Here is a 288358-nt window from a genome sequence, read left to right as displayed (position 1 = left end):
TGGCACGGCGGATTGTGTTTACCGACAGTGGTTTCTGAAAGTATTCCTGGGCCCATTTAGTAATGTCATTGACACAATCATGCCGATGAGTGATGCAGTGTCGTCTGAGAGCCCGAAGACCACGGGCATCCAATAAAGGTCTCCGGCCTTGTCCCTTACGCACAGAGATTTCTCCAGTTTCTCTGAACCTTTTGATGATGTTATGCACTGTAGATGATGAGATTTCCAAAGCCTTTGCAATTTGACGTTGAGGAACATTGTTTTTAAAGTTTTCCACAATTTTTTTACGCAGTCTTTCACAGATTGGAGAGCCTCTGCCCATCTTTACTTCTGAGAGACTCTGCTTATCTAAGACAAAGCTTTTATAGCTAATCATGTTACAGACCTGATATCAATTAACTTAATTAATCACTAGATGTTCTCCCAGCTGAATCTTTTCAAAACTGCTTGCTTTTTTAGCCATTTGTTGCCCCCGTGCCAACTTTTTTGAGACCTGTAGCAGGCATTAAATTTTAAATGAGCTAATTAAGTGGATAAAAGTGTAAGATTTCTCAGTTTAAACATTTGCTACGTTATCTATGTTCTATTGTGAATAAAATATTGGCTCATGTGATTTGAAATTCCTTTAGTTTTCATTTTATTAAAATTTAAAAAACGTCCCAACTTTTCCGGAATTCGGGTTGTATATATATATATATATATATATATATATATATATATATATATATATATATATATAAGCACTTTGTAGCCAAATTGCATAGACATTGATCTATGAGCCCAAGTAGGCACTGTGACAAAATAAGATAAAGAAGCATTACCTCCTTAGGAGCAATGGGCCACTTGGGCTCATACTTGTCTTGGCTGTGGAGCTCCATATTGGTCCCAGAAGAACATTTTTCAGTGTTGAGGGGGTGAGTGGTTTTACCCACCAGGTTCTGCACTGACTTCACCATATTCTTTAGGTCTTCTGGGTAAGGGGTGGGATAGCGCTTCAGATTAATCTCAACCTGCAGATGGAGGGAAGAGGATTTAGCCCATATGGCAAAGATATGACCTTTTCTAATGCTTAAAGGTTTTCTTTTTTTTTTTTTCATAAATCCCAGCTAACCAGATACAGCAGTGGCCCTGGTTAAATCTGATATTAACATCTGTGATCAGATCACCAGAGATGGATGTTAATACCAGGTAAATACAGGGCAAAAATGGTTCACATTTTCAATTCTTAAAGGGACCTTCACTTTTCCTGAGTTGTCCTCTTCTTCTTTCTTGTCCTCAAACTCAAATGCCACCGTCATCCTCTGCTGTCTCTGTTCCTCCCAAAGAGTGGGATTAAAGCTGTCACTGTCAGACTGGTAATCTGCAGCAGGGAAACACACATCCATCCAGAAGTTTAAATCCAGTTAAATGTAAAATCAAAGGAAAGAGAAACGGTTGATTATTCTTACCCTCATCGTGCCGTGGCTGCTGAGGAAACATGTAGTTGGTAAGAACTCTCTGTTTGGTCTCAGGGTGAGCCTCTGTTTGAAGGGGGATAAGGGCCTTGGACTGAATAACAAAAAGAATTGTTGTAAATACATGTAGCAAATCAAATGTATTAAATTGCACTATGTATTTTGACCACTTTTAACCACATTTCACACATAATATGTACAGTGGGTCCCTTAAAGTATTTGAATACATAAAAAAAAAAAACATTACAAATGTGTGAACGTGACAGAATTGCATCATAAAAATAACTCCAAGTGACATTTGGTTACAGTAATTGTAAAGAAATAGTTCAATCTAGATTTAAAATTACATTAAGTACTTTATTTGTCCAAACCCTAACTGCTGCAACTTTACATTGTAGAAACTATAGTAATTTTAATGGTAAAACTGCTATGTAATAAATGGTTAACTGGTTAATGTTAAATTACCTTACTATTTACAATGAAAACTATAATAAATCTAACAGGACATTTAATGTACTATAATTTTACAGTTAAATACTTCTATGAATACAAAATTATGTTTTTTGGAAGTTAAACAGTGGAAAAAGTCATCCCATTATCATACATATATATATATATATATATATATATATATATATATATATATATATATTAGTGCTGGGCGTTTTTTTAATAATCATGATTAATTGCAGTATTGTCTGTGATTAATCTCAGTTAATCGCATTGTTATGCACAAAACTAATAATGCATTCAGAAGTAGTGTATTGTGCTTTTTTTCATTTAAAAGTAGGCCTACTGCTATATGAACAAAAGTTTAATAGCATTTGGTTTGCAAACACTTTAAACAAATAAGGTGCTTTTAACAGCAGTGTTAAACATACATAGTAGCAGTTAAAATATTTATTTTAGCCTAAATATCCATGTAATTAAATAAAATATAAAACAAGCTATTTGTTGCGCGTTTGACCCCCAAAGCCTGGTTCATTTGACTACTGTGATCATTCCATTTAGCAGTCCCTAGCTCAGTTGGAAGAGGTGGACAAGAGCGTGGTTCATATATATATATATATATATATATATATATATATATATATATATATATATATATATATATATGTATATAGATAAGGGCTACTACTAACGATTATTTTGATAATAGATTAGTTAGCCGATTTTGTTCTTTTTTTTTTATTAATCGGATTAAAACTCCTATTTTCTTTATTTTCTTTTTACTGACAAAAACATACTATTCCATATTCTGCCCAATTTTCTTCAAGCAAATGTGCCAACTGAATGCTATGAAAACATACAGTGCTTAACAATTTATTAGACCAAAGACAAATATTTTAGGAATCTGTCAAAAAAAATTATTGTAATATTTGGACAAATAGCAAACTGAAACAACTAAATAGTATTTATTCACATAATAACAAAAATGGCCTCCTTTGCCTTTGATGACAGCTTGCATGCTTGCTGGCATTGTTGCTGATTGGCAACAAATGGAAAATGGGGAAGACTGCTGATCTGACAGTTGTCCAGAAGACAATCATTGACACCCTTCACAAGGAGGGTAAGCAACAAACATTCATTGGCAAATAAGCTGGCTGTTCACAGAGTGCTGTATCCAAGCATGTTAACAGAAAGTTGAGTGAAAGGAAAAAGTGTGGAAGAAAAAGATGCAAAACCAACCGAGAAAACCGAAGCTTTATGAGGATTGTCAAGCAAAATCAATTCAAGAATTTGAGTGAACTTCACAAGGAATGGACTGAGACTGGGGTCAAGGCATACAGACGTGTCAAGAAATTTGGCTACAGTTGTCGTATTCCTCTTGTTAAGCCACTCCTGAACCACAGACAACGTCATAGGTGTCTTTCCTGGGCTAAGAAGAAGAAGAACTGGGCTGTTTCCCAGTGGTCCAAAGTCCTCTTTTCAGATGATAATAACAAGTTTTGTATTTCATTCGGAAACCAAGGTCCTAGAGTCTGGAGGAAAGGTGAAGAAGCTCATAGCCCAAATTGCTTGAAGTCCAGTGTTAAGTTTCCACAGTCTGTGATGATTTGGGGTGCAATGTTATCTGCTGGTGTTGGTCCATTGTGTTTTTTGAAAACCAAAGTCACTGCACACATTTACCAATACATTTTGGAGTACTTCATGCTAGAGGTCGACCGATATATCGGTCGGCCGATATATCGGGCCGATTTTTGTCATTTTTTAATAGCACACATTTACCAATACATTTTGGAGTACTTCATGCTAGAGGTCGACCGATATATCGGTCGGCCGATATATCGGGCCGATTTTTGTCATTTTTTAATATATCGGCATCGGCCGATATCCGTGTTTAATAGCGCCGATTTAAAGTCAGGCACGTCGGCGGGCAGCCCTGTGTTATTGTTGCAGTGGAAAGTGCTGCTGCGCATGTGAAGGACACCAAGCCAAAACTTTTGGAAGATTCAACAACAGTCCTGGGAGATAAAGGTAGTCAGAGAATCTCACTCTGTAAATGGGGTGGAGAAGTTGACAGCTCTTACAAACACTGCAGCGTGATTGAGTGCTCCGTTACTCCGCCGCTCACATACAGCAGCGTGCTCGGAGAGACAGCTGTCCTGGAGCTGCCCAGAACGGTGAATGACATTTGTTCGGAAGCATGGTTTGATGCAGACAATAACCAGTTTTCCATCCAACTCATTTGTATTTAGGGATGTCAATATTCGATAATTTCCATGATCGATCGTCGTTTAAATTAACGATCAATAATAACCTTAATGCTGCAAAATGCGTCTGCAGCGGCATTATTATTATGTGCAAAAGCCACTTGGAAAAAAAACTTTCTCACCCGAATTAAAGGGGTTTTAGTATGAATAAAATGCTAGTAGCAGGACTGTAAAATGAATAGATGTGATTATGATCATTTGATAAAATAAAGAGAGAGCGCGCCATACGTTTTAGATCATGTTACTTTGTTGACTGTTTCCCGTCAAGGAGACCGCTGAATGCGCCTCTTTAAATGGTTTCGTGGTGCTCGTTGTATTTTAAAACGCAACTGCAATGTTTTCAAATGACACTATAGTAGTGGTGCAATGGATCACCATTGATCCTTGATCCGTTCAGATCAATATCTTTGGTTCTGCACACACGTGACCCGCGGATTGATTTATGAAAAAAAAAAAAAAAAGTTGCACCTGTTCAGTCCACACTCAGTGGTCGTGCGAGCGGAGGAACGGAGGAGCTTGAACGCCCCGCGCATTTTGGCTTCCCTGTCAGATATAATGATGAAGGAAAGTGGTTAGAGTCTAAAACCGTGACGGTGCGTAGAACCACGTAATGACATCCCGTCACGCACCCACTTCAGCGAAAAGATTGTGCCAGATCTTTATGAAAAGGAGAAGAAAAAAGTTGTGGATGAACTATCCCGAGCATCCTCTGTTGCACTCACGACAGACGGGTAGACGTCCAGGGGGACGGAGAGCTCTGTGACGATAACTGCTCACCATCACAGCAGACTGGGAGATGAGAAGTCCGGCTATTATGTTAAAAAGAAGATATTATGCCATGTGCACTTTAAGTTGATTTCATATATTTTAATTAAATAATTTAATGTTAATAAAAAAAGTCAAAACTTATGTTTATTTGTCTTGTCCTTTTTTTTTTTTTTTTTTTGCTGATCCGAAAAGGACAAGGACGAGCGAGCGCGGGTTTGACTAGATGTATTTGGAGGTTAATACTACGGTCTGTTTAAACTGACCAGTGTAACCTTTTAAATGTTTGGTTGACTGTACTTTATTTTAATAATGAACAGACTGCGATGTAAGTTTGTAATTAGAATGCACTTTAGATGTTCTGTTTCATTTATACCAAACACAAATGTTGCTGGTTGCTAGTGTGTTTGCAGCACTACTGTTATTTATTTTTTATATATAATTTTTTTTATATTTTTCAGTTTAATTTATTTCTATTTCTAAAATTGTATTTATTTAAATGTATATTTAAGTTTACATTTATGCTCCAAAAACTTGATAAATGCTCTAAAACTTTTATGTAAATGATTGACATATATATTACCTGTTTTATATATTTAATACTTGGTCAGTTTATTGATTTGTTTGGTTAACTTTGGATACTTTTTTATTTTAATATAATTTTATTTTATTTTAATTCAAGATATCGGCCCTAAAAATCGGCAGCACATATCGGCCATCGGCTGACCCTGACCTTTAAACATCGGCATCGGCATCAGCTATAGAAAAACCCATATCGGTCGATCTCTACTTCATGCTTCGTTCTGCTGATCAGCTTTTTGAAGATGCTGATTTCATTTTCCAGCAGGATCTGGCACCTGCCCAGACTGCCAAAAGCACCAAAAGTTGGTTAAATTACCATGGTGTTGGTGTGCTTGACTGGCCAGCAAACTCACCAGACCTGAACCCCACAGAGAATCTTTGGGGTATTGTCAAGAGTAAAATGAGAAAAAAGGGACTAAAAAAATGGAGATGAGCTGAAGGCCACTGTCAAAGAAACCTGGGCTTCCATACCACCTCAGCAGTGCCACAAACTGATCACCTCCATGCCACACCGAATTGAGGAAGTTTTTAAAGCAAAAGGAGCCCCTACCAAGTATTGAGTACATGTTCAGTAAATTAACATACTTTCCAGAAGGCCAACAATTCACTAAAAATGTTTTTTTATTGGTCTCATGAAGTATTCTAATTTGTTAGTGAATAGATAGTGAATTGGTGGGTTTTTGTTAAATGTGAGCCAAAATCATCACAATTAAAAGAACCAAAGAATTTATTTAATACACAAGTTTCACAATTACTGAAATAAATAAACTTTTCCATGACATTCTACTTTATTGAGATGCACCTGTATAGTTTAAATCTCTAGATAAAAAAATTAAAACACTAAAAATAATAAAGATGAATAAAATCACAATAATGTTCTGGAGGAACATGTGTCACATGCACTTTGATCACAGTCTGTCTCCTCTTACTGTCAATTCTTTATTCTGCAAAAGCGTCTGATATTTATATTCAGACAATTACACGCTGCTGTCCCTTCACAGTTCCTACTCTCATAAATTACTCACACTGCATGTTGACTTTTAAATCTAAATCTAAATCTAAATGTTTAACAACAGATATTTCAGCACAATTAATGTCTCTGAGCCGAATATTGTCTCCCTCACCACTTCGTGTTCCATCTGTTTAACACGCACGCCCGCCGCTCTTTCAGTAAAAATTTAACACTTAATGAAGACTGTCAGGGCAGACCTTTATGCCGAGGACGCACACACATATCTGTAAAAGCACCTAACAGGGCAAGCCATTACACTAATTAATCAGCTTGAAACTTAAAATAAAGATTTATCATGTTTTGGATCACATACATATTTGTAGATTCATTTTGTCCATCGAAATGCGGTATTCAGTGATGTAATTTGATGCGACCTGCTGCAGTTGTACGTGCACTGTGGGCATACCCGACTAATCGATAATGAGAATTGTTGCCGATGATTTTCATTATCGATAATAATCAATTTTATGGATTAGTTGTTGTAGCCCTAATACTGATCAGTGAGTGTGAGTGCTAACTGCGCCGGAGTGGTGATCTTCTGATACGTGCTGCATGATTGCGTGAATATTTCTGAGCGGCAAAAGCAATAGATCTGTAAAGCAATATATTGTGAATAATAATATAATAAACTACAAAGTTAACAAAACTTTAATTTGCGATAAAATAATTGTCACGTTAATCAATTAATGCGATAACGCGTTAACTTGCCCAGCCCTAATATACATATATATATATATATATATATATATATATAGCCTACACACACACACACACACACAGACGCATATACATATAAAATATATATTTTCTTCTGTTATTTTAAGTTAAATATTTAAGACTTTAAGTGATGCTATATATTTTTTACAGTAAATTTATGGCAACTACAGGTGGCAATTTTATTTTGTATTCATTTATTTTCACAGATTTTTTTTATACTCTGTATTAACTTTTCATGGAATGTGGTTAAAAACGTGCTCCAAATACTATAAGGTAATATACTTTGTACACAATTTGAAAAGGAGGTCCAAATAACAACCTGATTGTCAGATAACCAGAGTGCAGCAAGATCCTTCAATTTAGTGAAAGTGAAGGGAAGATTCTTTAACCTAAAACAGAACATAAAGAATTAGTTCATGAGAATTCAAAAAAGGCAAAACATAGATAAGGAGACTGTTGGCGAGAGTTACTGTGTGAAGTTCAAATGTTATGAAGACCTGTGGTGATTCTGTTCACTTTAGAAACCCCATTAACTCAGGTACTCTAATGGCTATGCCACGTTTAGTCTTAGTTAAGTTTAATTACTCTACTTCCAGATAATCACAGTCAGAGCATCAAAACTGTCCGCACAGCTCATAAAGAGCTTTCTTAATTACCCTGTTGGAAGGTCAGGCACTTTTCTGATCTTATGCCCCATTACTGTGCCATTATGGAAAATAATCAACACCATCCTCACTGCTTTACATGAACCAATCAAGACTGTTCATCAAATCTATAAGAGATTTGAAGAGGCATTTTCTTTAAGCAAATAATGTCTTTTATTCATTAAAAATGTTTTATCATGTGTTGGTGTGAAAGTTGACAAATGCGTGCACAGTTTGTAAAATGAAAAAAGGAACATCAGGTGTTACCTATTGTCACTTAGATTGAGAACACGTAGCTTTGTCATCTGTCCAATTTCATCAGGCAGAAACTCTATTTTATTGGAGCGCAAGGACATGACCGTAACATTCCTGCAGTTTCCAATCTGCAACATAGAACAGGATATGATAGCTCTGGTGAAGTGCAATTCTGTCAGCTTTTTTTGTTAAATATCAGCATCTTTCTCTCAGGTAAAATGACTCTTGTATTCTGTCAATACAGCGAGTGGCGAGTGAAGGTCAACAGGACATTACCATGCATGGTTTAACATTTTGGTTTTAACATGATTTAAGCTGTCCTGATTTTAGCCACATTAGTGGATCTCAAAATGTAGTAGTCAAAAATGTATAGACTGTATTATATTTAATTTAAGATTTATCTGCAAGTTTAATATAGCTTTGAATGTTGCACAGCAAACACTATTATTACACTGTACTTTGTTTCCCAGCATTGATCAAAAGTGAGTAAAAACATTTATGTTAGAAAATATATTTTTTATTTAAAATAAATGCAGTTTTTCTGTCACGGAATCCTGAAAAAAAAGATGCATCATGGTTTCCACACTAAGCAATTAAATAGCACACATTTTTTGTCAACACTGAAAACTATAAGAAATGTTTCTTGAAATGAGTATATTAGAATGATTTTTGAGGAATCATGTGACACTAAAGACAGGAGTAATGGCTGCTGAAAATTCAGCTTTTATTTAAAAAAAATTATATTTCACAAAATTACTGTATTTTTATTTAAATAAATGCATCAAGTAAACATTTTTTATGAATATAACAGCTATTAAGATGTCAGGAAGGTATTAATTATCAATGTAAAATTTATCAGACCCCAGATTTATCTAAGTTCTGAAGGTGAGCTAAAAAAAAAAGTGGTTTTGCCGGCAAGTAATTTCTAAGCCTTGTTGAAATAAACTAATCAAAAATTCCAAAATGGACTTAGTTAACTCATTTAAGTTGCGCTGTTTACTGGTTTTACTTAACTTTCAGAAGTGTTGGTTTATGCTGGCAAAGTTATTGCTGAACGTATAAATGTTCTTTTTTAATGGTTTTGAGCTGCCAACCATCTAAACTGATGTCGCTGGTGTAGGTTGTAGTTTCAGCACAAAGAGAGGTAAAATATATAGAGAATGTGCCTTTGATTTCCCTCATTATTAGGACTGTAGAAAGTGCATAACACTAATACTCACCTCCCTGGGCAGCTCAGTCAGGAAGTTCTCATCGGCCGCAAATGTCCGAAGACTGTGCAGGTAGCCAATGGTGGGAGGCAGGCATTCCAGTTCATTACAGCTACAGTCAAACTCCTCTAAAAGTGATAAACTGGCAGATGTGAGAGAAAGCAGGTGAGGAGTGTGCAGTTATGCAGGGTCGCTAAATCCCTATTGAAAGCCTATTGAAAACACTTCATGAGATGATAAGATAAATGCATACACGTCTCTTTAAAGGCCAGCAGATAAAGAAATAATTGCCTCTACTGTAGTGAACAATTCTTCAGAAAAGTTTAGATTTAAGGTTAAATAGCAGGTTTAACCACAGTCTTAAAGGAATAGTTATCTTATTTTGTACTCACCCTTATGTCGCTCCAAACACATATGATCTTCTTTTTTATATAATGAAAGTGAATGAGGATACAGGCTGTCAAGCTCCAAAAAAAGCATCATAAATGTAGTTCATAAAAACCTGTGCACTATTTTTCAAGTCTTCTAAAGCCATGCAAAATCCTTGTTTGAGTAACAGACCTAAACTGATTATTTACAGAAAATCTTGCTGTAGTGCATTCAGACGTAATGATAATTCCAGGGGAATTTCACATGTTTTCATAGGTTTTCACATGGAACCATACATTATGAGGAAAAGAAACAGAAATCTGTAGAAACAGAAAAAATAGTTGGTCATTTTCTGCTAGGACATTACCTAAAACACTACACAATTCAATGCATAATTTAAAGTATAGGTAAAACAACCATTATAAATCAATACAGAAAATCTCTTCATAATAACACAGTACATTGTACCCTATTTTTACAGCCTTTTCTTAAATTGTATGTCTTCAGGAGACTTGTACTATGCAATACAGACACCAGTTAATGATGCTTATTCCGCTATTTTGTTATTTTGGAGCTTGTCAGGCCCAGTTCCTGTTCATTTTCATTGGAAAAGAGCAACCAGTACATTCATCAACATTTATCCTTTTGTGTTCCACGGAAGAATATAAAGTCATAAGGGTTGTAAAGGTGAGTAAATAATGAAAAGTAAACTATTCCTTTAAAATGCAATTTACATTCTAACATCCCATTCAAATGTTTACAATGTGTCAACAAACTATCAAAGCTTAAGTACATTTAATTGAAGTAGTATCAGTGTCTATTGCTCATATTATTGTAAGACAGGGAATAAATGAGTTTTGTTAATGGAAATGAGAATTATGAGTTATGTGGAACTATTGTCTCCATGTAAAAAAGGTATGAAGACATGTTAAAGGGACTGATGATGAATTTACTAAATATACTACACTGCAAGACAATTCTAGTGATTGTAAAAAGCACTAATCATATGAAATACTGGGTTCTTAAAACAAACCTTATGTTAGTTTATAACATTTACAATGATCTGGTATATGCCACAGTGTTTATTGAGTCAAATGAGTTTCAGTACTTTTAGTTACAGACCTCACATTAGTCATTTAAAACCCTTTTTTCCCCCTTGCAACCCTTCTGTATTTTGTTCCTTAGTTTCCCCCCCTTTTTCGAATTTGAAAGAGGTCAATGTATATTTGTCAAGCCAAGTAAGGTCATTAGTCCAACATTTGTTTTAGCTGCCTGGTCCAGCTGGCCTTCCATATGCAGGGCTTTCATTTTGTCTCTTTAAGCAAGATATGGATGCAAAGGTATGCCCTTGCCTAAATAAACATGCTGTGGCAGACGTGTGGGGAATACAAACACTCGCTGGTCTACTTACCCGGTTTTGCCACGTGCACTGAGGTGCCCATTTAAGATGCATGTTTGATTAACACAACACACAGAACCGAGCAATGACAAACCAAGAAGAGAGATGCATGGAGTATAGTATCACAGGAATGAGGTAGTGGTGACAGCTATGACAAATGAAAAAGGCAGTCTGCAGAAAATATGACATCTTAATTAACAGATGCTAAGAAATGTGGCATATGCACTTCGTCCCTGAATTTCCCATTCAATTCTGAATTAAAAATCTAAAGTCACACTGATTAGCCAGTTTGATTTGCAATTTGTAAAATTAATTTGTGGAAGATTTTATCAGAACAATATAAGGTAATATTTTCAGTGTTAATTAATTACACTGTTTATCTCAAACTAATTTAACTCATTTGCATATATGCTGCAATATTATTATGCCATCAGAAAGGTTACAGGGTTGACAGTTTTTTTTAGTTTAATTTGATTTTAACTTTATTTAATTTAATGCCTCCTTGCTGAATAATAGTACTATTTCCTTAAAACACACACACACACACACACACACACACACACACACACACACACACACACACACTGACCCCAAACTTTTGACTAGTAGTTTATGAGAGACACAAATGGCACTGATTTAGGTATAGTATAAAGGTAACAGTATTTTAGGATTTTTATATTGCATACATTGTTTCCCTCAAATACAGTTAATAAAGATGTAAAAAAAAACATGGCTAACATTGCTGAGAGTCACATTGACGTTGATAGTCGGGTGAGAAAAACTGCAAGAATGACAGCATATTGTTATATCGTGCCCCAGATGGCAATGCACTGAAAAATCCAATACTAAGAGTACAAGCTACAGTACAATGTCATCAAGTAACATCATAAAAAACGATATAATTTCAAAGGTTCAAGTCATTAAAGACTATACTGACCACCCTGAGCATAACGTTTATTATATGGCTATGAAACCACAACATAATTCCATAAACTTTGGGGGGGAAAACCTGTGCATAGAGCAATGTTCAGGGATTATGACCTAAGACATCTTAAAGTTATTTTCTGCCTTTGTCATTTTTCCTTTACACAGCTGGATGAGTCGTAAGTGAGTTACTAACCTTCCAATGGTGTTAGGCAGGGAGGTGAGCTGGTTGTCATCAACTTTTAATGTTGTCAGCTTTTTCAACTTTCCTGTGAAAGATGTTTTGGTATTGTAAAGACAAACCAAGAATACAAAACCCAAATATTTCAAAAGAGTAAGAAGTGGAACTTCACCTATTGTATCAGGTAACTGTTGCAGCATGTTGGAAGAGAGGAGTAGATCCTCTAAGGACTCGCAGCCGGAGATATCTGCATCTAGACTCTCAATCCTGTTCTTAGCCAAGTCTAGATATCGCAGCTGCCTCAGTTTCCCAATAGACTTCAGCAGATGACAAGAGAGATAAATGAAAGAAATCATATATTATGCTTTATACATATATTATAGTCTAGTACTAGCATACTAAAATGGCTTGTTGTCAAATTATCTAATTTACTTGCACTCAAGTATTTCTAACACCATATTATATGGCAGAATGACTTGAGAGTGATTTAATAACAAAATCTTTCATACTTTAAAGCCTTACTGGTATTCTTTATGAATGAAATCTATAACAGGGCTGACAAAGTATGCTCATATTTAGTACATGCAATAGATGCTAACGCTGGAATTATTTTTTACTTTTTAAATTGCTTACCCCTGGTATGGTTTGTAATGAATTGTTGTCTAACCACAGCTCCTTTAAACTATGGATCTGCTCCAGCACTTCTGGCTGTAACATTAAAGAGGGTCATAACCAACAAAAGAACAATATAAACAGTTTTGCATCCCAAATGAGTAGCAATTTATGAATGTTAATTGAATCATAATGATAGTTCTTCTCAAAGTGCATTATACAATTATACTTCCCTTGGCAAAAAATAAAATAAAATAAAATAAAATAAAATACATACATACAGTATATTGTAAAATTTTTAATGCATTCTTCTTATTTTAAATAAAGGCCTCAAACTGTAAGCTCAGATTTTCATGGTTCTGGGTCTTTAAAAAACTACTAAACAGAGACTGTGTGTGGTAATAAATGTATTGTAAATTGTCTGTTAAAGCTTGATTTGATTTTCTACATTATCTAAGATAAAACATAACAGTAAAAAGGATATTTTGGAGCCTATTTTAATTTTGGAAAAACACCTTAAAGTGGGTATCGAATATTAAATCAAACCACTTTAATGCACATCCTTTGAATCATTTAAAGTCAGCACAAACGTTACAGCGTGATGAAACCAATAACCAATTCTTATATAATAAAAGCATGCTCTTGACAACATTCCAGAGACTTCAAAAACAAATTATTGTTTTAAATTGAGTTTCAACAGACCCAAATCCCCTATGCGATGCAGACTCAGTCAGTTCTTAATGACTGCTCTCATGCTTTTCTCTCCCTTTGAGCACCAGCATCTGTCCCTTCATGATCCCCTCAGCAAGGCCTTCTATTAAGAAACTATCTGCGTTCATGGCACCACACCAGCCAACATCTGCCAACATCACAGCAAGAGTCAGATATCCTGACAAATGCCTCCTGCCATCAATGTTCCATTCTCAAGACTCATTGTTTGGGGAATGTGTTCTTTTACAGAGAAATATCTGCCTAAAAGAACATGACACCAACAGAGCAATGATCAATTAAACTAATGATTGTTTTTAGGCTGTGCAACTGCTATGCCATGATTTTCCTGACATGATGCAATGCATCCAAAAATGCTTGAGGAAACTGCTCAGTTACATTTCAGTTGTGGATTATTGCTTGATAATGTCCTGTTGTTTTCCTCATTAAAGAGATGTTTAACCTCCAGATAATGTTGATCATCAACCAGAGAAGGTTAAACTATATATTATATGAGCAGTTTTTATTTTATTATTTTTTATACATTTAGAACATGGAATGAAACATTTAATACCAATTTCACAGATTACATAGAATATATAAAGTTTATAATGTCTAGATTCGCTAGACGCAGTACAGAAAGTCAACAATTCTCATGTAAGACAGGCCAAAAATCACCATTATCAGAGATATTTAAGATGACTGATAAGGAGCTGAGTTCAAATTAAAAGAGCACTGATAGGGCTGCCAACAGGGAAGGTCAAAAGTTATTTGAAAAGTCATCCTGAAGTGGGACACTGAGATTGAAAGTCCAGACAGCAGAACCAGAAAGTGTTGATGGGAATTCTCTTATTACTTGGGGGCTTTGAGCAGTAAAGTACGTTTATTGCAATGCCAAACCATCTGTTCCCTTTGGAAGCATTAGTGCGCGCATGCCTTTTTTCATCACCCAAGGACAAAGTGCCATGGATAGTTCAAACGTGTGTATGACACTGATGCAAATTTTAAAAGTAATTCCACAACTCTACAAGCTCCACCTTGGTAACTGGAAGCTTAAAATAGTGCTGGGTGACATGGACAAAAAATATTAAAATTCCAAATAATATAATATTAATTTACCATGATATTCCATGAAATTCATTTCACATGTTCAATAGTACTCAATGAAGTTAATAAAACTACAGAGTGCACTATCCTTTAATTTAAACTTTTAATTTTATGATTCATGACAAATTAATCATCAAAAATGGTTGGTCAACTTAAGAAATTAACAAATAAATAACTTTTTTTTTTTGCTGCACAACCACATCTTATAGTATATGTTATGAATTAAAATGAGTGAAAAATATCTTTGCATGATAATCCTTGCAAAAAATAAAAAAAATAAATATATATATATATATATATATATATATATATATATATATATATATATATATTGTCATAAATTCCTTTTTAAATTTTATTTAGCCAATTTAAGACATTTGATATTCAGTGTGTATTTGACAATAGCTTTTATCAAATTAAATTTTGAAATTGCTTTTATTATTAATATTGTGGATTAATTTTTTATCACCCAGCCCTAACTTAAATGTTTTCCCAGCCATTCTTTCAACATGTTTCATGGTCATTAGAATTGACCAGCTTTAAAAACAACCAACAGCTCCTAGTTAAGCTATCACAGAGCAAAGTCAATTACTTAAAAAAAAATTGCTATTAATAGCTACTTTTGTGTTCAACTTCCACAGTTCCTCTAGACACAGTAACTTGTCTGCTCATGGACCTGTTCATTGATTTATACTCAAATAAATAAATGCAACAACGCCAACATTAAGCACTGCAGGAAACAGCTATAGGAATGCTGTGAGTGGGGCTATATGGGACACATATGATAAATTCCTTGCCATTGTTTACTCCAGCTTGGGTGAGCCAATTAAATGCAGCTCAGTGGTGAACGTTCTGTCATGGCAAGCACTGCATGTTTGAATCAACTCATGAATAATGGATCAGCGTATGATGCAACCAAAATGCAGTGCAGCACTAGAGATCTGAAAAGAGGCAACAGCTTCCCGTACCCCCCTCCTCTATCCCCCCTAAGCCAAAATCCATGCTGGATAAAGACTGAGTGAGGTAACAGCTGTCCCATTGATAAAAGTGTTTAAAAAGAGAACATCTTTCTTACCAGTTCAGAGAATTCATTGCTTCCCAAGTCTAACCGCTCCAGTTGTGACAGCCTATGAATTGACCTGCATCATGAAAAGAAAAGAAATCCAAACTCATTTAAAATATATGTCGACAATAGGGATTGCTAAATGCACTCTCTAGAGGGGTCCAGAGGTCTTCCCCACTGTGACAAATCACACTGTAGACTCTGCTACTCTGAGTTTGTGATAAACGTGTGTCTAAATCACATTATTGAGGAATGAATAAAAAACTAAATTAAACTTCTCTTAAAAGAAGAGAAGATTTTTAAACATTAATGCAATTATTTAAAGTGGTGTAAGATTAAAATACCAAGATTGGCTATTTTGCTCAACTGCTATAAGTGTACAAAACAAAAGATACATCTCTTTACATTTTAAAAATTAAAAAGGAACTTAATCAAAATGTCTTTTTGTGAAGACAAGACTAAATATAAAGCAAGAGGACAACCATAAAACAAACAAACTCAATTCTTGAATGTAACATTCAATGTTTGTCCTACACCATTTGTTATTTTCATGGCATGTATTTATTTAATTTAACCCCATGTTGGCAGTATTGAAATAATTATTCATAAGAAATTAAGTAACTTACTTTGGCATAGTTTTCAGATGATTCTCACGAAGCTCCAGGATTCGTAATTTAGATAATCTAAAAAAATAGGTTGCAAATCATTTTTGGAAAAAATTCTAAATCTCAAACAATTTTTTTTTAAACAAAAACATTGAATTCAATAGACAGTTCTGCCATTTTTGCATGTGGTATTTGAGCTCAAGATATTACCAATCCTTCACAATGCAGTGTAACCAGACACTATTTGTGCCAAAATAGCGCTGCACCATGAGTATTCAAATTAATGTCAATCATTTCAGCATGAATGTGCCCTTCTTGCTATAAATGTCCAGACTTCGGGCTATTTGTCTGGAGATTGTGCAATTTATATTGTGTCATTACCACCTTCAAAAAGAGCTTGAAGTGAATGAAACAAGCTCTAAAACAACACGGACAGCATACACAGTGTTACATGATAATTAATTTTTAGTGAATTCCCCAGATTCTTTTATCAAATCTAAATGCAACAGCCCTTGACCAATGTCAGCTGCCATAATAAATCCCCTTTCTCCAATGCAAATGAAATACCTATTCATCATCAAACCTAATATGAGCTGCAAGAACCCATTTATTCATGAAAGCTTTAGGCAAATCACTTCCAGAATCAGCACCATGCTGCTCCTCGGATACAAAATAACATCTAAAAATAAAAACGATACGATGACAACTACAAGACTGAGACAAACTCAGACGGGTGTGCTAAAGAGTTGTTTCACAATCCCCAGTAGAGCAGGAACAGAGACGCCCAAGATGAAGCTCTTACCTCCCAAAATTGGCAGGTAGGTATTCAAGGAAGGCGTCATTTAAGAAGAGCTGTGTCAAGTTGAGGAGCTGGGTGAAGCCGTCTGGGAGCCTGCAGAAACAGAGTGGTGATCAGACCCTCTCAAAGGCCAGTGCCCTTAAGATTTGATAAGCATTAAGTACTTCAGGAGCGGTGAGAGCCATCTGTAATCCCTCTACGCTTCCCCTTCTACTGGCTCTGTTAGCATCCCAGTGAATGGAGTCACTTGAGGATTGATTTAATTATAATATGAAGAAAAGGGTTCTCTACAGAGACCATGTACTGCATCCTGGATGTTTGGTCCTCTGTCATAAACCTCTGAATCAAAGATTTGAAACTCAGCTTAAGACTGAAGGCCAAACGAATACACTGATAAAAAAAGAAATGCATGTCTTATCTCTCCTTGAGCTGAGTTTGGTTCAGTTTTTAAGGCATGATGTCTACTTACTTTATGAATTATTAATGTACAAATGTGCTTTAGAATTCAAAACTATGTTTAATTGTGAATTTAAAAAAAGAGAGAGAGAAAAAACGTTATATGAAATATGAAAACATCTAGCTTTTGCTTTTATGTTCACTTTATATTTTTTATGAAGGCAAATAATTGCCTTCATTTGAGAGTGAAAAGAATAAATACAACAAATGCATGTATGATATAATACACTATTTCATATTTTGTTACTTTAGATAAGAAATCCCCTTTAGGAAATAGAAGAGAACAGATTTACATATTAAAGCAATTATTTGAAGTGGTGTTTGATTGAAATCAGTTTTGGTTTATTTCCTTAGCTGATATAGTAGGTGTATGAAACAAATCCTTCATCGTTTTACATTTTAAGGCAGTGTAAATTCAAATTCAAAACAAAGAATGGCAAAATTAGTAAAAAAAAAAAAAAAAAATGCTTTTTTATTCTTTTTGTTTTATTCTTTTTATGATTATTTTACATGCAGCTTTTATTATATCACATTTAAGGGGTATTAAGTACTCATGTTTTTAAAAATCCACAACACCATTTAAATAAACGAAATGAGATTAAAGTGATATAAAAAAATTGCCAGTTGCCATAAAATTTTAACTAAAGTCTGTTGACATAAAATATATACAGATTCATCAACTACCTATGTACATAATACAACAATTATCAAACATTATGGTTCTCAGTCTTTCTGAATTAAGAAATGTGAGCAGCTCTACTTACTTGGCTATAGGATTTACACTGGCCTCCACAACTGATAGACATTTACAGCATTTGATGTTGTCTGGAAACTCTTGAATACCTGAGATAAAGCCAGTTTTACCATGTTGATACAGGGCAGATGTGTACTGTATTAAAGTACAATCATATACAATCATACCAATATGCTCAGCACAAAAGAATTGCTTGGAAAAATAGATTTAAAAAAGCAAATACAGAATAAATGAAGTTAAGGATGTACCATTTTTACTAATATCTAACTCCTTTAGATTCACAAGGCTGGCGATGGTGGTTGGCAGGCTGGAGAGGTCATTGTCAGGCATGCTCAGCTTCTTGAGTGCTTGACAGTTGAAGAGTTGCTAAGAAAGACAGAAAAATAAAGAGATTTATGGAAATTCTTTTTTGGTGAACTTCCCAGGCTCCAAGAATCAAAGTGATGAACCCGATCACACGTTCTGGTTTTATCCTGTCTTGAAAAAAAAAAAACAATACATATACAATATCTAATTCTAGGTGAAACCACATTTTACACTTGTAATTTTGAAAGTCACTTAGCTCTTCTTTTATTTCTGTGTTACCCTGCATTTTTATAGGCAACTTAGGACAACCAGAGTGACAACATTCCCACAGATGGACAAGCAGTTATTTAAAGTGTCTTGTGCCATGATATATTCGTACAATCAATGTTTACAATCGATCTCATGAACTTATAAACTTATGTTAAAATTCTTAAAATATTTACAAATTAGAAAAGGAAATTTCCCACAACCTCACATTACTTCTCACTTCCATTTCATTTGATATTATTTTCTTTAATAAATACACAAAACTCAAACATCTCAACTCCATCACACAATCTGTTTAATATTTTTGAGCTGACAATCAGTTTGAAACCATCCTGTAGTCTCAATTAATTCATTCACTGAAGAGAATAGATGCGTAACTATGTTTAAAAGATTAATCCAAAATAATTCATTGATAAATAAATTATTTCAGTTCTATAGCCTCTTTTGTCCCAGGTACTCAGGAACTAGACCATTGGCTTGTTATATATATAAATTAATGTTGAAGTTATATTAGATATATTTTCTTTTTTTAAGAAATTAATACTTTATTCAGCAGGGATGCATTAAATCATTCAAAATTGACAGTAAAGATGTGTATAATGTTGCAAATGTTTTCTATTTTAAATAAATTCTACTCTATCTAACATTTATCAAAAAATCCTAAAACATGTATTATGTTTTCTACAAAAATATTACGCAGCAAAACCATTGCAACATTGATAATAATATCACATATTTCCGAGCATATTAGAATGATTTCTGAAGGATGACTAGAGTAATGGCTGCTGAAAATCTGACTTCCTAAGATAAATTACTAGCCCAAGGCAAGTACTGTATGAACAGTGTTAAACATGAAACAAGAATGGCACCTCAAGAGTTAAAGCTAGCAAATACTTATGACATATGCACTTATCTAAGGAGTATATCAGAAGAACAAATGCTATAGACCAAATTCAGATACAGCTTTGTACATTATATGGGAGCTGTCCATGGTCCTGTTATATTCTGACTACTAGATACATTCGACAAAGCCTGATTTACCTTAACCAATGTGAAATACCAAATGGAAATAATGATAATATTAATAAACTTCAATTACGGGACACTTTTAGTGCTTTATAAGGTCATATTTAGTGCACTATTTGTCTGTACTGTTGCACTTCTGTATAAGATGATGTTCAGGAGTTGACGTATCCTATGTTAGGCAGGTATTGTGCATGGTTAAGCTGACACTTGACAACTTACCTTAGGCAGCTCCTCAATCTGGTTGGCATCAAGGTAGAGCTCTTCTAGCGTGCGCTCGAAGCTGAAGATCTCCTTAGGGACCTGCTGCAGGCTACAGTGGGAATAATCCAGCACTGAGATGACCTCCTCCTCCCCCCGGAAGCATCGACAGGGCACCAGGCGGCCGATGAACTTCCTCTTAGTAGTCATCTCCAGACACTGCACTGTGGGAAGAGAAAAGAAAAGAATATTCTCGTTTATGACAGAAAGCCACATTCTCATAAGCATATAGCTGATTCATTAAATCACACACATATTCCTGCAAATAACTTTCTACATAATTGAAGCTGGTATTGTTACAATGCTAAGCATTGTACAACAAATTGCTGCATACCACTGTGTCTCTATAATTGGTATCAAAAGGAAATTGTCTGGAGCTTTGTGTTTTATTCGCGCTGAGGTTGAGCTTTTTATTATCCATGAACCTTACAATAGGCTATGATTATCTTCACTTATTACATGGCTCTCTGGAATACTTGCGTCTCATTGGTCAATCGTGGCATTGAACAGTCAAATATTTGTTTTTATTGACTGCTAAATTCTATATTTGACAAGTGGTCATATAAACAGACCAGTTTTGCTTTCATGTCAAGTCAAGTCATCTTTATTTATAAACTGTAGCGCTTAATACAATACAGATTGTGTCAAAGCAGCTTTACAGTGTTAAACTTGAAAACAGTGTGTCAATAATGCAAGAGGACAATAGTAAACCGTACATTTTTCAGTTAAAGTCAATTCATCATTAATTCAGTGACGTTATCCTCCAGCTCAGTTCAGTTCTCTTCAAATTGTTTGTTTTATCAATTCGACAGTATTGGCAAAAATGAAGTTCCCCAACTAGAAAAGCCAAAGGCGACAGTGCCGAGGAACCAAAACTCAATCGGAGACAGAAAGGAGAAAAAGAAAAAAGAAAAATAACTTTAAGGCCAGTTATTCTCTGGCTAGATCAAACCAGAATTGTGTGATTTAATTCCAGGCTGCAACACAAGTCAGATTGAGCAGAGGACTCGTCTGGTTCTCATAGTCAGAGGATCTGACTCTTTTCATGACTCTTTTATCACACCCTTTCTTTTCATATCAACATAAATGTATATAGATAATTGGTGCTATTTTTCATCTAAAGTTGTAAAAGTTGCCACTGAAATAATAGTTTTTCATTTTAAAGTGATTATAAACCTTTTAGTTAAATATGTTAGATAACTAATTCATTGAAAAGTCATTTGAAATAGCAGATATAAATTAGTGCTGTCAAACAATTAAGCGTGAATAATCGCATCCAAAATAAAACGTTTTGTTTACATAATATGTGTATTGTGTATAATTATGTATTAATAAAGACACACACATACAGCATATATTTTAAAAATGTTTACATGTATTTACATGTATATATTTATATTCATATAATTTATATCATACATAAATATATTTAATATTATAAATGTCACATATTTTTCTTTAATATATATATATATATATATATGCATGTGTGTATTTATATATACATAATAAATATACTACACACTACACACACACATATATGTGTCATGATATACTTTTACAGGCTTTTTTCATTTAATTTAGAGCAGAAAAGAAAAAAGGCCAGACTCAAACCTGTACTCCTATCTATGAGCACAAACAGCTCCTACTATGCAATACACATCTACAACGTCTAAGACAGAATCTTGTGACTACAGTCACAGATTTATGAATCACCAATTTATCACAAAAAAATAAAAGTCTCATCCTGCTGGAAAGGGTGTAATTAAATAAGAGCCAGAGATGGTAACACAAACCAGATGCCTCATAAAATGAACCACATCCCCTTAATTTGAACCATGAGCTGAGCATCATAAGGTGACTGATAACATAACATCTGCCCTATAAGACAAGGACAATATGACATAAAGGCTCAATGCTGTACTTCAGAGGTGTTAGTGCGCAGTAACCTGTGTCATAAATCAAAGCAGTTTATCTGATTTAGTTTATCATGAAAGCTCATTTAACGCCCATGAGAGAAACCCGTCGAGGAGCCAATCGCAAATATCAGTCAGCAAAAAAGGAAGCAGTATAACAAAAAATTACTTATATCAATCAACTGTGACGAGATATGTCTCTGCTGCCTTTTTCCTGACAAGAAGCCAAAGAGAGAGAGAAGAGACACGACAGGCATCGTAATGTTCTTCAGGGATGGAAACGTGCTGCTAAAACAATGTCTGAGAGTGCATTAGGGAATAATGTCTGAAATGAAAGACAAGCTGTGCTAATGCAGAGTGCTTTTGTTTCTTACACATGCAAATGTTCCACTGATAATTAAAACATCCTCCACTCAACAAAGAAAAGCAGCAGCTCTGGATAAACGACTACACAGAGGATTCTGGAGATTAAAATTAGTGTAAGAGAGTGAAATTTTAGGCTGCTATTGCTTGAACACTGCAATCAAATATTATCATGTAAACGGTTTACAAGATAACAAGAACAGGTTAGATTTATGTAATAGTACTAATAAACTGTATGTGTTTTAATCCTCAATAATCTGCTTTATGTATTTATCATCTATAAATATAGCTTGTTTCAGTTTTGTTTCATATTTTAATTAAATTAATAATGCTTGTTCCACAGCTAGCCATATTTAACCATGTTCATACTTTTTAACTCGATTCAGTTGTTTCAGAATAAACCGATTAATTTATCTAATTCTTAGCACTTTGAATAAATGCCTTTTGAAAATATGATTTTATGATTGAAATGAAATCAAATAGATGCAAAATGCAAATAGTTAATATGCCATGATTTCTGAGTACAGAAATCTTACCTGTTTCAAATATGCATCACATTACGTTTATTAGCTTTCTAAAATTATAATCCAAACAGATGGAATTGTTATATGCAATTCAAATACATAAATCTTAAATTTAGGCCTTAATTTTTTTTGGAGGAGGGGGGGGGGGGGTAAAACTTTAAAAAGAGATGAATGAATTGAATGAATTGGATGAAAATAGACTAAATGTCTGGAGGGGGCATTATTATTTCATGAGACCACTCCAAAAACTTGCAATATCACTTTAGACCACTTGTATCCGCTTTATCTGGCCTCCTTACAGGCTTAAGATCTAACGTCCTTCCATCTGAATGACCGCCTCATGCCGAGAGCTGTCAGCCACCATCTGACAGGAAAACAATGTTTCCGAAGGGATCGTGAGATAGCTAAACAATGGCTTCGAGATAACAGGTTTTCTTTTAGGAGATGATCAGTACTGATAAGATAAAGTCATGTTCACCCACAAGAAAATAAAAATGTCTCAGATAAGACAGTAGCTTTGTACGGCTCCTATGGGTCCTTTTTCTGTGTCCTCATTTTGGATCCTGAAAACAGATAAGGCCAAGGTGCTATTACAGCCTTGCTGCAACTGAATAAAAATTAGTTTACATAACAAATGCCTGAACTGAATTGGAAACAAAATTTCTTATTATATAATACACTCAAAACATGCATATGAAATGCTCTATGCAGGAAACTTTGTGACAAGGGCAAAGTAATCATGACGTAATAAAGAACTAATGAATAGAGACCTGAGAACCAATGAATCTCACGAAATAATACAGGATCGTTCAAAAGGGTTCAGTTAGATTTTTAAAATAAAATAATACTTTTATTCAGCAAGGATGGATCTGATAAAATGTTATAGTAAAGATAATATTATATCAGAGTTCTATTTCAAATAAATGCTGCTATTCTGAACTGTCTATTCAAAAAATCCCATTTCCACAAAAATATTAAGCAGCACAACTGGTTTTAACATTGATAATAATAAGAAATGTTATATTAGAATTATTTCTAAAGGATCATGTGACACTGAAGTCTGGATTAATGATCCTGAAAATGTAGCTTTCATGTCACAGGAATAAATTTCATTTTAAAGTAAATTAAAATAGGAAACAGTTATTTTGAATGGTAGTTTACAGTATATACCTGAATTAAAAGCAAAGATATTTGTTCTTCCTGCTTATGTTTTACCAGAAAAATTTATAATTTGCTAATTTGAATAACTTTCTGGTCAAAGTAAACCCCTTCATTATAAATGGACTTCCAGAATGTAAAACACTAATGCACATGTTTTCAGCAACATGATAAATTATTCATTCCATTTATATTCATTATTCAAGTAAACAAAAAGTACAACTCACTGTTAACCAAACCAAATTCTTTGTGTACTGATTGTGTAAAGTTTGGGGAATATTGTACTTTACCAGACCACTACATAATATCGATAATACCACCATATTTTAGGATTTATTTAATTTATTTATTTTTATTTTTAAATGTAATGTCTTTAAAGGACAAAACCTGAAAATTTATATCATCTGTTTATTTGAATGTCTACAGTTGGTTTAGATTTTTACATTAAGTGCATCTGAAGCACCTTCCTCTCATTATTGGGATTATTATTCCTCAGGAGGAAATGTTTGGTTGATTGCTACATTAGACAAATTAATGACTGTAATCATCCACTGTTTCATGAGTTTGCCAGTTTGCTGTGGGTACACACATGCCACAACTCGGTAATGAGGGCAACCTAGACTCTGGTTCATGGGAGACAGGATCTGTTATTTGAGACTATCATTCTAGTCTTTTATTGACCATACAGTACGTCCCCTTTTTCCCAGAAATGTGCAGGCAGGGATTTCTTAAACTGCCCAAAATGCCCGAGTTTTGACTTTGTTGACAGGAAATGCCAACTTTCCAAAATAATTTAATGTCACCTATCCATTACTCAACAACATAAGCTCATAAATAAATATGCAAAACCTCTACATACTCAAATAATAAATTACTTAATATACACATAAAATTAACATTATGGCAATAAGCTATAAAGAGGCCGAGCTATATTGCATTTATGTTCAAAATACAGCACTGTCTCAAGGGCCTCCTTGCTACAGTTGCCAGTTGATAACAATATCAAGGATACAAACTTTCATTCAAATATTATAATACAAACTGCTATTGTTACACAAGAAACAGTCTCTGACATACAGTAACAGCACATTACTATGCAAGACAAAATAACGATCCACCATGGGAACTGCGCAGTGATCTAGTAAACAGGCCAAAGCTGTTGAATTGTGAAATACAATACAGCTGGATCACTGTACTGACCAATCAGAATTCAGAAGCCATTTAATGACTTTAAATCCAAAACAGAGCAACATTTGTATCCAATAGGAAAGCCAGCAGCAGAGTGCATACACAAGCAAAGTCTTACGAGCAAAGAGCGATTACACGGAGTAGCCAGATCTGCCCAGGGTGCTATGGAAACTGCATGACGCAAGAGCTGCTTCTGCAAAGGCGAGAAGACACATTTACAAGTTCCCAGCTCCGCTCCAGCAAAACGGCTTAATTTCTGTCTTTCAGTCACCTCCCATAAAGACATCTCCGACAATTCACTGCCATTCCCGTAGAGGATAGCTCTAATGACTTTGGTGAAGCCAGGCTGCATTATACGAGATCTACAGAGAGCGGAGGTGCCACAAGATGAAATGCTATCAGTGGAGCTCCTCAGCCGGTGAATGAGGTTACATTTATCCTGCCAATCAGACTTTAAAATCTCTGCTGTTTAATAAGGGTTATTCATGTGACTGAAACAAGGAGTAAAGGCACTCTTAAAGGGAATAACAGCAGAACATTTTATATGGCCATTAAAAATGCATGTATATCTAACAACTGCATTCTCAGGGCCACATGCGGCCAGCCTTACACATAATGATCATAATAGCTGAAAACTGTTTCCAAGGAAACCATCTCTAGATGCTAAAATGTATTTTTTGCAATAATTTCACCCATGTTCTCACAGTCAGTGATATAGTATAAACCACACATAAAGGCCAAAGTTATCACTTTCAATATATAAAATATGAGGGTTGATATATAGAAATATATATATATAAACACACATAGACTGAATTAAATTTAAACGCAACTCTTTTGAAATTGCAGTCAGGTCGAGACCCCGATGAGGATGATGAGCATGCATATGAGCTTCCCTGAGACAGTTTCTGACAGTTTGTGCAGAAATTCTTTGGTTAGGCCAACTGATTGTTGCAGCAGCGGTCCAGGTGGCTGGTCTCAGACGATCTTGGAGGTGTAGATGCTAGATGTGGAGGTCCTGGGCTGGTGTGGTTACATGTGGTCTGCGGTTGTGAGGCCGGTTAGATGTACTGCCAAAATCTCTGAAACACCTTTGGAGACGGCTTATGGTAGAGAAATTAACATTCAGTTCACAGGCAACAGCTCTGGTGGAAATTCCTGCAGTCAGCATGCCAAGTGCATGCTCCCTCAAAGCTTGTGACATCTGTTGCATTGTGCTGTATGATAAAACTGCACATTTTAGAGTGGCCTTTTATTGTGGCCAGCCTCAGGCACATCTGTGCAATAATCATGCTGTCTAATCAGCATCTTGATATGCCACACCTGTGAGGTGGATGGATTATCTCGACAAAGGAGAAGTGCTCACTAACACAGATTTAGACAGATTTGTGAACAATATTTGACAGAAACAGGCCTTTTGTGTACATAGAAAAAGTCTTAGATCTTTGAAAAATAAGGGCTAAAACAAAAGTGTTGTGTTTATAATTTTGTTCAGTGTATGTAGAGAGAGAGAGAGAGAGAGAGAGCAAAAGACAGACAGACAGAGAGAGTGAGAGAGAGAGAGAGAGAGAGAGAGAGAGAGCGATGGGGGTAAAACAACCAAGAGTTGTTGTTATTGTCTCTAAATATAAGTCTATATTTATTACTTTATTATTAAGTCTATATTTTATTAAGACAGGCATTTTTACTTGAGCTTCAGCTTTGCATATTTGCTGTGTTTTACATTTGTGTTGACCAATGTTTATAAGTGAATAAAATCCAAATTTAAACCAGTTCTAAATTTAAAGCGACTATTAATTATTATTAATTATTGATAATTATAAAGCAAATATTGTGCATGACCATATTCTACATCCCTAATCCCATATCCAATACCTAAACTTAACAACTACCTTACTATCTATTAATAAGCAACAAATTAAGAGTTAATTGCGGCAAAAGTCATTATTAATGATTTGTTAATAGTGACAATTGGATCTTAAAATAAATTGTGACACTATTTACACTTTTTGTACAATGTTGTTTTGAAAGTAATTTTTTTAATCAAACTATTTATTCAAACTATTTAATGCACTGATTTCACAGTCTGAATATCTAAAAATGTGTGTATTTTATTGCAAGAACGAATTGCTATTTAAAGAAAGTACAATACTGGATTTATTTTTACAGTGTGTATTTCTTAAAGCAATCATTATTTCCAATTAAAATTGGAAGCTCTCTTCCAGTGCTGCGTGTTCTGGTATTGTGTGCGAGTCTGACATTGATCTCCTGGGAGTCCTGCCTCAGGTCAGTTAAGCTCAAGGGGGAAACAGAGGATTTTATGAACACATCTGCACATCAGGACAGATAACTACTCCCCAAGATGTCTGCACTAATGTAGATCTTCAATATGTCAGGGTATTTATTAGCGACAGAATAAGGTTTTATTGTTTTAATAAAATCATGACAACAATGTTATATTCCAAAGCCAATCTTGCCAATATTGCTGCAATTTCATCTGCACATTATCACAGCATACTTCTATTTTCACTGATCTTCATACCATTGTGATGAAATTACAGAGCAATACCATGTGTGAAATGTTTGGCATAGATGTGTTACAAAACACAAGCACAAAAAGGAATATTTTTACTGACAGATTATGCATCCACAAAGGTAATATTCAACAAAAAATGAATAGTTAAAGAATTCCATTCAGATCTGATTCACAAATTAACATTTTTAAATAAAACCTGAGAGGTTTCTGTCCTTTCATTGAAAGTCTGTGTAGCCAAAACTTAGATGTTATAGGAATTATATTAACAGAATTAATTTAGCCTTTTATTCAATCACAATCGAGCAATCTGAGGACACGTCAGGCTGCGACTGAAAAGGCTGAAAAATATAATGTAGGTACACATATTTTAATTCATTACACATGATGATAACGAATGCAAAATGGCAGAAAGAAAGACTGGGCACAGAATGTTAACATTGGCATTATCATTTGCCAGCAATGCTCACAAAGTGTCATTCTCTCATGACATGGACCAAAATGATGAGATAAAGGCTCAGTTTTCAATGGAACAGCAGGTAACAGAACCGGATTTGGAGAATTTTCTAAAAGCGTATTTGTCCTAGAGAGACTTGCTGGGAAAACAGTGCAGTTTTTGAACAGCTGAAGGTCAATCAAAGGCTTTAACAAAGTACAGCAAAGAAAGTCATGGAAAACGGATTGATTTTAAAAACAGTATCCTGTAGAGACACCTGTCACAAGCGTTCACGGCTGAATCGGCTGATGAAACGTGAATCTTTTGTGTCTGATGGAAGGCATTATTAGTCAAGCAAACGAATGCCACAAATGCTTTTAACCTCTCCATGCGCTGTCAGAGACATTCTTTTGGGTTCACTGAACAATTGTTGAACCGCTCCAAAAAGGGAGACGACTGTTTGGACATAACTGCTGTGATGACCAGGCAACCTGCTTTCTGTCCATTTGGTTCTGCCCCATTTCTCCTTCTCAATGACCATGACTGCTCAAGAGCAGCCTCACTGCTGCCTCAGCATGAGACTCGGTTATTTGGCAGACACTGCAGCTTTCTCCAATAATCAGAGGCAGAAGACATGCAGGAAAACAAATATGCCCCTGGGATTTTTAAAGCTATCCTTCCCGAATAGAGCAAATAGAGAGCCACGGCTTTAAATTCAGGATCAATTAATGATCCGCTGGCAAGGCATCATTTCCTTTTTTCACTACCAACATAATCAATAATGGTAAAGCAAACTCTTTTTAATTAAATGTGCTTTTACAGGGCTACATTTTAAACAGTGTAAATGTATGCACATACTGTATCTCTGGGGGGTTTACCGTGAATGATTTGGTTAACAGCACTCTTGTATTTACCAGTACTGTTTGTGCATGCTCTTTTTGAGATCTCTGGATGTTCACTTTTTGAAACCTCAGTCAATGATCCGTGGCACAGTTCCCATTTCAGAGCAATTTATACTGTCATTATTTACTCAACCTCATGCGGTCGCAAAACACATATGACTTTTGTGGAACACAAAAAGAGAAATTCTGCACTTTTTCCATACACATGAGGGGGTGGGGGTATTATGTTTTTTTAAAGAAATCTCTTGTGCTCACCAAGGCTATATTTGTTTAATCAAAATATAGTTAAAAACAGTAATATTATTCAATTTAAAATGAACAGTGTCTATTTTAATGCATTTTTACATTGAGAAATGTAAAAAACTAAAATAATAATAAATACAAATAATGTATGTAATTATTAAAATGAAACATTTATTATTAGTATACATGTTGAAAACAGTTGTGCTACTTAATATTTTTGTGGAAACTGTGATGCATCAGGATTTTTCTTTTTTCAGAATACATGAATTTCACGAGATTTTCAACAGAACAGCATTTATTTAAAATATATATATTTTGTAACAATAATTATTTATTATTTAAATAATGATATTGATATTTATTATTTATTATTATTATTTATCATCAATAAATAATAGTAATAATTTTTTTAATACTAAAAAAAAAAGTATACTACATTTTATAATAATTTGAACTATTTGTATTATTTTACTAATATTAATACTAAATAATTATAAATAGAAACATAAATATCACTGATTAAAAGAAAATAATAATAATCTGAGCCCATACTTTTGAATGGTAGTGTACTGTATATAATAAAAGAAAATGGGGCTCAGGGTTGTCAAGCTCCAAAACTGAGAAAAAAATGTCCATTAAAGTTAAAAAAAAAAGTAGTCCGTACAATTAACACATTCTAAGTTTTCCGAAGCTACTCATTAGCTTTGTAATGAACGGATCAAAAATTACATTTTCATTCACATTTTCTTCACTTCCAGTGCAGATCTCATATCTTATTCCCACTTTCTCATTCTAAATTGCTGCACTGTGATTGGTCAACAGACAACCAATGATTACATTGCATTCATGTCATAATGCCAAACCTGACATGCAGACAGTAGAAGGCATTTTTGGGGGACGAAAAATTACAGTGATTTCATTTTCGGGTTGAACTAGCACTTTAAATGTCTGAGCATGTCGGGAGGAAACAGAAACAACATAACAAGATAGTGAATTGATACAAGAATATAGCTACTTAAATAATTAAAAATGAAATTCGTTTTGGACCCAAAATAGCATGGCTTTGTCTCATAAAGTTAAAACACTCTTGCGTAACTATCCTAAAGATGTATTAGACTCAATGACAGTGACAGAAGAGCCAATCTTGCTGCCAAACACCAAGAGAATATGCACAAAACTCAAAGTTTAGGCTATGCAATGTAGATATGGGTATTTTAGGTCACCTTGATGAAAGGGAGTCCTAGCTGCCTATGTGGATCTCGGGGCCCTAAAAAAGTTGCACAAATGGAGACAGATCCAGGACACAAGGCAGAAGAGAAGGAGCTTTTTATAGACAAGACAGAAAGGAAATAGTACAGGTAGCTCACCCTTGGAATCCTGCAACTTTTCACTTTTCCTCAAGAGTCTGAGAATGGCATCTTTTGTGCTTCATAGAAAAACAATAAGTTTGGGATGGCATGAGGGCCATGAGAGTAAATAATGCCAGGTTTTTCTATATAGGAATAGGAAACTATTCCTTTAAAACAAAGTTGTTTTTATAAAAACTGCTGCCTTTAATACAAAGAGAGGGAAATGTAGTGTGACGTGCCATTGTGAGGATGCAAAAACAGAAGCAGAAATAGCATAATCTCTTTCAGGCAGCAGCATCCATGTTAAACTACAATGGCCTTGATATGGGAAAGAATCAGAGTGCCACAGGCTCAGGCCTGATAAGCAAACAAATCCACGCTGGTGGCTTATAAGCCATCAACCCAGTACTGTAAGTCTGTTTACAAGTACAGTAATCTCACTAGCATTATAAAACACTGTGACTGGGCCTACCAGTGATATTGGAAGTCGTTCCCAAGCTGATAGAGGGTGACAACTAATAATTTCCCACTTTGTGCAGTATTCATGAAATTCAAAAGAAAAACAAGTTCCTAAACACCCCAGTAAAAACTAATTAAATGGTAAGCTGATTGCAATGACTTTCTTGTGCCGAGTTAATGGACCATGTGTACTGGGAGTAAATTGAGAGATTCCATGAGCCCTCTGTGCAAGCACAGGCTGGAGATAATGGAAAGCAGTAAAGTTTTAAAATGCTTCAGCTGGAAAACATCCAACAGGCAGCACCTCCCACCATTTGTAAAATTACAATCTGAAAAATAGCATAGAGATAACCTCTAATATGCTCCATGGTATTTTTAAGATTAATTTGTGGTAGAAATTGCATCTTAAGGTCAACATGAAATCAAAATTGACCCCATTTACTTTCTTAAAATAAAATAAAATAATAAATTAATAAATAAAAAGTTCTAGTTGCTACATTAGATTGAATAAGAACTGTCAGCAAAGATATCTTGCATTTGGAGCTAGAAATTTGTTCCTCACAATTCATTAATTTCTCTCTAGCTGCCAATATTATGTCACTGATCTTAAATCACTCTCATTTATTATTAAACTTGAGCCTGTGCAAGGTAATCTGTTACTTCATAAGATAAAGCAATCAAGCGTTTGCCATTTCAGCTTGTTATGATGTTAATGTTATGTAACATTACGTGTTCACGTGTTCACGACCAAAAAAAAGTGTTATTTTTAGCTTTCTTTTTTTTTAACAGTTGAACCGCTGATGTCACATGGACTATTTTAACACTATCATACAATGTTTCTGGGCCTCTGGTAGTTGTGTTGCTGTTTATGGAGGGTCAGAAAGCTCTCAGATTTCATCAAAAATATCTTAATTTGTGTTCTGAGGATGAACAAAGGTCTTACATGTTTGGAACAACATGAGGGGTGAGTAATTAATGACAGGATATAAATTGTTGGATGAACTATCCCTTTAAAGTCATCTCTGCAGTTCTGCATTTTTCTGCATTCTTTTTATGCTTGTCACAGAAAACTATGGATTGTACTTATATAGTCATGTGACCAAGACTCTAAAATGAATCTAGAATATAAAATGTATGCCATACTGTTGTTCATCATACTTCTGAAATACTTTCTCCATAACACAAAAAATGTACACCAATTACAAATGAACATCAAACATTATTGTAAGCGAAGTACTGGCCAGCAATCAAAGACAGTCTAATTAGGATCCCACGTGTGACACAGTGAGCCATAGGACTACGACCCAAGTAACGGATTAAAGAACGATGCACTGCATGTGAAATCTCCATTTTGTAGGGTCTTATACAAGAAAGAGTAATCCCTTCTGACTCTCCGCATTAAACTGACTTAGACAGTACAGACTCGAGCCTACACAAGGGAAAATGGAAATGTCTTGTTTTTTATTGTGCTGAGGCTGATACAAGAGGGCAATGTCAAAGGAGAACCTCTCATTTTAAGAAAGCAGAAAAGGAAATGTAAGCTTCCATGTAAAATACAGCCGAATATTCTATACAAAGCCAGAAACACCTTGATATAGTTTTATATGTGCGTAATTTAATATATGAGATAATATAATAAGACATTTTGCACTAATCCCTTTTCAACAATTGGGCAGTGAAAGGTTCTTAACCTTTAGAGAATGCTGAATAACATTTTTCAGGAGGTCAAAGTAAATATTATACTCTATTAGCTTTATCAAAATTTATCAAACAATTTAAATAATATAAAATAAACTGTAACAGGGTTGCATGTGGCTCAGTTTTAGGCCACTGCTGGAGTAAATGGCTGGTTTGTAAACATAAAATATTTCTAATAATTTAAAGAAAAATATTTAATTAATTAAATAATTAAATAAAATTTTAACGGATTATTTCAGCATGGTTGTATGAGTACTGTACGTACATATGTGCACAGACTGAGAAGCATAACCACATCCTGCCACACGAAGACTGCATGGGTATTTCATCTGGAAAGTTTAAATTGTTGAATTAAAAGGTGTTTAATTTAAATGCTTTATATCATTAAAGTCCACAGGCGGCAGCAGCCCATGCATGGATTCATCACATCATATATTATTTCTTAGGCACATTTAACACTGACCTATTTATTTCTGATTGCTTCAGTATTAGAGAAGACAAAAATGTACAAGGCTACTTCAAGTGGAGCTACATTTAACAAGCTACAGTCATGGCCAAAGGTTTTGAGAATTACATAAATATTGGAAATTGGAAAAGTTGCTGCTTAAGTTTTTATAATAGCAATTTGCATATACTCCAGAATGTTATGAAGAGTGATCAGATGAATTGCATGGTCCTTCTTTGCCATGAAAATTAACTTAATCCCAAAAAAACCTTTCCACTGCATTTCATTGCTGTCATTAAAGGACCTGCTGAGATCATTTCAGTAATCCTCTTGTTAACTCAGGTGAGAATGTTGACGAGCACAAGGCTGGAGATCATTATGTCAGGCTGATTGGGTTAGAATGGCAGACTTGACATGTTAAAAGGAGGGTGATGCTTGAAATCATTGTTCTTCCATTGTTAACCATGGTGACCTGCAAAGAAACGCGTGCAGCCATCATTGCGTTGCATAAAAATGGCTTCACAGGCAAGGATATTGTGGCTACTAAGATTGCACCTAAATCAACAATTTATAGGATCATCAAGAACTTCAAGGAAAGAGGTTCAATTCTTGTAAAGAAGGCTTCAGGGCGTCCAAGAAAGTCCAGCAAGCGCCAGGATCGTCTCCTAAAGAGGATTCAGCTGCGGGATCGGAGTGCCACCAGTGCAGAGCTTGCTCAGGAATGGCAGCAGGCAGGTGTGAGCGCATCTGCACGCACAGTGAGGCCAAGACTTTTGGAAGATGGCCTGGTGTCAAGAAGGGCAGCAAAGAAGCCACTTCTCTCCAAAAAAACATCAGGGACAGATTGATCTTCTGCAGAAAGTATAGTGAATGGACTGCTGAGGACTGGGGCAAAGTCATATTCTCCAATGAAGCCCCTTTCCGATTGTTTGGGACATCTGGAAAAAGGCTTGTCCGGAGAAGAAAAGGTGAGCACTGCCATCAGTCCTGTGTCATGCCAACAGTAAAGCATCCTGACACCATTTATGTGTGGGGTTGCTTCTCATCCAAGGGAGTGGGCTCACTCACAATTCTGCCCAAAAACACAGCCATTAATAAAGAATGGTACCAAAACACCCTCCAACAGCAACTTCCAACAATCCAACAACAGTTTGGTGAAGAACAATGCATTATCCAGCACGATGGAGCACCGTGCTGAAGGAGTGGATGCCGAGTTGCCATATCCTTCATACTGATATTAATTATATTATTACATGATTTCTTGTTTAACTATTAATCAAGTTATGGCAAGAGTGAAATGTGTAACCTTATGTGCGCTTATGAGATATTAAAGAATCGTGTTCTACCCTGTATTTCTTTTCCTCAAAATGAATGTCCACATATTATGTGTGTATCCAACCGTAATGATAAGACACTCGCCAGTGCTAGAAAGCCTTGAATTTTAGATAAGTTCTCTGTGTATGTGTGTTAGTATCTGTCTGTACAGGGAGAAGCTCAGACAGTCCCAGGACAAACGATCAACTGCCAGTGTCCAGCGTATCAGATATACATCTTTGGAGAGTTTATCTAGGTTTTGGAACCAATCAGAATTTTGTTGACTTATGTATTGACGCAATTAGTATCCTCTGTCAGGGTATAACTGTGGTTGATTTTGAGTTGTACGGGGGAGGCCTACGAACTCCGTCGAGAGTATTGAAGCTGACTTCTGCTGATGAAATTGCAAACTATTTTCTTCAAGTAAAATTATTATTATTAATTGAACTCATCTCTGACTCTTGGTCTTCATTGCGACATATCTGGTCCTTGGGTTTTAACTGTAAATTCCCCTACAGCGCCATAAGGCAAAAGTAATAACTAAGTGGCTCGGGGACCAGAATGTTGAAATTTTGAGTCCATGGTCTGGAAACTCCCCAGATCTTAATCACATTGAGAACTTGTGGTCAATCCTCAAGAGGCGGGTGGACAAACAAAAACCCACTAATTCTGACAAACTCCAAGAAGTGATTATGAAAGAATGGGTTGCTATCAGTCAGGATTTGGCCCAGAAGTTGATTGAGAGCATGCCCAGTCGAATTGCAGAGGTCCTGAAAAAGAAGGGCCAACACTGCAAATACTGACTCTTGTAATTATATTTCAGTACATCACAGAAACAACTGAAACAAAGATCTAAAAGCAGTTTAGCAGCAAACCTTTTGAAAACTAATATTTATGTAATTCTCAAAACTTTTGGCCACGACTGTACACACTCACCTACACAAAAAAAAAAATTGAATGTTTTGCGATGCTACTGAAGTAAAGGCTCACTTCAGTCAAGCAGAGCATTAAAGAATGATATAACTTTAATGCTTGCGGTAAAAATGAAGATGAAAATACTAAGCGGGAATGACCATTTTCACAGCAAGCTTATTAAAAAGGAGTTATGAGCAGAACAGCATGCATAAAAATGTGTATGAAATCTGTTCACAAAGTTTTTCAGTACAACGGCAAACTTCAAACAGAAGGCAAGCATGCAATATGTATCTGAAATAATGACATTCTCACATCAAGATGCTCTCCAAGTGACACACCACACATTCTTTTAGAGAAACGTGACATGGAGGCAATGCAAGTGTATTTGAGAGCAACATAGTTTGCGATTATTAGTAAAAAAGAACTTATTTTATTTAAAGCTGATCTTCAGGAATCATAATGGAATGAACAAAAATGAATAAAAAGAGTATGCTCACAGCTAAATCCACATCTCCTAACAGAAATTGAATAAAAGCCCTCAGGTGCAGCCCAAATTCAGCACCATCCATTCATACTTAAAAACTACATCTTTGAATGCTTCTTTTATAAAATCTCAATTGTATAGTGCTCTGTCAAGTCGCCAATAGATTATGCACTTATCAAAGCAGAGGGAATCAATCATCTTTATAAGTCAAATTTGATTATTACAATAGAGTGGCAACATCCTGCCAGTCGAAAGAGGTTTTTAGGCTAAAGTAATAAATTCACATATCTTTATGTGCTTAAATAATGCTTTTGTGTGTCTATCAGCAGACTGTTTACTCTGTACCTACCATGACATTATATTTCTGATGAGGCCCTATGGGCTTTCTTTTCTGCATGAGAGAGTGCTGGGTTTCTTTAATCTCAGAGAATGTTATGCTGTAAGAATGTTAAATATGTTTGTTTTTTTTTTCAAGTAGAACAGCAAAATCAGCACATGCTGCATGGCAAAGACCAGCCTAAAGTGCACATACAGTAACTAAACTGCTTTATTATATTGTGTATATACTGTATATATCATTAACACTGGCGATATACAGTGTTCTTTCAAATATTTGTTAAATTTACCTGATTTCACCTTACTGCTGCTAATGGAAACAGCTAATGTGTGTCAAAATGTAAAGGATTATTTACACCTATATGCTCTGCAATACAATACAGCTTGAACAGGTATCTGATGGTTTTACATAAACTGTTTTTAAACGCACAACTATACTAATCAGTTTGCAGCAGAGTGCAGGGGTGAAACATTATCTCTGTTTGTACTGTTTGCACCTGTGCTCTTCTAATGCAAATGCTCTTCAATTCCTCTTTATCACATCTGGTTGGTCCCAATGTGACAAATATGAACTCTAAAAATGTTTTGTCTGGTAACGGAAATAGAAACAATTGTAAATTAACTATTTATGGTAAATGTGCACTATACATTTTAACCTCTCTTCATCAATTTGAGGAATATAATAAAAGGACATTTCAATTTGAGTTTTCTAAGGACATCTAGCTCCTGAGTACATGGAAACTACATTTAAAAAATAGACCTGCATGGACTGAACTTATCTTATAAAGCCCCTTCTATGCTTGATGTAATGGTAGCCTGAGGCTGTGAAAATAGTCTTCATTGTAAGAAACCTTCAGAAAACCGAACAGGACACAACTGCTTACAGACCAATGTACTGTAATGTGCCTTAACAGCAAATGGAAGCAGTGGGCTGCGGACCACTGGGCAAAACTCTGGGCAACATAAAGGAAAGCATTAGTCTTACTTGTGTTGCACTAGCATGCAAAGAGAAAAACTTCTAAGGCTAGCAACATTACATAACATTTTGAGTCTTGAGTCCAAATCAGACATCACACATCAGTATCATGACATATTCCAGAAATACAGAGAGAATCATGCAGCTTGAGACAAGCTACCCCACACATAAACAGAAGAAAACTGTTTAAAAAATAATAATAATCAGCCAGGTTATACACTCACTGCAAACCATGGTTATCATATTTTACCTAAAACTATTAGTATTATTAATAATAATAAGAAGAAGAATAAATGTGTACTTTAAATCAAATTAAATGTTAACTGAAATCATTCAAAAAAAAAAATACTTTCAGCTAATAATTCTACAAATAATTTTAACTAGTTCCCAAGGCAACATTTCTCATTCTCTTCTAGTTTAGCTTGATGTACACTTAAATTAATTAAAGCTATAAAGACTTATTTAACAACAAATTAATCAATAAATAAAAAACATAACATAAAAAGTGTCTTAAAGATACTTAAATAACACTGACGCAAACTCTTAATGAGGTTAATATACTCAAAACATTTGAAGAAATTCATATTTGTTTAGTTTATAATTTCATTAAAAAATAATAATAAAAAAAGAAAATTTTGGCTGAACATTGGGTCAGGCAACCAACACACTTGATTGTCCCCAAATAAATTTAAAGGCACATAAAACTGCACCTTTACAAAATATTTGCATTAGAGAAATGGACTGAATTTAACATGGCCCAAGTGAACCACCAACAATACTCAAAAGAGCTAAAACCTATTTTAATTATTAATAATACCTTCTGCATGTGCCCATAAGCTCCCATGCTTTGATCAAGCATACATAATTAAATAATTCAAGCACATGGACTTGTGAGTATCCCCCCCCCCCCAGCCTCAATTTTGTAGGTTATTAAACACTTAAAATTCTAATTTCATGGATTCTGAATCCAAATTTGAGTTCATCCAAAATGTGACTTCGACATGTCCAAATAAAGTTACTACTTGATTGTTTTTTTAATGACAACACAGCTTGGCAGAATCTTTACAACAACGTATACAGTATGTGTGAATCATGTTCCTTTAGCAAATTCCTGTCACAGCAGCAACTGATGAGATCTATTCACAAGACAGACCATACTCAGCAGGTACAAGGCCAAATTCAGACACATAAACCCAGCTGCAGCGCAAGCTGGTCCTATTCTGCTGATTGGACTATTTGTCTTTAGAAGATAGCTGCACTGAAGGCATCTTGCCTGAAAAACCCAGAAATCATCTTTTTTATATACATATACGTGGACAGTGGTTGGCATTTGGAAGCAGGACAGTCCGTATCAGTGCCCTTGGTGACAGCCTCCGCTCCCTCTGCTCTCTCCAAGCTCCTGGAACAGATCCAGCAGGCCTTCCTAATCCTTCCCCTGCTAACGGAGGGCTATTTATCTCCTGACAGCCACAAGGCCCATCATACAAACATCTCTCCACCGGCCATGCCACTCAGCTTTTGTTCAGCCGTCACATTGGCTATAGTCCTATTTCTGTGGCAGAATGAGGCACTGTCAGCCCTAATTCACTTACACCTGTCCAGCAATTTATCTGCAGCACACACCTTCTCAGAATATGGCAGCTTAGCATGTAAGGGGTAATAGCGTTGTGTTTCTGAGCAGACTGAGAAACTAACACAGCAGCAGCTATGTTAAGAAATATCTGCTTAAATGTTCCAGGAACTGCAGGATGATGAACATACTATAACATTATTGCCAAGGTTAACTAATAAAATAACTTTTAACAATGAGTGTTTTGTAATGTACTCCGGCTAAAAAATGTCAATAAGGTGCAAATAATGCAGTGAACGATTACTTTAAAACTTCTTGGAGCTCTTGAAAATACATTTTGTTCTTTTTGACAAAACTCCCAGTATTCTCAGTAACATTAGGCCCTGCAAGGTATTCACAGTAAGTGAAGAGAGTAAATGAAGAGAGTAAATTGTGGCAATAATGGAAATTAGGTGCAAAATGGTATATGAGATATTAATGATTAGTAATGAATGGATTGGTTTTAGTCAGTTGGTTCAACTTTTAGTTCCTAACTTAACTGAGATACAGATGAACTGGGTGGTTTAATGAGGTCACATGATGATTTAACGCAGTGACTATGTGAAGAAGAATAATGCAGTTGATTGTGCAATTCTGGCATGTGGCATCACTTTTTTTTTTTTTTTTTTTTACAGTATCAGAAGGTACAATATAGAAAATGATGGCAGAATGTCATACCCACATGTTTTCACAACACTTTTCTGGAATAAAGAAAAGTAAAGGCTGAAAAATCCCTTGACTAAATATCAAGCTCTAAATCACTTGACTAGATACCAGGTTACAGTGATAAGATGCTACTAGGTATCATATGTACAAGACTTAACCTGTTCACATAAAGCTGCAGTGAATCTGTAAAACATTTTAAAGGGGTTATACTGTAAGAGTGCATTAAATTAAAAAGGCAGAGTAAGAGGCAATTTTGAATTTTTTGTCTCTCAAAATGCTAAATACCAACAGCCAACACCACAGCACTTTCTTAAACACCTGTTTGTCGCTATGCACTGCAACATTGTTCTGAAGTCTTTGCATACAATGACAAAATACTAAATTTGACAAAATCGGCAAAATAGTGTGCAAACAGATTTGTTAAAAAGGGAAATTTGTTATGCAATTTATGATCTATAACATGAACATGAAATGCTGATTTTATAACTGGTTCCTCAGAAAGGCATCTTGCTATCTTTAAAGTACAGTATTCTAGCCCCTACTGGACTAAGGAGCCTCATCACCTCTTAAATTAACTAATTAATTAATTTTATATATTTTTAATTCGACATATTTTATTAATACATTTTAAAAAGGGTATTTAGGGACATACCCCATAATAATCAGCACAGAAAAACTAATTGTGTTGCTTAATTGTGTTGCATTAATAATCAATAAAAAAGCAGCAGATTTATACGGGGGCCTTAGTGCTTGATTTCATGCATCTGAATACTACCAGATATTAGATCACCTACCGGATACACCACCATTTCAATAGTCTATTAGAATTAAAAAGACTTGGTAAGGTTACTTACACTGAAGCGTTGAGTAATTGTCCATTAGACTATTTCTATAGATTGTTTGGTAGGCTACTAATCCCAGAGACACGAGTCACATCACACGACGGTTCGGTCTGTCCTCCGCTCCAGCGTTTCCCTTACATCAATGCAGCACTGAATGGGCATAATGCGCTGTGCACTCACAAACTGCTCTACTGATGTCTTACTGAGATCGTGCAAAAAAGGAATTATGTCCCAAAGCTTTTAGGAATCTGTGTATTGAGCCATGCCCTCCTGTTAATGTGGAGGAATGGAAATTCAAGTTCATTGCCAACGATTAAAACGTAACTGCTTCTCTCGTTACGCATTTTCAAAGATGCCCATAGACGTCTGTGTCATGACAAGTGACATGTCGTGACGGGATAGAGTCTGTAACTACGGCCCACGCGGTGCTTCTTGTATTCTATCCATCTCGTCCCATATTTTTGTTTAATGGATTAAAATCCAGCGCGGTAAAATATAAAAATAAATACCGGATCCAGTTCCTCAGGCTCGCACGAGCGCAGCGCGAGACTCTGTCCCCGGTACCGGAGAGCAGGATCATCAGTGGGGGTGATGGAAGGAGAGGAGAGAGGAGGAGTGGTCTGAGAGAGAGAGAGAGAGAGAGAGAGAGAGAGAGAGAGAGAGAGAGAGAGAGGGGAAAACCGGTATGACGTGACTCCGGTACTCGCAAACGACACTATCCACCCATCTGTTCATTGTTTTTTATTTATTTATTTATGTATTTATTTAAGATGGAGGAATGTGTTTCTTACTACCATTGCAAAACTTTGTAATGATAACTAAATGAGCCAAAATATATAACAAACTGGATAAGCCATTAAAACTGTGGCAGGATTTTTTTTATTTATTATTCATTTTATATTCCCCATTCTCAGATAACAATGACCATATTCCCCATTCTCAGATAACAATGACCATGTTTACATGGTGATACAAGTGATGCTACACTCTTAAAAATAAAGGTTCCAAAAGGGGGTTTTACAGCGATGCCATAGAACAATGATCCTCAGATCTGGCTCGCGAGATCCACTTTCCTGCAGAGTTTAGATCTAACCCTAATCAAACAGTGATTTTCTATTGATCCTGAAGACACTGATTAGCAAATGCAGGTGTGTTTAGTGATAAGAGCTAAACTCTGCAGGAAAGTGGATCTCGTGAGCCAGAGGATCACTGCCAGAAGAACCAGTTGTGGTTTCCCAAAGAACATTTCAGTGAACATTTCTTAAAAGAACCATTTTTAAGATGAACATTTGAATAATCTAAAGAATCTTTTATGGAATGAAAATGTTCCATGGATATGAAAGCTTCAGTGAAGGTTCTGTCAGGAAGACTCTAATGCCATGCCATTCATTCATACTAACAGGTCTGGCCAATCACTGCTTGGCAGCTGGAGTATATAAGCACTGAATTCTGTGTTTCATTTTTCGCTATTGATGACGATGATGTTCTCCATTCTCCCCCAAAGTAGGCCCTGTTCATTGATGCCAGTGAAAAGAAACCTTTATTTTTAAGAGTATATAGTTGTTCTGGACTTTAGCAAGACTTTTGGATATACAACCTGACCACTTTGGTGATCACCATAATATTTTTTATCTTACAAGCAGAGGAAGCTTCATGTTTAAGTCACTCAGCTTCTAGCTTCTCATATATGCTATGGACTGCATGATGTGAATGTGCAAAATGAAAAAGTGCCTCGAAAGTCTTGTGTTTGGCTAAGCAAAGAATATTACCTGGCCACTCTTTGTTTTACTCAGGATTGGCGTGATATCTCATTAGTTATTTCAGAGAGAACTTTCAAAGATCATTTTCAAAAAACAAAAACAAAAAAAAACTGCTTACACGTTCTCTTAGCAATATGCAATTTCTCAATTTTGGATTGTAATTTACTCAACTTGTCAATTCTCCTTTACAGTATGTTCACAGACTGGCAAATTTCAAGATGTAGGCCATTTTAAAGCCATCCTGAAATGGAAGTTGTGATTGTCGTCCATATTGTGACATACCAAAGTGAAACGGCTTTCTGAACACGATTTTTATTTTATTTTTTCCATTGATTTGTCCGTTTAATTTTGTTGACTTTGTGAATTCGCTGGATCAGTGGATCATTGTCGTTTTTAATTGCTGTGAGGGGAGAGGTCTCAATGGAAGAATATTTTAGAAGAAAGACTGCAGTATTCCATAACAAAATAAGAATTTTCATATCATGGTGACTTTAATATTTGTGATATCACCCAGCATTAACTTTGTATGAACATGTACAGATGTGAATGAATTTGTTTATAAAGCCAATGACCTTGTATCTTAATCAGGGCCCGGTTCCCCAAAACATTCTTATCGCTAAGTAGTTCTTAACCTATTCCTTAACCTCTCTCTTAACCTTATGGCACGGTTCCCGACACGTTCGTACGCTAAGTATATCTTCTGTAAGTCACACTTTCGTAAGTTTGGTCTGGACCATTCGTAGCTCTCTCTTAGCGTTATTTGAGCTCATGACGCTACTGTACAGCAGTCTTTAGAAACCAGCGCAGCGAAGTACAAGTCAAACTATGGTATGTTTTTCAATTTTGTGGCTCAACAATGATTTTCTGTTATTTTTTAAGACTCATAATAAATTATGTTCGCAATGGATACAGGCCTATTTATGAAGTTGACTTTATGTGGTTACACAACTAATAAGGTGGTAATTAGCCTAGGCTTTTTCGTAATGTAATTAAAGCGAATTGGCAATCAATTTTTTGATAATTAAAATCTGGCAAACAATTTGGCTCTAAATGGCTAAGATCTATAAATGGGTAATCGTGGTTGTGTCCAGTAAGCGACCAACTATGGCAGCGATCCAACGTGTCCTTGTATTGAATCAAAGATGGAGCCGGACACAGAGCCGTTTAGTCCATGTCAATTTTTTTATTCGGCAAAACTTAAGCCCTTTTGACATTTTGCCTGACGGGGCTATATTAAAAAATATTCGCCTCCCAAGACAGCTCATTATGGAGCTGCTGGACCTTCTCAGACCTGAGCTTGCCAGGTAAACGCTGCGAAATCTCGCTTTAATCCCTGAAGCCCAGCGCTACGTTTTTTTTTTTTTCTTTTGTTTTTTTTTTGCTACAGAGAGCTTCATCGAGGTCGTGGGAGAGGGCTACGGCCTAATCAAGACATCGGTGTGGAGGTGCGTCCACACTGTCACCAACGCCCTTCTGCGCCATGCCGGGGATTACATCCTGGTGGATGGCACACTCATCCCTATCGCCAATTCATCAGTGATTGATCAGGCATAGGCTACTTATCGCGGAAGGGATACGCGGCCATAAACGTGCAGGTTATAGTGGACCATAGGGGTGTGATCTCTGAACTGATGGCAAGGTCCAGCAAAACTTCAAGTTCCTCTGACGAGAGGCTTGGTGCCCTTTTTTACATTCCTTCCTCAGCATATTTTGTATCTAACTCTCTCTCTCTCTCTCTGTTCATTGTAGATAGGTTGCTTTTTATTAAAAACATAAACCAATTGCAATCAATACCGCATTAAACAGAAGTAACTGCAGCTGCTTGCCAATCAATTCTGATTGTAAAGTACCTTACCATTAATATAAAAGTGTATTATATAATTTTTATAAGTCGTTAAACCCATGTCAAGAAGCGGCACAACGGGATAAGGAGTGTGGATGATTAGCGAGGGATACCCGGTTCGTCTAACCATCACAACATATCATGTGAACATATTACTGACCATTTGATAATTTAATTTATAGTCTATATTCTACTGATAACTTAAACTATGTTAAAATTAATGTTACTGTAATAATTTGAGGAATGTTTCATTTGCATAGAACGTGTTGTCTTTCTTAACGCTGTAATGCACCTTCATGTGAAGTGGAAAATCGATTCATGAGCAATCGATGCCAACTAATTCAGCACCCTGACTTTGGACAGCGCTCTTGTAACGTCGGACTTAAGAGGCAGCGTGCTAAGAAGCTTCCTAAGGGACACTTCGGGGAACACACTAAGAAACATCAACAACTTTGGTAAGATATATCTTTCGATGTCTTCTTAGCGCGCTAAGAGTGAACGTTATCAGGGAACCGGGCCCAGATTAATGTATTTACGACCATACACTCTGAATTAAAATCATTAAAAAATGCTATGATTTGTGGACCTGCTGACCCCCTTAATAAAACTGACACCCAGTCCCTAATTCAGATACCTAAATCTTTTTTAAAATCCCTTTTTTTGTTACACTGAATTCACCTTTAGGATACAAATCTGTTGATGTATTTCTAACTTGCACTGTATCTGTCCCACAGACAGTATTGTTTTTTCATCTGTACTGTATTTATTATACCTGTATTTATTCTTATGCTACTGTTCAGCTTATTGTATGTTTGACATAAAGGTCTCCTGCTATTATTTGTAGCTGAAAATGTTTATTTTTGTGTCTGTGGTACAGGGGGATCTATATTTTGCATTTGTATTTAATTAATAATTAGGCACCAATAACAGAGCACCAATAACATTAGAGCACCAACAACATCTGTTAATCCAAAAACATATTCACATTCCCAATCATTGTGATGATTAGAGTTTGATTCTAACCAACTTCAGTTATTAACTGGTAAAACCAAGAAAAAATCTAAAATCTTCTTCAGGACAATTACCTTTCCAGACCACCAAAACCACATATCTTCCAACTTGTAAAACAAAAAACCCATTGTTTTTTTATGTGATGTTTAGGGCTGTGCAAAGCTGAGATCAATGATTCGACAATACTACACTAGAGAGCAATAAAGTAGTAGAGCAGTCTAATAATGGCACAGGCACAGCACTATCTACAAACAGATGAACAGATAAAATAAGAGAAATTAGCGAAAATGTGAGAAGAGAAATTAGAAAGGAAAATGTGGGTACCTAGAGGACACCTAACTCCCAATCAGTTACAGTACAACATCAATTTCAACACTTTATTCTTCCCATTTTCATAGTTACGTTTATTTTATAGAAAATGTACTTTCAGAGGTCTGTTTTTTATTCATACTCTGCCACAATCTGGTGCCAAAATGTTGACAGGTATGGATTCACGTATTGTATGTTGAAAATGTAATGGATATCCTAATAAATGCTATGTCTGTTAGCACGGCATCATTCTGATACAATATAAATATCCAAAAGTTGCACTTTCTTTTCTAAATAAAACCAAACAACAAAGATATCTGCTCAAACTATCAATGAATACTAACTTGCCCTTATTTCTATATAAAGAAAGCACACAAAAGGTTTTGCTAACTTCTTTAAATAATTTGTTTATTTTCATAAAAGATGAAGATGACAGGGTGGGCCTTGGCATGACAGGGTGGACAAATGCATTAATGGGTGAAGAGGACATCAGATAAACAACAGGAACAACAAGAAACCCTTAAGTAAACAAAGAATGATTTCAGAAATATGTGTTACACTGCAGTTGTAAACTGTAAACTGATTTAAAAGGGCATTTTTATATTTATAAGCCTATTTTTATCACCTTATTAGATGTATGCAAGATATTTGGTCAAATTCTTACATTTAAATTAAAAAATTTTTTTTTTAAATTTAGTAGAATAGTAAGACACTATGCTGTTCCAAATAAAATGAAATCAATATATACGTGAAAAGTATAGTTCCAAAATGCAATAAAGTAATTTGAGTAAAAATTTGTTTTCTTTACCAAGAAACTGGAAAGATGAAAGTTTCAAAACTTCACATAGCATCTTTAGGTTATAATACTATTAAGAATTCAAATCAGGTTTTGGTTTTTTAGTTTCAGGTTTTGATTTTCAAAGATTTATTCTGAAATGTATTTTTTTTTCCCCCAAAATGCAATAATACCATGATAGTTTTTTTGTTTGTTTGTTTGTAATGAAATAAATCCACTGAATGAATATGAAAGTTATTTTTCACATTGAAACTGTTAAAAATACACAACATAGTAAGTTGATCCACAAATGACAGCCTCTGAACTTGGTCAATATTAATCTTATATACAGGCACTGGAGTAAAAATACATTCATCAATCACTTCCAAAATGAATTCAATGGGTCATCTTTTTAGTGCTATAAATTAATTACAGCAAAAAAAATTACATTTCATCATGAACAAGAACATGAACAACAATATCACATTAACATAAATTTCCCTTTCATTCAACTTCCAAAAGTGCATTCATCTTTGTCATGTTACATTCATTTAGTTGATTAGTGCTATGTGCTGTATTAACAAAATTATAAATGGCATTAATAAAAACACTAACACTGACAAGCTACGCAATATCGCATTCATAATCAAATGCGATTCATCTAATGAACGCAATAGAGCGTAGCTTGTCAGTGATCTACAGCTCTGTGTATTAAATGCATCTGAATAATTTCCATCTGTAAGCACGTGATGGAGATTAACCAAAACTATTAATAATAGAACCAGCTTTACTGACGAGATGCGCATGACAATCAAATGCGATTTATAATGCAGCCCTTGTTTGTTGATAACAAAGTACAAAGTAGATGAGTAAAACTAGGATGCCGGGTGTATTCAAAGTGACGTCATTACTGTGTAGAGTGCGTGGAATAGTGCATTGTGATTGGTTGAGCGGATTTAACGCATTCTGCAAAAAAGTGAGACTGGCGTTTGTTGCGGTTTGGAAAAAAAGGGAGAAAACATGACCTAATAACTCTGCAAATATCCAATTTTGTGTAAAATTAAAAAATGACTTTTCAATACCGACTAGATACAATACTGATTTGGGCAGAAACTCAATATTGCGTTTTGGAACCAAACTCTTCATATATCATTTTTATTTCCACAGACTGTATACACTGCACTTAGAATTGCATAAATAATGCTATGAGATTAATGTTTTTTTTTTTTTTTTATATTAAATTATGAAAGTATTTAAAAAATTATGCACATGATCCCCCTGTCATGGATGGCTTGGTGACAGGGTGGACATTTTTTGTTAAAGATTTGATAAACATGCTCCACCTTCAGTCAGCAAAGTGATTCATTGTTGAAGCTGAGTGTAATGCTTAAAATATATATTTTGAATTGCTGAAAAACTTTTATGTAAATTAATATTTTACTATGGCAGGGTGGATTTGTTAAGCTTGGCAACATGCAACTAGAAACACAATATGATGAAAAAAGTGTACAGTCGTGGCCAAAAGTTTTGAGAATTACATAAATATTAGTTTTCAAAAAGTTTGCTGCTAAACTGCTTTTAGATCTTTGTTTCAGTTGTTTCTGTGATGTACTGAAATATAATTCCAAGCACTTCATACGTTTCAAAGGCTTTTATCGACAATTACATGACATTTATGCAAAGAGTCAGTATTTGCAGTGTTGGCCCTTCTTTTATCAGGACCTCTGCAATTCGACTGGGCATGCTCTCAATCAACTTCTGGGCCAAATCCTGACTGATAGCAACCCATTCTTTCATAATCACTTCTTGGAGTTTGTCAGAATCAGTCGGTTTTTGTTTGTCCACCCGCCTCTTGAGGATTGACCACAAGTTCTCAATGGGATTAAGATCTGGGGAGTTTCCAGGCCATGGACCCAAAATTTCAAAATTCTGGTCCCCGGGCCACTTGGCCTCACTGTGCGTGCAGATGCGCTCACACCTGCCTGCTGCCATTCCTGAGCAAGCTCTGCACTGGTGGCACTCCGATCCCGCAGCTGAATTCTCTTTAGGAGACGATCCTGGCGCTTGCTGGACTTTCTTGGACGCACTGAAGCCTTCTTTACAAGAATTGAACCTCTTTCCTTGAAGTTCTTGATGATCCTATAAATTGTTGATTTAGGTGCAATCTTAGTAGCCACAATATCCTTGCCTGTGAAGCCATTTTTATGCAACACAATGATGGCTGCACGCGTTTCTTTGCAGGTCACCATGGTTAACAATGGAAGAACAATGATTTCAAGCATCACCCTCCTTTTAACATGTCAAGTCTGCCATTCTAACCCAATCAGCCTGACATAATGATCTCCAGCCTTGTGCTCGTCAACATTCTCACCTCAGTTAACAAGACGATTACTGAAATGATCTCAGCAGGTCCTTTAATGACAGCAATGAAATGCAGTGGAAAGGTTTTTTGGGGATTAAGTTAATTTTCATGGCAAAGAAGGACTATGCAATTCATCTGATCACTCATCATAACATTCTGGAGTATATGCAAATTGCTATTATAAAAACTTAAGCAGCAACTTTTCCAATTTCCAATATTTTCTCAAAACTTTTGGCCACGACTGTAGCTTGTTAAATGTAGCTCCACTTGAAGTAGCCTTGTACATTTTTGTCTTCTCTAATATTGAAGATACTTAGTGCACTTGCAGGAGATGTTTTAACCTCCACCGAAGAAAGGCAAAATGTGGAGGAGATTTCACTGAGTCTGAGGGTTTCTTAAAGGGGCATTTACAACATCATGACAGGATGGACAGCAATTTCAGTAACACATGCAAAATGCTTTATATTAAAACTGTATAAAGCTAGGTTCAGGGAATTGCTCAAGTATACCATGAAAATAGTTTTTCTTAGCTTACTTGAAGCATAACTTCAGCTGGGCTGTCTATTATGTTTGCAGAATCAACCTTTTGTCCTTTCAATGTATGCTACACTATAAGTACAATAAAAAGAAAAAAAAATAGAATTTCTGTCATCATTAACCCTTGTGTGGTTTCAAACCTCTATGAACTTCATTCTTCTGTTGAACATAAAATATATTTTAAAGACCTTTCCGACTACATTGGAGCATTTTGACTTCAACTGTATATGGACAAAACAATTCTCCAAATATTTTCTATTTTTCCTCAGAACACAGAACATCATACAGCCTTTAAACACTCTCTTTTTAAATACTTTTGTTTTTGGGTGAATGTCTTTGACATCTCATTACAGTAACAGAATTGAAAATATGATTTATTGTTCAAAATTGAAAATATCAAACAAAAATAAAAGAAAATGTAGCTTCTAAATAAAAAGACAATTTTAAAGTGTTCTAGCTTCTAAACTAAGCATCAACATGTAAATGAAGCCCCTAACATACGCCTTTCTAATGCTCATACGTGAATAACTTTATATGTCTGTGTAAGCCAGGCTTAAGTTGTACGATGCTGACAACCACTGCAGCAACACTGGGCTCATTATCTTTTTATTTTAATTATTTTTTTTTTTTGGTTTCATAAAAATTCCCACAAGGATACTCAAGTACTGACTACTTCATTAAAGATCTTCAAAGCCTGTCTCTATCTACTGGTGCCCTTTAGTGCTTAGATCAGGATCTTGGCATAGCACCTCAGCGAGAAGCTTTATGTGTTTAAAACATGCTGCTAGCACAGTCTTCTCAGTTTCACAAGGCTGTCAAATCAGTTAACTGAAGTGAACACTCTGAAGTGACAGTGAAATGTACCTGCTACTGAAATATATTACACACCCAGAGATTTGTCTCTTTATTCTTTCAACATACATTTCTTTGAATCCAGTAGACCAGAACATATCAATAAAATGACACCAAATATGCAAGTTTAGTCAAACACAATAAAAACCATGAAATATAAATGCATCAATTTATCCACCAGGAGTGGGGATAATTATCTTTTTATATCATTTCAAATTCATATTATTTCATTTACTGTGTTACTTTCAATTCATCAAACCAGAATCAAGGCTCCTGAAAATTTTATACAAAACCACTAACTTCCAAGGTTGAGAAATGTTATAATGGTTGTAAAATTGAACAAGAAAGTGATTTTGCCAGTATTAAACTGATCAAACCATTTAAAATAGACAAAATCACTTATATTAGGAATTCCCTACGAAACACTAAATGTAGGGCTGCAACTAACGATTATTTTGATAATCGATTAACCTGTCGATTATTTTTACGATTAATCGATTAATCGGTTTATGTACTTATATTTTAGTTTTTCCCATTTTTTCCCCAAGTAAATTATTAATAAATGGTCTTTATCATTCAGCATAGATTTAAGAGATTGTAACCATTTTGCACTGTCATATCCTCATCAAAAATATACCTGGAGTTGTTTTATTGTGTTAGTAATCCTTTGTCGAACTCTTCTGCAATCAGAACACTGACCCATACTCTAGCAAATTTCACAAGGAGATTTCAAATAATGTTTTCACCACGGCAGTCCTTAGAGCTCCTAAAGTAGTTTAACATCCTGAACAAAGCTTATTAAGGAATCTTTCAGAACATATTTTCACGAAGAATAAGGATAAAACAGAATAAAATTGCAGTGCATTGTATTTTATTATTTACTGGGAAACAGCTTTATAGCTTTTGCTGTGAAATTGTAAACAATCCTTCAAAAAAAAGTGTCAATGGCATGAAACCTGAATGGAACTCACAATTTAAAGTAAAATCCATCAGAAGGTTGTCCAGAAAAAAATAGGACACACACAAAAAACCTGCTGTGTGAAAAAGAGCAGTGAATACTTAGAAAATAAGTGCATTTCAAATATCTACATTTACCTCTCTCATTCAGTCATAATTAGGCTGCACGACTGATTTTTGAACTGGTAAACGACAAACTGATCACAGAACATGTTTGTAAAGCTTTAAATGTTAACTGTTAAAAAGCAATGTTATCAGCTTTTACGACTAAACATTTGCAAACAACATTGTACTGGAGAATCTGCACAAATGAAAGTCTTAGGGGCCGTTCACAAATCGTGCCTAAAAACGCGTGGAAAACGCTAGGCGCACCGCTTTCTCCTTCTTTCCAAAGCGCTCGCGCAGAAGCGCCCCTGAGGCGTCTGCCTTTGCTAAGCAACCATGACGTGCTCTCTCCTTGAAGACGCGGAAATTTCAGCAAAGGATAAATGGATTTGCAGCTCAAATAAATCGTTTTTATTTATTAAAATTATTTCAAAATGAAAATCCATATACAACTATGATCAGCTGTTCCTTTCATATTGACTGAGCTTTTAACGTTGTTACGGGAAAGGATGAAGCTGATTGGTTAGTTCTTGTCACATGACCCGCGGTGCGGTTGCGGCATTCTGAAAAGTTTAAATGTTTTTAACTCGATGCGGTGCGGTGTTGGAAATAACGAACTTGAGCGCGCAAAAGACGCGATATGTGAACGTCCCCTTAAACAGTGCAGTAGTGCAGAGATTACAGGTTACTCTTCTTTTTTAAAGGCTCAATGTAAAGTACTCCCACATCACGCTGAATGCTGCAGACATAGACATCATATGATGTCTATGGCTGCAGAGACGCTGCTCGGGAAGCACGTGACAAAACAAGGCCAGCTATTGGCTATTCGCTACTTCTCCTGTTGTACTGGCTGAGTAAAACCTCCGGTGGCTCATTACTGCCACACTTTGGTCACCGCAGATTTGAAATATGCACGAAATGAGCCGCTTACGGCAAATAAAAGTTATTTAGCAACGAATCGATGACTAAATTAGTTGACAACTATTTTAATAATCAATTTTAATCGATTAAATCGATTCGTTGTTTCAGCTCTTACTAAATGTATCTTTTAGTGATATTGATGATGTACAATATTTCCATGAAGACTCGTTAAAACCAGCAAAGCAGCGCTGTACACTTTTATCAAAAGTATTTGTTATCCTGCTCTGCACACATATCCAATAATTTCAAGTGATCTTCAATTATGAGCAAGCCGATTATTGTCGGCCGTGAAAAAGAAAGAGAACTTCTTTCAGGGTAGCGATTAAAAGAATTCAGACCCATGATGACATATTGATTCTGAGGGATTTGATCATAATTAATCCCAACATGGCTATTAGCACTACGCTCTTCACTTTCCATTCAAACGCTCAGCCTCCTGCTCTTCGCTTAATAAAGTATTTAGTGTTTATTAAGATGATTACCTAGTGAAATTGGGACATACAGGGAGAAGATGCACCTATTTTTGTCATTTCTGTTGAGGGAACAAATAAATAATCCACACTATACAGTACATTCAATGTACAAAAATATATATATATACTGTATATTTCTGTGTTCTCATGACAATGCTTGAGAATAATTATTGGTTGCACTTTATTTTACAGTACGTGTACTTACATGTACTTATAGTGTACTTACAGTGTATTTATCTAAGAAAGTTCTGGTAATACAAGGTAACTACATGGGGTAGAGTTCGGTTTGGGGGTAGGTTCAGGGTTAGTACCTAGTTATTACATAGTTATTGAAATTACTATAATAAGTACATTGTATGTACATGAGGAACAGGACTGTAAAATAAAGTGCTACCTTATTTATTATACTTCTGTGTTTCAGTATTGTTTCAAATGATATTGGAAAGTCTATAATAGGCTGTCCAATGGTAGATTTAGTGTGGTAAAATACCATTTTATTGGGGTTGATGTGTAAATAATAGTAAAAGTTTTTAATTCTGGATACTTTTGTGGTGCTTTTTTCCCTTTTTGGAGCTTATGACAGTGCCTTAAATAAAGCTTTGTACCTAAACCATAATAGCTTCTACTAGTCACTCTTTTTTAATTATTCAGTATTTCTCATGGATTTCCTCTCTCCCTGCACACACACACACACACACACACACACACACACAAACACACACTATATCTTTTACAGTACACAGTACAGTACACAGACCTGCAACTGTGTCTGGACACTACTTCCTTCTTCAACTCACTAAGGTGAACAAACTTTTGTTCAAAAATAAAGGCCCCACGAGGCTCTTTACTGCTACTTCATAATAGCAGTCTTCATTGTCCACCATTTCCTTCTGAAAATATCAGATAAAACATATTGCTTGTGGAGAGACATTACAGCCATAACAACTCAATTTCACCTTTCCTTGCTGTCACATGACATCATAATACAGAACAATAAATACATTAAAAAAAATAAAGGTGGGAAAAATGCACTCAGCACCAAGTGTTAAACTAAAATTATTCTTTATTTATTTTCCAAAATGTTTCAGCTCAGTCAAACACACTTTCTTCATGCTTTCTATGCTTATTCCTCAGCCTGATGACACCAAATTCCATTGGTCCTTGTGTGTCCAAAACTTTTGGCCAATTTTGGAGCTTCAGACAAGATCTCACTTTACAGAGGAGATAAAAAAAATATTGGATTACAAATTATAGGTGAAATGTTACATTTAAAATACAGAAATGTTTAAAGCAAACAGAAATCAAGGTCAATGTAGAGTTTCTTATTCACATAAAGCTTGGACACACTTTATTTTATGGTCCAATTCTCACTATTAACAAACCATTAACTATGACTTTTGCATCAATAAATTCTTAATTTTCTGCTTATTAATAGTTAATAAGGTAGTTGTTAAGTTTAGGTATTGGATATGGGATTAGGGATGTGGAATATGGTCATATAGGACAATATTTGATTTATAAATACTAATAAACAGCCAATGTGTTAAAAATAGGCATGCTAATAGCAACTAGTTAATAGGTAGAATTGCTCCCAATACTAAAGTGTTACCAAAAGCTTAAACTTTCTGCCCAAACCATGTTAACTTCTACTAGTCTTTTACGTACCTTTATTCAGGACAATAAAATACACGTGGGGCTCTTGGGTTATTAGAAATTAGTAATGAATTGTCCACTGGTAAGTACTGTATCTACACCAGACACCAGTAGAGTCCTGTATTTCTGCCCATGAGGTAATGTTGTTCTGCTCGAGATGCAATGCTTTATTTCGGCTTTAGGAAGAGAGCTGTACTTTTGCTCTTGTCATTTTGCCTAAAATGATCAGCTGCCTTTGCCAAGAGTGCATTCCTGTTTATCTGCCTTAGAAATACAACTTTATTTTTGCAAAGAAAATGTTTTTGACTGCCGTTTTTTGCTAAGGAAGAAGTGCTAGCATACTATCTAGATAGCCGGGCATTTATGCTAATAACTTCAAAAGGAAAATCTTTTTCTGATTGAAAGCAATATTTTGTATTCACAAAATCAGGACTGAATTCCACATTTGTGTGGCAGAAATGTACACATCTAATGATGAAAGGTGCGTCTACGTACCCTAAAATACAAAATTCCAAAAATTCAAATTCCAAAAAAGTTGGGACAACTGTACAAATTGTGAATAAAACAGAATGAAATAATTTGGAATTTTATTCAGAATACAACATGGATGACATATCAATTGTTTAAACTGAGAAAATGTATAATTTTAAGGGAAAAATAAGTTCAATTTCATGGCATCAACACATCTCAAAAAAGTTGGGACAAGGCCATGTTTACCACTGTGTGGCATCCCCTCTCTTTTTATAACAGTCTGCAAACGTGTGTGGACTGAGGAAACAAGTTACTCAAGTTTAGGAATAGGAATGTTGTCACATTCTTGTCTAATACAGGCTTCTAGTTGCTCAACTGTCTTAGGTCTTCTTTGTCGCATCTTCCTCTTTATGATGCACCAAATGTTTTCTATGGGTGAAAGATCTGGACTGCAGGCTGTCCATTTCAGTACCCAGATCCTTCTTCTACGCAACCATGATGTTGTAATTGAAGCAGTATGTGGTCTGGAATTGTCATGTTGGAAAATGCAAGGTCTTCCCTGAAAGAGACGACGCTTGGATGGGAGCATATGTTGTTCTAGAACTTGGATATACCTTTCAGCATTGATGGTGCCTTTCCAGATGTGTAAGCTGCCCATGCCACACGCACTCATGCGACCCCATACCATCAGAGATGCAGGCTTCTGAACTGAGCGCTGATAACAACTTGGGTTGTCCTAGTCTTCTTTAGACCAGATGACAGGGCGTCCCAGTTTTCCAAAAAGAACTTCAAATTTTGATTCGTCTGAACACAGAACAGTTTTCCACTTTGCCACAGTCAATTTTAAATGAGCTTTGGTCCAGAGAAAACGCCTGCGCTTCTGGATCATGTTTAGATATGGCTTCTTTTTGACCTATAGAGTTTTAGCCGGCAACGGCGAATGGCACGGTGGATTGTGTTCACCGACAATGTTTTCTGGAAGTATTCCTGAGCCCATTGTGTGATTTCCATTACAGTAGCTTTCCTGTATGTGATGGAGTGCCGTCTAAGGGCCCGAAGATCACGGGCATCCAGTATGGTTTTCTGGCCTTGACCCTTACGCACAAAGATTGTTCCAGATTCTCTGAATCTTTGGATGATATTATGCACTGTAGATGTTGATAACTTCACATTTTTTGCAATTTTTCTCTGAGAAACTCCTTTCTGATACTGCTCCCCATTTTTCGGCCTTGGCATTGGGGGAATTGGTGATCCTCTGCCCATCTTGACTTCTGAGAGACACTGCCACTTTAAGAGGCTCTGTTTATACCCAATCATGTTGCCAATTGACCTAATAAGTTGCAAATTGGTCCTCCAGCTGTTCCTTATATGTACATTTAACTTTTCCGGCCTCTTATTGCTACCTGTCCCAACTTTTTTAGAAATGTGTAGCTCTCATGAAATCCAAAATGAGCCAATATTTGGCATGCCATTTCAAAATGTCTCACTTTCAACTTTTTTATAAGTTATCTGTATTCTATTGTGAATGAAATATAAATGTATGAGATTTGTAAATTATTCCATTCCTTTTTTACTCACAATTTGTACAGTGTCCCAACTTTTTTGGAATCGGGTTTGTAGATCCTTTTGCCAACACCTGAGAATACATTGATGACATGCCAATTTCTCCTATATGCAGGTGTAAATGTGCAGACTCAGATTTTCTGAAATACACGTTAGGCTTGATGACAGCATGGCATCATACATCAACGGCCAAACAGGAGATGCTATATATCTTATTTAATAAAAAAAAGATTATATTTGTATTGTCTATATAAAGCTTCTGAAGCACAATTCTGCGCCTCATCTGAAGCAGGAATCTCATCCCTGCAACACTATTTGTACTGAGCTTCCCTGTGGGCTCTATGTTGCCATAGCAACCTCCTTCTCTCCATTCTTTCTGGGTGAGAGCTGAGGAGATGGATAAAGTGCCTGAAGAGGAAGTGTAGGACAACAGGATTAGGAACTAGGTCCGGATCCTTCAAAGAGAGCAAAACAATGACAAAAAGGATGGCAACTTTTGGCAGCTAAGCACATTTTCCACAAAGACAAGGCACCTACTGACCAAAAATGGGTGAATTACAGTAAACATTCAGTGTCGCATATTTGTATATGCAATTTTTTTGAGCAAAACACACAATAGTAAGATTGTAAAATATTATTGCATTTAAAAATAACTGTGATTTATTCTTGTAATGGTAACTGTGAATTTCAGCAGCCATTATTTTACATAGCTTTACATAGACTCTTTAGAAATCATTCTAATATTCTGTTTTAGTGCTCAAGAAAAGGATGCATTAAACTAAAAAATCGTGACAGATGGACAGAAATATGTGTATCATGGCTTCCGCAAAAATATGAATCAGTTTTCCACTGCTGAACTGGACGCTTCAACTGTTTTCAACACAGATAATAATGATAATAAGAAACAGTGAGCACTAAACCAGCATTTCTGAAGGATCATGTGACACTGAAGACTGGAGCTTTGGCATCACAGGAATAAATTCTATTTTAAAATACATACTTAAATGGAAAACAATGATCTTAAATTTTAATAATATTTCACAATATAATTTTTTACAGTATGTTTGACCAAATAAATGTGGCCTTGGTAAGCACAAAATTCAAAAACATAAAAAATTTAATTACATGGTGTATGTATATCAGGACAAAATAAAAATTTCTAGTTTTGTAAAAAAAAAAAAATTGTTGTGCTCCTGGATTACTTCTCTCATCAGAGAGAGCGGGTATTTGTCTCATTAACTGTAAAATGTAACTCTTTACCAGCAAAGTACCATCATCTGTCATATCGTTATCATCAATCTGGCCTATTTTCTCTTATTTATTTTCTTTTTTAATGACATCCCTATATTAAACAACACACAGATGCACTTTGAAGCTAACATTGTGATTTGTCCCTTCAGGTGGGGCTAGTTTCTAGGATAATGTTAACAAACTAGTTGAACAGATGCATATTTGTGTCAGATCAGCTTGTGTAACAGATGGCATGAATATAACATGGAATCCTGAGGCCCAAAGCAAGAGTTACACAGCGATGTAATTCACCTTTACTGAATTTAATTGGACAACTACATGGGGCAAAATGGATTTGAATGCAAACAAATGGTTTGTTCACACCACATATCTTTGCTAATCTCAGCTGTCTGAGGCAGACTGGTTAATCACTTGTCTGCCTGGAAGGGCAATTCTTTTTGGCAAATCTATGCTTAAAGTATTCCAAGAATTGTCTCTGGGGTGCTCCAAGTCACTGTCCTCCCTTCTCCTTTGTTATTGTTTAATTATTAGGCAGAATTCATTCCAGTCAGGCAACAGAATTAGCCTTTCAAACCCACTGCCTGTCAAACTAAACATCTGATCTGATTTGTTTGGATGAGAGTTAAGGATGCACCAGAAGCCTTTTGAAGGACACGGATAATGATATCAAAATGAAGGAAAATTTTACAGAATAGTCTTTTGAGTCAGGAATGGTTCAGTGTTTTATAACAAATTGTGAACAAATAAATGATTCTCACTTGTGCAGAATTGTGGCACAAAGCATCATTTAAACAGCATAAGCAGCACTTATTTTGCATGCATTAGCTTAACTTTACATAAAGACTGTATTTCTTTAAATAAATAATTCAGTATTTATAAAAATAATAAATTTTACAAAGCATATTTGCTAAAAAGATATTTTAAAGCTAAATGAAACACCCATTTTAATAGATTAAATCTATATCTATATATATATATCATATATATATCAACCAAAGTTCTACCTCTGCATTTAAGACAAACACTTCTTGTGACAAAATGGCAATTTATTAAAATTGTGTTGCATTAAAAATTAATATAGCTCAAAAATCTGTTTGCATGACATCTGCTATTAATCAGACATTTGCAACTTTTCAGAAGGCAAAAACATTACAAGCCTGGAAAAAATCAGCACTGGAAAGTTCCTGACACATTTACCAATATTCCTTTAACCCTAAAACACAATATAAAGTGTAATGGTAAACACTTGTGAAAAATCTATATGAAAAATTCCTTCATGTAAACGTAGCACATTAAGCCCTGTTTTTACAGACTTTTGTACATGTATTCATACGTCACAAGCCACGTGTTTACACATTTGGTGTCATGAAATAGTAATAAGCTTAGTGTTATGATGAGCAAACATATTTTTCTCTGCAACAGAGACCCAGAGCTTTACAAAGACCATTGCCGTGTTGCACCACGAGGCAATAAATCATTTAAGATATTTCTTTGGATCAGCTCTCAACAGAACATGGACTGTCATGAGAGCTTTATCTTTCCACTACAGAGGGATGGTCCTTTGTTGATAAAATCTTTCAAATTCATAAGTTTGAATAAGAAAAATGAACGAGCTTTGAATGTATTTATATTCAGCTGATCCTTCTTTCTTTAAAATGTAAAAACCTCCAGAGATGCCAGTTGACTTAATGAAATGCAATTATTTTTAACTATGTATTATCTCATCTAAACACAAACTGAAAGCATCACTGTTCAGGTCCTGACATCCTCAACTTGATGTTATATCTACCCAGATACTTTAAGTATCTCGTTGTGACAGACTGGATATGTGCTGCCATGCTGGTATAATGAAGGTCTGATGACAAGCGAGCCACAGGCCTCACCAGCAGACCTGAGATTGTGCCAGCCTCAGCAAGAGAGAGGGAAGTGTGAAACCTCAGCCAGGAGTGCTGCTGATGATGAGAAAACTCTCACATAATCATGCAGAAGAAGAGACAATCAAACACTGAGAAACTTTTGCTGAGACCAAAACTATGATTTTAGTGACTCTTGAACGGTGAGCACTTTTTGTATAGAAGCTTGTTGCCACCACAGGATAATCTATTTTTTTTTTTAAGAACATTTTGTAATAATTCTCACAATTTTGACTTTATATTTTAATTGGCAATTCTGATAAAAACAAATCATAGTTGTGAGATGTTCTGTGAGCTGTTAATAAAATAGCTTTTATAAAAAAAATAATAATAATAATAATTTCTTCAAGGTAAACAAAAACAGAATTGCGAGTTAGATTAGAAAAGTTCGATTTGTGAGGAGACAAGGTAATCAATTAATTTTTGATTATTAAACGCCTGGCTTTAAAAATGTTAGCATTTTGTGAAGTATTTTCATATTTTAAGAAGGAAAGTCTGGGTCTAAATGGTAAAACAATGGAATATAAATAACATAAAATATATTTAAAAGAAAAAAAAATCATGAAAGCATAAAGTTTCTAAAACAGTTTCCATCACCCTGTTTTTATGCACATTTTGAAGCATTGCATCAGAAAGAGTGATGGAAATGGCCAATTTCAAGAGAGAGAGAAAGACAGAAGAAAAAAAACTTTTTAAACGTTTTAAGTTTTAAAAACGTTTTAAGTTATTTTTATTATTATTATTTGTTAAGTAAAAAAAATGAACCCCTTGTACATTGCAGTGGTGAAGTACATTGAATGTTTTAATCTTGTGCACTTTATAATTATTTATGTATGAACTGAATCTGGTTTACATATCTGAACCTGGCAGACAGGTTTAGGTATTCATGGTACCATGGAAACATTGTGGGATGTCATGGAGACAATCCAAGTGGAATGTCATGAAACATTATGAAGGAGAACAGGACTGAACCATACAAATCTAATCTAACCGTTGATATGAAAATTATGCAATGTTGAAAACACATTTTCTTTTATCTAAGCCATTTTAAAAGCTTGAGTTGTCCAAAGAAGATTTTATTGCATGGCCCTAAGATTGTTTTTATTACCCTACTGTGATTGCATTGCATGGCCCTCCAATTTTTTTAATTACCATGATAAGAAAATACATGCTTGCAACAAATAGAGATTACACTGAGTTACAGTGCAAATGTGTTAATGAAAGCTTTACATTTCCTGACTGAATTTCCTTTATTTATGAATCTCTTTTGACCTGAATTTAAATGCAAACATCAGAATAATGTGTCATTCAACAGCAAAAGAGTGATCATGAGACCTTACTCACAAGAAGTATGGACACAGAGACTGGTCTTAAGAGTGGGTGTCTGAGAGGACGAAGGGGGGCCGACTGCAAGAACTAGTGTTCCACCACCTACCACGCTGCCTCTTCAGGGACTCCAGGCTTTCTCTCCTATCCATGCTGATGCTGAGGTGTAGCTATGCTCCATCTGCCGCTGTTGCCATGGCAACAAGTCCCACTGATCTACATAAAACCACGGAGGGAGATCTGTTCGTCTGATCTATTAGCATGACTCAACGGCATCTTCATCTTTACCAGCCCTCAATCCAGTCATTTTGGAAATATGACTGAACGTAATTAGGCTGACCTCGGAGTGAAAGCGGAACGATGTTTCCTTTCAATATACAATCAAGTTTTCACTTTCCTCGACTGAAATTTGTTGTTAGAAGTCCTCAAGCGGATATTTTAGTCAAAGTGTTCGGCAGACACGGTCAAACATCAAGTTTGTTGTAAAGCAGTTTTCAAATGAAACAACAGTTTCTAACTGCAATCACGAACTAGATAGCACACTTAAAAAATGATTGTAATTTTAACAGTAAAAAACTGTAAAATGCTGGGAAATTTGGTTCAAGTTATTATAATGGCTTTCAGTATATGTTGAAATAACAAAACATGACTGTTGGATTTACTGTTTAAAATGTTTTATTAACTTTTCTTATTGTGTTTATTGTTGTCAAAATTAAGTAAAAAACATTATTGATGATTTTATTATTTAATTTTGTTATTTTTTTTCTTATATTATTTTTGCAAATTACAGTTATGAACAGTGGAATTTACAGGTTGTTTAGTATATGTTTACCTTTGGATTGTATTTGTATTGTTGTATAGAATTATTCTGCCTTTTTTAATGCATTTTTAGAGTGTGGGGCAAACAGAAAAAGCTCATGCCAAAAAGAAAAAGAAAAAAGGAGGAAAAGGAGTATATTGAAAATATACAAAGTGTAAAATTCAACTCTACTCACCCAACTTTATTTGCTTGCTACAGGTTAGATTATTTCATGATACTGAATGATGATTTTGACTGATATATGCTATAATATTTGGCATTTACTTATGGGGAAATGTAGGCTACTTTAACTCTTCTTAAAGTTCTTCAAAATGTGAATCTGAAGACCGTTGTTGAAACATCTGTAACAAATTTCACATGAGCTGTAGTCTAAATGCTTGCAGGGTGCTGTCATTCTCATAAGTAGTGTATAAAATAAGTATATAGAATCATTATAATTGCATTATTTGATACATAGCACACTGCAATACTCCAGGCAATAGAATTAGGCCCACACATAAGGAGTCTAAAAATAAAAGCTAAAGCACATTTAGCCACAGCTCTGTCTGTGTTATTCGTGCAGAGAAACAGGTTGTGCTATTAACAATATGATTTCTGAAATATTCTTATTCTAAAACTGAGATCTTAATATATAGTCTATAGCTGTAGCAGTCTATATGTTAATTGTAACATCAGTATAAGCAGTTAGAAAAGAGCTATGGAGGATGATCCTGACCACCACAGGTGGCAGTACAAGTGTAAATTTACTGTAAAAATATAACATAAATGGGTCACACTTTAGCAAACCATTAACTATGACTTTTGTCTTAAACTCCTAATTTGTTGCTTATTCATAGTTAGTAAGGTAGTCGTTAAGTTTAAGTATTGGGTAGGATTAGGGATGTAGAATATGGTCATGCACAATATTTGCTTTATAAGCACTAATAAACTAACAATATGTCAATAATATGCATGCTAATAAGCAGCTAGTTAATAGTGAGAATTGGTCCCTATACTAAAGAGTTACCTAAAATACAACAATGACACAACGACACTCACTGATCTCCCCTACCTCAAATGATTTAACTAGACAAACAGCTGATAAAAAAATCAATATGATCCACAAGTAATCCACACGATTCCAGTTCATCAGTTAATGTCCTAAATCCACTAAGGCATTTTAACTTTAAACCATTGCTTCTGGTCAACATGCCATAACCCATAATAACACTGCCTCAAATGAAAAAGTCCATGCCTTGTTATTCTCTCAAATCTAAATCCACCAACACATTTGCATATTGGTTCAGAACTTTTTTGGACTTTGTTAGCTTATAAACTGTGCTTGCCGGAAGCACCAATTTTGAAGTTAAATATGTCTTGATGGATTAGTTTATTACAAAACAGACAATTTTTCACTTCACAAGATGCCAATTGATGCGATGAAGAAACAAACTCATCTACATCTTGGATGACCTGAGTCTGAGCACATTTTCAAAAAGTTCTCAGACTTTTTGGGTGCAACTATTCTTTTAAAGAGGCACAGCACTAGATTGAATAACATGAATTAGGCTAAATAGGGAAAGGTTTCTGAATCGCTCTTGAATATTTTATGTTTTAGTTTTTCAGCAGCCAATAGTTCGCAATATAAAACACACTGCAGTATGGGGCAAACCATTTATTTTTTACAAGGAAACCGTATGTAATGTACATTAAATAATAAATGTATGTTGGCATCTTCAGCTTAATTTGTGCCAAAATACTATGTGCACTAGGTCACATTAATTTCAGCATTACAATTAAAACAAGATTTAACAACTGTAGGCTGATTGCGCAGCCAATAGTGACACAGCTCCTAACCTTGCATTGTGAAATTCCATTGGATTATAATGAAGATTCAGCGTGGGTGGGAGTTTGACCGATAGCTTTACATTTTTCTTCAGATTTCGATCTCCAGAGAGCTGTTCCCTTTTACTCACTGCTTTCACCCAGTTACCCCAACATTAATCTACACTTTGGATCTTCTATAATGTAGTTTCCCATCAGTGCAATGGCCAACAGCACAAGAGCCAGGAAATCCCAATCTGGTAAACCTTCTACCCTTCTGTTTTTTTCCAGATAAACAGTCAACATCTGAAATAAAAATATATAAAACTTGCTCAGATGGATGATATTCTGTGTTATCCACATTAAGAATTAGAAATTAAACTAGTAGCCTTGGACAATAAGGGATCAAACAGGGTTCTGTCAGTGAATTAAAGGTTTAATAAGCACCTGTTGTTCAGCCAATAACAGCATTCTGAGAAAGAAATGGATACAATTTCACATTAGCAACATGTAACCTCAACTCCTAAAAACATAACAAACAAAAATGCAAATGTTTATAAGCAGAGAAATCAGTGAAAAAAATGCATTTTAGACTATTGTAATCTTAGGCATAATTGGTGTATGATCGTGCATGTAAATGCACTCAGTGTGAAATGAATAGTCTGTCAGAGCGTACATGACTCAACAAAACATTAAGAGTAAAGTCTCTAAAGGATTTAGAAGAATGTGTGTCAAAAAAGAATAGCAAGGTGAATTCCAACCTGACATCTCTCTTCTCTTCACCAACAGAAGAGAAGGTGCTAATGAGAACACCTGGCTGAATAGCTGAGAGCAAGAAGTGTTCCTGAAGCCATTTATTAGGCCTCTCACAGCGACACTTACTCCTGTAGATCACGGGAGACCCAATTTGGTCCATTTGAGTAGACACTCACCCACAAAAATACATCTAGGAATTCTGACCAAGCAGTCAGGGTTTGATGGATAGTTTGATGGCCCAAATAAATGGGAATGCCAAAAGATTAGGGATGCGCAAATTCATGTTACAATAATAGTGTTGTTTTAACTGACTATGGATATTTTATGGATTATTTTTGTCTATGATAATTTCCCCTATTTTTACATTTAGATGACTTTGCCAGCATTTACAGCTCACTTCAAGTTAATAATTAAGGGGTTAAAAATGAATAATTCAATAGCACTGTTAAATATAATTCATAGCTAATCTCGAATGAGTATCCATTTTTACTATACATTATAAAGTTGTGATGTCTAATCTTAACTTGCAGCATTTCAAATCGTTTATATTCATTTTCATTTCATTTTTTATTAAATAATACTAAGCCATTATTAAAGAATATTAGCCATTTGTAAGTTATTTGACAAAGTAGAATTTATTTATCAGGAATTGATTGACCTTAAAGTCAACTTTACCCCCAAAATCATCTTGATATAATGATCGCAATGATAATTTTTTATCTTAATTTTTTTTATATTATTATTATTATTAGTTGTTGCTGTTGTTGTTATTTGCTATTATTGTTTTCTACAAATAAGTTTGATTGGCAGTAATGTTCTGTGTTAAAAATTACAAATTCAGAACGACTTCTGATATTACTAAATGTTTTTAAATATATATTTGTATTATTTTATAATATTAATAAATGTTGAAACAGTTAAATGTGTGTCTAATCTCTACTACAATATCACACCGCTTGTTTTTTCAATACGGGCAGCTTTAACCAAAAAAGAAAATAATAATAAAACCCATCTGTTGTATTCAGTGATTTTCAGCTACAAAATTCAATAGTCTATAGTCCCCAAATCGAAAGTGTTGGACAATTGTGTCCAGGTGTTCCTAATCTCGATCCCAGGGCAAGGCCAGAAGTTAAATGATGGCATTATTTGTCTCCCATCCAGACTGCAATAAAGCTCAGTGAACCCATTACAAAAGTCCACTCAACCTTTCAATAGACCTCTATGACCACTGGAAATTATGGAGCCATTTGGATTGTCATGACAGAAGCCATAACTTGTACAGGAAGGGCGACAGTGACAGGCACAGAACAAAGGCCAGCTCTACCACAGCACTTTTAATGTACCATTTCCTTCAAAGCTCATTCATATTCTTCTTTAAGCATACAAGCCCAAACACTGATTTGAAACAGAACAAAGAAAATTCATTTTTGAAAGAAAAAAGCACAGACAGACAGCACCAGCGGGGTCTTTATCAATATATTGCTTTTTTATTCTGCCATTTTCCCCACTTACCGAAGTAGAAGTGGGATGACCTTTTGTAGATTTTATTGGCCACTCTCTGCAGAGACTCCCAGAGCAGGCAGGACTTGTGTAGATTATCACTGGTGGGAATAGACAGCCACCCAGTTCATTTGTGTGCAAACACTCCTCATCAAAGTTTTCCTCATCTTCAGCCTCCTGTCCAAATCCTGCCAACCACTAGACTCTGATGGCATATCCTGATATACTGCCCATGCTACACTCTCAGTGCTGATGCACTGACTGAAAGAGGCTGCCGCTTGTATTCCATATACACCTGCAAAACAGAGAAAACAAGGCATTGTTTTTCTTCTTAGCAAATCATTTCAAACTTTACATGCAGAAAGGAGTCAGGCAAGAAATAAATGCCTTTTTGTCTTCTTATACCCTTTCTGTCAAAATAAACAAAGTCATTGCAGCATATTACATTTGCGCTGCAAGTAGAAAACACTCCTAATAAACACATACTCTGTATAACTTATAATACTCTGTATAACGTACAATATTATGGCATAATACATTTTTAAAGTATCTTTTAAAGTTTAGGATTTGCATGTAAACAAGTAATCTATTTTACATTTGTAATGTAATGTTTTTCCGAGTAAAACAGTATATTAAAGGTAAGAGAGAAAAACATTTTATCCAGTAGGAACTTGGTTAACCTGAAGGTCAGGTTTAATACTTTTTATACTTTAATTTAATTGTAAAAAAAAATGTAGGATAGTTCACCCAGAAAATTACTCACCATCAAGTTGTTCCAAACCTGCATAGGTTTCTTTCTTCTGCTGAATGCAAAAGAAGATATTTTAAAGAATATTGGTAAACAAACAGCAGCAATTGAGTTCCATCTTATTTTTTTTTTCTCCATACTATGGAAGTCAATGGGATCAATTCATCAAGTCAATTCATCAGCTGTTTGGGTATTTCTTCTTTTATGCTCAGCAGAGGAGAAAAACTCATACAGGAATAACTGAGGGCAAATTAATATCACAGAATTTTAATTTTGCGGTGAACTATCCTTTTAAGATTGTAAACCAGATTCCAAGTCATACTGAGCTGAAAGGTACTGGGTGTGAAGAAAATAAGGGTCAAGATCCAAGATCTATCCCTGCCCATTTATTTTCTAAATACTTTTAGGAGATAAATCACAATATCATTTCCACATGATTTAGCGCTGCTGCAACATACTTTTGGTGGCAAACAGCACAGCCTTTAAGATCAGCATGTGAAAACAGCTCACTGTTAAAGTAAACAGATTTATGGCTGCAGGGCAAGACTGCTCTCAGAGATACAAGATGATGAGCAGTAAATCACATCTAAAGAACTGCATGAGGGAGTGCACCTAAAACATTTAATATCTGGAGCTTTTTGAAAAGATTTTTTGATTGAAGTTTAAAAGAGTTGCATTTATTTGAAATAAAAATCATTTGTAACAATATCAGTTTAATGCATCATTGCTGAATGAAAATATTAAATTTCTTTAAAAAAAAATCTTTCTGTCTAGAAACTTTTGAACAAGAGTGAATATTCTGCTATGCGTGTTTATGCAAATGTTTCAAAAACATACAGATATTTCACACATTTTTTTTTCTTTTCTTAAAAAATAAAATAAAAAAATAGATTAAACACAGTTAGTTCTTTCACAGCCCTTATATTATAACTTATCTACTCAATCAAATTAAATCATAATTTCTTACACGTTCAATAAAAAAAAGTGTTCCCAGTTCCCTGGAATTTAGGGTATGATTGCATTTAGTTTGGAATCACGAATATAACTGCATTTATGTGTGCTTGTATGAATTTTACAGTGAATATATGCCTCTTGATTTCTACTGCAGCCAATCAAAGTACTGTCCATACAATCATGAAGCAGAAATCAGAGTGGGAGTTGTCTTAAACAGATATGACTCACTTGGTGCCAGAACAAACCAATCTCAATTCTCCTCAACGCTTCTTGTTCTTTTTGAAGTGCATGTAATTGTCAACACTAGTCAAATTTCACAACTCAAGGACATCACTAAATCCCTCTTCTACTCTAGAATATCATTCCTCCAGCCATGTGCCTTGGGTCCCTGGGAGCACAGCTAAAAAAATCAACTATGGATATAACAGGAATAGAAGGCTTGAGCATTTCTCAATATAAAATAGTCAATGGAGCTAAATGTATCTTCAAAAGGAGCATGACTCATAGGCACTCGAGATGGAATTGCAGAAGATCGTTGCCAACCTCAGCACAAATATAAAGGGGATTATGTGAGTGATGCCAGCAACACCCTGCCCTCAAAAATACAAACAAAACACAAAAGCTTCTACTATTTATGTTTGTACGGGGAAAAATGAGTAGATGTTAAATTTAGAAACATGTAATACTGTCGTAAAATAATTGTGGTAAATTAACCAATAATTGGTTAACAGCTCAGTGGAGGGGAAAAACATCAGTATGTATAATGACTTAAGGCTAAAAAAGGCTTGAAATATAGTGCATGAGTCACACAGATGACTTTTATGGTTCTTTTTGTTTTCTTTTTTGTCATGTTTGCAATTTAACCATCAGTATGAACGGATATATGGAAAAGAGTGGAGTGAAGAATCTTCAAAAATTATTCTTTTGTGTTTAAAAAGAAAATAACATACAGGTAATTATTAACATGAGAGTGGGCTTTTTATTTTTATTTTTTATTCTTTTTTTAGGAGAAAAACTATACTGAGATTAAGAATCTCAGCCCAGGTATACAATTACACATATGCAACAAAACAACATATAATAAACTAACATTTCTAAAATGAGACTTTAAGCATCAACAGTCCACTTAAAAAAATAAAATAATAATAAATAAAAAAAGACTATAAAATAAGACCAAACCTACCAAAATGCCATTTTGCAACCTTGAATATTGAATTTAAATATTTGAGTGAACTATTCATTTAAGAACTCAATGGCAAAATAAATAACTAAATGACGGATGGGAATTCACTGAACGGGAAGGGCTAACACATGGTCATCATAACAGAATATCACAGTTCCAGGTGTACGCTTGTTATTGTACACCAAATGCCAACAAGCTTCCTGCACCTGAGGTCCTGTGAAGCCAATGACCTCGTGCTTACGGATTCCCACGGCACACGGAAGCATTCTGATGAAAAAGCCTTAACCAAGAGAGAGGGCGGAGTGTAATTAAATCACATCTCCTGAGGGGAGCCCACAGCCAGCGATCAATGTTGGGGAAAAGAATTGTAATTCGCACAGTATGGCAAACAGCAGCATTTAAACATGCCAAGCTCAGGTTCACTCGCTCTGTTTAATGGAAGCGAAACGTTTAAGGTCATTGTCCCAGCGAGGCAGAGGAGATGGGGCCCAGTCTTCATCTTACAAATGATGATGTATAGCATCACGGGACCATCTTACTGAGGCAGAATACCAAGTGAAATCCAACCTCTATTAAATCCCGAGGACATTCTCCATATAGAAAAGATACATGGACTGGAAACATTCAATTAATTTAGATCTATTCATTTCAGTTACTTTGTAAATAAAAAGTGATGAAAAAAGTAATGTAATGAAAGAACATGTGTCTATGACTTATACAATAAAAAATTTATATATGAAAATACCAAATATTGTAACATTTTAAAAGTATAACAATATATTAAAGGGTGAAAAACTACTTCAGCATTGTGGGAAAAATTATTTACATGCATTTACTTTGGTCAAATTATTCAAAAAGTGTGAAAGTATAAATTATGTGTATTTAGAATACATAACATGACATGACATTATCCAAAAACAATAGTCTGCCATATTCTAAAAAATGCTTAAAAATATTAGTTACACTTTATTTTAAGGTTTCCTTGTTATTAGTGCTGTCAAATGATTAATCACATCCAAAATAAACGTTTTTGTTTACATAACATATGTGTGTTACTGTGTATATTTATTATGCATATATAAATGTAACATGTAACAAGGACACCTTAAAATAAAGTGTTACCAAAAATATAATTTCTCCCACCATCTTTTCCATCACACAATGAATTTTATTTTTTAAGAATATTTTGAATCGTTTTTTTTTCTTAAATTTTACAATTTGACTTTTCATTTAGATAATTTTAAATTTTGTAGCATTTTGTGATGTTATTATTATTATTGTTAAATAAGCCTATATAGTTTTACCGTTAAACAAAATTAAAATGAGACTTCTTTCTTTGGCAACCATCTTAAATAATATAAGATTAAGTTTTTATATATAATTTATTTCAGTTACTTTTTTTTTTTTTCAAGTAACAATTTATTTTTTAAAGGTTTTAGTTCGTAGTTTTAGCAAAAACAGAGCCAAATGACATTTCTTTACAACAGTTCGTAAGAAAAAAAAAAGACAGAATTGTCCTGTAATGCACGTATGGTTGATGTTATATAGTTTACTGTTAGTAAACAAATAAAACAAAGACTTTAATGTTCAAAAGTGCCCATACTGAAGAAACACCTCCTGACATGACTTGAACAAAGTGGGAAAAGTCTGAAATCTTTCAAATGCAAATACGTCCTTCAAATGCAAAAGTTCACTAAAGCACCTTGCACTCATGGCTAAGCTGTCCTCAGGTCAGGCATGGTACAAATAAAACAGATAAATTAATAAACAGAGGGAAGGGGAAAATGGAGCAATCGTCCCCAAGGTCCTCTGTTTCTGGGACATACCATCAACATTGCTTCACATTAGCGAGGTAGTACAAATGCTAAAACACATCGTCAATGTTTATTATAAAGCACAGCAGGGCACACACAATGATTCCTGCCTCTAATGCTGACGGCCCGCAGCGGAGAGTTGAGGATAAGTAGAATTGCCACGTGAGGAGACGAGATCACTGAGTCACTTGAAGGAGAGCACCTCCAGGCACTAACACAGCCCATATGGCCTCTCGCGGAGCAAGAGTTTCATCCCCTGCACCTGCCTGTGGCATTTTTGTGTTTTAAGAAGAGGCATATTTTAAACGGAACTGATATGCTATGCGTTTTACAGTGTATAGTGCATAATATACGAATCCTCCGCAACATTCACGTTTTCTTTTTCAGGCTCTACTCATAATAGATCGACTACAGTCATTTGAGCTTTTTAAAGTTTCATTTTCACGATCTTTATTCCACATGTGCATAGACTGATAATTAATACCAACTAAACATAAAATAAACAGCCCATTAGTTCAAATAGACCAAATCAGATATTAAGCAGAGGGATTGAAGCCTGAAAGATGCTGTAAAACCCTCAATGTCACAAGACTCCATAACAGGCAGCCACGCAGAGTAATATTAGACAAAAGTCTCTTGATGGCACCCAAAGGGTGTCTAGGCATCCCAGAATGCATTGCTCTGGCCTACTTTGTTATTTCTGGTGCCCCTGCATTTTGTCAGCACATGGTAAAAATTTGTACTCTGAATTAAGGAAAGACCTGTTTAAACATTCAAGCTTTTTAGACAATAAAACTAGCAGAGAGCTGTGTTTGTGTTTGTCGTCATATCGTCGAAACGCTGTTATTTTCATCTCGGAGTCCAATCACCTTTGTTTGGGCTTCCCAGGGATGCTGTACTTGGAGATTAATGGTTACAATTTATGTTTAACTCCGTTCCCGAAAATTATAATCCACATGTAAAACTATGTGCAGCACATTTTGGTGGAGCAGTTCCCTCTTTGTCTGGAGAAGTCGTTGTTTATGGACCACAACCGGTAAGTGTATTTTATTATTTAAGTTGGTGCGTTTAACAGTTTCTGTAACTTATTACACAAAGGGCAACGCTGTTTAGCTTTGTTAACTAGATGTTAGGGCTGTGTAAAAAAATCGAATGCGATTTTCATGCGCATCTCGTCAGTAAAAGCGTTCTGTGATTATAAGCACATCTCCAGCACGTGCATTCAGATCAGCATTGCCAGGTTTTCAAAACAAATCCTACCCACTTGCTTCTCAAAACTAGCCCAATCGCGTTTCCAGGAGGGCAGCGCACACTCAGCTGCTGTCGAATCACAACACAGGAGCCGCTGGCACAATCAGAACTCGTAACGTATTTCTTAAGGAGGGGGTTCATAGAACAAGGAAGACATCAGCCCGTTTTTATGACAGTGAAAACAGCGGTATACAGATGAGTGAATTGTGTGAAAAATACTGTTTTTTTACATGCAAAACATGAACACACGTTATATTTCACACTGTAAACACAATCAAAGCTTCCAAAAAGCATGAAAAACGGGACCTTTAATAACTTTCATTGTATTTCATTGTATGGACAAAACACATTAACTGACTGGTATAGTCAGTTGTTTTCAGTGAACCTGTGGATCAGGTTCACAAATCATATATTTGTAGCAATAGCCAACAATACATTGTATGGGTCAAAATTATAAATTTTTCTTTTATGCCGAAAATCATTAGAATATTAAGTAAAGATAATGTTCCATGGATATATTTTGTAAATATACTACTGTAAATATATAAAAACTAAGTTTTTGATTAGTAATATGCTTTGCTAAGGACTTAATTTAAACAACTTTAAAGGCAATTTTCTCAATATTTTCATTATTTTTTTTCTTTTGCACCCTCAGATTCCAGATTTTCAAAAAGTTGTATCTTGGCCAAATATTGTCCTTTTAGCATAACAAACCACACATCAATGAGAAGCTTATTTATTCAGCTTTCAGATGATGTATAAATCAAAATTTCAAAAAATTGATTTATGACTGGTTTTGTGGTCCAGTGTCACATATTTAAAATATATTTTTTTCAGTTCAAATCTATTAACATATTTACTGACATATCACTCTAGACTTAACTGATTTAAAAGTTATAATTAAATTTTATTTGGCGTACTACCTGTGCACAATGCTAAGTACATACATACTAAGTACTTTACTAAGTACATAAATATGTAAATGTATTTGTAGCACGCTTAGCATGAAATAAATGTATTTTAAATACATTTTAGTATATATATATATATATATTTATTTATTTATTTTTAGAAGACTATGAATGTAGTGCAAAAGTCATATGGAACACTCTTATGGTAATTTTTTATTCATTCGTTTACTATGAATGCTCTTACATGCAAAAGACCCACATGAAGATTATTTAAAATATCTTATGTTCCACAGTTGAAGGAATTTTTAATATTCATCTCTTAAATAATAAAGTAATTCCACAATGTGTTGCCTATTTTCTGAATTTTTTTTTTATTAGCTAAGTTCTTAAAGGTCCTAATACTCTCATTCCGGTGTAATAATCAAGAAACTTGATATTACGCAGCGCCTGAAAATAGTCCCCAGCTACTTTGAGTAGTTGCAGCTGGGGACTATTTTCAGGCGCTGTGTAATATCACTGCACCTGCTGGACCCATGGTATGGCAGCAAAGTTTCTTGATTTTCACGCCGGAATGAGAGTATAGTTCCTAGCCATATTGGCCTAAAAAATCACTTCCATTTTCCGTCGGTCTTAGTACACGATGTAACTACAGAAAAGTCAAGTTTTAAGTAGGAGAAATATAGAAACTCTTAGGTCTTTTTGTGCAAGATGCTAACGGTCTAATCAGATTCAATGATCTATGCTAAGCTAAGCTAAAAGTGCTACTGCCAGACCCGGAAATCGGCTGAATTAATTCAAAAACGGTAAAACTCAACTGTTTAACTATAGGGTAGTTTGAAAATGAGCCTATTTTTCATTTATTTTTTTCTTAAATGGAGTGTTCCTTTAAATTGTACCTCAATATAAATAACTACAAACTAGCTACTAGGTGCAGAATATGCAAATACCAAAGCAACAGTCATGCAGTACAATAATCTTAAAGAGTATGATCAAACAATGGAGTGATCGTGTATTAATAACAGTGTCATTTCTGGAAAAGAGACTATGAAGTTCCTGCAAATATAAGACAGAACCTACTGACAACAGGGGAAAAAAAGATGCTTTTTATTTTCTAAAGCTTGACAGTCCCAGCTTTGTACCTCAATGCCTGATGTAAAACATTACCTTGCCAGCAACTGAAAACTTCTGTTGCTTCTGCATGTACTGTACATGTACACGTAATCTACTGTACATGAGGGGAGATTTAAGCCCTTCCAGACTTGACATGATCACAGACCGATTTGCAACTCTTCTACTGCTCCACAAAGGAGGACAAATTGAGTGGACTGGTATGATTCCTGTGTGAATTGCTAGAACTGGTATAGTCAGGAGGAAGTGTTTGGGTTTGTACTGCAGTGGGGATGGTGAGATGAACAGAGAGAATGTTTTATTTGTGACTTCACACAGCGAAGCCTGTCTGAGTGGGCTGACAAGCGCTCATGCTACACAGAGTTGCCATGGAAACTGCAGGCTACGGAGGAGAAAGTGCAAGACAGAGGATATGAATTAAGTTCTGTCATTTTATCATCTACTGCTGACTACAGCGTGTGCGTCGTGGCTATGCTAACGAGACACTAAAGCAAACACACTTAATGCTTACTAATCTTCTAGATAAGACTTGCTATTTCGGCTGTACTTCATAGCCACTGTCAGTTCTTCAATGTGGATTACTTTTGACTTCAAACCATCAAGCATTTTCTAGTTCCATGCTTAAAGATTATGGGATATGCACTACTTCTCATGTAAGCCAGAGCCTGTATCAAATGTAATATAATGAAGTATGTATAGCTCTATTATAAAAAAAAAAACAATCAAAACCCGCGATAATTCTTCAAAAAAAATTCTATTATTTTTTAATCACCTTGATGTCAGTCTAAACCTCTATGGCGTTGTTTCTTCTGAGTACCATAAAGAAGATATTTTCACGACCCTTGTCTTTATAATGCGAGGTGATAGGATGCAAAACAATATTGTTCATTGAGACATGTCATTTGAATTTCAGATTATATAAATAGCTTGCTTTGGCTTCTAAATATCATTATCACATAGCTGATTGAAATGCTGCAAAATGCAGCCATGGCTCCATCTGCTGCACAAAGACAGATTGATACACTTCACTCCAGGCCTACATTCCTACATGCCTATGTTCCTCTATCTAATTCAAAATGAATAGAAAAATAATTTCAAGAAATGCCACTGCCATGTAATGCATGACCAAACTAAAGCAAATCTGCTCAAAATAGATATTGTAGCAAGAGATCACTTAGTATATGGGTCCAGTTCTATGTTTTGCCCCAGTTTCTCATTCTCATTCGTCTGAAGTCAGCTTATTTGAACATTTTAGGTTCAGCAGTAAATCCTTATTTGTCCTGTATCAGAACAAGGACCAATCAAGAAAAGAAAAATACAAACTAATTTAGAAGATCCTAAAGATCTTAGAGCTCTTAGAACAAAGAAAAGAGAAAATATGTTTCTGTAAAAAAAAATACAGACTGTAAGAATTTTTATATGTCTTCTGTTTTTAGGGCATATTATAAAATGGAATTTAAAGGAACCTTATGATTGTAAACCAAATCCAAAAGCCTTTCCATACTACACAATTCCCCAGTTACGCATCTGTCGAACTATTGTATACTGTAAGGATTCTCTCGTTCTATCTGCATTATGAGGGACTCCTGTCAACCTTCAACTCTGACCAAACAATCAATGGGAAAAACAGCAGGAAAAAGCAAAACAACATAAGGGCACAAAGTACATGCTACATGCTTAACTAAGGGCAGGATACTGTCAAATTCAATCTCTCATTATTTAAAGTGATAGTTTGCCGAAACGTTATAAAGGGGTCATCGGATGTAAAATTCACTTTACAGGTTGTTTGTACATAACTGTGTGTACACATCCATCCTATAATGATAAAAATCCACCTAGTGTTTTTTTTTTAATCCCCATTTTAAAATCCCCTTTTTCAAATCAGGCTGTTCTGAGAATTTTGTCAAAATGACATAGTTCTGCACAGGCCCCTCCCATGATAGTAGATTAACAGGGCCGTCTTTTCCTTTGACCCGCCCTGATTGAGCTGCATAGATTGTATATTAAATCATGGATGTAGTGTCTGTGACTTCATCCATAGATTTCTGAAGAGCTCAAAATGTGCGGAGCAAGAAGTCGACGTATTGATAGTGCGCCGGCAGCCATATCACCCTGGAGCCAAAGACCGGTTGCCCATTGAAGCTGAGCAGGGCTGAGCCTGGTCAGTATCTGGATGGGAGACCTCCTGGGAAAACTAGGTTGCTGCTGGAAGAGGTGCTAGTGAGGCCAGCACGGGGTGCTCACCCTGTGGTCTGTGTGGGTCCTAGCGCCCCAGTGTAGTGATGGGGACACTATACTGTCAACAAGCACCGTCCTTCAGATGAGACGTTAAACAGAGGTCATGACTCTCTGTGGTCATTAAAAATCCCAGGATGTCCTTTGAAAAGAGTAGAGGTGTGACCTCGGCATCCTGGCTAAATTCGCCCATTGGCCTCTGACCATCATGGCCTCCTAACAATCCCCATATCTGCTGATTGGATTCATCACTCTGTCTCCTCTCCACCAGTAAGCTGGTGTGTGGTGGGCGTTCTGGCGCACTATGGCTGCCGTCACATCATCCAGGTGGATGCTAAACACTGGTGGTGGATGAGGAGATACCCCCCTGACAATGTAAACGCGCATTGAGTGTCTAGAAAAGCGATGTATAAATGTAAGGAATTATAATTATTATTATTATTACTCCCGGGTAATAAAAAATGGGGAAAGAGGCAGGAGCTGGTTGCTGAAACCACGCCCCCCTAGCTCGACGGTGGTGACAGCAGCGGCAATCCACCTGTCACTCAAGTGGCAACGGCTTTAATTATGCAGAACTCTAAGGCTTAATATAATTTAAACAGATAAGTTATATGAAAAAAATCACACAAAATTAGCTATATAGACCAAAACCATGTTTTGTACCAAGCTGTAAACATGTTTTTTTCAGCTGTAAAGTTGGGCATTTTAACATGGGGAGTCTATGGGACTGACTCCCTTTTGGAGCCAGTTGATGAATTGCAGTTTTAGTCACTTCCATGTTGGTTTTGAAGGTAATGCCCCGATCCCCAATCTGCCTAAATGCATTTAAGTTTGCACGAATCATTCATGATCCAGCTTCATCTACAGAAAAAGTGAGTATAAGGGTTTTTTAATTTCAAATCGCCTTTCCTAATATGTGCTAGTTATCAAGTTTCATGGCTGAAGTTTACAGTCTGCTCGTGGAAGAGGGGGGTGGGGTGAGCAGATTCATCAGTATTTAAAGCAACATGGACTAGAAAAGCGTGCTGAAAACAGAGCAGATTTGGACAGGGTGAGAGGGTGTTTTTTACACTACCATTGAGAAATTTTTATCAATGTATGTTATAGACTTTTCATTAAGACCCTAAATAATCATATCAACTTGATGAAAATGAGCATCCGATGATGACCCCTTTAAAATCTTCTCATCTTCTCTCCCAGTCTCATGGCCTTTCAAACCTGCATGAATTTATTTCTACACAGTAAAAAACATACTGTTATATTTACAGAATTAGCAAAATGCCAAAATTCACCATAAAAAATTTTGTGGCAATGTTTCAAGCATTACGGCACATTCTGCATATTGGTAGCAATGTAGAAAATCTTTTTTCTTGCAAAAAAAAAAAACTAAATTTAACAATATTTTACAGTAAAATTATGTAGAATATGATGTTAAACCAGAGTCTGAACTTGTGACACTGCCTGACCAGCAGGTTATGGTATCAGAGATTGTGGCCCAGTTTATTCAGCGGCTCAGAGAGTTGAACCACGTGTCTGCCTTACAGGACCATAATAGATCAACCTTATTTCTCTGTGTTCACAAAAATGTCTATTTTACCAGCTGGCTATTACAATATTCTTATATCCCGTTCACTCTGTCAGCAGTTTTATTGCTACTGTCGATTGCTTGGTGTTTCTGCTGCTGGATGCCTTAAGGTTACTGATACGCTTTACAATTGGCCACAGCTTTGAATATATGCTCACCAGTGAGACGTACTGCTGGGACCAATAAGATGTCTTTGCTGCTAAAAACGTTAGTATATACATTGCAGCAGTGCATTATCACAAATGATCGTCAGTGAATAAAATTCAACGAGAATCGCTGACATGGTTTCTAAAGGATTTAATCTGTTTTTATTATATCTCTTGCATGTGGGCAGAGCCAAATCAGAGAACAGTCAGACAAAATTCCTGTCAGTGCTTTAGTGAGTAATTATAAATTGTGTTATAAACTGTAATTATAAATTGTGATGTTGAATGTGATACTACAAAACGTTAAGGACTTTTGTCACTTTTGGTCAATTTAATGCATCTTTCCACAATTAAAATATGAATTTAAAACTAGAAAAAAGAAGGGATAAGCATAATGCAAAAAAAATTAAAATAAATTAAAATAAATAAATAACTAAAACATATACAAGTTCTACAATGCAAACTACTGCATAATAGTTTTTAAGGGACATTTTAGCAGACCTTGATCTTGAATATTTCCTGAAAATGTATGCATTTTATAAATCTCATTGCGAGGAAGTGCATGGGGAAACTTTAGTAAAGCTCATCATTTATTAACATTATTATTAGGCAACTGTGATGCCATCCTAAACGCCACACTTGATGTGGATTTACAGTCTTGACCTTCAGTTGTGTTGAAAAATCAAAGCAAAGAGCTTGTGAATTTTAAAAAGATCCATGAATATTTGAGTAATGTGATCTGTCCTGCTGATGGGTGAATCTTCACAGGTCATGTTGTGTCAGCAATTGTGTATGAGAAGATGTGCATTTCAGTCAGAATACAAATGAAGAGTGAGACAAAGCGACAAAGAAATAAAGTAGTTTTCAATGCGCTACCAGGAACACTATCATCATCAAACCTACCAAGTTCCCTGTTATTTACATCAATATGACATCATTAGCAATATTTTGCTTTGAATGGCCAATGTAACTTGCTCACTCAAGAGGGAAGCACAAACCAACACAAACACTATCTGTACAGAGGAACAGGTGTGCTTTGTCTGAGAGAGAAAGGGAGGCAATGACTCCTCAAAACAATTCTGAAAAGCAAGAAGGAATACCAAGGGCACATAGGGGGTGCTTGTGAAAACCATTCTTAACCAAAAAATGACAAATGAGACATATATATAAATGAGACTATAGATAGTTACTTATTTTTAATTCAACTGTTTGTTTGATTTTGTTCCCAATCACCTGTCATCGTTTCAGGTGTGCTGAGTTTACTTTGATAAAATATGGTATATTAAAATATAAAATGGTTAAATTATCATAATTTCACAAGATTACCATTTGTACTGTATTTTTGATCAAATAATGTCAATTTGGTGAGCATGAGAGACTTATTTCAAAAACAAACATTTGAATAGTATTGTATACTTTAAATACATTTAATTTATATTCATAAAAGTATAAATAGTACTGGTTGGTTGTCAACAATCTCAAGTGTAAGGTAAGATAAAGTTCCGCGTGAAATAGAACTGAACACAGAAGGGATTTTACCTCCTCATTTCAGAAACCTCTCACACACCATCAGTCCAATAGTATACGACCAGTGCCCTTGCTGCAGGTGGAAAGGTGAATGACTGATTGAGTGGATAAGCATGCTGAATAACTTTTACTCAGCTCTTCAGAAATCTCCCTCAGCCATCAGTCACCCTCCTCACACACAGCAGGGGCCGCTCTCAGCCTGCCATTGCAGTAGAACACAACTGGAAGCCCCCGCTCTCTGGCTCTCTCTCCACAGAGTAAGCTCTTACACTGCAGACGCCCACACAACACTGCAACGAAACCTTGTCTGTAGGCTGAAAAGCTGAAAAACTGTCTTAGCTGCCAGCGTACAGAGAATCATGACAGACAGACAGACATACAGAAAGAGCAAATATCGCTTCTTCACAATCTCAACATGATGTTCCTGTGGTAACCCTAAGTAGGATGTAAACCGCAAGTCACTGGGGAACACCGATTGCACGGCAAGCGCTGAAAATTATGCATCACACAGACATTCTTACCTACAGCGATGATTCAAAAGGTGAAAACTTGTGGGTGTTCCCATGACTGGCAAACCACAGCACAACACACAACAGATGGGAAAGTAACACTTCAACAAACACTTCAACAAAGAACCGTTATGTCCACCGAGAAGACAGCAGATCCATTGCTTTGCTCCTAGTTGTGAAGTCACATAGTGAGTAAGGGTGTTCCAGATCTGCAATAATAGGCGATAATTATAATAAAGTGCTAAACCTCCAGCATTCTGCTGTGTATGTGTATGAGAGAGAGAGTGTTTATGTGTAGGCAGGCCTTTCACACAGAGATGATGCTGCACCATGGAAACCTGTGCAGATATCTGCAGCTAATTATGCAGCGACCCGCTGACAGATATGAAGAGGAAAAAGCACCGTGGAATTAAAGTGCCAGCTCTGGCTGCCTTCATTCTCCACACCACTATTGAGAGTGAGAAAATGTGTGATTAGAGATTAGAGAGTAAAAACTTAAAAGGGCAACACATGGGATGATGTAATCCAGCAACTTGAGGAGAAATCCTAAAACTACATGTGAATCCAAATACTAAAAATGCTTGAAGAGCAGTAGCATACCGGCATGATGAAACGTAGTTTTAAAAAAAACAAAAACGCTTTAAATGTCCAGTAACAACTACATGCTATAATAATTAGATTAAAGCAACTGTGTGTAGTTTTGTGTATTTTTGTGACTTTGCAGCCCATCTACAGTTAAGTGACTGGAACTCGCTGTTGTAAAATACATCACTGTGGTAATTACAGTGGATAGCTGTACATGTGCATTCGCCTTATTAGAAGTCAGAGTACCATCAGAATGATATTGAAACCGATATTTCAAGGTAAAAAAAAACATCATGACACTAAAAATGCCATTTGTTTGTTACTTTGGCAGGTCAGCCATGTCTCAGCACTATATGTGCAAACTGTATTTAGTGATAAATATCTCTAACTAAACAAAGGCATAAGTTATTTTCCCTAAAATATTAGTTTTTCACCATACTAGTGTGGACTATATACATAGATCTGTATTGGTAATCCACACCTCGTCAATTATTTAGTATGTTGTGAATTTAATAAAAGTCTCTCCTTGCTCTATCATGACATAGGTACATTATGATTAAAAAAGCTGAGTATTTTCCATGGGACAAGCTATGTAGGTCAGGGTGACCTAGTTGACAGAAGACCTACTTTGGTCTGATTGGCTTTATCAAGTCGATCCAGTCCCTGCTCTGCTGCTTCCTTCAAACCAGGTTTGTTTATGTATCATTAATCCTGAAATCATCATAACAAACTCTGAAACATGAAGCCTCATATGGACCCGTAGGTACCTCAAAATGAATACATTTTAATTAAAGGAAGGAATTCACCCAATTTTTATTATTATTTTTATTATTTCTAAAGGTTTTCTTGATTCTGAACGGAATAGGAAGTTAATACCAATATTTAGTTTTTTTTCTTTCTGCTCTAACATGAGAGACCCAGATAATTAAGCTGACTCTTATTGGCCTGTTGCCCAGTCAAGATGGTTTAAGATGGATTTCTAGAGGAAAACATTCCAAGGATTTGGTGACCTTGTGAGGGAGTGATGAACCTCACCAAGGCAATAACTTCATATCTTTCAAACTACTTTTTCATAATTTCAAACTATGTTTTACAGACAGTAATAATGTTATTTTACCATATAGCCTAATGAATACATTTTGATAAAAAAAACAAGCCAAATGCATACTAAATGTCCACTGAACTCCATCAAGCAAAATTATTTTGTTCTGTTTAAATATTATTCTATTAATCATAATAGAATAATCTAACTCATAATGTAAATACATTCTGCATTTCAATCTAAATGCTTATTTGTCTGACATGCAAACAAAATTAGAAACAATCCTGCATGATCTGACATTTTTGCAGGTTCCTTGTTGAAGAGTAAATAATACAGGTGTCTATTATATGAAGTATAAAATTACAGTATATTGTTATGTTAATGTATTTCATTATATTAAAATATAATCATATACAGTTATTCTTGACAATGTATCTAGAGGAAATGTATTTAAAGTAAAATTTTGCACTCAAATTCAAGTCATGATTACTGTTAACTGTATATCATTCGCCCACTCTTAAGAGTTTGCCCTTTTCAAAGAACTTTGGAAACACATTTAATAACCTGCAAGCTTAAATCACTTTGCTCTTATTTATTTGGCTAACTATTATGTGGCCTAGATGTTCTCACTTCAACATTTAACAACACAAACCAATCAGGGTCACGTAGAGTTTCCAAAATTATTTCTCAATAAAATAAGGAGGCTGTTATGACATGACTAATTTTCAAACCTCTAAACCCACACAAACTGTACAGAATATCACAAAGTGTTATATACAGACTCATATTCTGTTTTAAGAATGCACTGATAATCTTTAAGGTGTCTTACACAATCAAAACTATGCAAAATACATATGCAGGCTATACTGTTCTGTTAAATGTTCAGTTAACTAGACTGAATATGCGTCTAAAAAACCCAATGAAATTAGAGCATCATAAACTAAAATGGTTTGACATTAATGTAGCCGTTTTGGTTTACTGTGTATTTTAAAAACCGGCAAATGACAAATTATCTTCAATTGTCCCACTTTAGCTGTATTCACCGTTACACATTTCTGACATGTGACTGAATGACGTTACAGTGTATTTGTTGCTGAAAAGTTGATCAACTACAAGCTCTTTTTTGGGTAATAAATCCTAAGCACACACATTTAAAGCGGTTAACCCAAGTAAACAGTATAAGCAACAGTGCCAACCTGAACTTGATCCTGATTGCGCCTGGACTGCGTTTCTGAGTAAATTCATAATGATTTGACGCTGAAATGACCGGAGAGATTGCAAACAATTATGTCAACTTGTGCTACTTAGCAAGACCCCGTTATGCACATGAACTCCTTTGGGACAGATAACTCAACACACAATCAGGGGTGTTTCTGAACATTTGAGACATGATACCCGCAACATGCGCAAAGCTCTGCTGCTGACTTTGAGTAGGCGTACTTTCATTTCAGCCAACAGCGACTCAGTGCAGCTGCATGAACATCCAAACGAGTTCTTTAGAGAGCAAAAGAAACATGTAAAACATGCACTCGATTCGTACGTACCGCATGGAGCTGTTTGCTCATTTTGGGACCGAATGAACAAGGTTAGAAAAAGACGTTTTCCAAAAAAAAAAACGGATTTCGGATCCCTCACTTTCAAAAAATCCAATGGAAATAGCAGTGGATGGCGTTTTTAATAAAAAACGACAGAATTCTCTATGCTATTAACCATCGTGCCTCCTTGTAGATCGTCTCCATCCTCTCTGCATCGTCGGTGCGGTTCAGTGCAATGGCTGCGCGCGTGCATACGGTGGTCTGCGGACGGACTCCCACGACGTCAATCAAACAAGTTCACCTACGCTTCACTCCTGAGTGCGATGATTGGTTATGAAGTTGCATTATGTCTCAAATAATAAATTATGCTCTCCGCCACATTATTCATGTCATAGCGCCTGCTCGCGCATGTGTTTACAGGCCACGTGAGTTTGCTGCTAGATCATTAGAGGGTCTCATGCACATTTTAAAACAGGTTAAAGGAGCCTATAATCTAGATTTCTTTAGACTTAGACTAATACACATATATTATGCAAATATATATATTTTTTAGTTTTTTTAAGCATTGCTAAGGCATATTCGTCCTGTCATTTGGCAGTAAAGCAAGGTGGCAGGTGATTAAGTAATATTTTAAATGAATAAAGTAGCCTTGTCATTGCTTTTAACATTTCACTAAATAAGAAAACTTCGATTCAGACAAAAATGGCAAGTTAGTTTGAGTACTTCTTGTATGAACATTTCTAAATAATATTTATTAGCACTTAGTAGAAGTAGAAGTGGAAACAAAAGCCTGTTTCAAATGTCAAAATCAAATTTAACAACATTTCAGTAACCACAAAAGGCAGATTAGATAGGCAGAGAGTGAGTTTAAACAGTAGCCTATAAAAAACAGCAATGGCAGGGTTGTGGGTTTGATATCCAGGGAATGCATGAACTGATGAAATGCATATCAAATGCTTTGGCTAATCATTTTCTAAAAGCTGTGTAAATGTGAGAGAAGCTTGCCAATCAGCTGGTGTATCCTGGTTTGAAATCCAACACTCCTCAAATTCATAAGTAGGCATTATTTGTCATTTTATCTCTTGTCCTATTTGCGTGTGAAAATAAGAAATGTTGAGTAGTGTGAACACTAGACTTTAACACGGTGATATTCATTATACTGTGCTCAGCCATCATTACCATGGCAACTATAGATCATGTACGAAATACACCAGAGAGCTAAATTCACTTTCCTTTTCAGTGAGTAACAGTAATGTGTTTCTTTTCCATCACAAATAATGCAGTGAATACAGTCTACAGTGTAGTATAGTTTAGACTGAGCTGGAAGTTGATTTGCATAACATAAGGTGACAGTGTGGATCTACAAATATCAAATTTTTTTCTAGTTCATGAAAATGATGTATAATGTTATGTGATATTATTCAGTGAGTCCTAAAAAGCCTTTTAAATTACTGTACATGTCATAAACAGCATATGTTTGATAAAAATGATGCCACAAGGTTGCATTCATTCAGATACAGCCCACTTAAATAGACAGTAAGACTTGCACACCGCAGCATAGAATGAGCACAAAGACTAAACCATAAGTGAAGCTCCCAGTTTTCTCACTACCGAATATTATATTTCAAGCCATTGTTGGATTTTATCCACAGGGCAAAAACAGTTGTCTTATATTTGATAGTTTGAATGGTGTGCATTGAATAAGTAGACTTCAGTTACATTCACTTTCTCCATATTACAGTAAGCAACAGCTGATAGAAATACACATGGAACACTGATGTGTAGAGTATGCACTGTACAGCAAATGTTAGGACGTTATCTGACTTAAGAGGATTCTGCTTTATTTTACAGTTGCTTAGCAACAGCCTGATCTCTGAGAAGTGCAGTGCAGAAGGAATGAATATAAAAACTCTTTAAAAAAATGTCATGCTCATTGTGTATTTTATCCTTGACTTTAGACCAGCTTGAATAGTACGGAATACAGTACATTGGTCTCATCACTGCAGTTTTTTTGTGAGCATGTGTGTAATAAATTAAACTGTACATTCTCTATACCCCAGTTTCCATTTCTCCTTGTTATGGATGTTAGAGATAAATATAAATAATAATAATAATCATAATTATATATATATATATATATATATATATATATATATATATATAATGCAGTAAGTAGCTTTGAGATTAATCAAAACTGAACTGCTATAAGAATCATTGAATACATTGTTTCTCTCTCTCTCTCTCTCTCTCTCTCTATATATATATATATATATATAATGTTGAAAAGTAAGTGTGGTGTTTCTATGGCAGTACAGCAAAGGACAGCATTCTCACACATCTCAGGTCTGCCTGTGGCTCAACACTTCATTTTTAGAGCTTCTATTCTAGAAATTACAGCAAATCTGTATTTGTGTTCTGTATACTGAGATTATATCAGAAGAATACCTTTATACTTTTGACTATTAAAGGAATAGTTCACCCAAAAATGAAAATTTGCACAACTTGTCAGAATGAGAGTTCAAACTGCTGAATGAGTCAGAATGAGACTTAAAGCATCACAATAATCCCCAAGTAGCTCACATGACAGTCCAATTAAAGTCTAATTAAGTGTGTTTGTAAGAAACAAATCCATCATTATAATAATAAAAATAATAATAATAATAATAATAATAATGTAAAATAAATCAATAATTGCAAAATAATTATAAAATAATTTGCAAAAATAAAAAACAATTGTAAAATTTTTAAAAGAAAATATATATTTTTTTATATTAAAATCCACCAACATATTTGTTTAGAACTGTTTTGGGTGGTTTTCACTTGTAAATGGTGCTTTATCTGTGCATATTTCTTTCCTGATTCGGATGAGATTACTTTTTCAGTGTTGAAAACAATATTATAGATGGAAGCAGTATGCCTTGATGGATTTGTTTATTACAAATATGCAGCGCTTCACAAGACTTAATTTGTTGGACACGAGTGGCGAAGATTACTTATGGATTATTCTGACGGCACCCATTAACTGCAGAGGATTCATTGCTGAGCAAATGATGTAACACTAAATTTCTTTAAATCTCTTCAGATGAAGAAACAAACTCATTAACATATTGACCTGAGGGTGAGTAAATGTTCAACACATGTTCATTTTTGGGTGAACTACTCCTTTAACGTGAAATAATTTGTGTGAACAGCATGTGACTGAGATGTTTGTTATAGTGTAAATAAAAGCTCTGCAAAACATATTTATTAGTATGGACACCATACTGTGAGCAAAATAAAAGTGTAAAAGGTCTTTAATGAAAGCATTGCATTTAAGTCTTCCACCCATCTCACTTTTGTCTAATTTATTGGTAAATATCACTAAAATCAGTACATTTTTAATACATTAAACATTTGGCAAATGCTTATCCAATACAGCTCGCATTACATTCATGATACACATTTTACCTGTTTGTGTGTTCCCTGAAAATCAAACCCACATCCAGACTTCCAGTGTGCATGTAGAACCTGATTTATTTACTTTGACGTAGATATATAAGCAGTTTATAATCTTAATGTAATAATACCTTCTTGTTCATGTGGTAATTCATGTGGCAATTTAGGTAATTTGCAGAACTATTTTTTTTATGCCAGCATGGGGAGAGCTGATGAGAAAAAGTACTGGTTTAGAGGACTCTAATGACCTGTTGCTGAGTGTGTAAATGCTCTTTTGCTTTTTGGCTGTCATTGACAATGAAACTACTGTAGATAGGCTTGCTTGTTTGCTTTTCTTACCCAGTGCTGTAAAAAACAAACTTCTAATATAGATTCCATGTGATGGACCCTCTCTTAATACTCCAGATCTTAGACCAACTGAGATTTTCTGAGAGATGACAAATAAATCTAAAACAGGTGATAGTTTCTTTGGCATTTTCCAGTAATGCATAAGTCCAATAACGCAATATTCATATTCATGTGCAATATTCATGCTAATTAACCACATATGTCTGGTTTATATTAAGCAATCATCACATTTCATGTCATATTGGTGCTGTAATAGTAATCTTCATTGCTCGCTTCATTCATGTGGCAATCCAGTATGTTTTCATAATTTTTTTGTTTATTTCATATTTAACGAACACATGCTGAGCTTTAATTGAGTTTGAAAGTATAACCTAAATAAAGGTGCTATATGAAATTAACACCCTTTTATGTTTTTATCTGACTGTGAATTCTGAATTTCTACAATAGCATCTCAGTAGACTTTAACAGGTAGATTGAGCTGTCAATAGACTGTATTAGATTTATAATGTAGGCACAACAGAAGGCCTACAGAGAGAGTGTGTGTTCCCTCTGGCAGGAACAGAGGATTGTCTTACTCTAGGATTGCTTTGCAAGCAGCACAGCTGATTATTTTTCTCTGCATTGATCCAAATTAAGTATTTGTGCCTTAGCAAGCACAAAGCTGATGTTTTTTTTTCCAAGAACGTGGGCAGCTCTGTCTGCATGCCTTTAATAATACACTTCTGAGGCATATCTTGCTTTCAGAATTAGGCTAGAGTAGGCTACTTCAGCATGACAGTAGTTGTACAAGAACCATCTGGCAAAGAAGAAAAGAAAAACAAAGTGAATCTACTGTCCTCTGGGAGCTCGTTTTCACAGAACTATGAAACGATTATGAACAGGACGGAGGAATCAATGCAAAGGTAACCATGAGTGCCCTCTCTGGGAGCAATGTCATGTTACATGTATTAATTCATGATTTTTATTATGACTTCATCACATGAGATTTGTGAGAATATATTATTCGCTATAGTTGATTTATGTTATTCAAGTGACAAATTCTCATAAAAGATTTATTTCGAAGATGGATCAAAATTATGTGATAGCACATCACAGATCAAAAAGGCAATAATATACTGCACCAAATATACATTTATAATGTAAAAATATTTAAAACAAACATTAAAGTGTCAAATCAATGATGATCGTATACAGTAAATTAACAGTGGACGCTTTTCAAAATAAATTACACATTTTACTTATTGTTTTCAAATGTGCAAAACATTCGAATCAAACCATTTATTATTATTAAATAAAATGTTAGCTTACAGAATGATGCCATTTTTATAGCATTTCCTGAATATTTATTTCGTGTCTGGCACATCAAGGGACATAATATTCGTTTACCATTTTTTGAGAAATAACCCTTTTAATTTCTTTAAGAATATAAGCCCTTTCAGAACTGTTTGTTAACTATTGCGATAGATAAATTACGTCTAAACACACGTTAAAAAAATTAGGCCTACTTTAAAGTGCTTATTAGTGCGGGCACACACAGTGTACAGTAGAGGTCGCTGCTGCTCTCTGGTCATTTTTGATGAGGCTCGCCTCGCACAAGGTAGATAGAGGTAAACGTAATCCATACAACAGATAAGCCTTCTGCCATCCAGCATTTCAGCCTTTGTATCTCCTCTTTTGTACTTTTTGTGTTATGATAAAAACCTAAAGGGAAACCTATTTGTTTCGGTTCGTACAACAGTGGGAAAACTTAAGGTGTGGCTGAGGGAAGAGATGCAAAGTGCGGTGTTTGATCCACTTGTTGATTGAGTAAGACTCGCGGTTAGCTGACTAGCTCTCACACGCACTTAACACAAGATCGGACGGATGTAACTTCAGTATGAACGCAGCGAAAGCTTTGTGACTAACGCTAATCTGTAATTCGGATTTACGACTCGAATCCGGGCAGTTGCGTTATCGACAGCCAGTCAGTGAGCGTTTGTTATAATAGGAAACACTTGAGGGATCCTGTTAATTCGGGAAACACTTGATGGCGAGTAAAACTTAAACGGAATCCTTTGGCTAATGCTAACTTGAGGAAAGGTGTTCTATAAACCATAAACAAACAAAACGACACATGTCGGTTAATCGCTGTTTGTTTCGAGAATTGAAAGAAACATGTATAACGTTACGTCTGTAAGTTTTTTTTTTAAATTTACACTCCACTTTATTATTAAACACTGGTCTTAAATGATGGACAGCGCCTTGTTCACTGGAGAAAACTAGGCATCGTGGTAACCAAGAGATGTCCATGTGGAATAACATCAACAGCTGCTTTTAATGTGGAAGACTATGTAGGATGTTATTTTTTTATTTACTCATTTTGGAATCCGTTTAAAAGGGGAAAAACCACAAAAGACTACAATTGTGTTATTTTGGGAGAGAGGTTGTGTATGAAATGGGTACGATCGACCAATACCCTATAGACTCTGTCTTTCCTGAAGGAGATCACAGGATCTTTTACAGTACGCAGAGATCTGGGAGTTTTGATGAACATCATAGTAATGGTGAGGGATGGAAAGAGGTGGATGTGACCCTTGCTGGGGGAGCACCATGGGGTTTTACCCTCCGAGGTGGACTGGAGCACAGAGAACCTCTCCTTATAACCAAGGTAAGTTGGACAGGATTGTTCACCTTACCTGGGCATTATTGTTAGAGAGAGACTTCTGTGTAACAAGCTTTGTAGTATACAAAATCATTACATTTTTGAGACTAGATGTTGTAAAGCCAGATAAAATATACTATTTATTATATATAAAGTATACACGATACTTAGTAAATTGTTTTGTGTAATGACTATTAACTAAAAGTCTATTTACCATAACAAAGCATAGTTTACTCTTAATATTTATTGTTTTTATTTATTGGGTGAAATTGTTTATACTAAAATTTAATTTACTTTACTCATATTCCTCAATTAATATTTCAAGACATTTTCCATATCATAGGATATCTTTTACCATGTCTCGCCAGTATTTCTTGCAAGATCTTGTTAAGCGTTGGTGGTATAGTGGTTAGCATAGCTGCCTTCCAAGCAGTTGACCCGGGTTCGATTCCCGGCCAACGCAAGAATGTTTTACCTTGCTGGAATCATTTGATTCTTATTGAAATAGCATGCCAATGATGTTGTTTGAGGAGAAAGTACAGATATTAAAGACGGGAAATGCAAGCGAAGCGATTTCTTTCTTGACCAGGTACTGTAATAGTGGCCGAAACAGACAGCAGGCTGTACACTTACACACTGAATGAACTCTCAGTATGAACCATCAAATATACATTACTTAGTACAGAAAAAGACCATTTTCATCTTGCACAGGGCACCAGAATATTTAGGTTATCTTAGTTTGGTCATCAGCTGTTGTTTACAGCTGACTTTTGTTTGTTGACAGCACTGTAGTTTGTCATTAGACATGCTTCACAGGCTTTAGAAAGAGCTGTTTAAAGGGAAGTAGATACATTTGTTGGTTTGAAGTTGAAATTTTTTGAGCATATTTTAAAGATAAACCAAAATTTTACACTATGGTTTAACCTATGCAAATTGAGTTACAGTGGGGAAAATATTTATTTGAACCCTCTGCTGATTTAGTTAGTTTGCCTACTTACAAAGAAATGAAGGGTCTGTAATTTATGGTAGGTTTATTTGAACGAATTGACACAGAATATGAACCCAAAAATCCTGAAAAAACACATTATATAAAGGTTAGAAAATTATTTGCATTTCAGTAAGTGGAATAAGTATTTGATCACCTACCAACCAGCTAAAAAACATTGCTCCCACAGATTGATTATATGCACATGGGAAACACAGATTAGTCCTGTCACTTTTATAAGTTACTCCTAATGTGAGATCGTTAGGTGTATAAAAGGCACACTGTCCACACAATCTGTATCTTCCATTCCAACCTCTCACACCATCATGGACAAGACTAAAGAGATGTCGAAGGATGTCAGAGACAAGACTGTAGATCTGCACCAGGATGAAATCGACTACAAGACCATCTGCACGAAGCATGGTGAGAAGGTGGCAACTCTTGGTGCGATTATTCAGAAATGGAAGAAATACAAAATAACCATCATTCGGCTTTGGTCTGGAGCTCCGTGCAAGATCTTCCCTTATGGGGTAAGGATGATCATGAGAAATGGGAGGAGCTTGCTAATGACCTAGCACCCGCAAAGTCCCCCTGCTCAAGAAGGCACATGTACAGGCCAGTTTAAAGTTTGCCAAAGAACATCTAAATGTTTCAGTGAAGGCTTGGGAGAAAGTGCTGTGGTCAGATGAGACCAAAATTGAGCTCTTTGGCATTAACCAAACTCACTGTGAGGGAGAGAAATGCTGACTACGACCCCAAGAACACCATACCTACAGGAGGTGGAAACATTATGATTTGGGGCTGTTTTTCTGCTTAGGGTACAGGACAACTTCACTGCATTGAGGAGCAAATGGACGGGGCCATGTACTGTAAAATATTTGAACTAGAACCTCCTTTCCTCAGACAGAACACTAAAGATGTGTCTTCCAGAATGACAATGACCCAAAACGTAAGGTCAAGGCAACAAAGGAGTGGCTCAAGAAGAAGCACATTAAGGTCACGGAGTGGCATAGGCAGTCTCCATACCTCAATCCTATAAAAAAAAAAAGTTGAAACTTCGAGTTGCTAAATGACTAGAAACCGTAAGGATTTAGAATGGATCTGTAAAGAGGAGTTGATCAAAATCCCTCCTGAGATGTGTGCAAACCTGGTGACCAACTACAAAAAATATCTTGCCTCTCTGCTTGCCAACAAGGGTTTCTGCACCAAGTCCTAAGTCATGTTTTGCTTGGGGATCAAATACTTATTTCTCTCACTGAAATGCAAATACATTTCTAACCTTTATATAATGTGTTTGTTTTTTTTCTCAGAATTTCTGGTTGGTATTGTCTCTATCTGTTAAAAAAACTATCATAAAAATTACAGACCTTTAATCTCTTTGTTAGTGGGCAAATTTAGAAAATCAGCAGGGGGTCAAATAAATATTTTCCCCACTGTAGACAGGTCTCATCAGATTTGCTAATATTTTTAAAACCGGTAAGTTTAACTTTTTAGACCAAATACCACAGCTGATGAAATCAGGTCATCCAGTATTGTCTTCAAAAGTCATAGTAAGTATTTGTGAGTAATATACTTTTCATATTTGAAGGGCAGAACAGGACAGAATGAGTACACTTTTCCCACCCTCTCCCACATTGTTCACTGACATAAGAATGTGAGCTATGCATCAGTCTTATGACTACATGCACAAAATTGCACATTATAAATACCAGAAATTATAAATCACTTTATTTATTTAATTTAAATTAAATATATATTTTATCACGTTTTATCACATAAATGTTTGACTTACAACATTTCATGTGTCCAAATTTAATCATTCTAAAATTACAATCTATAGTTAAAGTCTATAATTTTATAGATCGTTTACCTACTACTACAGCGGTGTATACATACAGTTCAAATGTTTAGAGTTGGTATGATTTTAATTGCCTTCTCTTATTCTTACCAAGGCAAAATTTATTTAAAAATACAGTTAAAAAAAAAAAAATATATATATATATATATATATATATATTGACATTTGACACATTTGTTTTTTTTATGTGTCATTTAACACATATTCGATGGCAAGGCTGGATTTTAGGCTGCCATTAATCCAGTCTTCAGTGTCACAGGATCCTAGAGAAATCATTCTAATATTCTGTTTGGTGCCCAAGAAACATTTGTTATTAATTTTTAAAACTTTTGCTGCTTATTATTATTATTATTTTTATTTATTTTTATGATTCACTGATGAATAGAAAGATCAAAAGAATAGTATTTATTTGACAGAGAAATATTTGTAGCAAAGTTAAATTCTTTATGTTCACTTTTGTTGTATCTAATTGCTGACATGTCTGAGATTTCTTTTAAAAATAAAAAAGTTACTGACCACAAACCTTTGAATGGTAGTCAATGTTGTGGTGTTATTATGATGCACATAAATTATCCAATATATTTATTACAGATATCAACATTGTTTGTGATTTCTTGAAATAGTGTGTATTTGTCTAACAACAGGTGGCCAATTTTAAAATGTAGCCTTATATCAACACATATTTTATATGAGGATTTTGTAGTTAAATTTTTTTATAGGCTATGGCTGTGGACTTTGGTCTCTTTTAGTGTAGTTTTTCAGCAACTCATTCTGAACAGTGACCGAAATGTTTTTGTGTGCTTTTCTGGTTACTTATCAACTTTGAAGGACCTTGTAGATAAATCTGAAAAGAATACTCATCACTCTTACTTTCAGCTTAGGATACCTAATGTTCTCCATTAAATGCATGTCTTTCTTTTTTAGCTCAAAGTTTATCTATACGAATATTAAATAAGGTGGAATGTGACCATCTCTAAAACTCTGGTGGCCACCCCCACCTTCACTGTAATTTTGAGGTGCATGTGACTTTTAGAAGTAAATTCCTGCCATTGCTGAGGTCTTTAAGGAGCTAAAATGCTAAGTTAGGTCATTTCATGGAAGCCTTTGATTTGGTACAACACGGTTCCTCAGAGGATGGTTTAAAGACTGAGTGCGGTTTTTCACATCTTTGGACGTGTATTCACCAAGAACAATTTCTGTGAGTCCTGCAGATCCCGTCACACTTCAGGAATTGGTAAGAGTGGTTAATAATGTACTGAAATTTTTTTTCGCCCCTTGTCGATGCTCTTAAAGTCACTTGTTGTTCCTACTGGATCATATGATGGCAAATCCTGCTGTAAAATAACCTTTGCACCTGTTTATATATATATATATATATATATATATATATATATATATATATATATATATATATATATATATATATATATATATATATATATATATATATTTAGGTTTAATTGTGTTTTTGTTTTCATCAAGGTTCCTTTACCTTGGTTCATGACTGACTTAAAGTGTGTTAGGCTAAATTAATGTTCCATGTTTTTTTTGGGTTTGTTCTCTTGGCTACCTTGTTTGCTGTATTTTATGAGGCTGGTTTGTCAGTGTTATCTCTCTTGATATACATTTGTCATCTCATGATACTTGAACTTGGAGTACAAAGTAGTTTGATTTATTGAATGACCATTCAGTTCTCATGGGAAAATTCAGTGTTGCACCCAACTTCACTTAAAGCTACCAAAGCTTACTGTATGTATGTATGTATGTATGTATGTGTATTCTGCTGATTAATGAGCCCTATAATGTATAAAGATGTTAAGGACTGAAACCAGGACCTTCTTGTGTGTAGTTGACTCCCCTCATATTGCAACATTAGTCGTGAATCCAGTTTGTTATTCTTGGCACATTGGTGTTTTTATCCGAACCTGCTGTTCTAGTACAAGTGCCATAGACAGAACAATTGAATGACCTTAATCAAGTATGCCCAAAAATCTGCCAATTGGGTGTGGAGCACCAAGGGCTGGGCGATATTGCCTAAAAAAAAAAAATCCCTGCATAACCTAAATTTCCTCCAGAACTTTTTTGAGACTGAAAAGGTGAATCTCCTCTTTTAGAGGTTGTGGGATATATTCTCTCCGAAGTGAAAAGTTCATAATAAAAAATCTGTTGGCTTAGTGTATTCAGTGTTAATTTCTCGCATACTGTTTAGTCATCCTAAATAGTATAAGAGAAATTAATGTTATGGGAATTGAGGTAATTTCTACGATTTTAAAAATCTGTTAAACAATTATTTCTTTTTGCACTGGTCTTTGTTAAAGTACACATTTCATTATCGTGTTCTGGATTCCATCCAAACCTTGAGGCATACATCAAGTGACAGAACATATATGATAATGAAAAAATTATTTGATGGCAAGTGTTCAGAAAGAAGTTCAAAAGGTCTGTTTTGTGAGCTGACCGTTCCCTGAGATTTACATTTAATCCACAAAACGGAAAAAGATACAAGGTTGTAAACAAGGTAGTACAATTTAGGGAAAACTTTATCCCAGCTATAAAAGTAAAAAGTTTAATTTGAGGTGCTTTGTGGATTAGCCATTTATTTATTGAATTTCTTAGCTCGTTCTGTTTTTCAGTGGATTGTTTCACTACATTTCTCGAGATTCCTGAGGCAAACTGGCAGTGCCAGGAACAGCACAGGAATGTTGAAGCTTTGCTTGATTATCCAAATGTACTGAATTATCTTCAACAGCCTGAAGCCAGTTGGACTTGCATGATACAGCATCTGGGATACATTTAGATTGGATTAAAGGAACCTGGGCTAGTTCACTTTGCCTTTGACGTCTTGTATGTTAGGGATGAAAACCTTTTGTGGTTTCTCTAAATTTTTTAAATAGCCTAATTGACACGAAGTGAGGATGTTGTAACATGTTTTGTGACAGGCTATTTGTATACTTCTGTGAATTTCAGTAACTTTTAGGAAGAGGCATTTCACTTATCGTTACCTGAGAAATGTGGTCTGTTGCTAATTTTTATTTTTTATTTTTTTTTGAAAAAAGTCTCTTCCTTATCAAGGCTGCATTTATTTAATCAGAGATACAGTATAAAAAACAGTGATATTCTGTTTACTATTTTCATGGTTATGAAGTGCAAATTGGTAATGGCAAAGCTGAAGTTTCAGCAGCTTTACTACTCTAGTCTTCAGTGTCACATGATACTTCAGAAATCATTCTAATATGCTGATTTGCTGCTCAAGAAACATTACTTATTTGTATCAATGTTCAAAACACTTGTGCTGCTTGTGCATAATATAACAATGCAACATTTGTAAAATACTTTACCTCAGCTTGTCTTTACTGTCACTTTTGATCCGTTTAATTTAATGGATCTTTCAAAGATAGATTATTTATTTTTTTGTACATCTAGATGTATTTTCTGAAGATGAATGCTAGGTTGTTGCAATGTTGAGTTTTCAGAGCCATTACTTTTTACCTTATTCTTCCATACATTAGGTTATGGCTAATTAAGGCTGCAGTAAGCAGCTTTATTTCTTCATAAAAATGGAACAAATTAAAATTCCCCTCATTCCTCAATATTTGCCAAAGGTCTTCATCGCATTTATTTTAAATCCTCTGTTTCAATAAACTAATAATCCTGTTTTACACTGCATGCATAGAGTGTAGCCTTTCACACGCTACCTGCGTTTGTTTTTCATTTTATGCATTCTTTCAACACAGAGACCCTAAAAGGGCAGCCTTTTAATGAGCTCTGGTAAACCTATTTGTCGACAACTGGATTCATCAGTTGACTGTCATGCCCCGACCCGTTCAGAGCAAATTTGCTGCGGACAACCCTTCACCCACATACTGAAAGCCATCAGAGGAAAAGTCTGTTAATGATAGTCTTTTCACATTAATAGTTTCACTTGAGGTGTGGTAAATTTAAAGCAGATTTCAGTATTTGTTTCAGAAGAGCTTGACTTTTAACTCAACAATACATGTCTGTTCATGTTCTGAGTAAGAATTATCAGGAAAGAGTATTTAACCTCACTTGCATGTTTTGAAGTATTTCAAGACCTTTGCTCTTATCTTTTCTGAGTGCTTGCTCAATGCAAAGACATATGCGCACACATCTATTGTTTAGACTGCACCAAACTCCCAAGGGCTGCTGTGAAAATGGTGTTTGTTTAAAGAAACACACCACTCTGTGTAAGCTGCCCTTAGATATGGAGACAACAATAATTTGTAGTCTGAAACGAAGATAGTACAACAGTTATGCAACATTTTATAAACCGCTTTAGATCTGGAAGTATTTTTCCCTTTTTCTATGGGCATTTAAAAATTTTGCAAGCCTTGAGCAACTTGATTCAAAATATTTAAATTTGCAATTTGGACGAATAAACTGAATAAAAAACAACAGTACAGTATAAAACTATTGACTGCAAGTTATTGATTGTAAACAAAAAAAAATGTTTAAAATACTTGTTCAAAAAAGTTTATTGCAATTTATTCAAACATATGCAGTTGTAGGAGTAGTTTAATGTTTTAGGGCGGAGACTCAGTTGCAACTTCTCTGATTGTATGATCTCTCGAAAGCAGTTATGGGTAGTGTATTTCTTTACAGAGAATTACATTTTAAAAAAATCACAGCTGATGTTAGATTATCTGTCTTGATAAGGTTATACATTATAACAGATAAATGACTCCTATCCCAATTCTGTCTTCTTGTGTCTAAATAAATTAACAAGAAATCAGTCTTTTAAAAAGCTACTAGTGAATTTAGGCATTGCAACATTATAATGTGCAGTACCAAAGATTGATATTCATTTTGAGATTTGCTTAAGATTACATTGATAATTTAGTGCTTTGAATGATTAAAGTGAGCGTTATATGATGATGGCACTAGTAGTAGTCTTGATGTAAAATTAGGCGAAATAATCATGCATATTTAAAGCTTTATATCCAATATGAGACAATAGATTCAATATAAAAAATACAAAAAATAAATGTAGTATATATAGGACTGAGATATTTTGCATCCCCAGTATGAATGAATCTCTTGATATTTTGAACATCCAGGGGTTGTCCATTTTCAAAACAAACTCAGTAATGCTCTTTAGTAGCATAGGAGGCCTCTCGATAAATTAAATGTGATTGCAGCAAACTTTTCTGGAAAATCTGTCTTCAGTCTTTATTTTGTTGCCTGGAGGGGCAAGAATTTAGATGCATTCCTGACGCTAAGCCACAAGGAGCTCATGCTCTTTTGTTTGTGTTAGGATACATTGTTCATTCAAAAAAGCTTAATCTGTACAGTTCAATACTTCTGTTGTAGCTGGAGTCCACTCAGATTCTTTAGTATACGATCAAGTTCAGCTGAAACAACAAAAAAGCCCTTAGTCATATTATTGTTCTGTGCAGGCTTAGTCCTGTTATAGCTCCCGGTGTGTATTATATGTACTCTCATTGTCAAGATTTGACAATAGCACCATTGTGAAGAGGTGATGTCTCATGGAAGAACATTTTTTTTTGAGTACTTTGTGTTTGTGTGTGTGTGTATTGAATGCAGCAGTATAGGCTGAAAAGTAGCTCTAAAGCTCAGTGCTCTGTCAGCGTAGAGCACAGGACACCAGTCAGCAGAACTCCCACATTCTTCCCTCATCTCACCCCACGCTTCAGACCCCACGCTGAGACGGCAAGGTCATGGAACTTTTTTCAAGCTTTTGAAAAATTCTTTGGAAATACCACCAGGTTGATGGAGCTGTAGGGGTGCCATTAGCACATAAAACATTGCCAATGTATTTCAATAGTACTCCAAGTCGATACTATGATTATGATACATGTTGGAAAATGCCATGATATTGCTTTGACAAATGTACTCGCATAAAATACCACAGGAAAGGGCTGGATGCTACTTTTATTTTTTTTATTTTTTTGCAGGAAAATATTTATTGGGAAAAAACTAAGCCAAGATATTGATACACTTGAGAAATTGTCTTTTACGTCGCTGTGGATGAATTTTAGGCCACTTTCTTTGCAGAATTGTTTTAATTCTGCCACATTGGAGAGTTTTCAAGCACGACAGAACTGTTTAAGGTCATGCCAAAGAATCTCAATCAGATTTTAGTCCGGACTTTGACTTGGCCACTCCAAAACCTTAATTTTGTTTTCCTTGAGCCATTCAGAGATCGAGTTCCGGATCATTGTCCTGCTGCATAACCTAAGTGCGCTTGAGCTTGAGTGCTGGCTGGACAATCTCCTTCAGGATTTACTGATGGAGTACAGAATTCATGGTTCCATCAATTATGGCAAGTCATCCAGGTCCTGAACATCACACTACCACCATCATGCTTGACTGTTGGTATGATTTTCTTATTATGAAATGCTATGTTGGTTTTATGACAGATGTAACAGGACACACACCTTCCCAAAAGTTCAACTTTTGTCTCATCAGTCCAAAGAATATTTTCCCGAAAGTCTTGGGGATAATCAAGATATTTTTTGGCAAGTGTGAGATGAGCCTTTGTGTTCTTTTTGGTTAACTGTGGCTTTTGCCTGGAAACTCTCATAGATGCCGTTTCTGCTCAGTCTCTTTCTTATTGTTGAATCATGAACACTGGCTTTAATTGACCGTGGTCTGCTGGAGTCGCAAAGCCTTAGAAATGGCTTTATAACCCTTTCCAGACTGAAACATGTTAACTATTTTATTTCTCATCTTTTCTTGAATTTCTTTAGATCGCAGCATGATGTGTTGCTCTTTAAGCATGCTTCACTTTGTCAGACAGGTTCTATTTAAGGGATTTCTTGATTCAGTAGGTCTGGCAGTAATCAAGCCGGGGTGTATCAGACTTAAAAAAATGAAATCCATTGTTTTAAAACTGCATTTTGTATTTACTTTCATTATCTTTATGTAATATTAAAATTTGTTTGTTGATCTGAATCTTTTAAGTGCGACAAATATACAAAACAAAACAAACAAAAAAAACAGGAAGGGGACAAAAACCTTTTCACGTTACTGTATAATGACAGTCTTCACAACACTCCACCAAAATAAAGGTTTGGTTTAACTTAAAGAAATTATGACAAATGTATGACTATTATTGCTATTAGTGGACTTTAAAAAAAAAAAAAAAAAAAATTTATGTCTTCTGTACGTCTGATATAGACGTTCCCAGATCCTCCTTACAAGGTTCTGTGACTTTATTTCTGTCAGGCATCTAGAGATGCTCTTATTGAGAATTGACAGAGGTTTAAATGTTGATACTTGATTCATTTGAAGTCACCATTGTGGTGGAAAGTGTTTGGTTTAGTTGGGATCTTGGTCCAGTTACTTCTTGTGTTAGCTTGTCTCTTGCTGCTGTAACAGTGTATTTTAAAATGTCTATATATAATGTATATATGTATGTCTAAGAAAGTAGTTAAGGGTCCTATAAATGTTGTACAGTTACTGAAACAGAATAAAATTATTCATAATTTGCGAAATTGGCTTTTGAATTTAATAAAAAAAAAAAAACAGTGAATTGAATAGAATTGTTAATTGAAATGTAATCCTGGACTAAGACTGGGTATCGTTTGAAATGTATTTATTCTGATACTGATTGTTTTCAATTCCCAGTTTCAATTCCAAATGTGATAAAAATAAAAGAAAAAAAATTTGTTAAATCAAAGTGTATCGTACCTCTTTTTCAATATGTTAGCTCATCACAAATATTATATTTAGCTTTTTCGGCTTCTGATTGCAAGTGTAGCTGAACCCAAACTTTGGAGCGCTTAGATTTACAAGCAAGGTCCTGGCAGATCCCTAGGTCGGGTCCTCAAAGATGTATAAAGATATCTTATATATATATATATATATATATATAAACGCTCACATGAACTGACAGGTGGAATCAAAATATACATTTTACAAGAAGTATCCGATTCTGGAATTGGATTCAATTTTTGATTCCCAACCTACCCTGGATCACACAACAACAATACATTACCAACAATTGTATGGTGCAAAATTATAGATTTTTCTTTCCATCATTATCATTAGGATATTAAGTAAAGATCATGCTCCATGAAGATATTGTGTAAATTTCCTACCGTAAATATATCAAAACATAATTTTTGATAAGTAATTTGCATGGCTAAGAACTTCATTTGGACAACTTTAAAAGAGATTTTCTCTATATTTTGATTCTTTTTGCACCCTCCGATTCTAGATTTTCAAATACTGTATCTCTGCCAAATTTATTTATTCAGCTTTCAGATGATTTATAAATCTCCTTATGTTATGACTGGTTTTGTGGTCCAGGGTCATAAATAGTTATGTATTTATTAAAATAACTTTTGAATGCACAACCATTGAATCAAATAGTTTTATACCCAATTTTTTTGGACTTTTACTATGGTAATACCATGGTATTCTATGACAAACCTTGAAGTACCAAGTAAGTGACATGTGAGTTTGTCAGTCAATGTTGTAGTACTCGAAACCATACTCCATTCCCAGTCCAAGAACTAAATTTTCATGGTCTTGGGCCTAAAAAAAAAAAGTTTGGTTCCGGTTGGTTGTCAGTTGAGGTCATGGGTCGGTAGGGATTTTTTTTTTTATTATTTATTTATTTTTTTTTCTCCAGTGGCAGTTTTACACACACACACGTGCGCTGATTTTAAATGTGTGTACCGGTACTTTTTTCTACTAAAAACCAGACATCTCAAGCAATGTTTAATCTAATATCTTTAATAGTATTAACCTAAATACAAATCTTCTCAGAAAATCTTCAAAATAAAATGTAACAATTCAAACCGTTGAACTTAAGGAAACTTATGGCAGCCATTGACTCTGCTCACTTTTGCTTCCCGTATGGTCTGGCCACAATGTGCTTCTTGCCAGCTTCAATACAAACTTGGCAGCAGGGTAAGACAGTTTTGAATTTTTCCAACAGTGATGGCAAGGTGTTGCCTTGAGGCTCACCACAGTGTGCACATAGATCTTGCCTCCCAAAAGATGCACGGTAGTAGGCCAGCTCTATGGGATCCCCACATGAGAGAGCCAGCCTGACCTGGACAGTTGATGCAAGAACATGTTTTGGCTCCAGGATGTGACTGCCACAGGTATAGTCCATGCTGTCATCGGACAGTGCCTCTGCTAGTATGGCCTGGTGGCGAGAGGAGAGGAGCCGCATTGAGTAGATAACTCGTGGTTTGGAACATTCCATGCAGTTGACTACTGCACGTGCATGTTGGCCAGTAAACAGTCCAGACTCTTTCTGCTGCTTCTCCAGTGCATCCGACATGAAAAAGTCAACACACACAGCATGCTTGTTCTTGTGGGACTGTTGGGCAGAAGGTCGATGAGTGTCAACTGTGTCTTTGCCCATAACCTCAGCCAGAGTCAAGTAATGGTCACCTATTTCAAAATAGCACAACACAAACATTCATTTAAGTAATTTGGTTTCAGCTGTGGGCGTATTGAATATGTAAACAGGTGTATATTAAGCTAAAGCATGTTAAGTGGATAATCCACAAAGTTGGCTTACTTTACAGTGCATTGAATGTTAAAGTAAAATTCTTACCAGAAGCATCAGTTATTGGATCAGGAAGCCAGATCATCCTTTCAGGCGGGAGGACTGGTACTGAACAGCATTCGGTGTCATCACATTTGCGTAGCTGAAGGAAAAAAAAAAGACTTATTCAGCTATATTGCATTTTTCATACAGGAAGTTCTTTACATCCAACATATAATAAAATAAACATTACGAGTTATATAGAAAAACACAGGGAAAATACCTGAAACAGATACTGGCGTTGCCGGCAGTGTTTCTGCATCCACTCAGTGAATGCTGGATCCTTGTCTGCTTGTTGCTTGGTCACTGTTGCAGGATCGATTGCTGGAAAGAGTGTGGGGATAACCTGCATGACAGAATCTTCCTCTGCATCTGTGACCGCATCTATGATCTGGATTGGCTCTCCCTTTAACGACAGCCGACTGTAGCGTCCTGCCACTGTGTCCAGCACTGACGCAACTGAAGTGCTCCAAGCCTCAGCAAGCTGCGGGTTTTTCTCGCCAGCTTTGCGGATCTCTGCCATAGAACCGCACCTCTTCAGCAGGTTTTCCATGTCCTCTGTTGTCTTGTCTCTCTCCAATGCACAGTTCTGCAGGCCAATGTTGAGTATAGCCATCACTCTCTCAACTGGATTCTGCCAGCTCTGGCCAGGAGTTGCTCTGCAGGCAATGAGCATGTCCAGTTTTAGCATCTTAAATATAGCGATCAGACTGAGCTGAACTTTGACCAGTAGGGTGCGATGTTCTGTTCCACCATCACTGTACTTGACATGGATTGGTTTCCACCCTGAAGGGTCTTCCTGTGCCAGCCTTACTGTTGCTGCTGCATTTCTGTATGCTGTAGACTTTTGGAAGACGGATTCCTGTACCATGATCTTTACCTTGCCACTGTACCATGAACCCTCTGGCTGAGTAGGGACATTGGGTTGCATGTATACTGTGGATGTGATGGATCCTTTGTTGGTCATGTCATGGTCCAGTGCTGCTAGTTGGCTGGTTGAAGGCGCAATTGAGTGTCGACCTCGGACACCATTGGACATAGGCTCCCCTGGTTCTCCAACCGGAATCTTGGCCTTATCGTCGATGAATAAGACAAATATGTCTGAATGCAGCTGATACATGTGTAGACGCAAGAACTTGAAGAGTGCAGCACAGAAGTGTGCATCAGGGTGAGATGCTCGGAGCTGTCTTCGCTGGATCTTGTACTTGAGTTCAAAGCGTGAAGTGAAGTTCAAGGCTCTGCGGTTGTAGGGATTCTGTGGTGCAAATTGCAATCTCACAAGGGCTTTGCTGGGCACCTTGGTTCCTTCTGGACATTTGGACTTCACCTGTTTAATGAGATCCTCTAGCGACAACCACTCTGACAGGTGAGCAGTGCCATGTCTCCGATCATCTGCTGCAGTGACTTCATTGACTGCTTCTTCCATCTTAGAGAAGAATTCCTCAAAGTTGTCACCAGGACGACCACTGTTAAGGGTGCGCAAGTCGACAATAATGCCAGGCTCTCCCAGGAGAGCCACTTGGATGCGCTGATTCATAAGAGGATTCGATGGGGCTGAAGAATCATGGGAGATTTCCTGATAGATTGCCTCTATAATACTTGGTGTCACCCTAGCCACGTTCGCTACCTTCTTCTTGAATTCCTTCTTCATGTATCTGGTGTGGTACTGTGGGAGAAATGGCTGCAGAGAACTGACAACTCGAGTGGTCTGGTTCAGTTGCTCGTCCTGTGTTCTGGTCCTTTCCACTTTCCACAGAAAAGTGATTCCAGTCTTGCTGCCCCCAGGTTGGTATTTCAGCACATCGACATGTACAGACAACTGAATTCTGTTGATGAAGTCAAATCTGTGCCATGAACTTGCAAACGGTTCCTGCAGGTGTACGGTCTCATCCAGGAGCACAGGCGTTAGAGGATCTGTTTGACACATAACATTGTCCAGCAACTGGTACCTTGCAGCCACCTCAAGGGTGTTTTTGTGGTGTGTCACGGAAATGTTTTCAGATACAACTCTGACAGGTTTACTTGAGCTATGATTTGCAGATGTAGTATCACTCTTCCTCCCCAGGTACTCCACATAGTTGCGAAGGCAGGTGGCAAGACTGAAAAGGTCCTCCTTCAGTGCTCTCCGAGCATCAGTTGAGGACATATATGGTCGTTCACACAAAGACAACAGGGCTTGGTAGTGACTCTTCAGAAATGGAGCACACATGGGTTGCTCCTTCATTTTCTTTCTCTTCACTTCATTGTAGCCTTCAAAGCTCCAGCATGATGGAACAGGAATCACATCTCTGTCATGGTGAGAAGCATCACGTATCACAGTGTGCTGGTTTGTGATGTACCAAAGGCAATTTGTTAGTGTCTGAAAATACAAAGAAACAAAATGGTGTCATGAAATTAATATTAAAGCTGTTTTTTTTTTTTATATGACTATTTTATACATTTTATACTGTAGACCTAGAAGGATCAGATTTAGATGGGGTTATCTCAGAAATTTTGTTTATATATTTCAGAATCTCAGAATCAGCTAAATGTTCCACATTGAAACTTTAGGCTTGGCTGATGTTGAACAGGTGTAGTGCATAGAGATATAACCCAGCACTTGCATATCACAGAAAAATTACAAGCAATCACATTTGTTTGAGAGTCTCTTGAGAGGTACAAGTATGACTGCATTGCTCTATATAATTTCAATACAACCAAAGTGAGTTGGTAGATTAAATACATATTTTATTTGTATTTATTTGCTGATTTATACTAGGGCTGTGCGATATTGAAGAAAAATGTGATATCTTGCTAAATAATGCGATATTCAATTTGCAATACGATAATGCTGTAAGTGTGTAATAAACAAATTATGTTTCAAATATATTTAAAATGATATAACCTACATGTGTTTTACATTCTTTTTGTGATGAGAAAACATCCCTACAACTTCTGAAAGTGAACATCAGTGTTTTAGGTTATCCTACATTTGGTTTATTAAACAACAGAAACTGAATAATCACATGTAAAAAATAAAACACTGCTAAGTTTTCACTGTATGAATTAAATACTAATTCTTATTAAAGCTACAAATGTTGTTTAGCCAGGAGCAGTGAGTGATTTTTTTTTCTTTTGTTCATGAGTCATGACTGCCAGTTATTGCAAGCTGTTGCGATATGCATATTGCACAGCCCTAATTTATACTGCTGCTGTACAAAAATTTGGGACAATTTTTTAATGTTTTAAAGATTTATTTGGTCAAAAACTGTAACAGTAAATTGCAACACAAACAGTAATATTATAATTCAAAATTACTGTTCTATAAAAAAATTAAATGCATATGATTCCTATGACAAGTCTTCAGTGTCACATAACCAAAGAAATCATTCTGCTGATTTGATGCATGTTTGAAGCCTATTCAAGTCTTCAAACATGCATAAATTGTTCTGCCACGCACTAGGACAGCTTTTATGGGGTCACGAGCTTTTGGCTATTCCTGTGGAAGTTCGCAACAGTTCTAGTCTCTCAGTTTTTAAATCTCGTCTTAAAACGTATCTGTTTAGGCAGGCTTTTATGTGATGTAATGTTTGTTGCTGTACTGGTTTGTTTTTTTCAAAAAAATATATTTTTTTTTTTAAATAAATCATGAAAGGCGCCTTTAAATAAAATATATTATTATTATTAAAATTGTGAACATGTAGCTTCTACTATTCTGCCTAACACAAAATTTTTTTTAATATTTTTTATATATGTAGCCTTTATGTGTAGGCCCTCTATGCATAGCCTACAAATTATGATATGAAAAATATCTTACGAGATCCTGTGGCTAAAGTAGAAAAGTGGAACTCTTTAACAAATGTCATAATACCATTAAAATATTATACTTCACTTACCATCAGCAAAAATGAGCCTTGGTTTGTGCTCTCTGGAAGAGAAAAGCCGACTCCCCGGGTCCGCAGGCTCCCCAGAATGGCATTGTTCAGCTCGTCTTTTCTGGTCTGTACAACTTTCGGCGGGGGCAAATGAGTATGTTGCTGCGCGCGAAACAGCATCTTGAATGCGGACGGAGTCGGGGTACTTTGAGCCGTGGAGGGCAGAGATTCTGGGTCTGAGGTGCACTTCAGTGCTAAATACCTGAATTGAAATAAGGACATCACACCACTGACAACCGAACCAAGCTGGTGAGTTGGTGTCGACACCACATCGCTTGCTAGGTCTGTCCATTTCTCAGCTCTGTCGACTTTGCCGGAAGCTGATACGAATCTACAAGAGCATTTTTTGACTTCTTGAAGCACGGTTTCAAATGTTTTTAAACCCAATTTTACAATTTTGGTTGACATGCTAGTGTTGCATGGGCAAATAATTATCACGTTACACATGTCCATCATTGCAAAAGAAAGAATAATATGTTGATATGGACTAGGCTAAAGTTACGCTACTGTATTTGATATTACTAATTTACGCGGGCGAATCAAACTTTTACGACAGTGATTCTGTATTCCCGTTTAAAGTCTGTTGTTGCCATAGACACGCAAAACGCACACACACACACAAAAAGCCTTCGCGGGAGTTTGACAGGCGATCTCCTAGTAGATTAACATGGAGGATTTGAACTTGAAAAACGAAGTGTACAGACATCTTTTTGTAGTCAAACAACATTCTTTGTTCATTTATGTGGTTTATTTGATTTTGATGCTATAAATTAACTAGAAGCAAGAGACGATCAGTTCGTTTTAACTGATGATCTAACTTACAGCGATCTGTTCGACACATTCAAGAGCCACAAAACGGTATTTATTGTTTACATTTCTTAAAAAAATGACCACATTTGAAAGGTGAAATAACCAAATGAGACTTTGTTTCATATTAAAAGTAAGCTGGTAATGTTAATGTCCTGTCTGTCAGCATGTTGTCAGTGCCCTCTCTGTTCCGCGATGTATTGTTGACCCCCCCCCCCCCCCCCCGTGTTTCTCTTAATGTTACGATTTCCAAACCTTAAGTTATAGCTCACTTTAGGAATTGAGATTTAAAGGGTTTTGATGCAATACTTAATGGTTTTTAACGGATTACTTAAGTGTAAAACAGCATTTAAAGGAAACTGTAATTTAATTAACGATGTGTGAAAGACCGTTCTTCCCCAGTCAAACCGGAACCAAACAAATTTTTTTTTTAGGCCTTGTCATGAACTCTAGAGCATTTGGACTTGATTTTGACTTAGACTGCATGGATGCGTTTTGAGGTCACGCATATACATGATAGAGAGAAGAAAATATCGGTCTTATTTCAATCTCACCTTTGCTTTTGCCTCACATTCCCATTAAATGACCCCCCCCCCCATCCCGTTGCTCCGGCGGTGTTTCTATACTTGTGTGGGTCTGATACCTCTCTAGTGAACATTTCCATTGTTTTAAGTCATTTATTCTCTCAGAATGGTGTGGAATGCCAGAGGGGGGCACCTACTGGAGTGCCTGTTTTACATTAACGTTTGAGGTTATTCTAGTGCTTCTTATTTCAGCATGCTTAAAGTTTTCCCTTGTTTTTATAAACTCTGAGGGGGGGCCCTTAAGTCCGGATGTCACAGAGTCCTGCTGCTGTTAAAATAATAAATGCATGGAAGACCACATACAACAAAGGAATAACTAAAATAGCCACATTTGGGCTTTCTTGACCATGCACATATATGCAGTAAGATGGTTTATTATAGGGTCGTCTGGTTATTGAATCTAACCACAGCTGCTGATAAAGCAAGCAAGAATAATCACTCAAGGTTTGTTGTCCATTTGAGATGACCTTCTAAAAATGTAATGTTACTATTACTAATAACACCGTATAACGATAAAAGTACATTCCTGTGTATGAATATTATCCCTCCAGAGAGGATCATGTTTAATTAGTAGACATACCTCGAAAGTAAATAATGAACAGCCATGAACAACTTTTTGGTAAAGGCTCAAATAGCAGATAACTGGCTTACTGGAAGTTAGAGCAGCATTACATATCATGTCAGGAATTTATTTTAGTTTAGACCAAACCCACAATTTGGCTACATGTTCCCTGAAATCCGTACTTTATGACAGAATATTTATGATTAACTCACTTTTAGCTTGGCTCTGGAGGTAAAGTGTTGATGTGGAAAGCTTATGACTAACCCCCCCCCCGATGCCTATTTAGAAAGGTGAACGTGCCTTTCTCATTTGGTCATTTAAGGGTAGAACACAACAAATAAGGTATTTGGTACTTGTCTATTTACAGTTGTTTAGGAAAAGCTTTAAGACTTTGTACACTCTAGTTTTTCAAATCGGATCTTTAGGACTGATTGTCCACACTGTCATTGTGCACGTTAAAATAAGATCTGTTTCTTTCATACAGTATGTGTACACTGCTTTCCATAGTTCTGTCTAGGAGAGGTGTGTGATGTTGTTTTAAAGATGTGTGAGGTGTCATTCACGTTGCAAAAAACAAACAAAACACGCCTTGAGAGTCCAAGCATTGACTGCAGAATGCAGTTAGAATGCCAGTGAAAATAGTTTCAAAGAAAATGCGGAGTAGATCGATTGCAACACAATGATGTGTTTCGTTACTGGATGAATTTGCATTTTTGAATCAGTGAATGATTCAATTACCCAATAATAAAGATGATCACATGCTTCATTTCTAAATGAATCAGATGGTTTGAACGAATTTAATTGTAAAATATAGCTTCAAGCAGCAATTACGGGGCCAAGCACTCCAGCGGACAGTTGAGGAGCTAAGCATGGCATGGAGCATCACACGAAGTGCAACAGTGAGCAATTAAACCAATTTTAGGATGATTGTAATTGAAATGGCAAAAAAACATAAATACAATCTCTAGTAGCATGATTACTTGGCTTATCAAGTTTGACCAATAGGTGGCGCTGTTATTAAATCAATTTGGTGTACTCTGTGTGAATTGTCAATGACACACACAAAGTTTGGTGTCAATATGCCAAAGCATTGCAGAGATACAGCCTCAAGTGTCATTTTGGCATTGTGCCTCAAATTCATCACTGTGGTATGCAAAAACGGTTTTGTCTATCGACACAAAATCCATAACATGTTGTCAGCACAGTCTGAAGATCATTTGATTCAAATTTGGTAAAAAATTGGACTTACAGTTGATGAGGAGTTTGAAAAAGTAGGTTTTCAACATAAATCAAAATGGCGGACCGGAAGTTCAGCTTAATATGGCATATTTGGTATCTATGTTGTCGGCATAAGCCAGGGAATATTTTGAGACCAGTTTCATTGCAATAGACTAATGCATGAAAAAGTTATTAGCATTTTTGTGAAGTGTAATTATTCATGGTTAATGAATGGTTTATAACTCTTGACCAATAGGTGGCACTGTTACCAAATTTATGTGGCATGGTCAGTGTGAGGTGGCGATGACACATACAAAGTTTGGTGCAAATATGTCAAAGTTTTGCAGAGATACAGCCTCAAATGGATTTTGGCACACTTCCAACAAATTCGTTGATGCGCTAAATGAGAACCATTTCGTATATCAACACGAAATCCATAACTTTTTGCCAGCATGGTCTGAAGATGATCCACGTCAAATTTGGTGAAAATCGGACTAACGGTCTAGGAGGAGTTCGAAAAAGTAGGTTTTCAACATTAATCAAAATGGCGGACAGGAAGTATGGGCAATTTTTGCATAATTGGTATCGTTACTCTTGGCATGACCCACAGAATATATGGAGACCATTTTCATTTCAATAGTCTAATTTATTCAAAAGTTATTAGCATTTTTGTGATATTTGATTATAACTCTTGACCACAAGGTGGCGCTGCCACCAAACTTTTTGAGTACCTTCAAGGCATGGAGCTGAATATTTTTGTAATTATTTTTAGTAATTATAATAGTAATTATTAATTATTTTAGTAATTATAATAGTACAATAATAAATGTAATTATTTTTAGTAATTATAATAGTAATTATTTTTGTAATTATTCATAAGATGCTGCGTTCAAAAAATACAGCATTTTAAAACATAATTCAAAATGGCAGACGCCTAAAATGGCTGACACGGGAAAATTGGATATCATCCGACTCAACATGACTCACTGAATCTAAAAAGACCAGTTGTGTGATTTTTGGCCAAACCGTTCAGAAGTTATAAGCCAAAATATGAATTTTTCATATCTCCTGACCACTAGGTGGCACTGCAGGTAGTCTCAGGTCATGGTTATTATAACACACACCAAGTTTGGTCTCAATTTACCAAACTGTTGCCGAGATATAGCCTCACATACATTCTGGCGTGCTTTTCCTCAAATTTGTTCACGTGTCCTTCGAGAACGGTTTTCGTGAAAATTGGACTAACCGTCTAGGACGAGTTCTAAAAAGTAGTTTTAGTTTTAGTAGAAAAAATTTTTTTGGAGTTAATTCGAATTGGCATGAGCCAAGGATTCAGAGGAAAAAATAATTTTCATTTCTGTCAACTATCAGTGACTACCTCTTGAAGCTCATCAAGAGAATGCCAAGAGTGTGCAAAGCAGTAATCAAAGCAAAAGGTGGCTACTTTGAAGAACCTAAAATATGACATATTTTCAGTTGTTTCACACATTTTTGTTATGTATATAATTCCATATATAATTCCACATGTGTTAATTCATAGTTTTGATGCCTTCAGTGTGAATCTACAATTTTCATAGTCATGAAAATAAAGAAAACTCTTTGAATGAAAAGGTGTGTCCAAACCTTTGGTCTGTACTGTATATATATATTTGTTATCTTTTATATACGTTTACGTTTTTATATACGTATATATACGTTTGTTATCTTCCCTAGAAAGAATGTGCAATATTAATATATATATATATTTATTTATTTATTTATATATTTAAATATATAAAATAATATTGCACATTCTTTCTAGGGAAGATAACAAACCAAAAATGGTATCTTTATCTATGCTAATGTCTATCGTGACATTGTGCCATGGTAATGAATAACATTAGCATTGTTGCGTTGCTGCATTTGTGTTTTGCACTAATCTTTTATATACAGTGTATTTGCATATACTATTTAAAAACAGGATGCTTCATTCATTATTAACTACACAAGGAAATATATGACAGTTTTTAGTGAAAAAAAAAATACAGCAAATATGTGACCATTCACACTAAAACCTAACCAGATTTTAAACCAAAAATCTATTTGGTTTGGACTGGGTGTGTTAAAAACCTGGGTGTGTTAAGACTTCCTCTTTTTATTTTTTGATGTTCATACTATAAACAACTTAACTGAATTTAGTTGGAAATGCCAAACCAGATTTTTGTTCCCTATCTGAACGAAGCGTAATCGCACTACATTGCCTGACAGTGGGTTGGTCTTTCACAAAAGATGAATGCTTGTCCAAATATTGTCATAGTTTGTTTAGTTTCAATCTCTCAACAAAAGGAGAGCTATTAGTATAGGTCTATTCATCTCTAGGTGATGTATGGTTGTGAAACAGAGAGATTTGATTGAGATTGAGTGTATTGTGTCTGTGTCACAGGTGGAAGAGGGCAGCAAGGCCGCAACCGCAAGACTGCAGGCTGGAGATGAACTCATCAACGTCAACAACATTCCTCTCAGCGGCTACAGACAAGAGGCCATCTGCCTAATCAAGGGCTCCTACAAGACTCTCAGCCTGGTGGTGAAAAGGTCATTTATATTAAACCTCACTATAATTTTTGGGCCCGATTTACACCTGAGATTAAGACCTGTCTATGGAATGGGATCATAAGTAGTCAAGCTACTTTCATCTAATATGCATCATATATATATATATATATATATATATATATATATATATATATATATATATATATATATATATATATAATTTTTTTTTTTTTTTTTTTTTTTAATGGAGGTTCTTTGATCATGCATCACTTCCTGCGTCAGCGTGTTATCGCACATAGATAATCAAGCACAGAAAGTTGACAGACTATTTCTTCCAGATTTTAATCTCACTGCAGATGGGACTCCGTTATTTTATTCAAGGCCCTATACTAACTGAACTTTTCAAAGCCATTTGGTTTAGAATCATTGTTTAAGCACAATGATTGATTGGCTGGTGATCAGTGTGGAGTAGCATTTACACCACAATTGTGATGTGTTTACATGCATGCTACGACTGAACGAGGTCACAAGGAAAGTAAGCGGCATTGAATGCTGCCCACTTGTGATCAGGTTGTCAGAAACAGATGTTAATGCTAGGTGTAAACAGGGTCTTTAACATTTCCTCCTCTCTGGTGTAAGATAAACGTGGTTGCTTACTGTTGTTGTTTTTGTGTCATATGTTAAAAGATGCGTTGAATATTTTGAGCAGGACTATTTGTGTTCCCATCAATATTGTATTGTTCTGTTAGGTAGAAACACCAACGAAATAAATTTACGTCACATGTGGGAAGTGAATGAGTTTAGCCTCTGGGGATTGGTGTTGTTTGCATCACTAGTTTATCTGACGCTGAGGGAGCCGTTGAATGCTTGACAGTCCAGTTCTGCCAGACTGCTGTTTTTTGAAAACTAACAAGCACACGATGTGAGATGTGAGAGGAATTGAAAACTAAAATAAAACATAATCTGTTTCAATTTTAATTTTCATTTCATCTGTATACTGAAAGTATATACTGGAGTTGTTACTACACACACACACACACAAACACACTTATATGTATATATAATTGCTAATCATTCCGTTTTTAAATACGAAGCATTGTACAGTCTTTGGAAATTAAAAGTAAAGGGATTCAGTCATGTTTGTAGTCAGTGTACATCAGACATTGTTTTAGCTCCAGTAACATTTCTAACTGAAACATTAAATAATGCATATTCTGAACTCATCCAACCTTCCAGTTTCTACTGAAGTAATCAAAAGCTAGCATTAAAGTGAACGGCCACTTTGTTTTCACTAACAACCCCACATGAAGTTTTTATCTGATGCAGTAGATTTGCATGCGGGCTGGAAGAGATGTTCTCAGGCAGTGGACACTGCGGGTACAGAGCGCGTGTCGACTCTGTCATGCAAATGAAGTGATTTGGTCCTGATTCACGTGGTCCGATTGTTATCAGCTTTTCTCACGACTTCTGCTCTTTTCCAACCCCAACCCTCAAGGTTTTCTCACCTTGAAAGCAGTGTATGCATATGTTTACAGCAACACTTACAACGTGATCTCTTGGTGAAAAATGAAATAAATGGATGATCAACAGTTTCAGGTTTTATTTGATCTTGTCTACAGTATATGGAATATTATTATTATTATGAAACGCATGTTAAACATGCATTTCATTAGCTCATTGCGGTTGAAGAGGAGCAGACTGGTCAGTCCACATCTTTGTGTGCCAAACACTGTCCTCTTTGTCTCAGCTTGGCCTATCTGGGAACACAGTGTGTTTGGTCGCATTACAGCATAACTGCTAAGCAAACGATGTCATCCAGAGAGAAAAACTGCTTGTGTTTATCTATTGGACAGAGCCATTACTGCAGGTGATAGAAGGTGATTCGAATTCTGTGTTAAGGTGACTTAAAAATCTATTGACGATTCACTGTACTTGATTTTTAATGAATGGGATTTGGCAGAGTTATGAATTTAAAGCTTGGTTTGAGTCAAACCAACCTCTTGTCAGTCATCAATGACATTTGGCTTTGGCATGTGCATTTTTTATAGGAGGAATGTTTATTGTAAATGCAAAATGAAATGGTGGATGTATAATGTTACTTTATATCAAAGGACTGAGTCACAGTTTCATATCTCCAACAGTGAAACGAATGTGCTCCGATTAGGCAATCAAGGATAAGTGGTTGACATTATTGAACAGACACGTAACTACTCTCAGCCTATTTAGCTGGATTAATGCATTCCAGTAGAGTAATAGCAGAAGAATGTTTCGCGATATGATGTTTGGATTTTTGATTCAAAAGAAACTTAAGCCTTCAAGTGGACAAAAATAGTTCATTATTTGTAACTGTGCATACATTTTCCTGCATTTTCCTGTGTCTATAGCAGATAAATTCATTGGGAAGTGAGTCAGAATTAGCACACAGATAGCAGATAACAAATCATTCTGGACCTCGGGGGAAGGTGGGGCATGCGTGGGCAGTCTGCAGACTTGTGTGTTTAACAAGAGGTGTGAATCTCATTCAGTTTGCCTTTGAATGGCTGTCTTTGTGGATAGCCTGATCTTTTAATCTCTTTTAAAGTTTTGGGATTCAAGAACCAAAGAAATATGATTTTGAATTTTTTAAATCATCAAAAAAACTGAAAAAAGCATCGTTTTCCACCAAAAATTTAAGTAGGTCAGTTTTTGGGTACTAGACAAAATGCATGAAAACACTGGTTTTTGGTACTAGATGAGGCTTGGTGTTTAACAGGTTTTGGTAAACGGACAGAACTCTTGTTGATGGACAAAATGCATATTTTCTGACAGGATCCAGTGCCTGAGTTTGGATCTAATATTCCTGATGTAGAGACTCGATCTAGGATTTTTGGCATTGTTGGCGCAATCTAGTGAACTGTATAATAAGAAATGCTTCCTAAATACCAAATCAGCATATTAAAATTATTATGGATCATGTGACATCTTTGCCATCATATGAATAAATTGCACTTTAAACTGTTATTTTAAGTTGGAGTAATATATAATATATATATATAAAATAAATATTTGAATCCCAGATTCGCAAAGTGGTCTTAGGCTTTTGAACCCCAATGTATAACATACAGTTAACAAATAATATGCGGTTACATTACTCCACCCTCATGTTGTTTTAAAAACCCGTTGAGGCATGTGTCATTGTCATAATTCTTTATAATTGCAAGACAAATTTGTCAGATATTTCGTCAGCCAGAGGAAGATCACTGGGTTGTGACCCTGAGCCCGGCATACCACGTGCCTCAATCTGTGGATTATGATAGAGCAGAGGGCAATGTATGGCTTTACAACAGTGAACTTTTTGAAAGAGATTGCATGTCTGAATAAGGCCTAAGCAAAATAAGTGTTTGACTGTGAAATGAGGAAATAGGAAGTTGTTGCTTATGTAGGCGGTACCTGTTTTGCATATTCTGACTTCATTTGAAACTATGAGGTCATGGTATGAGCCGGAGAGAGATTGTTTGGTTTGGGATGACCAAGGCACTGGACAAATAGAGAACAGCATTTATGGTGGAACAAGGCCATCTGTATGCCTAATTAGTACATCGTTCAGTGTCATAAGTTTAAAATCCATATTAAGAAATTAGTTATAATTTAAATTAAAGGTGCCCTCTGTGGTTTTTCCTTACTAAAATAATTTATACAAAGAAATGAAAACGTTTAAATGGGATCACATGAGAGTAAGACTCACACGGTGTTATTTTAGTGTAATTTATGTAGTATTATAATATTTATTAATATTTTAAATCAACTTTTATTTGTATATCTTCAGTTTTCATTTTAATTTTAGTTTGGTTTAGTATTTTTGTTATTTGATTTTGTCACTTTCACGAGTTTTTGTTTTTTAATATTAAGCTTTATTTTATTTTTGATTTAGATTTTTAGTCATTTTAGTATACTTCCACTTAAACTTATTTTATTTTAATTAGTTCCCAAGACTAAATTTCTAGTTTTTCATTTAATCTTTTATTTTCGCTTTAGCTTTATGTAAATGAACAAAAATGATTCCTGTCATCAGTTGTCATTATAGTTAACAGTGCTGTCAAATTAGTAGCCCAATAAAAGCTTTTTTCCCCCCCGAGTTCATGTGAGATCACATGACCAGCCCAGTGTTATTCACTTTTCACTGTTCCCATGTATTAATATAAACTTTTGCTTGCGTAATAAATTAATCATGGTAAACTTTGAATTTCTTCAAAGCTATTGATAACTAAAAACATTTTTTTATTGGTTTTGCATGATAGTGCTTGACATATCCAAATTACTAAATTCAACTTTATTTATTCATACTTTTGTGTTAATGTAACCACTTATTAACATAATAAAATATTGAGTATTACTGATAAACTACATGGTTTTTACACATTCCGATTGTTTATATGATGTTGTTCACTAATACAAGTGTTATATGTCACACACAGATTATTTAGATTAACTAACCTAAATAAACATGATTACTAAACTCTTAGGTGAATGAAATGCATCCTATGACACACTTAATATTGTCACAAATGCATGATGCACAGTTGAGTGTTTCTGTGAATGCCACTGTGCCCAGATGCCCCACTGAGTAGGTAATCTAACTACAGAGATATTGGGATTATGGTCAGTGTGATTAAAATGGGATTTGGAGTCTGTTGCTTGTGGATTAGATCATTCGTCCACACTTTTACAGACTGTCTTGTCTGGTGCTACATTAAGAGCAATATGACTCTGTAGTACTGTTACGTAAAAAGAGTGGAAAGTGTAATGCAAAATCGGTCTTCAGTCAATCAACACACACTTTCCAAATTATTTGGGCTTTTCAAAGTTTTATTTTGGTTTTAAAAATATTCAGTTTTCTATATAAATGCACAATCTGTTGTTCTTTCAAGAAATGGAGACTATTCTATAGCCCCTTTCACACTGCGATTCCGGCAAATATACGGGTAAAGTGTTCCGGCAATTGTTCCTGGGTTGCTAGATTTTGCACTTTCACACTGCCAGTGATTACCCGGAATATGTGTGTGCTTTCACACACAACCCGTAAAGGTCCCGTAACGACACGTGACATCAGGGCGTGACGTGTAATGTATGAGTCAAAAACGTTTATACTTTCACTGAAGCTGGTGAACGATCTCAGCGTCAGTGCGGAAAGTGAGGAACTAACTGATCTCTGCTTCATTACGGTTTACATATTTTTTTGTCGCGAACGTTGATCTTCCTTCAAAACAGCCGGTAAAAGAGTCGTGCGATAACGTGCGTCATCACTACGACACGGCATTAGATCTGGCTTTTGTTCACACAGCGCTCGTCCCGGGATTGAACCCGGCAATGTTACTAGGTCCCCGACCCGGGTTCAATGCCGGAATCAATCCCGGGACGTGTTTGCTTTCACACAGAAGGCGACCCGGCAATGTTCCGGCAATTTGCCGGGTCCGACGTGCAGTGTGAAAGGGGCTTATGAGTGTGTGTACTGATGTTTTAATCCAAAGCAGCAAACTGGATTTAACCCAGACTGAGATCGATGTGGATGGTTTAGATACACAAGAGGACAAATGCATAAGTCTCTAGTTCGAGACACCAATACCTTATAGGTTCTCAGCTGGCAGCGTCATTGAAAAGTACATGCCAAGCAGCATTTTCATCTGGGATGAAACCTTTTGTGCTGAGTTTCAAAGAAAAAGGCACATCTGGAACTGGTGAATAATAAGAAGCTATATTCAAAGGGGCAAAAGAACATTTTTAACTATAAATTATTAGAAAAGAGAGCATCAGAGATTGATAGTCTTTTGGAAGATCCCTACAAACCAATAATACAGATGTGCTACAAAAAAGCATCAGATAAACTAAAGATGAGATGATTGAATGTTTAAAATGCATGGTTTTGTTCACTGTTCACCATATTTCACAAGGTTGAAAAAAACATTGTTCTATTCAGAAATGTAAATATTGATTGTTTTGCTCAAGGAAAGAGTAAGCGATTCTTGAAAGTATTAATGAAAATAATGTTGTGAAAATGTCTGAAGTGACTTTTTGCACATGTTCCGCATGAATATTGTGGTTGTTGAATTTAGAAACAAACAGTGACATTACATACAGTCCTTGAAACAGACGAGAGGAGGCAGTGATGTGACAGAGGTGTGTCTGGAGTGGAGTTACTCAGTTGTGACTGAATCAAAGAAATCTTTTTGGTAGCTGCTATTGTTTTAGGAATGTCTGCTAACTGTCTCGTCTTGAAATGACCATGAATTCCCCTGTGAATCTATCAAAGAGGATGTGTATTGTGTCTGCGATTTAGATTCGGTCATTCTCATAAATGATCTTCTCACATGTGTATTCTGTGAAGATTTGGTGATCGTTTATTCACTATTCTCAGAAACTGTGATTGGAAAGAGACCTCAGGAGAGCAAGTTTAATTAGAGCGTTTTTTTTTTTTTTTTTGCTGTTTTCCGACTGTGACGTGTTTGAATGCCCTGTTGACATTACTGACCCAAGAGACCTCTTGTTATAAACCGATCATCCAGAGGCCAGTCCTTCTTCTGTAGCCAGCTTCTCACAAAGAATAACTTCTGCCACCTAGTGATGTAGAGCCATAACACATAACACTTCTAAGACTATTGCCATGCCAAAAATTATGGTAGCACTGTGTACCCTATGCTTTTGCCCACTAGTGTAAAATAGGTAAGTGGCTATAGTGACAAGAGCTGTGTCACTCTGAGCTTCAGAATCCAATTATAACTAGTAAATCTCTCCTATGGCATTAACTGAGAGAGGATGACTTGAACTTGATCACCGCAGCAGGGGTGAAGTCAAGTCATCTGCATATGAGTTCTAGAGGTGCTCAGTGATTCAATAAAACTACTTTCTTGTCTTCTTAATTTCACACTGTAACTTTTGAATTAGTGCTACCTAAATGCCAAAGTGTTTTTTAATTAGCAATTTCACATGGTGCTAATCCTTGATCCACCCTTTTTTTTAAGATTTGTGGAACGGTCCATTGGCAAGGTGAGTTGACACATTTCATTAGCATTAGAGGAAGAGCTGCTGTTTTCACAAGTATTTTAGGAAAAAAAAATGATCAAACATGGATAACCACATTCGCTGTAATGGGAGCTGCACATCATTTCTGAATCAAACCAGTTGCTTTAGTGGGCTCAGACTTTTTGTACAGGTGTTATTAAGATGTAAATTTTGAAATGTGAAAATGTTGGCAAACTTTTCCAGTTTTGTAGTGTCTGGATTTTATGGCTTACAATATTTTCCTACTTTATTGGATTCCAGTCAAGAGTGAAATAATTATATTTCAGAATCCTGATTGTGTTTTTTTTTCAGTGCTTTTATAAAATAAAAAAAAGAAGCCTTTTTTGGACACCACTTCTTATTCTAACAGCAGGTGGCTTGGGTTTACAGGAAGCAGCATCAAACAATCATTCTCCAACAATCAGATCCCTCTGAAGCCGTGTTCCTTTTATTTTGGTTGCTATGACACCTATTACATCAGCAGCATGTGAAAGTGAAAGGTACATGGGAAAAATGGTCCTGTGGGATTTGTCTGCCTAAAGCTGGCTCATTCAGAAGGGGAAACCAGAAATGTTTTTAACACTTAGTAGTGTTGTCAAAAGACCCGGTACTTCGGTACCAAGTCGGTACTAAAAAAATAAAAATGTGATGGTAGCAGGTTTCTTTAAGTACCGGTGGTACTGCAGATGGAATCTCAAAATCCAGTCATGATAATGAAACTTACATTTTAATATGGACAATCACGGAATTTGTCAAAGTTAGCATAAATTAATCGAATCAAATCTCCGTATGGACCATTCTTTAAATCAGTGGTTTTCAACCTGTGGGCCCTGGCCCCCTAGTGGGTCGCGATGGTATTGCAGGTGGGCCGCCAATTACTATTAAAAGAAATAATATATTTAATATATATATAATTAAATAACAAAAAATAAATATTAAACTGTAACTATGCTTCCGCTATTCGAGCTTGCTGATTGATTGGTTTAAGAATAAACCGCCAATTTATTTTAAATATTTTTGCTGCACAAATTCAAACATGCATAAATGGCTGTCAGTGTGTTCCCTCCTGGCGCTTGCTCTGCTGAGTGTCCACCCGCTGCCGAGCTCTGCCTGGATCTGGATTTCCCGTTTTGCTGAGCGGTGCCAGCCCGAGTTATTTTCTATTAATTTCCAGTTCATTCTAGGGCTGTGTGATTAATAGAAATCGTCATAAAATCACGATTTGAGCGTGCGCGATTTCTAAATAGCTTTATAGCACAATTTTCCGCGGCCCTGACCTCCTGCAGTATGCTGTCCGATCGAAACCGAATGCAACACGCCTAGCACGAGAACAGAACAGACCGGGCATATGCCTAACTCCAGGTTCATACACTGTCTGTGATGCAGCTTTTTTTCCGAGCCCATGTTAACGGATCAGTGTTCACACTGCACGCGGTAAAAGGCTAGAAATAAAACGTGCGAAAATAATTCATATCTAGCACATGAGCATAGAGAGTTGTGAGTGCACAGGACGCAGTTTAAGAGAGGAGACATGTTTTAATTGTGCACACTCTTTCCGTACGAGAGCAGCGTGTATATGAGCACGTCTGGTTTTTTGACAGAGCAAAGAAAATCTGCGTGTGAACAGAGAGATTCGCGCTCGTGCATTATTTTAATGTGCTTTTGCGTTACAATAACGCGCTCTCTCTGCTGCTTCTGCACTGCTTACACATACTGTATTATACACACTGCAAACGTGTGAACCTGTATAATGTATAACAAATCTATTTCAACACCTGAGGAACCGCAACAATTAATGAGCTCTATGAACAATGCATGGCAAAAAAGAAAAAAAGTCCCTGGACACGGGATTTATTTATTTATATTTTATTTATATTTATTTTTTTGCCATAAGTCTATAAATGTTGTTACACCTTTACTATAGTGATTATTTTGATAATTTATATGTCTGTTCTAGAGACGTTACAACTTTTTGATAAAGCTCTAATTGGTTTTCTTTTGGAAATATGTTTCAAATTCATCCTAAATGCATTTATGACTGTCAATCATATATGTGTGAGTCAAAATTGTGATTAAAATCGAAATAGCAAAATTGATCAAAGAAATCGCGATATGTTTTTTTTATTTTTTGTCCATATTGCACAGCCCTAGTTCATTCAATAAATACAGTTAACAATCTAGCTTCTGAGTACTAAGTTATTAACCCAACAATATCGGGGTCAGTTATTATTTTTTAATTTTTTTTGCAGTGGGCCGCGCAAACATATGTGTTTGGTTGTGTGGGCCACAAGTTGAAAAAGGTTGGGAACCACTGCTTTAAATGTTAAGCCGCAAAAGTTGGTTGAAATATGAATCCTGCATGTTCTGCGTGAATGAATGAATGGCAGAGACGTGCGGGTTTGTGAAACTTGCAGTAATTTCAGAATCTGCCGTTTCAATGAGGACATGTATACATAAACTACATCACCAGAACTGTTCTGAGTCACTATACAAGCATTTTACCGTTTCTTCTGAGTAAAACCAGTGTCAAAATAAAAGTAGCCCGTCAAAATAAAAGTTCATTTTTACATAAAGGCATTGTGCTAGATATTACTATTATTTAGTAGAATGTATGTGATACTGCTACTACTGTGGAAAAAAATTATAAAACTTTATTTTTTAAAGAAATAAATCACACAATTTTTTTCCATGTTTAAAATTTAAATGTCTACATTTCATTAATTAAAAGACAAATTAAATTTGGGTGAAACTTGTTTACTGTTTTTCATAATTATATTACTTGTAGAAAAACTTTAAACATAATTGTAAATAAGTATAAAGAATGGTATTGGTTGTATTTTTAGTGATAAAATCTCATAAGCATTCTTATTTGAGAATTATTTCGTAATTCACAAATGATTTATGATGCATAATGAAATCAAAATTGACATGGATGCCACTTTTTCAGACCATGTAAGTCTGATGATTAAAGTGTAAGAATATCAGGGCTAATCAAAATATAAATTAATAAAAAAATTGATTGTAAAAAAATTATGTATTATTAATTTATTTTTAAAAAATTAATTTAAATTCATAAGTGTATCAGATAGTTCTTGTATGTCTTATCAGTTTGCAACACAGATGTATGAATTAGCTGTAATATTTGTCTTTAGGATGATCAGGTCTTTAATGAAGACAAAATTTAAGTTTTAATGAAGTTTTTATGCTAAAGAGGAGCACTGTTTTATTGCAAAGGAATTGGAACATACAAACCACATGTAACTATAAACCTGAATTAAATTAGGTAGTTATTACAAAAGAGTAAATAACAACAGATCAAAATGAAGAGTAAAAGGAAGAAACATTCAACTTAAGAGACAAAACAAAACAGAAGAAAGAGAGTTTTTGATGTCCTTTGTGTGTTTTCTGAAAGAAACCAGGCAAAGTTCTTATTCATCCTTAGGTCAAACTTAGTATTTTCTTATATGAAAGCAATGCAAGCTGTTTATTTAATCTCAGTAATTTATCAGATCACTGCAGGGTAATCCCTGTTCTCAGTCTAGATCTGTGATCAGATGTTGATCTACAGGCCATATTAAATATTTTGGAATGTAAAACTTTAAATAAAGGGTTCAGTCTCCTGTGCTTACCGTTTCAAGAAATTTGGGCATGGAGCAATGATTTTAGAGTCCTTTTGGTCACATTCTAAGTCGGATTACTGTGCACTTTTCTTGCTTCTTATACTGTTTGCTGAGGTTAGACCAAGGGCATCTTTAATCACATCAACATGCAGGACACCCAGAGTAAGCAAGCCAATCATTTTTATTTATTTAGGCCTAATAGTAACGCATAATATGTGTAAGTGTAAAAAATGCTTTATGCTGATACATCTTAGTACTGTACACCCAAACAAAAGAGATGCAGATGTGAACCTAGCAGAGGTCTAGACTGCTATTGGTTCTTTGGCTGGTATGACATGCAGCTCAGGAATGTGCCTGTCATTACACGAACCTCACGGTTGGCCTCTCCTGGCCCTGTTTTAGCGGTCTGATTGAGATGCGTTCTAAAGAAGGCCTTTGTGAAGACACTCCACGGCCAGATAAATAACTGACTCCAATGTGGCCAAAACTCTAGCGGTGTCCCCTTGTGTCCAATATTACATTGAACAAAGTGTGGTTTCCATTAGATGGATCCAAGCCAGATGGATCAGATAAGATCTTGTTTGAAATTTCTCCTTATTCTTGTTTCCTTGAAAAACTTCAGCTTAGAATGGCTCTTCTCTCTAAAATAAGAGCATTACCTTTTTTGCCTGCTTTACCTTTTTGAGGCAGTGAGAAAACTGCAATGTTTATGGGAACATTAATGCCCAGGAATGGACTTCTGTCTGGAATGCACGGATGAGAAGTCGTCTCACAATAGATCATTGTGAAAGATTTCGTAAAAGCCCGCCCATCAGGCATAGGCCAAAGCAATTCTTCTGTAATCGTCTTGCCTGTCACCAGACCACTTGTTTTGATGCCAAGAAAAGTTTTAATCAAGCTTGAAAACTTTTTAGGTCAAGCTACGATCACAGTCAAGATTCACTCTTTACAGATCTGTTTTACAAAGCTAACAGGTTGATTATTTGAGATCCCTAGCCTTGTTTTAACTAGATGGCTTTTGTCAGACCTGTTGTGATCTTCTGGTCACATGATCGTTTTCGGGGGTTGGGAGGGTTAGGGTTTGAGGTCAGCGGTCATGGTGTTGACTAGTGCCGTCAGTGAGTGGGGTGCCTCAATAAAGCTCTAGTTTTGTGTAGTGCAGAGCCACTACTTTGTTGGATTGACCACTTTTCTTTTAAAATGTAAATGTTCAATTATCTCCTCTTTCTTTGGTTTCACCCACTTGATAAACCAGTGCACTTAAGACGCTGCAAAAAATCAACCAGTTGCCATGGTAATAGAAGAAACAGAAGATCGCTACACAAGAGGAGTTTCGCGAGAACATTTGGCCCTTTTCGACTGCTCATTAGCATACCATCCCTGAGCCAATAGGGAGACAGAAGCTGCTAGATTGCTTCAAGGAGACTGGTTAGGACAACAGCCCCCTCCTCATTCCCTCCCCCTTCCTTCTCGGGGTAAAATCACCATAATCCCTGTAGAGATCTGCACTGCCTGCAACAGTCACACAGGCACTGGAAGTAGATATTAGAGTGTATGTGCTAAGGCTTGTATGATCCGATCTCTACATGGGGTTTGTCAAGGCTACCTTTTTCTGTAGTCTTTCATATGGAAGAAGTGGATGGTTGAAAAGACTCACACTGTGGTCCGGGACCGGCCGTCTATGGAGGGCCCTTTGTCCTGGCCTGTCTTTGATGTGAATGTGGAATGCGCTGCCTGGGGAGTCCACTGGAGCAAACCAGGCACTCAGTACCATTTCATCCATCAAAGCGTCTCAGGTCTACTCATTTAGGGACCTGTTTGGAAAACTTACTTGCTTGAGGGATTGTTTGGTGAGTTAAGTTTACATTTTGCTGTCTGTTTTTACTTCTGCCTCTTTGTCTCACCTGTTGTTGTTCCTTTGCTTTTATCTTAACATCTGTTTAGTCTCGTTTTATTTTACTGTTTGTGAAATCTAAGCTTTGGTGCAGGTTGTCCCTCAGATGACTTTGTAAACAAGTAAATGGTATGTTAAAACTTGAGCTCATGAAACCTGTTGCATTTATCTTGCAAACCAAAATCAACCTTTGATGGTTTTCAGACACTGCATCAGATCCTAACCATATATTAGTAAAACAATAGCACTTTTCCCTTTCAAAAGCTTGCTGATCTTTTATGTAGGTCTCTTTTAAACACTTGTTGGTTCATCCTGTGAATTTGATTTGGATGTTAACTCTTTACCCAAGCTGAATAAAAGTGAAAATAAAAATAAAGGTGACTTAATTGAATGATTTGAATCAGGCTTTGGATTGGTTGTTGTCTTTTCAAAAGTGATTTGTTTGTTTTTGAACATGCCTTGTTCTGAAAACATTGGTGGGGACTTTCCCCTCTGAACCCCCCTCCTTGGCCTCCATTCCGCTTGGGCGCCACTGATTCGGACCACTGGCATATCTGTGCTAGACCAGCTGTAGCCCTGACAATACGTCTAATAAAGAGAATGTCATTAGCATCTGAATAGCCAGCGCCATGTGTGGCGAGCACATACACACTTGAAACTTTTACACAGGAAAAGAGAGTAGCATTGAGCAAAAGCAGAGGGTGTCTTTTTGGCCACTCTGTCCATAATTTGCCATTTAATCTGTTCTGCCATCTTTTAAACCTGTGACAGGAATGTACATGGACATCTTGTTTTAGACAACATCAGCTTAGGTAGTCAAAGCTGGTTTAAGCAAATGTTTTGGGGTCAAGGATATTTGGGTTAGCATAGTAGTTTTTTATTTTCCTAGTACTTCGAAGAATTTCTCTTACTGTTTACTGGCTAGGGGGTGACTGGCACTTGACCTCATGGTCTAATGGAGCCGCACTGCATGTCTTTGATTGACTGTTCTAACCCCTCCGCTCTCATGGAGTTACATAAACTTGGGTTTTAGACTGTTGGAAATTCAAGGAGATGGATTTCTATTTTTACAATCCTATCACTAAACCAAACGACTGAATTTCAGAAATGACAGGAATGTTTTGTCTCTCAAAACTTAAAGGTCACAGGTCAGGTGTGGGTGGACTCTTTAGTTTGGGGAGATGTTGGGCAACATGCTGAGGAATGTTTCATGCTAAACATATTGATGTAAAAGATGTGGCATGCAGCCATCAAACGTTGCATGCACAGATCCTGGAAAGGTTTTTTTTTTTTTTTTTTTCTCAGTTTTACTTTATTTTATGGCGTAGAATGATACTGTTAAACCTTAACCACTAGATGTCTCCCTATGTCAGGGTTCCTCAAATCTTGTCCTGTAGGGCGAATGCACTGCAGAGTTTAGCTCCAGCCTTGATCAAACTCGCCTACCAGTGATTTTCTAATAATCCTGAAGACATTGATTAGCATGCTCAGGTGTGTTTGATTAGGGTTAGAGCTAAACTCTGCAGGAAAGTGGATCTTGTGGGTCTGATTTGAGGATCCAAGCCCTATGTCCACTATTGACAGTATGTGATTGTTTGTAAGTTGCATATCTCTGGTCAGTATGTGCACAACAAGAGGAAGACTAAAGGGAGACTAATAGGTTTTTTGTAAGATTTTTCCTCTCTCAGTGCTGGTGCTGGCGCTTTTCTGAATGGCCTTATGGCTAAAGTTTTTGCATGTATATGCTTCTCAACTATGTCTGCAGCAATTGGGCATTAAAACCCAGGTTTGATTTGCAGTATGTGTTTTTTGCATTTATCATATAGTATAATGTCTTAAGTGTAACATTTTGTGGATGTTTTGTCTGAATTGGTTATGTTTTTAAGGCTATATTTGTGTTCGTGTTCTTTTGTATAATGATTGACTAATTACAGACAAGTGTTGTGGCCCATGCTAGTATGTCTGTATTTTCCCATCACATAGATGGCTTTTCATGTCTCCATTTGGAATTCAGTACTAGAGTCCCTGTCAAACGTTTCTGAACTCAGAAATTCCGACTATATGTGTCCCTCCCCCTTTTAAACCCCTTCAGGAAGATGAAAATGGTGGATATTGTAGCACAGAAAATGCCATCAGAGAGCGACGTGCATATGGCCCGGAGCTTTCTCACGAAGATTTTGCGAAGTTCCATGAGGTATGGTATCAATGTATCAACAAAAAATCCCACTTCCTTTCCTGTACCACCCAGTCTATTCATAATGATCTACAGTCATATTCTCTCCATGGCCTTGTGATATCATCCATCAGTTCAAGTTCAAATTTCCATCCAATAGTTTTCCACCTTGCATATGCTCCACATTCCTTATTCAGAGTTCTCACAGTCATAAATAACCTGGAAATATTTGGGAATTTATCATCGTTTTAATATTTCCATGCCTCATTTTTCAAATCCAAAAATAATAGAAATTTCTCTAAAATATTTCATTTTTTTTAAATTACTCTCTATGAGTACAATCTCAAAATTATTTGAAAAAATCCTTATCCAGTTTGGAAATTTATTAGAAACTGTGGGAACTCTCTTCATTAGTTCTTGCAGTATTGTTTTAAGTATGGATTTCATGAGCATCGGTTCCAAATTGTGTTATTTTTGTTAGTCTAAGATTCTGCAAAAATTTGGAAATGTCTGTAGAAAAAAAAATCTATGCACGGACTGAATTATTAATAATCTCATAAAGACAGTGTATTTGACTTATAAGAGGCTCTGTTTAGTTGTTGTGGTAGTTTCAGTAACAATTATATATTTATGTCTATTTCACTTCGTGCATACCAGAAAGAACCGATTTAAAGGGTATGTTGCTGTGGTATGAGTGTTGAGAGAGTGGACTTGTGGTTACAGATATTTAATGGTGTTTGTCAGGCTTTGTGGTTGACAGTTGAACACCACTTCTCTGACTCTCGGCATGATCATTACACTACTTCCATAATCATCTACTGTATAATGTTTGACACTTTACTGTCCTTCAGAATAGTTGTAGTGCTGCTTGGTAATCTGTGTTTGCCAGTTATTTTGCAGCTGTTCACAAAGCAACATTTTATTGCCTTGTTTTCTAATCTTTCTTCCTCTGTTCTACATCTTTCTTTATCCTTCTCTCTTTCCCATTTGCTGCCCACAGGAGAAATGAACCCATGAGTAGACCTCACTCCTGGCATGCAACCAAGTTCAACGAGAGCCACTCAGAAGCCAAAAACCAGTCCACGCCCTCACCAGTCTGGCAAACAAGATATGATGCAAGGTAATTGGAAAGACAGAATATATATATATATATATATATATATGTGTGTGTGTGTGTATATATATATATATGTGTATATGTGTGTGTATATATATGTGTGTATATATATATGTATATGTGTATATGTGTGTGTGTATATGTGTGTGTGTATATATATATGTGTGTGTATATATATATGTGTATATGTATATATATATATATGTGTATATGTATATATATATTACTTTCAGTAATGATATGGCTTGCTGCAGTTGCATTTTCAAGTATATACAGCCTAAACACTCTTTACGTGTTTTACCTCTTTATGTGTTTGTTTTTCATAGTTCATTCTCTTTGGAACTCTCAACTGGCTGGGAGCAAACAAATCTTCAGAGAGTATCTGACCAGTTCAGCTCATTGGGGAGTATGGACAGCCTAGAGCATAGTGCACATCCCTATCCACCCGGTCGTCTTTCCCCAAGCAAGTCCAATAATAACAGCATTGAATATTTGGGTGGTGGTAAACGAGATTCTGCTTACAGCTCCTTTTCTACAAGCTCAGGAACCCCAGATTACACACTGTCCAAAAGTAATGCTGCATCCACTGAGAACATGCTGTACAAAATTAATCAGTGGGACTCAAGTGGCAGGCACAGCAATGGCAGATATAGCCAAAACCTAAGCGAAGCGGTACGACAAGATGAGAGGCTTGGATACTTGCAGCATCTCTCAGGTTCAGGTAGCCATGAGACCCCAAAAGCTGAAGAACAACCAGGCACTCGACATTCAAGCTCTGGAAGAGTTAGTATTGGACCTGTCTGGCATATCCCAGATATGAAGAAAAACATGGTATCCTCCACCCCACCTCCTACTCCACCGACACGCAGTGATAGTTTTGCAGCTACCAAGGTTCATGAGAAGGGTCTGAACACAGGCACCTCTGAAGGCCTTGGTGTTCACGCCCAGTTAAAGCCTCAGGTAAAAGCTTTGCAAAAGGCAGGAGAGACCCATGAAAGCACACAAAGGTCTTACCAAGTCAACGAGACTGGTCTTGAGGGCCGACGTGACTATAACCTGCCATCCAAAAATGATTCCTCAAATCCCTATATTTCCTCTGATACCCATCATCAGTATCCACCCCGTATGTCATCAGACAAGACATACTCCCTATCAACGACAGATGTCAGAGATAGACATCAGTCCTATGCACATGTTCCATACGATCCACGGCAGTACAGCGACGAGGGCACTTTTCACGCTCAAACTAGGACAATTCCAGCACTGAAACCTCCATTCAGTGGCTACTTCACCAGTATGCAGGAGCTGCCCACAATCAACCACATGCAACTCAGTAGCCGGAATCAAACTAGAAGGCCAGCTGCATCAATGTCTGGTCATGTTGGTGTTACCTCTCATCATATCAGTCAGGGAATGACCCAGGCATCTTTAGTGAGAGTTGATGACTCTAAAGCTTTTTCAGTCTCAGAAATGTCACACAGTGGACCGGACCGGATGTCCATAGGTTCTCAAGGAGGAGCAAAAGACCACTATTTCCCACCTCAGTCACAGCACCATGATACAGAGCATAAAGACAACAATGCCCCCTTCAAACAAAGTGACAGCCACCATCAAATTTTCTCTGCACAGAGTAATCGCTTAAATGTATCTGATTTAACAAAACCTTCTGAATTGAAGGGAAGCCAAAAGCAACACCATGTGTTTAGCTCAGATGAGCATTCTGGTAGTTATCCCTCAAGTAAGCAACCCGAGCACAGGAGAAGTGCTGGTCATCTCCATCTTAAAGAGTACTCACAACCTTTTCAAACTAAAAGTGAGTCAAAGATTTGTTCCCAGAAAACACCTATGCTGTATTCTCTGGCCCAAGAGCACAATGACGTGGAGGACTGTCAAGATGTGATCAACAGCGGAAGTGCACAACCGGAAGCCCTTGACAGTCAGAGTGGCAAACAGGCACGACAAAGTGACAGATTTGCCACAACCTTGCGCAATGAGATCCAGATGAGGAGGTCCCAGCTTCAAAAAAGTCAAAGCGCAGCCACTTTAGAAAGTCCGGTTGAAGCTGTAGAAGAGCCTACAGCCTGGAAGACCACAGAGACGACTTCTTCCTCCTCAGAAGGCTGCTTTTCCAGCTCTTATAAAGACCATCTGAAAGAAGCCCAAGCCAGAGTCCTCCAGGCTACATCCTTTAGAAGGAAAGACCTAGAGCCAGTCTTGTTTGAGCATCCAGGTAATGAGGTTCCCACTAGGAAAGACACACCTCTGCTTCCAGGTGTCTCCGAGGTCCCACCTACTAAACCCACCCCAGGGAGTAATCAGGTGCTTCGCATCGTTAACCGCAAGCAGTTTTCTGCAGAAAGCGGTTTTTCTGAGCCAGATAAAATTCATGAAGTAGAAACTAATGAGCGCTCCAGTGTGCCTGATAATGCTGAACCTTTAGAAAACCGGCACAGATTATTTGTGGCAATGGGGAATCCAGCTTTCCCTAAGCCTATGCCAAAGCAAAATCTGCAGATATCTGAAGACACAAGACTGTGCAAGTCTGGAGGCATGCACTATTCTGCAAAGAGTGACACAGCAGGGCGGAGTAACAGTGAAAGCTCAACCCCAACTGAACACCACCTTAATGAGGGTTGGGATGGCCCTCACTCAGTTAACCGACAAGCCATACTAGAACAACAGCGACTTGGCACCTTTGCGGAGTATGAGGCAAAATGGAACATCCAAAGGAAAGCGGCCGAACCAAGGGTATCTGGACGATACCACTCCGCTGATAACATCCTTGATACAGGAAATGAGAGACGGAGTAAACCCACCTGTATGCATGAAAGATCTAGATCCTCCCCTTCTGCTGACTTCTATGGTCAGGTTGGTTATTTCATATTTAATGAAGTCCCTCAGTTTTCAGTGATTTTAATTCTGGTGTTATATCTGTTCAAATTTTGTAAACCTTTTACTAAACATGAGTCAGAGTTTGTTTTTATTTAGAAAGCATCGTAAATCAAAAGTGGCCTGAGTCTCACATATAGCCTCAGTGAATAGCAATATAAAAGATAGAACTTTAGTCCGTCAAACATTAAAATTAAAAGTCACACCCTCAGACCCTCAGGAAAGTTACAAGTAAGATCTCAAAAAAAACATGACAACCAACTAAAGGCCATAATTACAAGAGACAATAGTCATAAAATAGCCAAAGTTAACAGCAGTTGAGATGTATTAATACCTGAACAAGGAGGTTAAGTTTTATGTGCATTATATTCCTCCCAGAATCTTCCAGTTCAAGAGAAGGCATCAGTTGACTATTCCAAACCTGAGAAAAATCTCTGCGAACAGGATAAGAATAGTACAAGGTGAGTGCTGTTTTGTTATTTTTCCATTGCCATGCAAATTGTGTTAAAGAGTAAAAAGTATATCACTATCAAATATCACTTTTAACATGCTTTTTTGTCATGATTATCATGATAGTTCTGGGCTTGTTTGAAACGAAGTCAAACAACTCTTCCCTTTGTACTGGAAATGATACCAATGCCAACCTCACTGTGTCAGTGTGTCTGTGAAAACTATTCCTGTGCTAATGGCTCTGATCTTGTCATTGTTGCATACAGAAATCCACAGTTGGGCCATCAGTCAGCCCCCGTTGGGTCAAAGACAAACAGTAGACTCTTTATGGTCCTTGCAGCTTTGGGATTTAGCCCAGCTGTGACAGCATTGCTATCCTCACTGACCGGGCTTTGTTACAACGAGATGGGTTTGAGATGTAGGCATGTGTGTGTGACAAAGGAAGTGTCCAATAAGTCCATTCATAATAAGGCCAAAGAGTAAAATAGCAGCCCAAATAACATTTTTGCTCTTCCTACTTCTTTAAACTCATTTCGGTATTTTAAAGTTGTAAAACTTTGCAAAGATGAGATTTAATTCAAGTTTTACTCTACATAACTATGTAATCTAGTTGGCATTGCATTTTATTCTGAAAGAAGCATGAATGGTAGCCCTGTACTCCGTGAAGGAGAAACTTCAATGCAATTCATAATGCAGAACATTCTGAATTTTAAAACCATCTGAATGAAGAATAGAAGGCTTTTATGTATATTGCGTGCTTGAATAATGTATCTAACTGGCACAGAAAGTTTAAAAAAAAAAGTGTTTAAAGTGAAGTGACATTCAGCCAAGTATAGTGACCCATACTCAGAATTTGTGCTCTGCATTTAACCCATCCGAAATGCACACACACACAGAGCAGTGAACACACACACACACTGTGAGCATACACCCGGAGCAGTGGGCAGCCATTTATGCTGCGGCTCCCGGGGAGCAGTTGGGGGTTCGATGCCTTGCTCAGGGGCACCTAAGTCTTGGTATTGAAGGTGGAGAGAGAACTGTACATGCACTCCCCCCACCCACAATTCCTGCCGGCCCGGGACTCGAACTCACAACCTTTCGATTGGGAGTCCGACTCTCTAACCATTAGGCCACGACTTCCCCTCCGGAAGTAGCATTAACTATGTGAAGCTACAATTCTACTGTTAGAAAACTTGCAGCCTGATAGTGTGTTTTGCTGGGCTTGAAATGACCTCCAGTTACCTTAGCAAGTTTTGAAATCATGTCTTTTCATGTCTAGCCTTTGAAGCATGTTAAATTGATCCTCACTTATCTATCACTTCTCCCACTATAATCTAGGAAACACAGAATGAAAATAAACTGTGTCCTTTGAAGATGCAGTTTAAGGATAAGAGACGGATAGCTGGGATGTTATTCCTTTACATAATAAACATTTTTAGGTGGGGCTCCAGTAGTGTGATTCAGGTCAAATTGGATATGTGCTCTCAATGTTTGAGATGCTAATTAAAGTTTCAGTTTACATTGCCATTAATTTGTCTATCAAAGCAATAGCAACAAGATCATTTTCTAAAGTCACAAACAGCTTTCACTTGTGTATGTGTGTGTGTAACAGATTACTTACCTGACCTGTCTTAATATTTATCTAACCTTCTTGTATTTAAATAACCATAACCTTTTAGGCATATCATCCTTTGGGTCATTCTCTTAGAATCGTATGTGTAGACGTAAGGAGTGGCAAACTTGAATAAACATGTTACCTCCAAACATCCATCATCCGGAGCCTTGTAAATTGCCCCCTATGAAAGGTTTTGTCTTGATTCTTTCTTGTAATTAGGGTGCTGTGGAGAGCTAACTATGAATTATACTATAGACCTGAATCTTCACTTCATAGCACTATGAGATTTCTTAGAAATTGTTGTTTAAATGTCAAAGTTTTCCTGTCTGCCACCCAGTCATTTTACTTATGGCAAACACGCACAACTCAATTATAAAACTCTAGCTGAAAGTCCTAGCTAAAAAGTCCTAAGTGAAGGGATTCTTCATGTCAGTAAGTGACTGACAATGACTGAGACTTCTAATGTTAGAAAACTGTTTTGCAACTGTTGATTTTTATAAGTACAGCTAGTGTGGACTAAATCCAGTTGGAAACATTTCAATTGAGCTACAAGCATTTTAGCCCCACCCAGGTTGAGATTACATATGTTCAGGGCTCCAGGAAGCACCTGTTGCTGAGATGAGAACTCCCAGTCATCAGAGGTGAGCGCTGCTTCTCATACAATCAAGTTTAATATTTAATGCAAGGATTGCTATTTAGTTGTTTTACAGCATTAATGGACAGCAGCATGAGTACCTGGATTATGGACTTTCTGTTTGAAGGCTTTCTGATTAAGTTCGAGTCATCCTGAGTCTGTAAGATTTAGTTATCAGTTAATGATACTTTTCTTGTCTTCATTATGTTTTTACTTAATAGGTGAATGCAGGTCAGTGTTTGCATGTGAAATGCTTCGTAAACAATGAAACAGTGGCTTATCCACGTGGAGCGATGTTTAGTATGTCTCTCCATTAGATGTTACTAGTATTGTTAAATGTTTTGTCATATGAACTTTATCAAACAAGGTTAGTTAGCAAGAGACTGATGTTTGATTATAGGTGGAGTGTTGTGGACAAAAGCTTACATTGTATTACAGCAGAGACGTTCTGTGTGCCAGATCATGTTGAGATCAAATGCATGTGTTAGACACTGTATTATCAGAAAGAGTCTGCATTCTTTCTCGAATGTTACCTATGCATGCAAGCAATATTAATGACATCTGCAATGAAAGCATGTTTCAGATAACATTGAAAAATGACTCATAAAGTTCATACTTTTCTATTTCTGCTTCCGCATATTTCTAAATATTTCCTTCATTCTTCATTGCATTTTGCCTTTTGTCTTCCTTTTGTACACAACCTTCAAAAGTTTTAGGTCTGTAAGATTATTTCTTTTTTTTGCTTTTCAAGATTTTAAATCCGCAAGGATGCATTATATTGATCAAAAGTGAGAGATTTATTGCTGTTCTTCATTTTAATTAATATATTCATGAATCCCGAAAAATGGTTTCCACAAAAATATGAAACCTAAAATAGAAAAACGTAATTTTAAGTACTACTTTTTTATGAAATTACTGTATTTTGATTAAATAAATGAAGCATAGGAGAGCATAAGGCACTTCAAAACTTTTAAAAAATCTTACAGACCACAAACTTTTCAACTGTAGTATAAGCACTAACCATTCCACAACTATTCACTACTTTTTTATATCGCTTTCTTTGGAGCACAGCCACTGGTTCTATACACCCAGCAGGTAATTCAGTATACTGTGTCTTTCTGTGCAGTTCAGTAGATTTTTTTTAATTGGTATAATTCCTTTGCACATATTGATGGTGGGAGGTATCAACAAAATTATTATAAATTGTACAGTAGAATCTCTGTCAGTTGACACACTTCTAATGTCGCACGGTATAAATGTATACTGTCAGACCACCCAACGCAAATCCCATCCCTAGGTGGCTTGCTAAGACTCTAAAGAAATACATTTATATTTAAAGGGGCTCTGATTGGCCAGCCATTCAGTGTGTTGTGATTGGCTGAATACCTCGAGCGTGTGACAGAAATGTTATGCCCCTTATCATAATGTGATGCTATGTCCCAGCGTAACAAGACAAAACCAATAAAGCCCATTACAAATGAGGCATTTGTTGCATACGGTGAAGACATAATTACTGATTATAATGACTTTTACTGTCTTTTTACGCGTTGCATTGCCTATCACGCCGTGTAATCATAAAACCACGTCTGCATTTGTGGTCAGAGAAACAAAAAACAAGTGCTATTTTACACTGCTTAAAACCACGTTTGAATCATCAGTGGCAAATTCTTTAATTATGAAAACATACTTACAGGCTGTGAGTCAGAAGCCCCCGACTGTCCTTGCAAAAGTTTGAATTGCCCCACTTTATAGGAACAGCCTTTGTGCACAGACACATTGTAGGCTACTCTCCCAGGTTCAGAAAACAGTCCTCACTAAAATGTGCTGCACACATCTGAATATTCTGGTTAAATACAACTTAACCACTGATTTCTACTCGTGTCTTCTTTTTGAAAGACCAAACAAAGTAATTTCGCTTGCACAATGAAACACAGCGCTTCCATGACATGGCGGCGACGGCAGCAATAATACTACAGCGAGAATCAAAATTACACCACCTTTCTTTACATAAACATTTGGGCGGTGTTATGCAAATCTTCCCACACAGTGACGTAGACATGTGGGGGCATGTTTAAACGAGACATTTTAGGAGGGCGAGGATGAGTCTTAACTTTTATAAAGCATATCTCTTTGGGTTTGAGACTTTAGTCTTTGCAACTTTTGGGATCTAATATATGTACAAACAACTTGTAACACTCCAAAGAGAAAGGAAAACTTGAAATTGCATCAAATGACCCAAATGACAAACTTTAATATCTTAAAGTTACATGCATAGGTTGTTGTAATGTAAGAGATTTCTTTCCCAAGCAATTATATATAAAATATACATACAAGAGCCACCTTATTCCTCTCTGCCAAACATAAATCTTAGAAGACAAGGAAGAGAGTAAAAACATAAACAAAAACAATCAAAATTAAGAAGGGTTCTCTTTGCCAGTTGCAGCAGGGGAAAGATCATTCATTCTCCACAGCATGACAGGCTTGTGGGAACAGAAATATGCTGGCTATGACAGCCAGCCTGGGAGTTACCATGGAGAGATGGTGAAATGTGGGAGAAATGTCTGCCTGCCTATCGACTTACGCTGAACACAGTGAGGCTTTGTACACAAAAAAGGACAAATACATTCAGAGTCTGGGTCTTTGATAATTCTTCTTTGGTTGTGTGCATTGGTGGATTGAGAATTTTACTTCAAAACATTTCTCCTTTTGTTTTCTTAGGTTAAATGAGAATGGATATAGTGAACTCGTATGCAAGGAGAAACCAGAAGCACCTCCTTTGGCCTTGACTGAAGACCTGGAGAAAAAAGTTTTAGAACCTCCATCCAATCATCATAAAACTTTACAGCATTTCTCTGACCATAGCAATCGCAGTGAACCATCAGCCCTCTCCAAAAACAAGAGTTCTGTTCTCTTGCCCCATCTGGAGAAGTACAAATGCCCTGAGGGCACACCTCCTCCTCATAGCAAATTTCAGGAGGTCCAGCCTGGATCACGAGGAGGAGTCTTGCCCTCACTTTCTGCTGTCAACAATCAAAGCTTCCTCCCTCTTTCAGTCCCTGTTCCCTGGAAGGGTTCCGAGCAGCACAGCAATAGGCCAACCAGGGAGGAGGAGCTACAACAAGAGCTTGTGCCTCCTCCCTTTCCACCTCCTCCCCCTCCAGCTGTCCTGCCCACCCAACAAACCGCTGGACAGACCCAGCCCACCATGGAGGGGCAGCGTTCGCCCTCGCCCCAGTTTGCTCCCCAGAGGCTGACTGACAAGCCCCCTCTCTCCGTCTCCATACAGGATGAAGCTCCTGGAAGGTAAGACTTTGTGTGTTTAAAGTTAAATTCCACCGTTCAGGAATTCTTTCAGGTCTGTGCTGGAATTCAGGGAGATTTTCACTGGCAAACCACAGCTGGGCTCCTCTCAGCTGCAATCTTAAAACCATCACTGGAAACTACAGCCCAGTAATTTAATGACTGTGCTTCTCTTAACTGTCTCTTTATTGTATTCATGCACATACAAGGGGCTTATTCATACGTGTCCTTACTGCAGATTGCCCCTGTGTGCTGCAGTTCTTCAGATCAGTCATAAGAGGGATACCCCCCCCCCCCCAGCCTTGACTAAAGACTGTTGAAGAATATCATTTCTGGTGCTTTGTTTTTGCTGGAATGTGGCAAAGTTTTAGTAATCTTACAGCCTGGAGAAGACCAAGGTTTTGAACTGGACATTTGGGTTTTAAGTGACATTATTGTATGATTCTTAACTGTTGCATGGATTTGGTCACAGGAACTGACATTTCTGGTTTTCCTGTATGCAGAGCCTTCTAGCCTGAAGTAAAAGATCAAATTTCCTGTTTTTCTTCACATATTATATTGTGTAGAAATAGTTTTTCCTGTACTTGTGTTTATTACTTTATTATGTTGCATTTCTTTCATTCATCCTTAACAATTTTCTGTTTTCATTGTTGTTTACCAGGTTGGAAAGTGTTAAAGATGAGAACACGTCAGTGAAGAAAGTTCCCATTAAGATTGTCCACTCCGAGAGTGACACCGAAAAAGAAAGTCGACAGTATCTCGACCTGCCCATCGAGACCCCTGTCAGCTCTCAAGGACCTGGAGTAACTCGTTTTCAGAGTTTGGGAAACCCGGATCAGTCATACTCTCTGTTCTGTACTTACACTAGGCAAAAGGACCAGGGGCCTGATCCGAAAGAAGCAGATATGGGCCCTCTGAAAGACCAGGGTCCACAAACCAATGTGAACTCAGTATCTTATGCATTACTTGACTTACAGACTTCGTCTGATCAAAGCAGCAACGGAGTGTCTTCACATCCTTCACAGTCGGAAGATGACGAAAAAAGAAAGGAGCTTGCTAGAGACATAATGGACAAGGACAAGTCCCTAGTGGACATTTTAGACCCGAGTAAGATGAAGACCACTATGGATCTGATGGAGGGGATTTTCCCTCAAGGAGAGCAGCTACTGGAAGAGGCCCAAAAGCGCAGGAAAGCTGCACCTAAACAGCTCTCTCCTCGCAACTCTTTGGAGAAGTCAGTATTTATGGATTCCTATTTCCTCAGTTTGAAATTTTTTATTATTTCCCCTTAAAGGGATAGTTCACCCAAAAATTCTGTCATTAATTACTCACCCTCATGTTGTTCCAAACCCCTAAGACCTCCATTCATCTTCGGAGCACAAATTAAGATATTTTTTATGAATACTGAGAGCTCTCTGACCCTCCCATAGACAGCAAGGATCCTACCACGATAAAGGTCCAGAAGCGTAGTAAGGAAATTGTTAAAATAATCCATCAGTGGTGCAGACGTAATTTTACTAAGCTACGAGAATACTTTTTGTACACAAAAAAAAACTAAAATAACGACTTCATTGAACAATTAGTCTCCTCCACATCACCATGTCACCATTTTGGAGAGTATCACACACCTAAACGATGTATGCAATGTGTTTATGCGGATAAGTTGTTTACGTTCAGATCAAAACATAAGCAACATAGAGCTGAAGGACCCGACGGGTTCGGGCTTAATTACGTTTTGGTTGCACCAGCAACTAAAGCAAAGTCTGAGGTGTGGAAAAGTTTTGACCATGTTTATAATGAGAATAATGAGGGAATAATGACGCACCATCAGTGAGCGCAGGAACGCGCTGAAGACATCTACAGTGGATTCAATCACTTTCCTCCACAAAAACATGTAGGCTTAGCCTAATCTCTGTGGGTAAAGGTTTTTCAAATGATAACTAAATATGCAGTCTTAAATGCCTAATGTGGACAGAGTATTTACGCTAATGTTGGCATTATTCTTTTATTAAATGTCAGCTGCTAGTGGCGAAGCAAATCCGGCTGAGCCTTTATCTTAATATTGTTATTGCCAAATACCCATCTTAATTTAAAATTTATCTAATTATATTTAATTTAATTTGTTAAAAAAATACTTTTTTATTGGTGCGTTGGTCTATTTATAGGCTAAATGAGCCTATGCTTATTAAGAGTGCTGAGATGTTAAGATGTCACAGAGGACTTATTTTATTACTTTATTCCAACTTCCAAGTGGTCTAGTCTACGTTAGTTATGAATAAATTATGTTAAAACATGTATAAATGAATTATTCTTGGCAAAAGAGCTGTGTGTGTGCACACATCTGAATAATGGCGGGCTGTAAACGGGTTCGGGCTTTCAAAAAGCTGTTAATCAAAATGTACTTGTCGGGCTCGGGTCCTGTCGGGCCTAACTGTTATGGCCCGATTACAGCTCTAAAGCAACGCATCCACGTGGTGCAGCTGACACAGAACAGCATACGTTGTTTACATATGTTTCTCTCCAAAATGGTGCCTGGGTGATGCAGAAGAGATGAATTGTTAAATAAAGTCATTATTTTTGTTTTTTTTCCACACAAAAAGTATTCTTGTAAAATTATAGTTGAACCACAAATGTCACATAGATTATTTTAACGATGTCCTTACTACATTTCTGGACCTTGATCATGGTAGGATCCTGGCTGTCTGTGGGAGGGCCAAAGAGCTCACAGAATTATTCAAAAATATCTTAATTTGTGTTCTGAGGATGAACAAAGGTCTTATGGGTTTGGAACGACATGAGGGTGAGTAATTAATGACAGAATTTTTGGGTGAACTATCCTTTTAATTACAAACTTATACAGAAGGAAGACAGATTGAACTTGTATGTTTGATATTCATATAATGTTTGTTTGTTTTTGTCACATGTAATTCTGTGGTGTTTGGCTCCATTATGATCAATTTATGTTTCTCATAAAAGTCATGTGTGGGTTTTCAGGAAAGAGGAGGACAGCCTAGTGGCAGCCACTGCTTTAGTGACTAATTCAACCTACTACAGTACATCTGCACCCAAAGCAGAGCTGTTGATTAAGATAAAGGACATGCAGGAACAGAGTGTAGAACACAACTCAGAGGAGGAGCTGGAGGATGACAATGAAAGCGATCTTGCCAGCAAGAAGGTACTAAAATGCTGTAGCAACACATCTGTGATACAATCAGATACTTACTAGTCCATTGTGTCAAGTGACTTTGTCCTTGTTTTTCTTTCTCATTGCAGCATGAGTTGATTGACAGTCTCAGCAAGAAGTTGCAGGTGCTGAGGGAAGCTCAGCAGAGTCTACAGGAGGACGTGCAAGACAACAACGCTCTTGGGGAGGATGTGGAAGCCATCGTACAGGGTGTCTGCAAGCCTAATGAACTCGAAAAGTTCCGTATGTTCGTTGGGGATCTTGATAAAGTGGTCAACCTTCTGCTGTCTCTGTCTGGACGCTTGGCCAGAGTAGAGAATGCCCTGAACAGCCTGGAGGAAGACGCTTCACTGGAGGAGAGGGTGAGAATTGAGAATGAAAATGAGGGATTTGGGAAAGCAGGATTAATGTTGTGGAGGAATGACGTCCAGAATTAAGGGTTTCAAACAGCATAAGAAAATGCTTTGTGCTTTGAGTCCAGCTCACATTACTTCAAGATCCTGTTTTTTACAATCTTAATCCATAGAGCCTTAAATTGGTACTATGGAAAATGGTAATAACTGAGAACCATGGTATAAATTACATTACTATTCTAGTATAATAGCTTTTATATAGATTTAAATGAGCTACCAGATAATTAAATTGAACTTATTTGTATATAGTAGGGTGACCATATGAGCCATTTTCCCAGGACGCGTCCTTGTGTGGATTTCTACATTTACCTAAAACATCCAAAGTAGTTTGACCAATAACATGGAGGTATGGTACATAATCAACCAATCGTGGCGTGTGAGAAGGTGAGAACTACAGAGAACGATCAAAGCAATGCAAACGTACATGTTAGGTGTTTGTTTGTTCATTCAACTTGAAGCATCGCTGCGCACCGATCATTGTAAGACACCAAAGTACCAAGAGAGTGATTTTAATGCAAAAGGAGCTGTCTGCTCTGCTCTCTATAGCTGTGTCATACAATGATCGATCTGCACAGCACAAACAGCCAAATTCTGGATATTTTAGGCAATATAAAAATCCTGGCAAGGACGCATTCTGGGAAAATGGCTCATATGGTCACCCTAGTATATAGATTCATGTTTTGTGTCCTATACACATACACGTGTGTGTGTCTGTTTGTCTGTGTGTGTGTCTGTTTGTACAGTATTGTTCAAAATAATAGCAGTACAATTTGACTAACTAGAATAATCCAGGTTTTTAGTATATTTTTTTATTGCTACGTGGCAAACAAGTTACCAGTAGGTGCAGTAGATTCTCAGAAAACAAATAAGACCCAGCATTCATGATATGAACGCTCGTAAGGCTGTGCAATTTGGCAATTAGTTGAAAGGGGTGTGTTCAAAAAAATAGCTGTGTCTGCCGATGACTGTACAAACTCAAAACTATTTTGTACAAACTTTTTTGTTTCTAGGATTTAGCAATCCTGTGAATCACTAAACTAATAATTAGTTGTATGACCACAGTTTTTTTTAAACTGCTTCACATCTGTGTGGCATGGAGTCAACCAACTTGTGGCACCGCTCAGCTGTTATTCCACTCCATGATTCTTTAACAACATTCCACAAGTCATTTACATTTCTTGGTTTTCAGCATTTTTGATATCACCCCACAAATTCTCGATTGGATTAAGGTCCGGGGATTGGGCTGGCCACTCCATAACATTAATTTTGTTGGTTTGGAACCAAGACTTTGCTCGTTAACTAGTGTGTTTGGGGTCATTGTTTTGTTGAAACAACCATTTCAAGGGCATATCCTCTTCAGCATAAGGAAACATGACCTCCTCAAGTATTTTGACATATGCAAACTGATCCATGATCCCTGGTATGCGATAAATAGGCCCAACACCATTGTAGGAGAAACATCCCCATATCATGATGCTTGCACCACCATGCTTCACTGTCTTCACTGTGTACTGTGGCTTGAAATCAGAGTTTGGGGGTCGTCTCACAAACTGTCTGTGGCCCTTGGACCCAAAAAGAACAATTTTACTCTCATCAGTCCACAAAATGTTCCTCCATTTCTCTTTAGGCCAGTTGATGTGTTCTTTGGCAAATTGTGACCTCTTCTGCACATGCCTTTTTTTAACAGAGGGACTTTGCGGGGGATTTATTGAAAATAGATTAGCTTCACACAGACGTCTTCTAACTGTCACAGTACTTATAGGTAACTCCAGACTGTCTTTGATCATACTGGAGCTGTTCATTGGCTGAGCCTTTGCTATTCTGGTTATTCTTCGATCCATTTTGATGGTTGTTTTCCGTTTTCTTCCACGTCTCTCTGGTTTTGCTCTCCATTTTAAGGCATTGGAGATCATTTTAGCTGAACAGCCTATCATTTTTTGCACCTCTTTATAGGGTTTCCCCTCTCCAATCAACTTTTTAATCAAAGTACGCTGTTCTTCTGAACAATGTCTTGAACGACCCATTTTCCTCAGGCTTTCAAATGCATGTTCAACAAGTGCTGGCTTCATCCTTAAATAGGGGCCACCTGATTCACACCTGTTTTTTTTTCACAAAATTGATGACCACAGTGATTGAATGCCACACTGCTATTTTTTTGAACACACCCCTTTCAACTAATTACCCAATTGCACAGCCTTACGAGCATGCATATCATGAATGCTGGGTTTTGTTTGTTTTCTGAGAATCTACTGCACCTACTGGTAACTTGTTTGCCATGTAGCTATAAAAAATATACTAAAAACCTGGATTATTCTGGTTAGTCACATTGTACTGCTATTATTTTGAACAATACTGTATATACAAACACACAAAAATGAAATGGCTGAAATATTTACAAGCTGCTTTTGCATTTAAAGATAAAATAATGATTTTGATTGAATTGTTCATTTATTAAAAATGTTCATCGTCTTTCTGTAGCGTACACTGACAGAGAAACGCAAACTGCTGATCCGTCAACATGAGGATGCCAAGGAGCTGAAGGAGAACCTTGACAGGAGAGAACGGGTCGTCTACGACATCCTGGCGAGCTACCTGTCAGAAGAGAATATGGCTGACTATGAGCACTTTGTGAAGATGAAGTCTGCCCTTATTATTGAGCAGCGCAAGCTCGAGGACAAGATCAAACTGGGGGAGGAGCAGCTCAAGTGTCTGATGGACAGTCTCCCAATGGACCAGAGGACAACCAACTGAGGACTTAAAAAACTGATGCAATGATCCAGAGCAACTCGCTTGACGTCACCCTAAATAACAGGGTTCCAAAGCAGTATTTAATGTGGTCCATTTACTGCCAATGGAATTGCATTCTGGTCATATATCGAGTTCTTCTTGTCTGCCCCAGCAGACAGCATTTGGGCAAGACTCATGAAGACTGTGAAAGTGCTGGGCACTTTTAGATCATGATTTGACCAAATCACCTGTCTTATATTTTCATGATGTTCCAATGTTACACGACCCATAGAATTATATGGTGAAATAATAATGTTTAAAGACACTTTTAATTTTTTTCTCCCCATAAATCGGTTTAAATAGGTCATGCCCTTCTTTGCACCAATGTGCTCTAAAAACTTGACATTCTGTTGTGTTGGCCTACATGCCATGGTCACACACTGTGCTGTATCTTTTTAACCACTAGAGGGCAATGAAAGACACCTCAAAATGTCAATGCCTGAATGCCAATGATTCAAACATAAACTCAAATCCTGGTGGCATAAAGCTTTGCACATTTAAACAGTTTCTATTTACACCAGGAGGTTGTAATTAACTTCCGAAAATGACTTTTTTTGATGGTGCATTATTTCAAATGACATGCCACTATCCTGGTCATGTTAAAAACATATTCAGTTATATTTTTAGTAATTTATTTTAGCCTTTTGAATCTTTGTATATAACTAGAATAGGCTAGAATTTTACTCTTTCACTTCATTTTAGCCAAGCAAACTACCACTTTAGTCTTCACGCTTTTTATAGATGAATGTATGATATATCACCATACAATGCATTGTAACATCAAAATTAGGATTGACTGTAAGTATTCTGAAAGACTTGCCTAAACGATGTAATGTTATTTCACTAAGGATTCCGTGCTTGTCTATAAAATACCAGCTGCCTTTTACTCCACATCATGTGTTTGTGTCATTTATAATTTCATCTGTAAGATATTTGTGACCCTGGACCACAAAACCAGTCAAAATGATCAATTTTGAAATCATCTGAATAAATAAGCTTTCCACTGATGTATGGTTTGTTAGGATAGGACAATGTTTGGCTGATATATGATGCCTTTATGAAGTTCTTAGCAATGCATATTACTAATCAAATACTAAGTTTTGATATATTTATGGTAAGAAATGTACAAAATATCATGGAACATATTTATGTAATATCCTAATGATTTTTGGCATAAAAGAAAAATAGATCATTTTAACCCATACAATATAATGTTGGCTTTTGCGTCAGATATACATGTGCTACTTCTGACTGGTTTTGTGGTCCAGGATCACATTTTATGGTTTTATGGTTTATGTGTTCAGAATAAACTCAAAATGCAAAAAAAAAAAAAAATGCATCATATTCCAGTCTAAAATGTCCTGTACATTTACACAGCAACTTAACATGTAATATAGTCAGTAGTAACAATTTTGCAGAAAAACATGAAATGCAGTATCATGAAGTGTATTATCTTTGTTCCTCGTAATTATTATATTTCAGTGTCAAATCTTTTTAATAAAAGATGCATTGCGTAGAAAAGACAGCATGTATTATTTGATAGTCATGTTGAATTTAGCCAATATATAACTGGCTCAGATTCCACAAATAAGTTTTTTTTAGCTGCTTTACCAGTTACATTATTTTGGAAGGCTTTTAAAGCATGCAATGAATGCTGTCTTTCATGCCACAGCTCAGGATGGTCTTTATTGCTTTATACTGACACTTTATGGCATGTATGCAGTGTGAAACAAATTAATTGTTTCCGATATTATAGAGGAAATAGCAAATGTATTTATCAATCAAGATTAGTTTATTCACTAAACAAAAGTGTCTGATAATCTGTGAGTCAAATACTTTTTAATATTGCTGTTTCTCTCATGTAAGTGTACATCAATTTAAATAAAGAAATATAGTTGAAAAAAACTTCAGGCGCTAAACTTTAATTACATTGAGTTGTAAATGTTCATAATCCAGATTAAAGGAATGACGTTTTAGTGTAATTATACTGGCATGTTCCTACCACAGTGTGTTTATCAGTAAAGCAATTTAAACTTTTATTACTTGATTCAATCCTTCTATTTCTTGATTCTCTAAGCAATCATTGTTTTATCTGAATAGCTCTGATCACCTAATATTTAACCTCAGATAGCATTAAGTCTTATTGGCAATCAGAAAAGAGACTTTGACATGCAAAACTCGCCAGATAGTGGTTAAGCAAAATAATGGCGCAACTTACATAATATTATGGCGTTCAGTATATTTCAGCATAATTACAAAGGTATTATTTTAAAATCCTAAAACAGTAATAGAAAAAATTATCTGCTTTTTTATGTTTACTCCAAAACGTATGCACATTTGCTGGAGCAGTTTGAAAAAATAACCTATGTGATTAAAAAAAAAAATGCGATTGTTGTCAAGTTTACTGATAATTTGAAATATGATATTAAGCAAATATCAAATGTGCAAATGTGACTGTTTACACACGTTACATTATCATGTGACGTTCTCAAAGAGTATTCCACAAAACACCTGCGTCATGACTCATGTTCAACTGACCATCTGGATATGCCTAACCAATACACAAGTTTATGGTAACAGTATAGTAACTTTTCATTGTTTTGCATTGATCCTCCCCACCCTCTCTTATCCATTTATTGGATATGCTACATGAATCATTAACCAGAGTTGTGTTGGATATGTACTTGTCAGTTCGCACAGATGTCATTTCCACTAGCTTCGTTTGAGCGGCACAGGTGAGGATCCTGTCCTTTAGATCCTCTGGAGCTCAAAACATATCACAGGTAAGCACGAGTTTGTGATTTATTTATTGACATTTCGAAAGATATATAAGGATATAGCCTACTTTATCAATCAGATAAAAATGTTTAAAGTTTAACAAGAGCTTGAGAAACGACTGGAAATAGCGAAAAGGACATATAAGGTTATAGACCAACTGAATGTGCTTAATACATTTTGCAACAATAAATAGGACATATTTTGGCTATATAAGGCAGTAATAATGGGAAGTCATTTACTGGGGGTGGGAGTTGGCAAAGTGTTGAAAAAGCTTGAAAGCTCAATTAATTTGTCGCAGTCTCTGATTCCTTTGCGTGAAGAAACTGATTATTGTAAATGACCTTTCAGCTTATCCTGGAACATTCCACAACCCCAGGTGTGCAGGGAGCCAGGCAGGAAATATTAGTGCTCTCTCTCTCTCTCTCTGTCTCTCTCTCTCTCTCTCTCTCTCTTCCTTCTCTGTTTGGTCTCAGATGCATAGCCTTATGCTTGACCTTCAGTGCAGTGTCCTTTTTCCTCCCTATGGAAACATCGCTCGTCACCACAGTTTTTTAAACACTACATGTGAAAAGCATTTTCTTCTGTCTGAAATGGTTACTTGACCTTAGCCTTTTGTGTCCAAAGGAAGCACTTTGTATACTGCAAACATACTTGTTTTGTGAAATGTCAAAGAGGCTGTGCCACTGTGGGACGCAGGTTTCAGTCCGGCTTGCGTCATGTCCCTGTCCCATTGCCCTTGCTTTCTTACTGTATTTTCCTGTGTCTTCTCTTTACTGTCATATTGTTAAAGGTACAAAAGGCCATCAAAAATCCAAAGGGGTTGTTGGTGGTCCATGGAAAATTTCCATATACAGTTTAACAGTTGTTTTACTGTATGTCTACTTTGTGCTGACTGCTCGGAAATCATGATCAGTCTTTTTTTATTATTGTCGGCCCTGGAAAAATAATCATATCCTTTTCTACAGCTGTCAATAGAAAAATGCCTTTTGTTCTTTTCTTAAAATCAATTAAATATTTGACTCTCTTTTGGCATTTATTTCACTTTCTTTTGCTTTAGTACAATTACAATCTAAAAGTTAATTGTTTACTTTTATTATAATTTGTATTATTTTGAATTTAATGATTTGAATTCGTTTATCAAGTTGTCTACATAATATTATGCTAACTATATTTCTGACACAGTATAAATGCATTTTTACATGAAAATATGCTCTACCATTTACCAAGGTTTGGTAGGTAATCTTTAATGATCTTTAATTTAATGATTTAATGATTCTTTTTTATCTCACCAAGGCTACGAATTTGATCAAAAATACAGTAAAACGGTAATAAAGCAAAATTTCCAGCAGTCACTACTCCAGTCATCAGTGTCACATAATTCTTTAGTAATAATTCTAATATGCCGATTTGGGGCTAGTGAAACATTTCTTATCATCATTTCTTTGTTGTATTTCTTGTATTGTTGGGTGGGGGGGGGGGTGATACTAGTTGTGATACACTTTTTAATGATACTAGTTGCGGTTTTATTTTAGGAATGGGGTCCTCTCATATTGCCCCTAGTGTATAGAATTGGGTTAAGATATCTTTTTATATTTTCTCTAATCTAACAGAAGTGGTATGACGGCGATGTAGCCATGCTCCTGAAGGACAGTGTGCAGACCTGAGGAGGAAATATTCATCACCACCTGGTGTCAGGACTCAGCCGTTTTAGCAATGGCTTACCTTCCCCAGTCAGTCCATTGGCAGTTTGCAGGTCTAGTGCTTGGGTTTGTAGGATGGATAATGACAGCCTCCATTTCTGGGGTGAACAACTGGAGGATATGGTACGTGGACAATCAGACGGTCATCACCGGAGGACTGGCCTGGGTTGGAGTGTGGCGCGTCTGTTTCAACAGCCACATTTTGGATTCGGCTGAGATCTGCAAAAGCATCAGCCTTACAGATTCATTCACTCCACCAGAAATAGCAGCCGCCCAGGTACTTTGCATGGTTGCTGTTGGCATGGGGGTGCTCGCAATCCTAGTGGCGGGACATGCGGTGAGAAATGCCATCTCTGGGGTTAACAACAGGCATGTCAGATTGACCTTTGTGATGGCGAGCTCCTTGTTCTGGCTAACTGCAGCATGTTCGCTGGTCCCTGTCTTTTGGAATATGAATTCTGTGCTGGCGAATCTCACTATAGACTTCCCGTCTGATTTCTACTTGCCTTCTGCTCCAGTGAAACAGGAAGTAGGTCCAGGGATTGGGATTGGGATCGGTTCAGGTTGCCTGCTCGTTGTAGGTGGACTACTCTTAATGTGCTACAGCTATCCCAAAACCAAAGTGCCAAAGAGTGGAAAAACTGGACATTTTGACAACAATCCAAGGGTTGAAGGCTTTCTTGGTGTAATTAAAGAGAGTATGGATGAGGGTATGATCAACCCAGTGTATGAATCAGAGAAGCTTTAATAATAAAGTGCATCACTCCATGAAAGGACTTTCAAGACTCTAAACACAGTTTCTTCAAATTTTGGACTGTTTGAGGAAAACTTAAATGTCTGAGGACCTCAAACCAAACCGTATCTAAATACAGTATATTTTAATGAATGTAATGTAACTATATAATCACTGAAGTGAATGATGAACAGAAATAACCGCAAGCACTTTGAACTTTGAGGCAATTTTATTGGTATCAAATTGTTAATATGTCTATGACACTGGACTTTTAAAGTTGACTTATTATTGTTACATAATTTGCAGGGCACACAATGCTATAGGAGTATACTCACCTGAATGTCTGTAATGTATGCTTTTACCACAATTTAAAAGCTTAGGGTCAGTAAGGTTTTAATTTTGTTTATTTTAATTTTTGTAAGTTTTTCAAAAAGTCACATTTCGCTCAGTGAAGGTGCATTTATTTTATGAAAAATATGATCAAAACAGCAATAAACTGCAATAAAAAAAGTTTATACACACACACACACACACACACACACACATATATATATATATATATATATTTAATGGGTTTAGGGTTTAATTTATTCATAATGAAAGCTGAATTTTCAGCAGTTTCAGTTTCTCATGATCGAACTCAAGAGTTGATATATTTGTGGAAACCATAATACTTCTTTTTAGGATTGTTTAATAAATAGAAAGCTTTTTTAATTTATATATATATATATATATATATATATATATATATATAATTTTTGTGCAACAGTGTAGAAGTCTTTTTGCGATCAATTTATTGTGTCCTTGCCAAAAAAAGTCTCAATTTATATATATATATATATATATAAAAGTCTTACTGACCTGAAAATTTTAATAGTATGTGTGTGTATTTGTATAAAGAAAATGTATGTAAAAAAGAAGATTTATTATTTTAATTTATATAATTATTTTGTTAAAGTAAAAGTGATCTTTGGCTCTCGTTTGATTAAAAATCGAGTAGTGCTATGTTAAATATTTTCAGTTGTTGTTAAGACAACATTCATCTGCCACTAAAAGCTGTTGACACAAAATATCTTGAATGATTTAAGATATGATTTCGCTGACTAAGAGTGGATCTTTGAGCGGGGACAAGGTGATTTCAGAGGAAATGACCCCTGCCATGAGTGGAATGAACTTTACTGTTATTTCACAGCTTGATACTTGCCCTTATTACTGTGTTTTTCAACACCCCCCTTGGGCTTTGAGTTTGTTACTTGCCAACATTTAATCTTGTTCAAATTGAACATTAATTTTGACAAATCCCACTGGATATTACATGATTTTCATCTATTATAAAACCACATAATCCCTCTGATGACTCGAGAAAAGGAAATCATTTTTTGCCAATTAAAGGAGCTTTTGTTTTCTGTGTTGGTTCACTAGTACATTGAGGTCGCTTTAGGAGTTTTGATGATTTATCCATCTAAAACCCCCAAAAATCTACACACAGAAGAGGTGTTAAGGTTCATAAGAATTGTGGCTGGAGAATTTGTCTGCCAGGATGAACTCCCATGGCCACTGGAGATTTGACATGTATTGTTCTGAGAAAGAGGTGAAAGAAACATCCTGACAGAGAAGAGCCAAGACGCCATGCTGAGACGAACGCATTGTCTTAGAGAGGGCAGCTATAGCACAAACACATTTCTTCTCTCATGTGAGCGAGAGTGGGGCGTGAGGTTGGTGGAATCAAACAAGCTTTTATTAATCTCAGTATGAAACCTCCTTTACAACAGTCTGTTAGTATACTATACTGGCAGACAACACAAACGGCCTGTGCCTCAAAAGGATGCAAGAGTGATATCAAAACAATAGTGTTTCTTTACTGAAAACCTTTGTGCAGCATATGAGACGTGTGACATTAACACTTCTCGTATTATCATACATACTGTGATAAGAAAGTAAAGACAAAGGTGAAGGACAATGAACAACATCAGAGTTCATTAAACAGTACTATTCCCATATCAGGTTTCAGCATAATCATGAAAGATAAAACTAAACTTGAAGACTTGGAGTGTTTTTGTTGTTATTGTTGTTGATGTTGATGTAAATGTTCTTCAGTGTTTTTCTTTGTTGTAGAATAAAAAAAAATAATTCCATTAATTATTATATTTTTATATATATTTTTCTCAAGTTGCTCTAAATTGCATAAATCATTTTTATTCATGGAAGATCTATGAGGACCAAAGGCAGCATATTGTCCCTTTGGTTTTTAATGTCCTTAATTAAAGTTTAACTGCTTTATTGATTATAAAGTGATTACAGATGAGATAAGAACAAAACCAAAGATTATGAATATATCTGTACAGTCATTTAGCTTGTGGGCATCAGTTTGTCTGTCTTAACCCTTTCTACAGCCATCTTTACCAATTAAACATATTTGGAATTATGATTATAAACAACATATTGAACCATTTCCAATTTGCATCACTCCGGTGCTTTTTTGTGCACAGAATTATATGCATATTAGATAGATAGATAGATAGATAGATAGATAGATAGATAGATAGATAGATAGATAGATAGATAGATAGATAGATAGTCATTTCAAAATAATTTTAAAAAGTATGCTCTCATATTCACTGATTTTATTTATTTTTTTGATAATTCAAAGTACAATTTCAGTGTTGAAGGTGCTTTACTGTTATTTAGTTTTGGTGAATTGTGGGTGTGTACTGCAGGGTGTGTTGTGTGATCATTTTCTGGGTGTGCATGTGTTCACACTGGGTGTGTTGTGTGATTAGCACTGTTGGTGCAGAGTTTTTTGTTTTGTTTTGTTTTTTGCCTGTGAGAAACCACTGCCATTTTTAGACTATCTAGTTATTTCTTTTAAGCATTGCACCGGCCTTGAGCTGCAGCTTGTATCTCTACATAGAGGTCATCTTAACCTCTGCTGTTCTGTTCTGCCCTTTTGCATAGCAAAGCAACTAAGTAAAGGGTATAAACTCAAATGAGTAACACCAATAATTAAGGACTTGATGGTATAATTTTACTTGAGGACATTCATTACAAGTCTGTATACTAAACCTGCTGCACAGAATTTATTTTTTTCAGGGAGTGTACACATAAATGTTTGCACAAAGCAGGTTATGCAAGCTTTTCGCTCCAAGTATATATATGTGATTTTAAAGAGTTTTGTAACATTTCAAAGATTATGATATAATGTGTTTAAATAGTAATACAACCCGAATTCCGGAAAAGTTGGGACGTTTTTTAAATTTTAATAAAATTAAAACTAAAGGAATTTCAAATCACATGAGCCAATATTTTATTCACAATAGAACATAGATAACGTAGCAAATGTTTAAACTGAGAAATTTTACACTTTTATCCACTTAATTAGCTCATTTAAAATTTAATGCCTGCTACAGGTCTCAAAAAAGTTGGCACGGGGGCAACAAATGGCTAAAAAAGCAAGCAGTTTTGAAAAGATTCAGCTGGGAGAACATCTAGTGATTAAGTTAATTGATATCAGGTCTGTAACATGATTAGCTATAAAAGCTTTGTCTTAGAGAAGCAGAGTCTCTCAGAAGTAAAGATGGGCAGAGGCTCTCCAATCTGTGAAAGACTGCGTAAAAAAATTGTGGAAAACTTTAAAAACAATGTTCCTCAACGTTAAATTGCAAAGACTTTGCAAATCTCATCATCTACAGTGCATAACATCATCAAAAGATTCAGAGAAACTGGAGAAATCTCTGTGCGTAAGGGACAAGGCCGGAGACCTTTATTGGATGCCCGTGGTCTTCGGGCTCTCAGACGACACTGCATCACTCATCGGCATGATTGTGTCAATGACATTACTAAATGGGCCCAGGAATACTTTCAGAAACCACTGTCGGTAAACACAATCCGCCGTGCCATCAGCAGATGCCAACTAAAGCTCTATCATGCAAAAAGGAAGCCATATGTGAACATGATCCAGAAGCGCCGTCGTGTCCTGTGGGCCAAGGCTCATTTAAAATGGACTATTTCAAAGTGGAATAGTGTTTTATGGTCAGACGAGTCCAAATTTGACATTCTTGTTGGAAATCACGGACGCCGTGTCCTCCGGGCTAAAGAGGAGGGAGACCTTCCAGCATGTTATCAGCGTTCAGTTTAAAAGCCAGCATCTCTGATGGTATGGGGGTGCATAAGTGCATATGGTATGGGCAGCTTGCATGTTTTGGAAGGCTCTGTGAATGCTGAAAGGTATATAAAGGTTTTAGAGCAACATATACTTCCCTCCAAACAACGTCTATTTCAGGGAAGGCCTTGTTTATTTCAGCAGGACAATGCAAAACCACATACTGCAGCTATAACAACAGCATGGCTTCGTCGTAGAAGAGTCCGGGTGCTAACCTGGCCTGCCTGCAGTCCAGATCTTTCACCTATAGAGAACATTTGGCGCATCATTAAACGAAAAATACGTCAAAGACGACCACAAACTCTTCAGCAGCTGGAAATCTATATAAGGCAAGAATGGGACCAAATTCCAACAGCAAAACTCCAGCAACTCATAGCCTCAATGCCCAGACGTCTTCAAACTGTTTTGAAGAGAAAAGGAGATGCTACACCATGGTAAACATGCCCCGTCCCAACTATTTTGAGACCTGTAGCAGAAATCAAAATTGAAATGAGCTCATTTTGTGCATAAAATTGTAAACTTTCTCAGTTTAAACATTTGCTATGTTATCTATGTTCTATTGTGAATAAAATATTGGCTCATGTGATTTGAAAGTCTTTTAGTTTTCATTTTATTAAAATTTAAAAAACGTCCCAACTTTTCCGGAATTCGGGTTGTAAATTACAATATGCCAGGGGCGTAGCCATTTTTTCAGAAGTGAGGGGGACAGAAATAAACACACACACACACATATATATATATATATATATATATATATATATATATATATATATATATATATATATATATATATCGCTATCAAGCGTAAGGTTGGGGGTTCAAATCCCCAGGAACACATGATAGGTAAAAATTGATAGTCTGAATGCACTGTAAGTCGCTTTGGATAAAAGCGTCTGCTAAATGCATCATTTTAAATATATATATATATATATATATATATATATATATATATATATATATATGTTAATTGAAAAGGGGGGAAAATTATTTTAAAAGGGTTGACAACTTCACAAGAAATACATAAGTCAACTACAATCAAATATAAAGACACAAAGAACACATTATTTTGAAGAAATAAATGAATAAATAATTAAAATAAAGAGGATTCATGTGGATTTTTTTTCTTTTTTCTTTCTTTCTTTCTTTCTTTCTTTCTTTCTTTCTTTCTTTCTTTCTTTCTTTCTTTCTTTCTTTCTTTCTTTCGATACTGATGTGTTCTGGAAAAACTTTTAGTACCCCTATTTTACTGTGCATTTATTTCATGAGTGATGTGGCTACTTTTGCTGAAAGGATCAACAATAAATGGAAATGCAGCAAGCATATTTATATTTGTTTTGCTTATTGTTCTCAAAAGAACAAAATATTAAAAGGAGAATTGTGAAATTACACAATATACAAATGTATAAACAAACACAGACATTGTTTGTGAATGGTGTTTATCCGGCATGTTTAAAATGTAGTTTCACATGTTTTCGTTTATCAGCTTCTTTCACTCTTGCTTGTTTACAGTGAGCTGCATTTGGACATTGTTCCTAATGAGTCGAAGACACACCATTTCCCCTTTCTGATAGCCCAGGGTACCTCCCCTCCCAACCAGAAGCTGGAAATGAGCATAAATAGCTAAACATCTAAGTCTAAACATACCGCCCATTATCAATATCCATCGCAGGAAGTTCAGGGCACAATCTATGTGGCGCCTTCAAGTCTGAGGACGTTTTGTCCATATACCATATTTCCATCATGCCTAAAGAAATGTACAAGTGGAAGTGTATGTTTTCTGTGTATGAGCTCCCTTTTTCCATCTTAATGAATGTTTTCTCAAAGACAGGGTCATCTTCGTGTAGAAATGAGATTATTTGGTAAAGCTCTAATTGGGATGGGACCATACCTGTTTCAGTTTTCTGGACCAAAGGAGCCCCTATCTACTCCTAACCTGGTCAAATCAGAGTAATGATGGAGAGGAGGAGGCGGCACTGTTTGGCATTCCTCAGATGACACGCTGCTCGTTAGAGCCTTCATTAAACACAGCTTAGACTCCATTCTGATAGGGAGACCATCAGAGACAATTACACTCAAGCAGGCATTTATATTGCTATTAGCTCACCTGACTGAACACACTAGAACACCAAACCTGATTTTCTTCCATTTATCCCTTTTATACTCTTGCTTGAAAAGTATTTCTGGAAAATAAAATAAAATAGAACTGCATTTTTATAGATTGTTTTTAATTAATATTCGATTTAATTAAAAAAAAAGTAAGCTAGGAGAGACCATGGGGCATTTTTTTTTTTTACATGTTCATACATAACTCAAAGACTACTATAAACTGACCGGCCTTATTTTTTTTAATGTAAAGTTTATATGTACACTACCAGTCAAAAGTTTTTGAACAGCAAGATTTTTAATGTTTTTTAAAGAAGTCTCTTCTGCTCTCCCATCATTATAATATTCTGATTTGTTGCTCAAAAAAAAAAAAGTATTATTATTATGTTGAAAGCTGCTGAGTCTAATCTTTTTCTTTTCTTTTCTTTGATTAATAAAAGTTCAGAAGAACAGTATTTATCTGAAATGGGAATCTTTTGTGACATTATAAATGTCTTTATCATCGTCTTTTGATCAGTTTAAAGCATCATTGCAAAAAAAAAAAGTATAGTGTATTATTTTACAAAAGCTTTTTATTTCAGATAAATGGTGATATTTGGATCTTTGTATTCATCAAAGAATGCTGAAATAATTTACTCCGCTGTTTTAAATATTGGTAATAATAATAATTATTGTTTCTTGAACAGCAAATCAGCATATTAGAATGATTTCTGCAGGATAATGTGACACTGAAGACTGGAGAAATGATACTGAAAATTTAGCTTTGAAATCACAAGAATAAATTACATTTGAAAATATATTAAAATAGAAAGCAGCTATTTTAAATAGTAAAAATACATTCACAGTATTACTGCAGGCTTGGTAAGCAGAAGATAATTATTTAAAAAAAATCTGAAACTTAAAAAAAAACTTTTGACTGGTAGTGTATCTGTGTTATTACAGACTTATAAAAAAAATAATGCCTGACAACTGTAACAGTAGTAAAATAAAGTATAAGAACACATTTCAATTTTTATAAGTAAAAAATAAATAGTAAATATATATATATATATATATATATATATATATATATATATATATATAAATCAATGTTTTTCACTGTAAATGATACAATTTCTCAATATTGTGCATACAAAAAATATGTGTAAATAAGCATCTTTTATTTCTTACTAAAATAGACAGTATTCTGGCTTAGTACAAGCTGTTTTCCAGGTGCTGTTTACAGACAAAGATCTCCAAAGAATGGCTGTTTCTCAAACGGAAGGCTGCATCCTAATAAGTCCTTCAGTCCTTCCGAGGATTTAGTTGTACAGTCCTGCTCAGAATTTAAACACTAGTGTGAGAAAACATTATAATTATAATTTGAAGAATACTTTATATTAAAATCTTTATATTACCTGACTTTGTATTACTGAAGTATATTTAATGACAAGCATCTGCAATCTTCTAGCACGATGCATAGTTTAGCATTATGTGTTACATGTACAACAAAACAAAAGAAAACAATGTCTTCCTCTCTAAAATCATTTGTGCCCTGATGACGTGCCTGCCGAGGTATGGAGACTTGCCAGGATACATCCTTCAAATTGAGAAGTACTTTTGCAGGTGGCATTGAGTGCTAGATGTACAGTGTGAAAATGCACACAAAACAAAGAAGACCAAAATCTTAGCTTTATGCTTTTCTGGTTATATATACGTATATTAAAGCACACAAAATCTGTGATCAAAACTCCACAAAATGCCAAGAAAAAATACTGTTGTCTTTTTTTTTTTCAATCATTAAATCTCTATTAAAGCAACTGAAAACGTATTGGCAACTTTTCAATATTAATACGTTACTGATAATACAAATAATCAAATAGACTACTCAGATATTAAAGGACAAATGCATCATAATAATGATTTACCTGTTTCAAGAGTTTGATTGATGGATACACTGAATCTAAGTATAAACATTTTCCAGACGATATTATCCAAAAGTTTTTTTTGCTGCTCCATCAACACTAATAGGCATTACACAACAAATGTACCTCAAACATACTCAGTGCGTTTTCTCGAACCATCAATAGTTCTGATCTCCTGCCTTTGAAAGTGATGCACCAGATGTGGTTCACTGTCTCTTGAGTCGGAGCAAGAGGCGAATAACAGCACGGCTGCCACAACGTCAAGAAGTCCTGCAGCCCAGCCGATAAACAGTGCGTCCCCAAACTCTGAACGTGGCACCACATGAGGTATGGTCTCATCAAAGAACTTAGTAACAATATCGTGAGCGACGTAGGAGACGGGAAAGAGCACAAACAATCCAGCGATGCATAAAAACACACCAGCCGTGATCTTCAAACCTCGCTTGGTCCTCCTTCCCTCATCACTCTTCAAGCAGTTGATCTGACTCATGGCAGGAATGGTGAGGAGGAGTCCGAGAAGACATGTGGCATCCGAAATGCATATTAGAATACGGGCCAGCATAAACTTGGGCTCGAGGCCTAGGATAGTATCATAGGGGCGACACTCCGTGCCAGCAACCTCCTGGATCACGCAAGCCTCCCAAAGCCCTTGTTCGTAGCTCTCCATGCCCATTAGTTCAGTAGAAAGTGACAACCACTGAGGCATGATGGTGGCTGCCAATGAACAAAACCAGCCGCCCATCCCGATCAGCATCCCAAGCAGTTCCAGAAACACCATGCATGGGTTTGTCATGGTTACCTCTCACTACCGTGTCCCTCTCGGGGTCTGACGGCCCTCAGGTTTGGCTGGCACCTCAAGAACCTCCTCTCGATGAGAAGGAATGAGAGAAGAATGGAGGAGAGAGCGAGAAGAACAGAGGTAGCACCTTGGATCCAGATACTGTAGAGTTCTGGTTGCAGGTTCTTCACAGTCCGTCAGTCTTCAGTAAGAGGCACTCATCATCTGAGCATAAGAGGTAGAGGAAATGTGCACATGGGGAGAGAGGGCACTCAAACTTTAGGCCCTGCCCTCTAGGATCCTTTTTAGAGAGAGAAAGAGAGCAAGAGAGAGAGAGAGATTTTTTTTTATTCAGACCCTGGTCTCAGGAGGAGACCAAAGGCCACACGGGATGCCATTAAACTGTAGACAGGATGCCATTAAATTCGGAATGTTGTCATTTTCAAGAGACAAACTGATGATTTTACTACGTCATTGTAGTTTGTTTGTATCTTTTCATTTGGTTGCCCTGCTATCAGCAACAGCACTTGCCGTATGAGGTTGCCATGGTAAAAGAGAAAGGAAAATTTGCACTGTTTATTGAGTGTTTTTTTTTTCAAGAGACAAATGGGTGAGAGATAAGCTGTGCTAAGTGCCTGGCAGTCTATTCTTTGACGCAAAAGAGTGCACGCCAAATATGCGACGTGTACCTAACCGGGGATCTTTGATGCCTGCCGATTATAACTCATCCATTGTTATTTTTTAATCTGAGAATTTACAGCGAGTGCTATAAAGGAAAAATGTTATCTGCCTTTATATTTTATTATTTTATTATTTTATTTTATTTTTACTATTTAGCATGTTTTCTTTTTGAATTGGTTTTCATTCCGAATTATAATATAAACAAAATGCTGAAGGGAGAAGCCAAATATGAACATGAATTTGAGAATTTGACATGTTCCACAAGTATAGAAAATTTCATGATTCATTTCATTTACCCAGCATGGTTTGAGAACGCGAGCATCTTGTGATTCAATCTGACCGTCTGTGCATATCAGTGCCACAACTTTACTTATTTAATGTCTTTGAAATAGTGCAGAACCTTAAACATTTCTGTTTACATCAATATTCATTTACAATGATACATTTGGCAGACACATTTATTCAATGTAACTTGCATGTTTTGCCAGTATGTGCGTTCTCGTTCTTCTGGGAATTGAACCCACAACCTTGCGTTGTTATTGTCATGTTCCACCAGCTGAGCTACAAAGACATTCAAATGTTCAATTAGATTTTGAAACCTATGCAAGAAAACATGTGCAAGAAAACATTGTCTTTGATACTCATGTTAGTACTATCTTGCTACTCATAAAAACGAATCGGTTATTCAAGGAAAAGAGTGTTACCTGAAGTGTGAGGCTGTCTCATTAGGTTTGAGTTCTGGCTTCTACAGCGTGTGCAATTGTGTTGAGACAGACTTACAGAATGCCACGTATTACAGTATGAGGTTAAAGAAGAAATCTGTGACGCGATACAGTGGCTCTCCACAAACACATAATTGGCTCTCAACAAACACATAATTAACTTACACACACTTTTCAGACTTTGTCTGAAAATTATGTTGATTACAGTTAGTTGTCAACATTTACAGTCAGATATGTGATTTTATTTAATTAAATGTATTTTTTTTTTAAAGCTTTCCTAGTCAGAGAATAGTTCTCATTCCACACCTGTGATCTTTCTCTTTAGTTGAATGCAAAAGTCTACAGTTACAATTCATTTATGAAAAAGGGCACATAGCATCAGCATTCTTCTAAACTTCTCCTTTTGGGTTTCATAGAAAAACTAATTGATATTTGAAACGACATGAGGATGCAATAATTCTGACTGAATTGTCATTTTTAGGTGAACTATTCCTTAGAATGTCTGCTTGAACTTGATAAAGGATGCTGAGCTTATGAAAAGAGCTGTAAAGTTGCATCTGGTAATAAATGTATTTCGGTATCTTATTTTCTTTTTCTCTCTTTCTGATATTTTATAGATTGTTCCAGAATATGTTTTTATTTTTGATGACATTTAAATTAGCCTGACTAAATGAAGCATACACAGGCAAGTGCATCAGTTTGTAATTTTATAATGTCTTCACAGAGTAGCTTGATGTGTTTTAATAGTGTGATAAGAAATGGAAACGGAGGGGAGGAGTATAGGAAAACAAAAGTTGATTTACTTTATCCTACAGGAAATACTGAGATAAGGAGTGGGCAAGGCGTTTCTAATAAATACAGAAGTTTGATCTATGGTATCAGTAGCCTATGATTAAGGTTAGATCATTGAAAAGATACAACGTGGGGAATGCAATAATTTATTTAATTATTTATATAGAAAAAAGTAAAGGTTTTACAGTGTGTATAACTAAGATAAGCCAGTACAATATGTCAGTGAATGAATAGGCTTAAAAATACAGGTTAAATTAAGTAATTGTAAAATGTCCCAGATTATGGCTAATTTATAACTGTAGTCCCAGTCAGGGCAGGTTAATGTAAAAAAAAAAAAAAGGTCAATCAATCAGTCCATCCATCCATAAATGCATTTTAACACTAAATATTTTCACAATATTGATCTGACAACAAATTGATTTGACAACTTTAAAGAAGTAGAGAGAGAGCGTTCACATGACAAGCAAACACCAAAAAACTAAACACGTTTATATTTTATCATACCACTGATGTACCAGTCTGAAAACAATAGCCCCTTGCTTTCGTGAATATACATGATCTATATGTGGCTCTAACGTCTGTCGTCATGAAGTCCTTTGAAAAACTGGTTCTGGCTTATCTGAAGGACATCACTGGACCCTTACTGGACCCCCTGCAGTTTGCTTACCGAGGAAACAGGTCCGTGGATGATGCAATCAACATGGGATTGCACTTCATCCTGCAACATCTGGACAAAACAGGGACTTATGTGAGGATCCTGTTTGTGGACTTTAGTTCGGCTTTCAACACCATCATCCCAACAACCCTCCAGACCAAACTGACACAGCTCTCTGTTCCTAGCTCTGTCTGTCAGTGGATCACCAGCTTTCTGACAGATAGGCAACAGTTAGTGAGACTGGGGAAATTCATGTCAAACAGCTGCTCCACCAACACTGGAGCCCCTCAGGGATGTGTTCTCTCTCCTCTTCTCTTCTCCCTGTACACCAATGACTGCACATCTAAAGACCCCTCTGTCAAGCTCCTGAAGTTTGCAGACGACACTACAGTCATCGGCCTCATCCAGGATGGTGATGAGTCTGCTTACAGACAAGAGGTTGAGCAGCTGGCTGTCTGGTGCAGTCTTAACAACCTGGAGCTGAACACGCTCAAAACAGTGGAGATGATCGTGGACTTTAGGAGAAACCCCCCTGCACTCCCCCCACTCACTCATTCACTCAGTCATTCAGATTCCTGGGAACCACCATCTCTCAGGACCTGAAGAGGGACATTCATATTGACTCCATTGTGAAAAAGGCCCAGCAGAGGTTGTACTTCCTTCGCCAGCTGAGGAAGTTTAACCTGCTGCCACAGGAGCTGCTGAGACAGTTCTACTCCGCCGTCATTGAGTCTGTCCTGTGCACTTCAATAACTGTCTGGTTTGGTTCAGCAACAAAATCAGACATCAGAAGACTACAGAGAACTGTTCGGACTGCTGAAAGGATTATTGGTGCTCCCCTGCCCTTCAAGAACTGTATACATCCAGAGTGAGGAAAAGGGCTTAGAAAATCACTCTGGATCCCTCACATCCAAGTTACCCCATCTTTGAACTTTTGCCATCTGGCCGGCCTCAGAGCCACAAATACCAGAACAGCAAGGCACAAGAACAGTTTCTTCCCCCAGGCAATCTACCTCATGAACAGTTAAATGCTCCCCACTTATGCTTAAGCAAAAAATATGCAATATCCATATATTTATTTGTTACCCCTCCATCCTAGTACATCCCTGCATCTTACTCAATCATATGCCATTATCATTTATAGCACAATTGTTTATACACTTATTTTTTTGTCTGTGTGTTGTTGTCTCTGTGTACTGGAAGCTTATGTAACTATAACAAATTCCTTGTATGCGCAAGCATACTTGGCAATAAAGCTCTTTCTGATTCTGATTTCTGATTCTGATAACGGTTGCTTCATGTAGGGGAAAAATGGGAGTTGCTGTCTCTAGATGGCGCTCTTTTACTAAAAATGCAAACTACTTCAAGTAAGAAGAGTTTGAGGTTCTGTGATAAGGTAAAAACGGTATTTTCACATTCCTGAAATATATTAAGACAGAGATTGCAATCGTTTGCCCCAAAAGGAAATATATAAATTAGGAGTAGGCTACTTTTTTCAAACGTTTTTTCTCTTAGTATGCCCTTATCCTTAAACGAGACCAGAGCTCTAACAAAATGTAAACAAATTTTAAATATAGCCTTTCTATTGTTAAATCCTCCAATTTAGTTAAAATGGATTCATGAGCCCAATGAGATAAACGTTGCTTTGATGAATTCTATTTATTAATAATTCTTAAAATGTACATATGAGTATAAAATAAACTATGTCCACTTCCATCAACAACAATCCCAAAATCATACGAGCGCAACTATTGGCTTACTTTCATATACGTAAGCATTTGGGGCGGTGTTTATGCAAATACGCCTTTCCGAATATGGACAGTGTGGAATGAAAGATGGTAGATAGAGTCAAACATGGAGGACCGACGCACAGAGTTATGAGAGCGCCGCGAAACTTTGGGAAAAGGTGGATGCAGGGCTGCCTGTGTCGATTTCACCCACGTTCGTTTCTTCGTCGTGAAGTTTTCTGTTTCCGAGAGTCGATGGGAGTTAAACATTTGTAATGCAGTAGAAAATTGCGATATATTTGTTGTTTGAGCAAAGGCAGGGGGTCAGACCCCCCTAGCGTCCCAGCAGCGCTATGCCGTGGGTGAACAGTTGTAAGCGGAGAGAGAGCTCGGAGCTGCCGCTGCCCCCGGGCTGGGAGGAAGCCAGGGATTATGACGGCAGAGTCTTTTATATTGACCACAACACTCGTCAAACTTCATGGATCGATCCCAGGGACAGGTAAAAGTGATCGGTAGAGGTGCTGCATGCTTTGCTGGCTGAAGTTTGATGATTGTTTGGTTGTAGAGGGCGGGGGCTCAGATTGAAGTGATGATTAAGAAACGAGGGAAGTTGTACAGTTAGGAATGGAAGTGTTTTCATTCCACAGTCCAGAGCTGACACAGTGGAACATGGCTGGTTGTTCATTCTTTCTTTCTTTCTTTGGGCTTGTCATGCCAATTTACTATCACATGAGCTGTAAATAATATGTTAGCTTGATTGCACATCAATAACTAACGTTAACGTTACTCACCTAGAAAAAAAAAACTCGCGATTTGTAAATAACGTTAACATACTTGTTTTTGATGTTGTCCCTACTTTTAATACTTGTGGATGGTATTAAACATGTCCCAGCCAGGTGTCCCCTCTCTCTCTCTCTCTCTCTCTCTCTCTCTCTCTCTATCTCTCTCTCTCTCTATCTCTCTCTCTCTCTCTCTCTCTCTCTCTCTCTCTCTCTCTCTCTCTCTATATATATATAGGTGTATCTAAATAAATTAGAATGTTGTGGACTCAAATTGTGAAAATTATGTATTAAATACATTCAGTGCACACTGACTGAAATAGTGTAAGTCTTTGGTTCTTTTAATTTTGATGATTTTGGCTCACAAACAAAAAACCACCAACTCCCCAATCTCAACAAATTAGAACACTTCATAAGACCAATAAAAAAAAAAAAAAAAAAAAAAAAAGATTTTTAGTGAATTGTTGGCCTTCTGGAAAGTATATGTTAATTTAATGAACATGTACTCAATACTTGATAGGAGCTCCTTTTGTTTTAATTACTTCCTCAATTTGGCGTGGCATGGAGGTGATCAGTTTGTAGCACTGCTTAGGTGGTATAAAAGTCCAGGTTTCTTTGACAGTTTCTTTTGACATTTTTTGGTCTCGTTTCTCATTTTCCTCTTGACAGTACTTTGCCCATAGATTCTCCATGGGGTTCAGGTCTGGTGAGTTTGCTGGCCAGTCAAGCACACCAACACCATGTTCATTTAACCAACTTTTGGTGCTTTTGGCAGTCTGGGCAGGTGCCAGATCCTGCTGGAAAATGAAATCAGCATCTTCAAAAAGCTGGTCAGCACAAGGAAGCATAAACTGCTCTAAAATTTCTTGGTAAACAGGTGCAGTGACTTTGGTTTTCAAACAACACAATGGACCAAAACCAGCAGATGACATTGCTCCTCAACTACACCCCAGTCCTCATAAAGCTGCGGTTCTCTTGGTTGGTTGTGCATAATTTTCTTCCACACTTTTTCCTTCCACTCAACTTTTCTGTTAACATGCTTGGATACAGCACTCTGTGAACAGCCAGCTTCTTTAGCAATGAATGTTTGTGGCTTACCTTCGTTGTGAAGGGTGTCAATGATTGTCTTCTGGACAACTGTCAGATCAGCAGTCTTCCCCATGATTGTGTAGCATAGTGAACCAAACTGAGAGACCATTTTGAAGGATCAGGAAGCCTTTGCAGGTTGATTGGCATGTCACCATATTCTAATTTGTTGACATAGGGTGAATTGGGGGGGTTTGTTCAATGTGAGCCAGAATCATCACGATTAAAAGAACCAAAGACTTAAACTACTTCAGTCTGTGTGCATTGAATTTATTTAATACATGGGTTTCACAATTTGAGTTGAATTACTGAAATAAATGAACTTTTCCAAGACATCCTAATTTATTGAGATGCTTCTGTATATATAATTACACTTCTCTTTGAATTAAATGTAATCTTCTCTCAGTTGTAAGAGCAAAATTATCTATATCAGTGAATGTCCTGTTAATACCATCTAGAAAGTGAGGGATAACCAATAACCATTATGACTCTATTAAGTTTTGGGAATGTAAGATATAAGATATAGACATTTAGATAGCCTATTATCATTGTTGCACAATTTAGCTACTAATGATTGTCAGTCAGTTATAAAAAATACACATTGACATTTGCCCCTGTGTCACCCACATAATTTCCATTATTAGATATGTTGTCTAAATCTTTATAGTTTGCAGCACAATATATATATATATATATATATATATATATATATATATATATATATATTAGATAAATCATAAAATGTGTGGTGGTCTCTTGGCAAAATTCAGAATTTAGAATATTAAGAGGAAATAGTATCCACCATTATTTCAGTATCCTTTAGATATCATAGAAATCCAAAGCAGATTATTAGTACTTTTTAGTAACAGTGTGTCTTTTTTTCCCATTTATTTTTTTAAAAGTGGTCGCATAAAGTAAATAGTGTTCAAATGAAAGAGAGAATTGAACTGTAGTTCCAAGAGTTCCATGTGCAAATATGTATGGAATGCTAGTTGTGCCGCTGGGAAAGCAGTGTGGATGTGCTTTGTGAGGTCTGTATTTTCACCAGCAGAGAAACTAGCCTTTCAGCCCGACTCATTTAGACACGCGTTAGCTAGAAGCCTTGGGTAAATTAAATAGAGGGGATTTGCTGCCTTTAGGGTAGCTGACATGGTTTCATCTTAATTTGTATGGTCACTTGTGTCAAAACAATGAGCAAGCAGATCACCACCTCAAAGGCCGTCATTGTATGACTCTCATTTTATGGTGTCATTGTGCTGAGAAATGATCATTTGGATTACATTTTCAACACTATTGTCTATGTATTTTTATATTAATGACAATAAATGCTTTTTTTCCAGTATTTTGAGTAAAACATAATTTTAACCTCTAAATGAGTGAATACTTTTTTGTTGTTGTCGTTTAAGAGATAGTCCAGCCACAAATAAAAATTGCGTCATCATTTACTCACCTTCAAGTTTCTTTTGTATAATACGAATATTTTTCTTTTGAAAATTGTGGGTAACCAAAAAGTTGGTGGTCTCCACTGACTTCCATAGTGTGGGAAAAATACCATAAATGTCAATGGGGACCAAATACTGTTTGGTTATCCACATTTTTCAAAATATCATCTTTTGTGTTCAACAGAAGAAATAAACTTATACAGGTTTGGAAAAACCTGAGGGTGAGTAAATAAAGACAGAATTTTTATTTTGGGTGAACTAACCCTTTAACATCACACTGCTGTCTTAGTCATGGACACTGCAACATACCACACAAATTGAAAGTCCTGCACTTTTGCATTATTGCTTTCGTGTTCCATTTATATTTCATTTTCCCCTTTAAAGCATCTTTCATACCCTCCTAGTCCTTACACTTTTAGTCTCCTTTTCAAGAGAAGGAATGGGGTAGCTTGAAATGGATCTAGGTAAGAAAAACCTGATCTGCTTGAAGGCTCCCCTCTACAAAGTCATGTGACATGCTTTTATAATGTGAAGCTGATTAGAGTCTGAGAAATCTTATATTTTCATGTCAGTTGAGCGGTACGGAGTGAGGACAACACGTTGAACTGGGGCGCTCATGTGGGCGACATGAGTTAAAGTTGGTCTCATGACATTCTCTCGCTTTTGCTCTCTCTCTTTCCCTTCTCGTTTTCGGTCGCCAAGTCGAAATAGTTGAAAATAATACAGGATGTGTATCCACAGTGGAACTTGTGGATCAAGCATCAGAGTTATTAATGCATCTTATCATTTTATTAATGCTTCTGATCGTGCCCTGATTCTGCTTTTATGTGGCCTGTCTGTACCTAAACTAAATTTGTAGTTTTACAATGGTTTTTAATTTAAGTATACATTACAAACCAATTTATTATTGAATGTATCTCTCACAACTTTGACAGGTAAGTTTAGTCTAGGGGTCACTTTTAAACAAACTTTATACACATTTTGTTCTTTGTAACCATCTTTGTTAATTAAAATAATTATTTACATTTTTATTTATTAAGTTTTTTAAACTAAAAATAGCAAATGATGATCTTATTTAGTACTGTCTCATCAAAATTTGACCATTTAAAAACTTATTTCAAGTTGAGATGGAGATGCAAATTTCACTATTGAAAAAATTTACATCTGTGGAAAATTTATTAACACCTAGGTTATTATTATATTATATTGGGCTAATTACTATATAAATAAAAAAATATTCTAACAGAGAAACTGAGTTGGTTAGATCTCAATTTCTATTCATCTTATTAAAGTACAGTCATTTCTTAAGGGCAGACAAGGCCAAAGAGCATTAGAGCTGAATAGAATTCACAATCAAAGCTGAAAGTCTAATCAGTAATTCTTGAAGTTTCAGCTTTGGTTCAACTTCCATTTATGGAAATGTAATTATTTACCATGTTTTTCATTGTTTGTCTGAGGTAATGCATCAGGGGGTTATTTTACCTCAAAAATAAAATTATAATTAATATAATAATTAATGCTAAATAATTGTTCATTGACTATGTTCAAAAATATCAAATATTCAGAGGAAATAAAGCTGATCATGGGCATGATTTTTTACACCACTGCCTTGTTTGAGCATCAACTGTGCACCAATGAACATGAGTTTGAGGTTTTCAGGCACGGTGACTGCTTGTAGGGAAAATTGGGATCAGTGTGTGAATTCACTGCTCAGTCACCTGGGAAACCACTGGAGCTCCTCTGTGAAACAGGGCCATCTTCCAGCACCTGCCCCACTCTCCTTAACTGCAGGTTACCATTTAGTTCTTTTTTTGATATATAGATGTATTGAAATCCTTCATTAAAATCCAAAACGCACAACAGAATGCAGAAGCTTTAAACTCTCTTCGTACCTGTTTGTTTTGTGATGTTTTTCTGGTAAGCCGTAATTTAGAATGTGTCAGTAAAGTTTTTATCACTCTTTATCATTTATCATTCTTAGTTCCATCGAAAAAGAGTGAAAAATGTATTCTGTGGTATTGCTTTTCTGTCATGGCTTGAAAATGTCACATGACTGCAATTCGAGCGGCAAACCTCAGTGCTGGATGTGCAAAAAAGAAGTCTACATTGTAAAATTCATCCCTGACGTTCTTTTGAGAACATTATCTTTAAATGCTGTTTTATTAACAAGGTTCGTGAGGAGCACGTCAGATACTTAGCCTAATTATCACAGGTGGAGTACACTTATGATAATCAACACTAGGGTATAAATACAGCTGACTTACCAATATCCATTGACGGTTTATCAGCATCCCCCCTCCACCCCATCTCCTCCACTTAGAGTTCATTTTACACTTTTATATTCTGGGGGGGTACTCTAGGTTTGGGCCATTCCCGAGCTCGGAGCCCTTCCCCGGACAGCACTCCAAATATGCATTATAATACTTCAGCTAATTATATGTAAGTGTGAACTCTTGAATCTCAATAATATAAAAGAGATATTTTTACATAATATTTTTGGTATTGTCTGTAGTGTTGTAGTTTACAAGAGGGTCTTTGTGGCAGGATGGGTGCTTCACCTCAGAAAAACAGTAGTTGGGTAAATGGCGAATATCGCCTGCATCCGTTTGGACTGTCCGCTGTGTGGTTTCCTAAGGTGACTCCCTAAGAGTCGGATCTCCTTTGTCCACTTGCTCCAGCGGAGTTTCTGTGGGGAGGCTTTTGTGAATGTGGAATGAGTGCAATGTCAAGCATGCTTACACTAATGCTTGAGGGACTCTGTCTGTGATCAGCCCCAGACAAAGCTGCCCAATGGAGGCAGGAGTTCCCACGTGTCTTCCTTCCCTCCATCCCCAGGCCCTAGTGGCTCTCCTTTTATTCTTTACAGGCTCTGTTATGCAATGGCCGAAGCCAGGTCTGCCGCTTGGCAAGGGGAAGCCTTTATACGTGGTCACAAAGCACACCAAATTCAATTATTCTGGAAAGTGGAAGCCGTGTTGCCAGCGCCAAAAGGTTATTCACATGAGCGCAAACCCCTCAGTGCTATTTTGCTTCCCTTGGTGTTTTCATTATGTCGGTTAAGGGAGGGCAAGTTTTTTGTTAAAAGTGGGTTGGTGAACATGGCTTTTGTTTCTCATGAAGTGTGTTTGTTTGGAGGTTTCTTCACTGAATTGACAGCAGTTTGTTTATATATTGTGTTTTCTCTATTTATTGTCACAGGCTCTATATTATGAAAGATTACAATCACATCATTATAAAGGAATAAGTATCAAGCATTAAGTTTTTGGTCTACACTAGCCTACAAAATAATGTTTTTAGATAGATTCAGTTTAAATCGTATAGTCCTAATGCAAACTGGTGCTCAGTCCTGCTATGCACAAATAAGTGCACACTTATTTTTATATATTTCAAAATGTAATTTATAAGTGTGGAAGCAAAGTTGAATTTTCAGTTTCCAGTATTCAGTGTCACATGATATTAGAAAATATGCAAAAAAAATATGTATGTTCTTGTTCGTGTGTATGAGAACAGGTTATAAAAATCTCCTTTATACCTATCTCCATTTTTGGTTTGGCATCACAACCCCAAGGATGACAACATCTTGTTTAGAGTAATATATAGACAATTGGATTCTTACTTTAATTTATTATTAATGGACCTTAGTAAAGGCAGACAGTCTACTTCATTTGTTGTTGATTTGTTTCCAGTAAATGGGAAAACTCCAGACATCATGTGTTGTTAAAAAGTATGTGTTCCAAGACATTGAGACAGTCCAACCCTTTGAACAGACTTTAGCTCTATCTCCTTCCAGACTTTTTTTTTATTTGCTCCAAATTAAATCTAATAATCCATTGTAATATAGATGCTATTTAGGGATGCACCCTTGTTTTATTTTAATTGCATTGACTGATTAAACTGGATAAGCTGTGAGTGAGAGTATCCTCTGATTACTGTTGTCACACTGCTCACTCATGTGTCAGCGGTTGTAGCTTTTGGTCAAGGCCACACGTCCTGTTGTTTATGCCATATTTTTAGGACAGTTTGCTCTTTTTGAAGATTGGTGAATTTGAACTAACATGAAATCAATATGATATGAGTAATATTTAAATGGATAAACGTCTTTCTGAAGGAAAGATTTTCCTATTAAAAGTTTAAAACCAAAACTATTAGACTATTACTCAGCCTCCTTCTGATTTTTAAGCATGCCAGGTGCACTTGGTCACACACAGGTTATGTCGATCATGTCTGGAATGCTAGCTTAGCAGGATGTACCAAACTCGTCAGGGCCGTTTACTGAGGAATTTTAATGCATGGTTGTCTGAAGAAATCCACTGAGTGCGAGAGAAAATTTTATTCACCCAACTCCTATCACTGACAGATATACACCCTCAAGCACCTTTTGAGAAATTATTCAACAAGCTTTATGACCCTTATTCTAATTTGGTGTATGTCATATTAAGCCAGCCAATATCAGATGTTTCTGATCAGTTTTTGCATTTATGAAAAACAAATTGTTCTCTAATCTAAAAATAATAAGATAATAAGTCTATCTAGTATAGTTGGGTAAGCCTGCTCATGAACATATCCAACAGACATAACTGTCTTTAATCTTTATGGATCCCAGCAGTATAGATATTGTTGTCATGAAGACAAGAGCCTGGCCTGTTGGCGGTCTCCCTCTATGTCACCTACAGCAGCAGCAGCGTGCCAGCGCCGCGTCAGGCACGGTTCTGGTGAAGCAGGCCTACAAGCTGGGATTGGTAATGCTGCACTGTAATCATAGTTATTTATTTATATTTTTCATTATATTTTATTATATGATATTGGTTTGAGACTGAGAGTATTTTATTTAGTGGAGAACTTTGCAGCAGTATTTTATTTCTTTTTTTTTATTTTATATATATTTTATTAAAAAGTATTTAAAAAAAAGTGTATAGTAATAAACAACCTGCAGTTTAATGTTTGCATTTCTTTCCCTTACTGTACCAAAAATGAACCGAACCGTGACTTTAAAACCGAGGTACGTACCGAATCATGATTTTTGCATACCGTTACACTCCTAATATATATATAACAAAATTAACAAAATTATTATCATTAACAAAATGTGAAGTAGGGAAAAAAGGCATTTAATTAATACATTTATTTAGTTAGTTCAGAAATATGGTCTATAAGGCATATCCATAACAGACTTTGTCAGATTCACGCTGAAATGTTTACATTTTTCCTGTATAATTATTATTGTACAGTTTTCCCTGTTTATCATTTTGTTAATGCAAAAGTGATAGCAGCAGAGAAGGCTGTATCTAAATGTGTCAGAATGGATGCTCTTCAGCAGTGCTACTTATAGTCGACCTATTTCTATAAGATGTTGTGTATAATGATAGGAGGAGACGTCTGTCCGGTGTTGTCTGATGCGCTCAGCTGCCCGGACGTAAATGGACAACATACCTGAAATTCCTTGATAGTTTTGATAGTCTTTTAAACTGAGAATGCAATTTTTAGATTGACACTTGTGGATTTTTGCGTATACATAGCACAACCGCTTATGCTGTTTATGGTATCAGGATTAGCTCAGCCATAGTTGTGTTCTTAGAATTTCTGGAGCATCTATGTTTATGAGGTTACTTTTTTATTTTATTTTATTTTATATTGTGTTGTATTTTATCTTATTACTTTTTTAGCAGACATTTCATTTATTTATTTTTTGTTTGCTTTCTTTTGTCCTGTTATGTTTTTATCTTAATAAGATGCCTTCTGCCTTGATTCTGGTGATGGAAATGATACAGTATACCTAAAGGAAACAAGTAGAATACCTGCTGAGATTGCGTAAGATTTACTTTAACCGCATCTTAGCTTTTCCATCCCTCTTAAAAATGTTTGGTTTGTAGAGTGGTGACATGTGTTTAACTGTAGAATATCTTTGCTGGTAAGCAAGCTGTTAAACAATTAAATTAAAACCGCAGAGGAGAGGCCGCGCTGTGCCATGGCGACAAGTTGTCTAAACGAAGGCTGCAAATTAATTAACCCAATAAAAGGTCCTCATAAAGTTATACAGAGCTGATCAGCCCACATGAAAGGTGACGCCTGTAACAGCAGCTTGCAAATAAAAATGCTTCTTAAAACATATGGTTGGCAAAACAAAAGTTCTGCCACTGGATTTTTGCAAAACTAAGACAGAAGCACTTGGTTCTCCAGAGGCATTAAAACTTTGCCTCCAGGCTGCTATAATTAAGTTTATTTGGGTATATTATTTTTAGAGAAACACATTCTTGACAAGGAATGCAGAGCCTGTTGTTTGGGAGCATCTTAATTTGCAGGCGGAATGCTGGTCCGGCCCTTTGTTGTCCAGAACAGCTCAAGCTGAAGAAGCGACGGGGTGGATGTCCAGACAAGGCCTGGACCTACGGCCCAGACTCCAGTTACACATGCCTTTCCCACCAGGGAAATGTGCATCGTTCCGGATGGAAATATCTACAGCGAAACATCAGGGAGATGGCTACGCAGAGAGTAGAGGATTATAGAATTAGCAAATGTCTGACACCTGTGCGTTGTGTTCTAAATAGCTTTTAATATTTCATTTTGGCCAGCACACACAGTGAAATTCTAAGACATTCCTTGTGGGGGGGATTCAGGAGTGAAACTACTCTCTGAAGAGATGATGATCCCAAAAGGTGTAACTCGCGAAGTTATTTCAGTTTGTTTTGAAAGTGTTCAGAATGAGTCTTGTTTAGTTCTAAAGCCAAATTATTTCCTCTTGTAGACTGATTTAGTAACTAGCTGGACTTTTAAAATAGGATTTTAAGTGGTTGAATTTTCATAGTACTCCAGTTTTTGCTACATAAATGGCCTTGACATCCATTCTCTGTTTGGTTAAAAAAGTTGGGACAAATTGCATTGCTCAGGGTGTATTTGAGAAATTCCCAAGTTTTAAAATAACCCATGGCCCCGTAACTCTTTTTCTTTCTGCCTATGACAGTTTTTGGGATTCAGCCCGCTAAACACTTCGAGACCTCTCCTTCTGGCAGAGCTGCTTTCCTGTCTGGAAGAAAAGGCGTGGTATGGGAAGATTAGCTCTCTCAGAGCACAGAGGGTCTCTCAGGAACCTAAACAAAACACTCGCTTGAGAAACTTGCAAGTAACTTCAGGGCTGAATTGAGACTGAGGGTAGAAGCATTATGATGAATGTTCAGTGCCAGTATATAAAACAGTAAGCATATCGTTGTTGAAGCCTGTACTTGGTGGCATGACAAAATATCTGAACTCAAAATAGGTTCATAAATTCATGACTTTAGTGATACGTTCAGGTCATTAAGTCATTCAATATGAACAATGTATGTGAAATATGCAGATTTCAGAGCTCAGCTTTTGAGATCTGGTGTTCTTTTGTTTTTTTAAAGCACTGCATAAAGAGGAAACTGACCCGAGGTTCCTGGTGAGAATGTGGGGTGGTCCTATTTCCTGTCAGAGGTCCACGTCTCACATGACCAATGTTACAGTTTGTGTGAGAATCTCTACTCCATGGGGCATGTTTTTCGTCTGTCCTTGGGAGCGTTCAATAAACCTAGCAGGACGCCTGCTGTAAAGCTGTAGTTCAGGTTTAGGAAATGGACATCATGCTTATGTATGTGTTGTTTCCTGCTGTGTTGTATTGTGGGAAATGAGTTGCCTGCAGGTGTGAGGCTACGTTCACACTGCAGGGCTTAATGCTCAATTCCGATTTTTTGAAAAAATTAGATTTTTTTGCAAGGCCGTTCACATTTCCAATTAAATGCAACCTTTGTGATCTCCTGTGTGAACGTGAAATGACCCAGAAGTGACCCGCATGCGCAGAAGAGTACTCAACGGTCAACGACGTCACTCGTTGTTTGCGGAAGTAGCTAACGTTAAACATGGATGTCAACAACAGTGTAGTCAACAGCGGAGATCTTTTTGCAATATTAAAGTTATTTTCCCAACAGAGCCAGCACAATTACAATCTTCTCGTTTTAAGAAGAAAATTAAAAAGGAGGAGAGCAAGGTTTTTGGCCATGGCGTTTTGTGGAGCAGTGTTAGCAACGTCGGTACAGAGAAACGTGTGGGTGCGGAGTCACAGCCAGGAGTGGTGGGATACTGATGTGAGTGGCTTCACTAATACAGAATTCATCAGTTTATCTTCTTGTTCCCGCCTACTTCAACGCAGAATTATGACGTTTGTAGCGTATCAATGACGTACGGGCCAGATACATGTGGCCTGGCCGTTCAGACGGAGGTCGCATTTCATAAGATCGGATACGTATCAGATTCAGGACCATATACCCAAGTGGCCTGGGTCACATTTGAAAAGATCGGATCTGTGTCGTTCAGACTGTCATGAAAAGATCAGATACAGGTCGCATAGGGGCAAAAAAATCGGAATTGGGTTGTTTCAACCTGCAGTGTGAACGTAGCCTGAGTTGTAGGGTGTTTTCACACCTAGTTCTTTGAGCCCTGAAAAAGCTCTCGGAGCAGTTCAGCTCCGAGCGGCAACTTCCCAATCTCTCTCGTGTAATTCATCGACTGGCCGCTTGAGGCTGGCTGCAAAAGGGAGTAAATCCCATAGACTCCCCATGTTAAAATGCACAATTTTCCAGCAGGAAAAAACATGTTTACAGCCTGGTGCAAAAAATTATTTTGGTCTATATAGCTAATTTTGCTCTTCATGACAACTGTGAGGGGGTGAATTTTTTTTTTATAACTCATCCGTTTAAATTTCATTAAGACTTAAAGTTCTGCATAATTCTGCCACTTGAGTGACAGGTGGTTTGCCGCTGCTGACAAGTGCTGTCGCTCTAGGTGGGCGTGGCTTCAGCAACTAGCTTCTGCCTTTTTGTCCCATTTTCGATTGTCCGGGAGAGTCGCGCGGTGATGCACTGCCAAGATGGCGACGGCTCGCTTTGCACACTTTAAGCTTCAAAAACACACTTCAGGAGTCTACGGGTTACGCCACAGACACTACGTCCATATTTTTGTACAGTCTATGTTCAGTTCGTATACAAGTGAACAAACAAGTGATCTCAGACCACCCTAAAAGGACCCAAAAGTGAACTGTACTCAGACCACCTTCGCAGGTTAGTTTGTGGATCCATTTGTGGTTTGATTTCATCGTGATTTGTGAAAGCAATGAGGTCCCGGTACGCTTTGCATGGACCAACATAACAGTCATGCTTGAGGTTGAACAAAGCAATTTAGTACTTGTTTATTTCTTATATAGGCTATATTTATTATTATTATTATTATTGATGTCATTTCAGATGTACAATCTCTTGTTATATTTTTCAAAAATAAATAAGTAAATAAATCAACTGTTATCTAAAACAATACAAAATAATTCTGTTGTCATTTAGGGCTGTGCAAAAAATTGAATGCGATTTTCATGCGCATCTCATCAGTAAAGACGCTCCTGTAATTAGAAGTATATCTCAAGCACGTGTGTTCAGATCAGGGTTGCCAGGTTTTCACAACAAATCCTGCCCAGTTGCTTCTCAAAACTAGTCCAAGCGCGTTTCCAGGAGGTTCCCTGATAAAAATGGCTTCCCGGGGTTAAAATATACGTTTTTTTGGCAGGGTTGCCTTGGTAAAATTTGCATTTTAGGGGCTAAATATTAGGGATGCACCGGTTGACCGGCAATTTTTGGTCTGTTTTTGGTCTTTTTCCGGACAATTTTTCCGGCAGTGTGCCCGCGTGCACAGACTACATTGCAATCATTCGCTATGTCATTTGTGTGGAAGTATTTCGAAATCTGTGCGCAGGACACCGGCAGCCGTTCAGCACTGGAAGTGCAGAGCTACATGTCTGAGGCACAGATAGCAGGAAGCGAACAGCCGTTGATGTACTGACGCAAAAATAAGAGTCCCTCATTGAAGTAGCGCGAGCTACGTACCTGTTCGTGCCCTCCACAAGCGGAGACCGTGAAGGGATGTTCAGCTCAACTTTTCGTGTGTTGGATGAGAAATGAAACGGACTAAACAGTGACAAAACTGAAATGTTTTTTTTTTTTTTTTGTAAAGTAAAACTTGCATACATGTTTGAAAAGACAAAAGTAAATGTCAGTTCTGTATAGGATGATTATTTTTATTTTACCTTAAAATTACATAGACTTGTAGCACACTGAAAAAAAGTGTTTCATTCATCCAAATAAAAAAATTTAGTTAATGATTCACATCTATATATATTTTTTTAAACTTGAGACAATAGTTATTTATTTTTCTTTGGCTCAAGTAAAAAAACATAGATGTGACTCATCACCCTGATTATTTTTTTTAAAATTGGATGAATAAAACACTTTGCATCTTCGTTTTATTCGTATCAACATTATTTGATTTTAACATTTTGGAATAATGTATTTATATAGCATACTTTTATTTAGTCTTACCTTTTTTAAATTTAAAACCAAATGTAAAAACTAAAATTATGAATGCTGATTAAGAAACATCTTATTGAATGTGTGTTGTTTGGACTGTAGAACTATGCAGTTATTGCCTTTAATTTCACATGGTTAAAGTTAATGTTTTAATTTAAGGCCAGTTCTATGTAGTTTCAACCCAATTCAAAAACAAAAGCTAAATGCTGATGTCTATCATCTACAGTCGTGGCCAAAAGTTTTGAGAATTACATAAATATTAGTTTTCAAAAAGTTTGCTGCTAAACTGCTTTTAGATCTTTGTTTCAGTTGTTTCTGTGATGTACTGAAATATAATTACAAGCACTTCATACGTTTCAAAGGCTTTTATCGACAATAACATGACATTTATGCAAAGAGTCAGTATTTGCAGTGTTGGCCCTTCTTTTTCAGGACCTCTGCAATTCGACTGGGCATGCTCTCAATCAACTTCTGGGCCAAATCCTGACTGATAGCAACCCATTCTTTCATAATCACTTCTTGGAGTTTGTCAGAATTAGTGTGTTTTTGTTTGTCCACCCGCCTCTTGAGGATTGACCACAAGTTCTCAATGGGATTAAGATCTGGGGAGTTTCCAGGCCATGGACCTAAAATTTAAACATTCTGGTCCCCGAGCCACTTAGTTATCACTTTTGCCCTATGGCACGGTGCTCCATCGTGCTGGAAAATGCATTGTTCTTCACCAAACTGTTGTTGGATTGTTGGAAGAAGTTGCTGTTGGAGGGTGTTTTGGTAGCATTCTTTATTCATGGCTGTGTTTTTGGGCAGAATTGTGAGTGAGCCCACTCCCTTGGATGAGAAGCAACCCCACACATGAATGGTGTCAGGATGCTTTACTGTTGGCATGACACAGGACTGATGGTAGCGCTCACCTTTTCTTCTCCGGACAAGCCTTTTTCCAGATGCCCCAAACAATCGGAAAGAAGCAGCATCGGAGAATATGACTTTGCCCCAGTCCTCAGCAGTCCATTCACTATACTTTCTGCAGAAGATCAATCTGTCATTGATGTTTTTTTTGGAGAGAAGTGGCTTCTTTGCTGCCCTTCTTGACACCAGGCAATCTTCCAAAAGTCTTCGCCTCACTGTGCGTGCAGATGTGCTCACACCTGCCTGCTGCCATTCCTGAGCAAGCTCTGCACTGGTGGCACTCCGATCCCGCAGCTGAATCCTCTTTAGGAGACGATCCTGGCGCCTGCTGGACTTTCTTGGACGCCCTGAAGCCTTCTTTACAAGAATTGAACCCCTTTCCTTGAAGTTCTTGATGATCCTATAAATTGTTGATTTAGGTGCAATCTTAGTAGCCACAATATCCTTGCCTGTGAAGCCATTTTTATGCAACGCAATGATGGCTGCACGCGTTTCTTTGCAGGTCACCATGGTTGACAATGGAAGAACAATGATTTCAAACATCAGCCTCGTCAACATTCTCACCCGAGTTAACAAGACGATTACTGAAATGATCTCAGCAGGTTCTTTAATGACAGCAATGAAATGCAGTGGAAAGGTTTTTTTGGGATTAAGTTAATTTTCATGGCAAAGAAGGACTATGCAATTCATCTGATCACTCTTCATAACATTCTGGAGTATATGCAAATTACTATTATAAAAACTTAAGCAGCAACTTTTCCAATTTCCAATATTTATGTAATTCTCAAAACTTTTGGCCACGACTGTATGTTTGTATTGAATGTAGGCTACTTACTGCAGTTACCGCTGTTAATTTCAGATGGTTACGGTTATTGTTTGCAATAGCCAAAAGCCAGTTTGGCCAATTAAATGCGAAATAAACATCTTGTTTATGCACACTTTCCTTCTTTCTTGCTTGTTGCTTAAAGATAAAAAAAAATCGGAAATCGGTATTGGCCAGTTTGCTTGTAAAAAATCGGTATCAGAATCGGCCAAGAAAAATCATGATCGTGCATCCCTACTAAATATCACGTTATTGGTATTGTCGCTTTGACCCGCGGACATGAAAAACAACCACAGACTTGGCAACACTGGTTGGCATTTACTACACAGAGCCGTAATTCACTGACAATCTACACAAAATCGATTTTAAAATCGCAGGCGATTCTTTGTTGATTTTGAAAGCAATTTTGTGTTAGTTGTCGGTAGACGACAGCTCTGTGTAGTAACTGCCGCTCCACCTGAACCAGTGTTGCCAAGTCTGCGGTTGTTTTTCATGTCCGCGGTTTGAAGCAACCCCAATACCAATAACATGATATTTAGCGCCTATAATGCAAATTTTACCAAGGCAACCCTTCCAAAAAACATATTTTAACCCTGGGAAGCCATTTTTATTGGGGAACCTCCTGGAAAAGCACTTGGGCTAGTTTTGGACTAGTTTTGAGAAGCAACTCAGCAGGATTTGTTGTGAAAATCTGGCAACCCTGACTGCTGTCAACGTGCTGGAGATATACTTCTAATTACAGGAGCGTCTTTACTGATGAGATGCGCGTGAAAATCGCATTTGATTTTTTGCACAGCCCTATTGTCATTGATGTAATCTATGGCTAACTGTGCACACATCACTAAGTATTCTTGTCATGACAACCACCCGACACGTCATGGATATCTAGAATTTTGCCCACTTTAAATTAGGAATGCACCAAAATTAAAATTCTTGTCCGAAGCCGAAACCGAGCAAATTGAAAGAAAAAATCTATTACAAAACAATAATTAAAAAATATATAATATAATATAATAACACTAAGCATTTTTTTACATTCTAGCAGACATTATACCAACAAAGGACAATTTAACTTAAAATTAATAATATTTTTTGGCCATCATACCCCCTTCTTGAATAAGGCATCTATATTTTTGAAAGCAGCCTTGCTGAGCAGAAGAAACTTATTTTAAAACATTAGAAAATATTACAGATCCCAATTTGAACACTATGTGAATGTTATAATGTGTATTAAAGGGTCATATGATGCTTTATTAAAGCCCAAAAGGGGAACAGATTGGCGCGACAATAAAGACAACTGACTCTACTGTGTGACCCTCTCTCTCTCGCTCGCTCACACACACACGACAACACACACACAGGTGCAAACTCCGCATTTGAGCATTAAATAGAAAATACTTAAACTAATAACAAAACATACATACAGTAGCTGATTCAAAAGCGCCAGATTGTCGTAGGAAAGTCAGAATTACCTCCTCTCCTAGGTTCATGAAATGGTCGTCTATAAAATGCGTTGCTGTTCTTTTGCAAGTATTCTTAAAGATTCCTAAATGCTTTATTTGGCCTACTTTCAGAAGGCCAAATAAAGTGCTTTTGCTTTCGATTAGATACCTGACATGGCTGTTTCAACACTTACTGCGATTACCGAAACCACACCTTCTTTCTTTGCGTGAACATTTGGATGGCATTATGCAAATATTTCCACATAAGGCCATTACCCTAAGGACATTTCACGATTTTATCGGACAGTAACCAACAACAACAGGGAATCTGGTGTCCTGTCATGCTGCAGGATTTGTGTGGGTCGGGCAGTGTTCATGGAGGAAGGGTCCAGGTAAGGAGTCCGGCGGCCGCATGCGCTCACCTCTTCGGTCCGGGGCGCGAGGGGTAGCGGCTTCCTCTAGTGGCCACATCACTCTCGTTGGCCGCGGCGCTGGCAGGGGATGGACGGCCTGGCATCCTGGCCCGTCGGCCGTGCAAACGGGTGCGGTTTCCATCCGGATCGCGGGTCCGGCAGCTCACGTCTTTAGTGACGCGGGATTCCCTCAACGCACCCTTCCTGGACCCACGAGGACACCAGTGTGCATGCACGGGGAAGAGACTGGTCTCCCGAGGAGAGGCGCGTTGGGCTTTTAAACAGCGGCGGTGATGAGGGTCCATTTCCTTCAGGTGTGCCCCATCACACGCCGCCAGCCCTGACTCGTCCAGCACCCCTCCTCTCACACACCCACTCCAGTCGGGAGCCTGGTGAAGGGCGGCGATTTAGGACGGGGTGCCGATGACAATCGGAGGAGGCAGCTGACTCATCACAATAATAAATGTTGAAATTACCACACTCTAATAGGGCCCTATGAAATCAGTTTTTTCCTAAATTCCATTTAATTTTTTTCCAAATTCTGTTTTTCCATGAAAGTTTTTCTGGATTCAGTTTTTTCCATTTACATTTTTCTCCACTCATTTTTAATAGTTAAATTAATAATTAATTAAAATCATGAAACTTATACATTTTCACATCAATTTAATAAAAGTTTAACAAAAATTACATGTTTAGGTTCCTATGAAATGTTTTATTTTTTATCACCATATTTTTTTTATTGTTAACAAATTCTGTTTTAGCATGTATAATTATTTGAATGGATAAAACATAGGGCTGTGAATCTTTGGCAAGGCAGCGATTCGATTACGATTCATAGGTTTTCGATTCGATTCAAGAATGATTTTTGCAAATTTAGAACGATTCAATTCGATTAGATTCACAATTAAATTCGATTCAATTCGATTATAACAATTCGATTCTGCATTCTTTAAGTGCATTCATGGGATTATTTAAACGCTTCTACTAAATTCTTTAAATGCTTAGTCAGGGGGCAAATTACAGTAGCATTTACGGTTAGAGAACCATAGGTTAAAAAAAAAAACTTTTGTCCATTGTTAAATGATAGTTTAATGATGCGACATGGCATACGTAAAAATGTATGTAAGCCAAGTTTTTAAAAAAGAGCTTAAATAGTATTATGTATAAGCTAACATTTTGTCACACCAGGGGCGTAGCCATAATTTCAGAAGTGACAGAAATGTCAAATACAATCATTTTATGTATGTAGCCTATATAATAATAATAATAATATATTTTTTTTACAAGGAATTATCTTCTTTTTTAATTACTTTTAATTAGCTGTAATAAATCAAATACACTGCTGGACAATAATCAATGATTTGTAATCGATATTTTTTTCCTTATGGCAATTTTATGATTGTTATTATTATATACTAGGCTACATTTAAATAGCAATTATTTAAATTTTCTGCACAGAATAAGGTAGAAAATATACTTCATAGATTCTGTACTGTAATAAATGTCAATTAGCACTGCATCATTCATAAATTGTTTGTGGGTTTCATCAGTTCATTCTGCTTTTATTCAGTTTAGCTGCAGATATAGCCTGGCACGTCTATGAGAGCGAGATCGCTTCTCTTTCAGTGTGAAAACATCTTCATCTCTATATAACTTTTCCTCTCCATTAGCGAATGATTCTGAGAGAAAACGCGCCAGATGTCTGTTTGCTAATGAAAGAAATGCTACTTTCATGCATATTATCAGATAAATCTCGCGCGCTCTTATTTCAAGGTCGTTGTTAATGCTGTGGTTAATTTTAAAAGTTTCCTTCGTATATTCGGTTCATCCGCATTGTTTAAACACATTTATTATTCAATGGAACTGTGCGTATGATTTAGACACTTACATTTCTGCTCCGTCCATGCAATAAATACAGCTGTCGACGGCTCCGGTAACTCCGTCGGTAAGATGCAGAGAGTCATTGACAAACTACAGAAAAGTAAAACTACTTCACATTAGCATTACTGGCCACGAGTCCTATAGATCACACGTCAGCTGCGTCAGAGACGAACGGAGCGCGAGCGCAATCCTGTGACAGTCTCAGGCGGTAAACAGTGGAGCGCGTGAAGGACAGAAAAGAGGCACGATTCACGAACACTTTTCAAGGTCTCCATTAATTCATGCGTGTATTAATTTAATGTGTATACATTTTGAAAGCATTGAATCGCTATAGAAATCGGGATTCATTCGATTCTTAGCATTTTGAATCGATTACTGTCCAAGATCGGCGATTCACGATTCAAAAATCATGTTTCAAGATCGATGCATATGAATCGACAGGGTTTGTAATCGATGCATCGAGAAAACGAGTGAATCGTTACACCCCTAATAAAACACCTTATTTTTTTTTTTTTTTTTCTTAAAGAAGCCTAATGATTTTTTCCTCTCTGAAATTCAGTTTGTATTAAAAATTTTATTGTTATCAAATCAAGGCATGAAACATTAATTTCATTTATTTTTTAATTACTGAAAATTAAGCAGACTTTTTTTGGCAAACAAAGGGGATTTACTTTTGAAATTAAAACATGGAAGAAATGTTGTGTGATTAATCCTTAAAAAATAATGTTTGTTTCATTTTAGTAGTAGTAGTAGGCTGTGTACTTTCTGCTGAACAATAGACTTCAAAACCGGACTTTTATTCTGAATTGTATACCTTTACAATTCTGTGCATGTGATATGATGCTTTTGCTCAAATCAAATGGTCAAATGCTCATGTAGTGACTCTCAGAGCAGGTATCACACACACTCCGGACGCATCTCGTTCAACTTAAGCGGTGGTCTAAAACTGTTTGTTTATTCACAAAACGGACACAAGTTTACTTCAAGAATAAACAATGAGGCATAAATAAAGTTTGAAGTTCATTGTTTCAAAAAAAAACTGAGCAAAGGAAAGAACGATCTATAGTATAGCTCTATAAATGAAGCATGCAGACTTTATGAGAGCCACAGAAAGACAAATGTTTCGATTAAAATGCTCAATATACAATTCATTATGTACATTAACAAAAATTTTGGGTGAATATAATGTAATTTAATGGAAAACTATGTGAATGGCGCTCTGAGGCGCGGTAGGATTTTCTGTCCGCTGTAATTAAATCCGGGTTTAAAGTTTCTCGCTCTGTTCAGCGTGGAGCATCACGTGTCTAAACAAACACATGCTGTCAGTGATTTCACCCACTAGAGGCAACTCTCACACTGTACAATGAAAACAGACTATTCTAAGCCACTCCAGTAAAGGACACCACCCGGAAAAAACTATCGGCATGTGATTTTTGCAGATAACTGATTGTTCCAGAAATCAACTATCGGTGCCGATTAATCAGCAAAAACGATACATCGGTCGACATTAGTAGCAATATAAAGTTAGTAGCAAAGAAACATTTTTAATAGCATCTTATGTGAGGAAACAAAAGAGGAAAAAAACAAGCTGAATGAACTTAAATATTCCCTTTTCATTTTAACTTTGACTGAAATGCATTGTTAAAGCTCTACAAAGGTCTTGACCGGTGTCTCTTCCTCACCCCTTACTTGTCTACTTCATCTTCCAAATTTTCCAGTAGGTCATACTCCAGCATTTCACTGCTGCACAGAAAGCTGGAGTCTGGGTTCTTATGAAGTTGTGATGTGAACAAGAAAGAGTCTGAGATCACTTAAGTGCTGAAGAGGACCAAGAAAAGAACTGGGTTCTCTTTTGAGTCCACTATACTGTGAACACCAAAAGGACTGGTTTGGCTGGTTCCCTTTCTGGTTCCCTTTAAGTGAACTGGGTTAGGTTCCTTTAAAATGAACTATATGTGAAAACACCCTTAGTGTATAGAGGCCTTTCAAAGGGAAAGTTCAACCTCATGTCTTTTCAAACCCTCATTCATCTTTGGAACACAAATTAAGATATTTTTGATGAAATCTGAGAGCTCTCTGACTCTCCATAGACTACCATGATCAATGCACAGAAACATAGTAAGGACATCAGTTAAAATGGTCTGTGACATCAGTGGTTCAACCTTAACTTTACGAAGCTACAGGAATACTTTTTTTTGTGCAAAGAAAACAAAAATAATAACTTAAACAATTTTCTCCTCCAAGTGATCGTCTTCCACCATTATTGAGAGTCGTGGGGTTGTGGAGCTTTAGCTATGTTTTGGGGGGCCTTAACCCTCTGAAGTTGGGAAGCTCTGGTCTAGGGTAATGCAGAGGAGAAGAGTCTGAGAGCTCTTGGATACTTACATAAATTTACATTTTTTTTTATGAGACTGCATGCAAGCTGGAATTGCAGTGCCTTGCGGAAATATATTTCCATGCATGGGTTGTGATCCAGCGCGGATTAATCTGTTTTGAGGTGAATGTGTAGCTATCAGTCACCGCACCAGTGTGGATATTCACTGTACTTAGTAATCACAGACTCTAGCCTACGTTTTTGAATATATGACCCAAATAAGAATTGTCATCTGAACAAGTAACAAGTCTGCCATGCTTTGTTCTGACCAACTGAGGAAAAAAACATTATAATAAATTGCGCTACCATTGGTGATTTAATCGAACGATAAATTAGCTCATATCACATCAAACCCTGCAAATTATTATTATTGTTATACTTTTATTCTTAAATTATTCATGTTTACAACATCATCATTGCGTGACTGAGTATAGTGTGTATTAGCATGTAGATTTAATTTTCTGTACATTCTAATCTCTAATTTTCACATGTTCTGAATTTCATATTAAGAAATTCTTTTAACCCAAAGAGTAAACTATGCTCCCATCAAATTGGTTGTCTCATTTTTATACATCTTGTGTAAACCCAGACTATCTGTAATCAGAATCACATTTAAATAATAATGCGTTTCATATATTCTTTCTTGATTACAGTCCGCAGTCAAAAATATTTCTTGACATTTAATTATTAACCCTGCCCCTTTAAGTGTCATAATGCCTGTTGTTTCACAATCAAAAGCTAAACTTACTTTTGTGTTCTGTAGAAAATGCCCTTAACTGAGAATGTTAAGCTGAGGGCATATCAATTGTTTCAACCTTCTCTTTGATGCACCCCTTGGCCACAACTAGGGATGGGTATTGTTAAGGTTTTAACGGTATTAGTACTCTTACCGATACTGCTTAACGGTCCAGTACTTTAACGGTATTCTTATCGGTACTTTGTGTTGTGTTACTTTTTGTTGTGTTAGGCAGTCGAAAACTTTGTATTTCTCTGTCTGCACATAATGCACTTTTGAAAGATGCTCTGACATATTGCTTGTGATTCTGCCCTTACATGCAAAATTTTTGTTGCACTTATGACAACGAGCGTTGTCTGCATCAACTCTAGTGAAGTTTAACCAAACTTTGGAATGTTTTGCTCTCTCCGCCATCGCCATTCTTTGTATTAAGCGGGAGTTTTCGTACTATAAGGGGCCATTCACATATCGCGTCTAAAAATGCGTGGAAAACGCTAGGGACGCCGCTTTCTAATTTTTTCCCAAATCTTTCAGGCACTTGCGCTCCTGAAGCTTCTGCCATTGCTAAGCAACCATGACCTGCTCTCTCCATGAAGACGCGGAAATTTCAGCAATGGATAAATGGATTTGCAGCACTAAAAAGTAGCTGTGCTACTAAATTAGCTGCAGTAGCTCTGCTACTAAATTAATTTAAAAATCTACATACAGCTATGATCAGCTGTTCCTTCATCTTGGCTGAGCTTTCAGCGTTGTTACGGAAAAGGTGAGGAAGCTACATGACCTGTGGTGCGCTTGCGGCATTCTGAAAAGTTGAGATGTTTTTAACTCAATGCGGTGCAGACGTGCCTGGAAAAAAACAAGTGCGTCAGGCCTGTGACACACTGGCTGCGTTGCGTGAGCGTGGGGTTTCTGCTGCGTGTCAGGGGCGTGGCAGCTGCCTCGCGTTTTCTGTGTCTTTACACACCAGAACCGTACCTGCTGCTGCTGTAGGTGACATAGAGGGAGGCCGCCGACAGACCAGGATCTTGTCCAATATCTAGATTTCATGTTGAGCATATATATAAAGCCTACTGATAAAGGACACCGTCAACAGTATTGACGGCAAAATAGACTATGTTTGATAGGTGCAATATTTGAAAATCGATAATTATTAATTAATTTTTAAATTACATTTATATCTGAATATATGTCAACCTATAGACTTTCAAACATCAAAGTGTCATGAATTAATATGTATTTGTGTACAAAATGACAAATGAACATATTTTCCTATTCTATTTTGTCTGGAAACACTTCCAACATGCTTGCGTGTCGCGTGAAAAATAGGCGTCGGTTCTATTTCTAGCATGCACGCGTTTTCCGCTCGGCTCGAGCCGCGCCTGAGACACTCGTCTCACGCAGGCAGTCTGCAAGCTCTAACCTGTTAACATGGGAGCCGAATTAAAAACGGACATGCCACGCAGCTGAGATGCTTGCTCCACGCATCCAGTGTGTCACCGGCCTCACACTGCGTGTGCGTCGCGACCGCGTCGCTTCCATTATGAGCGCGCATACCGCGTGCCTACATTTGAAATAAAGAACTTGAGCGCGCAAAAGACGTGACATGTAAACGGACCCTTATGCGTGTTCTGCGCTCGTTCTTGTTATGTGTGTGTGACTGACAGCCTCCGCGGCGCGCATGAGAGATCTCGCAGATCTCACAGACAAACATCTTAATAATATTGCAAATTAGAAATGTTTGGTGAGATAAAATGTGCACGATAACATTATTAAGCAAATCTCTTTGCCATCGTCACTCTTTATTATTAAGCGGGAGTTCCCTCTTGAGGCGGTAACTCAACATTACGTCAGCTAAGACATATATGGGGAACTCCTCCCTTCTCCACTTTCGCTGTAATCTTATTGGCTAACGCCAGCTGGGGGCAACGTCGGCGTGGTGGACGATAGCTTCAGCCCCGCGAACCTCGTCCTCTTCGGAGCTGTCGAGGAAAACGACTCCATGTCACTTTCGACGTCGGAAAAGGTTTGGGCCTCTCAGTGGGATCGCCCCAACCAAGGGGGCCTGCAGACCTCCAGGAGGAGCTCGTCTTCGGAAAGGCTGTCACAGTGCTGGGTCTCACTTGCAACGCACCTGATGAGCCTGTGAAAGGTAGCTGGACTCGTGGCTCCTCCAGTCGAGCTGCTGCCAGACGGCATTGGGGCATGCAAGAGCTCGTGGTGAAGTTGTGGGCTGCACCCCAATCGGCACGCACCCACTCTGCCACGCAGGCCATGTTCACGCATGTGGACGGGGCGGAAACCCTCCCCCCCGTCGAGGAGACTGTTACCGCGCACCTGTGCCCGTCTCCCTCTGCGGTTCGGACCACAGCCTGCCTTCCAAGCCGTGCGGTTCACGGCCCATAGACGGACAAAGCCTATACTTCTAAGGGAAGGCAGCTTCTGCTCTTCATGCCAGGGCAATACTCAAGGTGTTTCAGGCAGACAGCGGCACAGTAGCGCTGACGTCATCAGGGATCTGCGCGCGGCAACTGATCTCGCGCTGATGGCTACTAAGCGCTCTGCTCAGCCGTTTCTGGGGCTCATGGTCGTCCTTACAGGCACCTATGGCTTACCCTAGCTGACCTGGAAGACGTGGACCGTAGGACGCTCCTAAACGTTCCAGTTGCTCCCTCCGTCCTCTTTGGTGATGCCATGGAGTCATGGAGCATTTCTCAGAGACGCAGAAAGCGCACCAAGGCGATGAGCCACGTGATGCCCCGTCGCTCACTCCAGTCATCATCTGCAAGGTTCCGCTCTTCTGCACCTCGTCAGCCTCTAAGACCAGCTAAAACAGCCCGCCGTGGCACCCCGCTCTGAACCGGATGCTCGTTTCGGCCGAAACCAGCAGTGGTAAGAGCCTGGGAGGAAACATCAGGGTCAGTTGAGGACCCCACGCCGCGAGAGAGCCAGCGCGCCATCCTTGGCCACCGAGCCGTCTCCCTGACTGACCGATAAAGTGAAAGAGTGAGTGCGCGGGAGGCCCCGCCCCCAAGCGCCATGTTCAAATGCATCATGTCCCCCATGTTTCTTTCGGGTGACGATTGCTATGTATGTTTAAATGCTGTTTGTGTGAGTTCCACAATAGAAGCATGTACACAAACAACAAAAGAGCTTTTTCTTTCTCTTACACTCAACACTGTCACTCGCCCTGTCTCATAGCAGCGCTGAGCCACAACCTATGATTATAATGGCCTCGCGAGGGAGCAAGAGTGCCAACACCACAAAAACACATGCATCATGTCACCCATGTCACTATGGGTGACGATTGCTATATGTGTTTAAATGATGTTTGTCTGAAAAAATTTTTTTACTATAGAAGCATGTATCCAAATTCTTGCACCCAACACTGTGTCACTCGGCCTGTCTCAAACAGCACAGAGCCACAACCTATGATTATAATGGCCTCTCGAGGGCGCAAGAGTGTCACACCATTATATAGCCTACGCGAACCGCCTTCCCACCAGTGCTTCTAGCCTCGCGGGGGCGGGGCCCTGGTCAAAACAAGTCATCAGTGGGTGTAGACCTAACGCGTCTGCGGTGTCATTTCATGGACGGTAGGAGGGCTATCCTGGGCGTTTCACCATGGATACTGGGAATAATTCATGACGGATATTCTCTCCAATTCAAACACAGACCTCGCCGCTTCAATGGTGTGGTCCCGTCACTGACTTTGCCCCAAAACCGTCCTGTTCTGCGACAGGAAGTTCTCAGTGTACTCGAGAGGGAGCGATAGAGCGAAATTTCCCCTCAGATTGAGCAGAATGCGCATGTTGATTTATCTGGACGATTGGCTGATTTTAGCCCACTCAAGATATGTGCTATCAGTCACATGCTTCGCCGTTTGGATATGCTGGGACTGCGTGTGAATACGCAGAAATGCGCAGTCGGGCTGTAACATATCTGGGAATATGTTTGGACTCGATGGCGATGCGAGCCCATCTCTCTCTAGAGCATTTCATCGACTCTGCGCTGTTTCAGACCGGGCAGGTCGTTTTTCACTGAGGGAATTTCAGAGGCTTCTGGGACTGATGGCGGCGGCTTCTCCAGTGTGTCATCTGGGTCCGCTACATTGCGGCCACTACAGTTTTGGCTGTAACTTGAGTTCCCGCCGAGGGCGTGGTCTTCGGTCCACAAGCACATACAGTCATTCACAGCTGCGTCAGCACTCTGAGATCATGGAACAGCTCTGATATGTTCAGCCCAGGAGTTCTTTTCTCTACGAACGCGTCTACTTCAGGCTGGGGAGCAGTGCGTCTGGGCGTACCTGTCTCAGGCTTGTGGTCGGAGTCACAGAGAAGGTGGCACATAAACCGTTTGGAATTGGAAGCGGTGTCCGTGGAGTGAGCATGCTTTCGAGGAACGGGATTCCTCAAGGAGATGGAGGCTTCACCCAGGATCAGATCTAATGATTTGGGAGGGAGGAAGTGGATTTGTTTGCCACGAGTGAGAACACGCACTGTAAGTCGTTCTTCTCGCTATCTCACTCCCCCCGGAAGCCAGGCTTACACGTTCCCTCCGGTACTGCAATCACGAGTGCTGAACACACTTACAGAGACGCGCGCACCATCAAACAGTCGCTGCTACGCGCAGAAGTGGGGAGTTTTCACAAAATGGTGCGAGGACATTTATATTGGCCCTGGGACCTGTTCAGTGTCGGATGTTTTGCGCTTTCTACAGCACAGTATGGATAGCGGGAGTTTGAAACCATCCACGCTGAAGGTGTATGTGACCACTATTGCTGCTTTTCGTTCCCCGGTTGACGGGCAAACGATCTGTAAGCACGCTCTGGTAATCAGTTTTCTCAGGGGGGCAAGGAGATTGTGTACTTCATGGATGCCCTCCGTGCCGCCGTGGGATTTAGCTCTAGTTTTGAGGGCTCTATCTCTTACTACCGTTTGAGCCCTTAGCTTCGATTGCGGTTAAGGAGCTTCCCTAAAGTCTGCTTTGCTTCTTGCTCTTGCCTCGGCGAAGCGCCTTGGAGACTTTCATGAGTTTTGGTGAACGATATTGCATCGGTTTCGGACCTGGCGACTGTAATGTCACTCTCCGGCTGAGACCGGGTTTCGTTCCGAAGTCACTCAATACACCGTTTTGTTTCCCTGCCCGCCTTATCTGTTGAGCCGTCAGCCTCGCGTGACGCAGATGCTCAGAGCACCGGGACCCTGTTAGGGTTTTACGGATGTATATGGATCCCTCGGCCGCCTTTCGTCAGTCGGACCCACTGTTCGTGTGCTTGGTGGATGTAATAAGGGACTTGCTGTTTCTAAACAGAGACTTTCTCACTGGATCATGGATGCTATCGAATGCCAGGGGAAGGATTATCCCCTCAACATCAGAGCTCATTCTGCGAGGACAATATAAATGCTTCCTGATGGGCCTGGTCTAGAGGTATTTCTGTCCAGTATTTATGTTTTGCTGCTGGCTGGTCTTCCCAGAACACAATCGCCAGGGTTTACAAGCTGGATGTACCCTCTGTAGCGTCACATGTATTTTCGGTGAGTTAAGTTTAATTCATTCTGTTATAACCAGCTATACAGTAGTTACCATGGCTGCTAACTCTGTTTTATGGTTTATATGGTTTATGCAGTAGTCACCACAAACGCCGTCGACTCTGTTTAACTCTCATGCTTGAGTGCTTATTGTGTTGTGTCTGCCCTGGTTAGTGCAGACTTCGATTTATTGCTTGAAGTTATGCAAATTTTGTTAGGGTCGGAGCAGATGTCTCATTGGTCTAGTTCCGCCTATCAGATGCAAGCACTCTTAGCGACACGGCCATTGGCTAGAACTGTCCTGCTTATGTGTGGGGGTGATTGACTCTGTTCAGGGCTTATCTTCACTGCTCTCATGGCGGGATTTTATACAGTTCCCATATACATCTTAGCTGACGTAATGTTGAGTTACCGCCTCGAGAGGGAACGTCTCCGGTTGCTATCGTAACTTCGGTTCCCTGAGAGGCGGGAACGAGACATTACGTTAGCCGCCATGGTCGCTGTTTGATCAGCTGTGCTAGTGTTCAGTCGTGATTCTGACGTAATTTTCGCGCCCATGAATTTTATACTGCCCGCTGACCTGTCAGTATTTGCATGCTTCGCGTCAATTGGCCAGCTGCCCCCAGCTGGCGTTAGCCAATAAGATTTCAGTGAAAGTGGAGAAGGGAGGAGTTCCCCATATACGTCTTAACTGACGTAATGTCTCGTTCCCGCCTCTCAGGGAACCGAGGTTATGATAGTAACCGGAGAAGTTTTCGTACTGTGTGCGTGCGCCGCATTCATTGTGGTGTGTGTGTGAGACTGACAGACAGCCTTTGCGGCGCGCATGAGAGATCTCGCAGATCTCACAGACAAACGTCTTAATATGATCGCACATTAGAAATGTTTGGTGAGATAAAATGTGCACGATAACATTATTAAGCAAAAATACATAGTACATAATTTTTTTTTCCTCCAGTACCGAAAGCAGAATCGATAGCGTCAGACTCAGATCTTACTGATACTATGGTCTTTCATAATTTAGCCCCGGGGCCAGTTTAATACCGGGTTTCGGTACCCATCCCTAGCCACAACTACTGTCACATTCAAAACTTTGAGGAAATAAAAATCTCCTGATTCTGATATGCAATGAATTTTCTCATGACCTGGTGAATAGCCCAGTAACTTGCATCTTTTGCTGTCTCTTTGACTTGTTTTCCGCATGTTTATAGGGGTAGAGTGGGGGTCTCCCATAGGGTAAAACACCCCCTACTGTTTTTTCCCAAAATAACCACAAGATAAAGTCTAAATAAATTTTTATCGTACGGACTATGTTGACGAATGACGAGAGTGATGTAAAAGTTTTCACCATGAAGCTTACTGGTGATGTACCAGAGAGAAAATGGATTTCACAGTAAATGATGTAATTTTCAGCATTTACAAAAAAAAAAAAAAAAAAAAGTGTTTTAAAGCTTGTTGTTTTGTAGAACATCACAGTTATACATGATATAAGAACAGTAGAGCCTGTAGATTGGGAGTACGTGTTATTTAATAAAATGATAATTATATATATTTTTTTAGAATTACATAATTATTTTTTTCAAACATAATTTGTGTTATAAAACACCCCCAGGGGGCAATGAGCATCAAATAACATAAGAATGTATTCTAACTAGTTGGTTGAATAACAATATTTGGATTTTATGTTTAAAAATTACCTCATATTAGCATCAGGTAACTATAGCTAGCCAGTTATAATCAGCTAACAAAATGTTTCAAATAGGCTATATAACTTTGTAATTTATATTTATTGATTAGGCTTTTGTTATTTTTTTTTTACAAATTTAAGCAAAAACTGTCTGTACTTTGATCTTGCTGTATATTTTTAAAGCAAATTGCTTTGTCAAACTGGTGCTCTTTAATTGTGCGAGTAGTTTGTTTTAATGATTTATACTTGGTAGTCTTGAGTCATGTCCAGAAAACGGACTATCCTTGGTACCCTTTGCACTAGGGATGCACCGAAATGAAAATTCTTGGCCGAAACAGAAAACCGAAAAAGAGAAAACCAAGGCCGAAAACCGAAACCGAAACACCGACAGAAATTATGCCAATTATTAGTACCATTGCATTTATTGCTATGACCGTGTACTAACTTTACTAAAATTAAGACATTGCAATTGCATAAATTAATATTAAAGTTTCAAAGATAATTACAATTACATAAATTATTTAAAAAAAACATAAAAATACATAATTACAAATTATGCAAATATTTATTTAGCACATTGCAACAATGCACAGTATTAAAATAAAATTCAAACTAAAAAATGTATCCCACTCATGTGTATATTAAATAATAATGTACAGGCCTACTGGCCTGCAGAAAGGTTTTAAAATTAACTGTTCTCTCATAAAAACAAAGTGCATTTAGGTGAAGTGCATTTAAAATTGTTCTCTGTAGGACTAGAAAGTGCATTACTTCTCCAGTATAGGCAAGAGGGTTAGCACTTCTGGGGATGGGGACTTCAGACAGATAACCATCTAGCTGTTGAGCAGTTGAGCTTGTCATATGCCTGACATTTGAGAAATATTTGAGAGAGTGTATTTAAATAGGGCCATGGCATAAATAAACATTTTTATCAAATTAAAGCAGAAATTTAGCAGAAAATCTAGCAGAAAAATGGCTACAATCTGATTGTATGTATTTGTGTGTGTGTATATATATATATATATATATATATATATATATAATGTCACATATAGTAGCCTAAGAACAAAATAGCCAACGTATTATTATTATTTGAAGCACTTTCTTGCAGAATTCCACTGAACATATCAGACAACGAGGGTGCATGCGCCTCATCTGGTGCAGACACGAGTCTTTTTTTCTGCGCTCTGATCTCAGTCTCCTGCGCTTGGAGCTTCTCCGTCTCCACGCGGGTTCTCCGCATCCAGTGCGGCCTGGATCATTTCTCGTGCGCGCTGCCTTATTTCCGCATCCAAGTAATGGTCTTTATAACGCAGATCAAGCACATTCGCGATGAAGTGCAGAGGATCCGAAAAGATCTCAGTGAGACGTGTGCTAACAGACTCTACTTTTCTTTGTTTTCACTTCGTGGTCTTAATCTCTTTGTTAGGAGACGCTTTAGTGCTGCGAATAAAGGAATAAGAAGAGAGAGAATGTTCTCACTGGTGTGAAGTGAATGTCGCGGGGAGCTCGTGGTCTGCGCTATGCAGGTGCACGTGCAGGTCGCGGTTTCTGTTTGCGTCATCACAACATTTTGGCCGTGTTGTTTCGGTGATAAAAGTCTATCAGCCGAAAACCGAAAATGCCATTTTCGGCCGAAAATTTTCGGTGGCCGAATATTCGGTGCATCCCTTTTGCACCTGGCATTAACATGCAATTACTTTTGTATCCAGATAGTGTCTGGATCATTTTAAACATTTACACATTACATTTAAATGGTTACTGAAACATAATCATAATTTACCAAGTTTAAAAAAGGTGTATAATTCAAAATGCCTTTCACCATTTCTTTTATTTACAATCCCCTCAGTATTAAGGATGGTAATGGGTGTTAGAAGGAAACAATTGTTACGAAAACTTTATAAGGGTTTACTGTGTGGATGGAAGCAAGATTGCAACTGTAATGCTGTTAAATAGTAATAATATTATATTGGATAATGCATACAGACCTTCATTACATCTGATCTATCTGAAATGTGGCTTCACTGACAATTTCTTGTATGCATTTACACTTAGCTTTTAATGTGGTCAAATGTTATCTGATGTGATCTGATCACTTAAATGCATATTAATGCATATTAGTGTTTTTGACTTGGAAGAGAAGCACCTTATCAATCTAAAACACCCAATACTATGTTTTGCTCTGGCAAAAACCACTGACATTTTCTTCAAACTATTTTTGCAGTTAGAGCTGGAAAAAAAAGAATACTTGCTTCATCTTAATTTGTCTTAACAATCATGTAAAATGGTGATTTAGAACAAGCACATATTATTTTAACAAATTAACAAGCACATATCTTCCTTAATGAATAAAGTTCACTGCATTTCAAGTCCCTCAAACAATACTTTATAACCCCACTAACAAACCTGTTCATCTCTGTCTTTCAAAGCGCTGAGATGATAACACTGACTTCTGGGCTCTATTCCAGGGTTGAGATAGTTGTTACATTAAAGATTTGGTGGGAGAATAAAGAGATTTTTGAAATTTGATATGATTACCACAGTGCTTATTTTCTCTTGTATCTTAGCTATATGTTTGTATTGGCTTGTGGTAGAACCATTATGATCAAACATGTCTTTGTGTATTTGTTATTTTAAGACATTGACAAATGACCCTCAGCTTTTGTAATGTCTAGCTTATCTTTGTAGTTTTTATTGGGTTTTTATTTCCCCCATAGATGTGAATTGTTAAATAATTTTCATAAGTGTGTTTGTGTGTGTGTGTGTGTATATATATATATATATATATATATATATATATATATATATATATATATATATTACGGCTGCACGATTAATCACATGCGATTTGTCATGTGTGTCTCGTCAGTAAACCTGGTTCTGTGATTAGTACTAAATATGCATCACCTGCTTTCAAATGGACCGACACTTACTACACAGAGCCGTAGTTCACTAACATGCTACTCAATACTGTGTCATAATCGCAGATGAATCGCATGCGGGTATGAACGTGATTTTGCGTAGCTTGTCAGTAAACTACGACTCTCTGTAGTAAGTGCCACTCCATTTGAAAGCAGGTGATGGATATTTACTGCTAATCACAGAACCTGCTTTACTGACGAGACATGCAAAAAGATGTTGACAGACTTGTCTAGCATAACCAGACCTTTGACTAAATAACACAAAGTCTGGTCCACATCTCAACTTTTTCTGGTCAAGAACTGCCCAAATTGACAGGGCATATTGATTTTACCAGCTATGCCTTATTTAACATCCTGGCAGAATATTCATGTGGGTATCTATTAGGGCTGTCGCGATAACCGCAAAATTGTAATACCGCGCTATTGACAAGCAAACCGCAGAGGAAAGATAGCAACCGCAGAAACCGCGGCAACCGCAGTGTTCAGGTTTTTTTTTTATTTATTTATTATTATTTTTTTTTTATGAGGCTGTGGCCTTATTGGTTTTTTTTTCAATTTGTCACTGTGCATTCAATGTTAAATTATATTAATGATACAATAGCAGCAACATCAAAAAGAACAGCTGAGACCGGCCGACAGTTAGGAGCAGCTGAAGCCTTTGCGAAATCTGTAAAATACAGCTGTGAAAGTAACAGGCATACCTGCTGAAGTCACGGACAACCTCTGCGTCAGTGCCCATACCCAAGAGAGCGTGAGCAGATAACGAGCTCACACGCTATCTGCATGAGGAGTGCATCGACTCCAGCGCGAATCCACTGTCCTGGTGGGCCAGTTGTGACGCGATAATCAGTCTAGATTTCCGCTGCTGTCCAAAGTCGCGCGCACATAGCTACATGTAATACATGTTAGAACTTGATTTCTTAAAAAAAAAAAAAAAATTATTGGAAAACGCATGTTCTTGTTGCTGTTTGGCATTTAACAATAAATAAAAATGTTTTAAAACATCTCTGTCAGTTAAAAAAAGCAACAATATATGCTACATAACTCAACGATAGAGCTTTGTATGCAGCAAAATCAGGATAAATTAGGTATGTAAAAAAAAAAAAAACGGCGGTAATACCGCATATCGCGCTATTGAGCCACCCATAATAACCGCAGGGGAAATTTCTTAACCGCGACAGCCCTAGTATCTATGGCCATTTGTGTTGTATCCCACACAGTTCACCCCTCTAGTTGGTCTAAAGATTGCATTGAAATCACAGGGATTGCATCACTATAGTGACATCATTGGGATTTGAGACCATTGCGAAGTAATTCCACTACTTTCTTTCACATTAAAGGGTTACTCCACCCCAAAATGAAAATTCTATCTTAAATCACTTAAACCCATGTTATTCTAAACCTGTAAAAGCTTTGTTCATCTTCGGAACACAATTTAAGATATTTTTGATGAAAACCAGGAGGCTTGTGACTTTCCCATTGACTACAGGGAAAATTACACTGTCACGGTCCAGAAAAGTATGAAAAGAATTGTCAGAATAGTCCATCTGCCATCAGTGGTTTACTGTAACATTTTATTTTATTTAAAGGGTTGGTTCACCCAGATAGCAAAATTATGTAATTAATAACTTACACTCATGTTGTTCCAAACCCATTAGACCTCCGTTTATCTTTGGAACACAGTTTAAGATATTTTAGATTTAGTCCGAGAGCTCTCAGTCCCTCCATTAAAGCTGTGTGTACGGTATACTGTCCATGTCCAGAAAGGTAAGAAAAACATCATCAAAGTAGTCCATGTGACATCAGAGGGTCAGTTAGAATTTTTTGAAGCATCAAAAATACATTTTGGTCCAAAAATAGCAAAAACGACGACTTTATTCAGCATCGTCTTCTCTTCTGTGTCTGTTGTGAGAGAGTTCAAAACAAAGCAGTCTGGATATCCGGTTCGCGAACGAATCATTCAGTTCACCAAATCGAACTGAATCGTTTTAAACGGTTCGCATGTCTAATACGCATTAATCCACAAATGACTTAAGCTGTTAACTTTTTTAATGTGGCTGACACTCCCTCTGAGTTCAAACAAACCAATATCCTGGAGTAATTCATGTACTCAAACACTACACTAACTGAACTGCTGTGAAGAGAGAACTGAAGATGAACTGAGTATGTGTCACCATACTTGGCTGTATGTCACGTCACTTTCACTTTATCAAGTGACCACTTAATATATTCTAATAATAAGCAAGTAGCAGTATTGTAGAATGGTTATGTCTAAAACCAAATTGTAAAGGATGCAAAAGATTATTAGTCTCTAAGTGATGCAAAAATTGTTTTGATACAACCTTCTCCAGCACTTTATATAATTAGTTTTTTTGCATAGCCCTAACTTGAGTTCAGCTAATTTTTGTCAAAATGGTGCTACGGTCATGAGGAGAGACACAGAGGAGATGAATTGTTAAATGACATACATATTTTTGTTTTCTTTGCATACAAAAAGTATTCTCGTTGCTTCATAATGTTTGAACCACTGATGGCAGATGGACTATTCTGACGATGTCTTTCATACTTTTCTGGACCTTGACAGTGTAAATACTTGGCAGTCAATGGGAGAGTCACAAGCCACCCAGTTTTCATCCAAAATATCTTACATTGTGTTCTGAAGATGAACAAAGCTTTTACAGGTTTTGAACGACGGGGTAAGAGATTAATGACGAAATTTTCATTTTGGGGTGGAGTATCCCTTTAAAACATTGGAACATTGTCAACTTGTCATTCTTTTTTTTTTCTTTTTATTTATCGCAAAGAAATTCATAGAGGTGTAATGTATTTATTTGGTTGTTGGTTTGTTTGTTTGATTACTTTGATTACCAGTCTGCAAGGCAATAGTTTGCCATAGGATGCTTGTTATTTGCTAAACTGCTTTAAAATAGAGGAATGCTATTAATGTCCCTGATTGTGGTTGTGTCAAAAATGTGTTCCAAAGGGTCATGGAATCACAACATTCCTCATCGTTCCCCTCCTCTCATATTTCACGTGCCTCCACGGCATACAGATTTTATGCAAGTCTTCACAGCCGGCCTGTAATATATCTCGAAATGTATTGAAAGTGAATTAAGTGTCTTGATTTTCAGTAACTGAGGCCATCCTTAAAAATATTTTGGTTTGCAGTAACAGTAATTAAAAAAAAAAAAAAAAAAAAGAGTCGGTAGGTCGGTCTATATATATTTTTTTTCAAGTTTCAATGTAAAAAAAAAAAAAAAAGGAAAATTTTGATGATGGTGATGACGTAGGTATGAATTTAAACAAATTAGCATATCGTGACATCACTGACTGGGTCTTCTTTGTCAAAAACATGTTTATTGCATGAATTTCAGGTGAGAAGCAAAAAAATGAGGTACTGCTATACTGTTTTACTTGCATCCACCACTAGGTATCAATTTAACCTACAAATGAGAGACCGTTTACTTTGCTTTCCTGGGTTGTCAATTTTGTGAAAAAAAATCCTGTTTGATTTGAGTGACAAGTGTTCATTGAATTGATTGTAAAATTGATTTTGCATGTCTAAATACGTTTTATACGGCAAATAACAACACATACAGGTAAATCCACGGACAACAGGCAAGAGGAATGTAAAGATTCAATATATTGGTAAAGACCAATATTTCTGATGATTTATTGGCGTGAAGTTATGTGCACAATGACAAACAGGTGTGCAACATTTTCGAAAAAGTGGAGTGGAGTGCCATAATGCAAAACATTTACTGCAGGCTTCAACATGGCTGTGTTTACGATTAGAAATGTCAACAACAACAAAAAATTGCATAGGTGATTCTAGGGCTGTCAAAAAGAAAATTTCGAATATTCGTCGAATTTAAAATAAAAATCCACATTCGAATGCAAAAACGTTGCATTCGATTTTTAGGTGTGCATTAAGGAAGCTGCCTTATGAGCCCCGGTACTTCATAGTCCGTGTTCCATTCCATCTTGCCGCGCACAGCCGTGTCTACACAACTTTCAAAGGTGGATGAGCTCGACACGCAGTAGCTGCTATCTCATCTTTCACCTAGTCTCAAAAAATGCCCACACGCGGATGATGAAAAGGACATAATGCAGACAGTGTGCGGACGGCCGAAGTATACTTGATATTTATCAGTGGCGCAGGAGATGCGATGATGATGTTTTTGGCATTGCATTATAAGGTTATGTTAGCCTATCCAGTTGAAGCCACTACAAAATAAAAGAGAACAAAAAATAAAAGAGAATATCAATGTGGAGTATCAATGTTTACATCAAAACTGAAACCAAGCTATTCACACAGAACGCATATTTCGCTATATACGCATATATATATATATACGCATATATATATATATACGCATATATACGTATTTTCTAGAGGGACACCGTTGGACTTGCGTCTCGCACAGAGAGCCGCTTGTTTAGAAAGACATTTACAATTAATGTATTTAATTTAATTTTCTAAAAATATCTCGAGACTTTATGTTGGGTTTTTGTTCCCCATCCCACTGCATCTCATGTTTTTAAATGAAAAAAAAAATTATTCTGTGTGACTGGTTTTCCGCCCTTTTTATTTATTTAACAATGCATGCATACAAGACGTTGTTTTGTTTATAGTTCTTTAAGCAACTTAATAATAATTGGTTCATAAAAATTATTTTAAATATTACCGTATTTTTCGGACTATAAGTCGCACATGAGTATAAGTCGCATCAGTCCAAATATACGTCATGACGAGGAAAAAAACATATATAAGTCGCACTGGACTATAAGTCGCATTCATCAAGAACCAAGAGAAAACATTACCATCTACAGCTGCGAGAGGGTGCTCTATGATTTCAGTGTAGACTACAGAAGCACTGAGTAGCATAGAGCGCCCTCTCGCGGCTGTAGACGGTAATGTTTTTTCTTGGTTCATATCTCTTAGTTCATTTCTCTTGGTTCATGTCAAAATAATTTTGATAAATAAGTCGCACCTGACTATAAGTCGCAGGACCAGCCAAACTATGAAAAAAAGTGTGACTTATAGTCCAGAAAATACGGTATGTTGTTTTTTCACAGTCATATATTCTAATGCTTTGAATAAACGTGCAGTAATATTTTGCTCAATGCGCTATCTTGAGGCCTCAGAAGAAAAGCAAAAAGCTTTTCTTCACCCTAACTGAAAAAAAAACAATTCGAATTTTGATCATATTTAAGTAAAAAATTTGAATTTATTTTTTCAGCTATTTTGACAGCCCTAGGCGATTCTAGCCCGAATCTGTATCTGTATGCATGAGACTATCTGAATACCGGCAGAATTCACATTTCTGTTGTAAAAAGAGAAACATTGTGCAGAAGTATTATTTGCTGTTATGCGTGTGTCCGAAGCTGCAGCTTCTGTGTGACGCGTGCTCCAAAAAAAAAAAAACTGGACGCGCTCCAAAAAAATAAAACCTGGACGCGCTCCGAGAGAAGGTAGTTAAAATCAATTTCCTATTTTCGTTTTCGAAAACTTGTGTTGGTTGGTCCAATCGATTCGTGCAATAGATTTTCGAACATAAAGTGACAGTCGACACGGACACGGTTTTAGACTAGACGGGAGAAGGGATGGGAAAAGATCTGGGCACAGTTTTTCCAGAACTTCGTGCCAAGTTAAAGCGGTGTCGAGCTGTTTTAATGAATTTTTTTAGATGTATTATGGTGCCCGAACCCGTATGACTTTGAACAGTGACCGCAAACATTTTGTTTACTGCAGCCGCAGCCATCATTACCAAGTGCGAACCGTTGACTCTGACAGTGAATGAGAATATGAGACGAAGCGAACGCAAATAAATTTACAATACTTAAATATAATTAATATTATTTTATTGCTTTTGTATTAGTTGTTTGAAGAGTAAAAAAAAAAATTGGTCAGTCTTAACGCAAATTTACAATCGGCAAGTCGGTCGGACTTAAAGCATAAAAAAATGAAAAATTGAGTCGGTCCTAAATTGATAGGGCCGGTCAGGTTACGGCAAACAAGAATATTTTTAAGGATGGCCTGAGGCCATTTTTGTGAGGCTCCTTCGGGAAATGAACACCATCAGAACATTCAGAAAGAAAATCAAAAGCTATGCACAAGCCATTTCTGGTTAAAATCCAATTAAAGTCTAACAATTATTAATTTGGATATATTATAAAATATTTTTGGGATTAAGGGCTTATTTAATCTTAACTGTTTGCAGGTTCCACAGCTTCCCTGGATTTTTTTCATAACCCTGCTGTTATCTGACACAGACGAAGAGAAAGGTCAAAGCACACAGACAGTCCTGCTGCGCACCTCAGGGCAAAAAGGGGTTAAGTGTTTAGCTCAAGGGCACATTGACAGGGATTTAAACTTGGAATCCTCCTGTGCTTTAAAGCTCTTCCCAAAAAGCCACCAAGCATTAAGGAAAAATGTGATGGAAAAAGCAGTAAAGTTCTTTGATTGAAAACTGATGCATAACCTCTAACACCACAAAAGGAAAGTTAAAATCCTCCAGGAAATGTTTAGATACGCAAGGTATTATTCATCTAAAATAAATTCAGCCTGACCATGTTACCCCTTCAACCAAACTGTACCATGGTACTACTATGGATTTTGAATCTCTAAACATGGCAATGCAGTGGTCTTTTATTGAAAAACCTTTCATTACTGCATAGCATGAACAGTACATGATAAATGATTTAGTTTTTTTTAATAAATTCAGTTTTTTCTCTACTTTCCAAATTCCTTTTTTTTCATTTACATACTGTTAAACTCTGTTTTAGTTTCTGTTTTAGCTGTTTTAGATTTGAGTAATCGAAAAGCATGTCTAATTAAATGAAATCATGAAACTTAAACTTTTAATAAATTTTTAAATTGTGTAACAAAAATGCATTATAAATATATATATATCTAAACAAATGAATTCATTAAATTTTAGCTACTTAAAATGAAATAAGGCTTATTTTTTACAATGATAGGACCATCTAAAATGTTATTTTTATTTCAGTTTTTTTCTTTTTTCTTTCTAGATTTATGATCTGATACAAATTAAACACTAGAAAACGTGTGTCTGAAACCCAAAACCAGCCTACTTTTTTAATGCCCTTATTTATAAATAATTTACAGGGATACGGAGATAGATATTAATTTGGTGAGGTATTTGCAGAAAGTGATTTGTTTTAAAGCTATTCATTGATATGGTTTATTAAAGTGTGAAAAGTGATTTTTGCAGTATCTAGTGGCCTGGTAGTGTTTGTGGGCTGTAGGGCAGGCCTGCTTTCTGCTGTGTGGAATGTGTTTATGGGCCATCTCTTCCTGCAGTGCCTATATTACACACATTTTTGACCTGGGGTGAGGAGATCAGTAGCTGTTGACTGACTGAACACACATTCATTAGCGATCTCAAGGAATGCTCCAGATTCTTCAAATGTCCGCGCAGCTTTGTTTGGCCCAATGCAAGTCTTTCTACAAAATACACATGCTTTTAGAGACCCAGAAATACACAAGGAATATCATGTAATGTTGTGAAAAATAGTGAAAGCAGCTATGCTATTATAACGCCCCATTATGTTGTTTTTTGTCACTGGCCTGTTAAGGACAAGTTGTCCAAAATATTCCCGTACAGCGCAACATTTTTAGGTGTTTTCAACTCTAAAATTCATTTTCCTCTATTCCTGTAGGATTACCAAGCCCCTGACCTTTGCTGACTGTGTTGGGGATGAGCTTCCTCTGGGCTGGGAGGTGGTGTATGACCAGCAGGTGGGCGTCTACTACATCGACCACATCAATAGTAAGTTCAGATTTCTGGTTTTGATTTTAAATGTTATATTTTATGCATCTGGCCCATCTTGTCAGTTCTGTTAACCTAGAACTGTCAATAAAGTTGTATTCATTGCATAATTTGCTGATTAATTCAGTGATTAGCAAATATCCACCTAAAACAATAATTGCTGACAAAATCTCTAGGATTAAATGCAGAAGTTGATTAAAAACAATCAGTAGCATATAAGATCAGTGAATGGAAAATAGCCCACATTTGTCATTTATTTATTTTAAAAGTTTTTATCCAAAAATAATAAATTAGTGAGTGCATTATTTAATGCAACATGTATAACCATAGCAAAGTGTCCAAAAACTGTGGTAGTACTATTGTACTTTTTGTGTCTGTTGTTCTATCTATCATTTTGTCTTTCTCTTTCGTTCTGTCTGTCTGTCTGTCTATGGGTTGTTCTGTCTATCATTCTGTCTGTCGGTCTGTATTGTCTGCCTATCATTTCATGTGTATATTGATTAGAGCTGCACAATTAATCTAATTTCTAATCGTGATTACAATGATGGATGCCACAATTGCATAATTGTTCAGTGGCAATTGATTGTTCAAAGTCCACTTATGTTATTCTGCATGCTTAAGATATATATTTTTTTTCTTTCTACATCTTATCTTAAAGGGTTGGTTCATCAGAGAATGAAAATTTGTACATCTTCTACTCACCCTCGAAGCAGCCTTGGTGTATGTGACTTTCTTCTTTCAGAATAATCCAAAGTTATATGAAAAATTGTCCTTGCTATTCCAAGCCTTTTAATGGGGTAAGCGGGTGTTTGTTGTCAACAGTTCAGAAGACGTGAAATAAAGTGCACACATCTATAATAAAACGTCCCTCACACGGCTCCAGGGGTGAATAAAGGCCCCCTGTAGCGAATCCATGCATTTTTGTAAGATAAATATGCAGATTTCAAACATAAACACTTTTTTTCTTACTTCTGCTGACTGTTGGGACACAGATTATTGAAAGGTTTGGAAGAGCAAAGACAATTTTTAATATAACTTCGATTGGATTGTTATGAAAGAGGAAAGTCACATACACCTAGGATGCTTCGAGGGTGAGTAGAAGATGGACGAATTTTCGTTCTCGGGTGAACTAACCCTTTAAGGGTTTTTCCATTGTTTTAGTGATTTTAGTAACATTAAAATACCATTATATTTTTACTTTTTTTTATAATTTAAAGAAGAAACCAATCCAATGTATTTTTGACATTTGAGGCTTAATACTATAGAAAAGCACTAAAGGTTCTCTTACGAGAGCTCTCTCGTACTGCGTCTTAGCTAAGATGCTACGGGAAAAGTCTCTTTTCACGAAATACTGAAGCAAAAAATTATCCTTAATTTTGTATTTTTGTAAAGCGCATTTGCAGCAGTACACAGCCATAGGCGAGACGGCTCGTTCGCTCATTGGCTTGTTCTGCGGCAACTGCACAGCCTATCGAGCGCAGGCTGACGCAACATCAGACCAATAAGGGCGCTTCGCGCTCTTCTTGCCACTTCCCGCCGAAACGGGTGTGGCCCAACCTATAAAAGGAGCTCGAAAAGGCTGACTCACCTGATTTTTCATCTCTTCAGCGAAGCTCACGCATCGCTGGATCACGGAGGAAGCAAGCGCCGTCTGAGAAAGCATATCAGCGGGACGAGCCATTCTGAAGCTGCTGGCATCGCCGCCTTCCACTACCGTTCCTGCTGCGCTATCCGGCGCCTATATCCTTTATATCCTTTGTATCCATATATATCCTGTGTGTGTTCGCCCTGCGACGCACACTCACAAAAAGAGCTGCGTCTTTTTAAAGATGCCCTCGTGCGGCTCGTGCAGAGCCCTGCTCAGCGAAGGAGATCGTCATTTCATCTGCGTCTCCTGTCTGGGTGAGGACCATGCAGCGCTCGCTGACGGCGGCTGCCCTCATTGCGAGCTACTGCCTATGGTGACTCTGAGGACTTGCCTGGCGTCCTTCTCGAAGCCTGCATCATCCGCTGCGCCGCAGCGCCATAAGAAGCGCCGCTCGCAGCGCCTACCAGAACCGCCTCCAGCTCGGCCGAGCTCGCCAGTTCCCTCCGCTTCGCCGGCCTCCCCTGCATCGCTTCCCGATGTTCAGCGTCCGCTGCTTGCCGACGCGTCATCCGAGGAAGTGGATCTCAGGCCCGCGTCGGAGGAAGAGGACACGTGCTCTCTGCTTGCTTCGGGCAGTGAGGGTTGGGCGAGCTCCGTGGATCTCGCGCCCTCTGCTCAGAGGCCCAGCAGACGGGGGGATATCGATAAGGAGCTGATGCGTGTACTCGCTCTGGCCGCGGCGAGCCTCGGCCTCGAGTGGTCTGCACCAGCGCCCCCTTCACGTTCCCGGCTGGATGGTAGCTATCTTCCGGATGAGCGTTCTTCTTCAAGCTCAAAGCACGCCCCCTTTCTTCCTGAGCTTCACGAAGAAGTGGCGAAAGCTTGGGACGCTCCATTCTCGGCGAGAATCCGTTCATCTGTTTCGCCAGCATTCTCCACACTGGACGGTGCTAAGAACAGAGGCTACCTGTCACTCCAGCCGGTGGAACAGGCTATAGCAGCGCACCTTTGCCCGCCCTCTGCTGGACGGCGGACTAAGGCAGCGTTGCCATCCAAAGCCTGCCGCATGACGTCATCGCTGCTTGCACGGATCTTCTCTGCTGCTGGGCAGGCTGCGTCTGCGCTACACACCATGGCTACGCTGCAGATTTTCCAGGGCGATCTCCTCCGCAAGCTGGATGAGATGGGACCTGAAGCGATCTGTCTCGCGGATCTGAGGAGTGCTTCGGATCTCTCCCTCCGCGCTACTAAGTCCGCTGCACAGGCCGTGGGATGGGTTATGGCTTCCGCTACGGTGGCTGAGAGGCATTTGTGGCTGACGCTTTCTGACATCAAGGAGTCTGAGCGCGCTGCGTTCCTTGACGCGCCGCTAACTCCTGCTGGCCTCTTCGGATCATCCATCAACGAGTTTGTGGAGAGATTCGCCGAGGACCAGAAAGCTTCGCAGGCGTTCAAGCACTTCTTGCCGAAGCGCTCCGGTTCTGCAGCTAGCCGCTCTAGACCGGCCCCACAGAGCTCTCAGTCACGCCCACCGCCTCCTGCTGCGTCATCGCGACAGCGTCAGCAACGCAGCTCGGGACCCCGTTCTCGCTCTTCAAGCCGTCGCCGCGGGAGCCGCGGCAGAGGATTGCGGTGAAGCCAGAAGCCCCGAAAGCATCCTAGCACTGCTGGGAAAGCGCCGGTGTTCGAGTTCCGCTGCGGCCGAGCTCTCACCCAAGCGCGCCGCTGTTGCAGTTCCAGCAGTGCCCACCCCTCAGTGCCCACAATTACTATGTCACACGCGTCATGTGGTTTCTGTAAAAACGAAACCCATGCACGCTCGTCCGGCCACGGCCGATGGTGCTATAAATGCAGTGACGATGCCCACTCCTCAGTGCCCATCTCCACATGTAAGCACAGTTCGAGACAGACTCTATCCAGATGGATAGGTGACGCCATAGCATTAGCTTACGCTTCCAGGGGCCTTCAGTGCCCGTTGGGCGTCAGAGCACACTCCACAAGAGGCGTCGCCTCGTCGTGGGCGTGGTCTACTGGGATCTCCTTGCAGGATATATGTATGGCGGCAGGTTGGGCCTCGCCGTCTACATTTATCAGGTTCTATAACCTGGAGGTTCCCTCCTTGCAAGCAAGGCTGCTGTCGGTGTAGTCGAATCAGGGCCCTGAGGGAAATTCTGAGTTCACGAGCGCTATGCGCTGCCGACTGTTATATGGGCAGTATTGCGTAAGACCCGCATTGCCACATTGGTCAGGCCTTGCCTCGGCTGTGTGATGTGCATATTGCATCTACGGATGCTGCTAGATATGGGACCGGAGGGCTTTCCCCCCTTTCTGTCCTGGACTCTCTGTGAGTCCCTCAGGTGACTGTGCACTGTAAATCCTGGGCGTTGCTTCAGGTTTATTGGTGTGATCCCTGCGCGCACGGCGTTTTACATTGGGTTCCCGTAGCGTCTTAGCTAAGACGCAGTACGAGAGAGCTCTCGTAAGAGAACGTACTCGGTTACTAAACGTAACCTCGGTTCTCTCTAGAAGAGCGAACGAGTACTGCGTTCTCTGCCGTGCGTACGATTCACTTTGGTTCGCTTCGGCGATGAAATAAATCAGGTGAGTCAGCCTTTTCGAGCTCCTTTTATAGGTTCACATCTCCACATGTAAGCACAGTTCGAGACAGACTCTATCCAGATGGATAGGTGACGCCATAGCATTAGCTTACGCTTCCAGGGGCCTTCAGTGCCCGTTGGGCGTCAGAGCACACTCCACAAGAGGCGTCGCCTCGTCGTGGGCGTGGTCTACTGGGATCTCCTTGCAGGATATATGTATGGCGGCAGGTTGGGCCTCGCCGTCTACATTTATCAGGTTCTATAACCTGGAGGTTCCCTCCTTGCAAGCAAGGCTGCTGTCGGTGTAGTCGAATCAGGGCACTGAGGGAAATTCTGAGTTCACGAGCGCTATGCGCTGCCGACTGTTATATGGGCAGTATTGCGTAAGACCCGCATTGCCACATTGGTCAGGCCTTGCCTCGGCTGTGTGATGTGCATATTGCATCTACGGATGCTGCTAGATATGGGACCGGAGGGCTTTCCCCCCTTTCTGTCCTGGACTCTCTGTGAGTCCCTCAGGTGACTGTGCACTGTAAATCCTGGGCGTTGCTTCAGGTTTATTGGTGTGATCCCTGCGCGCACGGCGTTTTACATTGGGTTCCCGTAGCGTCTTAGCTAAGACGCAGTACGAGAGAGCTCTCGTAAGAGAACGTACTCGGTTACTAAACGTAACCTCGGTTCTCTCTAGAAGAGCGAACGAGTACTGCGTTCTCTGCCGTGCGTACGATTCACTTTGGTTCGCTTCGGCGATGAAATAAATCAGGTGAGTCAGCCTTTTCGAGCTCCTTTTATAGGTTGGGCCACACACGTTTCGGCGGGAAGTGGCAAGAAGGGCGCGAATCTACCCTTGGCTGTTGCATCAGCCTGCGCTCGATAGGCTGTGCAGTTGCCGCAGAACAAGCCAATGAGCGAACGAGCCGTCTCGCCTATGGCTGTGTACTGCTGCAAATGCGCTTTACAAAAATACAAAATTAAGGATAATTTTTTGCTTCAGTATTTCGTGAAAAGAGACTTTTCCTGTAGCGTCTTAGCTAAGACGCAGTACTCGTTCGCTCTTCTAGAGAGAACCGAGGTTACGTTTAGTAACCGTTTTTCAGTTAGTGTTTTCAGCTTATTTTCATATAAAAATACGGCATGCGGTTGCATCAAACAATGGTATAAACATCATTCAGTGTAAATTGTAATAATCGTAATTAATAATCGCAATTAAAATTTCAAGGGAATAATCAACAATTATGACTGTATGTCTTTCTATCATTCTGTCTATCATTATGTCTATCATTCTTTGTGTCTCGGTCTATCATTCTGTATGTCTTTCTATCATTCTGTCTATCATTCTGTCTGTCATTCTGTATGTCTGTCTATCGTTCTATCCTTCTGTATGTCTGTCTATCGTTCTGTCTGTTGTTCTGTATGTCTATCTGTCTTTTTTATATGTCTGTCTATTGTTCTGTTTGTCTTTTGTTTTATCATTCAGCATTCTGTCTGTCGTTCTGTCTAGCTATCCATCATTGTCTAGCAATGTAATTTGCCATTTATATTAATATCATTCTATCTTAAGATACTTTCTTTGGTGCCATATAACATAGTTTTGATTTTTGTTTATGGTTATCAGATACTTATTTTTGGACTCTCATGGATGATGGCTTTAACATTGCTTTTTGATGTTCCTCTCCACCAGAGACGACCCAGATAGAGAACCCTCGCACACAATGGCGTCAGGAGCAGGAGCGCATGTTAAAAGAGTACCTGGTGGTGGCACATGAGGCTCTCAATGCCAAGAAAGAGATGTATCAGATCAAACAGCAAAGACTCGAGCTGGCACAGCAAGAGATGCAACTCTTCAACCAGCTCAATCAGGATGACAACCGTTCCATCAGCAGCTGTGAGACATGCATCACATGATTCTCATGTCACTTTGATCACACCGCTGCTCACATCACACACACTGCTGATTCAGTCTTCTAACATTGCGCCGGTCTGTGAGTCATATTATGTGAGGTTTCAATGAAGTCATTCTTACTCTAGCCTTACTTCAGTGTCACTCACTGGCTGCAGTCGGTTTCTTTCCTCACTCATACTTCCATGGCCTCCTCCCTTCCTCCTCTAGTCCAGCTCACCCCTCCTTTTCCCTTCACCTTACCCTCGCTTTCCTGTCACCATTCATCAGTTCTGCTCTTACTTACTGTTTCTCACTAAAACATTTTTACCCATTTATTCATACTCATCACTTATACTCCAATGTACATGGTTTTGCCTAGCAAAAGCTTTAATTATAAAATATGAAATGTATAGCCTTTTAATGTTATTAATGTTAAAGGTATAGTTCACCCAAAAATGTCAATTCTGTCATCCATTCACTCTCATGTCATTCCAAATCCATTTGTCTCTTTCTTCTGCTGAACGCAAAAGAAGATATTTTAAAGAACAGTTGGTGGTAGACGTTGACTTCCATAGTACTTAATGGCAAACATCACCAGTTTGGTTACACAAGTGAGGGAATGATGACAGAATTTACATTTTTGGGTGAACATCCCCTTTATATTAAAACTAATATCATTAAGGTTATTAAGAAGCAGTTTTTGTAACAATTATAAAGAAAATAGAACAAAACAAAAAAACTCTGCCAAACAGTGGGGCTTTATTGTTGTTTTATTTACATTTTTTACTCTATGCTCACCAAAAAACATTACATTTAAATTCAAACAAGGGCATCAATTAATTATATATTTAATAGATATTTCTGTGTTTTTAATGATTGATAATTCCTCTTAAATGCAAAATATGACCCTAACCAAATGAAAGCAAAAATCACCTGGAGTTTATTTGATATTTCTCATTTTCACTTTTTCCATCTTTTAGCTTTAGCAAAAAAAGTACTGTGGCAAAACAATGTGAAAGTGTTTTTATGACTGCTAAAAGACATGTAACATAAAATTGCATTACATGTGTAAATCAAAGAAATAAAAAAAAAAGTTCTCTCTGCCAAAACCTTTTGGCAGATTTTGCTGGTTTTAACGCTTTTTTTTTAAATTCAGTTTACTTCAGTTGAGCCAAATACAGTTTTAGAGTTTTTAGCAAAAATAAATTGTAAAAACATGATATAATTCATCCATAAATTGTATCACCATTACCATAGCCACAGAAGATGGCATGGCGTTACACACACGCAAATAAGCATCAAATAAAACAAATACACTAATAAAATGGTATAACCACGGTACTGTTTGGCAGACTGGTTTCTTAGCTTGATATGTGAATAGTTCTGATTGGTTTGGATTTGAATGACTTCTATGCACTGGCACCACATGAGCTTAATGTGATTTTAATGTGAGCTTAATAATGCTTTTTGACTAATATTTCTCTCTCATAGCTCACTCTGGTTCCTCTTCAAACGCAAAATATGACCCTGACCAAATCAAAGCGGAAATCGGCTGTAGGCGTGAGCGGGTAGGTCATTATCCTCAGAGAACAATGCCTCATATGTCAGGCCCAAGGGGGGAGGCAGGGGCCCCTCATGCGCTGTGTTGATTGTGTGTTTGTATGTGTGTGTTGAGGGGAGGTGTGTACATTTAGGAAGAAGAGGCCTAGGTTTGGGTTCACTGCAGTGTTTTTCTAGGGCAGAGCTTGTTAGGCCTCTATGAATTAGTGCAGTACTTCAGGAAGAGTTTGTCAGAAAGCTGGACTGTGCATGATAAATACTACCTCTAAATTTCGATTAAATCTGTCGTATTAGTTCATCCAAAGATAAGAATTCAAAAGTTGTTTTTTCATGTATTGTCATTCCAAACCCAAACCATATTATTTATTTTTCATCGGAATACAGAAGTAGAAATTGAGAAGAATATTTACACAGCTAGTTCATATTCATAGTGGCACTGCTTCAAGTTTGATTCTCACATTTCATTCTGTTCCAATACTCAAATCAGTTAAGAAGAAATACACTACTGTTCAAACGTTTGGGGTCAGCAAGATGTTATTGAAAGAATTTGTTATGCTCACCAAGTTATAGTACCAGTAAAAACGGTGAAATTTTGAAAGATTGCATTTTAAAACTAATTGTTTTCTATTTTAAAGGGGCCATTTGATGCGATTTCAATTTTTCCTTTCTCTTTGGAGTGTTACAAGCTCTTGGTGCATGAAGAAGATCTGAAAATTTGCAAAGATATTCTTTATTAAAGTTAAGACTTTCAAAATTAGATACATTTAGGAATCTTTAAGATTACTTTTAACAGAACAGCAAAGCATTTTGTGGTTGATTGATCACTTCTGAATCAGCTAATGTAATGTGTTTTGTTATTAGTTTAAGTATTTGACATTGACTTATATTATCAATGTTGTGCAGCTTAATATTTTTTCAGGATTATTCAACGAATAGAAAGTTCACAGAACATAAATGTAACAAATGTCTTAACTGTTGGTTTTGATCAATTTGATGCATCTTTGCTGAATAAAGTATTAATTTACAAATAACTGACAAAAAAACTTTTTGAATGGTGGTATATATAAGGAAAAAATGTTGCTCCAGTCACAGACAAATTTTAAGATGTTTTTTTTTTTTCATTTAGATTTTTTTTTTATTCTTCTTTCTTTTGTGTTTTAAATGCAAATTTATGCATTTAGCAGATGCTTTTATCCAAAGCGATTTACAGTGCATTCAGGCTAACAGTTTTTACTAACATGTGTTCCCTGGGAATCGAACCCACAACCTTGCGCTGCTAACGCAATGCTCTACCACTTGAGTCACAGGAGCATTTGTTTTATGAAACAAAATACAAAATGTGGGTTTAGCCTGACAATTTGTGACTTTTATCATAACTGATCAAAAAGTGTAAAATAAATGTTTCTTTAGCAAATAAGCTCTATATTATGTCATATTTGGTCTACTATGGCCAGTCACGTACAGATCTGATGGTTTTCGCTGTATATTGAATGACCCTACATTCCTCCATTGCGGTTTTGGGAGGGCTGTGTGTATGTCTGTGTTCAAGGTCGTTTTAAGTTCCTGTGTGTGTTGGGCGGGTCGGGAACAATTATACATGTCTCTGCTGATGTCCCCAAATTTTTTTTGCAATGGTGGCTCTGAAGGGAATCCCACTGTGTGTTTTGATGTGTATTGACTGAGTGGGTTTTGTGTCCACAGCTCTCCAGACTCAAACAGGAACTGGCTCAGATGAGACAGGAGCTGCAGTACAAGGAAATGGGAGTGGAGACCCTACAGGAGTGAGTTAAACTGCGTTGAACCCTTCCACAAACATAAAGCATGTGTAGTTTACACATAGGCGATGACAAGTATCACTATCAGACCAACTATTGCTCATACTTAGGTTTAGGGGTTAGTATTAAAGTAATTTAATACTTAATAGAGATTTGCTGCTTCTTGTTTATTGATCAGATTTATGTTATTAAACTGGTAGATTACAACTAGAAGGTGAAAAGTGATAGGAATACCATAGAGATCTTGCTGACAACCACTCACATTTTTATAGTGTATAAAATTGTATTGTAAAATTGTACTATTCCTCCCTGGCCCCAATCTTTTTTGTGATTTATGATACATGACCCCACCCTGTCTTTGAGTTTATTTTCCTGCTTTGTCTTATGATTCCTGTTTATTCATGTTTCTGTTTGTGTGTCCCTCTTGTTCGGGTAGTTGTCCTTTAACTAAAGCATTTCCAGGTGTCCACAAACTTTGTTCCTTGAACATGTTCAGTGCGCACATCAAATGAGATGCAGCCTATGATGTCACTCTGTATTTCAACATTTAAACTGATTGATTGCAGGATTTTTTTTTTGGTACATTTTGGTTTCACGCTTTGGTTCAGAGGTTCAAATTTTTTTGTCTACAATGGCAAAAATACTAAAAGATTACAAATCATACATGAAAATATTGCTAAATACATCACAGTAGTTGGTTATGTTTTGAACGATGAGATACATTGATAAATTGAAAACATTTTGGGCTCAGTACGAGCTGTTCTTTAATAGTATAAAGTTATTATGGATATTTGTGTGGATAATGAATAGACTAGTTTAACAAAGTTTAAATGGAGTCATATGTTTAACATTTCAGCAAAATGAATTACTGAAGTTAATTTGGGTCGGCATTTTAAAACAAAACCTACCCAAAATGTGAAAATTATCAATAGCTGTTTTGCTTGCACTCCGGTAATATTTTGCCAGAGTTCTTCATTTAGACAAAGCAGCCCTTATAGTTAGTATAGCTATCTGGAGCATCCAGGGCTAATTTCAGCCTTAATTTCAATATTATTCAGTTCAGTGGAGCAGCAAACCAAACAGTTACCAGATACCTAACTCAAAAAAAATCCCAATGAATTACCTGCTCTGCAAATGTCTGACTAAATGTACTGTTCTCATACGTTTTTTCTTTGCTGAAATGGACTAAAATGGTATAGGATAGTATTTAGGGTGCTGTGTTCTAAATAGCCAGTGGCTGTTTGTTGGCTGTTCTGTAATGTTTGTGTAACATTTTTCATCAATTTAGATTTTTTTTTAGAGGGATCCGGGAATGCGTTTGGGGAATTTTACCTAAACCCACAAAAAACTTTGTGTGTGTGTGTCTGGAAAAGGAGACTCCACCTCAGGAAGAGGATGCACCAGTTAACTGTGGGTTGCCAAGGCAGGAAAAGCTCAATAAGCAGAGAAAGAGTGAGAGTTCAGAAGAGAGAGAGATAGAGAGAGCGAGAGAGAGAGAGAGGAGGGGTGGGAAGAGATGAGGAGGGTAAAACACAGAGATATCTGGCAGTGAATTCCTCTCTCCTTCCTGCATCCCAGTGAGGGCCCTTATCTCTTAGATAGAACACAACTCTTCTTGCTCCCAGAATAACAAGATTAACTCTTTACTCAGCATTATAAGAAAACTGAAGCTCCCTCTTTACATGACTCATCAGAGCCTGGTGCCTCTGTTATTCCTTTTTGAAATTGTACTTTTTATTTGAAGTCAATCGAATGTTATTTAAATATATAAATATAAATAAAAGGGGTGTAACGATACACGCATTTGTATTGAACCGTTTGGTATGAGGCTTTCGGTTCAGTACGCATTACAAACTGAACGATTCTTGACTAATCAATCTTATTACATTTGGAAAATAAAAGAGCTTGAAGTGTGAAATATAATGTTCTCAGTGCCACTGCGCTCAATAAGACTGTCTATCCCACGACAAACTTCCCTTTGCTGCGGTGCGTCAAAAGACGATAGAAACAATAGCCTTAGATATTGTCAAAAACTGTTGGGTTGAACCAACATTCTTCAAAATATCATATTGTGTGTTCACCAAAAGAAAGAAATTCACATACAGGTTTGTAAAAATGTGAGGGTAAGTAAATCCTTTTACGGGTGCACTATCCCTGTAACCCCTTATAGTTCCTAATAAGCCCACTGTGGTTAAACTGAATTGGTGAGGTTGAATAATTAAATTGAACTTTATTTTAAAATAATGAGCATTGTGTCTTTATTTAGCACAGAAGTGGTCTTAAACAGTACTAAACAAACTTTATAATTTGAGTAATCTTGATAAGCTCACAGTCACATCATTCTTTTCCTTTCATCCTGACTTTTTCTCTTAAGAACTAGCAGCGGGCGTCTCTGTTCTGTGTCACCAGCCAGTCTTGGGCTGGGCAGATGTCCGTAGTAGCCTGGCAGACTTGAATCCTGGTCAGGCAGGGCTGTGAAAGGTTGGAGGTTTGAAGGGGGGAAACAAAGCCCTGCTTGTGTGGAGAGGAAGAGGCAGGGCAAGGGAGCTGACAGTACCTGCTGTTGGAGGAGGGTGGCCTGCAGGAAGTGGCCTATGGCAGGAGCACAGGCTCTACACCAGAGACACACTGATGTAAAAGACATGCTTTACGCAGTCTCTCCCCAACTCTTGTGAACACACAGTAAACATCAATTTCCGCAACTTCAGGGTCATACATTTCATTTATTAGAGTTTCGTGTCCATGATCATCTGTATGAAGCTCAACATTCAATAGTATACTGAGAAACAAAACATTTCATATTGCTTTCCTGTGCAAAGTGATGAACAATGAGGCATTGAAAGGCATTTTTACAACTTTATTTAGCTAGTCAAGCTGGTTGTTTCTGTTTCTAGAATGGCATCCTGTCTCTATGTCCAGTATTTCAAGCATTACTCTCTGGAGGATATATATCCCACAGCGCTTTGGTGCTTTAGAAGGCAGACATTCCCCGACGGGAGGGTTTTAGTGCGGTGCTCTCCAGTTTCACTTGCCTAATTATTATGTCTTTGAGACTAGAAGCTGGTTTAAGTTAAAACAATATTATTCCAACCTGGCTAAATGGTTAACCAGTCTGTTACACAGGTCAGCGAGGCAAGTTTTAATAAATCTAAGCTCACGTCTACCGTAGCCATCTCTCACAGTTTCTCTTTAAGAGAAATAGTCTCTCACTTTAACATTCTCACACAACACTGTATGACTTAGATGGTGGTATATTAACTTTGTGTCAAGCAGTGATGTTGGCTTGGCTCTGGTGGAGTAACACCCTGTTTAGCGTAAACAAACTCTGATGTCATTGCTAGTTTAACTCTTTATAATTAGTTGAGCAGCATGAGGAGACGATTTGTTTATGAACATACATATCCAGGTGCAGTCAGTGCACGTTTATGAAGAATGGAACACAAAGTCAATCTACTTTACATTTAGATTCATCTTTGCTGCAACAAATAGTGTTTAACAGGGAGTCACTTGAAATTATGGCATACTGTATGTCTAGTGCTTGATTTGATCTACTAGACCTCCAATGTATTATTGTGTGTCAGAAAGAAACCTGTGTATTTGTATTTTCTGTTCTGTTCTTCTCTGTAATAACAATGGGTCACTGTACAGCATGTCATCAGATTAACAACATGGCTGATTGTTTTATTCTCTTGTGTGTTGACTTGAGCAGAATTGACCGGAAAATGTCCAGCAGTCAGACCAATTACAAATTAGATGAAGCACAGGCCATCTTCAGCGAGCTTCGCAGCATTAAAAAGGCCATCAGTACTGGCGAGAAGGAGAGGCAGGACCTCATCCAGGTCAGACAGACCCAAATCCAGCACCTTCATAGATTTTTTTTTTCCTTTAAATGGAAAACTGTATTTTTATATTTTATGTATTTTTAAACTCTTATACTTTTTGAGTTGTTTTTTAATGTCAGTGTAACCGAAGTTAACACAAAAATGTATGAACAAACATTTTTTATTATTATTCAGTTCAGCTCGTATCTGATGTGTAAAGCACTGTTCACACTAAGAACGATAACTATAAAGATCATTTTAAAGATATCGATATTAGCGTCCACACCAGTGAAAGATATCATCTGTTTATTCTAAGCGCACGCTGGTCTGCCGCTTTAAATTCTCAAGCTTTTCTGCTATTCTTTAATATTGAGAACAATTTTTCAACTACATCTTTATCGTTATCTTTATAGTTATCGTCCTTGGTGTGAACGGGGCTTAATACCCACTTTTCATAATCCTGTTCAGAATTCCTAATGGATAAAAGTACTGCTACCCATTTTTTTTTTATTCCTAATTAAAAATAAGTAATTTTTATTTCAGTTTAGTTTAGTTTTAGTATATCAAGTTAATCTAAATTAAAATATCTGAACTCTCTGAAGGGTTTTATATTTTATATTATTTCAGTAAAAATGTAGTTTATTTCAAGTAGAAAAATTTGTTTTATCTTAGGTTTTAGTTTAGTACTGAATGCATCAATACTCACTGAAAAACTCTGAATAGACAGACATTGATACTGTATGTCCCCTTATATATGAGTCATTTCAACACCTTCAGCTCTCTCTCAAATATCGTTTATTTTAAGAGCTGCTGCCATCTTCTGGTCAGTCACAAGTTATTAACTTGTGTTATGAATATCTCTTTAATTAGATATTCTTTTGTTGTGCACAGAGCCTGGCCAAGCTGACTGTGAACTTCTGTGACTCTATTAATGAGGTGGCCAACAGTGCAAACACCCTCGGAGACTCCTGTAGTGTACAACAATACACAGACACTGGCTGCCAGACTGAGCTGATGGGAGAGGTTTGTCAGGATTTGGGTTCTGTCCTTGTTGCTTTACAACTGAAATGTCTGTTGTTATTTTTTTTTTTTAACATTATAATATGATATTTACAATCATCTATGCTCGGTAATATATAATAGTATTTTCTTTCTTATAGTTTGGCACCCAGGAGTCATCAGTTCTTGCTGACAGAGTCAAACTCAGTTGGCAGTATGAAGAGGCTAAGAAAAAGTAAGTGGATTTGAAAATATGCACTGTATGACTGTTATGAACAACAGACTTAAATCATACTGCATAACAGTCTGGTTCTGAAGGTAAAATCACATGTATTTTCTGTACAGAGAAATAGATTTTTTGAATAACCTATAAACCCTTTAAGAAATAGCTGCTATTAGCCCTTAGAGTGTTAAAAGTTAGTATATATGTATGTATATAAAGTATGTACAAAATACAAAAGTCACTGTGATTTTCAGCATCTTAAAAAAAAATCTGTGTTTTTGGTTTGATTATATAATCTGCAGTGCATCATAGAATGTGTAATGCATTTTTCTCTTCAGTTATCAAACACATTTGCTTCAAATTTAATTTGTAATGTTATTATTTTTATATTTGAGTCGGTTGGTCTGGTTCAAGGCTTAGATCTTTTTGAGGAATGTTTTAAATCTCTATGTGGAAAAAAAATGAATGGAACACTTTTTCTGGATCTAGGGCTGTTGAAAAAGTAAGTGGTCACTGTAGCATTTCTCTGCAGTTGCTTGCTTATTCTGAATTTTTATTCTTTTGCTATATGACATTGTTAGGTGGTTACTAGGGTGTTCTGGATGGTTGTTAGGTGGTCAGATACTGGTTCAAGATGAAATGGCCCACCTCTGTATGATATCCTGGTTACTAGATATACATAGAATCATATGTTATTGTAAGAATGTCCTCTAATTTTTCATTTACTTTGCAAAAATAATTCATATACTGTAGTATCACACCTCCCAATATCACCTGATTTCGATCATGTGATTTCAAGGAGCCAAAGTAGTAGACTATGGAAGTTCTGCTGAGCCTTGCTGTGATTCCTGAAAGTATAGTCATGTGCCTCTTCTCATGTAATAATGTTGCTACTACTTCACAGTTGATTTTAGTGGTTTGTATTAAAGTAGAGTGATGGATTGATGAGGCATACATTGCATTTGAAGTCTTCTGTATATTTGAGGAGGAAATAATGCTGTAGCTTTTGGCCTCTGTGTTGCAACAGTGGTGCCATGCAAACCTTTTTACAAGATGCAGGTTTCCATGGAAACAGAGCTGGCCAGGTATGACATCAGAGAGAGAAAGTGAGGAGGGAAAAGGGGGGAAAAAGTGAGTTGGGAGAGGAAAAGCTGTGGAAATTTGCATGCTCTCTGACTGAGTCACAATATCTGAACCCAAGAAGTGCAGAAACACCATTTCTCATGTCAGACATAACGCTGCAGTCTCTGGCTGTTCTGTAATGTTTTCACCAGCACTTTTACATCTTCACACACATACACATATCCACAATATTACATTCTGCTCATGCCACTATTCCTGTATCCCATTATTATTTAACTTTTTTTTTGTTACCAGTTTTGAAATAAAATTAGTTGAAAGATCCAATAAAAACAGTCATATTGTGAACTATTACAATTTAAAGTGACTGTTTTATATTTTAATATATTACAAATTGATTTAATACTAATCATAGAAGTGCATGTTTAAATGCCTAATTTCATAATTTCTTTGATTTACTCTCACACATATCTGCTTACAGACATTAAAATTGATCCCTTGTTGTCTCTCTCTCTCTCTCTCTCTCTCTCTCTCTCTCTCTCAGGATGTCCGGTATTCAGCATCAGTTGGCCCAGTTGGACGGTGAGAGCTGGTCTGGACATGCAGAGGCCGATCGGGACTGGGACTGTCTGCAGCTGCTGCGGGAGAAGGAGGCTCTGCTCCAGGAGATCACTCTACTTAGCCAGCAGCAGCACTCCCCAGAAACGCTGCTCCAGCTGCAGGAGGAGAAACACAGGCTGGAGGAGGAGGTGCAGAAAGCCCAGAGTGTCCAGAGTCTGGGAGCCAATCAGAGGTCTGCTTTATTTCTTCATACAGTCACGTCTATGGAATAGAGTAGATTTATTAGATAGGTTTTGTGGATGTTTAGCATGTGTAGTGTCTCCGTTTGTGAATTCTGAGGGGCTAGTTGGCAGGTCCTATAGAACAAGTTAGACCAAAGAAACGTTGCACTAGCATGGCAATAAAGAAAAGCCTGTCCCATAAACATAATATACCTCCACTCAAAACATGGTGGTAGAATTATGTATTTGTTATCTGGAAATCTAGCAAACAAAATAGTTCAGTTAAAGTTTTGTAAAAGCCCACAGAAGTAAATAAGGGTGCCCTTTATTTCCCTACAGAGCAAAGCAAATGTGTTTGTTTCAGCTCTGATCTGCTCATTATGAGCGTCTTATATCTGAGACCTCAGCTGAGACATGTATGGGTCGTTCTGTCATATTACGTCAGTATACATATCAGCTTCCATATCCCACCTGCATTTTTTTATGTTATGGATATTTATCAATTTTCTTTGTGATATTAGGAGCCATAAAATGGTAGAATGTGAAATCTATAGTAATGGTATTGAATGGTATAATTCCTATACTATGATAGTCTTCTTCCACAGACTGCGCTTAAATCATTTCCAGATTTGCACAATGAACAGTTGAACAATTAACAAATATACTTGCATTTGTGATAGTCTATGATTCTGTGACATCAAGCAGACATCAAATGGTTAGTTAAAACTGACTGTGCGAATGAAATGGCGCAAATCTGTATCATAATATGTGTGTGCTGTGTAGGATATTACAGCAGGAGAAGAGGAATGTACTTATGAAGCAACTTGAGGAAGCCACCCGTATCACCACCTATCTACACTCTCAGCTGAAGAGGTATCACACACACTGCCTGAACACCCTCATACAAACTTGATCCAGAGGAAGAAATCAAGGTTGGGGCTGCCAGTTTGACACACGTAATTAAGTAAAATAAACTGATAAATATAATATAATATATAATACAATAATATAATTTCTAACAATAAATAATAATACAAAATATAATTTAAGTTAATTAATATAATAGTTAATTGTGATTAAATGAATGCCAGATTGACTGTGTGTGTATAATTGAATTATAAATTGTTATTATATATAGTATATTATATATATATATAATTGTAATAATGCATTACTATATATAAAATTATTAGACATTCATATTAACTATTAAATGTGCTCATATTCAAATTATTTAAGAAAGGATGGATTGCTTCTGACTAAGCCACTGATATAAAATGAACATTCTGACTTTTGAAGCCTCTTTTCTGAACCCTGTTTTTATCTGCTGCAATAATGTCATGAATTATTATCAGTTGCTGTTTTTCTTGGCAAATATTGATCAGTATATAGAGTGGTTGTTGGTGACTAATTTGATCAACCAGGATGTCCAGTGTGATTAGATGTTTTTAAATCAATTGACAGCACTGTGGATTAGGGCTGTCGAACAATTTATCGCCTACAAAATAAACGTTTGTTTTTACATAATATATGTGTGTGTGTGTGTGTGTGTGTGTGTGTGTGTGTGTGTGTGTGTGTGTGTGTATGCTGTGTATATTTATTATGTATTTATAAATACACTGCGTACATGTATATGTTTTAAAAATGTGTGTGTGTGTGTATTTATATATATTTTATATTATGTAAATGTAAATGTTATATATAAATATACAATTTTTTTCTTAAATGTATACATGCACGTGTGTATGTATTTATTTATACATAATAAATATACACAGCTCACACACACACACACATATATTATGTAAACATAAACTTATTTTGGATACGATTAATCCTGATTAATCATTTGACAGCCCTATATAGGATGTCTAGCCACATCAACCCAAAATGACCATTTCTCTCTCTGTGTGCAGCCTATCAGCCAGTAATCTGACGGTGTCCTCCAGCAGCAGCCGAGGCTCTTTAGCCTCCAGTCGTGGCTCTTTGGCATCCAGCCGTGGTTCTCTCAGCTCCGTCAGCTTCACTGACATCTATGGCCTGCCCCAGTATGAGCGAACAGAAGGCAGCTCTGATGTTCTGGACCCGTCTTTCCGCTACCTTCTCCCCTTAGAGACCCACAGCAGGGACGGTTCAGCCTTCGGGCCAAAGCGGTCCCATGACACACCACAGTCTCTCACATCTCTCTCCTCACGGTCCTCACTTTCCTCGCTCTCCCCTCCCAGCTCCCCCATGGACACCCCCTACCACTCGGCCCCACAGGACTGCCCTCTGGCCCAGATGACAGAGGAGTACATGGAGGTGGCCAGCAGGTGTCTGCTGGCTGAAGGACTACGGAATCAGACTCAATCCCAGCAGCACATTACTCTTCCCGGGGAAGGGGAAGTGGGAATCACAGCCTCTGCACACCACCTGGAGGGGAAGAGCCATAGAGATGGAGTTCAAGGAACGCAAAGCTCCACAGGTGATGAATAGCAACATGGAAATTTTAAATGACTGATCAGTCGATTTAAAATATTTAATTGCAGTCAATCTCATATTTTTCATAATTGGCCTGTTAAGCCATTTAGTTCGCTGTAGAACTAATGTTTAGAAACAGTTTTTTTTAAAACAATGATGTCAAATTGAATAAAGGTATAAAAAATACAGCTTAAAAATGTAATCACACTGTTCTGATGTTAAAAATTATTTGCATTTCCTTTTTTTGTTGTTGTGCGTATGTATGCGTCTTTGTGTAGGAGTGACCCTGCGCTGTAAAAGTGCAAGTAGGACCAGCAGAAGAGCGAGACGAGTGTCTGCAGGAGTAAATGAAGATGTTTTGGCAACAGACAGTGGGGTGTTTGAAGCCTGGAGCAGAAGGTGAGAGACAATTCGGCAATAAAGAAGTTTCTTGACCACCAAAGCAGCATAATAGAATGATTTCAGAAGGAACATGTGACACTGGAGATTGCTGTTAAATTAAACTTTGCAACACACAAAATAAATGATATTTTAAAATATATTCAAATATAAAATATTGATTTGAAATTGTAATATTTCACAGTATTACTGTTATAAAAAAGGCCGCCTTGCTGAGCATAAGAGACTAATTTCAAAAAGAGAAATCATTTTTACAAACCCCAAACGTTTGAATGGTAGAATATATAGTTTAATAGTTGTTTGTGTGTTATCAATGTTATTAAATATTCATAAATGTCTGAATGTCTCTTTCCAGTAGGACAGAGGACTCAGAAGAAGTCAGTTTTCCTCCAGATGTCCCAGCCTCAGATCCAGTTCAGATTCAGATTGGTCTTCTGTAAGCACCACACGCTCTCATACTCTGACCTGCCTCTCATTTCTCATCATAACAAACATTACCAAGTCACTATGAACCATTAATCTGCTTGTTCATTCCCTTTGGGCTATACTTTTACAGATATGATTCGAATGGCATGTTTTTGCTGCTGCATGTCCTTCAGATGAGAAATTTAAGCAAGGCCACCATTAGAGATGGATGCAAAGTGTAAGTAGTCCCATCAGCTTTCCATTAATAAATAATCCTTCTCTACTACAGTGATATCTTCTGCAGAAACAAATTATGGACATGTACACACAATCAAGTTCACGAGTAGCGTTTTGTCCTCAGATTTGTGAAGGTTCATGTTCTCCCGGTGGACTCCGGTCGGCCCTGCACATATTACTGCTGTAAGGCCCAGGAGCCTCAATCTCTTCTCAGCTTTAATGAGGGCTTCCGGATCCCTCTGAGTGCTGGAGGCCCCGGGACCCATGCGTTACACTTAAACCTCTGTGCTGTAGGACCCCTCGCCCAGGAGGAGCTACTGGTCTGACTAAAATTCACTCAAATCTTTATTAACCTTTTTAGCAATGAAACATTTTCTATGCAGATACAAATTAGGACTAGTTTGGACCCCACTGCATGCAAAAAAAGCATTTAAAGTTGTTGAAACGAGTTTTCTGCCTTTGCTTTAGTGTTTATGTTGTTCATGCTTGTTTGCTGTGAGATGGTAAACTGACCTGTATCTGTTTGTGGCTCAGGGCTCTGCGCAGGTCTCACTGACAGACTGTGCAGGCAGCACTGAAATGATCTTCCAGTGGCTTAAAGTACATATCCACAACACAGAGAACCACAGACGCACAGAGCACAGCCGCCTTAGTCAACCCAGCTGCATCATGGATGAAGAGGAGAACGAAGGCAAGCTTGAGGTGAGATCACTGGAGACGTTCCTTCCTCTGGCTAAAGCATTATCAGAGATTACTTAAGAACCACTAAAGATCTGTCTCTTTAATGAACAGTAATTACATTAATTTCCCTTGCTGACCCTCAACTGCCATTGTGGTTTAAAGAAATAGTTAGCTCCAACATTAAAATTTTTGATATTAGTTACTCACCCTCATGTTGTTTGTGACATGCAGAGAATTTGTTCATTTGTCCATGATTTGCTTCTCTAAACAGACGGGTCACTCATGACATGCATTTGAAAATGCAATATGCACCAACTATGGAGGGGCATTTTTGGCAATTTCTCATTTCGATCATTGATAGGTTTCAAAAAGACTGAAGACTAGTACAACAATGAATGTAAAAAAAAATAAATATGACATGAAAACCTGTGTGTGAAAACATGAACACATGATTAGACAATGGTTAGATTTCGATTATGATGCTGCAATGTTATTAAAAAAGAAGCATCTAAAAAGGAAGAGCTGCCTGAGGTGAAGTTGAGTGACTTTATGCCAATAAACTGAAGCCCGTTCTAAGACATATTCTTGATATTAATCAGATAACTTAGATGCATAACATAAATGTTACATTACGACTTGTATCTGCACAAAAGGATGCAAATGCCAGTGAAGTTATGCACTTTTAGGGTTGCGAAAAGGTGCAACATATCCAGTAAATTTCGTAAACATTCCAGAAATTTTGGAAACTTTCCTGGATATTTTGGAATCTTCCTGAGATTTTTGGAAAGTCCCTATGCACACCGTAATGTGCTTTTATAACAGCGCACTGAAACATGAAACAGAATTTACTATAGATTTCACATTCTATAAATTCTCATTATAATACTGTTTATGGCAGATTTTTGCTCTATTTTCATCTACGTTATCAAGTGATTCCTGAATTCGCCTGCACATTTTTGAAGCCATACAAAGTACGAAAACAGTTTTAATTAAAGTATGGCTACTGTTGAACAAATATGATGAAAAAGCACTGCTGCATTATTATAACATCAGTACCCTATTTAACAAAAAAATAAACATCTAAAAGCATTATGACAGTCTAAAATAACTGCATTGCATTTGAGCATGAAACACTGGTAATATGCAGTGCATTCAGCATGTTAATAAATGTTAATATCCCAATGCATCCTATATTAGATAAATCAGATGTGTGTGTAGCTAACCCAGACATCACTACATGACTTCGAAGCAATGCTACGTCTATAGTTCAGACTGCATGCTGTGGCCCGCTAAACAATCAGAGCTCAGGGTTCTGCCTAAAGTGCTGCTATAACCAATCAGATTTGTATTTTGTATTTTTTTTCCACAATCATTGTTTTATGCTCATTTGTTGCTGTCACAGCCGAGTACTCGATCACTGTTGCACATCCCTAGTACCATTCATATACTCCTAACAAAACATGAATGAAAAAATATATTATGTGCACAGATCAATCATTTATAATAAACACGACTATATTCCATTTAAAAATTGAAGTATTGTCATGTTTGATGTCATTGACTTTAAAGTCTCCATGGAGATTTCTGACAAGAAAGGTCTATAATTTATCATTTTAAAGCACAGAAACTGTGACAACCATAAATATGAATATTGCAACTTACTGTTTTTTTTATCTTTTTTTTTTATATAGTAATATACTTTTTAATATTATAGTTCAGTAGTGTTATTGCAATAGTACAGTCGTGGCCAAAAGTTTTGAGAATTACATAAAAATTGGAAATTGGAAAAGTTGCTGCTTAAGTTTTTATAATAGCAATTTGCATATATTCCAGAATGTTATGAAGAGTGATCAGATGAATTGCATAGTCCTTCTTTGCCATGAAAATTAACTTAATCCCCAAAAAAACCTTTCCACTGCATTTCATTGCTGTCATTAAAGGACCTGCTGAGATCATTTCAGTAATCGTCTTGTTAACTCAGGTGAGAATGTTGACAAGCACAAGGCTGGAGATCATTATGTCAGGCTGATTGGGTTAGAATGGCAGACTTGACATGTTAAAAGGAGGGTGATGCTTGAAATCATTGTTCTTCCATTGTTAACCATGGTGACCTGCAAAGAAACGCGTGCAGCCATCATTGCGTGGCATAAAAATGGCTTCACAGGCAAGGATATTGTGGCTACTAAGATTACACCTAAATCAACAATTTATAGGATCATAAAGAACTTCAAGGAAAGAGGTTCAATTCTTGTAAAGAAGGCTTCAGGGCGTCCAAGAAAGTCCAGCAAGCGCCAGGATCGTCTCCTAAAGAGGATTCAGCTGCGGGATCGGAGTGCCACCAGTGCAGAGCTTGCTCAGGAATGGCAGCAGGCAGGTGTGAGCGCATCTGCACGCACAGTGAGGCCAAGACTTTTGGAAGATGGCCTGGTGTCAAGAAGGGCAGCAAAGAAGCCACTTCTCTCCAAAAAAAACATCAGGGACAGATTGATCTTCAGCAGAAAGTATAGTGAATGGACTGTTGAGGACTGGGGCAAAGTCATATTCTCCGATGAAGCCCCTTTCCGATTGTTTGGGGCATCTGGAAAAAGGCTTGTCCGGAGAAGAAAAGGTGAGCGCTACCATCAGTCCTGTGTCATGCCAACAGTAAAGCATCCTGACACCATTCATGTGTGGGGTTGCTTCTCATCCAAGGGAGTGGGCTCACTCACAATTCTGCCCAAAAACACAGCCATGAATAAAGAATGGTACCAAAACACCCTCCAACAGCAACTTCTTCCAACAATCCAACAACAGTTTGGTGAAGAACAATGCATTTTCCAGCACGATGGAGCACCGTGCCATAAGGCAAAAGTGATAACTAAGTGGCTCGGGGACCAGAATGTTGAAATTTTGGGTCCATGGCCTGGAAACTCCCCAGATCTTAATCCCATTGAGAACTTGTGGTCAATCCTCAAGAGGCGGGTGGACAAACAAAAGCCCACTAATTCTGACAAACTCCAAGAAGTGATTATGAAAGAATGGGTTGCTATCAGTCAGGATTTGGCCCAGAAGTTGATTGAGAGCATGCCCAGTCGAATTGCAGAGGTCCTGAAAAAGAAGGGACAACACTGCAAATACTGACTCTTTGCATAAATGTCATGTATTTGTCGATAAAAGCCTTTGAAACGTATGAAGTGCTTGTAATTATATTTCAGTACATCACAGAAACAACTGAAACAAAGATCTAAAAGCAGTTTAGCAGCAAACTTTTTGAAAACTAATATTTATGTAATTCTCAAAACTTTTGGCCACGACTGTATTATTTAGTCTTCATGCATTAAATGTGTATAATTTTATTTTAAAATAATATATTACTGTTAATAAAAAAATAATATTATTATTATTATCATTATTATACTGAATGGGGACAATTCTAATGGCATATATAAATATAAAAAAAAATGTATTCCAATGTTTATAAAGATTTCCACTACAACACACTACAACGTACTTTAAATACACTTTATATTTTATACACTTTACAGGAGAAATCAGTCTACAAAATGTTTTATGTCTGTAAATATTAGGTTAAAATAACACACACACGCACATGCACAAATTAAACATAGCATCTGCCTATTTTCGTGGAGGTGTCTGTGGTGACTCGTTTGGAAGAGATGAAGAAAGAGTTACAGAGGAGTAAAGAGAAGCTGGAAAGGAAGGAAGAGCAAGGAGAAGCCGTTTCTGAGAGGTCCACACACTCACTGCCTTTCTATAAACCAATAAGCCTTTCAGCTTATGCCTGTAAGTGCACTCATTTCAGATGATGTGTATGATGTAGGAGTTGGCAGGCTGAGTCCGTGGACAGCGGCTGCAGTAACAGTACAGCGTTTGTCGTTCCCTGTCCTGAGAGTCTTAGCGGTGAAGGTATCTGCGTGACCTCTGGGAGATGCTGTCTCCAGCCTGCAGAGAGGAATCCAATAGTAAAGGTACTGTGAAGTCATAGCGGCTGTATGAATTCTCCTTCTATAGAACTGAAAAGATCTTCTTTAACAAAAATACAAGCTACACATTTCTGCTCCTAAACGCTCTGGTTTGTCTAAGTTTCTTTTATAATGAATTACTAAAAATGTTTTGCTTACACACAGAGGATGTTTAAACATTACTTTCTGTTGTAATTGACTTCATAAAAAAAAAAAAATAACTCTAAATTTTCAGCAGTGATTTTGGAGTCATGTCATTCTCCCAAAATCATTCTTTCATTCTAGTTAGTGATTTGATGCTCAACAATTTCTGATTATTTTCATCAATGCTGACAAGTGTTGACAACATTTCTGGAAAATCAAAAACAGCATTTATTTGAAGTATAATTTTTTAGTGGTCTTTACTGTCACTTTTGATAAATGTAATGTATCACTGTTGAATAAAACTTGCTTTGCAGAAGAACACTGAACTATAAAACAGATCATTACACATTTAATTTGCGTGTTTTTAGGTGGACAAGGCAACCAACACAGAGGGTGTGTTTCCAGAGCCAATGAGAATGCGGCCGAAAGAAAGGCCAGGCCGCTGGGGTCACAGCTCACCGTTCATGCGCAGCAGCACAATAGTCAGATCTCAGACGTTTTCACCTGGAGCGCGCAGTCAGTATGTCTGTAGGGTAAGCAGAAAACACCAAAGTCTTTAATATTACAGTAATAATGTTTCATGATCACAATAGTCACGATAATGAAATTAAGCCCCAAAAATGTTCTCCATATTGCATGACTACATTGTTGTGTAATGATATGTAAAACATTTTGTGGCTTGATTCAATATATTTATTAATCAAGTAAATAAAAAAATGACTAGAGTCAAAGCAGATGAAATGATCAGAACTAAATAAATGATAATGATGGATGATTTTGCATCAATAACAAACCCCTTCACTGATGTTTTCCTTCCTTCACAGTTGTACAGAAGTGACAGTGATAGCTCTACTCTACCAAAGAAATCCCCCTTTATCAGAAACACTCTAGAGCGACGAACCCTGCGATATAAACAGGTTGGAATATTTTATTATTTGTCTTTTGCTGTGGAAGTGTACTTACGTGTCCATGTCATGTGACCGCAGCAGTCGCACCGCTCGCCTCTGGCTGAGCAGCCCACACGTACCTCTCTGGACCTGGAGCTGGACCTTCAGGCCTGCCGTACACGACAGAGGCAGCTGAGCGAGGAGCTGACCGCTCTGAGGGAGCTCAAACTGCGGCTGGAGGAGCCCATGCAGGGGCCCCGCGGCACTGTGGACCTCCCTCATTGGGCTCTGCGGGATGAGCGTTTCCGAAACCTGCTACGTGAAGCCCAGAGACAGGTACTGCCCATTTACATGTCTTTAAAGGCATAGTTCACCAAAAAAATGAAAAACTTATCATAATTTACTCACCACTGATTTTCTTCCTTATGTAGAATAAAAAAGAAGCTATTTTGAACATTGCTAGTAATCACACAGTTGATGGTCCCCATTGACTTCCATAGTATTTCTTTCCTTACTATGGAAGTCAATGGGTACCAACCACTGTTTGGTTCTTCAAAAACCTTCAAAATGTCTGTGTTGAACATAAGAAAGAAACTTATACAGGTTTGGAATGACATGAAATTGTGTAAATGATGATAAAATGTTCATTTTTGGGTGAACTATTCCTTTAATGTATTCACTCTGACACTTTTCAAAGTTTTTTTATTAATTTGGTAACACTTTAGCTTGACATAAATGCATTGAACCTTTACAACATTTATTCATCTAGGTTGATTTCTACATGCGTTTACAAATTGTTTAATTTTAGCTATTACTTTATTATAAATTAACATCAATTAACAAAGAACAATTGTGTTCTTATAAATTTAATACTTAATTTATAATTTAGATTTACACAATTTAGACGATTCACAATAAATATTAACTGTCACTTTAGATCAATTTAGTGCAGCTTTGCTAATTTTTTTTTTTTTTTAAGTGTAGAAAAGCTTCTTGACCCCCAACAATATAATAATTTAACCTTAGTTAGTATATGTGACCATGGACCACAAGATCGAATAATATTTGGCTGAGATACAATTATTTGTAAATCTGGAATCTGAGGGTGCAAACAAATCCAAATACTGAGAAAATCGACTTTGAAGTTGTCCAAATTATAATTGATCATTTCTTTCTCGCTCGCAGACCAAGCAGACTAGACAGGAGCAGAGGCAGGAGGAAGCTGCTGAGAGGAGGTTGCGGAAGGCCTCAAAAGAGGTTTTGCAAATGAGGGGCCAGAGCCACAAAGAGCCCCTCCCTGTGCAGACCTTCAAGTGAGTCGTCTCTTAATCGAACACAAAGCACATAAGGATCTTATCCTAACGTTTCTTAATGTATTCATCTTTCCTGATGCAGAGAGAAGATGGCTTTTTTTACTAGACCAAGATTCAACATCCCTCCTCTGCCAGCCGATGACGTGTGAGCGCCCCCTAGGCCACGCTATCAGATATGAAGAATTTGTCTGTTTTTTTGTATTCATGCCCATGAAGTAATTAGAACAAAAACGTAGTTATTTCAGCACAAATATGCAACATTCGAACAACAGAAACATGTACAAAACAAGCGTGTGTGTGTGTGTGTGGTTGTGTGTGATTGTGTGTGTGTGTGTGTGTGTGTGTGTGGTAGTACTAATGAACACGTACACTTATATTTTGTAATTATTGACATCTTGGCAACTTTTCCTGCTTGTTTAAAGAAGGAAATAATTGTTTTATAAAAGAACAAAGCATCTTTTTACTCCTGTATGATGTACTTCTGATATTTCTATGTCTGCGCTTACTTAAGGCTGGAAGACGGGAACAAAGTCAGTTTAGACAAATTCACTGTACTGTAACTTATTTTATAGTACTTTTCCTTGAAGGAAATAAAAATGCTCCTTGCTTTTTAATGTATTTTATAAAGCTTAAAACAAACAGCACTTACTGTAAGTGTTTCTTGACGTACAGTAGAATGGAAATTTTGGCTGATTTTGTTTCTGTTACCTGATTCTTTAAAGTTACCTAAAATGTCACTTTTTTTATCCACTTTTGTTGCAGTTGTCATTTTCCCTTGTGCTGTTATTCTATTAAAATTATTAATATTATTACTTGTACTTTTCAAGATATAGACAAATATAATTTTGTATGCTGTCTGTGAAAACGTCTGCAGTGTTACCTTTCTTATGAAGATAAAAGCATTAAAAACGTGAAAATGCAGCTGAATTTGTTAAATGATCTTTCAAGATCAATTCGATTGTTGGTTTGGTTTATGTTATGTCAGGTTTTTATGATTCTCCTCCCTCAGATTTGTTTTTATTTTTTATGTAAGTTGTCCAGAAGGTGGCGTATCAAACCTGCTTCTGTGTTCAGATGTTTTGGTGGCGTTTTAGGACTACAAAACTGCACACAGTAATACATAGCTATTACACATTATGCTTTGCTATGCCATTTCTTTTACGCTATGCAATATTTAACAGCAGGACTATTAATGAACCATTACTTGGAGTGATTAACTTCAGCTAAATGATTCTGGTCCATTGTAGCACTATTCTGGGCTTTAGATGGCTTTGAATAGAAGCACAGCAGGTTTAGTTCGAATGCATCAGATTTGGAACATTAATGAGGTGGAAATCTTAAAACTAGAGACAGGAAGACCGTGCTGTTTGTATAAAAATAGAGCAAAATTGCTGTTGTAATCATTAATGATCTTGAAAGCTGCACAGGGGCATAAAACCTCTCATTAAAGAAATTTCCACGGAGAGCTTTGATGTTTTTTTTTTTTTTTTTTTTTACTAAAACCACAAATAAGTCGGGACTATCAAATTGCATTCATGTTTCTCCCAACATCAGTCAACTGAAATGCATTTATAAATAAATCTGTACTGTTGATATTACATATCAGAAATTACACTAGGGTGTTAATAGCTTAACATTGTATGAAGAAGCATTAATGCTTCATAAAGCTGCCATTCAAAAGTCTGGGGTCAATGCATTTATTATAGAAAATATATTAATTTAATTAAAATGCTGTTGTAAAAAAAAAAAAAAATAATAATAATAATCATCATCTTGAGTATGACCGCTATTTTCAATATTGATAAAAAAAAGTTTGAAGCATCAACTGAGGAAAAAATACATTTAAAGGAATATTAAAATAAAGTGAATTTAATATCTGTACAATCTTATCTTTCCACCACTCTAGGCTCAGAATCTCTGTGCTGTTTCTATCTAGTGTTCTTAACGGGTAAAGCAGCGGTTGGGGGAGTACTTTGTTTTCCATCAATCAAACTCCTCACATTCCACTGTGTTATGAAATCACGGTGATTTTGGGAAGCCTGGTATGTTAACACTCCTTATCAATTTCCCTTGTAAGTACACACTTCCCTTCAGTGTGTACTGTATTTAATTAGTCCCATGCTCCATCTTCCCTGTCAGTGAAGCGAGTGAAATACAGCCTCACGCACCGCATGGAGATTAATGACATGCTCAGCCACTGGCACAGGCTGAAACACACCTAGGCCTATCATTCTCTATTTCTGCAAGTAAAGCGGATTTATACAAAAAAATCCCCAGCAGAGACCCTAAAAGTCATGACTCCAATTCAGGCTGCTGCAACACCCAGTGTTGCAAAACCCCCAGTTGCGTTGTTGCCTGAAATAGTAAATAAATGCAATTAAGTAATGCATATGAATTTGCTGTTGTAATTTAATGACGTCGTCTTTGTTCCTGTCACAGTCATCCCAGATGATCACCTCTGTGCTTTCAAAGATTTGTTGTGGTTTGCTGGTGTTAACAAGCAGGGATGAGAATATCTGAAAAGCAGGTGACAAACATTGCTCATTCAGGACTACTGGTCCTGTGTTTTGATGGTTCATTCATTTCTCCACAACTGAATGTTAATTTAGTTTTCTGTCATTAATTATGGTGATGTTTTGGTATGCTTATTGATGCTTTACTTGGATATGGTTCATGCTGCCTTAAAACAAAATAAAGTTTTTATCATAAGTACATTTTTCAGTGATGATTCTTTCAGGCCAAATGGGCCAAAACCTTTCTTAAAGGTTCTTCTTGAAGTTATAAAGTTACAAAATATATTCAATGTGCTGATCGATGGCCGTCTTGGATTTAATACTTACACCTAGAGGCGTGCTGTTCAATCAGCTCAATGATTAATTATTTAATTAGTATTCGGCTGATCATGTCTCAGAATGTCAGTCCTGGAGATGTGCTTTATGTGAAACAAAACAACTTATTAAGGAAAGCTATAGGCCTGCCTATACATGATAAATGCATCTTTATAGGCTACCTAAACATTCCTCCAAAAGTATTTTTATTTAGATAAATACTGTAAGTGAACATTTTTAATTATAACAGGAAATGTAATTGTTTCTTAATTTTATTTACCCCAGATTTCGTCCTGCTTGGCTTAAGTGATGTTTATATTTAGTCCTTCACAGGTGCCTTTAGATACCAAGCTTACAGGAATTAAAAAAAAGGCCAGGGAAACTTGGCTTTTCTGGAGAACAGCTACTATCTCTTTCTACATAAACATTTTCCTAGCAACCACCTTGCCTCCCAGGAAATAGATTTTGATTTCATAATAGCCATGAAAATAAACGTCAGTATCCGATTTGATTTATTGGGCAAGGTTACGTAGAAAGCTTCTAGACTGAAATGGTCCATGTGGTCATTGCCCGGCAAACTATAATAAATAGAACTGTAGAATGTTGCTAATAAATTACACATGCAGAAGCCTTTGAAATGAACAATCATGAACAAAAATAAAGCTGGAAAATGTAAAACTTTGAACAAATTCTCTCCAAGTTAAAATATTGTTAAGATAACAATTGTTATTCTGTCTAAAATGTATGATAGTTCTGTTTTTCTCTCGAACACAGTTTTGCTCTGAGTGGGAGTGAACAGTTAGAATGTTGGCCCTTGACTAAGGCTTTCTACTGCTTCTTCCTTCCTTCTGTCAGCATCAGTAGTTGAGGAGGAAGCAATAAGAGACCAATTCTCCCACCCACCTACACTCTATGTGACTGGAGTCTTTCTCAGCTACACACAGAGACACCGACCTGCATTCCATTGTGTCCATTTCAACAACTCTACACTCGCTACTAATTAAAACTGCATTTACGGCACACTCAAGTGGGTAAAATTGACTAATGGTCCACATTGTTAAAATATGATGTAACATATCAATTTGTTTTAAAATGGTATGGAAAAGTGATCCACACATATAAAAGATAAAGTAAGCTTCTGTTCTGTACTAATATCATAAAACGCATCAACACATTTCAAAGCTTCATCAAGCCTATCGGTTCCTCTCTTTTCCCTTTAAGCTTGATAGTCAGGTCATGATCATGGAAGGTTTAAGTGATAAAGAACAAGAGTTTGTGTCTGCTGCGTGTTCACTGTGAACAGGAAGGCAATGGGTTGGCCGTTAGCACAGGCTGCACAAAGCACACTTGTTTCTGTCTAATTGAATGTAACGGGGTTGTGGACAGACCCATTCAGACACACTGCCACAGGACAAGTGCTGTCAGACACATTGCATGAAGGACTTCTATTTAGACCGTCTTTTTTTGACTGTCTCACATCAAAGGATCAAGAGTTCGGCCCACATTTCAACAAATCTAACTGTTTTATGTTTAAATGATTGGCTGACTAGAATGTGGAGGTCAAACAAATATTAGTAATGTCATTTATTTTATAAATAAGTATTATAATTACTATTATTATTATTATCACTATTTCAATTCATTGTTATTTGTTTGACCCTTATATTTTAACTGTCACGATCCCGTTCAGAAGAAAAAGGTTCAAACAGGTTTCCACAAACAAAAGTTTCTTTAATAAAACAAACTCAGGTAATCCACAATACGAGAAGGCAACGGCATGTCCACAAACAATACCAGACAACAACTGAATGAAAAGGAGGAACTTAAATACACAGGGCGATAGAACTCAAATGAAGAGCAGGTCATGACTCGTTAATTAGAAACCATAGTAACAAACAAGCAGTGGGAACCTGAACAAAGGAAAACAGGCCAAGAGTTAAAAACAAATGAATACTACCAAGAATATTTAGTATAGACACTAAAATAGTAACAATAATAATGGTTAATAATAATAATTAATTGTTAATAATAATAATAATAAATATTATTATTATTTATAGAAATATTATAAGGATGTAACATTCATTATTTGTTTGACTCATATTTTAACACATAAATATATCTAAAAGTAATATATTTGCCATAATTCATGCTTAAATTATGTTTGAAATGTAGCCACTTTACGTGAATGTTTGACAAATGGTATGTAACTATGATGAAGTTGTGTTGCCACGGACATATTTTTGCTATAGTGGGAGCATGAGCTGCATGTGGCATTTCATCTCAAACAAAGAGAGAAAAAGAAGATAATCTTGAGACACTGTTGTGTTCTTCTGTCTGCTATTCATTCTAGACTCTAGTAAATTTGTGAAGATCCTTTTGCCCCTGCCACTGACTCATTGCATCATAGTGTGGGAACAGTGTGGCCCGTTTCTGCCCTTTTGCATCCTTCCCCCCTCTCTCCCACTCAGCTGGACATCTCCAAAGGAAAACACCCCACTCTGCTAACCTCTTGATGAAAATCTCCAGAGAATAGGTTAAAGAGACTATTTTACAGTTTCGTAATGTCTTCAATTTTTTTTTTACTTTTCAGCAGCCATTACTCCAAATTTCTTTTAGAAGTTATTCTAATATGTTGATTTGGTGCTCAAAAAACATTTCTTCTTATTTTTCAGTGTTGAAGACCGTTCTGCTTAATATTTTTGTGAAATACTGTGAAACGTTTTACTGGTTTGTTTGACCAACTAAACCTATCCTTGCTAGATAAAAGCATAAAAAAAAAGTTAATCTTAAATCCATGCAGAAATACAAGATGATGGTGGCACTAGAATAATAATTATAATAATAATAACAAAAAATACATTTTCAGTTAAATGATTATATATACTGCAATAATTTATACCTTACATTTAATGTCTGCAAAAAAAATTGAAGGACTACAATTGGAAAGAAAAACAGAGCAGAGTTTCACTTTCCCCATCGATGGGGTTGTTTCTCTGTGGGCCAGAACAAAATGCAGGGAACGAGGGCCAGCTGTGGTTAGGCTACAGTCAGGGAAAGACGTTACTGCGTTACTCTTCTTCTGATGTGGCCAGCTAAAGCGATTCTGTGCTCTGGATAGCCACTCGGGTCTGGAGCTTTCTTGTAATATTATTCTATCAGTTTGTAAAACACTGCTGCACATTCATTTATATAAATATTTGAGTAACCACTGTGGCTGAATATATATAAAATAGACCTCATTATTTTACGATGGAGTGATTCATACAAAACGTTCTCATTTTGCAGCTTCTATCTGGAAATACTAGCTTTCTTTTTTTTTTTCAACAAGAATGATTCAAGGATAAAACTACTCAACCAAGCTTCACAAACGGACAACCACAATGGAAAACAAGATTCCGTGGCAGAAATCAAAGCCACTGTAAATCAGATGATTTAATTCCACACTACAGGTGCCAAAACCTTTCCTGGTGTTTGGGAGCTTTTCCGAAAATTATGGCTGAGCTCACAAATGGAATCTGAAACTGAGCATTATACACAAAATTGCAATAACACCAGAGTCAACTGTTCCCCCACAGAATAAACGCTGGAAGCTCTCATAAGAATCTTTGAAAATATAACATTCTTTAACAGAAATGTCACTTTTATGACATGAATGATGTAAAAATCACATATATGCATATAAGTGCTAATGAATGTAGGTATTGATTTCATCTGTAATAATCAGACAAATATAGGATCTGCGCAGATAAGTGAAGAGATTGAACCACTGAAAAACTATTTCTGCTTTTCCTACAGGAGAAGTGGAGTTAGTGTCACAATTTTTACTGCATTTTTCAGGGTAGGATTCATTCATTCACAATTCCTAAGTATACACACACCTTGAATGTTTGATTACAAGAAAAAATAGCAGAGAATGTTGTCATACTATATGAGGTAAGCTGTCATGGTGGAACATGCCATTATTGAAAAGACAATAATAGGCTTCTTAACTAGATTTCAAAAAAATAATGCAACAGTAAAAGTGTGATTTTGATTGAAAACCTACATTTTTCATGAGATGCTGCCCTTGTGGCAACTTACTGGTGTGACAACTAACCCCAGTCTCTTTTTATACATGATATTCTGTTCCAGCCACACAATTCATTTTAAGACACATTTTGCTGATTCATATTTCATCTTTCACTTGTGTTCTTTACTTTTTTGAAACAATCTACTGTGCACACATTTTGAAATAAAGCAAAAATGTTGTCACTGTGCACGAGGTCCCAATATTTGTACCTGATCTACAAAACGTAAGGTGCACATTTCCGCCAACCCTTGATTCTTGTGAGCCCCATTGCTGATGTTCTGTGGCTAAAACCCCACCGAGCCCCTCCGGTGGCTTCTGGCATATGATCAGCATCCCACCATCTCTGAACTCCAACTCTGCCATTTAAGCAGCCAATGTGGTAAGTGGTGAACTCTCATCTAGAGAAATGCTCTTGAATTTATCCGAATATTTGTTTTTGCAGGCTGGCACAAACATTGGCAGTGTCCATCAGAAGCTGTGAAACAGCTGTTACCTCAGATAAAAATGATAATAACCACTGGGTCACAGCCATATAACATAGGAGTTGTTTATTTTTGTTATGGATACACATTGGTAAAATAATGATATATGGCTAATGTTAACATTAAACCAATTTTACATTATTACATTAAGTTAAACCTAACATATACACCATTCCTATACCATAAAGACAATCATTACCATGAAGACACTTATAATGTTACCAAGGATTTCTATTTCAAATAAATGCTGTTCTTTTGAAATTTATATTCCGTGAAAAAAATAATAAACCCTGTACAAAAATGTAATGCTGTTGTAATAATAATAATATTACAAAAAAAAAAAACAGTTAAGCAGCAGCTGTTTTCTAATAATCAACAATACAAAAAAATCTCTTAAAAACACTAAATCAGCACATCAGAATGATTTCCAAAGGACTGTGTGACATCTAATGGCTGCTAAACATTCTGCATTGCCAATACAGGAATATTTCACAATAGTTTTTTTTTGTGTGTTAATAAATACAGCCTTGATAAGCAAGAAAGACTTCTTTCAAAAACACCTTACTGAGAAACTTTTGAACAGTGGTGTGGTGTTGTTTTTAATTCAATAGCACATTCTAGAGAGGCAATATAATGTGAGCCCAGCATGATTGGATCTTGCTTCCTTGCTGTTGATTACAAGCACTTTTTTTATACTTTGTTTTTATCGTACAGGGTTTTCCACAAGCATTTCCTTCAATTCTTTGTGCACACCGGATGCAGGTAAATCAAACACAAGCAAGGAAAATGTGTGAAAACTCTGAACAGACCTCCTTCTTTCAGTAGTGGTCAGGCACGGGCAAACGGCAGTAGATCAAAGGTAGTGAAGGAAAACAGAGAAGGATGTTTCTTTCATCTTTCATCATCTATGTCCCTCATCCCCCCCCCCCCCCCCCCCCCCAAAAAAAACAACTGCCATTGCCTGCAAATCATTCCTACAAATGTCTCCAAAGAAGTCAAAAGCCTCTGTCTTACAGCATAGGTGACTTGCATATTAATTTAGGTAAATGCTAGTCACTCTGGCTGGACTTCTTTACTTTCTCAAGATTGGGGTGGGATGTTATGCAATTGAGACACATGCATGGTAGGGGTGAGTGGTGGCTGTTGTGCAATTGTGTACATATGGGTTGGGTGCATATGTATGTATGTTAGTGGGGAGGTGTGAGGAGAGGTGAATTATTGACATATGGCGTGGTTACTAAGAAGATTGCTTTTATGGACTTAATATACTTTTGAAATACTATATTTTATATATGTAAAATTGAAATCTAAAATGAAAAATACATAATATCTAATATATGATTATTATTATATTTAATATGTATCATACAATGTTTTATTTTAGACTGAAAGTATAGATGGACCCGTATAAATGGTTTTGTGGTCCAGGGTCTCATATAAGATGCAATAACCTTTTTTTACATGAGGCTGTTTATCAGACTCCTATGACAATAACATTGTATATTTTTGAAAAATAAGGCATTCAATAACTGACTAATAATCTTTTCTTTGCCATTAAGTAGAAATTACAGAGCCTAATAATAGGAGCCTGGTAGAAATGCACATTTAAAAGTAAAAAATCATTTTGCATCTGAAGTCTTCATACATATATATATATATATAGCCAACTTACCAAAAATATTGGTTATATCATTTCTCTAAATGTGTGGGCTGATTTAAATAACCGACAACAACTAAGGGAAAAATTCTCTCAGCCTTTGGCATCAAGTGTGTTACTACCTGCCAACAATTTTGCTGAAGTGGTAGGAAATAAAATACCATATAGGCTGCTCGTGAAACCACTTGCAAGCCCCATTTACACATATTCAAACTATGGAATGAAAAACAATCACATGCAAGTAACATTATGCACAACGATAGGTTTGTACAATAATCAAACTGTCAAGACAAGGCAGGGCCCACAGCCACCAAAACTGCACTTGACAAGTGTACTTGATTTATGCTGTCAGCACACAGAAAGCTTTTTTTAAAACACAAACAAGTTTTATAGTTGCAGAGATGCTTTATTGTGTGGTTAGCACTGCAGAGTAAGGTACACTGCATTGAACTAACGATGCACATTTAACACACAGGGTTAGCCGCTACGCTAACTAAGCAAGAATCTGTCATTTGGAACCCATTAGCTGATTTAACACCCTGCTGTGTTGAGGAATGTCGTATTTACCACCAAAATTGGCAATGCAAATGCTTTAAAACAAGTTACGTTCAACATAAAGCTGAACGTTTGTTTTTCAGATGAACTATCTGCCACTGAAGAGATGGTTATATTGAAACATTTAGCATTTTCTCAATATTGCTTACATGCTGCTCATTCCATGAAACTATTAAAAAAAATGAATAGGAGAAATCATAATGTTTAATATGGCTGAATGAATGAGAATGAAAGAGCCAACTGATTCATTTGAGGCGCTGAGGCAATGTCTGTTTGTTTACTCTGAATGTGCATAGCTGGACCAGTGTTTTTTTTTTTTTTTTTTAATTGTATGTGTGTGTGAGATTTGCATAAAATGAATAATATATATTACTGTTAGTAGAAACAATACAAGAAATACAAGAAATATAGAAACAGTTTGGGCTCTTTGTATCTGTAACATAAAAACAATAGAACCAATAGCTATATAATTTAAACCTGGAAATGAACTTAATTTTAAATTTTGCGATTTTTTTTCTCACTTTTAATTCAAAATGCTTTTAATATAATTTGTATGGAAAACCATATCCATATACACATACTGTATACCTGCCCAGGAATGCAATACATCTTACTTCTTCTTATGCAGCTATGCAGGTTATCCAAAATCTAATTTAAATATGTAAATAAATAGATTGGAAAATTCTTTTGTACTTTTACCCACTACTACTACTTTTCATTCAAAATCCTATTAATTTGTACAAACTGTGTACTATATTAGAAAATAATACCATTTTGACGAATGGTCTGAGTTTTGGACCCCGCTGTATAACACTTGTTTGCCTCTCATCTGATCTCACATACAGTATGCCAGCATTTGATTCAGCACCGCTGCTGTTTCCTTTAATATTTTTTATTTCATCTCTCTCCAACCAATCCATTTGTCCCTTTTTACTACCTGCTGCCCTCTCTTTGATCATCTTCATCTATTCCTGCCATAATCCAGTAGTTCACACAGTGGCTTCTGGGATTTGTCCTGTCTCCATTTCCCAGACTCTAAACAAGTGACACACACACAAGTTACACACGTATTCAGTAGTCATGGAAACCCTGTCCTAGAAGCACAGGCATTATTAACTGAGAGTGGGTGTTTGAGGAAAGAGAAAGTCTGAGTTTAGTTACTGTTATAATACAGTGCTCTTTTTCTGGACAAAAATAGATGAATGCATAAATACAGTACAGTGTTTTATTACATAACACACTACAGTATATGTTAAACCGCTGAATACTGATAGGACTTTCAGTTCTTTCATTAGACCAAAAAACTAAAATTACATTAATGCAGTTTTTATTTTGGCATACAAAACATAGGCACTGCAAGATTATATCCAGTTCCAACACTGTGACTAGTCAAAGTTACACCACATATACAACTTGATTAATTGGTAAAAGTTAGTCATCTGAACAACTTAAATTAAAAGTGCACTTTAGGTGCTAACTTTTCAAATAACAAGAGAAGACATCACAAATGCAAAGATCACAGCACAACCACTGGTCTCCATGCGTCTGTTTGAGCAGTATTACTCCGTTGGACCTGTGCAATGGAATAAGCTATATGACATCCTTAATTTCCTGTTCCTGTTTTTCAAGCTCATTTAATTCGGTGATCCAATAGATCCAGTAATAATTGGTACTTCAGAACAGGACCCTATTTAAAGCTAACCCACAGTTTACCTGATTAGATTAACAATACAGCATTTTTACTGATTGATTACATAAGCATTCTGACAGACAAAGAGTAAACTACAAGCAGGTTTCAAATAAACCTTTATGTATATATATATATATATGTGTGTGTGTGTAAAAATGGCACTGATTGTATAATTAATTGTCAAAGGCAACTCGAGGGTGTTGCTGATTCTGGACTCAGGGTCACATTGTAACAGATGGGAACATGCTTGGTATTCAGAATGGATTTATTCTTTGACCTTTAGATGTTAACTCAGAGGAACACACTCTGAGGTGATTTAAGACTTTGGTAGTAAAATGAAGCATGATTTAAACATTCCCTACAGTTTAAGAGCAAATGCTGCAGTTTATTTTGTCCATATTATAATCAGCAGAAAGGTCAAACAAAATGGTAAGACACAGCATAAATAAATCTATTCAATCGGATTTTCTAATAAAATGAGTTGCTGTGTTTTCAAGCTTTAAGATTGTTTTAGCTAAACAAACTTTGGTCCACTTTAAAATGTTAATGTTATGTAAAATGTGAGCATATGTGCACTCTTTTGAAAGAAATTAATTTGTTCAGCAAGGATATATTAAATTGATCAAAAGTGACAGTAGATGTTACAAATGATTTCAATTTCAAATAAATGGAAAAATATTATTACAGTTCCCACAAAAATGTTAAGCATTAATATTAAACTTCAGCTTTGACGTCACATAAATAAATACTTTTTAAAATATATTGAAATAGAAAACAGTTACTATAAATTGTAATATTTCACAATATTACTGCTTTTAATGTATTTTGATCAAATAAATGCAGCCTTTGTGAGCATAAGAACCCCAAACTGTTGAATGGTAGTATGCAAAAAAAGCCTTTATGAATCTTTCTGAGAACTGTTTTAAAATAACCTAGGCACATAGGATTGAAACCGCATTTAAATGAAATTAATATACTGACATATTCAATAAAGTCCTGAATTACTGACTTAATAAATAGTTGTGTTGAATCAATAGATGTCATTACAGAAGGTTATTACCTCACATGAAATGCACATTTGAATCATGCGTCCATAAACATCTACACAACCTGACAAAGAGTATATAATGTCATTAATTCAGGATTTTTTAACTCTGATCACCCACAAGTCTAAGCTTCTTTTCCATTGCTGAGCTCTTAACCCCTCCTATTTCAGGAGATCTGAGAAGATGGCCTCAAATTAATCAAAGATCCAAGTGTACAAACAAAACAGTGGTGAATAGAGAAGCAGAGCAGTCTCCCATCAACACCTTTGGCTTAATCATGCATATATTATCACAAAAAGGTCACATCATCCTGTGACTGCACCCAACGCCAGTGTGCGTCATACTCCAGTTGAACTTTGCCGTTCATTTTACAGCTCTCCAACTCAACTTTGCCATTCTTGTAGGGTTTCATTTTAGGGCTCAGATTCTTCCCCAGCTTCTCAGCCAGACAAGCCCTGGGCGAATCTGGTCTGACCACTTGCTTCACTGATTTGTCCAGGATTCCATTTGTCTTGCTGGGTTGGTACGGTCTCGATGTATCAGACGGTGCTTTATTCCAAACCTGAGCTTCTTCTTTAGGGACATCAGACTTGACTTGTGGAGATCGGTTTCCAGATCCAGTGGAACTTCCCACTCCTCCTCCTGTACCTCTGGAGCCATCTGTTCCCATGGGGGTGTTACAGATTATTGAATCAGTCCCACTAGAGGGGCAGTACTCATCCAGGTCATCAGCTAATGTGTCGAGATAGCTGCCAATGGAAATGTTGTCCAGCTTGTCATGGGGGTCCTGCAGACTGCTCCAGCTGCCCCTCCAGGAGGTGTCGGGACCCTCGCCTAAGCTGTACTGGCTGCTGGTCAGGCTGCTGCAGCGGCTGGTGAGTGCACCACGCTCTTCCAGGAGCCATTTCACTGCCTCGATGCCCTCGTGAAGTGCTAGTAACTGGTTCAAGATCTTGACATCTGCTGCTCGTAGATAAGCCTGGGCAGAGGAAACACACATGGACATCATTGGACATTTTTTAACAATCATAACTGGTTAAACAAAAGTATATAATACACTTTTTAAAATAAAGATTCTTCATTGGAATCTATAGGGGCTTTTTGCACCTAAAGAACCTTTTTATAGTTCCTAGAACTATTGGCAGAAGTATCCACTTTTGGGGTGTCTGCACCACAATAACTAGGAATGTGTTTAGTTCTAGGAACTTTGTTTGTTTGTTTGTTGTTCTATAGGAATTATCAGTGACGTAAGTCTACACTGATAAAAAAATATTTACTCTACTAACATGGAAAACAGTACTTACGACATTTAGCTACTTGTCTGCAGCGTTGTGTTCTTTTCTCAGCCTTAATGATATGTAACATGTTACTGAAAGTGCACTGAAAGTTGTCATAGATTTTCATGGTCTTTCAATCATGTGAATTGTACATTTACATTCCATCTCTGTTATATATTCCATCTCTACGTTTGTAAATGGCCGCTTCAGAGTTCCTGCTGCTGCTGCAAATGCAACCAGGAAAACAACTGGTTCTCTAGGAAACACCATGCTGGCGAGTTCCTAAAACTACATGGTGTGAAAGCCCCTTATTGTTCCATGAAGAACCTTTAACATGGTTCTTTGAAGAACTTTCCACTGAAAGGACCTTTGTGGAACCCAAAATGGTTCTTCTATTGCATCGCAATGAAAAGCCTCTTTTGGAACTTTGATTTTTAAAACTGTATAAAGGAATAGTACACCCAATTTTTATTTTATTTTTTTCACTTCATGCATATTTGCATCTGAAGAGTTTGGTCCCAAAATGCGCTAAATGGCATTTAAAAAAAATTAATAATAATTTTCACCAAAATCAGTATTGTATCTGGTCGGTATTGAAAAGTCAATTTTTAATTTTACGCAAAATGTGATATTCGCAGAGTTATTAGGTTATGTTTTCTCCTTTTTTTTCCAAACGGCGACAAACACCAGTCTCCCTTTTTTGCAGAATGCAATATATCCTCTCAACCTATCACAATGCACCATTCCAGAAACTATAAACTGTAACAACCAATCACAGCGCACCATTCCACACACTCTACACAGTAATTGCAACAATTTGAATACATCCGGCATCCTAGTTTTCCTCATCTACTTTGTGATCAACAAATAAGGGCTGGATGATTAATCGCATGTGATTGTCATGAGCATCACATCAATAAAGCCGGTTCTGTGATTAATAGTATGGGTAAATCTCCATCATGTGCTTTCAGATGGAAATTATTCAGATGCATTTAATGCACAGAGCTGTAGATCACTGACAAGCTACTCTCTATCAGGTTCATTAGATGAATCACATTCGATTATGAATGTGATATCGCGTAGCTTGTCAGTGTTAGTGATTTTATTAATGCCATTTATGTTTTTGTTAATATAGCACATAGCACTAGTCAACTAAATGAATGTAACATGGCAAATTGAATGCACTTTTGGAAGTTGAATGTAAGGGAACTGTCATTTTGGAATTTCTGTGGTCTGTGATATTGTTCATGTTATTGTTCATGATGAAATTTTCTTTTATTGCTGTAATTAATTTAAAGCATTAACAAGATGACCTGCTGAATTCATGTTGGAAGCGATGACTGATGAATGTATTTTTAGTCCAGTGCCAGTATATAAGATTATTATTGACCAAGTTCATAGGTTATTATATGTGGATCAACTTACTATGTTGTGTATTTTTATCAGTTTCAATACGAAAAATTTCATATTGATTCAATGGATTATATTATATTTTATTTTATTAACATTTTTTTTTATAATAATAAATCTTTGAAAATCAAAAACTGGATTTGAATTTGTAATGTTATTATAACCTAAAAATGCTATATGTGAAGGTTTGAAACAGAAAATAGTGTTTTTTATCTTGCCACTTTCTTGGTAAAGAAAACACATTTTTACGCAAATTAATCAAAATGGATTTATTAACTCTTCATATATTGAAATGTGCTCAATTTCAATATTCAAATAATATGAATGATTTGATTTCCTACAGCAAATTCTTTGGTTTGTTCCTCACACAAAACTATTGAATGTCTCTAAAAGACTTGGAATATGAATATGGTACTTTTTGTCATTTAGGAAGTGTAACTTTAATAAATGTTCTAAATGCATTCTGATTAGTGCTGATTGTTGTTTTAAATCTGATGCTCACAAGCATGACTGGAGTCCTGTGCTGACTGCAGAGCCGGAGGTCCATTACTGTAAATCCTGTTGAGATTTATAGATCTTCCTGACAATATCCATTTCTGTCAAGCACTCTTCTCTTCCTGTTTCCCACAGCAAACGGGTCAATCCCAATGGGCCAATTCATCTGACACATCTAAACTTGAAGTCTAAATAAAAGAAAACCTTAAAAAAGAATGAAAGGACTTCAAAGGGCAATTAATATTAATAACTATAATCTGCTTTAAAGAAAAATTTGATCTAACAAAGTTAAAGAAGTATGTAGATAGATAGATAGATAGATAGATAGATAGATAGATAGATAGATAGATAGATAGATAGATAGATAGATAGATAGATAGATAGATAGATAGATAGATAGATAGATAGATAGATAGATAGATAGATAGATGTTGTAGATAGATAGATAGATGTTGTTATACATATGCTCATCATTCACATCACTAGCTTCCTCTAGACTTCCTGGGGCAAATCAATAGAGAGTGAAACTGGATGGTATTGATTCTTTAATTGGTCTTTTGACTTAAAGCAATATATATTAGATCTTTCCTTCATCATTAGATCCTGCTTTTGGAATGCATTCTCATTTTATGAGGTATATCTGTCAGACATTTCCTTTAGAAGTATATTATGAAGCTTCCTTTGGCAGCAGAGTAACATTTTTGTCAGGAAGTTAGACATTTACCACATGTAATATGATATACATAGTCCTGAACTCTTCTGACTGAACGACTCTCTAGCCCATAAAACAGTGCTCATCAAATAGTCAGTGCTTCCTATGAAAGCCACAGTGCTTTTGCTCCCACAATCCCTGATGGATACTGCCCTGTCTGCACCCCATCAGCTACGGTCACACAGCGATTCTTAAAGCAACAGTCCACCCAAAAAAGGAAAATTCTGTCATCATTCACTGGCCCTCAAGTCGTTCCGAACCCAAATGACTTACTTCTGTGGAACACATTGGAAACTGACTCAGTCACCATTCATTTTCACTGCATCTTTTTTCCATACAGTGAAATTAAATGATGACTGAGGCTGACTCTGACTTCTCCTTCTGTGTTCCACAAAACTAAAAAGAAACTCACACTGGTTTAGAACCACATGACGGTGAGAAAATTACACTTAATTAAACTTCTGACATATTGTGACCATTTTTGATTAAAAGGAAGATGTTTAAATGTGGATAACGTGCAAAATCCCAATAGATTCAGGACCAGTGTGAGACCAGGATGAGATAAATCAGTTTAAGTGCACTGAGCCTGCCATAAATGGACAGTATCCTATACATCCAGGCTTCTGTGTAATTTAAAGGCCATAGTACACTGCTGCCGTCAGTCACACTAATTACAGTACAAAAAAACAAAAGAGAACATTTTGGTAAAAGAGAGCGTGGGATACAAAAAGAACAAATGAGGCAGTGAGGGGGGAGGGGAAATAAAGCTGAATTTAGAAGGCAAAGACAAACAATCATTTTACAGCAAATAGGGCAAGATGTAAATACATAGAATGAGATTGAGAGAACAGATTGTAACAACTCTGCTCTGGTGTGGGTTGGGTTCATGTTTCTGAGACTAATGAACCCACTCGTAAATATTCTCCCTGTCTCAGCACTGATGTGGTGAGTGCTGATCTGGCTGTGCCCAACTCCAGACTGTCTGCATCTAGTATATATGCATTAGGACCCGGATGAATTAAACATACACTTCTGTTCAAAAGTTTGGAGTTTGTATACTTTTAATCTTTTTGTTCCATATGTTCACCTAAGCTGTATTAATTTAACCAAAAATACAGTAAAATAATGTTAAAGATTACAGTTACAATTTGAAATAACAGATTTTCTTATTTTAAAATGCATTCCTGTGGTGGCAGAGCTGAATTTTTTTTAGCAGCCATTACTCCAGTAGAAATCTTTCTAATATGCTGACTTTGCTGCCTTGAGGATGTAGCATTTTGTTTGTCCAAATAAGTTAAAGTGACAACAATGTTAAAGGTACAGTTTACTTAAAAATCGAAATTTAGTCATTATGCCATCCCAAACCCATGTGACTTTATTTTTTTTTTTTTATGAAACACAATAGGAGAAATTCTGGAATATGTACTGCTTATCGACAACTGACTGGAGCTTTCAAGCTTTGGAAAGGACACAAAAACACTTATTATTAAATTATTACACACAAGTTGTCCAATATCTTTGAAACCCCATGCTTTGATAGCTCAAACCATTATTGTCATTGTTCACTGACAATATTCCCTTCCAGGGATCTGGACAGGATCATCGAGTCAGTGAGCTGAACTGGAAAATGGATCAGTCCAATTTCAGAACTAACAATTCAGATTGTTTGTGTGAACTGAATGAGCCAAGCCTTTTTAAAGCTTGAAACCCCCAGTCCCCATTCATAGTAATTGCATAGGTTCTTCTAAATTTACCCCGGTTTTCCACAAATAAAGAAAGCCATATGGGTTTGAAGCGACATGAGTATGAGTAAAGAATGACTGAATTATCAGACATATTTCTGGGTGAACTATTTCTTAAAATAGGCCTCGTAAAATGCTAAATAAATGAAAACAATATCATTGTAACCCCATGCAAAACAGTGCAGTGTTGCTGCAATAATAGTATGTAGCTTCCATTCTTCCACACGAGCCACACAGTGACCCACAGACTCTCCTTAGGGAGAACATTCCACAGTGTCTGAGGCTCACACTGGAGATTCTCAAAGCCAGAAGAATTCCATTTTCCCACTCCTTAAAACCATAGCTCATACGTCCTGTGTTCTAATCCCTGGAATTCTGGAGAGCTCATTTTCCATGCTGTGGTGTCCTCTGTGTGTGTGTGTGTGTGTGTGTGTTAAAATTAATATATTATAACTCAGTGGTGGATTTACATTGGCACAGCAATATTATAACATTAGCATTCAGTTTATGGCAATAATGCATACTTTCTTGATAGTGATGAGGAGGCTTTTAAGCATACACTCGGGTATGTGAAGAATGTTGACATTGCCATTTTTGGCCATTCCATTGTGAAATACTGTATTAAGTAAAACTGCTGCATAAAAAAAAAAAAAAATAGACAAACTACCAATCATCTCTAACAAATAAGTTCAAGTAATAGTTCACCCCAAAACTATGTTGAATTTGTTCAATTGCACACAAGTTGTGTGTATTCATACTTGCCATATCACACTTAGTCATAGTAATATGGACTATGATTGTGGTGCTCGTTTGACAGAGTTAAAAAACGGGACAAAACTGCACCAGATATTCATCTGTTGTATTATTAGTGTTTTTATATTCTAGACTATTTTAGTTCCCTTTCGAGAGTACTCTCATACTGCGTAAGCTAGCTTACGCTATGGGAAAAGGTCCAAAGCCAAAAATTATCCTTAATTTTTAAATAATGTAAAACGCAGTGCTGCAGCACAGCAGACCCAAGCGAAGCGGCTCGCGCGCTTATTGGCTGTGCTGCGGCAACTGCAGCAACCTATGGTGAGGCGGCGGAGAGGAACGAACCAATGGGGGCGCTTCGCGCCCATTGGACGTCAGAGCGCGCCAAAATAGGCGTGGCTGGAACTATATAAGCCACCGCTTCACCATAGGGATCAGATTTCATCTCCTTCAGCGATCTCACCTGCACTTCGCTGTCTTCTCCGGAGAAGCCTCTACACGCCGTCGAAAAGCCTCTCAGCGGGACAGCACTGCAACGCAGATCTGAGGACGCCGGCTCGTGCTTCATCTCGACGCCGCCTTCAGCACTCGCTTCCTGCTGCGCCATCCGGCGTGACTATATCCTTTACAAAGCTAGTGTGTTTGCCGCTGCATCACACTTTTTTCTCCAGTGTCTCCTGCCTGGGCCGCGAGCATGCTGAGAGCGCACTCTCCAAGGGCGGCTGCCCTGAGTGCGACAACATGGCTATATCGACCCTGCGGGCTCGATTAGCTCAAACCAGCCACGATGCTCCACCCGCTCCGCCTCTTCTCTCTCAAGTGCCGCGTAAGAAACGCCGCGATCAGAGAATGCCTGAGCACACTGCTACACGCGAGCTCACGACGGAACACTCCCCGCGTGCCTTGCCCGCTCTCTCTCCTTCGCCTGTCCTCTTCGTGGACGAGCAGCGCCAGTCCCTGCTCACCAGCGCCCCCTTCTCCTTCGGAGCGCCTGAGGCGGAAGAGGACAGACACGACAGCCTTTCTCTCGCCGCGTCCAGTAGTGAGGAATGGTCGGGCTCCATTGCGGACCCCCCCCCCCCCCTCTACAGCACCCAGCTGCACCGGACAACGCGCTGATATCGACGCGGAGCTTACTCGCGTGCTTACAAGGGCTGTCAGCGACCTTCAGCTCGACTGGTCTCCTCCAGACGAGCCCGCTAAAAGCAGGCTGGACGAATGGTTCTTGCAAGGGCGCCCTTCGGCCCCTCCGCAAAGAAACGCCCCCTTCTTCCCGGAAGTTCACGATGAACTCACGAAGTCGTGGAAAGCCCCATTCTCCGCACGCTTGAATACTTCTGTCTCGAGACCACGGTTACGAGAGCCTCCCCCCTCTCGAGGAGGCTATTGCTGCACACCTCTGCCCGCCCTCAGCCGCAGGATGGCGGTCGAAGCCTGTGCATCCATCCAAGCCGTGCCGCACCACCTCAGCTCTCACTGGCCGAGCTTACACCTCCGCTGGTCAAGCTGCTTCGGCTCTACACACCATGGCTGTGCTGCAGGTTTTTCAGGCCAGACTTCTCCGTAACCTGGACGAGTCTGCCCCAGATACCTATGACTTTAAAGATCTCCGCAGCGCTACTGATCTAGCCCTGCGTGCGACAAAGACCACAGCACAAGCGATCGGCCGAAGCATGGCAAGCCTCGCTGTTTTAGAGCGACACCTCTGGCTCACGCTCACGGAGATGAAAGACGCCGACAAATCCGCCTTTCTTGACTCTCCTATCTCGCCTTCCGGCCTCTTTGGCCAGTCGGTTAAGGGTTTCGCTGAACGCTTCACTGAGGCTCAGAAAACGTCACAGGCAATGAGACACTTCCTGCCGAAACGCTCTAGCTCTGCTGCGGGACGCCGTAGAAATGCGCCGCCCCCTCAGACCTCGAAGCCATCGCAGCCAGACTTACAGTCTCGCCCAGCGACCAAAACCCAGCACCGCTCTCGCTCTACGAGCCGCAAACCGCCAGAGAGACGGGGACCTCGGCCCAGGATTGTGCTGAACCCCGAGCCTCCGAAGCCCTCCTGACCTTCGGGCTGAAAAGACCGTGGTTAAGTCCCGCTGCGGCCGGACCACCACACAAGAAACCTCACATGCTTCCTCCAATCCCCTCACTAAAGGCGGTTGGAGATGTCTATACTGCAGTAAACGAGCCTGTTACAATGCACGCACGCCTGCACACAAACGCCGTTTTCACGGCGACCTCAATAAAGCACAAAAAGAGCTTTTTCTATGTAGGCAGTGTGCCCACTACACAGTACGCACCCCTACATGTATACACACTCCCCCAAGTGTCACAAAGACACACTCGGGTCTCCTTTCATGCCCACCTTCCCGCTCGCGCCGGAGGTGCTCTAAATGTAGCGCGCGTGCCCACTTCTCAGTGTGCAACCCTACAAATAAGCGCTGTCACCACAGTGTCACAAGCACAGCATACTCGAGCTACTGGTCCCCTCATAACAGGCGGCCAGTGCCCGAAGCACATTCAACCCATAGCCGCACGAGCCGCTGCATGGCAGGCCATCCCCGGCATATCAAATTGGGTTTTGAATATAATAAAACGAGGTTACTCGCTCCAGTTCGCTCGCAGACCGCCGCGCTTTCGCGCCGTGGTCGAAACGAAAGTGAAAAGCGAAATGACACACGTCCTTCGCGCCGAACTGATAAACCTTCTTGCAAAAGGGGCGATAGAAACTGTCCCCCCTGCGCAGCGCGAGTCAGGCTTTTACAGCCGCTACTTCCTCGTACCAAAAAAGGATGGCGGTCTCAGACCCATCCTAGATCTCAGACGTTTGAACAAAGCGCTTATGACGCGATCGTTCAAAATGTTAACTACCAAACAAATACTCGCGCAAATTCGCCCGAGGGATTGGTTTTTTTCAGTGGATCTGAAAGACGCTTACTTTCACATTCAAATAGCACCCCATCACAGGCCATTCTTGAGATTCGCCTTCGAGGGGCAGACTTATCAGTACATGGTTCTTCCATTCGGCCTCTCCGTAGCGCCCCGTACGTTTACACGGTGCATGGATGCCGCTCTCGCACCCCTGAGAATGCGGGGAGTTCGAGTATTGAACTACCTCGACGACTGGCTAGTTTTAGCCCATTCCGAGGAACTACTGACGACACACAGATCCTGGATCCTCAGCCATTTAGAATGCCTGGGTCTCACGATCAACACTGTCAAGAGCGCTCTGTCTCCCAGCCAGAGGATTTCCTTTTTGGGGATAGACATAGACTCTGTGACATGTACAGCGCGTCTGACGTCACAGCGTGCTCTCACTATTCAGCATCTAGCCGTGTCGTTCAAAGCCGGGTCTCTTTACCCGCTCAAACGATTTCAGGAAATGCTAGGTCTGATGGCATCAGCCTCTGCGGTTCTCAAACTGGGCCTGCTGCGCATGCGCCCACTACAGCGCTGGCTGAGAGACCGTGTTCCAGCGCGCGCCTGGATTTCCGGCCGCGTGCGCATCAGGGTGACCCACGGCTGCATCACAGCTCTGGCCCCTTGGAAAATAGCCAACTGGTATCAGTTAGGCGTAAGCACGGGCGCTGTCTCGAAATGGAAAGTAGTCTCGACAGATGCATCCAACCTCGGTTGGGGCGCCCTGTACGAGGGCAGGTCTGCCTCCGGCCTCTGGTCGAGCCCGGAGCGACTGTTACACATAAACTGTCTGGAGATGATAGCGGTCGAACTATCCCTGAAAGCTTTCCTCCCATTTTTAAAGGGCCACCACGTTCTGGTCAGATCAGACAGCATGTCAGTGGTGGCCTACATAAATCGCCAGGGTGGTGTCAGGTCAGAAACCTTGCACACCCTGACCGAACGTCTTCTGACATGGGCACATTACAATCTGCGCTCGCTAAAGGCAGCGCATGTACCTGGCATCCTGAACCGGGGCCCGGACATGCTTTCCAGGGCGAATGTTCCCCCTGGGGAGTGGTCTCTTCACCCACAAACGGTTCAGTTGATGAGGAGCATCTTCGGCAGGACAGAGGTCGACCTCTTCGCCTCAGAAGACAACGCTCATTGCCCAATATATTTTTCAAAGAGCAGGGACGCGCTGGCCCTCGATTGGCCCAGACGCCCGCTTTATGCCTTCCCACCGGTCGCGATGCTACCGCAGGTCATCGATCGGGTCAGGAAGAGCAGATGTGCTATGCTGCTAGTAGCCCCACTCTGGACGACCCAACCTTGGTTCTCCGAGCTGATGCAGCTGTCCAGTACAGCCCCATGGCCAATACCGCTGCGGAAAGATCTCCTCACGCAGCTGAAGGGCGCGCTCTGGCATCCCCACCCCGAACTTTGGGCCCTTCATGTATGGCCCCTCAACGGGTACCCGGGAACCTCCCTGAGGGAGTGTTAAAGACCATTACGGAAGCCAGAGCGCCCTCAACCAGGCGCCTGTACGCGCAGAAATGGTCAGTGTTCTCCACCTGGTGCGGGACACGGAACCTAGACCCTCACTTATGTGACGTGACGGAGATACTCTCCTTCCTACAGGAGCGTTTAGATGCGGGCAGATCCCCGTCTACACTCAAAGTGTATGTGGCAGCCATTGCAGCTTCTCATGCTCCGGTGGCCGGCCTATCACTGGGAAAAAACGAACTGGGGTGCGTTCTCCGAAACTACCTTAACGCTACGTCGTTCTTAAGTTGTACCTTAAGAAGTACCTTATCGTTAATACGTGGTTTCCGAAACCTTCTTAGTTAAGTATACCTTCTGTAAGTCATGCGTTCGTAAGGTTGGTCTGGAGCGCTCTTAGCTATACCTTATCGCTGCTTACGGTTCATACCGCTAGTGGCCACCACTACGCAAAAAGATTTTTTACATCGCAGTTTAATTACACATAGAAAATTTTATATGAACTTTTAATATAAAATCTGATTTAGAATTAAAATTACATTTTTACTTTACTTTAAAATTATACACATAAAATACTTAAGTTGTTATAGCCTACACCCAGTGTATGGAAGTGTTTTCATTAATAAAGTTTCCATACACTAATGGTTGTTAGCTTTTTTAATTACTATCCTAAGGCACATCAGCTGGCGAACCATTTGACAGAAAAGGCTTAGGAGTCTATATAAAGAAAGATGAGTTTACACAAACTTTATAGCTATGGCAGCGAGACAGCGAGTACTTGTTTTAAATCAAAGACGGCGGCGTCCGCGGAGCCAGTTAGTGTATGTCAACTACTTTATAAGAGAACATTTTAGTCCACTGACTACCATGTCAGAAGAGACCATTGTAAAAAAAAATTGCCTGCCACGGGAGCAAATTCTGCAGCTCTTGCATCTTGTTGGCCCAGATTTGTCAAGACAAACTCGACGGAGCTACCCCCTCAGCCCCGAAATTCAGCTGCTGGCGGCTCTTCGTTTTTATGCTGTGGGGAGTTTTCTGGAGGTTGTTGGGGATGGATATGGGCTGAGTAAGACCTCAGTGTGGCTGGGCGATCTCTTTTTGCGGACTTCCCCGACATAGTGAATGTCGGTATGTCTCTCATGTTTGCGCTTTTATTGAGGAAATCATCCAATTACACAAATGAGCGATTTACGCCAATAATGTGATACGGCTGGTGGATAATCAGCATACGTTGTGGAGAACATTAACACACTTATGGCCGTGAGGGTTTGGGATTGTACACTTGCTAAATTATAAACACATACTCATATTTATTTCTGCATGTACGTATTTCAATAAGCCCCGATAAATGCAGTTTGTACTATTTCTAAAACGCTTCTTTATAAAGAACATTGTTTTCTCAATACTTTACCTATACCGCTGTGAAGGAAAGAGCGCACAATCGATCATCGAGGCGTCGATATCAACCTATTCAGCGCCTCCACCATGGACAGCAACTGCTAAGGTCGAACTTAAGAAGGTTTACCTTAAGCTACATCCTAAGGTATAGTTCGGAGAACACACGTAGCAAAGGTATACCTGTAGTTAAGGTGTACCTTTTGAGTATTCGTAGCGCGCTAAGAGACAACGTTATCGGAGAACGCACCCCAGGTCATTCGTTTCCTTAAGGGAGCTCGTCGGATGAACCCTCCCCGACCCCCTTCAATCCCTTCCTGGGACCTGTCTACGGTCCTAGAGGCCTTAAAGGGCCCCCCTTTTGAACCGCTTCAGTCTGTCGATATGAAGCTTCTTTCGTTCAAAACCGCTTTTCTACTGGCTCTGGCCTCAGTCAAGCGAGTGGGGGATTTACATGCGCTATCTGTAAGCGCTGACTGTCTCGAGTTTGGGCCTAATGACTCCAGAGTCATTCTCAGACCAAGACACGGCTATGTCCCCAAGGTGCTCTCAACACCGTTCAGAGCGCAGGTCATCTCGCTGTCAGCCCTTTCCTCGCAAAGCGACGAAAGCAACGCGAGCTTCATCTGCCCCGTCAGGGCTCTCAAAACCAAAAAAGTTTTCAGATACTAAGCTACAGTACGTGATGTTGGAAGATTAAAAACTGAGATTGACACTGATTGGTTGAACTAGGTATTGCAGTCCAAATTCAAAATATTGGACAGGGTTTTTTTCACCTGGCTCCTCCTCCTCAGGCTTGATGCATATGCACGTTGCCAGCTTGACGACACCAACAGGAACGAGCGCACTTGACAATGAATGAAATTAAATACGCTGTGTTTTCTAGCAACTGGCAACCTGGGATGCTGAAATACAACTCCATAAACTGGAAGTGCATGGGTGGGTTTCACAAACCAAAATAAAGACATACATTCTGGCCCGGAACGCACATTTTCAAAGGAGAATAACTGACTGTAGCATTGTTTTTCAGATAAACAAGTATGTTAACTTAGCATCTTTCTTAAATATCTGCAAACATATTATGGTATTTTTTATTCTTTAGTAGATTTAAAAACTTACATTTAGCACCTTTAAGTCAGTTGTATAAACAGTAAATGTGAAGAAAACACTCCCAAACATTTCAAAAATGCAAATCTGCCATGACGGTAGACAGCTGCATAATCTTACACTGTAACTGGTCAGTTATTTCAAATCTGGCAGAATATTTATTGTGCTATCATTTTTTGTTCATTATTTAAAGTTATTTTACTGTATTTAATGTTAAAATGATAACAACTGATAACTGATATAATTCTAAGTTATAATTAACATCCATAAGCAATGATTTAGAATTGTATTCAGTTAATTGATTCAGTTGAATGAAATGAACTTCATAAAGGTAAAAGAATGCTCTTAAAAATTCATTCATGGGGTAAGTAAATTATTTTTCATGTGCACTACTGTTCAAAAAGTTAGAGGTTGGTAATATTATTTAATGTTTTTAGAATAAGTGTCTCATGATCACCAAGAGTGCATTCACCACACACAAACACACACACACACACACACACACACACACACACACCCACACAAACATACACACACACACACACACACAAACACACATATATGTCATTCTAATATCTTTTGGTGCCAATGAAACACTTACTATTATTAGCCGTATTTAAAAGAGTTATGCTGCTTAATATTTTTGTGGCATTTTTTTAACACTTAACACTTTTCATCAGTTTAATGATTTTTTTGAAAAAAGATAAATTCTTTCAAAAAAGAAAAAAATATATTACGGACTCAAAACTTTTAAACAGTAAACGTGTGTGTGCATAATGAAACAGTGTAAACCATGGCATCACAGTTTACACACTTTCTGTACTTGTTTGACTGCAGCTGATTCACAGCGACACTGACAGGATTGACAGCATCTCCCACATTCCAATACGTCACTGCTCTCTTTCTCTTTCTCATCTAGCACTACACATGCACTCTATCTCTGCATTCCTTCCTAACCTCTACGTCCTCCCAATCTCCCTTTCAACCTTACTCCTTCTCTCTTTCTGTGTATAGACCACCAGGGCCGTATACAGAATTCCTAAAAGAATTTGCAGATTTCCTCTCAGACCTTCTAGTTACAGTTGATAAGGCGCTAATCATGGGAGATTTTAATATTCACGTTGATAATGCAAATGATACATTAGGACTTGCGTTTACTGACCTAATAAACTCCTTTGGAGTCAAGCAAAATGTCACCGGGCCCACTCATCGTTTTAATCATACACTAGATCTAATTATATAGCATGGAATCGATCTTACTGCTATAGATATTGTACCCCAATGTGATGATATTACAGACCATTTCCTTGTATCGTGCATGCTGCGTATAACTGATATTAACTATATGTCTCAGCGTTACCGTCTGGGCAGAACTATTGTTCCAGCCACCAAAGACAGATTCGCAAATAACCTGCCTGATCTATCTCAACTGCTATTTGTACCCAAAAATACACATGAATTAGACGAAATTACTGACAACATGGGCACTATTTTCTCTAATACATTAGAAGCTGTTGCCCCCATCAAATTGAAAAAGGTTAGAGAAAAACGTACTGTGCCATGGTATAACAGTAATTCTCACTCTCTCAAGAAAGTAACTCGTAGTCTTGAACGCAAATGGAGAAAAACTAACTTGGAAGTTTTTTAAATTGCATGGAAAAACAGTATGTCCAGGTATAGACAGGCTCTAAAAACTGCTAGGGCAGAGCATATCCACAAACTCATTGAAAATAACCAAAACAATCCAAGGTTTTTATTTAGCACAGTGGCTAAATTAACAAATTACCAGACGCCACCTGATTCAAATATTCCACCAACGTTAAATAGTAATGACTTTATGAATTTCTTCACTGATAAAATAGATAACATTAGAAATACAATAGCGAATGTAGATTCTACAGCGTCTAACACTTCAGTTTCATCCATCGCACCCAAAGATAAACTGCAGTGCTTTACAAATATAGGACAGGAAGAGCTAAATAAACTTATCACTGTATCTAAACCAACAACATGTTTATTAGATCCTGTACCCACTAAATTACTAAAAGAGCTGTTACCTGTAGCCGAAGAACCGCTTCTCAATATCATTAACTCGTCGTTATCTTTAGGTCACGTCCCAAAACCATTCAAGCTGGCGGTTATCAAGCCTCTTATTAAGAAACCAAAACTAGATCCTAGTGTACTGGCAAATTATAGGCCTATTTCAAATCTTCCATTTATGTCTAAAATTTTAGAAAAAGTTGTGTCTGCTCAATTGAGCACCTTCCTGCATAAAAATGATCTGTATGAAGAATTTCAGTCAGGTTTTAGGCCCCACCATAGCACAGAAACTGCACTTGTTAAAATTACAAATGACCTGCTTCTTGCGTCAGATCAAGGCTGCATCTCATTTCTAGTCTTACTTGATCTTAGTGCTGCGTTCGACACCATAGATCATGACATACTCATAGATCGATTACAAAACTATACAGGTATTCAAGGGCAGGCTCTAAGATGGTTTAGATCCTACCTGTCCGATCGCTACCATTTTGTTTACTTAAATGGGGTGTCATCTCATTTATCATCAGTAAAATATGGAGTGCCACAAGGATCCGTCCTAGGTCCCCTTCTATTTTCAATATACATGTTGCCCCTTGGTAATATTATTAGAAAATACGGAATTAGCTTCCACTGTTATGCTGATGATACTCAGCTATATATTTCAACGAGACCAGATGAAACTTCCCAATTATCTAAGCTAACAGAGTGTGTTAAAAATGTAAAAGATTGGATGACAAATAATTTTCTCCAATTAAATTCGGATAAGACAGAGATATTAATTATTGGACCAAAAAACACCACACAGAATCTTGTAGATTACAATCTGCAACTAGACGGATGTACTGTTACTTCCTCTACAGTCAGAAATCTGGGTGTTATATTGGACAGCAATTTGTCTTTTGAAAATCATATTTCCAATGTTAAAAAAAAACCGCATTCTTCCATCTTAGAAACATTGCCAAGCTACGAAACATGTTATCTGTTTCTGATGCAGAAAAGCTAGTTCATGCTTTCATGACCTCTAGACTGGACTATTGTAATGGACTTCTAGGTGGTTGTCCTGCTTCGTCAATAAACAAGCTACAGGTAGTCCAAAATGCAGCAGCTAGAGTCCTTACCAGGTCAAGAAAATATCTCTGCACTGGCTACCTATTAAGTTCCGTATCAGTTACAAATTATCATTACTTACCTATAAGGCCCTAAATGGTTTAGCTCCTGCGTACCTAACTAGCCTTCTACCACGCTACAACCCATCACGCACCCTAAGGTCACAAAACGCTGGACTTTTGGTAGTTCCTAGGATAGCAAAGTCCACTAAAGGAGGTAGAGCTTTTTCACATTTGGCTCCCAAACTCTGGAATAGCCTTCCTGATAATGTTCGGGGTTCAGACACACTCTCTCTGTTTAAATCTAGATTAAAAACGCATCTCTTTCGCCAAGCATTCGAATAATGTATCTCTTAAATTGTGAGTGTAGTTGCATCTGCATTTTTATTCTTTAGCTTGGGTTAAACTAATTTTACTTTGTTGGATCAGCAGCTATGCTAATGATGTCTCTATTTTGTTTCTATGTTTTGCCACGGGATTTACATCCTGTGGTAACTAGGATTTACACAAGCTCCAGTCTGGATCCAGAACACCTGAGAAGAGATGATGCTGACCCTCAGAGGACCCCAGATGATGCTAACCTTGAATCAACAAACAGAACTAACAATTATTGCTACATGTGTGACTGCATCCTATAATTACTATTAATTAATAATATTGATAGTTCATCATCTAGCTGACTACGTCTTGTATTATTATTATTATTATTTTTCTAAAATCCTGTCAAACGTGCACAAACTACTAGCTACTACTAAATATTGTAGAAACATAATTTTCTGTAAAGTTGCTTTGTAACGATTTGTATTGTAAAAAGCGCTATACAAATAAACTTGAATTGAATTGAAAATTGAATTTCTCCCTCCATCATTTCCCTTCTCTTCTCGTTCTATCAGACTGGAAGAGTCATCTCCCTTTCCTCCATCTGTCAGCACACCATCCCCTGTGTTTCCCATCTGTGTCAGGCAGGGAGAGAGAGTTGCATTCATCGGGGGCCAAGATGCTCAATGTCATCAAGTACATCTCTCTCTCTCTCTCTCTTATCTTCACGCAGATCACAGGTGACATAAACAACAAGCTGTTTGATTTCCTAAATACTTACAGTGTTTTAAAGTCAGGAGTGATAATCATTATGTAGTGATATTTATTGTAGGTGTTTTTTTTTTAAGTCTACACTGTCTCACACTATACTGGTGCTTGTGAATGAATTGAGTTTGTGTGTGTGTGTGTGTGCCTCTGTGTGTGTGTGTGTGTGTGTCACTAGACTGCAGCAGTCCAGGTCACAATGTCACAGTGTGAGGCTAAAGTTCACTGACAGTCATGACTATTTGGGAACAGTGTGAAATGGCATCAGCAGAAAACTACAACACTCAATCAATTCTCTAACACCCCATCTACTCTAAAATTGAGTGCTATTTGTAAAATTACCTGGAAGCCACTATAGCCAGTGTTTACCACAACTACAAAGGTTTTATTGCCAGGAATTTTCTAACTTTTTGATGATATGTATGTACTCTATGATGTTCCCCTTATGAGGGATTATTTTCCAAACATATAAAATTGGCTATAGATATTTATATATGAAGACCTACAGTATGTTTAAAATATTAAACAAAAAATATTGGCCATAGGCCTATTCAGTTTGTATTTCTAACTGCTAAAAACTGAACTGTCAATAGAATAAATACACTTCCATTTAAAAGTTTGACCTGTAAAATTTTTTATTGTTCTTGAAGTCTGTTATGATCAGCAAAGAGCACAATTAATTCTTTGTTGAACTACAGTATTCCAAACCATACCTTTAATAAACACATATTTGGACAAAAATGTCAAGACATTGCTTTTAGCACCTTTCACCTTTTTTTTTTTTATCTGAAAACATACAGGCTTGTCTACACAGATATGGGCTGATACAGTAAACCACTGACATGTTAATATCACAGACATATCTGCAGCTAATTAATAACCATGCCTTCCGAAAATCAGAAATGCAACTGGCAGTAGCATAATCCATGACAGCTTTGGGGCCTTTTACAAAGTCTCCCACTCGGTAAAGAGCACCATAGCAACAACATCAGGGTCCATTTGCTTAATGGCACTGCATTCCACAGGGAAACAAGCTCATTTCCCTAACTACAACAATTCTTTATACAACCGAGGGCAGATCGGCCCCAAGTGTTTGAACTTACAGTATGAAGCATGAACACTGAAATCAGCAGCTAATAATCAGCAGCTTTTACCAAAACCCAAGCCACTCCTTCACATCAATATCATAACACATATGAGGCTGCCAGCAATTCATCCATTCATTAAAAACATTACAGTTTTGCGGTCATGTTTCAACACACTATTTACTGTTTGGCAATGCGGTGAGAAATTATTTTGGTTGATTTAGTTTGTGGAATGTGGGTTGGGACCCTTCAAAATGAGAAAACAACAACAACTTGCTGCAGGCTTCTTTATGGGAATTATGTTATGAAAAGATACAATCATAGTCAATATATAAGAGCTTTACACTGGTATTTTTCTATGGATATGTGACAGAAAAAAAAGCAATCAAAAAACCAAGAGGCGTTATGTTTAATAAAAAAAGGAGAAACAATTTCACCATGTAGCATAACATCCACACACATTTATAAAACTAGCACATATCATACACATTTTCTGACACTCTGTTGTCACCCTTCATTGATTTTATGCTTAAGATATAGAGTATAGATATGGTTGAGGTTATTAAATACAATACAGTTTATAAATCAATAATACATTTGATGGAAATAAATGAAATTAGTTGAGTTTATAAGTTTAATCGCTATAGATATGTAGGAATACCATCTTACCATCTCCATTTTAAGTTTTCGGATCTTCTCATCCAGGCCTTTCGTCTCGGTCTCATTATTGTCTGTCTGATGATGAGAGATCATTTTGTGCTCTTCTCTCATCCACTTCAGGAGCCCCTCTGGGGTCTTTCTCCCCACTTTCAATTCCAGATCCTTTAAATCTGGCACTGATTCACTGGTATTGCTCTCCTCCATGATTATAAAAAGGGTCTGTTTAAAAGAAAGGAGAGGGAAAGAAAAGCAATTGCTTTGGGTTAAAAAAAAATAGCTCCTTGACTAAGTTATGAAGCCTCCCACTGATATACAGTATTATGCCTAAAAAATCTCACGCAACACCCTGTGAATATTTGTAAACATATAACAGACATTCAGTATTATTGCTGTTATCCGCTTATGTCTGGTCCAAAAAAAAAAAAAAAAAAAAAAACACGTCACATGCGTCAACTGAGCTGAACGCATCGTCACACACGAGAGTGTCATACCTGATTAATATTCTAAACATCCACCCGACTGTTTTCTTTCCCAAACGCAGCCTGTGTGATCACCTGAGCATGATGCGAGTCTCTCTGAAGATCGTCGTTCAAAAGCATCCGATCTGCGTGCAGCTGTTCAGACTCCTCGTCTGCGCTGATGATGCCATGACTGTGATGAGGTAAACTGTTGACGTGACGCTCGGAGACGAAGTCAGGTTTGGAGAGGAGCTCTCTTCAAACTGAATGTCTGTCCTGATGTGCTCGAATCACACGGCTGCTGGACTGAATTCCACCTGCGTGACAGCGAGCGAAGCGCAGAAGTTCACTGCCGTAAACAACGGAGTAAACGCGACCGTCGAAATGAGCAATTCACTCTCACAAGTTAACCTGCTAATAGGCCCTGCTTTATAAAATAGTGCTTTGTTATACCTATATATCACGTGCAATTCTAATTAATCACGGTTACACTTCATTTAAAGTGTTACAGTGTAATTATACATTTAAGTACTGAGTAATTAATTGACAACAAGTAGGCCTTATTGGTTAGGGTTAATTAGTTGCATGTAATTATGGATAATTTGCTGTCATTGATATAGCCTACAGTAATAAGTACATGTATCTTAACAAGGACACTGTAAAATTAAGTGTTACCTTAATCACTATAATAGCTAGCTAATAACAATAAGAGGCTAATGACAAGCAGCTTTACAAAATTCATTAAACCAAATATTTTGAATATGAAAATGTATTTTAACTATAGACTATATATATTTTCTAGGCATATTTCCATGAAAATTTTCTTCATGTGAATCTGAATTTGATACGTGCCCTGGAAACACACGAAAACGAGAAACTATAGAGTCCTATACTTAAGCAAAAAGATGAAAAACTAACTGAACACAATATCTGCATTAAATAATGTATGGGCAAAATGATTATTTTGAGAAGTCTCTCTTCAGACTGGAACTGTCGAATATCAAGCCCCACACTGTCTGCTAAACACATCTTAGACTGACATTTAATATGTTTCCACTAAAATCCTATCCGTAATCTGCTTGCCAACCAAGTCAGAACAGTAAATGGTGAGTTGACACTATGTTTCCATATACTGAAAAAAGTTGTGGCCTGTACCGCATATTACCACATGGCTGATATGCATGGTCTGTTATTTGTGTAGTTACATATAGAAATTAAATGCAGATTTAGACAAGTATGAGTCCTTATTCTGCCCTGTGTCATGCTTATGTTCTCTCAGGGCCAAGACTATGTCAAGATGACATCATTAAACATCTGCTAGCTGCACAATGAGGATCCCCTCTCTGTTATAGTCATCAGAGACCAAAACAGAACAGGAGTGTGAGGAGCACAACCTCACACAACAGACCCATATTTCCATTCTGAGGTAAAGTGTCACTGTTCGTTCATTTACTTAAAAATGGGAGCTTAATATACAATATATAGGCCTAGCATTGAAATTTCTCTACAATTTGGAAATATTAAAACTATATATATATATATATATATATATATATATATATATATATATATATATGTATATATATATATATATATATATATATGTATATATATGTGTATTTCAGAATTTCAGAAATTCAGAAGGTTTTTATCAACCTGAAGCTGTTTTCATGTGAAGACCCACAGTTCCTATGTGCATTATGTCACTGTTGTTGTTTTGCATGTTCTCCATATTTAGAGAAAGGATTCATTCTAGTGGTCATAATGGAAATTACACCTAAAATGGAAATTATGAACTTAGTAAAACATTTATGTAGAATTGTGTTGGCTGAAAAGATCAAGGTGATTATCTGAATATTTTAGAATTAATATGTAGATTTTTTTAGAGCACAAATTTAAAATGACTAATCTTCTGTTATCATAATCTTCTGTAAAAAAAAAAAAAAAATCTTCGGTCATCATTTATTCACAGCATGTGAAAAATTTTTTTATCAAAAGCATCAATAACTAATATATATATATATATATATATATATATATATATATATATATATATATATATATATATAAGCTCAGTTGGTTGTACAAGTCATTTCAACTTGAATTACATTAAATCAGCTTTAAAATATCTAGATGAATTTCATATAACTTTTTAATCAAACAAACAAATAAAAATAAATAAAAGAAAATCCTAAACTTATTCTGATGATTTATAATCATGTAAAGAAAAAGTTTCCATGACTTACTGATAATATAATTTGTATATATCCATGTTTGGGTAAACAACCCTCTTAAGGTCAGGAAGAGTTGAAGTAATTGTTATCTGATAATAATCATCTATATTCAAGAGTACTCAAACCAGTTCAGATTACTCAGCACTATAAGAGAATAATGATAAAGAAAACCTTTATCAAAATGCTCATCAGAACAAAAATGAACTTCCTCACATCTCGGTGACATTTATCTCACTCCAAAGAACTTTTTTTACACACACAAATCAAAAAGCTGTGATATAGAAATAGCACTACACAATGCATTTTACTAGTTATTTTACATGCAGAGGACTGCATTTCTATCATAACTGGCAGTATTTAAAGTGGTGTTCTGTTTGGCTGATTCATGGCTAATGGCAAACCCTACATAACACCAAGGTGTGTCACTTAAATTCAGAAAGCGAGACTCATTCTTTACACAGTTCCTGACGCAAACACCCATGATGTCCTTTGAAATTAACATAGTTAATGTAAAAACCACACTGTTGGGGTGGAGAAACCTGTTACATGAAGCAAGAAAGCACATGTTTAACATCTTTCCTTACTCATGTCTCATTTCTCCTCCTCTTCAAACCTGTATTTCCTGTCCCACATATAAGTTGTTCTTTCTTAGTCAGGCATTATCAGTAAGTGTTTAGGAGACAATGGAGGACAGCACAGAAGAAGACATTGAGTCTCTGATTGAGGGAATGGCTTACATCCCTGGCCACTTTCATCTGGAGCTCAATCTGAACGGTGAACCCAATGGACCGGTCACCCTTCGGCACCGGGACACCCAGCTTAAGCGCGAGAGCCTCAGGGCTGAGCTTGAAGCTGAGACGGGACGACTGCAATATGCTGTACGCAATATGCTGGGCCTGCTGGCCTTTCATGTAGATGAACTGGAGACAGCAGAAGAGGCCTTCCACAGCATCTGCCAAGAGGATCCAGAAAACCTCAATGCCTGGGCCAACCTGGGTTACGTATATGAACGCCTGGGTCGTGAGCAGGAGGAGGGGGAGTGCATGGAGCGTGTGGCTGCCCTTATGGGCCCAGAGATGGGGGAGAACCAGACAGACTGCAGGCTCAGGGTAGCACGGTGTTTGGCTGAACAGGCATACGCACATCCTCATGATGTGGAGCTGGAGAGGGATGAAGATTTACAGGAGAGACTGATATCCGCGCTGATGTTATACAACCGTGCACTCGATAACGGAGAGGAACTGGTGAGCACTTCACAAATTCTTATGTACAGGGAGATTGTTTATACAGCATATATCATTATGTTTTGTGGCAGTTATATCATGTGATATTTTATAATTAAACTAGGCTTGTTATAAAAATGACACATTTTCTGAAATTTTGAGGCTTATTGACTTTGATATCTGGTCATTTTTTTAACCAAAAGTTTTTCAAATATTAATAACCAGTGAAATACTTTTATTACAGTATTTTTTGCAAATAAAATAATAGTGAAAGATTATAGCAAAAAACTTTTTTTATGCTTTTTCTACATTATGATATTAGCTTTTGACACCCCACGCATTTTGGAATGATTTTTATTAAAGTCATTGTCTTTATTTGTCATTGCTTGTATGAATTGCATTTTTGTGTGTTTTTGAATGAGTTATAAATAAAGTTTAAACTTTAGTTCACCCATTTCCTTTAACCCTCAAAAACAAAATACAATGCAAAATTTTAAATATGAGGAAAACACTTGTAATAACAAGAAAAGGACAATTCCTTCGTATTAAACCAGTACATTGTTGTGTAATGTTGATTTATTTCTTACAGATACCAACAGAGGAAAAAAGAAGTTGGTATTTCAAAATGGCAACAATTTACATAAGGTATTTACACAAGTATTTTTCACACTGTTCAGCTTAATTTTTAACACAACATCAAACGTCTGACTACCTATCTAAGTATTTAATGGAGCTATTATTTATCATAAACCAAGAAAATAATTGATTGATCTTTGTTTTAACAGGTTAGATGGAATTGTAAGGGATTCAAAAGACATCGACCTCACAAGACTAAATTATTTCAACAAGGGCCTCAAGCTTCTCACAGAGACTCTAAAATCTGACAACACACATCTCAAAGGTAATTTTCATAAAGAAGATATGATAAAGATTTTTAATAAAGCAATACACACAGCCGGCTTATGTTCACCAGCCTTTCCAATGTCTTTGTAACTCTCATTACTCTTTAGCCCTGGCCTGGTGTTACATTGGTCTCATGCTGGAGAGGACGGAGGAGTTCTCCACTGTGCCAATGTCAGTTCATGACTGTGGTTTCTCCGGATCTGACCCTTTGACGTGTTATGGTTCGGTACTGTATGTCAGTCCAGTTAAAATGTAGAGCTTCTTATTGTGGTCAAACTAATAGATAAGATTCCATTCTTGAGATTATTTGCACACATTTCCTCTGTAGCCACAACATGTATGGGTGTGACGTGTTGTTTCTTGACACAGGTGTTAGAAAGATGTCCTGGCTTATATTTGATATGATTAAACATAAGCTGATAAATTTACATGCCGATGCATTAAAGCCAACAATACTATGACCAATTGAATATTAATGAAGGGTAAAAGACTCTAAATCATTACCTTTTTCTAACTGCTCATTTCCACAGGCCATTAAGCTCGCTACGGACGATGCATTCATACTCAACAGACTGGCAAACGTGTTCTTCCTGTCAGGCAAACTAGAGATGGCCACAGGTATCTGTAACATGGCCCTGAGTGTCCTGACTGATGCAGAACTCAACTGGCAGGCTTACTGCACTCGTGCCAAGGTAAACAAAATACTTTTTAATATTTATTTCAGTTTTTTTACATGTGCCTGTATATGAAAGCACTTACAGACATTGTTAAATTAGTTGTGTATTTTTTATAATCTCCCCTTGAATAATACCATAGGATAAACTAGGATGACAAAAACAAATGCTTCCGCAAATACGAAGAAACACCCATTTTGTGACTCATGATAATACGTGCTCCAAAATGTATGGACACAATGTTATTGCATAAAATATATATATATATATATATATATATATATATATATATATATATATATATATTATTAGAACTCCCTTTAATTGGGCCAAATTTTAGCAGATTAAATCAGTTCAGTAAAGGGAAATGGTGAGAGAGAAAAACATGTATTTTTATGTATTGCACTCCCTGTGAAACTTTATGTCCACTTGCAAAATGTTTGTGATGGAACTAAGATGGAAAGAAAAACAAAATTTTACTGCATTTGCAAACAAATACTTTTTGCGAGAGAGTCCAAAATAATTCTGGGCGAACACAAAAGCATTGAAATATAACTTTATTCTTTTTTTTTTTTATCACCAAGTTCACTTTGGTTAGTTCACCCAAAAACTAAAATTCTGTCATTAATTAGCCTACTCACCCTCTCGTTCCAAATCCACAAGACCACAAATTAAGATATTTTTGATGAAATCTGAGAGCTTTCTGAGCCTGCAGCCATGCAACGGTAATGTTCCCAGTCCCAGAAATCTTGCAAGGACATCGCTAAAACAATCCATGTGACATCAGTGGCTCAACTTTAATTTTGCGAAGCTAAAATAATACTTTTTGTGCACAAAGAAAACAAAAACAACAATTTATTCAACAATTCTTCACCCTGAGTTACTGTCTTCTGCCATTTTGGAGAGTACCATAAATGCGCATGATTTCCCCAGAACATTATCAGTGTTTTTTGCATTCAGCATGCACACGTTTACTCCTAAATGTAAAAAACAGTGATTACGTTCTGGGGAAAGTGCACACATGCATTGTGGAACTCTCCAAAATGGCGGAAGACGGTAGCTCAGGGCAAAGAAATGTTGAATAAATTCTGTTATTTTTGTGCTCTTTGCACACAGAAAGTATTTCCGTAGCCTCACAAAATTAAAGTTGAAACAACATGAGGGCGAGGGCGAACTATCCCTTTAAGGGCTCTGTACATTTACACAAGTGTCTTACTACAGGTGTAGTTCATCACATTAACATTAAGCAATAATGTTTGATAATCAGAAAATTAATTTTGAACTGTATTAATTTGAACCAAACATATGCACTTTTTTAATGGCATCAAAATAATTTTTGGGTCTGTTGTTTATGTTATTTTCATTTCTGCACACTATTTTTCCACGTCTTACCATTTTTATAGTTTTAATGCACCTCAAAAAATGTTATTGTAACTTTTTCTCCAGCTTAGTGTCACCACATATGCAAAGGATCTTGATAAAGCCAAGTGCGGCCAAGGTGGCATCCCCGACCGTCAGATTCTGAAAGAGGCCCGTGCTGATCTAGAACGTGTTCTGGCTGTGCGACCCTGTTTGAGGACTCATTTGGAATTGGGTCAGGTAGTTATGAGAACATAAAACATAGACTGTGGTCAAACATTTAGAATAAGTCCCTTATGCTCACTATGGCTACTGACTTCACTATCACCTTCTTGAGCAACAAATCAGTATATTAGAATTCATTTTACAATAGTGCTGTTTTTGCCACCTTGTATGAGGAACTTCAAAAACATAAAAAAAGAAAAGAAAGTTTGACTGGTACCTTAACTACTTATATAGTTACTATTTTAAAGGCCTAATATCTCAATCTCTCTCCCCTTTGCTCAGGTTTACTACTACATGGGTGTAGAAGCTCTGCAGGAGAGCCTGTTGGTGGATGAGATGGCGATAAACCAGGCCCTGGTCAGTCTGTCTAAAGCTCTGCAGTGTCCTCTAGGCTCTACAATCTCTAGATTACAGCTCCTGCGGGGTCGCTGCTTGCTGCTGAAAGGAGAGGAGCAGAACGCCATTGACTGTTTTAGGAAAGCGCTTGAACTGGAACCTCCAAGTGTCCAAGACACAACAGTCCTGCACTGCCTGCTACAGGCTATTCTAGTGAGCTTCACCCAGAGCGGGAACGACACGGATCCTGTTATAATCCAGTTAGAGGAATGTTTAAAGCAGGCAGAAGAGCGATATGGAGCAACTGTTGTTCAGACTGAGTTGAAGGCATTGTGCCGAGCACACACAGATGAGGTGACGGAGCTCTCAAAAGATATGGTGAGGAAGGGGAGGTTGGAAGTGGTTAGAAAGTTACTGAAGAGTGTACAGCCACAAGGGAAAAAGTTCTCACTGGGAAGGTCCATGTCTGTTTGAAAGAGTCTGTGGAAACTTGGAAGGGACACCAGATAATGTTCTGATGGGCAATTATGTGATGTCTATGAGTTGTGCACGTTAAGACAGGATTTTGACAATAATGTTAATACCCATTTCAAACCAGAGGTATTGGTAATGCTGAGTGATGTACAAGGGAAATGTGTTCTAAAATTATCATTATGGTGTTAAAGTCCAAAAGGTTGTTTTAGAATGTTGTCTTTATGGCAATTCTTTCCTCCAGCACATGCCACAAAGCATGAAGAGCCAGCTGAACAAGAAAGAAGTGTTTAAACCTGGAGATGTTCTATGGGGTTCACAAGTCTCAGACCTCATTGAAAATCTGGGACTTTAAAAAATTGTCAAAGAAAACCTCTCGATCAAAATATGAAATACTATACTATTTCTGGATCACTGATAAAATAAGCATGTTTGCGAAACTGACCATGTGAACCTCTTAGGAACATTCTCAAATCATGCTGGACAACCCGATCAAGTTTTACACAATTTTGTGGTTCGTGTCACTGGAGTGCTGCTGTCATTAAAGCAAAAGAGGAATATAAAAAAAAGTCTGTTAATATCACTTGTAATAAAAGTTTTCATTATAAAAATCATAAAAGCATGGCTTATTGGAACCATATGGCATTTCAGTTTCATCATGAATCCATGTTTTATGTAAATCATAGATAAAGGTCTGCATTAAATAGTAAACACTAAATCAGTCCAGCACTGGTTAATGTAGTCTAAAATGCTCCAACATTGTTGAGTCCAATTTATTTTACCCAGAAACAGTTTTAAAGCAATACTCCACCCAAAAAATGAGTTCTGTCATCATTCATTCACACTCATAACTTTATGACTTACTTTCTTTTGCGGAACATAAGAGCTATTTTAAGAAACGTCTTATTGTTTTCTGTCAATACAAATGAAAGTCAAAAGGCACCAATGTTAATCTTTTCTTGTGTGTTCTGCTGAAAAACATTAAGTCATACTGGTTTGGAACAATATGAGCAATGGTAAAAATGCAGAGTTCCATCAGTTTGATAACTGTATTTTACACCTGTAATGTTTTAGATCTCAAATTGCACATGAAAGACATTTTTCCCCTCCAAAATGGGTGGAGGTTGGGATGGTATATTCTTTTAAGGTGAATCATTGATGTTGCTGCGATGAAATCCACTTCAAAGTTCTGCCTTAATCTCGAGAGTTTTCTCAGGGGATGGGGTGAGCAGAAATATCCTTAATAGCAGGAGGGTTATTTATAGCCAAGGCGTTCAAAGTCTTTTAAGGTCCAAACAGAACATCATTTCAATCTCTGGACCTTTTTTCCTGATAAAAACTGCTTAGAAAATGGAGAGCCTGATGCCAGCACAATGAAACTAGGTGTCCCTGCCTTCACGAAGCACCTGGAAAGAACAAAATAGAGAGGAACAACATTAGAGACCTATTCAAGCAGTGGTAAAACGACTTAAATTCTTCTGAAATACCTTTGGTGCTGTAGAACGTTAAGAAGTGAATTTTCAAGATTAACTTGATAAAGGTTTCCTTGCTCAGGATCCTCAAAAAACAGCTGAAAGAAAAACAAGTATTTTGGGATCTCATCTAGTCTAATTTAAATTCTAGCATCAGAAGATTGGTATGAATCAAAGAGGTGTCCACCAGTGGTGTCTCTTTGTATACTGACCTGTAGATTTTGTGGCTGATATTTTCTTTCTGAATCCCAGGGTGGAAGCTCTTCACCAAACATAACTGCCAAATGGTCCATGAAGCTGAACAACCCAAAATGAGTTATACAAATCAAATCCATAAGAATAAATCAAATTCCAGCAGTAATTTAATATTTAAGCCTCCCTTCCTCATAATGATACACATTTTGACTTTGTAACAAACCTGGAGTTTTCACAGAAAGCAGATATGAAGTCCGTCTGGCTGTGCTCAGGGTAGAGGAACAGCACTGGCCAGTAAAGGACTCCCTGCTCATCCATATTAACACGAGCTCCTGTGGCCTTCTGAGAGCTGATTCCATCAAGCTCCAGATCCATCAGGGCTCTAGACACACCTCCACCACCATCATCATCCTCACTGTCTGAACCCCTGTGTCGAGAAGGCTTGGTCTTCAGAAGTTTAATGCCACGCTCCTTAATAAAAAATTTTTTTAAAGTAATTAAAGATTTTGCTCTGTTAGAACTCAGTTAAAAAAAAAAAAACCTTTTATAATAAAACTATGTCTGCAGTACCTTAATGGCAGCTAACAACACTTCTTTTTCATTCTGCTCCTTCTTGGCTTTACTTTTTGCTTTTCTGGCATCTCTGTCAGCTTCCCTCTACAATAAAAATATATATTAAACTCAGAAGCAAACACAGCAAAGAAAATGTAAACTTTATAAACAAAAAAAGTGCACAGATGGCTAGTGTGAGAATATAAGTGAAAATGCTAATAATAAGACGGTAATGTTCAATTACAAATAAATAAAATAAAGAGCTTAAAGGGTTAGTTCATCCAAAAATGAAAATTATGTCATTAATGACTCACCCTCATGTCGTTCCAAACCCGTAAGACCTCCGTTCATCTTCAGAACACAGTTTAAGATATTTTAGATTTAGTCCCAGAGCTTTCTGTCCCTCCATTGAAGCTGTGTGTACGGTATACTGTCCATGTCCAGAAAGGTAAGAAAAACATCATCAAAGTAGTCCATGTGACATCAGAGGGTCAGATAGAATTTTTTGAAGCATCGAAAATACATTTTGGTCCAAAAATAACAAAAATTACGACATTATTCAGCATTGTCTTCTCTTCCGGGTCTGTTGTGAGCGCGTACACAACACTGCAGTGATGCTGCTGATGTACGACGCTGCTGACGTGTTATCTTTGTAATTGGGCACACCAGAAAACACGTCAGCAGCGTCGTGAATGCACTCACAACAGAGCCGGAGGAGAAGACAATGCTGAATAGAGTCGTAATTTTTGGACCAAAAAGTATTTTCGATGCTTCAACAAATTCTAACTGGCCCTCTGATGTCACATGGACTACTTTGATGATTTAATGATTTATTACCTTTCTGGACATGGACAGTATACCGTACATACATTTTCAATGGAGGGTCAGAAACCTCTCGGATTAAATCTAAAAACTGTGACTAAATCTAAAAACTGACTAAATCTTAAACTGTGTTCTGAAGATGAACGGAGGTCTCACAGGTTTGGAACGACATGAGGTCAAAATTAATTTGACATGAACCGAGAGAAATGAACCAAGAGAAAACATTCTACAGCCGTGAGAGGGCGCTCTATGCTGCCAGAGATGCTACTCCGTGCTCCTGTAGTCTACACTAAGCAGCATATAGCACCCTCTCGCGGCTGTAGACGGTAATGTTTTCTCTTGGTTCTTGGGTCTAAATAAATGCGACTTATAGTCCAGTGCGACTTATATATGTTTTTTCCCCCTCATGACGTATTTTTGGACTGATGCGACTTATAGTCTATATCTATATCTATATCTATATATATATATATATATATATATATATATAAATACTGGATTCTTCAGTGAAAAAGTTTGAGAGAAATAAACAAAACAGTTCTTAACAAATACGTCTGTGGATTTTGGTAATAGAGGATAACAGGGGATGCACTTTTTCACTGGAGGAAGTTATAATGGATTATGAACTGATAGGTTGGCCAGAAGTTATGGTTTCAAGTTAAAAATCCTTAGTTATGGATTTGTTTTTTTACAAACACACACTTTGCAAGACTGATGCACTGTGGTGATGCATGTCTTATTGTGATGTTTTTTTTTTATCAGCAGTTTGGACTCTGACGGCACCCATTCACTGCTGAAGATCAACTGGTGGATGCTAAATTTCTGAGGAAACAAACTCATCTACAGCTTGGCACATTCCCTGCAAATTTCCTTTTTTTTTCTTCCTTCCTGTCAGGACTTTCTACCTGCTGTTTATCTGCAGTGGCTCTCAGCTCCAGTAGTTTCTTGTCGGTGGGAATAAGCCTGAGACCTTCATCACACCACTGCGATGCTCCTGCATAGTTACGCAGCTCCATTGAGCACTGTGCACCTAAGTACATACAAAAATTATACATATATGTACTTTGTACATAATTCTTTTCTGTAAACAAACAATTGCTTTCGTGAAGCAACTAAGAACTATAGACACAACTCGCCTCTGATTATAGCTTTAATGTGGTCTGGCTTCAGTTTCTTAGCAGCTGTGGCATCATTCAAAGCTGAACGCATATTTCCTGGAGGAAAAAGACAATTGCATACACAAAAGAGGAAAAACTTAATTATGATGACACATTTGCAAGGCAAAATGTAACTTTATAACACAGACCTGTGTGTGTTTTGGGAAATAGTGACATAAATACCTAAATGGAAATGTGAAGCTGCACGGTTGGTGTACAAAATTGCATTGAGTTCAATATCCATACAGTTCTTTTTCAATCCTTCCGTGTAAGACACTATAGCTTTCTTATAATTCTTCTCCTTAAAGTACTCATTTCCCTCATCCTTAAGACTTCTGGCTTTCTCTGAGGAAAAAGAACAAGGTTCAGTTGCAATGTATTCAACTGTCATTTAAAGGAGGTACACTGTTTATATGAAGAAACAATCAGTAAAGGAAGTAAGAAATAAAGAGCTTCGCACACCTTCAGGTGTTCTGTCATCATCATGGATAATAGACTGAATGCAGGCGAGATCAGGCTGTTTCTCTGGGTCTATGTTTTCTGGGGCAGTCTTCATAAACATGGGCACCTTATCAAACTCCTGAAATATTTAAAACTAGTATTTATACATAATAACAAGCTGTGACAGTCAAATGCAATGTTATAGTACACTACACTTCAGTAACGTCAAGTTCAACATTAGTGACGTATTGTAACCAGTGTAGTTTACTAATGTGAGTTCTTACCTCCTCCCAGTTGCTTTCATTAAACGCATTTTTGTATTTCTGTGTTTTAAACTTCTCCATAAATTCATCCATGGTATCGTCACTGTCCTCGTCTTGGGCTAGTGCAGCCATCGTTTTACTTATTAAATGAATTCGGTGCTATATTCAACTTACTGGGTGTACCTTAATTCGTCACAGTGTTCAAAGAGTATCTGTTATCAGGAACTAAACATAAAACTTCAAGATGCGACAAAACGGTGAACAGATTATAGCAAAAACCACATGGCCTCAGCAAGCAAAATGTTCCGGTGCTCCTTGATACACGTCAGAGACGCATTACCGCCACCAGCTGGTCTGGAGTGAAACAAAAACCTGCTTTCTGTCAACGATAACTTCTTCTTCTTGTTGAATTTTTTTTGGGGGTTGGCACACAACGTAATGGTGCATTACTGCCACCGACTGGTATGGAGTGTGGATCTGAATGTCTATTATTTACTTTATTCTAAACACAAATAAATAAATAAATGATAATAATAATAAATAAAATAAAATCAACAAAATAAAATTAAGTCTCAAATCATCTCAATCATATCTATTATTCTAAGATAGTGAAAAACAATTCCGTAGCATTTATCGTTTGAGTTTTTTTCTAAGAATTTCTACTAAATCAAAACTTATTCTTTCCTTTTTAAGATTTTGGATCATTTCCTTTCTTTTTCCCTCATATTTATTACAATGTATCACGACATGTTCTACTGTTTCCTGTTGCTCACAATATTCACATCTGCCAGTGTTATGTTTACCTATTTTAAATAAAATGCTGTTTAACCCTGTGTGCCCAAATCTAAGTCTCGATATAATTGTCTCTTCTCTCCTTCTCCTTCCTGCACATCTCATTTCTCCCACTCTCCTCTGAATTTTGTAAAACCACCGTCCTTTCCTCTCTTCCTCCCATTGTTTTTGCCACCTTTCCTTCAACCTCTGTTTGAAGGAACCTCCATCAACCAACCTCCATCATTTGAATTCTATATAATGTTTGTTGTATTTCTATTAAAATATCGGCTCTGCTGTTTGAATGACTGTTCTGTAAACTGACTAATGATGAAGTTGAATCTGAACATATTATAACTCTCAATGGTCTTATTTCCTCTATCCACTGTACTGCTAACATTTCTCCTGTGTATACTGATATATTATCACTTATTCTCTTTGCTATTGAAATATGAAACTCTGGAACAACAAAAGCTACTCCTATCTTATTAACTAAATTCTTTGATGCATCTGTGTAAATCTGAATATAACTGTAATAATTATTAATATATTCCTGTATAGTATGTGAGTCAAAAATTGACACGTCTTTGTTCTTCTTTTCTAATAGCACTAAATCTACTTTCACTTCAGGTATTATCCAAGGTGGCACTACTGGTAATGGTACTGTAGGACTGATTTTTAATTCAGTTAATTTTAACTCTCTTGCCTTTTTTAAAACGGTCCATCCAAATCTTTTTGTCTCCCTCTTCTCCTTTTCCCAACAAGGTTTTAAAGTACCTTGTGCTGGATGATCTTCATTATGGCCCTGTAAATTGACCCAATAATTCAGAGATAGCTGTATTCTTCTCAATTCCAGCGGCATTTCTCCCATCTCCACCAACAGAGCCGCAGTTGAAGTTGTTTTGAATGCCCCTGTACATAATCTCAAAGCCTGAAACTGAATGTTATCTAATTTTTTGAGGGATGTGCTTGATGCCGATCCATACACCACACAACCATAATCAAGAACTGATCTAATTAATCCACAATAATTTGCCTTCAGTGCTGTTCTGCCAGCTCCCCAATCACTTCCCACCAAACACCTCATAACATTTAACACCTTCCTACACTTTTCTATTACTTTCTGGATATGTACATCCCATGTTATTCCCTCATCAAACCATATCCCCAAAAACTTAAAGTGTTTCACTCTTTCCAACTCTTGATGATATAACTTTAATTTGACCTCAGTACCAATTATTTTCTTTGTAAACAACATTATCTTTGTCTTATCTACTGAAAATTTAAACCCCCATTTATATGACCACTCCTCTATTTCCATAATAGCTTCCTGTAGTCTTTTAACAATAAATTTCAGATTTCTTCCCCTCTTCCAAATCGCCCCATCATCCGCAAAAAGTGAAAATCCCATCCCATTCTCTATAAACATCATTTATTAGTACGGAGAATAATAAAGGACTTATTATACTCCCTTGAGGTGTTCCGTTCTCAACAATATATTTTCTTGAATAACTCTCCCCTATTCTAACTTGTATTAATCTTCCTTGTAAAAAGTCCTTAATCCATCTATATATTCTTCCTTTGATACTTAGTTTACACAATCTAATTAACAAACCTTCTCTCCACATCATATCATAGGCCTTCTCAATGTCAAAGAAGACAGCCACTACACTTTCTCTGTTTACTTGTGCTCTTCTAATTTCATGCTCTAAACATACAGCTGGATCCATTGTATTTCTACCTCTCCTAAAGCCACTTTGATATTTGGCTATATATCCGTTCTTTTCCATATAGTACAACCCGAATTCCGGAAAAGTTGGGACGTTTTTTAAATTTTAATAAAATGAAAACTAAAGGAATTTCAAATCACATGAGCCAATATTTTATTCACAATAGAACATAGATAACGTAGCAAATGTTTAAACTGAGAAATTTTACACTTTTATCCACTTAATTAGCTCATTTAAAATTTAATGCCTGCTAAAGGTCTCAAAAAAGTTGGCACGGGGGCAACAAATGGCTAAAAAAGCAAGCAGTTTTGAAAAGATTCAGCTGGGGGAACATCTAGTGATTAATTAAGTTAATTGATATCAGGTCTGTAACATGATTAGCTATAAAAGCTTTGTCTTAGAGAAGCAGAGTCTCTCAGAAGTAAAGATGGGCAGAGGCTCTCCAATCTGTGAAAGACTGCGTAAAAAAATTGTGGAAAACTTTAAAAACAATGTTCCTCAATGTCAAATTGCAAAGGCTTTGCAAATCTCATCATCTACAGTGCATAACATCATCAAAAGATTCAGAGAAACTGGAGAAATCTCTGTGCGTAAGGGACAAGGCCGGAGACCTTTATTGGATGCCCGTGGTCTTCGGGCTCTCAGACGACACTGCATCACTCATCGGCATGATTGTGTCAATGACATTACTAAATGGGCCCAGGAATACTTTCAGAAACCACTGTCGGTAAACACAATCCGCCATGCCATCAGCAGATGCCAACTAAAGCTCTATCATGCAAAAAGGAAGCCATATGTGAACATGGTCCAGAAGCGCCGTCGTGTCCTGTGGGCCAAGGCTCATTTAAAATGGACTATTTCAAAGTGGAATAGTGTTTTATGGTCAGACGAGTCCAAATTTGACATTCTTGTTGGAAATCACGGACGCCGTGTCCTCCGGGCTAAAGAGGAGGGAGGCCAGCATCTCTGATGGTATGGGGGTGCATAAGTGCATATGGTATGGGCAGCTTGCATGTTTTGGAAGGCTCTGTGAATGCTGAAAGGTATATAAAGGTTTTAGAGCAACATATGCTTCCCTCCAAACAACGTCTATTTCAGGGAAGGCCTTGTTTATTTCAGCAGGACAATGCAAAACCACATACTGCAGCTATAACAACAGCATGGCTTCGTCGTAGAAGAGTCCGGGTGCTAACCTGGCCTGCCTGCAGTCCAGATCTTTCACCTATAGAGAACATTTGGCGCATCATTAAACGAAAAATACGTCAAAGACGACCACGAACTCTTCAGCAGCTGGAAATCTATATAAGGCAAGAATGGGACCAAATTCCAACAGCAAAACTCCAGCAACTCATAGCCTCAATGCCCAGACGTCTTCAAACTGTTTTGAAAAGAAAAGGAGATGCTACACCATGGTAAACATGCCCCGTCCCAACTATTTTGAGACTTGTAGCAGAAATCAAAATTGAAATGAGCTCATTTTGTGCATAAAATTGTAAACTTTCTCAGTTTAAACATTTGCTATGTTGTCTATGTTCTATTGTGAATAAAATATTGGCTCATGTGATTTGAAAGTCTTTTAGTTTTCATTTTATTAAAATTTAAAAAACGTCCCAACTTTTCCGGAATTCGGGTTGTACGTTAACCTTTCATTTAACATTTTCTCCATTATTTTGCATATGTTAGAAGTCAAAGCTATTGGTCTATAATTTCCCGGATTTGTACAGTCTTTCCCTGTGTCAACGATACCAAGAAAAAGGATATCTTATAAAGTCAAGTGTAATATATTGCATCAAATATTTAGTTGACCACCTAATTAAATCAAGGTTGTATCGTTTATTTATCTTAGAAAGGCATGAAATATTGGCCTCTGCACCAAATGTACATCAGAATTCCTGTTTGACATAGCTCTCCCACATAAAAAATAAATAAATAAAGGTGGTAATGGAAATATTAGCAAAATGCACTAGCAAAATGATTCATTTGAGAAATATTATTATTTTTTACATCATCTGTTATAACGTATTAAATATGCTTATTAGCATAAGCTACTTTTCATGCACACTTTAGCTACTTTCCATTAAAGTATTTGGCAACACCAACTTGCTGATAACATGTCATTACCGAGTTATTTTCTTCAAATTCTTTAAATGACACTAAGTTATACTTAGTGAATCTTGGTGGCTATATTATGACAAGAACAAAAAAAATACTAATATATACAGTATATATAACAAACAGACCCATTTTATTATCAATATTTCCTTTTTATAACATTAGAGATTTCTAAATCACATACTTTTATTACAGACACAAGCAATTCTTGAACTCTCTTGAACACAGCCTGTAAAATGTACGCAATTTTTTTTTATAAATCAATATTAGATTAGATAGTTTCAACTTTACTTAAAAGATCCACTAGCCCCTCTTTACTAAGGAACATGGTCTCCCCACTCTGCTGACAAATCACCTCAAAGCTGGGCAGATCCTCTAAAGCTTTCTGTCCTACCACCACCACATATGGATACCCTAAAATTTTAGCATCCTTCAGTCGTTTACCAATGGTCATCTGAACCCTGTCATCCAGTACCACCTCTCCTCTCAAGTTTGGTAGACTGTTTCCCAAGGTTTGAGCCAGTTCCTCAGCCACTTGTGTGGCTTCATTTGCTTTGCTGCCCTTTTTAGGTGGCAGGACACACACTTGATAAGGAGCAATCAACCCAGGCCAGCAAATAGCATCCTCGGATGACATCACCTCTATAGAAGCAGCAAGTATTCGAGTGACGCCAAGTCCAAAACACCCCATCTCAGCCACTGCAGGCACATTGGATGCATTGATGAACAAGGCCTTAAATGCCTGTGAATATTTCGTGCCGAGGTAAAAAGTGTGCCCCACTTCGATGCCTTTGGATTCAGTCAGTGTGCCCGTTTGGCACTGTGGGCACTCAGTCTGCCCTGGTTCCGTGGTTTCAATGTTGGCAGAGAAGCCACAGTTTTCACAAACAAGTAACTGGTCTTCGCCAATGTCTGCTGGCAGCTGAAACTCATGGGAAAGTGTGCCTCCTATGTTGCCGGTGGCAGCCTGTACCTGCACCCACTTCAAGCCCAGACGTTCAAATATCCGTCCATAAGATTGACACACAGAGTGGTATGTATGAAGAGCTGCCTCTTCATTAATGTCAAATGAATACATGTCCTTCATGTAGAATTCCCGACCACGTAGGAGCCCAAACTTTGGCTTCTGTTCATCACGGAACTTGCGTGTTACCTGAAAGACATAACCATGTTATTTATTAACATGCATTGTCACAAAAGTTTACAGAGACACCCAGTCACCCAGACAGCATGCCAAAACCGAACTGAGTTGCACTTGAACAGAAAATATACACTTAATTTTGTCAAAATGCCCATTTTGGCAAGTATCCTCACACAAACACATTCAGTTATGTCTTAATTTAATGTACACAACTGAAAAAGAAAATGAATGTATATTATAGCAGGTCTTCAAGCAGCAAAAGGCAAAAACTCACTTGCTCTGCTAAAAAATCCTTTATTTACTTTCTCAAGGATTACTCTATTTAATTTATTGAGTCAGAACTATGCACTTTTTTTTTAATTGCTTGGGAATTCTGAACCTGATTACTGTTGGTTGACCTAATTTAGGCACTTAAATGATTTTTTTCTCTTCATTTGTATTTTGGTTCTACAGTATTTATTTGTGCCATTGCTCAGAATTTGCTTACTTGTTCTTTATTACTGACTGTTTACTTGTTTTTTTTTTTTACTTAATATTAGTCAGGTTTGTAGTTTGAGAATTGAGAATAGTGAAAATGAATGGTATCTAAAATTTTGGTGTCATAACCTTATTATATTAGAATACAAGGTTACATGGGTCAAAAAACAAAAACAATAGACCTTCAAATTTTTTCATTCATTTATTTTATTTAAATTCAATTAATTTTTTTTATTAAATTTTATTGCCAGTGCCAATTTTGGCTAGGCAAGTAAAAATGTCAACCTAAATCTGAAAAAATCCTTAGCATTGAGCCCTATTTTTAAAAAAAGCATTAGCGAAGATACCTGGTACAGCAGAAGTGGCAGCTTCTTGTAAGATATCGTATTGGAAGCAAAAAGCTCTGTAACTGCTTCTTCATGAGTCGGCCCGAGACAATATTCAGCATTGTGCCGATCCAGTAACCTGAACATCTCTTTCCCCATAAGCTCCCAGCGGCCACTCTTCCTCCAGAGTTCTGCACTGCACAGTGCCGGCATGTCAACTTTCTGCCCCCCGATCGCATGCATCTCTTCATCAATGAGCCGAACCAGCTTCTCCATGGACCTCAGAGCGACCGGTAAGTAATAGAAGCAGCCAGGGTTGGAGGGATGGATAAGCCCTGTCTGCAGCATCAGTCTCTGGCTGCGGCATGTCAAGTCTCCTCCCTCCTGACCCTCCCGGAGGTTGGATGGCTGGAAGAGGCGAGACACAAGTGGTGCTGGGATGGTTGGTTTGGAGGGGACAGAGACAAGGGGAGAAGTGTGGATGGCACATTTGATGTGGCTTCTTTTTAATGCTTTGAAGAGCGTCCAGGACAGGATGGCTGGGAGCTTGCGATAACAGTGATGTATAAACACTTCCATTTTTTGACAGCTTAAATTCTGTGAGACTTTTAATGAAGAAACAAACAGAGGTATGGTTTACACTGGACAATCGATTAATCCAAACAGAGTATGCACCTGGAGAAAAATTTAGGGAGAAATAAAATGTCTATTAATTCTACAATATACGATTTTACACTGCATAAAAATTACAGAGATATAGTCATGAAAATCTACTATATGATTTGCTGATTCGTTAAAAAAATGTGGAATACTAAGGTATACTCGTGCATTTACGTAATATTTTAAAAGATGCTTACATTTACATACGTTTATGAGAGAGAGAGAGAGAGAGAGAGAGAGAGAGAGAGAGAGAGAGACTTATAGTTATAAAACATTCGTTATATTTTAATCATTGTCACAGAGTATGTTAACGGGTCAAAATCAGCACTCTGCTGTATGTTTTAGGCGAAACAACTAACGTTACAAACAAATGTATTCAAAACTCCAGCTTCAGAATGAGATACAGCTCAGGTTTGCCTGCTGTCTATGCGGCGTCTGGCTAAGCGAACAGATATGCAAAAAAAAATTATCACAGAACAAACGACAAAATGCCAAACTTACTGTGATTTGTGTCCTGCTAATATATATAGAATCGTGTCAGATCAATCTGAGCTCATGAATTGGAAAATGACGATTGTACATATCAATAAAAAAACTAAACTAAAATTCTCCATATGAAAGAACGATGACCTTCTTCTTCTGGTAAACCGCGCAGCGCGTGCACGTGCAGGACACCGCCGCCTGCTGCATGGAAGTCGAAAAGCGCGCTGTAAAGTTCTAGTAGGAGGAGTCTGTTTCTATGGAAATTTCAAACAAGAAGCCTCAGCACCGGTTTGCTGTCCTGCATGTAACTTCAAACAATCAAACTATCCGCTTCTGTATTATAACTTCCTGCATGTAACTTCAAACCATCAAACTAACCGCTTCTGTATTATTTTTCGCTTTTAAACGTGTGAAACATGTCTAACACAACAGTCAGACAGAAGAGAACCGCTCTGAAAGTCGCCAAGTAAGTTCATACATAACAAAAGAGCAAACATGTCACCAGTACATACGTAATGTATATGAGTTTTAAAGTAGTATCCTACGATTTGACATGTCATTCTACTACTGAAACTATTTCTAAACAGCGTATTTTGTCTTTTAAGATTTATTATGTTGGCTTGAATTGGTTTGTTTACGTCTCTCCTTATTGGCTAAAGCAGGTTTTCTTTCTTCCAGGTCATCCAAAACACTGAATGTATCTTCTGGAGTATTTCGTGTGAATCAAAGCATCACAAAGAGCATCAACCCTTCAATCAGTGGAAAGAGCTTCAGCTCATCAAGTGACAGTAAAGTTCTGGACAAGAGCTTGGCCCAAACACCAAAACACACTGTACAGGTAATGGGTGTTTTATTATGAATATGTATGTGGTACTATATTAAATTTGTGTGTGTGTGTGTGATAACAAAACATTTTTGTTTTCTATATTTTACATTTTTGTACTAACTTCGCCAGGTGTTTGATGACCATGGGCAGGACGTCACTCCTCACCCATTATATATTCCAGATCCTGGGGTTTTACAACCTAAACGGGGAAAGATATTCCCTGCACATGACACGTCATGGACTACCGTGACAGACTTTCCCTCGGTAGCCTTCCAGACCACCAACGCAAGCTTTACTGGACCATTTACAAAGTAATTGAGGGGAAATGTCAAAATATTACTTCTTTGCAGCCCTTGGAGTGAACATAAATCTATACCACACAGAACTATCCCACTTTTGATGCTATAGTAACAAAAAAGTGATCTCTGCTGTCATGTCAGGTCTTTTTTCGGGAGTGTTTCAGCATCCAGAACAAGCCAGACAACAGAATCAGTGACTGATGAAACTAAAGACTTGTTAGTGAAACCAGACTTGTCCAGTAGTCTTTCAGGTTTTTATTCCATTCATATTTTTATTTGCCAAGTTTCCTCATTATCCAGTGAATTAACGTCCCAGAGTAGCATTCCGGTATTCCACAAAATGTTGGTGTTTTTGCTCCACACAGATGTTCAGGCTCGCAGAGAGGAAGTGAAGGAGTATGTCAGGGAGGACATTATAGACAGGGTGGTGGATTCTTACCTGACTGAGACGGAGACCATCTGGCTGCTGGACATTCCTGCTGTGTCTGTGTCAGAAGATTCAGAGGATGCTGAAGCAGTCAAGTGAGTCACATTTATTATCATTTTTCCCAGTAATAAAGATTTAGTTAAGTCTGTTAACTAGGATGACATTTGACTTTCAGTTTATAAGTATTTCCTTTTTACTAGCTAGACACACTCCGTGGTACGAGTCTGGCAATTATTTGTTCTTGCGTTTTAAAGGGAAAGAAACAAAGCTTACACAGAACTGTGCAAAAGCAGACTGGGCAATGATAAGTATGTGGAGCGATCAATGCAAACATTCAATGATGCGCCAAAGACGAAGGAGGTCCAAAGTGATAGCATTACAATGGTAGACAAAGGTAAAATGTCAATACAAAGTATATTTACTGTATAAGCTGCCCTTAAAATAAAATGGACTTCATTATTTAAATGCGATTTTTAATGTCTCTACCCAGCTGTCATGTCCACCACCTGGGACATGTATGATTCATTCTGCAATAAAGGTGATGTCAGTGAAAACATTGTGGTGTCTGCTGAAGGAAATAAGGCGATTGTCCCAGACTCCTCCTCAATGAGTCAACTCTTGAACCCTAGTGGTCCTGACCAGAGCATGTCTGTGTTCAGCACCACCAGCACAGGTAATTATATATATATAAAAAAAAACGTAGAGCAATGGTTCCCAACTGGTGGATATATGATTATGTAATTATGTATAGTTAGGATAAGAAAAAAATTAGGAGAAGCTAGACGAATAAAAAGACATCTGACAGGTCAAATTATGATACTTCATGAAAGGTTACAGTACAGTGGATGTTAAAAATAAATAAAAAAATCTTATGTATTATTATAATATCACATTTTATATATATATGTATGTATGTATGTATGCCAATAATACATTCTTCTTTCCTCTTCCTTTTGATTCATATTTGGCTTTTTAAAACAAGCAATTCAGTTATTGCACATTAAATTATGAAAATGGTTAAAAATATAAACTTTTTTATCCTTTTAATTCAGTCAGTGGCTCAAGTGCTTATCTTGAAAAGATGACTTGTGTGCTTCCGGGGGAGGAAGAGCCAGACCTTGAGCTGATCTTACAGTCGGACAAGTTCAAGCAGGATCTGGCCGTGATGGAAAGAGTGGTTCTGGCCAATATCTTCCAGCCCAAGCTTGCTGCATACAGACAGCTGCCTGTAATAGAGGGTGATGATTTTGCACAGCATCTTAGATATGAAAAGTGTTATTTGAACATGAATATTTGCTAGAATGTGTATACTGCTATGTTGAACAGACCCAGACTGTGTGCAGACACAAACAGAGGAGGAAAGCTGGACAGAGCAGTCTAAAAACCCCCTCAGCCCATTCCTTGAACATCTCTGGGTCTTCAAGTGTGAACTCACCGAGGGACGAAATGTTAGCAGTATGACCTGGAACAAGAAAAACCCAGTAATATCTATCTTACCAACACATATCAGGCACAACTTAAAAAAAAAAAATGTAAATCTTCGCCTGAACAACATGTGATTCCCTGCAGGATCTTCTTGCTGTGGGATATGGAGAGCTTGATTTCAAGGATCAGAAACCTGGCCTTGTGTGCTGCTGGTCTTTGAAGAACCCCACGGTATTCTGCACACTTTAGTACAAAGATACATATCAGATTTAGCCAGTGCAACAGTGTTTATTAAGTATTTTATTTGTACAGAGTTGTTCGTTTAAATATAGTGTTCATCAACACTGGCCCCAAAGATAATATGTGGACATGCAAAAGCCACTGTATTTTTTACACTGTTTGTATGCCTTTGCATGTCATATGATCTTGTGTTTCTGTGAATATTCTTTATTCATATGTTTCAGTGGCCTGATCGAATCTTTCATTGTGAGAGTGGAATCACTGCACTGGATTTCTCAGCTTGTAATGCCAGTCAGTTGGCAGTAGGAATGTATGATGGCACCATTGCCATCTATAATGTGCAGACCACAGAACAAACACCCATCATTGACAGCAGGTGGGGCTGTGAGCATTCCTTCTTTTGATCAGCAACAGGAAGTTACAATAGGTTGCTCAGTGGTTCTCAACTGGTGGTTTGTGACCCGAAAAACATCCAAAATGATGTTCATATAGTTAGGGTAGTGATATAAATAGACTTCAAAGACATCAAAGGTCATATATTCAATCAAACTCTGTAATTTGCTTGGTAATTTATCTAAAACCTAGCCAATTATTTATTCCTTTTATTCAGAGGATTCATTTATGAGGCTAAATCACACTTCTTTCTGCATGTAATTTTGCATATGCTATGGAGTTCATGATCATTTCTAATAGTAATTTTTGTTTACTTTTGCATGAAAAACTATTGTGGTACTATGTTGATACAAAAAAATACATGCATACACACATAATTAAAACCAGTTGAGAATTGCTGATCTATATAACCTGAAAGTCATATAGTGCCTATATGGAGTGTATGCATATCAAAACTGTATTTTTGAACAAATTCCAAAATATTAAAAAGACTTAGCCGCTTTTTTAAGTCTCTTAAGAACTAGTATGACCAACTAGCAGTTAGGCAAGGGGCTTCAAATTAGACCAATCATTTTTTTATGTAACAGACTTTTAAAAATGATGATGAAAACTGAGATGACAAACAGTTTGTGTACACAATGCAATGTCATCTTCTAACAGTGACTGCGCCAACATGCACGCGTGTCCGGTGTGGCAGCTCAGATGGGTTGATCATGACACAGGTCTGGCTGGAGAGGATAAAGGGGAAATGCTCATCTCTGTATCAGGTGATGGAAGAATCAGCAAATGGATCCACTACAAAGGCCTGGAATGTGTTGGTATGTTCAAATGAAAAAAATCATTTAATCACCTTCTTCCTTATTTTTCTATTTTTAAATCTAACACAAAACAAGAACACAAAAACACCTTTACATTTAATATTTAAGTCATATTATTAAACAGCAATCATGTTTATGAAATTTTGCAGGCAAAATCCAGTCATTTTAAAAGGAATCTGTGTGATTGAGTTTTGCATTAGGGCAGAAAAGTTCCCATGAAGATGTGACTACTCCTTAATACTGTACAAACGGGCTAAAACTAATAATTTGCCATAATTGGTGACTTGAGAAATATTACTAGCGATTTTTACAGACCATGAAATGGTTTGTGCATTATTTTTGTTGTTGTTATTATTATTGCTATTATTATTATTTTATATCACAAAAGTATAATCATAGTACTCATATTAATGTTTTTTTTTTCTTTGCGTTCAAATATTATGGAGGAGTAAACCTGCAGAAATGAAAAAAAAAAAATAAAACATATAGATAATTAAATAAATGTAAAAATGGGGGGGGGGGGGAGTAAATAAATGACTTAATGACACATATATATTTCATTTGTAATTCAATTAATCCATTTATTACTTTTTTCCTTTATGTCTTATTTTCTATACCTAATTTTACATTTTTATTCTTTTTAACTTTTATTTACTTATTCTTTTATTTATTTTTAGATTTAATTTATTAATTTATTTATTTTTACATCCTTTAGCAAACGTTCTCCTTCATTTCCATGTTGCACACAGAAAAGTAAAAATAAATAAATAAATCTGGAATTAAGTACATGTGGGAATAAATAAATATAAAAAATAAATAAATGCATGAATAAAAACATTTAAAAATGAATAAATACAGAAAATAATACATAAAGGAAAAAATAATAAAAAATAAATTCAGGATTACATTTTATCACAAATGTACTATGTTTGTTTTTATAAAGTCATTAATTCATTTTCCTGGCATTACATCTCTCTCTGTCTCTCTCTCTTTCTCTCCCTCTCTCTCTCTATCTGTCTATCATAAAGCTTTTATTTTGGAGCAGTATTTATTGAATCGAGTGACTCAGAGACAATGAAAATACTGTTATCATGAGGGGCTCAAATGAAAAGAAACATGCAGCACATCTGCTTACATATTTATATAATTTAAACTTTTGCTGTTTTATAATGAGACTAAACCTTATGCCTTTTTTTAGGCATAACTAGAATTAACAACATAAAGTAACTGGCCACCTGACGGGCAACACTGTTTTATACCTGCCAACACTGATTTTTACTCTGATTTGGAGGCCCTGTCTACAAATATATATCATGAGGAAACGTACCTATAGCACATCACTGACAAGTTTAGTTGTTTTTAGTTGAAATAGCCCCATTTCTGAATGTTTGAGCCATGTGTTGCCTAATTTGTAATTTGTCTGAGTTAGATCTGATGAAACTAAAGTCGCCTAACATGATAGTCAACAACCAGCGCTGGAACCCGAAGATCTTATCCCTGGCTCCAGGGCTGTGCTTCGATTTCCATCCTAATGTGAGGCCTACCTTGAAAATAGTAGTACATCTCACATATGCACACATAATATCAGATTCAGAAAGCTGTGAAAGAGACTTATTAGCTAATACTGTTATTTTGCAGGATTCAAAAATCTACCTGGCTGGAACAGAGGAAGGTCATATTCACAAGTGCTCTTATTCATACAACGAGCAATTCTTGGAAACTTACAAAGCCCACACAGTACGTAAAAATGTTTGTCTGGTTTGAAGTGCCTTTATGCATCTTTAAACACTTTTTTTCTGTTGACTCCGCACCTTTCCATAGGGTCCGGTATATAAGGTTACATGGTCACCATTCTGTCCAGACGTTTTCCTAAGCTGTTCTTCAGATTGGACTATTTATCTGTGGAGGCAGGACCTTACCAAGCCCGTGCTGGGTTTCACCGCTGGTCAGAAGGTTGTGTTTGATATCATGTGGTCCCCACACTGTGCTACTGTCTTTGGAGCTGTCCGTGAGGGCAAGGTGGAGATCTGGGACCTGAGAGTCAGCAGGTAAGGTCTTGAGTTCTATTCAATAACATTTATAGTTTAGAAAAATAACAATTTGAACATCATTTTTGGTTCTCAGTCTTCCTATCCAGCAATTTACAGTGCACTCTATTTTGTTTAACAGTCTGGACCCGACGATTGCAAGCGTGACCAGTCCGGGAGTGAATCCAATGGCTCTGCTGTTCACCCCTGAGACGGACTGTGTTCTGGTGGGGGACAGTGAGGGGCAGGTCACTGTGTATAAGCTGAAGAACCTCCCTGCTGGAGACAGCACACAGGTCAGGCCTTATCTGTTCATTTCCATAATGTTCGATCTGTGCCATACTCAGAGTACCCATTTATATCTCTTGTGTAGGTGGAAGCGTTGGAGGATGTAATTCGGACCACACTGTCCAGTCAACACACATTAGGAAAGACTGACAGAGATGCATAGGAGGGTCAGGCTGTTTGTCTTTACCGCTCCGTCATCATCATTTATATTCTCTGGCAGACTGAGCGACTCTGCCTGTTGCACACTGCTTGTTTGTGCTTCTCTGTAGGAAAAAAAATACTCCTACAAAACATTGAGAAATCTTTTTGGGTAAAAGTTAAAAAAATTTTAGTGTGGTGAATTATTTGTCATTTTGATTTGGTTAATGTTTTTGTTAAGCCTTTGGTCATTATGAGTACATTTACATTTAGTCATTTAGCAGACACTTTTATACAAAGCAACTTAGAAATGAGGACAATGGAAGCAATCAAAATCAACAAAAGAGCAATGATATACAAGTGCTATAACAAGTCTCAGTTAGCTTAGTTCAGTTCTCGTAGCAAGGGCTTTTTAAATAATATAATAAATAATAAAACATTTAGAATAGAAAAAGAATAGAGTAAGCTAGTGTTACAGGTCTTTTTGCTTTTGTTTAATTGTATATTAAATGAAAAGAAAACAGATAGAATACATAAGAATAGAAAGCTAGTAGGTTTTTTTTTTTTTTTTATAATAAAATTAGAATAGAGAGTGCTAGAGTTAGAGGGTCAAATAAAGATGGAAGAGATGTGTTTTTAGCCGATTCTTGAAGATGGACTCAGCTGCTCGGATTGATTTAGGCAAGTCTTTCCACCACGAGGGAACATTTAATTTAGAATAACAACATCATAGAATAACATCGCTTTGTAAAGTATTTAACAAGAAGGATAAAATATATATTGTAAAAAAAAGAAACCAAAGAATTTTAGATATAGCAGGCTTGTATTTCAAACAATCTATTTTGAAAGCATTTTTGCATTCAGGCATTGATTGGTAAATTAAAGCAATATGCCCCAAGAAGCCATGATTTACAGTGAGTTTATAACATCTATGGGGCGTTGTAGGCACGACATGAAGCAGAGTGACTAAAACCCCCTTAGCTGTTATAAATTCACTGTAAACCACGGCTTCACTGGGCTTATTGCTTTTATAAAACGGTTATTCTATATAAGGTTTCATAGAATAAAACAAAGCAAATTAGGTTTAATGATATAAATAAAAACAGTATTCTTCCACCAAACAAAGTAGTTCCTCAGAAACAGTTGTGGTTCCAACAAAGAGGTTGCCGAGCAACACAGAAGTAAACATAGCTGTATGTTTGTAGTGTAATTTACAACAGCTTGAAACGTGACTCAACTGATCAGAATCAAGGACCGGAACTATCCGTTTTATGAAACAATTTTTCCCCAGTCATAAAGTACTATACTGTATTGTCAAACGATATTGTTTTCGTTTTTTTCGTGGGAAGCACAAACAGAATGTAAGTGTTTGTTCTGTGGTAATGGACCGACAGTTTTATTATCACTCGGCCGCCACACATTACAGCTTATCTTCAACACGAGGACCACATCACACTTTTAGAAATTACTTCTTACATCTGAAAAATCTATCATCTGAGC

At 37.3% G+C, this 288358-nt stretch overlaps 10 protein-coding genes, 1 long non-coding RNA gene and 1 other non-coding gene across 20 annotated transcripts in view; 7 read left to right on the top strand and 5 right to left on the bottom strand.

Moving 5' to 3' along the window:
* The window catches only part of lrrc7 (leucine rich repeat containing 7), a 67028-nt gene extending 25896 nt beyond the window's left edge, over window positions 1-41132 (bottom strand). The window contains 17 exon segments of the mRNA XM_059571087.1: window positions 822-1010; window positions 1236-1360; window positions 1449-1548; window positions 7564-7633; window positions 8156-8271; window positions 9364-9493; window positions 11132-11149; window positions 12240-12312; window positions 12397-12541; window positions 12858-12932; window positions 15727-15790; window positions 16341-16397; window positions 17122-17211; window positions 18339-18417; window positions 18577-18694; window positions 20147-20349; window positions 40554-41132. Coding sequence (XP_059427070.1) covers window positions 822-1010; window positions 1236-1360; window positions 1449-1548; window positions 7564-7633; window positions 8156-8271; window positions 9364-9493; window positions 11132-11149; window positions 12240-12312; window positions 12397-12541; window positions 12858-12932; window positions 15727-15790; window positions 16341-16397; window positions 17122-17211; window positions 18339-18417; window positions 18577-18694; window positions 20147-20349; window positions 40554-40578 — 1677 coding nt within the window. The 5' untranslated portion in view covers window positions 40579-41132.
* A 723-nt stretch (window positions 41133-41855) lies between these two features.
* Window positions 41856-42889, top strand: LOC132160534 (uncharacterized). Its single transcript, XR_009438033.1, has 2 exons — window positions 41856-42044; window positions 42493-42889. It is a non-coding gene; the product is annotated as an uncharacterized LOC132160534 (long non-coding RNA).
* A 45169-nt stretch (window positions 42890-88058) lies between these two features.
* Window positions 88059-143088, top strand: shroom2a (shroom family member 2a). Of its 5 annotated transcripts, XM_059571045.1 has the most exons (12): window positions 88059-89085; window positions 110977-111125; window positions 125728-125829; window positions 126809-126928; window positions 127252-127388; window positions 127470-129793; window positions 130193-130275; window positions 135232-135816; window positions 136475-137047; window positions 138808-138988; window positions 139087-139359; window positions 141889-143088. In XM_059571045.1, exons 1-12 carry the CDS (start codon window positions 88873-88875, stop codon window positions 142159-142161), a joined length of 5013 nt encoding a protein of 1670 aa, XP_059427028.1. In that variant the 5' UTR covers window positions 88059-88872; the 3' UTR covers window positions 142162-143088. The 5 variants fall into 5 exon arrangements, with proteins under 5 accessions (XP_059427028.1, XP_059427027.1, XP_059427029.1 ...); XM_059571044.1 differs by having other exon boundaries at window positions 88060-89085; window positions 127252-129793; XM_059571046.1 differs by lacking the exon at window positions 125728-125829 and having other exon boundaries at window positions 88060-89085; window positions 127252-129793.
* On the top strand, window positions 89471-89542 carry trnag-ucc (transfer RNA glycine (anticodon UCC)). Its single transcript has one exon. It is a non-coding gene; the product is annotated as a tRNA-Gly (tRNA).
* Window positions 143089-144898: 1810 nt separating the features above from the next.
* Window positions 144899-147909, top strand: cldn34a (claudin 34a). The gene is made up of 2 exons (XM_059570194.1): window positions 144899-144980; window positions 146586-147909. Exon 2 carries the CDS (start codon window positions 146689-146691, stop codon window positions 147421-147423), a length of 735 nt encoding a protein of 244 aa, XP_059426177.1. The 5' UTR covers window positions 144899-144980; window positions 146586-146688; the 3' UTR covers window positions 147424-147909.
* A 6900-nt stretch (window positions 147910-154809) lies between these two features.
* On the bottom strand, window positions 154810-156624 carry cldn33b (claudin 33b). The gene has a single exon (XM_059571043.1). It carries the CDS (start codon window positions 156365-156367, stop codon window positions 155702-155704), a length of 666 nt encoding a protein of 221 aa, XP_059427026.1. The 5' UTR covers window positions 156368-156624; the 3' UTR covers window positions 154810-155701.
* Window positions 156625-161045: 4421 nt separating this feature from the next.
* wwc3 (WWC family member 3) lies at window positions 161046-228826 on the top strand. 3 transcript variants are annotated; one of them, XM_059571089.1, is made up of 23 exons: window positions 161046-161428; window positions 200995-201104; window positions 206971-207174; window positions 208663-208739; window positions 210433-210512; window positions 214216-214345; window positions 215219-215350; window positions 215488-215561; window positions 217174-217422; window positions 218195-218284; window positions 219328-219875; window positions 220150-220270; window positions 220629-220706; window positions 220827-220913; window positions 221037-221232; window positions 221447-221614; window positions 225223-225323; window positions 225414-225561; window positions 226068-226232; window positions 226524-226616; window positions 226686-226922; window positions 227772-227899; window positions 227982-228826. In XM_059571089.1, exons 1-23 carry the CDS (start codon window positions 161283-161285, stop codon window positions 228046-228048), a joined length of 3429 nt encoding a protein of 1142 aa, XP_059427072.1. In that variant the 5' UTR covers window positions 161046-161282; the 3' UTR covers window positions 228049-228826. The 3 variants fall into 3 exon arrangements, with proteins under 3 accessions (XP_059427072.1, XP_059427073.1, XP_059427071.1); XM_059571090.1 differs by having other exon boundaries at window positions 220626-220706; window positions 226689-226922; XM_059571088.1 differs by having other exon boundaries at window positions 220626-220706.
* An 11046-nt stretch (window positions 228827-239872) lies between these two features.
* On the bottom strand, window positions 239873-260312 carry lurap1 (leucine rich adaptor protein 1). 2 transcript variants are annotated; one of them, XM_059571041.1, is made up of 3 exons: window positions 260047-260312; window positions 259502-259711; window positions 239873-241208 (listed from the first exon to the last, which is right to left on the bottom strand). In XM_059571041.1, the coding sequence occupies exons 1-3, from the start codon at window positions 260089-260091 to the stop codon at window positions 240519-240521; spliced, it is 945 nt and encodes a 314-aa protein (XP_059427024.1). In that variant the 5' UTR covers window positions 260092-260312; the 3' UTR covers window positions 239873-240518. The 2 variants fall into 2 exon arrangements, with proteins under 2 accessions (XP_059427024.1, XP_059427025.1); XM_059571042.1 differs by having other exon boundaries at window positions 259984-260310.
* Window positions 260313-262649: 2337 nt separating this feature from the next.
* On the top strand, window positions 262650-267994 carry ttc22 (tetratricopeptide repeat domain 22). Its single transcript, XM_059571039.1, has 7 exons — window positions 262650-263428; window positions 263997-264052; window positions 264193-264308; window positions 264418-264536; window positions 264841-265002; window positions 266431-266583; window positions 266851-267994. The coding sequence occupies exons 1-7, from the start codon at window positions 262868-262870 to the stop codon at window positions 267376-267378; spliced, it is 1695 nt and encodes a 564-aa protein (XP_059427022.1). The 5' UTR covers window positions 262650-262867; the 3' UTR covers window positions 267379-267994.
* Window positions 267995-268201: 207 nt separating this feature from the next.
* On the bottom strand, window positions 268202-272620 carry ttc4 (tetratricopeptide repeat domain 4). The gene is made up of 10 exons (XM_059571040.1): window positions 272299-272620; window positions 272036-272153; window positions 271757-271918; window positions 271553-271630; window positions 271322-271446; window positions 269613-269699; window positions 269266-269513; window positions 269060-269144; window positions 268863-268945; window positions 268202-268781 (listed from the first exon to the last, which is right to left on the bottom strand). Exons 1-10 carry the CDS (start codon window positions 272407-272409, stop codon window positions 268679-268681), a joined length of 1200 nt encoding a protein of 399 aa, XP_059427023.1. The 5' UTR covers window positions 272410-272620; the 3' UTR covers window positions 268202-268678.
* A 4386-nt stretch (window positions 272621-277006) lies between these two features.
* pars2 (prolyl-tRNA synthetase 2, mitochondrial) lies at window positions 277007-280180 on the bottom strand. 2 transcript variants are annotated; one of them, XM_059571037.1, is made up of 3 exons: window positions 279996-280180; window positions 278856-279509; window positions 277007-278043 (listed from the first exon to the last, which is right to left on the bottom strand). In XM_059571037.1, the coding sequence occupies exons 2-3, from the start codon at window positions 279411-279413 to the stop codon at window positions 277162-277164; spliced, it is 1440 nt and encodes a 479-aa protein (XP_059427020.1). In that variant the 5' UTR covers window positions 279414-279509; window positions 279996-280180; the 3' UTR covers window positions 277007-277161. The 2 variants fall into 2 exon arrangements, with proteins under 2 accessions (XP_059427020.1, XP_059427021.1); XM_059571038.1 differs by having other exon boundaries at window positions 278856-279439.
* Window positions 280181-280323: 143 nt separating this feature from the next.
* dnai4 (dynein axonemal intermediate chain 4) lies at window positions 280324-287011 on the top strand. The gene is made up of 17 exons (XM_059571036.1): window positions 280324-280443; window positions 280656-280815; window positions 280933-281114; window positions 281244-281353; window positions 281468-281624; window positions 281784-281923; window positions 282020-282202; window positions 282582-282767; window positions 282856-283010; window positions 283099-283185; window positions 283419-283570; window positions 284248-284405; window positions 285835-285938; window positions 286044-286142; window positions 286227-286453; window positions 286575-286728; window positions 286806-287011. The coding sequence occupies exons 1-17, from the start codon at window positions 280394-280396 to the stop codon at window positions 286881-286883; spliced, it is 2382 nt and encodes a 793-aa protein (XP_059427019.1). The 5' UTR covers window positions 280324-280393; the 3' UTR covers window positions 286884-287011.
* The last annotated feature ends 1347 nt before the right edge of the window (window positions 287012-288358 follow it).

Source organism: Carassius carassius, chromosome 17 (genome assembly GCF_963082965.1).
Source record: "Carassius carassius chromosome 17, fCarCar2.1, whole genome shotgun sequence".
NCBI lineage: Eukaryota > Metazoa > Chordata > Actinopteri > Cypriniformes > Cyprinidae > Carassius > Carassius carassius.
The sequence above is the reverse complement of the archived record's forward strand: the minus strand, read 5'-3'. Positions and strand labels throughout refer to the sequence as shown.

Bases quoted from the DNA above. Each gene is read 5' to 3' on its own strand.
- wwc3 (XM_059571088.1), top strand. From the start codon at position 161,283: ATGCCGTGGGTGAACAGTTGTAAGCGGAGAGAGAGCTCGGAGCTGCCG. The intron at 218,285-219,327 runs GTATCACACACA...CTCTGTGTGCAG, and splicing joins CTACACTCTCAGCTGAAGAG to CCTATCAGCCAGTAATCTGA. The intron at 225,562-226,067 runs GTACTGTGAAGT...GCGTGTTTTTAG, and splicing joins AGAGGAATCCAATAGTAAAG to GTGGACAAGGCAACCAACAC.
- dnai4 (XM_059571036.1), top strand. From the start codon at position 280,394: ATGTCTAACACAACAGTCAGACAGAAGAGAACCGCTCTGAAAGTCGCC. The intron at 281,625-281,783 runs GTGAGTCACATT...TGCGTTTTAAAG, and splicing joins GAGGATGCTGAAGCAGTCAA to GGAAAGAAACAAAGCTTACA. The intron at 282,203-282,581 runs GTAATTATATAT...CTTTTAATTCAG, and splicing joins GTTCAGCACCACCAGCACAG to TCAGTGGCTCAAGTGCTTAT.
- shroom2a (XM_059571044.1), top strand. From the start codon at position 88,873: ATGGGTACGATCGACCAATACCCTATAGACTCTGTCTTTCCTGAAGGA. The intron at 111,126-125,727 runs GTCATTTATATT...AAACCCCTTCAG, and splicing joins CTCAGCCTGGTGGTGAAAAG to GAAGATGAAAATGGTGGATA. The intron at 129,794-130,192 runs GTTGGTTATTTC...TATTCCTCCCAG, and splicing joins CTGCTGACTTCTATGGTCAG to AATCTTCCAGTTCAAGAGAA.
- ttc22 (XM_059571039.1), top strand. From the start codon at position 262,868: ATGGAGGACAGCACAGAAGAAGACATTGAGTCTCTGATTGAGGGAATG. The intron at 264,053-264,192 runs GTATTTACACAA...TTGTTTTAACAG, and splicing joins ATGGCAACAATTTACATAAG to GTTAGATGGAATTGTAAGGG. The intron at 265,003-266,430 runs GTAAACAAAATA...CTTTTTCTCCAG, and splicing joins CTTACTGCACTCGTGCCAAG to CTTAGTGTCACCACATATGC.
- ttc4 (XM_059571040.1), bottom strand. From the start codon at position 272,409: ATGGCTGCACTAGCCCAAGACGAGGACAGTGACGATACCATGGATGAA. The intron at 269,700-271,321 runs GTAGAAAGTCCT...TTTTTATTGTAG, and splicing joins CCACTGCAGATAAACAGCAG to AGGGAAGCTGACAGAGATGC. The intron at 269,145-269,265 runs GTTTGTTACAAA...TGGGTTGTTCAG, and splicing joins GCTTTCTGTGAAAACTCCAG to CTTCATGGACCATTTGGCAG.
- lurap1 (XM_059571041.1), bottom strand. From the start codon at position 260,091: ATGCTTTTGAACGACGATCTTCAGAGAGACTCGCATCATGCTCAG. The intron at 259,712-260,046 runs GTGATCACACAG...TCTTTTAAACAG, and splicing joins GAGACTCGCATCATGCTCAG to ACCCTTTTTATAATCATGGA. The intron at 241,209-259,501 runs GTAAGATGGTAT...TCCTCTGCCCAG, and splicing joins GAAAACTTAAAATGGAGATG to GCTTATCTACGAGCAGCAGA.
- cldn33b (XM_059571043.1), bottom strand. From the start codon at position 156,367: ATGACAAACCCATGCATGGTGTTTCTGGAACTGCTTGGGATGCTGATC.
- pars2 (XM_059571037.1), bottom strand. From the start codon at position 279,413: ATGGAAGTGTTTATACATCACTGTTATCGCAAGCTCCCAGCCATCCTG. The intron at 278,044-278,855 runs GTATCTTCGCTA...TATGTCTTTCAG, and splicing joins TGCCACTTCTGCTGTACCAG to GTAACACGCAAGTTCCGTGA.
- cldn34a (XM_059570194.1), top strand. From the start codon at position 146,689: ATGGCTTACCTTCCCCAGTCAGTCCATTGGCAGTTTGCAGGTCTAGTG.